General features: G+C 45.7%; 2 protein-coding genes across 4 annotated transcripts; both read left to right on the forward strand.

Annotated features, from left to right (window-relative positions):
- The first annotated feature begins 37,039 nt into the window (after positions 1 to 37,039).
- UBASH3B (ubiquitin associated and SH3 domain containing B) lies at positions 37,040 to 178,949 on the forward strand. 3 transcript variants are annotated; one of them, XM_067751362.1, is made up of 14 exons: positions 37,040 to 37,526; positions 144,886 to 144,943; positions 145,690 to 145,876; positions 147,450 to 147,648; positions 151,143 to 151,312; positions 156,267 to 156,475; positions 160,525 to 160,657; positions 162,079 to 162,199; positions 162,821 to 162,943; positions 164,007 to 164,099; positions 165,337 to 165,481; positions 171,421 to 171,527; positions 172,959 to 173,068; positions 174,261 to 178,949. In XM_067751362.1, exons 1-14 carry the CDS (start codon positions 37,475 to 37,477, stop codon positions 174,396 to 174,398), a joined length of 1,845 nt encoding a protein of 614 aa, XP_067607463.1. In that variant the 5' UTR covers positions 37,040 to 37,474; the 3' UTR covers positions 174,399 to 178,949. The 3 variants fall into 3 exon arrangements, with proteins under 3 accessions (XP_067607463.1, XP_067607461.1, XP_067607464.1); XM_067751360.1 differs by having other exon boundaries at positions 144,886 to 144,939; XM_067751363.1 differs by lacking the exon at positions 37,040 to 37,526 and adding an exon at positions 46,464 to 46,498 and having other exon boundaries at positions 144,886 to 144,939.
- An 11,648-nt stretch (positions 178,950 to 190,597) lies between these two features.
- CRTAM (cytotoxic and regulatory T cell molecule) lies at positions 190,598 to 216,325 on the forward strand. Its single transcript, XM_067747680.1, has 10 exons — positions 190,598 to 190,643; positions 197,339 to 197,485; positions 199,709 to 199,861; positions 201,587 to 201,724; positions 202,957 to 203,118; positions 207,878 to 207,958; positions 209,920 to 210,003; positions 211,830 to 211,976; positions 213,562 to 213,648; positions 215,458 to 216,325. Exons 1-10 carry the CDS (start codon positions 190,598 to 190,600, stop codon positions 215,586 to 215,588), a joined length of 1,176 nt encoding a protein of 391 aa, XP_067603781.1. The 3' UTR covers positions 215,589 to 216,325.
- Positions 216,326 to 231,809: the final 15,484 nt, after the last annotated feature.

The following is a 231,809-nucleotide window of genomic DNA, read 5'->3' on the forward strand; positions in this document are numbered from 1 at the left end:
ATCGTTCAACTGTGATTGGGATAACCGTAGCAGCTCTCCTCGGGAGGGGCAAGGGTACAGGGAAGAGCTGTGAGCAGGCTTCGTGGGCTGGCAGATGCTGTGTTTCCTTCTCGGTGCAGCAGTTGCGCTGAGCTATATGCTTCTGCACGCATTTCCTTGGCAAACAGACTGTTCTCGGGAGGGACGGGGGTACGGGGAAGAGCTGTGAGCAGGCTTCGTGGGCTGGCAGATGCTGTGTTTCCCTCTCGGTGCAGCAGTCGCGCTGAGCTATATGCTTCTGCACACATTTCCTTGGGAAACAGACTGTTCTTTTCGATGTATGGCTCCAACAGCCTGGTGGCATCCTGTGCAGGCTCCTCCAGGGACGCCAGCCCCTAGGGATGCAGGGCCCAGGGCAAACCACAAGGGGTCACTTTTGCACACAGGTGCAACCCACTTTAAAACACCACCAGTAGCGGAGGAGAAGGTAGCTGGAGATTGTGGCCCGAGGTGTGGAAAGGAGAGACTACTTGTTGTGAACTGGCTGAGCCAATTCAGCCACACGCAACTCCGAGGTCCTTTTGGAATAAATCATAGCCACCCAGGAATTTTAAAGGCAAAAACTAGCTGCTCTCCTACACCCTCGATACCCGATTAAATTGAAAATAAACCTCAAACCAAATACATACGAGAAATTATTAAACAAACAGGAGCAAACTGAAAGAGCACTGTTCATATAACTTGTTTGGTAAACACAATAAATCCCAGCTCTGTGTTCTTTGAGTGCTCCAAACGTTCCGCAAGTCAGGCACAGCATTCCAAGGGAAGGATTCTGTTACCCTAAGAGGCAATATCAGGAAACCAGAAATCTTCCTAAACCAATAGCCGGACACAGGACCTCATAGGGATCAAGTCTTGCATGTTGTTTCCCAAGGGAGCTGACACAGAGCTCAGGGATTTTTCACACTCTGTTCAAAGCGTGTGTCCATCTTATTCCTCAGGTAGGTGAGACCATGAACTCCTTTAGGAAAGAAACTAGGTCTTATTCACATTCTCTTCCCTTGTTGTAGAGTGGCCACCGACAATTCCTACCGGCCCATCCAGAGGTGGAGCCTAATTCCCATCCCGTTGAATCTGGGCTGGCTTCGATTGCTGTGGCCGGTAGACGGTGGTGGAAGTGACACCGTGCCAGTCCTAGGCCTAGACCTTCTGAAGACCGGTGGCTTCTACTTTCATCCTCTTGGAAGCCAGCCACCATGTAAAGAAGTCTGATTACCTTGCTGGAGAAAGAGGCCATATGGAGAGAGTGGAGACCTGGGGGATGAAAGCGAAAGAGACCCAGCCAGACTCAGCCATTTCAGCCTTGCCAGCTAAGGCACCAGACACGTGAGTGAGGCCACCCTGGACCTTCCAGCAAGTACCACAGGAGCAGAGACAAGCCATCCCTGCCAAGCTGCCCAAATTGCAGAATCAGGAGCAGATAAATAGTCGTTTCTACCCACTGAGTTTTTGGAGCGATTTATTACATAGCAGTAGATAACAGGACATCCCCCTTTCCACCTGCCCCAACACAATGGCAGTCACATTCACAGCTGTGGACCAAGAATGCTGCCTGCCATACCAGCAAACAAAGGATGTTTCAGCCATCAGCCACTACAGACACCATGTCTGTGAGCCCTGAGGCAACTCAGGATGGAGACAAACACGCCGCCTGCCATCAAGCAGGTCAGTCACTGCAGCTGCCCCCAGCGGTGCAACCTGAGGGGATTCAGGATGGAAAAGAACTCGATACTGGCACTAGGTAATTGAGGTGCATTTCAAAGAAATGACTTCATTAAGCCCAGGCTCTTGCATCTTCCGGTACATAGGAAAGTGCCAAATTCATTAACTTGAGATGTCTGGTTTTCTTTAATTAATAGCAATCTTTTGATGTTCTGACCACCTGGTTTTTACTGCAAAACTCCTATATACCCTGGGTCCTCCCTCACCTCTTGAGAGCCGTCCCCCAGAGCTATCTGAGAGGCTGCCTCTCGGGCTTGAGTCCTCAGCAAGTCCCCCAAATAAAACATAATCCTCAACTTCTAGGTTGTGAATTTTTTTCAGTTGACAGAGTAATAGCACGAAGGTCGGCTGAACTCAGATATTACCCCATCCAAGAAGGCTCCTTCCATCTCTCCAGACGCCAGTGCTCCTTCTTTATGATATTCTAATATCGGGTGCATCGCTGTCACGACTCTGAATACTCTGTAGTTAGAATGACTGAGATTCATGTACTGTGTGCGTGTCTACCCCCCAACACTTGACTCAAGGACAAGAAGCATGTTACATTCATATTTGTCCCTCCCCATGCCTTAAATGTTTATTGAAGTAGTAACTCAATGCATAAAGAAATGGAAAGTGGGCTTCCCTGGTGGCGTAGTGGTTAAGAATCAGTCTGCCAATGCAGTGGATGAGGGTTCGAGCCCTGGTCCGGGAAGATCCCACGTGCCGCGGAGCAACTGGGCCCGTGAGCCACAACTACTGAGCCTGTGCTCTAGAGCCCGCAAGCCACAACTACTGTGCCCACGTGCCACAACTGATGAAACCCGTGCGCCTAGAGCCCGTGCTCTGCAACAAGAAGCCACCGCAATGAGAAGCCCACGCACTGCAATGAAGAGTAGCCCCCGCTCGCAGCAGCCGGAGGGGGCCCGCACACAGCAATGAAGACCCAAAGCAGCCAAAAATAAATGAATAAATAAATGTATTAAAAAAACAAGAAATGGAAAGTGAGATATAGTTCAGAGTACAGACACCCCCTTGATAGAACAGTCTTACAAAACTCTTAACTTTGTAAACCAACGACACAATGCAAAACAGTCAAAATCCATGGCCAATCCAAGTCGACAGTGTCATTCTCCACGCCTCAGGAATCTGCCCGGAGCTCCTAATCAAGAAAGACTTGCGTTTCTGTCTCCTCTCTCATCCTCCCTCCAGGGACGCTGCTAACAAGCTAGGAAACCGTCAAGATGCTGCTGTCAAGGTGTGGCGAGCCGCACAGACATCGGGCAGTCAACCCTTGGAGCTGAGGCCAGGCTGGCTGTGGGCAGGCAAAGGTAATAACTGGATCACAGCCAAGAACTGTAAGAATCATCACTGACAGTGGCCCAGTTTGTGTCATTAGAACATACCTCCCCAGGGGGACCGGCAAGTGGAAAGGTCTTCCGCTCACTTCCTGGTGTGAGCCAGTCCCCAGGGGAATGACACTTTCTCTGAATCCTTTCCTCACATCCCCCAACACACACATACACACCCAAAAACCACTATCTCTTAGTCTGGACACCTTTACCTGCACTGACAGCCACACTCTTTGAAACAGACCAGTGAAGAGCAGTGATCTCAATGGTGATGGTTCCCACTCACTGGACATGGAAGTAGAGACAAAGGTTCAGTTGCAACCCCAGGCATCCAGGGCTTTGGAACTTGCCAGATGATGCTGAATCTTTCCCCTTTCATCCTTTTGATGAAACCCTGATCGAGGGTTTGTTTTATCACGACTTAGTCATAATAATTGAGAATCTGATGCCATCACTTAGATGTCCTGATACCCAACTGTCCTGCAACAAAAACAGAAGGACATCGGATCTACTCCAGACTTTTTCAAACAAGGAATTATTGAGAGCCTCAGAAGCACTTGGAATTTGACATATGGAAATAGTCATCTCTAAGTAGTTCTAAAGATATTGTGGTGGTTTTGCACTGTGTCAACCTCAGTAAAGTGGAGCCACATTTCCCAGAATCCCCTTCCCTGTATGCTTCTGGGTTAGGTTGGCCTCAGGGAAATTTGCATGAAATGTGGAAGGTGGAAGGGAAGCAGCAGTGATTATACTAGGAAGGTTGGTGATGCACCATTTGCACGTGTTGTTAATCTGCTGGCTTGTCATCGCCGTGGGGCAGTAATGGAGCCACAGAGCCTCTGAGTCTCACTGGCTCGCCCCCTCCAGCTCTTTTGCGTCCCCTGCCAGGCATGTCTGCAGTTCCAGGGAAAAGGTACCATCTTCTTCCTACGCTACTGGAGTTAGATGCGGGGAGGATGAACATGGGTTCTCCTTTGTCCTTGTGAGTAGGCTACACTTTGTCCTCATAGGTTCCAGTTTATTCCTATGCGTTCCTGTTAGTCCTCACTTTACCCCATTTCCCACCCAGCTTTGCTTCTCAACTGCTGGTCCTATTGACCTTCAGCAGCTTGGAGCCCACCCACCAGTGGCAGAACTTTCCACAGACATCCTCATCTACTGTGTAAGTCCCAGCACCTACAATAGATCTCTTATTCCACATCACTCATAGTGATTCTGCTTGCTTAAGGGAACGCCAGCTGTTAACACTTAGGTCAGTATTTTTCTGCCTCAAAAAATGTGGTTCTGTGGATGAAGGTGCAAAGAAAAACTGGTACCTACATACAATGGAATACTAGTCAACCTTTAAAAGGAAGGAAATTCTAACACAGGGTACAACATGGATGAGTCCTGAAGACATTATGCCAAGTGGAATAAGTCAGACAAATCCTTGACTTCACTTATATGAGGTACTGAGAATGTCAAATTCACAGACAGAAAGGAGAATGGTGGTTGCCAGGGGCTGGGGTGGGGGGAGTGGGGAGTTATTGTTTAAGGTTAGTGGGTACAGAGGTTCAGTCTGAGAAGATGAAAACACTCTGGAGGTGAAGGTGGTGCTGATGTTTGCAGAACAAAGTTACTATTTTAGTATCATTGAACTGTACACTTTAAAATGTTCCAGGAACCGAGGTCCAGTGGTTAAGACTCTGCACTTCCACTGCAGGGGGCGCAGGTTCCATCCCTGATCAGGTAATTAAGATCCCGCACGCTGTGTGTCGTGGCCAAAAAAAAAAAAAAAAAGGTCCAAAATGTCATGAGTTTTTTGCTATGTGTATTTCAGGTTATATTCTACCACAATAAAAAATACAGTACGTATTTGATAATTTTATGAATTTCTCTGTCTCCCTCCCTTCTCCTCCCTCTCTCTCTGCTGTTTTCCCATATACTTCATCTCAAACTCTCCATTAAATCTAAGTGTTTGGCACATATATGTCACCTCAAATGCTAGATGTAGGTCAAAGGTCACTATTTTAAAAAGCAAGAAAAAGTAAAGCTCACTACCTCCCAGTGCTTGCAACTCAATGATAAACTTTTCAACAGCTACACTTCCCACTAGAGAGGTCACAGAGTTCAGTCTACACATTGGCACATGGATGTTCTGTTTCGGCCAAAAGAATCGGTTGAAAATGTTAATAATTTGAGTAGGCATTTCAGGAAAGCTCTGCAGGGAGAAAAAAAAAATCTGTGACTAAAACCAGGTCAAAAAAAAAAAAAAAAAAAAGCACTGCTTCCCCTATTTCTATTCGGATTTGCCCAGGGTCCTTAGATTATCAGGTATGACTCTGAGCCCTCACCTCTGCCCTAGAAATCGGAGATAATGTTGCCCTTTCTTTGCTTACAGTCTCTCTTTCTCAGTGTACCCTGACCCACTGTATACTCCATTCCCAACTTTCAGACCTTAAGCTTCATTTTCTCACCTCACCTTTGGATAATAACACTTGGCATCACATATTGCTTTGGTTCGGTTTGGTTTGGTTTGGTTTTTGTCTCTTTAACCACAATGTAGTCCCCCCACCCCCTGGCATTTGGCCACCATGACCTGGAACCTGCCAAGGAGCTCATGAGTTGTGTCCCAGTGGATTCCCCTTAACTTGCAGCCACCTTCTCACTTCCTTTATTTCTTTGGCCATGTTGCCAGGGTAACTGGAAGATCTAGAGGGAAAAAAATTAATCAGCATTAGGAGGCAAGTAGATTTCTTTAACTACAAACACGAGAAGTGAAACAGAATTTGGGGGAAAACAGGCAAAAAGAATCCAGTCCAGATGAAAAATGAACTGAGTTCCGAGGAGACTGATCCAATTTCATTCGGGGAGGCAGTAAAGTATAGTAGGTATGGGTTGGGCCTGGGGATCTGACATTTCTGGATCCCAGTCCCAGCTCGGCTCTTTACTGTTTAGGCAAAGTTACTTATCCCCACGAAGCCTCAGTGCCCTCAGCTGTGATAGAAATACCTGCCTTAAGAGTTTAGGAGAATTAAAGAGACAACATTTGTAAGCAATTCACTACAATGCCTGGTTCAGAGTAAATTCTCAATTAAAAATATTGATAATTATAGCCACTTCCAAGTGAAGAATCAGAGAGACCTGGATGACAAAGAGATTAACACTGTGTCATGTAATGAACTGAAGTTTTCATCATGGAAAAAAATAGATTCAAGAGCTATCTTTGAGTATAGGATGGGCTGTCATGTGGACAGTTTAAAAAATATTTTATATTCCTAATGAACTTATCTACAAAACAGAAACAGACTCACAGACATGGAGAACAGACTTGTGGCTGCCAAGGGGGAAGGGGGCTGGGGGAGGGATGGAGTGGGAATTTGGAATTAGCAGATGCAAACTATTATATATAGAACAGATAAACAACAAGGTCCTACTATATATAACTATATATATAGTATATATATATAACTATATTTAATAATGTGTGATAAACCATAATGGAAAAGTATATGAAAAGGAATGTATGTATATATGTGTGTATGTATGTATGTATAACTGAATCACTTTGCTGTACAGCAGAAATTAACACAACATTGTAAATCAACTATACTTCAATAAAATAAATTTTTTTGTATTCCTCCAATGGATAGGAGGTTTTGTATTCCTCCAATGGATAGGTTTTTAGATGGAAGGTGAAAGGGAAAGGGAAACAAATTGTAGCTCAATATAAAGAAGAGCTTTCCTTCTGAAATCTCTACCTTGATAACAGTACAACCCCGGGGATGAGACTTGCACCGGCAAAGCGAGAAGGGTCTTTGGCTGGACCGTTGTCACAGAATTCAGGCCTGGAGTGGATGCCGATGAAGATGCCTTGCAGCACTGGAATTCTGGGTCTGCTCCGTTCTATTCCTTACTGTAAATATTATCAGGTATTTACTGATCATTTCTTGAGCACCGTCGTGGAGTAAGAGGAGAGAAAAGAAGGTACGAAGAAGTAGAGAATAAAGTTTCTGGTTTTGAAACATTTCAAGTCTCCTTAGGCAAACAAGATACACAATTCAATTTAATTCAGTAAATATTTATTAGAGCTGACTTTGTGGTGAAGCCTGTGCTTGTTGGTAGAAAGTTAAAGAGGAATTGAGACAGCCCCAAGGATCCTGGAGAAGCCTACGTTAGAGCAAGATGCTATACGCTAAGGGCTGAGTTTTTTGCATAAGTTCTACATGAATTCGGACGAAGGACAAATCCTTTATTGTGAACAGGAGCATAATTATGTATAAGACCTTGGTGAACACTTTGTACACACAACTCTCCTGACTAATCTCAAGAAAATGTGTCTGTATTTTGATTTGAGGACTTGCTATGAACAGGGTTATATGACGGAAGAAATAGACACTTGCCAGATGTCAACAAGCAGAAGAAAAGATAGGTCCTTTGCCTTCCGGAGTAGTGACAATAAAGGCAGGGAGCTGGGAAAACAGGAAGTGAGAAAAGGGTACCCTGCTGGGCATAATGATGAGCCAAAACAGTACCACTGACTCATTTTTAATTTTTTTTTAAATTTGGTTGCTTTGTTACTATGTAGGTAGCTTAAAGATTACTCAAACCTTTGATAAGTTCCCGACATATCCAATTTGCTTCCATTACATCGTTAACTGTTTCTTTCCCAGAATTTCTGTCTTCCTTAGAGAAAGAAGAAATGAATGGGAAAGGGGGTAATATTTTCTGAGCCTTGACATCAGATACTTGACATACTTGTATGGTCGGGCCATTCAAGATGGCTATTCTCCTGGTCTCTGTACATCCCCTACTTGACCAATCCCTGCTTCAATCCTCTTAATTATGGGGCTTAATTAGTAACTGCCTATGTGCTTGCTCCCTGCCCCAGCTACTGGTTTCCATAGTAATTAATGAGCCAACCTGACATCCATTGCCCCTATAAATTGCAGCCTCCTTCCTCCCGAAGTAGCGAAGGTTGCTGTCATGTCCTGCTTGAGGTCTGCCGTACACGACGGGGGTGTTGCTCCAGGAACCTGCTTCAGATGTGTAAGATCCCCCTGTCCAATAAGCCGTTGATGTCTCTCACTGTCCCCGGGCTCTTTCTTTGGCTTCAGGTTGGACAGCTACAAGGCTTGCAGGCCTGCGGGGCACAGCCCAACAATATTTCATTCTAGTTTCTCCTGAAAACTGTTATGTGAGTGTCATAATCACTTTCACTTAATCAGTGCAGAAACTGACACACAAAGGTGTGAGTAACTCACCCAGGTAACACAGTGAAGAGGAAAGAGTTCAAATTCATATCTGTCTGGTTCCAAAGCATGTGGTTTTGAACTACCCTGCACTGTTTTTCCATTATGCTGATGGTGATGAGGAGGACGATGGTGTAGGTGGAGATAATGATGGTGATGAGGAGGAGGATATTGGTTGCAATAAGCTAATGAACTCAAATGTAGAATCATCATGTTCTAGGGCCAGTAGCAAGACAGTGTTAACAGTCAACACAAGAGGGACCTGTAACACCAGACTACAGGGAAATAGAGCCACGTTCTCAAGCAAGCCTGCCCACTTCTGAATTCCAGGAGAGAAGCAGTCCTGGCAGCACAGCTGCCTCCAATGTAGCCAGTTCAATGTTTCATTTTTATCTTTGATTTAAAAGTTAACCATTATCCTTTGGTTAAAGTTTAAGGAGTCTGTTAACAAGACATTAAAATAGAGTTTGTGCACTGCCTTCAACAAAACTGCATACGGCTTAATCAGACATGATTTTATTTATTATTTTATTTAGATTTATTTGTAAGTTAGAATGGAGAAACTTCATCTTCGTGAAAAATAATTTTTTTTTTTTGATGAAACAATCCAAGACACCTTAGTCTGAGTGGGAACAAGGAATTCCCTAGTATAATCCCAGTAACAAACCCGACATTTTCATTAAAGTGAAGGTAGTCAAATGAGGTCACTATGCTCCCAGCTGAGCTGTGTGTTCTTAGGGTGGGAGAGAGGGTGGGAAGAGAATAAAAGAAATCAGAGAAGAGAGGGGAAATAGAATGAGAAACAGATGGTCTCTAATTTCCAAACCGGAAGCTTTTTTTGGTTGTTTACCATTTGTAATCTGAACTAAAAACAGGAGGCAGACAGAAGTGGCTTCAAGTGACAACTCACAAAACTAGTGGCTGGAAGTCAAGCCAGCAACTCCCTCTGGCTTGGAGCAGGGGAATGGGGAGCCCTGGAGCCCTTTGCCCCACCCCACACGTGGTCCTGGCCACAGGGTTCTCCTGGCCATGGCATCTTCCAGTTTAGGGCTTGGGAATCTGTAGTCCTGGGGAACTGGCCTTGCTTTGGGCTCTGGGTGTGGTTTCCATAGTCAGCTTGATCCACATTGTAATGAGTGAAGGGGCCATGGGTCCCAAATGTAGTGGGATGGGTAATGTGTCTTCTGGTTCTTCCAAGTTCCAGCTTCATCTTTCCATTTTGCTACCACGCTGGCTCTTCAAATGCAATGTGTCCAAAATTAATTTTGCAGATTTTTGAGAATGGAATTTCTTTAGTCCTCTAGATTCAAATATTTTTCATTCACCTCCCATATCCAAATCATTTTCAATCCTCTAGAAGGGGTAGATTTACTTCCAAGATATCTCTTGAATCTAATTTTTATTTTCAGCTGCACTGCGGACATTCTATTTAAGCAGTTTTCTCACCTGGGTTTTTGTAACATCATAATCAGTCTCTCTGTATTCCTGAAAACCGTATTGACTTTATACCAGAGAGAGAATAATCCTATGGTCTTTCAGTGTTGATGTAATACATTTAATTTAAATATATGCAGGCATAAAACTAACTATGAACTTTTTACCTGTAGTTCTTATACTACAGACATTCAATCTTCCATATCTGCAGGTTCCATACCCATGAGTTTCGCATCTGCAAATTGCACATCCACAGATTCAACTGAACGCGGATCAAAAATATTCCCAAAAGTTCCAGAAAATTCCAAAAAGCAAAACTTGAATTTGTCACACATGGGCAGCTGTCCACAAAGCCTTTGCATTGTATTTACAACTATTTACATGGTATTTGCATTGTATTAGGTATAATTAGTAATCTAGAGATAGTTTAGGGTATACAGGAGGACGCGTGTAGGTTATATGGAAATACTATACCATTTTATATAAGGGACTTGAGCACCCACAGATGTTGGTATCTGTGGAGGTCCTGGACCCAATCCCCTGCAGATACCCAGGGACAACTGTAACTAAAACATTTTACATTAACAAATAGACATGTAAAACTAATGAAACTAAAATACATTGATTTAAAGTGACAGTATATTGTTCTGCTGAAGCTAGTGTTAGAAAGGTGAATTTGTTCATTTTGTGTTTCACTTGCTGTTAGCTAAATTCTTTTAATTTTGAGTGTGGTGGGCCACTTTTTGAGTCCTGTCACATTGTTTATTTCACAAACACCCTTGAAACTGTCACTGAATGAGTTTTTGATAGTGTACCCCATAATTCTAACACAATTTTTAATGCTTTCTTATTTACTTGCTAACGAACAGTTCCAAGTAAAAATGTACAGAGACAGGATACTCAGGAAACAGGCACATCCAAGAGGCTTCATGTATCAAACTGGTTCTTTGGAATCCAGGATGCCTGCACTTCCATGTGCCAGGTAAGGCCTCAATTTCCTCGCTCATCTTTGTATAACCTGCTTTGCAACTTCTGTTCTTTTCTGGCACCGTGACATCATATTGCCTTCACTTGGTGTTGATGCCTCATTAGCACCAATTCAAACACTAGAAAGTAAACTCCATAAGGGCAGGGATTCCTTCCGTTCTTTCTTTCCTTTCTTTTTTTTCTTTCTTTTTTCTTTCTTTTTTTCTTTCTTTCTTTCTGTCTTTTTTTTTCTTTTTTGTGAAAAACATTAAGCATACACAGAAGTAAAGAGAATATTACAATGAATCTTTTCATACCCTTTGTCCAAGTACAACCATCAACTCCTGGACAATCTCATTTCATCTATATTCTCACCCACTTTTTTCCACCCCACTGGACAACTGTGAAGCAAATCTTAGATACCATGTAAATCCATGCATAAACGTTTCAGTATATATATCCCTGAAAGATAAGAACTCCTTTTAAAACATAAACATACACTGTGATTATGCCTAAAAAAATGTTCTTAATATTGATAAATATCCAGTTAATGTTCAAATTTACAGAGGGAGACTTTTATCTGTTGTGTCTACTGCTGTACGTCCAGTGCTTAGAACAACGCCTGGCACATAGTAAGCGCTCAATTAATATTTTGAGTGAAGGAATGGACATTGAACTTGAGTGGCAGAATTCTGTTACATAATGCGGTCATTCAAATACCCCAGAATATTATAATATTTTAAGATTTTCATTAGAATAAAAACACATAAGTTTAAAATTACTGTAGAATTCTCAGAGCACTGAAAATACATCCACAAATCCCAGCTGAGTAACACTGGTGTATAGATACCCCTGCCAATTAATCTTCAAGTTCTTATCCTGGCTCTTCTGATCTTAAAAACCTCTGGTGCTTCCTGTTACTTGCAGAGTTAAATCCAGATTTCTTGGCTGGGCATTTGGGGCCCTTGGGACTCTGACTTCAACCTGCCCAGCTTATCTCTCACTATCCTCCTCCCCCATCCTGTTCCGCGAGTCTAAGGAGGCTCTTCCCTGCTCTCCAGCTTTCTCCTCCCCGGTCCTGACCTTCCTGGCCCCTCCCCTCCTTGCTTCGCCATCACTGCTGATTGAAACCCTTCCTGTTCTTCAGACAGTCTCAAAGAGCATCTTCCTCATGAGACCTTTGGTGATGCTCCAACTGAACTGAATTGCTCTCCTTCTTGAATTCAGCTAACATTTGATTGTACCTCTATTATCACAGTTTTAATATTCTGCCTGGTTTCGGGTTTTTGGTTGTGTTTGTTTGTTTTACTGAAGTATAGTTGATTTACAATGTTGTGTTAGTTTCAGGTGTGCAGCAAAGTGATTCAGTTATATATATATTTTTTTCAGATTCTTTTCCATTATAGTTTATTACAAGATACTGAATATAGTTCCCTGTGCTCTACAGTAGAACCTTGTTGTTTATCAATTTTATATACAATAGTCTCTACCTTCTAATCTCAAACTCCTAATTCATCCCCCACCCCAACCTTTCCTCTTTGATGACCTTAAGTTTGTTCTCTATATCTGTGAGTCTGTTTCTGTTTTGTAAATATGTTTATTTGTGTCGTATTTTAGTTTTCACATGTAAGTGATATCATATGATATTTGTCTTTCTCTGTCTGACTTCGCATAGTACGATCATCTCATTCATGTTGCTGCAAATGGCGTCATTTCCTTCTTTTTTATGGCTGAGTGATTAGTCCACCGTATATATGTTTTTGTTTTGTCTGTCTTAACCCTCTTCCTAGACCATGAGATTTTTTTTTTTTTTTTTTTTTTTTGCGGTACGCGGGCCTCTCACTGTTGTGGCCTCTCCCGTTGCGGAGCACAGGCTCCGGATGCGCAGGCTCAGTGGCCATGGCTCACGGGCCCAGCCGCTCCGCGGCATGTGGGATCTTCCCAGACCGGGGCACGAACCCGTGTCCCCTGCATCGGCAGGCGGACTCTCAACCACTGCGCCACCAGGGAAGCCCTCCATGAGATCTTTTAAGGGAAAGCTCTGGGTATTTTTTTCTGCATCTTCCCTACCAGGTTTGGCTTAGAGCTTTGTGTGGTTGTTTTCAACAAATGGTTATGGATTGAGCAAAGCTAGCAGAAGCTAGTGACCTCTTTTCGCTCAAACCGTCCCCTTCTCACTCCTCAGTTCCTTATGCACCTCGGTTTAAGCTTAAAGCCCTTCACTGTTGCCCATAGCCTTGGAGGCACGGTCTAGATGCCTCGGTGGGGCTTAGAGGCCTCAGCACGACCGGCCCTACCTACCCCAGCCTCGCTTCCTCCCATCCTGCCAACCACCTCTTACTCCTTTGGTTCCTGAACCCCGTGTCCTTGTCTGCCTCCTGCACTTACTCCATACTGTTTGCCTGAAACACTCCTAACCCTCTTCATCGATTACCATCATCCAGCTTTTAGCTTAGGTATGACTCCCTGATCTCCTAAATCTGGCCCAGGTGTCCTTCCTGTGAATTCCCATGAAACCCAGCACATCACAATCACAGTACTGGTCTGTCTGCACCATTACTGCCAGTGTCCTGGTCTGCCGTCAAGAGCACCAGCGAACGTCTGGAAGGTGGGGTCATAGTGTCACTCACCACTGTACTGAATTGGAGCGTAGATTACACATGTTCCCGGTGGTGATGGGGGGCAGTGGTTACATGGTGTGAAGTTGTAGAGGAAAACAGAGGCCACAGTGAAGAGGGCCTTGCAGACCACATCGGGGAATTTGGCTTTATCCTGAAGACAACGGAGCAATGGAAGACCCTTTAAAAGGGTCTTTAGGGCTTCCCTGGTGGCGCAGTGGTTGAGAGTCCGCCTACCGATGTAGGGGACGCGGGTTCGTATCCCGGTCCGGGAGGATCCCACGTGCTGCGGAGTGGCTGAGCCCGTGAGCCATGGCCGCTGAGCCAGTGCGTCCGGAGCCCGTGCTCCGCAACGGGAGAGGCCACAGCAGTGAGAGGCCCGCGTACTGCAAAAAAAAAAAAAAAATTAAAAATAAATAAATAAATAAAAGGGTCTTTAGCTTGGGAAAGGCATGAGTACATTTCCTGATCAGATTTTAGAAAGAGTATTTTACCTACCGTGTAAAGGACAAACGCCAGCCAAGACTAGTTCCTCCCTGATCCCAGCTTTAAGCACGCTTGCCAGCTTGCCCTGCTCTCGGGGCATCTACATTCCAGGTCTCTCCTGACTCCCTACCCCTTGCCAGAGCTGACCGGTCCTGGGTCCTAGGGTCCTGTTTTGTGACAGCAGTTACAGAACCAATCTGCTGATGTGCTCACAGGGGCCATACATCAGTCCTTCCAGATAAGGACGTGCGATGCAAAGGGCATCGCCTGGAGTCAGGATACTGAAATTAATGTTCATTTCAGCTACAGCCAGCGTGAGACCTGGGGTGAGACACTTCTGGCTCTAACCTTCACACAAGTATGCTGTGAGGAAAGAGGGAAAAGCAAGGTGATTTTCGGTTTCAGAGAAGAGATTTTTTTTTTTTCTAGCAAGGGGAGAAGGGGAATTGGGAAGGTTTCATGGCATAAGTAACATTAGAGCTAGGCAAAGGCCTAGGGAGGAAAAAATGGGGCATTTCTCAGGGAACAAAAAATTATTTATTTTTTTGGCTCCACTGCATGTCACGCAGGATCTTAGTTCCCTGACCAGGGACTGAACTGCACTGCCTGCAACGGAAGCATGGAATCTTCACCGCTGGACCACCAGAGAAGTCCCCAGAAAATAATATAAATGTTATCTCAAGGATAGGTTTGGAGGTTGCTAAAGATTGAGTGTTTGTGTCCTCCTCAAATTCATATGTTAGAACCTAATCCCCAATGGGATGGTATTTGGGAATGGGGTCTTTGGGGTGATTAGGTCATGAGAGTGGAGCCCTCATGAGTGAGATTAGCACCCTTCTAAAAGGGACCCCAGTGAGCTCCCTCACCCCTTCTGCCATGTGAGGACACAGAGAGAAAACAGCCATCTATGAACAAAGAAGTGAGCTCTCATCAGACATTAAATCTGCCAGGGCCTTGATCTTGAACTTTCCAGCCTCCAGATCTGCAAGAAACAAGTGTTTGTTGATTATAAGCCACCCAGTCTATGGTATTCTGTTATAGCAGCCGAAACAGTCTAAGACAGCAATCTAGGAAGGTAAGATTTGATCTCAGAGTACTTGTCCTAAAGATCTGGGTGTCCTGTCCTCCAGACAGAGTTCAGGTGATGCTAATTTTTACTGTTTTGGCTCCCTTTTTTTTTTTATATACTCTCAGAAGACCACCTTGTATTAATACACTATTATCTGCAAATCTATTCTTTGTTCAACTGATAACAGCCCTTTGAACATTAATAGTGCTCTAGGCTATTGCTTGGTTTGGGGTCATATTCTGATTGTCTCAGAACAGGTGTAAAAAACCTGTTTTAGGTGGATTCATTTGTGGATAGTAGAGCCCATGTTTGTCCAATCAGATTCTAAGTTACATGGTGACATTTTCCAATTCTGTTCTTCTGTCTGAGAGAAGAGAAGACAATACCACAGTCGGGGCCCGTGGGCCTCTGCACACCTCACTCTCTGGATGGAGTCAAGTCAGAAAGCCAGATAGCTCCACTCACTCCCCAAATCATTTTTAAGCACCTCCTTAGGTGCCCAAAGCACTGAAGAACACTTAGGATTTTTCCATAAGTGTGATTCTGAACCCTCTGGAAACTACAGGCAATGTTTAGGTTGGGCAGGATTAGCGGATAGGAATTCTCCCCCAATTTTTTATCATTCTTATTCCAGTTCTATTAAGGTGCAAATTGTGTCCCCCCCCCCCCCCCCCCCGCCCTGACTCCCCGCCCCTCCTGCCCCTGGCACACACACACTCAGCACTTTTATGCTGAGACAGACACAGAAGAGAGGGAGGTCTGGAATCTGAATCCCTAGGGCGGAGCCCCAGATCTTGCGCTTACAAGCCCTGTGACTGGAGGACAATCCAGTCCCTCAGTGAACTGCAGTCTCCCACCTGTAAAATCTGTAAAATGGGGGTAACAATAGTAGTAGCCCTTCTGGGGTGTCACACGGTATCACAGATACGGAATGACTGTAAATGGCAACGCGATGTTCTGATGCTCCTGAAGTTGCCATTATTTATTTATTTTTTCTTCTTTCCGTTTGAACAGCTCAAATGCGACTGAGGTGGCAGGAGAGGAGTGGAAAATGGAGAACCGGGAGACCCGGGGCAGTTCATGATCAGAGAATGTGTCAGGGAAAGATACTGGGACGAGCAGAGCAGAGGCTGCAGCCAGGGTAAGTCAGAAGAAAACCAGCCCTCCTTCCTGGGTTCCTTCCTTCCTCCCCCCTCCCACCTCCCTCCTTCTGTCCCATGTGGCCGCACTTGAAGAAAATTATCAAAGAGTAGACACCTCGAGCCTTCTTCCCAGGGCCTTTGCAGTCAGGTGAGCAGAGGCTGGGAAGAATAGGCTCTGGGGGACCAGCAGGGGCATGACTGGCATTGTGGACACCCCAATGGAGACCCGATGTCCGTAAAATGGGAAAGGGCCGGAAAGGCAGGTGAGCTGCAGAGGGCGTGGGTGATGTGGACTTACTGGGTTTGTTGCACCGGAACGCTGCCCTTCTGGAGTCCTCTCCTGCCATCCTGCCTTCCAGCCATTTCTACAAAACCCTAAGAATAAGCTTCGATGTGTGTGTTTCAGTTTGGAAGGCATTTCATTTATTTTCAACAGCTTTATGTTCTAGGTAGTAGTATCCACTTGACAGGTGAAGAATCTGAGGCCCGGTGGTCAAGTGACTTGCCCAAGGGCACACTGCATGAAAGCCATAGAACCCAAACCAACCGTGAAATCCAACGACTAAACCCAGTGATCATAGCAGGACACCACTCTACACACTGAGCTGAAACGCTTGGACTTGCAAGTGGGGAAGAAGGCCTGATGGGAGGGGAAAATGGTCTTATTCATCCACCACCCCCATATGTCTTTCCCTCCCTCCTCCTGTCCTCTGCTGTCTCTCCCCAGAGCATCCATCGCCCACGCCATCCCCAACCAGCTGCAGTTCTTCTGACTGCAAAACACTTCCCACTTCACATCCTGCCCCAGACCTAGTACAAAAGGCACCACAACAAAAGGAAGCAGTTAAAGGGCTCATTCCTCTCTCCCTCCCTCCCTCCCTCCCCTCTCTCACCTTCTCTCCCCAGACTCCTCCTCCGCCCCTGCCTTCCAAACACAACAAGGCTTTTAAACCCCTTCCGACTAACAGCAAGGGACGATCATCGGGGGGCCATCTGGAACTGGCTTCTGTCCCTCTGATGGGCCCAGGAGATTTGACATTGCCAAGCATTTTAAGAAATTTACTTATTTTCATTCCTTACAAATCATTCCTGCAAAACCAGCACCAGCTCTCATTTTGTGGTTGTTCCCCTGGGGAGATTAATAACACAACAAAGAGCCTTCCTCTCCAGGCTTTCGTGAGTAAGAGCCGGAACACACTCAGAAATTGGAGGTGATGGGCTGGACTCTGTTTCTACCTGTCCCCATTTTGTTTTCTCTTTTCCTGTCCTCCTTCCCATTCTAATCCCAGTATTACACGTAGTCAGCAAGTTGGCTAGGCCCAAGCCCACTGCGAAGAACGACTCCTCTCTACAGTGGTCATAGGCTGATGATATGCCTGTTAGGGGCAGTCTGACTTTTTTTTTTTTTTTTTTTTTGGCTGCATTGGGTCTTCATTGCTGCGTGCGGGCTTTCTCTGGTTGCGGCGAGCGGGGGCTACTCTTCCTTGCGGTGCACGGACTTATTGCCGTGGCTTCTCTTGTCGCAGAGCATGGGCTCTAGGCGCGTGGGCTTCAGTAGTTGCAGCACATGGGCTCAGTAGTTGTGGCTCGTGGGCTCTAGAGCGCAGGCTCAATAGTTGTGGCGCACGGGCTTTGTTGCTCCGCGGCACGTGGGATCTTCCCGGACCAGGGATTGAACCCGTGTCCCCTGCATTGGCAGGTGGATGCTTAACCACTGAGCCACCAGGGAAGTCCCCTGAATTCAAATATTGTCTTCTTGGCAGGTCCTGTGAGCTGATGTTGGGTTCAGAAAACATGGTTACCTGGTTTATACCTTCCCCTGGGGGCCTGGCAAGGCTTGTTTCCCACCCTATGTTTCTTGGGGAAGAAAGCCGGCCTGGCTGTGTCCATTTGTCTTCATTTTTGGTAGTGTGTGCTGACCACCGCCTGAGAGTTTGGAGGGACTAGAGCATGAGGAGAGGCTAAGAAGATGACAGATGCCTAAACGGACATCCACAGTCTAAGCCCTTATGCATAAGATCCTTGCCCTCAGGGGGTCCTCACAGTGGTGACAGGCAACTGCCTCATGTGAGCACTGTCACTGTGGGATGTCATTAAAGTGATGTCCAACTTTCTCATCTGTCAAATGACAACAGTACTGCAAAGTTCCCAGACTACTGTGAGACGATTCATGTGATAACTGTAGATCACCGCATAGAGGAGGGCTATTCTGACACCCACCCAGTTGCAGGCTCTTAGCAGGACTTCATCAACCCTGCACAATGAATGAGGAAATGATGTAAGAAAGAGTGAATGAATAAATAATGGCTTATTGTCAGTGTAAGAGGAGTGATGTGTCAACTCACCTTTTGTGGGATTTGATATGCTGCAACGCACATGTATGCACTAACGTTTTAAAATCTTCACATTCCTTTAAGTAGCTTTTTAGTTTATCTTTTTTTCTTTTTGCACGCCAGGAATGTGAGACCCATTTCACCTACAGTGAGCTAGGTGAGAAGTAGCAGAATGGGAACTTGAACTCAGGTCTTCTCCCTCTAAGCCCGGCACCAGTGCCATTTCCCTCTGGAATGCAGGTCTCAGCTTCAACCTCACCTCTCTATCCTATCCAGCCAAGGTGGCCGCCTCCCCTTCACTCTCTTTCCAATTCACCTGTTTTATTTCCTTTACCTCATATATCACTTCCGCTATTGGACATCATCTTATTTGTTGCTTTTAAGTCTGTAAGCTGTTCTATGTGCTAAATTAGACCTTTGTTCTTTAATAAAACTATCACAACAGCCTTATGAATTTAGTATCAGTTTTATCTCTATTTTATGTATGCAAAAACTGAAATTTAGAGAGTTTAGGTTACTTTCGAAGTTTAAACAATAGTGACAAAGTGACTCTAAGTAGAAGTGTTCAGATATTTGGTATCTGACTGCGATGGTCACGCTTTTCAATTCTGTTACGCGGGCCTCTCACTGTTGTGGCCTCTCCCATTGCGGAGCAATGGCTCCGGACGCGCAGGCTCAGCGGCCATGGCTCACGGGCCCAGCCACTCCACGGCATGTGGGATCCTCCCGGACCAGGGCATGAACCCGTGTCCCCTGCATCGGCAGGCGGACTCTCAACCACTGCGCCACCAAGGAAGCCCAGGATAAGGGTGTTTTTGTCATTGTTATTGTTGTTTTCAGAATTAACGTATAACTTCTACAACATCTCTTAAGAAAATTGGTGACATCCTAGTATCTACTGACTTCAGGAGGATTGAGTGTTACCGAAATAAATGATATAATAGACGTGTACAATAATGGAATTATTCCAGTGTTTTTTTCACTCTTGGAGACAAGCAGCAGTGTAGGCCTCGTTGATATCTGGCTTGAAAATGCATGTTCTTATTCTTCTCTACAGATTTTACCAAAGATCATTTCACCAAGAGCATATGTTGGCTGGTTATGAGGGAGAGATGGCCCAGATGTGTATTGGGGGGCAAAAGGAAATTAACAGTTTAAAACCTGCTGGCTATCACTTACCAAGCAAATACTACAGTTGACTCTAAATGATTGGAAATAGTAAACAGAGCATGGATTTCAGCTTCTGGAACTTATAACAGCGTGTTTGGGGTAAGTCTCTTAGCTGTCTGAGTCTTGCTTTTCTCATCTGTAAAATGCGGAAAATAAAACCTTATTTTCAGGAATGTTATAAGGATTAAGTGAAACAATTCATATAAACTGCCTGGTGTGCTGCTAGTGATAAGTAAACTTTAGTCTCCTTCCACTATCCCTGGTTCATAATGATTTACTAGTCTGTGTATGAGTCGTGATTATAAAATAAAGAATAAGGTCGATATTGCAAGTAAAGAGACTGGAATGCAAACATCGCAGTACGTCTTGGGAAGCTACCCACTTGGCCTAACTATGCTGTGTTGGCTCAAAACATTTTTGGAATGCTTCTCTCTACCAGTCAGCCCTCCGTGCAGAAGACATTCACAGGAAATGAAATCAACAACTTGTTATTCATCCATCTCAGACTCTTACTCATCCTGAACAAGTGAATGAATGATTATTTTCAGACCAACAGATAAGGAACAAGCCACAACACCACAACATTTTCTGGAGTGGCCATTCAGCTCTCTGGTCAAGTATCACTCCGCTTCCCTGAACTTTTTCCAGATGTGCTCAGAGAAGCACTTGTTAGCAATTTTACCAGTAGCCAGTTTCTAAATGGGGAAGTGGACTGGCTCTGAGGGGCAGTGTGTATTAGTCACAGAAGGCGAGGGATGGTGACATTCTTGAAAACAGAGGGGACCAGAAATAGTATTACAAATATCTAGAGCATTTCTTTCTTGAGAGAAAGGTTCAACAGCACTCGTTTTAATGAGGCTGGTGTGTAACAAGACTGATGTGGGAGTAAGGCAACCCCATTTCAGGGAACAGCAGTCCACCGGAGAAGGTCTCAAGAGCCCTCACTTACAAAAAACTTTGCTTTGACTGTGAGCACCCTGAGCTATGGATACTTTACTTAGATTTCAAAGGCCAACGACGCAGATGCTCTTCAAGAGTAATTACTAGCTAGATGTGTGAATGTATGAGCCTTGGGTCTCGTGCTGCCCGTGCTAGAGATTCTTTGTCGGAAGAAGACTTACATCTCCCATTTCATCTCTAGCTGTGCTAGCTCTGCTCCAAGGCCAGAGACCATCCCCTGCTCAAATTTGCCAACTTTCTTGCAAATGCATCACTACCACTGGACAGAAACCCAAAGTCCTTTGTGATGTGAAAGGCTTAACTGCAATTCCTTAAGTACGGCTCTATATATTTATACACACCCTTCTCTTTAGCCCTATCACCCAAAAGTATGCTTCCCATATAATGACATCTCACCCTTAAAATCTTCAGCTTGCATCTCCCAAGGACAAGAACATTCTTCTATGTAATCATAAGACCGTTATCGCGCTTATGAAAATCAACAGTAATACAATAACCGCAGCCAACAGTAAGTCCATATTCATATTTCCCGAATTGTCTCAAAAATGTCCTTTTATAGCAGGTTTTTTGGATCCAGGATCCAATCAAGTTCTGAGCGTTGCACATGGCTGTTCTGTCTCTCTACTTTTCTCCCAGGTAGAGCACTCCACTGTCTCATTCTGATCTTCTGATCTGGGCCCTTTAATGAGCCTAGGCTACTTGTCCTGAAGAATGTCCCACACTCTTAATGAATGACTGTTTCCTCCTCGGGATTAGATTCAGGTGACATTTCTGACAAGAGCATCGCATAAGCTGTGATGTGTACCACCCACTGCATCTCATCTCAGGAGTCACAAGTCAGAGGCACCCCTTGATTGGCAATGCCAAGGTCAAGCTCTTGGTTAAGGTAGAGACCACCAGGTCTCTCCATTCTCCCTTTGTATTTAATAAATAAGCTATGGGGTGACACTCTGAAACACTATGAATATCCTACTCCCCAACAGCCCTTTTACCCAATGGCTTTAACATCTATTAGTGATTCTTAATAGAATCTGCCGTTATTACACTGAAGGTTGAAAAATGGTGATTTCTCTAATTCCGGCATTGTTTCCACACTCATTTGTCAGCATTGTTTTGTGAAAAAGTTTTCCCTTTTCTCTCCCCTTTTTCCCCTCTCTTTATTTTTTAAAGTATCACTATGGATTTATGGGGTTTTATTTGCTTGTTTAGCCTGCTATAATCCAATATCATCATTTGAGGGTAGAGAAGGGGGGGTGTTCAAATTGGATTTGGCTGTGGGAGCTCCTTCAGGCTGGCTCCTATATCCTTTTCATATAATCCCATTAATCCTGGGGCAATTCAACACTTTGTGACGTAAGATGTTCCAGGCCAACCTTGTGCTTTCCCTGCCTCTGACCTGGAATCAGCATCTCTCCATGGAGCCCTGACTCTTTTCAGTTGAGGAAGTGGTGCTTAGAAATAAAAATCTATGTGCTAGGTGTGCGTCCAACTGCAATTTTAAAATGCAATGTTAAAGCAATAAATTTCTAGATCTCTGCTACCCAGGCCTGGGATTACCGAGACATTATGACAGCCAATAGTAATACGGCATGACTCCAGAGGACCTTCCTCCTAAAAAGAATCTCTGTCTTGGATGCCCTTCTGAGGCTGAGGGGTGATCCGAACCTTCACTTGGTCTCACCTGAGAGATTTATCTACCACTGCTCTAAGGAACTCGCCCTACACTTAAGAGTAGCAAGTCTTAAGACGTTTTTAGCCCCAGCCCAAGAAAGAAAGAAGAACATTTCTAGAATGGCTCTCATTTCTGAAAAGCCTGGGTTAAGCACTGATTTACTCTCCTGCATCACTGTATTATCATGGTTACATTGCACAGTTTTTCTGAGCCTCAGTCTTTTTTTTCTGTCTTTAAGAAAAATGTATTTAATGTAGCTTCTTTACATTGTTTTGTTTTCTTGGGGGGTGATAATTAAACAAGGTATTATGCCTGAAAGTGCTTAAAAATTGTAAAGAGCTCTGTGAACACTATTACTAAATGGGAATAAGAGGGTAACATTTTAGGTGGCTGGAAGCAGCATAGATAATTCAAATTCAAGAGCAATCTCAGTCTCTACTTCTTTAATTAAAGTCTCTAACTAAGGAGCCGTTTGCACTTGCATTTCTCCTCTTGGCTTCTCTTTACAGGAGCTTCTAACTAATGAGCGGAGAACAGGCCATGAGGAAGCTTCTAGGAGTGGTCTGGAGGCTCCATCCACACTCATGCTGGACACTTAGCCCCAGGAGCACCCACAAGTGGCCGGATGGGGGGGCAATAACTAAAGGCAACGTCAGGGCCTGAAAGAATAGAGTCACTTGCCATTTAAAGACACGTGTTTCAGGCCTTCCCTGGTGGCGCAGTGGTTAAGAATCCGCCTGCCAATGCAGGGGACACGGGTTCGATCCCTGGTCCAGGAAGATCCCACAAGCCGTGGAGCAACTAAGCCCATGCGCCACAACTACGGAGCCTTCGCACTAGAGCCCGCAAGCCACAACTACTCAGCCCATGTGCTGCAACTACTGAAGCCCGCGCGCCTAAAGCCCGAGCTCCACAAGAGAAACCACTGCAATGAGAAGCCTGTGCATGGCAACGAAGAGTAGCCCCCGCTCGATGCAACTAGAGAAAGCCTGCGTGCAGCAAGACCCAATGCAACCAAATAAATAAAATAAAATAGAGACACGTGTTTCCCAAACAGCCCTTCCACTGAATGTTGGAGGTTTGCGTAAATATCACCTCTCTTGCTGGTTCAGGCCACCCATGTGAATGTCCCACACTCTTAATGAATGACTGTAGCGGTGAGGTCATTTTCCCTCTAAAACCCCTACAAGCCTCCAGTCACAGGTGCTCCACTTCTGGTGTGTGGCCCTTAGATCTTTCCAAAAGGATGTCTTTAAGGAGACTTGCTTTGGGGTTACTCACAGCACCATGAACCGGAGGCATGAACTAGGCATGAAGATCTGTCTCATCACCAAGGAAACTGAAGGAGGGAGAGGGGAGATTCTGACCAGGACTCTGAGCCCATTCACCCAGTGGGGTGGGAGAGAGAGTTTCTTAGCCTCAGTCTCAAAATCAGGGAAGCGAGGAAATGCAATTGCATATGTGCTGTCAAGGAGTCTCTCATCTCAGCTGGAATGCAATTCAAGGCAATTCAAGAGCATTTATTAAGTGCCCACTGAGGGCACAGCTCTGGGAAAGGCACATGGAGCCTTATGGAGCTCACATTCTCCCCTGGAGGTAAGCATTAAGTATATGACATAGCCTTCACTGTGCTTAGTGCTATGATAAAGGGGGCACAGAGGACAAGGTGGGTGGCAGTTTTCATCTATGCAGTATGCGCAAGAAAGGCAGGTGATCTCAGGTAAGTCCCCTTAGAAGAGGTCGGGGGAAGAAAGAGCTCCAGGCAGAGGGAACAGCATAAATTGAGGACAGTGGCCTTTTCCAATAGGACTGGGAAAGTATGATTTACTTACTCATTTCCTGCCCCTCCCCATAATCTGTCTCCTCCCATTAACCCAGATCATGAGGTTGAAAAAGCTTCTCTTGAACCTTGAAGCTCCTCCAGCCTCAACATTAGTTGCTCTAGGACTGGTAGTGAAGGAGGTTGAATAACGGCCACCCAAAGTTATCAGGTCCTCATCTCTAGAACCTGTAAATGTTTCATTGTAAGGAAAATAGGGGGTTTGCAGAGGTCATGAAATTAAGGATTTTGAGATGGAGAGAACGTCCTGGATTATCTGGGTGGGCACTGAATCACAAGGGTCCTTATAAGGCAGAGGCAAAGGGAGATCTCAGACAGACACACACGAGGAGAAGGTAACGTGCAAGACAAAGCAGAGAGAGATTTGAAGATGCTGCCTTAAAGACTCGAGTGATGCAGCCACAAGCCCAAAACTGCTAATAGCCACCGGAAGCTGGAAGAGGCAAGGAATGCATTTTCCCCTAGAACCTCCCGGAGAGTGTACAGCCCTGCTGACACCTTGATTTCAACCCAGGGACTCTGATTTAGGGCTTCTGGTCTCCAGAACTGTGGGAGAATACATTTCTGTTGTTTTAAGCCACCCAGATTGTGATCATTTGTTACAGCAGCCGCAGAAATTAACAACATTCAGATTCGTCCAAAGGTCAAGCATCTATTTCGCCCAGGGGACTTCGTTAAGGAAGAAGGAGAGGGGAAGAGCGTGGTCTGTTCTTTGCTGTATTCATTTTGCTTTTATTTTTCAGATGATAGTCTGGTCACTCACCCCCAGAGATGGATGCAGCATGCCCACAGGAAACTAGCCAGCACTGGTGGTCTCCACTCTGAAGAGCCACATTTGTGGAAAGACCTTTCCTGGATTTTTGAAGATGACAAGGCTGATTATGTCATCTTCTCTTCTGGGTTTTTTACAATGCTCCTCACTCAAGGCATAAATTTTCAAGCGAATCTACATTAACACAGGCTTATGCCATGGTCCCAACTAGCTGGGAGCTCATAATCCATTGAGTGTTGTCTCCATCAGTGCCAAGTATTGAAGAGGTCCATATGGGAGGTAAAAAGGATACAGTGATGATAGTGCACAACCCCCATGCTCAGGTAATTTAGAATTAATTTGACTAGGACCAAGCATTGATCATCAATCTTACTAAACAGTGGACGAAAATGTACTAAAATGTTAATTGATCACTTCTGCCTAAAATGACTTGTTTTTCCTTCTTTATCTTTTTGACATTAATTTTGTGATAAAAAATACCTTTATGTATTGCTTCTATATTTTATAAAGCATTTACATTTAAACGAGAGAGAGTGAAAAAGTGAAGGAAAAATCAAAGGCAGCATATTGTTAATTATCCATGAGGTTTTAGGATTTGAAAAGTGCTCTGAGTTTCAGTAGCTGGGGGCCTGGGAGGACTCCTTGGAAATTTCAAGACTTTAGTTGAGCTTGAAGAATGAGCAGTATTTTGAGATGTCACTCTCATTTTCCCTTGTGTCTTAGTCCGTTTGGGCTGCTATAACGAAATACCATAGCCTGGGCGGCTTATAAACAACAGAAACTGATTTCTTACAGTTCTGGGGGATGGAAGTTCAAGGGAGCTCTCTGGGGTCTTTGTTATAAGGACACTAATAATTCATAAGGAATCCACTCTCATGACCTAATCACCTTCCCAAAGCCCCATCTCCTAATCCCATCACCTTCAGGGTTAGGCTTTCAACATATTAATTTTGGGGGAACACAAAAATTCAGACTATAGCACCATGGATTCTAAGTGGTTTTGGATTATGAACCCAATCATTGGGTGGTGATGGATTTCCTAATAGGGTATCAAAGCTGGGCAGACATCAGCTAGGGAAATATTACCTATAAAGAAGTCTGGTTCTGCAGTAACCCAGATTCTCCAACCCTGCTCTAATATCTGAATCTCCTCCATTTCCCCCAAATCCTGTGCTTCTGCCATGCAACTTATCTAAGATGATCTGACCTCTCCCATCTCTGGCCTTTGCACTTGGCATCTTCTCAGGCTGGAACATCCTTTCTTTCTTTCTCTTTCTACCCAGCCTCATCCCACCCCTAGTCTCCGTGTCTACTTAACCTCCATTCACCTTCCAATGTCCAGCTCAGATATCATGTTCTCTGGGAAGCTTTACCAACCACCCTCCCACCATTTGGCCCCTTATAGCAACTTAGGCAAACCTCTGTCTCTCAATCATCCTGTGTTGTCATGGTCTGATCATGCCTGTCTCCCACTAGACTTTGCAAACCTTGAATCCACCCCTATCCTCGAGCCCATTGCCCAGATATAGTAGGCATCCGATTACTGTAGAAGGGAAGAACTACAGGAAGGAAGAATTTTGTCTTTTACTTGTTAGTCACCTGATGATGAGTTTAGTAAAGATTATTTCAATGCCAGATTTGCTTCAACCCCTTCTACTCATGTATCTTCAAATAGTCTCAAGCAAGCCTGTGGTTCATTTAATAACACATCCAAAATAATTATCCCTGAATGAGTTGCCTATTCATATATTTTCATTGACACTAATGAATTAAGGTCCACTGTGATGTGCCCTGAAGCTAGATTCTGATGTCTTAGTTTTCAATGCCAGCTCACCACTTGGCAGCTGTGTGACCCTGGGCAAGTTACACAACATCCCTGAACCTCAATAGGTTTATCAGTAAATTTCCCATACAGATATCTGCCTGACAGTGTTGCTGATGGTATGAAATAACGACATGTGAGAGTCCTAGCCTAGAGTGACCACTCAACATATGTTTGTTCTTTTTCCTTCAAGGAGCATCGTGAACAGATTGTTGGAGGGTAGGGAACCTGGAGAAGGAGCAGGAAAATTGGCAGGAGCCAGCAAACACTGTAGTCACTGAGCTCTCTTCCTCTGCCCTGTGCTTTCTGTGAACCAACTCATTTCATTCTCATGGCAGCCTTTTGAGATTGGGTTCTGAGAGGTGAAGCAACTCATCTCACTTTTTTGTCTTTTTTTAAAATTTATTTATTTTATTTATTTTTATTTTTGGCTGCGTTGGGTCATCATTGCTGCGCGTGGGCTTTCTCTAGTTGCGGCGAGCGGGGGCTACTCTTTGCTGCGGTGCGCAGGCTTCTCATTGTGGTGGCTTCTCTTACTACAGAGCACAGGCTCTAGGCGCACAGGCTTCAGTAGTTGTGGCATGCGGGCTCAGTAGTTGTGGCTCGCGGGCTTAGCTGCTCTGCAGCATGTAGGATCTTCCCGGGCCAGGGCTCAAACCTGTGTCCCTTGCATTGGCAGGCAGATTCTTAACCACTTCGCCACCAGGGAAGCCCAGCCCATCTCACTTTTTAACTGCATCTGTTCAGTAGTATTTCCCCCTTCCCCCATCCCCCCTACCCACTCTCAGGGCCAGGAGGAAGAAGCCCTGGGGAAGCATTTGCCAATTTCCACGGTGTAAATATTCCCACTGTGGCTGATTTCCAGCTGCTAATGTTTTAACGGTGGCTCCAGGTACTCCTGAAAATTTAACAATGGGTTGTGAACAGGGAGCTTGAGTTGGCTCTGCGCACCCACTGCCGGTCTTCATTCTCCCCTCCCTCACTATGCTTCAATTTCGCTGGCCTCCTTTATGTGCCTTTGAGTATTTTCACCTTCGAGGGTTTGCATGTGCTGCGCCCTCTGCCTAAAACGCTCCCCCTCAACCTCTTCATTTGGCTGTTTCCTTCTGATTATTCAGATCTTAGCTCTGAGGTCACCTCCACACATGTGATCTTCCCAACCCATTTCGCTAAAGGAGCTTCCTACTCTCAGTTACTTTTAAGCACATCATTCTGTTTTCCTTCTTTATAGCACTTATCATTGTATGGAATTTACATTTACTCATTTATTATCTGTCTCTTCCTACTAGAATGTAGCATCCTTGGGAAGAGGGACTTTATCCTCAGCACATAGTAGGTGCTCAGTGAATAATTATCGAATGAATGAATTTGTTCAAGATCACATGGCTCATAAGGAAGAAAGTGGAACTCAAGCACGGGGCCTATACTCTTGAACTCTCTGACTACATTACCTCAAGTTAACCTCAGGTAGCTTGTAGAATAATCTGGACTACAGAATAATTATGTAGCCACAGGCAACCACAAGCGAAGAAATCTCTAACGTGCTGGTGGTGGGAATATAAATTGGTGTAACTACTTTGGAAAACAGTTTTCTATTACCTTTTCTAGGCTACATTGGGTCTTTGTTGCTGCGCGTGGGCTTTCTCTAGTTGCCGCGAGTGGGGGTTACTCTTCATCGTGGTGCGCAGGCTTCTCATTGTGGTGGCTGCTCTTGTTGCAGAGCATGGGCTCTAGGCGCACAGGCTTTAGTAGTTGTCGCACGCGGGCTCAGTAGTTGTGGCGCACGGGCCTAGTTGCTCCGCAGCATATGTGATCTTCCTGGACCAGGGCTCGAACACATGTGCCCTGCATGCGCAGGCGGATTCTTAACCACTGCGCCACTGGGGAAGTCCCTTGTATTACCTTCTAAGTTGAAGATGACCCAGCAATTCTACTCCTAGAATTACCCAAGGGTAATTCTTGCACACATACAGTTGGAAACATATAAAGAGTGGTCATAGCAGCAGAATCATAAAAGCAAAAACTTGGAAATAATCCAAATATGAATTAACAGGAGATAGGCTATTTTTCCTTTTTTTGTTTGTCTTTTTTGGCCCCACTGTGTGGCTTGCGGGATCTTAGTTCCCTAACCAGGGATTGAACCTGGGCCATGGAAGGGAAAGCACAGAGTCCTAACCACTGAACTGCCAGGGAATTCCCAGAGATGGACTATTATACAGCAACCAGACCAATGAACTACACAATATTCAACAGTGTGGATATGCCTTAGCTATATACTATTGAGCAAAAAAGTAAATCTCAAAAGATTACAAACAACATTATACCCTACTATATTAAAACAGCTTAAAAATCTCTAAGAATACTTTTTAAGACTACTCACAGGTTCAATAAAATTATATGAAAAGGGGGCTTCCCTGGTGGCGCAGTGGTTGAGAGTCTGCCTGCCGATGCAGGGGACACGGGTTCATGCTCCGGTCCGGGAGGATCCCACGTGCCGCGGAGCGGCTGGGCCCGTGAGCCATGGCCACTGAGCCTGCGCGTCCGGAGCCTGTGCTCCGCAACGGGAGAGGCCACAACAGCGAGAGGCCCGCGTACCGCAAAAAAAAAAAAAAAAAATTATATGAAAAGGAAATCAGGAGAATGATGAACATGGGGTACAGGAGGAAGCTACCTGGGGTATATGGGGAGGCAGGGGATGGGCTTGTTGGAGCAGGGAGTGGTCATTTGGTAAGATACTGGTTACTGTCAAGGTCCTAACTTTTGTTTCAGGTGAAGGGTTTATGGGTGCTTATTGTATTATTAAAAATGAGTTGAGTAAACAAGTAGCTAGATGGCTAAAATTGAGCCATATATGGACCATTGATTACGATTAATTCTATAGTCCTAAGGTCTAATTAAACAAAGAAACTGCACAAATGTCATAGGAATGGGAAGGTGAGTACTGCACAGGGAAAAACTGTTCCATTAAGCCCTCAGCAAGCATGTACCACCTTGCTTGGTACTTCCATGTTAGTGATTCACTTAATATCACAAAAACCCTATGAAGTACGTATTGTTGTTCCCATTTTAAACATGAGGAAACTGAAGTAAATTATCTTGCTTACTTTCCCAAACCTATAACCCAATCGTAGAAGGGGACTTATCCTAAAATGTAGCTAAACACTTTCTAGGGTGGCTTGGGGAGATGATGGGGCAGGCAACTGGGTAGGGGAGGCAGCATCTGGCACTTTTAATATTTCCATTTCCAGAATGAAGATGGAAGAAATAGTGACCTGGCCAGAGCATTATTCTACCAATGGCTCGGCATTACAAAAAATTCCCTATTTGTATAGGTCATAAGTTATTTATGTTTGCTTTATGTATTATGCATGATTTGGAAGTGTAACGACAAAGTACACAGACCCACAAAGATTCATTAAAATGCATGTTATGGAATTTTAAAGTAAACTTACATTTTTAAAAAATTATTAAAATATTTTATCTTGCAATCCCTGAAACCACTCTGAATTTTTAAATGGTAAAAATATTTTTCCAAGTATTTTGGTTCTTGGCTGTTGTTTCCACTCTTTTTTAAAAAGAATTATTTATTTATTTTTGGCTTCATTGGGTCTTCGTTGCTGTGCACGGGTTTTCTCTAGTTGCGGTGAGCGGGGGCTACTCATTGTTGAAGCACGTGGGCGTCTCATTGCGGTGGCTTCTCTTGTTGCAGAGCACTGGGCTCTAGGCGTGCAGGCTTCAGTAGTTGTGGCACAGGGGCTCAGAAGTTGTGGCTCACGGGCGTAGTTGCTCCACGGCATGTGGGATCTTCCTGGACCAGGGCTCGAACCCATGTCCCTGCATTGGCAGGCGGATTCTTAACCACTGCGCCACCAGGGAAGCCCTCCACTTTTTTTTTTTTTTTTTTTTTTTTTTGCGGTACGCGGGCCTCTCACTGTTATGGCCTCTCCCGCTGCGGAGCACTGGCTCCAGACGCGCAGGCTCAGCGGCCATGGCTCATGGGCCCAGACGCTCCGCGGCATGTGGGATCTTCCCGGACCGGGGCACGAACCCATGTCCCCTGCATCGGCAGGCGGACTCCCAACCACTGCACCACCAGGGAAGCCCCCTCCACTCTTTTAAATCAAGGTTTTTGGAGTTTGGGGGGGAGGCTTTGTTTTTTGTTTTTCTTTTCCCTCAGGTTATTTTTAAATTTTATTTTTATTAAAGTATAGTTGATTTACAATGTTGTTGATTTTAGCAGTACAGCAAAAGTTATAGTACAGTTATACATATATATATACATTCTTTTTCATATTCTTTTCCATTGTGGTTTATCACAGGGTATTGAATCCTGTGCTATACAGTAAGACCTTGTTTATCCATTCTATGTATAATAGTTTGCATCTGCTAATCCCAAACTCCCAATCCATCCCTCCCCCACTCCCCTCCCCCTTGGCAACCACAAGTCTGTTCTTTATGTCTGTGAGTGTTTTTCTGTTTCGTAGATAAGTTCATTTGTGTCTTATTTTAGACTCCACATATAAAAGTGATATATGGTATTTGTCCTTCTCTTTCTGATTTATTTGGCTTAGTATGATAATCTCTAGGTCCATCCATGTTGCTGCAAATGGCATCATTTCACTCTTTTTTATGACTGAATAATATTCCACTCTGTGTGTATGTATATATATATATATATATACCACATCTTCTTTATCCATTCTTCTGTCCATGGCCATTTAGGTTGTTTCCATGTCTTGGCTATTGTAAATAGTGCTGCTAGGAACATTGGGGTGTATGTATCTTTTCGAATTACAGTTTTGTCTGGATCCCTCGGGTTTTTACAGCTACTTAATTTTATATTGTTTCTTGGAAATAAAATTTCCCCTTAAGTTTCCTGTACATTTCCTTTTGTATACAAAAAGGAAGTTATGTGAGAAGTGGCATTAACCTTTGATTAAGCTTGTACTGTTTATTTCCCAACACTTCTATTGTCTTGTGGCAAGTCAGGGACACAGACCCTTTGGCAGTGACATTTAGGATGAGGCTTTTCCAAGGAGGAAGCATACACAATGGAGTGTCTCCTACGAGGATTCCAAAATAGACACGCTGGGAGTTTTGTTCAGAGACGGACAAAAGAGAAGTGAAAATAGACTCCCCCACTCTCTCTTTCTTCCTTTTGCAATTGAGGGAGAGATCTTAATTTTTTCAATGTATGAGGAAAAAACATAAGTTTTTTTAGTGGTTTGGATTGATGCTCCTAACGTTGTTTCAGCCTTACCTTTTCCTACCGTATACGAGGCTTCACAGATTCAACAACCCAGCAGTAATTGTACAAGTATAGGCTTCCTGCGTGCCCAGCACTGGGCTAAGTCCTACAGACAAATTCAAGACTGTGAAATAGTCACCAATCTCCAGATCCTTAGACATGTTATAACTGTGCCTCAGGACAGGGTAGAAAAGATATGACTCTTTTTAAATTTAATTTTTTTAATTGAGGTATAATTAACATATAATATTGTGTAAATTTAAGGTGTACAACATATTGAGCTGATGCATTTATATTGCAGTATGATTTCCACTGTAGCATTTTGTCAAGTCATATAACTATCATTTCCTCTAGTGGTGGAAACAATGTGACTTTTTTTTTCTTTTTTATAGAAGTATTGTTGATTTACAATATCATGTTAGTTTCAGGTGTACAGAACAGTGATTCAGTTATATTTATATATATACACATACACACACACACACACACACACACACACACACACACACATATCTTCTTTTTCAGAATCTTTTCCCTTATAGGTTATTACAAAATGTTGACTATAGTTCCCTGTGCTCTACAGTAGGTCCTTGTTGGTTATCTATTTTATATATAGTAGTGTGTATCTGTTAATCCCAACCTCCCAATTCATCCCTCCCCCCACCCCATTTCCTCTTTGGTAACCAGAAGTCTGTTTTCTATGTCTCTTTCTGTTTTGTAAATAAGTTCATGTGTATCATTTTTTTAGATTCCACACATAAGCGATATCATATGACATAACAATAGGACTTTTTAAAGTTTGTTTTACCCTAACATTCGACCTGTGTGGACCCTTCTCCCCTCCCCCCACCCCACTCCTCACCTGTCCCTCCATTCCCAGCAACCTTGGCCCCTACTCACCAATCGGACTTCATTCCCCTTTTACTTTCCCTCTTGTTAAATTATGGTCTCTCAGAACAAAACTAGGCGTTAAAGATCATCTAGTTCAGTGTTTTTCAAAATGTTTTTTAATCTTCTAAACCATCTTCCCATAGAAAACCTTATATAAAATCCCCAAGAGGAAGAGAGGATGCCATGCTTTGCCCACTCCAACTTTCAGCTGACAGCACCAACCCCTGCCCACAAGAGTCCCCAAGGGTCCCCAGGCAAAGTCCTAGGAGTCCCCAGCTTAAGCCACCCCCTCATTTGGCAGATGAGGAAGCAGGTAAGTTCTCTATCCCTCTCATTTAGCCTAGAGAAGGAGAGAGAACATCTAAGTCACAGCCAACACCTAGGCGTCCCAATTCCCCGCTCTGGAACCTTCCCATGCCGCTTCCTTTCTTTCCTTATCGCATAGTTTCAAAACCTTCTGGCCATGAGAAATCCCCAGGAAGTCTAGGGGCTAATGGCATCCCAGTGGTTTGAAAAGTGCCTTTGACAAAGCAATATCCCAACCCTTGGGACTGGAGACATTCTGCAGACTTTAGTGCCTGTGCTTAATGGGATCTCTTGACCTTTTCTCGAGGACAGAGAGAAGCAGAAGGGAAAGGCACAGGACACACTTTCAGGAATTATGAGTGCAATTAACTGGGCCCGCCTGGGCATCCCGATGGCCTTGTCAGAAGGGCTGCCACACCAAGAAAGTGGCTGGGGCAGCGGGCGTGCAGTTAAACACTGCTCACATGAACAGAAGGAGGTTTGTGGGGAATTCCCTGGTCCACTTATTAGGACTCCACGCTTTTGCTGCTGAGGGCCTAGGTTCAATCCCTGGTCGGGGAACTAAGATCCCACAAGCCGAGTGGTGCTGCCAAAGGAAATAAAAGAGGCTGTGGTCCAGGGTGGATTCGGACATGACCTGTGGGTGCAGGGGGACATGACAACTTGCTTCCCTTCTGAGAGAGCAGCGTGACGCTGATGTGTCAGCTTCCTCACTGTGTGAGGCCCCCTCTCTCCTCCCCACTGCTGTCAGATATCCTGTCCAATGAATAGTCATTCCTCTTCTCTTTGTCATATAACAATATAGACTTTTATAAAGCTTCCCCTAGCTTTTCAAAGTCAGTACAATTAAAGCACAATGCATCTTAGTTGCCAGCACCTTACTCATGCAGAACAAAACAGCTGCAGTCTTAAGTAAAATGAGTGCTGGCACTGGGCTGAAGCCTGATGAGGAAGCCGGGATGGGATTCCTGTAGAAGTGCCTCAGACAGAACACTTTGAGTCTAAGGTGTCTGGTTTTTCCATAGTGCTTTTTCCAGGCTACCTAAAACTATTTTTATACCCATCATTTCCTCTCACAGTTTGCCTAGAGGAGGGAGAAAGACAATTCAATTTTTCTAGAGAAACAGAGATCCAGCAATTCTGTGTCAAGGGGGATAGGAGTGAAACTGAGTCCCCGTAAAACTGAGTTCTGTTACCAAGTTTATGACTAATCTCTCTATCCGAAACTTTCCTTTCTTGTCCCCTCTGACTTCAATCCCGTGCGAACTGAACACTAATCCACCAGAGTCAGATGACTAAAATTGCTGTGGTCGATAACATCGTTAACGTACTGAAATTGCTGTTGTTGATAAAATTGCTGTTGTATCATTAGATATCATCATTAACGAACAAACTCAGGTTTCTCCAGGGCAAGAGGAGCTAACAGGCCCCCGAGCCATGGACCACGCGGCCAGAGGATCATAAACCAGAGACATCCTGACTCCGAGAAATGTCACAGAAATATCACAGGATAAGGATTAATCGCAGCCTCTTTGTTCTTCTTTAGAAAAAAACAAAACCAAAAAACACCAGGGAATTCACTGGCGGTCCAGTGATTAGGACTCAGCACTTTCACTGCTGTGGCCCGGGTTCAATCCCTGGTCAAGGAACTAAGATCCCACAAGCCGTGTGGAAAAAAGAGAGAGAGAAACCAAAAAAACCCTAACTCAGGGATCAAATTGGGATGGATCTGAGGCTTGTCTCCCACTTCCTTGCTTGGTGCCCTGAAATAAACACTCTACTTTCCTTCACCACAATCTGGCATCAGTAAACTGGCTTTGCCACACTTTGAGTGAGTGGACCCCAATTCAGTGCGGTAACAGGAGGAGTCAAAAAGGTTATTATCTGACCATGTTATTTTAATAACATGGCATCTCTTCATCATCATAGTAATGGCTGTAAGTGGTTGTTTGGAAAAATTTTAAGGGTTCAAACCACTTACTGGCCATGTGATCTTGGAGAAGATGCTTATCTCTGTCTCCTTCAAGATCTTCATTTGTAAAATGACCAATGGTAATATGGTGGTACCTACGTCATTGTCTTGTCAAGGGACTAATGAGTTATATGTGGAAGACGCTAAGAACAGCATCAGTTCTCAGTAAATTTCAGTTGTTATTTGTGTGGTACTCATGGTTTACGAAGTGCTCCTACAGACATTAACGCTTGACTAGGTTCCAGATCGTTTGACTCCCAGCCCAGGCATTTGGAAGAAATTCAGAATATCGGGTAAGGTCCAGCGTCGTTTACCGAACACGTCCCAGGGAGGCTAGTCTACTAGGTATGGTTTGTCTCTTTGCTCCATGCCCAGGAGAAGCCCTCTGCATCGCTTCAGGGCACTTGCTGTGCTCCGGCAGAAGCCCCCACCCAGGAACTTTTCCTCATCCCCTACACAGCAGGAGACAGAATTATGCACATGGTTACTTAGGCCCCAGTAGTCCTTATCTCCCCACTTCCAAACACCACTGGATATTTTTTAGAAAACAAATTCTGGGCTAAGAGAATTAAGCTGTGTCATTTCCCCTGGTAAAACCCTTGGATGCTTTATAAAGCAACATCAAAAAGTTGCTCCTTGGGAGCCGGTCATCATCCCTCCCCCATGCTCCAGGCAAGGGGAGGAGCTGACATTTTTGGAGAACCCAGAGTGTGTAAGGTTAGTTACTATGATGCATACAGATAAGGACACGGGGCTGTAGAGAGCAGAAACAACTCATCCAAGGCACCAAAAGCTCTGGCTCTGACTTACCAGCCCTACAATCTTCCTCAACCTCTCTAAGCTGAGTTTTCTCTTCTGCAAACTGGGATAATAATCATACACACCCCATAGGGTCATAAAAATTCAATGAGTTAATTCATTTATTATCCTGAACACAATGACTGACACATACAAGAGCCCAATAAATGTTAGGTGGTGTTATAATTATTATTATTGCCTGAAAAAGAGCAGCCGGGCTTTACTCTCTGCCTTTTGCATTACACCAGGCAGGGTCCTTGTCCCTGACTGAGGACCGTAAGTTTGTCTCCGAATGGAAGAGCTTTAACATCCCCAAGCCAAGTTCATGGTGTGGGGCACTGGGGAGTAGGGATGTCTAGGACTTCCACCTTCTTTGAGGTGGGAGTAATTTGAGCCAAACTATGATGCAATTTACTTATTCGTCACTGCTGAGCAGCGATGCTCCAGTCTTTACTTTGAATGCTTTTATTGACGGGGTACTCATTTGCTGTTGAAAATCAACCCATTCCACGTTGCACACCTTTTACAATTAGAAAGTGTTCTTTCTCTGTTCCGGCTCCCTCCACCCTCCTCCACTTCCCACTTCCTTCCTCTCCGCCTCCTTCTTCCTGGCATCTTCCCTTCCCTCTTCTTTCTGCCCTGTCCTTTCCCTCCCTTCCTCTCCCCTCCTAGGCCGAGAGCCCCAGGTTCCACCCTTTGCCCTGAAGTCACCGTCTAGGCCACGGAGGTCACGGAGAACACAGAAGGTCTTCAGTGTAGCCCTTAGCCAGCTGATGGGAACTTGGTCTCCAGGAGCTGTAACCCAATCCTCTGGGTTTTGCAGGGTCTTTGGGAATCAAAACGTTTTATCTGGGCCTCATGGCTTGGCCTTCTGGTGCATTAATGTCATCCATCAGTTCGCCCAATTTCCATTAATAAAACCCCGTCTAGAACCACAGGAAACTTGAAATGGGTTGATCTTGTGTCTTGAGGCCCAGCTGTCCCTTGATGGCAGCCATGGAGAAGCTGGAGCGCTGGGAGTGACTCTCCGGAACCAACTGGAACCAGTGTACACAGGTAGCCCTCGCTGGTTCGAATCCTCCGCCCAGAGCACCTGGACTCCACAGCTTGCGGGAGCAGCCGCGGGCTGCGCTGCCGCTTTAAGAGAGGGGCGGGGCCCGGGTACAGGCCAGGCAGGGCCGGCCCACAAGGCTCCTTTTCCTTTTTGATCCATTCAAAAATTACTCAGTGCAAATTCCCGGACTGCTGCGAGCGGAGAAGGAGAGGGGCGGAGGAGAGAGGGCTGCTGCGGCGCCGTGCAGGGGGCACCCGGGCCCCGAGGGGCTGACGGCCGGTCGGGGAGAAGCCGCTTGCGGCGGGCCGTTCTGGCTCCGGTGGCCTCACCAGGAAGCGTTAGTCTCGACACCGGGGAAGCTCCGAGCGCCGCCGCCGCCTCCCTCCCGGCACCGGGTCCCCGAGCCCCCGCCCCGACTCCGGGCCAGTCCTCCGCCCTCCGGGACCCTCCGGCTTGGGCGCCTTCCCGGGCGATGGCTGGCCGCTGAGCATGGCTCAGTACGGCCACCCCAGCCCGCTCGGCATGGCTGCGAGAGAGGAGCTGTACAGCAAAGTCACCCCGCGGAGGAACCGCCAGCAGCGCCCCGGCACCATCAAGCATGGATCGGCGCTGGACGTGCTCCTGTCCATGGGGTTCCCCAGAGCCCGCGCGTAAGTGGCCGGGCTCGCCGCCCGGGCGACCCCTCCCGCCCCAAGCGACCGGCCCTCGGCTTCGCTCCGGCTCGCCTCCTGGCGCCTGCCCGGCGGGCGGCGCGTTCCCCGCTGCCCACGACCTGTTGGGGGTAGGCTGGGCGCGCGGGCGGCCCGGGACTCGGTTCCTCCTGGCGGGGGTGCAGGGGAGGGCTCCGCGCCCGAGCGCTGGGCTGGGGGCTTGCTGGCGATGCCTACGGTGAGGCGTGCCTAAGGGTGCGGGATGCCTAAGGGCTAGGGCACAGGGTTCGAGTCCCGGGTACGGTGGCCCGCGCCCGGCCTCAGAGGGTGGGGCTAAGCGAGTCTCTCCCGGGCTCCCCGAGGTCTCCAGCGCTGAGCCCCCGGGGAGGCGGGGCCCCACCGAGGATTCGGGCACCCTCTTGATCCGGAACGCCGGGCTGGCTTGGGATCCTCTGATGGCTGGGAAAGGGCAAGGCACGGCGGGGCAGGGAGGCCGGCCCTCCCACTGCTGCGGCTTCCAGCTCCGGATGTCGCTCTCGGGTTCTGCCTCCCTCGGAGTAGGAGGGGCGGGAGCGTTGGGATTGCCTCGTGTTCATTGATGAGGAGGATGGAATGAGAAGGGGAAGCACTTCCCCCAGGGGCCCTGAGTTCTCGTCAACGGTGACGGCAGCGCAGGAATCTGTGGGTGCCTGAGAGTGAGGAGGGGAGCAGTCCTCCCTCATCCTTCTTCCTCCGGGAGGGCGGGGTAGGGAAGGGCAGAGAGCGCGCAGGTGGCTGCCCCAGCAGCTTGCTGGGAAGAGGCCTGGTCGCCGGCACCAGGCAGCAGCGGCAGCAGGAGTCTTCGGAGGCTGGCCGCCCAAGGCCGTGGGGCTGGAACGCTGCCTAGGCTGGGTGGCCAGGCCCTTCTCCCTCGGTGAATTCCTCACATGCAGATTTCTTAGGCTGGGACACAAGGCCTGGGATCCTTGTAGGGCGCTGCTTCTTTGAATGACATCACCTGAACAGGGAGCTGGGCAAACTTTATCAGAAAGGGCCAACTTGAGGAAAGTTTGTCTTCTTCCTTTTTTCAGGTGATAGTGCTAGGTCTCCCTTACTTGGCCTCTGGGCAAACCTTTATTCTTTACTAGTAACTTGGCTGTAATCTCTTGATCAAAGCTGATCCCTGATTTTATCATTCCACCCAGCCTGCTGGGACAGGTCGGAGTGGCCTTGGAAGGCCATAAAATGGACTGACATTTCTGCCTCCTACTAACTTCCAGTTGCTGACGCCAGAGTTACAGGGAGAAGATGTGGTGGGCTCTGCAGGGGTGTGCCAGGTGTGGAAGCTGCAAGTCAGGTCCTTCGTATGATGGATGTGCATAGCTGTCCTTAAGAAGGGGCAGGTAGGGGCCAGCAGTCTGTGGGGCAAGGCTGCAGAATTAGCACAGCCCCTGGCATTCGCCTTTTCTAAAATGAGGCCAGCGTTAAGGACCTAAATTGCTTAATGAAGGGAAGAAATACTTAACTGAATTCTTCAGACCGTGGTGTTTGCTCTTTGAGGTGGCTTTAACAGGACATCTTTCCTGCACTGGGTCCAAGAGGCCTTGGCTACGTGCTGAAACATTAGGATGATGGTTTCATTTTGGCTTGTTCTATCCCTGAGATCTCATAATAACTAGCATTTGGTGAGTACTTACTATGTACTGTTCTAAGCACTTCACATTTATTATCCATTTTATCCTCCCAGCAGCCCAGTGAGAAAGGTAATTATATGCCCATTTTATAAACTGGGGAACAGAGGTTTAGAGAGGTTGCATAACTTGCTCAGGGTCACAACAGTGAGCAGTGAACCTGGGATTCAAACTCAGGCATGTGTCGGCTCAGCTCAGGCCTCACATCCAGAACCAGGATGTAATGAGTTAATGTGGGTAAAACACTTAGAGCAGTGCCTGGCACACAGTGGGTGATCTTTAAGTGTTAGCTACTGTATTAGTTTCTGTTTTAACAAATTACCCCATTCCGGGTTGTTTAAAAACACAGAAATTTATTCTCTCACAGTTCTGAAGGCCAGAAGCCCTAAATCAGCATACCTGGGCTGAAATCAAGGTGTTGGCAGGGCTTTGCCCCCTCCGGATGTTCTAAGGGAGAATCTATTCCTTGCCTCTTCCAGCTCCTGGCGTCTGCTGGCATTCTTTGGCTTGTGGCAGCATCCCTCCAATCTCTGCTTCTGTGGTTGCCTTGCCTTCTTTTCTTTCTGTGTCAAATCTCCCTCTGCCTCTTTCCTATGAAGACACTGTGATTGCATTTAGGGCCTCCCCAGATAATTCAGGATAATCTCCCCATCTCAAGGTCTTTAACTTAATCTCATTCACAAAACCCTCTTTTCACAGGTTCCAGGAATTAGGGCATGAATATTTTGGGAGGAGCCCCTTTCAGCCTATCACAGCTACTATTATTACTAGCACTGCCTCTCTTTACTGGAAACGTGACAGAGTGGGTCATGAGGAAACTTCCTGGGGAGGGGGTAGGCTTGCTCTTCTGTCTTCTCAAATTCTCTGTCTTGGAGCGTCAGAGCCCTTGGCGGTCATCTGATCTAGTCTACTCCCTACCTGGGCTGACATCTCTTCTACTTCAGCCAAGAGAGGCTGATGTGGTCAGCCTTCCTCTTAATAACTTAATCAGGTCAGTAAGAAGAGGGACTTCTCCCCAGGGCCATCTGAGATTCCAGAGAGCAGACTTTTTTTTTTGAATTTATTTTATTTATTTTTTATACAGCAGGTTCTTATTAGTCATCCATTTTATACACATCAGTGTATACATGTCAATCCCAATCTCCCAATTCATCACACACACACACACACACACACACACACACACACACACACACACACACACACACACACACACACCCCCGCTGCTTTCCCTCCTTGGTATCGGTACGTTTGTGCTCTACATCTGTGCAGAGAGCAGACTTTTAACTTCATTCTGGAGAGTTGTGAAGAAAGAGAGCAAAGGCACCGGGCTCCACTTCTGAGAAGCCTCTTTCTTAGGCTTTAAGCCTGGAGGAAGGAGCGTGATGAAATGGAAAGTGGGAGAGAGCAGTGATGGTTTCCTGGATTCAGGAAGACCAGGCTATGATGTTTCAAGAAGGAATGAGACCGAGGTCTGGAACACAGCCCTTTGGAGGGAATGGTGGTAACCAGGGCTGGCAGCTCTGGTTTCCCTTCTGGGTGTAACTGCGTCTGATCTTGTGCAGCAGCAAGAAGGGCCCTTCCACTGGGCTCTGGGTGGACCGTAGAGAGCACCGATGCCAGCAAGGCCCAGGTCCCATGCAGCCTGTGCTGTGCTCTGGCCTTGGATAAGTCACTCAAGCCCTCAGGGCCTGGCCGGCTCCCTCTGAGGGGAGCAGGATTAATTAGCGCATGCTTATTAAGTGCTTGACGGCTACTGAGAGGAGTCAGGTATGTTCCTCTAGCTCGTTATGCCCCTGGAGCCGTGCTAGGTTTTTTCCACCCAACCGTATGACCTTTGGTCCAACTTAGACGCTGCTGTAGAAGAACAGCAGCCATGTGGAGAAGGTTCGAGAACTGGCCGTTTATATCGTGTGTGTGTGCGCGTGCGTGTGTGTGTGCATGCACGCACACACGCAAGCACAAGGCACGGAGGTGTTAGGGAGGCCTCAGGAAGGAAGCTTTCAAGGGGCCAAAATGGCCTGTCCCTTCCTTTTTCTTTCTATGCCCTTAGCTCTTCCTTTTCCCCAAAGTTCTAAAAATAAAGGCCCAGCTTTGTCAAGACTGGAGTGAGGTAGGTCGGAAGGAAAAGGAAGAGTGTGTGTGCTGGGAAAGGCCTGGGGCCAGGAAGGGCCCGAATGGATCACCCAGGAAGGCAGGGTGAATTCTGACCGAGTGTTGCCTTTTTTGTTGTTGTCTTTTGTATCTTTTTTTTTTTAATTTTTATTGGAGTACAGTTGATTTACCACGTTGTGCCAGCCTGAGGTGTACAGCAAAGTGAATCAGCCATAATACATGTATTGATATGTCCACCCCCCCTTGCAGGTTCCCCTCCCACAGCGGCCAGCACAGAGCACCGAGCAGAGTTCCCTGTGCCACACAGCAGGCCTCTGTTAGTTATCCGGTTTATATATAGTAGCGTGTATATGTCAATCCCAGTCTCCCAATTTATCCCCCCCAACCTTACCCCCTTGGCGTGTTGCTTTGTGTTCCCTACTTGCTTTTCTTACTTGCCTCTGTGGTTTTGGGGGGCAGCGGAGGCTTCTCTGCCACTGGAACTCTGAGAGCAGCCACCCAGCAACTGAATTTGATGAGGCCCCACTGACACAACTCTGGCCTTTTGTTTTGGTTCCATTCATTCGAGACTGCCTATGGCTAATACTTTGTCTACAGCGCATGGCTCTCGAATGTTCTCTAATGATTGAGAAGTAGAATTTTACAAAAGGACCCTCTGGCCGGGGTCTGATGCCCTGAGTCCCAGCCCAGCTTCTGACCGACACTTGAAGCATTTAGGTCTTCTGTTGAGCCCCTTTCCTCAATATCCTGTTCAGCTTCTGTGCTGTGTAACTCACGAGGCTTTGTGAAGACCGAATGAGCTGAGGGGCAGGAAGGGACTTAGAACTAAGTTAAAAATATAATCTGGACCCAAGGTAGATAGGATTACGGTATTATGGTGTTGGATGAAAAGAAAAGGAAGGAGGTGAGATCGTGGTGGTAAATCTCCAGCAAGGATTTACATGTGCTGTTAGGTTGTTGATATCTGAACAATGCCCAGCGAAAGAGCAGGACAGTGGCGGAAGGAAGGAGCTGGACTAAGTGCCTTTGACTTTGCTTTGGACAGTCAGCATTAGCTATGCATCACTGCCCAAAGATAAAAGCAGCTCGGAGCTGGCAACACAAGGAACTGAGAGGCATCTTGCAGAGCCCGTGAATTCAAGCATCCGGTTTCTCCAGCTTACCTGCTGGTGGACATTGGATCCCCTGAAAGTACCTGGTCAGCTCAGCATCTCCGAATCGTGGCTGATTCTGGGTGGGTGCTGCAGCTGCGTTCCCAGGGGCCTTGGGCAGAAGGAGGAGACCAACCAAAGCCCACGTGGAGTGAAGGGATCTTAGAGGGGGATGGGGCAAGCAAGTCTCTACTCCACCCGTCATGGCCGTTCACCCACACAGCACTCCCCCCTTACACGTGTGTGTGATTTTGTGGGTGAAAAGTTGGTCTCACGTGCCCTAAATATCCCTCTTGATCTTGAGAAAAGCCTCGCTTTATTTATTTATTTTTAAAATATTTATTTATTTAATTTATTTTTGGCTGTGTCGGGTCTTAGTTGCGGCACGCGGGCTCTGTAGTTGAGGTGCACGAGCTCAGTAGTTGTGACATGAGGGCTTAGTTGCTCTGCGGCATGTGGGATCTTGGTTCCCCAACCAGGGATCCAACCCATGTCCCCTGCATTGGAGGTGGATTCTTAACCACTGGACCTGAAAAAGTCCTGGGAAGCCCTGAGAAAAGCCTCGTTTTAAAGATTAGGTGACTTAAGTCTCAGAGGACTTCCGGGGCATGCCCTGTGTGAGGCCATGTTGCCATGACAGCGTTGGTCTAGAACTGCAAGTCCAGTGAACTTCCCAGGCTACCCAGAGGACCTGGCTCCAAAGGGAAGACCTTGGCATACATTCATTTTTCACTTTCCTGAGGTATAATTTATGTACAATAAGCTAAACCTATTTCAAGATTGATGAGTTTTGACAAATAAATATACCTGTGGCATCACCTCTGCAAGATAGCACGTGTCCTTCGCTCCTGTAAGTTTCCTTTTGCCCCCTTGCAGTCAATTCCTTCTCCACCCCTATCCCTGGGCAAGCAGCGACCCACCTCGTGTCACCGGAGATGAGTTCACATTTTCTCGATCTGCATACGAGCGGAATCATACAATGCCTACTCCTGTGCCTGCCTGGCTTCTCTCCTGATATTTATGAAACTCATCCATGTTGCATGTAGCAGTAGTTCGTCTCCTTTTATTGCTGAGTAGACCTTAATGTATTTGGATGGGCTAATAAGGTAACGATAACCCCTTGCACACAGCGTCTGTGAAAATTTCCTGTTATGCCCTAATACTACCTTAGATTTTTAGATCACTTTAGAGATGACAAAGCGGATTCATGTACCTAATCACTGTTAAGTTTCAGACATTGATAATTTCATGAGAAAACAGGTTCAAATTCAGTGCCCCAGAGAGTGAAGAGCATCCTGCCTCATGACTCTATCCTGCGGTTTTTGTCACTACCCCGCCCTTGGCGGCCTCAAACTCTAACTGCTTTTCACTGAGTGGACAAGAGTGCTCAGCGCTAAGGGCTTTGCTTTTCAGAGAGGCAACAAACCGAGGGAACCCTGTGTCTCCCACCAGCTCTGCTCCTGCTGACAGTGGAGGCGGAGCTCAGCGCCCCGCTCGTCCAGGCGGGCATCTGGTGTGCATGTATGTGAGGGTGTGACCCTCTTCTAGGGCAGGCAGAAACTGAAGAGACCCAGTCACCCTCTGCCTGATACACAGACGTCTCACCGTGGCAGCTGTCGGCACAGCCTGGGTTTGAATCCCAGCTCTGCCTCTTCCCAGCTGGTGACCTTGGGCACGTTGCTGAACGCCCTGAGCCTCAGTTCACCTGTCTGTACACTGTTGATAATGTTGACTGAAAAAAATGCCCAACCTAGAAGTTGAGGATTTTGTTTTGTTCGGGGGACTTGCTGAGGACTCAAGCCCGAGAGGCAGCCTCTCAGATAGCTCTGGGGGACGGCTCTCAAGAGGTGAGGGAGGACCCAGGGTATATAGGAGTTTTGCAGTAAAAACCAGGTGGTCAGAACATCAAAAGATTACTATTAATTAAAGGAAACCAGACATCTCAAGTTAGTGGGTTTAGCACTTTTCTATGTATGGGAAAATGCCAAGAGTCTGGGCTCACTGAAATCATTCCTTGGAAATGCACCTCAGCTGTCTGGGGCCAGGATCCTGCTTTTCTCCATCCTGAGTCCCCTCAGGGTGCACAGTTGGGGACGGCTGCAGTGGCTGCTGGCTTGATGGTTGCGACATCCTTTGTTTACTGAAATGGCAGGTGACATTCTTCGTCCACAACAATAATAGTATGTAGCTCCGTAGATCCTTGTGAGGGTTAGGGGTGCAGAAAACAGTTGGGGAACGCCTGTAATCCCTCAGTGAGGAGGGAGGCGTGACTGCTACTCCAACGGTGATTTCATTCCACGTGACTCCCTTTGTCTCGGGGTTCCCGGTTGTCCCCCACTTTTATATCTCTGCTCCTCACTGAGCTGTGGCCGTGGAGTAGAGGCTGATAGCCTCCTTCCTCAGCATCTTGTCCCCGCAAACTGCCCCGGGGTTGCCGGCCGAGTGGAAGCGGGCCCCCGGAGCAGAGCAGGGCCATCCAAACTGCTGGCTGTAATAAATGGCCAGGCTGGAGAGTTGAAGGGGTACCATATGGTTGTCTTCTGATTCATCTCAAATGGAATCAGACTCCAGCCCTGGAGAGAAAAAAATAAAGTGCACTGAAGAACGGCTCCTGCATGTGACGGGCAGGGTCCCAGGCAGGACAGAGTTGCTGTTGGGAGAATGAGATGGCTGTGGCCCCCTCAGGGCTGAAAGCCCTTGTCTTCTTCATTGGGAAGTTCTCCAGGTTCCACTGGGGGTTTTCCCAGAGACTTATGGGAGAATCTCTGAATTTTCTCTTCCCTGGAAGATGGAGGGATAGATGTAGCAGCAGCCTGTGTCCTCTGGACCTTCTGTCAAGAGCTCAGGCTATGTAGGTGATGTCCGTCCTTGTTGGTCCTCTGGCTAACATCCCGTTTTGCTGGTGACTTTGCTGTCATGTTCTTTTTGCCACCTGCTGCATAAGAGGATGAGGCTTATGGTGAAGTACCTCAGATGAACATCCAGAAATTGTCTGAGCTCCTACTGTGCGCACAGCACCCTATTAAATTCTGTGCAGGAATAGATGAATGTCAAGTTCTGCCACCTGGCACTCTGAAGTCAGCCACTGGCTCTAGCTGGCTGCACATCCTCCACAGTGACTTTCTGAGGAGCCGGTATGCCTCTTCTTGGCCTGGGTGAATAATTCTCTACAGATAGTTGACAGGCTCTAGGTTTGGCCCTCACCCCACAGGTGGCCCAGGGGTAATGCACGATGAAAGCAAACTCCGTGTACCCTTCTTTCAGAACCCCGCCTTGGGCTTTCACTCTGCTCTCACTGGTTGGCTGTCTGGACTCATATACATCCTTTTCCTTCCCTGGGCCTCAGTGTTCCCACCTGTAAAAGGGGTTGACGTCAACCACCTCTCCGATCCCAGTTCTGGTGACTTGGGGGTGACATGGACAGCGTTTTTGTTCAACGCAAGGATGTTTTCACTGCCTCGTGTGCTTTTCTGTTCCGGAACGTTTGGCTTCTCTGGTTTTGTTTTGTTTTGCTTTCCCCAGTGCTATATGGTCAAATTCTTCTCCCTTTAAAAAACTCTTCAGGACTATTGATATTCTAAAGAATAAATGAATGGAAAAGAAGAACAATACAGGGCAATTACAACGGTGGGGAGTCGTCTAACGAGTATGCATTATTAGTATAATTTTCAAATTGGTATGATGTGCTTTGCTGCAAAATACAACCACAATGCTGGTTAAATGAGAAAGGAAGTTAGTGCCCTGAGCCCAGCCCCTGGGGGAGAGAAATTGCTCCTTGGTACCTTTTTAATTGAAGGGACATCTCCCCTTCTACAGAATCACCAGCTGTTTGTGTAACAACTCCCATTGTGTTCAGTTGCCCCAGTGGAAGAATAAACATTCCTGTACATAAAGCAACGGTGGCAGTGAACTCCACCAGGACCAGCTATTGCCACACACAGTGGGAAGCTGAGAGAAACACCACCATCGCAGCTCACAGCAGTGCGGAGCACGCCGAGAGGAAGCTGACAGCACAGATGGCCAGAGGCGGCCAAAGGTTTCAGATTTCTTTTCAGGTTTTGCGGGATAAACCTTCTGTATGAATCAGGTAGCACGATTGTTTAGAATCCTACTTCCGTGTTGACGGTGCCCCATTCAGAAATATTTACTGTGCGCATTGGCTCTCTGTTTATTCTCTTATCCTGGGCAGGAAGCAGGGAGAGAGAAGGAAAGAAACCTGCCTTGAATGGCTGCTTTTGTGTACAGTCTCTTTAAACACAGGCGACCACACGTAGAACCACACAGGGTTGCTGGATTTCCGAAACCGCAGCATCTGCTGTCTCCTTTCTTAATCAACCTGTCCTTGAATTGCCTGCATGCCTTTCCTTTCTCCTCTTTTTGCCTCATCAGATTTTAGCCGCCCTGGAGAACTAGTTCGACCACAGTACAGCTGGCCTCCCTTCTCTTTGCTTTCTTCTCCTTCCCCTCCCCGCTCCCTTTCTCTCTATTATCCTCTCTCTTCCATCTCTTCTCCCTCAAGCTTCACTTTGTGAAGTAAGCAAGGTAGAGAGGCTCTTCCCTCCATCACCTATGAAGTGCTTTGTCCAAGGTCTTCAGCCAGTTCTGCACAGATACCTATCTCTTTGGGGCCTCTTATAACGCATCTTGACAGTTGAAATCTTTGAGAAACAAGACCAGAAAAAAAAATTGTATATGTTTTATCTCCATGAAAATTTCCCTGGGTAATGCCATTTGTTCAGAAAAACATACAGACATTTCCCGGCGTACTTATGGGCAACTATTATGACCTATTATAAGAGGAGTTGGGAGTACAAAGGTAATTAGATGTAATCCTTGCCCTCAGGGGACTGACAATCTAGTGTGGAAGATAGAAAGTTATGACTAAATGTCATGTTATGATTAAGTGTGATGCAAGAGATAGATGCAATATCTAAGTGTGAAGAGGAGGAGGTGATATAACCAGACAGAGGGGACCTGAATTAAATTTAAAGGGCAAATAAGAAGGGCGCGATACTCTTCTACAGTTTGAGAGGTAGGGAGACCAGTAGACAGTTCAAATGATTTAATATCACACTGCAAATGAAGATGGAGGCAGATTTTAATTTCAATTTGGGTTTCTTGAATCATCTCACCACCACCCCTCCCCCCAACTAAATGAGTAACTTGATGCTATCTAGCTTAGAAAGAAAAGGAAATATTTTGTCTACCAAAGGAAACAGTTGGCCCATAGTTGGGCCTAACTTTAGATCTGACATTATTTTATTCATTCTTCCAGTGGGCATTTACTGAGTTGCCTACTATAGGCCAGGAACGTGTTCGCGATGCAAAGAAAATTGTCTTTCTTCTCCAGGAGCTCAGCCTTCCTCAAGAGAGAAAGGCATATAAACCATAAACATGATTTAATAATGCAATTAGTGCCATAGTAGAGGTTTGAAAAAAAGCTCTGTGGGACCACCAAGAAAAAATTACTGTAACTTAAGAAGGTTGAGGAAAGCAGAGGAGGTGACAATTAAGGCAGAACTTAAAGAATGAATAAAGATTCTCTAGGTGTAGAAGAGGGAAGAGCATTCTAAGTCAGAGAGAACAGCATGAAATTCAGATCCTAAGGCACAGGGGGGCTGGAGACTGGTGGGAAGGAGACAGAAAAGGCGCAGTGAGAGATGAGAGTGTGGAAATTAGGGCCAGACTGTTTCCTAGAGGTTATGGGAAATAACATTATAAGGCAGAGAAGTCAGTATAAAGGGGAATGGAGCAGAGAAAAACTAGGCCTGGAAGCCAGTTAGAAGGTGGTTGTAATAGTCCAGATGAAAGATAAATCGGGCTTGGGTTAAAATACCCGAGAGCCAGATACTAGAGAGGTTTTGGAAATTGAATTGACAGGATTTATAATCTGTGGGGTGTGAAGGGTAGGGGACCATAAAGGTAGCCCAGGATTTCCTTGGGTAACTAGAATGGTGGAGACATTATGAACTGAGATAGGACATACGAAGATAGGGTGATTTAGAGGGTGAGGCAACAAATCTGGTTTGAGACATGTTTTAGGTGCTATAGACACAAAGGTACAGATGCGGTTGCAAATGGGGCTCTGGAGCTCAGAGTGGTTAGGGCTAGAAATATCAATTTGGGTATTTATGGTAGTAGAAGGCTTGGGAGTAGGTGTCACAAACCAGGCAGAGTGTAAAGAAAAGGAAAGAAGCCAACTCCCAAGGGTAGAATTCTGGGGAACCAGCTGGTGGGTAGAGGAAAAAGAACAGGTGAAGGAGGCTAAGATAAATGGTTTGAGAGAGAGGAAAAAACAAAATGAGAGATGTCCTAGAAGAAGACAGGGAAGAAGAGAATTTCACATCAAAGATGCAGGTCAACAAGATGTTTCTTTCCCTTTGCGTTTCCAAAGTCAGTAAAATCGTTGGAGGTGACTGTAGTTGGCTGTGAATGGGATGTTCTCAGAGGATGATTCCAAAGCTTCTCTTTAGGGTTTCTGGTAGTTCCCTTCAGCTTCCCCAGACTCCAGAGGACCAGGACCCTGAGATCCTGCCTAGCTCCTTGCCAGCTCTCTGAAACTGCCAGCTCTCTGAAATCTGCTCTCTGAAACTGAGACTGCTGACAGATCTGACTGAATAGAGAGATGATCAGGAATCTGATGTAAGAAACACCTGCTCTTTAGAATTCCCCCAGCGCTAAGTTCCACTTGGAGATTTCACCTTCCCCCTTCCATCCCTACCTCACTACCGACCCCCAGCCCCATCCATATCACACCTGAACTTGTTCTCATTGGAAACCAGGCTGAGGTCCCCTGATTATCCTTGCTGGTGTGACCCTTCATTCATTTTTTTATTCAGCAAATCTTTCCCCATCCTTGCTGTGTGCCAGTCAATGCATTAAGTGCTGTGGATAAAAAGCATTGAGGGGGCTTCCTTGGTGGCGCAGTGGTTGAGAGTCCGCCTGCCGATGCAGGGGACACAGGTTCGTGCCCCGGTCCGGGAAGACCCCACATGCCACGGAGCAGCTGGGCCCGTGAGCCATGGCCGCTGAGCCTGCGTATCCGGAGCCTGTGCTCCGCAGTGGGAGAGGCCACAACAGTGAGAGGCCCGCGTACCGCAAAAAAACAAAACCAAAAACGCATTGAGAGACCATCTCAGTTCCTCCTCTTTTATATCTCAGGAAGCTGAAATCGCAGCGTGCCATGTGCTAAGCTCATTTCCTATCATTTCCTCTCTCTGGTAAGCCCCTGCCACTACCACCACCTCCATCAGGAATAGCTCATCTCAAGGAATGTCGGGGATCTATGCTCTGTCTATAAGACATAGATTCAAGAGGTGACTGGTGGTCAGGGGCTGGACCATCCTCTGTGGCCCTGAGGGAAGGTTTTCTCCAGTCTTCCAAGTCCTTGCAAGTTGTTCTGCACACTTGGGTCTGTCTGTACTCACTAACAACCTGGAGTGGGGAGGTGTGGAATCTGAGTGGATGATGGGTGATTTGGAAGGAAAAGATAGAGGAAAGAAGATGGAGGAGGAAACAAGCAGAAGACCTTGAATGGGGCATGGGGTGTGTACCTGAATCAAGGGTGGAGAAAGTACATTTACCCCCCCCAAAAGGGAAGTTGTATTTTACATGGTAGGTTGTATGTTTGCGGGGATTGAATTTCTAAGAGTCGGTAGACCTTGAAATGCAAACACAGAATATATAGTTTTAAATTTAGGTGATTTTGGTGAGTGACAATTCTTCATGAGTTGCCAAAGGATGTGAAGAAGAACAATGTCCTTTGTGAAAGATGTAGATAGACACAGGTGCTCGAGAAATGTTAGTCATTATTCATAACCTAGGCAGTTCCTAGTATTTAGTTGCATAATAGCAATCACTTGTTCCTGCCTTGAGAGTCATGTGTGACAGCAGGTACGTTTTCCTTCAGAGTAAAGAAGCTCAAAAAAAGTTGCGGCCCTAGGTTGAAAATGACTCAAGTACCTCTTCTGAAACAGAGTATTCCTACTTGGAAAAAACCTGCAGAGGTAGAACCTCAGAAGTGTCTTAGTGGAAATTGCTAGTAGAGCTTATCTAGTCCAACTCCCACTTTTTACAGAATGTCAAGTGAGATGAGCAAGTGAAGTGACTTTTTCAAGACCAACAACTAGCCTGCGACAGAAGCAGAGTTTGAGGCCCCCTGGCTGTCAGTCCCAACCACATTCCCTTTTTCTATATCAGACTCCTTCCCTGAGTCCAGACTCCGCCTCCAAGAAATAGATTTCTAACAAAGTTTCAGCTCTGTTTTCTGGAAGAATGGACTGGTCTGTCGTCTGGATTAGCTCTTTCTTATATTGTCTTGGTTTTTTTCTTTCCTTTTTGCTTCCCTCCTTCTGCCTGCCATTGTTTGCATCGCAACCCATAGAAGATGAAGGTAATTTGTGGATAGGCCCGTTGGAATGGTTACTTCTGAGAAGTGGTTGGGGGGGCGGTGAGGAAGTATCACACCAGGAGTAGAGTAGTTGTTGGAGGGGATCCATCGTTGTCTCAGTGACCCACCCATGAGGGGTCTTCTTCTTAGGGGGAAAAGAAACTTGGTTTTAGAGACAAAAGACCTGGTTCAAATTCTGGATCTGTCACTTTCTGCAGGTGTAGTTCTTGAACAGGTTTTTATCGGTTGGATGAATCAAAACAAGGCAATGTATATACATGTAATAAAACCCACAAAAAGTCAGGCACATGTAAAGTGATACTACTATTTGTCATCAGTGATTGGGTTCTGGTACTTCGAGGCTTTTCCAGAAAGTCTGTGACCTGTTGGTTTTGTGCGACTTTCGGCAGGTTGTTCTAACCTTCCCTAACCAAGCTCCGTTCTTCCAGAGAAGCTAATTCTGTCACCGTGGGGAACACAAGGAGCCCTTGGAGAGGCCCGTTCCCTCAAAGTGAATGCTTCCTTCTGGAAGCTTAAGTTTTCACTTCACCTTTTTTGGGAAGTAGGCACTTGAGTCATAAGGACTTAGAAAGTGGCTTTTGTGAAATACAGCACATGTGACCAGAGGCGTGCATAGTAGTTTCCCATTGCTGCTTTAACAAGTTCAGTGGCTTAAAACAACACAAATTGATTCTCTGAAAGTTTGGAGATCAGAAGTCCAAAATGGGCAGTATGGGCTAAAATCAAGATGTCCATAGAGATGGGTTCTTTCTGGAGGCTCTAGGAGAGAACCTGTTCCCTGACGTCTCCAGCTTCCCGAATCCTCCCGCATTCCTTGGCTGGTGGCCCCTTCCTCCATCTTCCAAATGCATCACTCCAACTCCTGCTTCAGTCATCACATCTCCCATCCGTCTGCTTCTCCTCCCTCCCTCTTTCCCTTACCAAGACCCTTATGACTACATCTCTCCCACTCAAGATGCTTGGCTTAATCACATCTCTGAAGTCCTTTTTGCCATTCATAGGTTCTGGGGATTAGGACATGGGCATCTTTGGGGGCCATTCTTCTGTCTACCGTGGCATGTGCATGTGTAAGCACTTGGCCTGTCTCCTTAGTTCACGATATTTCTCACAGAAGAGAGGTCTGCTAGGCTCTTCTCAACTGCATTTCTGATTGTTCACTCATTTGTTGTCTCATCACCTTCACCATTCCCAACCCAAGCACCAAATATCCATAGGTAACTTTTGCTGAGTGCCTACTGTGTACAGACAACCTTTTAAACACATTACCTGTGGATTATTTTGTTTATTCCTCATAACAGCCCTATGAGATGGGAACTATTATGATCCCAATTTTACAGATGAGAAAACTGAGGCACAGAGGTTTTTTTTTTTTAAGTTGCCCAGGATCACGCAACTAGTAAGTGGTAGAACCAAAGATGAAGACTCCGGGCAGTCTGACTCGGTGTGAGTTCTTTTTCTTTTTTGTGGTACGTGGGCCTCTCACTGCTGTGGCCTCTCCTGTTGCGGAGCACAGGCTCCGGACGTGCAGGCTCAGCGGCCATGGCTCACAGGCCCAGCCGCTCCGCGGCATGTGGGATCTTCCCGGACCGGGGCACGAACCTGTGTCCCCTGCATCGGCAGGCGGACTCCCAACCACTGCGCCACCAGGGAAGCCCAGCACCCACAGTATTGGCACATAGCTGGTGTTTAGTAAAGTTTGATGAATTGCAGAAGGAAACTTGAGGTCCAAGGAAACAATGTGATGTCCCTAGATTACACAGAACTGGGGTCACATGGGCCGCCCGCCTTGCCCGTTGGTTTGGTCTGTTATTGGGCCCCAAGTAACAGCAATGTGGTTGGCTGTGTAGAAGTGTGATCTGGAGTTGCAATGATGTTATCGTCCTTTCTGAAAGCGTGTATGTGTGTGTGTGTGTGTGTGTGTACATAGTACTCATCTCGGCTCCACACTGTGAGAAGACAGGATTGTTCTCAGGAGTTAGTAGACTCCCTGCCGACCACCTCTCCCAGCCTCCACCGGCTGCTGCAGATTGAGCCTCCACAGTAGAAGCAGGAAGCTCCTATTCCTGTGGCCCCGATGAGGGCTCCTCGGGTAGAGTGCACAGTGGTCAAAGCAACATGTGTTCAAATTCCTACCGCACTTGGAGCAAGTTACTGAACCCTTCTAAGCCTCAGTTTTCTCATCTGTTAAATGAGGATAATGAGATCTGCCTCAAGGGATTGTTATAATGATTAAATGAGATAATACATAGAAAAGAGTGCACAGTAAATGGTAGCTACGGTGCTTAAGATCAGCAGCTCTGGAGTCACACTGTTGTGTGTGGCACACGAGGAGACTCCAGGTATAAGTCAATAAGGTGGTCTAAATCTTTTTTTAAAATTAATTAATCTTAATTTATTTATTTTAGGCTGCATGGGGTCTTTGTTGCTGCGCACGCGCTTTCTCTAGTTGCGGTGAGCGGGGGCTCCTCTTTGTTCTGGTGCACGGGCTTCTCGTTGCAGTGGCTTCTCTTGTTGCGGAGTATGAGCTCTAGGCAGGCGGGCTTCAGTAGTTGTGGCACGTAGGCTCAGTAGCTGTGGCTCACGGGCTCTAGAGCGCAGGCTCTGTAGTTGTGGCACACGGGCTTTGTTGCTACGTGGCATGTGGGATCTTCCCGGACCAGGGCTCGAACTTGTGTCCCCTGCAATGGCAGGCGGATTCCTAACCACTGCACCACCAGGGAAGTTCCAAGGGGAAGTTCACTCCAAACATCTTTATGACCTGTGTCTAGGTTCATTCCATTGGGTAAGGCTCTGGGGAGGGGCTGCCCTCCTTATCGAGGAGAATCCCTGACACACCAGCAGCGTGGGGAGGATGGCAGGGGGCCCCGTGGGAGTCAGCTTGTAGGTAGGCCTGGAAAATCAACTGATCCATCACGAGGAGCCTCGGAGGAACCTCAGACCTCACGCAGACCTGTGGCAACCCTGCGCATCAGGATTGAGGGGAGAGTTTGAAGTTCTTATCTCCCTCTAAATGTTAGATCCCAGGCTCACAACCAGATGGCTGAACAGACAGCTGTACCCCTTTGCTGTCTGGCTGCTTCGGGTGCCGTAGATCTCTGGATGTCACTTCATCCATCAAGCCTTGGCAGAAAGGCGGCAGGTGTGGTGGTCTCATTAGGGCTGCAGCTACGCGCCCTGCTGGTCGCTCGAGTGGGGACATGGGACAGAGGAAGAGCGGCTGGGCACCAGTCAAGCCACTTCAGCAAGATGGCCTGTATCGTGTGTAATCCATGAAGGCTTTTGAACAGAATGACTCTTGGGCGTTGTTGAGTAAAGAAAGAAGGTTGCTATTTGCTAGGCAGCGGGCTCAGAAAGATGTGGAGGCTAAGGGGAGAAATCTCAGTTAATTCCTTATTTATTTCTTCTTTCCCTCTACTGCAGGCTAAGGAACTAGCCATGGCTTTTCTTTTTTCTTTTTTTTTTTTAACTTATTTTTTTTTGAAGTAAGTTGATTTACCAGGTTGTGTTCATTTCTGCTGTATAGCAGAGTGACTCAGTTATACACATATATACATTCTTTTCTATATTCTCTTCCATTACGGTTCATCCCAGGATATTGAGTATAGTTCCCTGTGCTGTATCTACAGTAGGACCTTGTTGTTCTTCCGTTCTATATGTAATTGTTGCCACTGCTTTTCTGAGTTGGCCTGGGAAACAGGTAGTGTGGGGCTAAATGTGCTTAGTCTGAAGAAGACTTGAAGGGATAAGGAAGATGCTGAGGCAGGGCAGAAAGTAGGTTCTATTAATTCAACGAAAATTCACTGAGCAATGCCTTTGTGCTGGGCACCCAGGACTTGTGCTGAGTGCTGGGGCTACAAAGTTGAGTAAGACCCACCCCTGGCCACAAGGAGCTCCCCAGCTCTTGGGGAAGTCTGACTCAAGCAGATGACTTTGATATAACGTGATAAGATAGCAAAGGAGGGGAGGTATCTCTCCTCTGATATCCGGAGGGCTGTCATGTGAAAAGAGGATGCTTATTTTAGGGACTTCACTGGGTGCTTAGTGTGGCTGCGGGAGCTGATTGAAGTTCACCAGGAAAACAGGGAAACCGGGGACCTGAGCCCAGGATGCCCCGCCTTCCGAGGCAGTGTCTTCTCTCTCTGGTTGTGGTTGATTGTGAACAAGCTTCCTTATCAGTCTCCTCAGAAGGACTTAAGCATTCTAGGTTGGAGTCAAGAACTTATCTGAAGTCCCTGGGGTGGGGTGAGGCTGGGCCCACCTAGGATCTGAGCTCTGCAGGGAAGGAAATGGAATCCAAGGGCCACATGCCCAGAAATAGAGAGATGTAAATGGTGCTTTGGAATCACACAGGAGCGAGGGGATAGCTCTACTTGGGGGTCCTTAGTTCTTCCAAAGATCTGGATATTGTCAAGTGAATTTATATTAGGTCCTCACAGGTATTAGAGGTAAATACCATTTTCTTAAAAGGCTTCATTTGTTTAGAGCAGTTTTAGGTTCGTAGTAAAATTGAGAGGAATGTTCTCATATACCCCCTGCCCCCCACAATGCATAGCCTCTGCCGTGATCAGCATCACTCACTGGAGTGGGACATTTGTTAAAACTGACGCACCTACACTGACGCATCATAATTGCCCGAAGCCTATAGTTTACCTTAGGGTTCACGCTTGGTGTTGAACATTTTATGGGTTTGGAGAAATGTGTAATGACAGGTATCCATCGTTGTAGTATCCTACGGAGTATTTTCACTGCCCTAAAAATCCTCTGTGCTCCACCTGCTGCCTACGCATCCCTCCCTCCTCAGCAACCCCTGGAAACCACTCATTTTTACCGTCTCCATAGTTTTGCCTTTTCCCAAATGTCATCTGGTTGGAATCATTCCGTATGAGTGTATGATAAGGCTATGAATCATAGCCTTTTCAGATGGCTTCTTTTACTTAGTAATATGTATTTAATGTTCCTCCACGTCTTCATGGCTTGATAGCTCAGTTCTCTTTAGCACTGAATAATATTCCATTGTCTGGATGTACCACAGTTTATTTATCCATTCACCTAACGAAGGACATCTTGGTTGCTTCCAGAGTTGGGCAATTATGACTAACGCTGCTGTAAAAATCTGTGTGCAGGTTTCTGTGAGGGCGTAAGTTTTCAACTGCTTTGGATAAATACCAGGGAGCATGGTGGTAGATACCGTTTTTAATCCTATTTTATGTGCCATTCAGTAGCCTCAGCTCCTTACAAACACTAAATCACTCTTTACTGAAAACCTATGCAGTATTATTAACAGACCCACTGACAGATGAGCAAATGGGAGCTCAGAAAGTTATTTAACATGCATTTAAGCGGCAGAGCTGGGTTGCCAACCCTAGTTTTTCCTACTCCAAGGGCCTTTTCATTAGAGCTACAGTCAGGTCACCTCAGTTTCTGCTTTACTGGTTTATTTTCATTCCTGGATCACAGCTTTTAACTCACACACAGAGCTCTAGCACCCTGACTGGCAAATAAATGTTCCCGGCAATCCAGCCAGCTGCCGTTTCCTGTGTTTATAGACCACATAGCAGGAAAGTGTTTTAAGAGCTGTTTCGAGTGTTGTGTCTGCTTCTCCATGCGAACGTGTGGATGCCGCTCCCGAGAGGGAGGATGGTGACATGGGGTGCTCCGTGCTGGGTGGCAGTTCCCATGTGGTGGGGATTTGGAAAGGAATGCATACGCCACTGGATGAGATCAGAGCCTTTGTTCTGTTTGGTCTGACACCATGTGGTCTCAAGAAATCAATGGACTGCGAGGTCAGAGTGCTAGAACGAACTCCACTGCCCATCTGTCTTGTGACTTTGGTGAAGATGGTCTGCGTCCGCTTTGCCCATCTGTGCAATTTAGTTCTCTGACGTTTCAAGGCCCTCTGATAAACCAAGCACCGTGTAGACCCATGAGCCCCAGAGACGCAGGATGCATTCCTGACCTTCTGAATCCCTGAGTTTAGGAAGGGGGGAGATACGGAAGCAGCAGATAATCACCAAACAAAGAGGTACATCGTGCTGCAGCCATGCTTCCTCCAAGCTTTCAAAGGATCATCTTGTACTGCAGGCTGTTTGGAGCTTCTTACTTAGATGGAGACAGACAGCTGGTGAGATCTTACATTTGTTGTGAATCTGCTATGTGTTGTTTGACTCTTTTCTTAATCCTGAGGGGATTTGCAGGTAGTATTTCCATTTTACAAATGAGAAAAGTGAGACGGATCAATTTAAAAATTTATCCAACTTGTAAGTGACTGCGGCAACATCCCCGAATTAGTCTGGCTTCAGAGCCTTACGCTTTTCTACCTCACCTAACAGCCCTTTGAAGATTTCGTTTTGAAGTTTCGAGATACCAGCAGTCCAGCATTCCTCCGCTATTGAAATGACTTCTGTTTCTTTCGCATCAGTGTGTTTCGGGATATCATTGTCAATCAGGAGGTGATAATGGCCTCTTTGTTGCTGCCTGTCTTTCTAGCCTCTTCTCTCCCGCTGCCCCCTTGACCACTCAAGTTCCTGCATTTTCAACACTGCGGGGGTCTTGCTCAGATTCGTTAAGGAATCGACAAATCAACAAACGTCTTCTTCCTGGGTACATTTTTCTCTTAGGTGCAATGGTGTACATTTTTTACAAATATACTCTCCTTTGAAAAACTTTCTCAGATTGTATTACCTGTTTCTCATTCCTCCACCTTCCTCTCTACTCCCATCTCAAAGCAGGATATGTGTGTGTGTGTGTGCGCACGCGCGTGTGTGTGCGTGCGCGCGTGTGTGTGCGTGCGCGTGTGTGTGTGCGTGTGTATGCTGCGTGTGTATGCTGCCCCAGCACATTAGATGTGCCCCAACCCACACCTCTGTTGGAGCACTTTTCCTATCACATCATCATGGTTAGTTTACATCAGCCTCCCAGACTAGACCATGTCTCCTTGGGGTGATAGTGGCCTGGTTTTCCTATTTCCCTAGCACTTTGCATGGTGCCTAGTACATAGCAGGCACTCAGTTCATTCGTTCATTTCTTTATTAACATTCATTATTCATGTGCCCTGTGCTGGGTGCTAGGGAAACAATGGCAAACAAAACTGGACTTGTCCCTGCCTTCCTGAGCTTAATAAAGGTTCCTTGGAGGAAACTGAAATTGATCAGTTTACCTGTGAAAGAAGGCTGCTGTCTTAGTCTGCTCAGGCTGCCTTAAGAAAGTACCACAGGGGCTTCCCTGGTGGCGCAGTGGTTAAGAATCCACCTGCCAGTGCAGGGGACATGGGTTTGAGCCCTGGTCCGGGAAGATCCCACATGCTGCGGAGCAACTAAGCCCGTGTGCCGCAACTGCTGAGCCTGCACTTTAGAGCCCACGAGTCACAACTACTGAGCCCACGTGCCACAACTAATGAAACCTGCGCATCTAGAGCCCATGCACCGCAACAAGAGAAGCCATTGCAATGAGAAGCCCGCGCACCTCAACGAAGAGTAGCCCCCGCTCACCGCAACAAGAGAAATTCCACGCGCAGCAACGAAGACCCGACGCAGCCAAAAAAAAAAAAAGACTTCAGTTATTAAAAAAAAAAAAGAGAAAGTACCACAGGGGGAGGGATAAATTGAGAGACTTGAATTGACATATACACACTACTATGTATAAAATAGATAACTCATAAGAACCTACTGTGTAGCACAGGGAACTCTACTCAATACTCTTGTAATGACCTATATGGGAAAAGAATCTAAAAAGAGTGGATATATGTATATGTATAACTGATTCACTTTGCTGTACAGAAACTAACACAACATTGTAAATCAACTATACTCCAATAAAAATTAATTATTTTTTAAAAGAGAAAGTACCACAGACTGGGGGCCTTAAACTACACACAGTTACTTTCTAACAGTTTGGAGGCTAGAATTCCAAGATCAAGGTCTAACAGGTTTAGTGTTCTGGTGAGGTCCTTCTTCCTGGCTTGCAGAGGGCCACCTTCTCCCTGTGTCTTCACGTGGCCTTTGCTGGGTGGGGTGCTTGTGGGGAGAGAGAGAGAGAGAGCTTTCTGGTTATCTCTTCTTTTTTTTTTTTTATATCAGTTATACCTATACATATGTTCCCATATCTCTTCCCTCTTGCGTCTCCCTCCCTCCCACCCTCCCTATCCCACCCCTCCAGGCTGTCACAAAGCACCGAGCTGATCTCCCTGTGCTATGCGGCTGCTTCCCATGCCTCTCTCTCGCTTTGTCACAGCTTACCCTTCCCCCTCCCCATATCCTCAAGTCCGTTCTCTAGTAGGTCTGGTTATCTCTTCTTATAAGGACCCTAATCCTATCAGATCTGTGCTCCACCTCATGACCTTATCTGACCCTAATTCCCTCCCAAAGGCCCTATCTCCAAATACCATCACCCTGGAGGCTAGGGATTCAACATATGAATTTGCAGGGTCGGGGTGGGGACCGGGGTGGGGACGGGGTGGGGACCATGAGTCAATCCAGTCCATTGCAACTGTCAGTGACCTTCTGGAGAGAATACCTGTGAATTTAATGATAGGGATTTTAGGAGGAGGGGTGGGGAAGGTGCCATATAGAGCAGGTAGGGGCACATTTCAGGGTAGTTTATGGCTCCTTCCACACACTGTCCCCTCCATCCTGCCCCAGCCTGGGCTGACAGGGGATCGCGCTTGCTACCCCTCTTTCCCTTGTGGCTGCACTCAGCCTACATCTGACTGTCTGACCTGTCATCCTCCGGGTCCAGGTGGCCTTAATAAGGAGATAGAAGCCATAAGAAATGAGAAAGGGAAAGGCCTGCAGCCTGAGAGAGAGAAGGTGGTGACGGCTGTATCTCTTTCCCAGGCCTTTTCACTCACCACTTCTCAGTGCTTTGTATGAGGCAGTCCCAGGATGACTGACTCACTGCTGTGGGCGCTGAGTCTGCCAGCACTGCTTGTGGGGACCTGCCGTACAGGGGCCAAAAGCTGTGTCTTCGGGAGCTGCTCCCTGGGCTCAGAAGTTCTCTGTTCTCCACAAAGTGGCAGCCATGGGAAGGGGCTGCTATTCCCAAACCCTCCAAGTGTCTCAGAGGACAGGCTGAATTTCCCTCTGTTTGAAATGCCATGGAACGAATTCCCCCATTCGTTTCTGAGGTGCAGGTCAGGGAAAAGAAGACACACACCAGGATTCTGAAGGTCTGGGCTCCCGTCCCAGCTTTTCACTTGATTTCCTGGGTGATCCTGGGCAATTCATTTGTCCGATTTCAAATACTGTGCATGATACGCCTGCCCTATACTGAGAACTGTGCTTGGTCAGTGGGCATCTAGGAATAAACAAGACGACTTCTGCTTTAAGGACGACAGTGACATACGCCATGTGATTCAGGCTGCAAAGAGGAGTGTGACGTATAAATAGGGACCGCACCAAAGGACCACTTAGCCTCAGCGAATCTGGGAAGGCGCCTTTCAAGGAGGTGCCACTCAGCCAAAGGGCAAGAAGGACAATTGGACATGTTGAGGGTGGAGGGATGGGGAGAGGAGAGGATGTTAGAGGCAAAGAGATCAGTGTGTGCACAGGTGTGTGGATGAGAAAGGTGAGCATCAGGGAGTGGAGGGCATGGGTGTGCACACGTGGTGTGCATTTCCTGGTATGTGTGCGAGATGCCCTGTGGCCAGTGAAGCTGGACACATGGGCACGAATCACACTGTAGTAAGGGTCTGAGTTAACATGAAGGCTCTGGAACGGCACCAAAGGATGCTGAGCAAGTACACGGCATAACCAGGTTTGTCTAATAGAGCCCAGCCTCGTCATACAAAATGTGGTCCCCAGACCAGTGGCTTCTGCACCACCCAGGAGCTAGTTAGAAATGCAGAATCTGAGTTCCACCCCAAACCCACTAAATCAGAATCTACTGTTAATAAAATCCCTAGGTGATCGGGATGTACCTTAAAGTTGGAGCCGTACTGATCTATATAGTAAGGGTCAGCAGACTTTGTAAAGAGAGTAAATATTTTAGCCTTTGCCAGCCAGACCGCCTCTGTGACAACTATTTAGCCTTGCCTTTGTAGTGCAAAAGCAGACAGACAATATGTAAACAAATGAGGTGGCTGTGTTCTGACAAAAGTTTATTTATGGGCACTGAAATTTGAATTTCATGTCATTTTCACCTGTCACAAAATATTCTTCTTCTTTTGATTTTTTTTCATCCATTAAAAATGTAAATACCATTCTTAGCTGGCAGGTTGTATAAAAGCAGGCAAGCAGGCTGGATTTGACCATGGGCTGTAGTTTGCTGACCCTTGAGCTATAGGATTCTGATCCTCCGCCTTCAAGTAATACCTCCTGATCTTTATGCTTTATTGTGAAAATCCAATAAGCTGGGAATGACATCCAAGCCAAACCTTTATTTTTCAGATGAAGAAATGGAGGCCCAGAGAGAGACACTGACCTGCTCAAAGAAACACAGCTGGTTAGGACTGGTTAGGACTCAAACACAGGCTTGCTTATTTCCACGAAAACACTCATCCCCTGTTCCATGTATAAGCAATCTGAAAGAACTAGAGCCCTGTTTTTTCTCCACAACTGCAGCAGAATAAGGAATGCTTAAAAGGCAAATTGACTCTTTCTTTCTGATAAGTTACAATTAGTTAAGGGCTTTTTAATGTCAGAGCTACTTCCACAAAGCCAGATACTCTTGAGCGGCTTGTGCTGGGAAAATGTATTATGCAGAGCAAAACCCTAGACTTTTCAACACCTGAAATAAGATATCAAAGCTCTTTTTTTATTTAGAAAAATTAAAGTTAGATTAGGTGCTGCTTGATAGCAAATGAAGTTTGCCTAGACATCATTTCATGTGTACGTATTTGTTTTTATTTATTTATGTAAGTATGAATTTATTTTATAAATTTTTTTTATTTTTAAATTTTCTTTCTTTCTTTTTTATTTTTGGCTGCATCGGGTCTTAGTTGTAGCACGCGGGATCTTCGCTGAGGCATGTGAGGTCTTTTTCGTTGCGGTGTGTGGGCTCTTCATTGCGGCGCTCCGCTCGGGCTTTTCTCTAGTTGCAGCATACAGGTTTTCTCTCTCTAGTTGTGGTGCATGGGCTCCAGGGCGCGTGGGCTCTGTAGTTAGTGGCACGCGGGCTCTCTTGTTGAGGCGTGCAAGCTCAGTAGTTGTGGCGTTCAGGCAAGGCATGTGAGATCTTAGTTCCTCCACCGGGGATTGAACCTATGTCCCCTGCATTGGAAGGCAGATTCTTTACCACTGGACCACCGGGGAAGTCCCCTTATTTGTTTTTATTTAACTCTTGCCTGTTCCTAGTAATTAATGTCATTCATTATAATAGTTGTTTAAAAGCATAATAGAACGAGTCCAGTGCTCCACTTGTTTTCTTATCCTAAACTGGAGGAAGCCTAAGGGATTCTTAGAGCAAAATCCAAGACACTGTAAATGAGAAGAAAAAAAAAAATCTACCAATAAATTCCACATTCTCCATAAATACATATCCCTATCTGTGGTCCTTTTTCTTGTTTCCTTAGTCAAACAGAAACAGTCACTCACAAAGGAAATGGCGTTTTTGCCTCCTTGTACCTCTAGTGCTTTGTCTTTGGACACAGAAAGACGATGATGAGATTCAGAATATAGGTCTGCGATCAGCCAGACTGAATACTCCACCTGGAAATCACACTGCAGGGAGGTCCTCTGAGATCACAGCTGAGCTCACCTCTAAATAAAGCAGGGCCTGGGCAAGTGGGGTCTGGCCATCGTCGTTTGGGTGTCCTGTTCCCTGTTCTTCCACTATGGCACTGAGACGGCGCACTGCCCCACTGAGGTAACAGGCGTGGGTTCATATGCATACTCTTATACATGCATATACACACGTGCACACGCATACACGTCCCTCTTGTTAGCTTGATCCCGGCAGGGCTGGCAAAAATGTGTTTCTACTCGGAGGCTGGGAGAAGCCTGTGAAGTTACAGGGGAGAAGGCACAAAGGATGGCCATCTATGGCCATCACACAACAAGGCTTGGTCAGAGCATCTTGGATGCCTGGCCTCGGCTCAGGAAACCTCGTGTACTGAGCATGGCAGCGGCAAGACTGATTCATCACTGCCCCCGCTGGGGTGGCCCAGCTGTCAGAACACGATTCCCCAGCTCCTCCTCTCCATCCTCCCTGCTCTGTCCAAAAAGTGACAGGTGGTGAATCAGCCGCCCAGATACAGCCACAAGGGAAGCTCAGAGGGTGAGTGGGGAGGACGGCTGAGCGCAAATTCTCCTGCTGAGTAGTGCCCTGCTGACTCACTTGGAGGCCTTGAACAAATTGCTTTTTCTTAAATAATTAATTTTAATAGTTTTCACTTATTTAGAGCTTGACCGTGTGGCTGGTACAATGGAGCCGCCGTTCAGACCCAAGTCTCTGACCCACCGCGCCACCCTGCCTCTCATCTTCCCAGGCGAGATCTCCTCTAATCCTCAGCACAGTTCTTTGACATGGAGGGTCGTCATATTCCCATTTTAGAGATGAGGACATTGAGGCACTGAGAAGTTCACTGGTCCTAGATGGGTGGCAAGGAGGGAATCCAAAACTTCTGACTCCAAATCCCAAATTCTTTCCAGTCTGCCTTTCCTGGGCTTTTATTTTTTCATAGGAGAAGTGGAGAAATGCTTCTTCTCCTTTCTTCGGGCTCCCGGAGCCTGAGATGCACATTTCTCTCTAACCAGTAGCTTCTCTGAGGAAGACAGGAGTCAGGACCCGGGGATCTGCTCTCTCTGCAGGGCAAGAGGAGTAACCCAGTCCTGGGCTCTCTGCCGCCTGCCCTGCCCTGCCAAGAGGGGCCAGTACCCAGCACAGCACCATCATGGAGAATCCTGCTCTATAGAATTCACCAGATCAAAAACTTAATCAAGTACTGATTTTTAAAACATTTAATAGTAATTTTCAAACTTACCTAAAGGTAGCAAGCGTGGTATTAATGAAACAATGTATGTAGCCGTTCCGGCCTGATTGTTTTTCATCTATATCACACATTTCTCCACCCTCCTCCAGATTGTTTTGAATTAAATCCTAGACGTATCATTTCATCTGTAAATATTTCCGTATGTGCCACTAAGAGATTACAACTCTCCTTAAAATGTAACTGCAGGGTCATGATCACACCTAAAAAACAAATAATTATGTAATATCAAATATCCAGTCAGTGATCACATATCCTCTATTTCCTTATAATGTTTTTTAAAAGTATTTTTTTGTGTGAACCAGGATTCAGGTAAGGTTCCTACATGAATTGACAGATATGCCTCTTCGTGTGGCTACCCTCCCTTCCCGCCCTTCTCTTATTTTTATTTGTAGTTTTTTGGTCAGTGAAACTAGGTTGTGTGTCTGTAGTTTCCCGTAGTCTGGATCATGCTGTAGGTAGCCCCAGGATGTCATGGGACATCTTTTTCTGATAGTTCTTATAAATTGATAGTTAGATCAAGAGGAAACTATCAGCGCAGTGGGTGAGAGTCCGCCTGCCGATGCAGGGGACGCGGGTTCGTGCCCCGGTCCGGGAAAATCCCACATGCCGCGGAGCGGCTGGGCCCGTGAGCCATGGCCGCTGAGCCTGCGTGTCCGGAGCCTGTTGCTCCGCAACGGGAGAGGCCACAACAGTGAGAGGCCCGCGTACTGCAAAAAAAAAAAAAAAAGAGAGGAAACTATACATTTTTAATGTAGATTTTTTTTAAAAAAATTAATTAATTTATTTTTGGTTGCATTGGGTCTTTGTTGCTGCACATGGGCTTTCTCTAGTTGCAGCAAGCATGGGCTATTCTTCGTTACGGTGCGCGGGCTTCTCATTGCGGTGGCTTCTGTTGTTGCAGAGCACAGGCTCTAGGCGTGCTGGCTTCAGTAGTTGTGGCACACGGGCTTAGTTGCTCCGCAGCGTGTGGGATCTTCCCGGACCAGGGCTTGAACCCATGTCCTCTGCATTGGCAGGCAGATTCTTAAACACTGCACCACCAGGGAAGTCCCTTTAATGTAGATTTTATTTGGATCAAAACCTCACCTGACCAGGAACTCTTGGTGAGACACCAGATAAAGCACAAGTCCTTGTGGGAGAATCACTGAAGACCAAGTGAAGATGGGACATTTGTCTTGTTAAACCAACTTGCAGAGTGTGTCCTAGCGACTGTGTTCACGTTCACGTACATTGGCTGTAGATACACAGTGGGCCAGTGAGAAGTGACCTCGTGAGTGAGCATGTATCAAGTACCTGCCGTGTGTCCTCCGTGATAATGAGGTGTCAGGGATTCACAATCAAATAAAGTGCAGCCCCGGCTGGGGATGCTCTTCCTCTAGTGAGGGACAAACCGATAATGCAGGGTGATGGTATATTGTGAAAGTGCTTTGTGGAGTTACTTACAGACGATAGAGCTGCGGAGAAGGGGGTATTAATTTTGCTGGGTGATGAGAGGCTTCTTGGAGGAAGTGGTATATTATGAACGATGAGGTATGAACAGTTTTAAAACTGAAAATTATTTGGTTCAATATTCTGCATTTAGAAAAATGGAGAGGAACTCAAAGTGATACAGGCTGATTTTCCTTTTTTAAGATTTCAACAAGGATTCCCAGCTGATGCTAGAAACCCTCCTATACCTGGAAAATCGCTTGTCCAGATCTCTCATGTTTTAACATCTCTGGCTCATCAGCATTTCATTGTGCTGTCACTTTACCAACAATATAAAGAACCAACACATCTTCATGTGGCTGAAATTGTGTATCTTATCCTGTTGGGGAAGGTAACTTTTTTCTTTCACCAATTCTGGGTGTTCTCCTTGGATTAACACTGAGTTTGCAGCCAACCTTCCTGCAGTCTCAGAACAGGAAAATGGGGAAGGTGAGAGCCCACTTGTGCCCACAGTGGCAGGACAACTGACCTCGTTTTTTGCTTGTTTGCTTATTCTCTGCTGACTGGGACTGAGAGCAAGGACCTTGACTGTCTCCACCATCACCCTGATCCTACTGTCTACAAGAGTTTGCCAGGGCATGTGCTCCAGAAATATTCGAGAATTACTTAGTGTATTCATCTTTGTCCACTCCCTATTCTTCTTTTTTTTTTTTTTTTTTTTGCGGTACGCGGGCCTCTCACTGCTGTGGCCTCTCCCATTGCGGAGCACAGGCTCCGGACGCGCAGGCTCAGCGGCCATGGCTCACGGGCCCAGCCGCTCCACGGCATGTGGGATCTTCCCGGACCGGGGCACGAACCCGCGTCCCCTGCATCGGCAGGCGGACTCTCAACCACTGCGCCACCAGGGAAGCCCGCCTATTCTTCTTATTTGGGGTAGTGTTTCCCTCTGAACGTTTCCTCCCGTGAGTGGTCCAGGTTATATGCAGGAACGGGCTTATTAACATGTAATGTCTTATGACCAGATGCATCCTTGTGATAACGATGGAACCTCTCATCCTTACAGCGCGCTACAGTTTGCAAAGCATTTCTGTTTGTATTCTCTTCCTTGAGCTTCACTGCAACCCTGTTAAGGCGAAGGCAGAACAGATACTGTTACCACCGTTTCTCGATGAGGAAACTGGGGCTCTGAGAGCTGAGTGAGTTGTACAGGGTCCCAGGGTGGAGGAAGGAGGCACTGACCCCGGGCCTCCCTGGGCCTTAAACCAGCGCCCCCTGGTGCAACCCGCTGCAGGCCACCAGGCCCCTCTCTTGTCTCTGCTCATGGAAAACAAAACCAACAAGGAGAAGGGTTCATCCCAGGCCATTTGGCAAGACCTCTGGGGAAGTCTCACCCCAGCTTCAACCTGATGTGGCTGGGGTCCTTAGGAGACGCACAATATTGGGGGCTGTTTACGTGCCCAGTGGAAAGCCAGCCAGACAAACCCTAAGGGGAATCCCAGAGAAGCAGACTTTCTCTCTAACGAGCTGAGTCAAGTCAAATTAGAGACGCTAAATGCCCACGAAGGAAGAGTCGGTAAGAAAACCGGCCGACACGTGACCTAGGGTAGAAGCAGCAAGACACGTGTCCACTCTGAGGATGCACGGTGCCCTGCCTGACTTCAGGGCTTGGAGCCAGGAACACTGGTTGCCTCACGGGAACCCAGGGGCACCGTGACTGCAGTGGGCGATGTGTAACAGAGGTTGAAATGGTGCTAAGGTGGTCTTAAATGTTCAGAGAACAATGACAAAACATTGTGAGGCTGGATGTATGCAGGGTGAGCAAGGCTTGGCCCTGATGTATGGGGAAAGAGCACGTGGCCTTGGAGGAAAGGCCATCCGGGCACACGAATAGAGCTGGCGTTAGTGGATATTGAGGGGAGAGTAGAGACTAGAATATTCTGTGTCCTCTCCCTTTCCTGCCACAAATGCCTCATTGGAATAACTAGTCCAGGCACTGGCTTCCTCCTTTCCCTTAAGACCCTTCTTCCCCCACCTCCTCTTCCCGTGTGCTGACCAAGCTCTATGAGTGAGCTATTTTTCCTTAAGTAAAATGAAGCTCTTTCCAATTTTTTATGCCTCCACTGAGGCGAGGTGCAATTGCGAGTTTATCCCAAGCCGCACAAATGGTAGGTGGTTTTGATACCATCACCTTTGATGCCTGAGGAGCGTCTAATAAATACGACAAGGTCGTGGCATCTCCAGGTGTGCGTAGCATGGCAGTTGACCATCTGTTTGGGATCCTGCCTGAATTTCAGGTGCCCACGAGGACTGATTAAATGGCTTGGCACTTTGATTCAAACCTTCCATTTGAGATGGTCCTTCACAACACTGGTTTTCCAAGGGAGATTTTTGCTCCACTCCCGCAGGGGGTAGATTTTGGAACTTGAGGATGATGGAGAACAGGTGTGTTGTGCTGGAGAGAGGATGGGCGAGGAGGGGCTGGGAGAAAGATATTAAACACCTTCTGCATGTTTCCTACTATGCTTTCAAGAGTCCCTTCGCACCCATTTTACAGATGAGAAAGTTAAGGATTTGGCCAGTGTCACTCAGTTAGTAAATGGGATCAGGATTCTTTTTTTTTTTTTTTGGCCATGCTGCGTGGCTTGTGGGCTTTTAATTCCCTGACCAGGGATCAAACCTGAGCTCCCTGCAGCGAAAGCACAGAGTCCTGACTACTGGACTGCCAGGGAATACCCTGGGATCAGGATTCTAACCCGAGCCTCCCTGAAGCCAGAGCCACGTTCTTTCTCCCACCCCTCAGAGTCTTGCCACTTCTCCACGGCCATCTTCCGGGCACTCCCAGGTCTCCAAGCTGAGAGAATTTTCCAAGTCATGAAGCCAACTCTGTAGTAGCTCTTCTCCCTATCCTGACACAAATGCCTCATTTAAATAACTACTACTGCTAGAAATAATGATAACAACAATAATAATAATTGAGTGGAGAGCGTTCATGCATTCTGTTTTGTTTTAGTTGGTCATTTCATTTTGGGTTCACTGCCTGACTTCTTTAGGGCATAGTGACCTGGGCCAAATGGCGTCACAGGAGCCACAATCTTAAAGAAAGAACTGTTCATCTGCCTTAAAATTCTACTCAATCCCACATTCATGCACGGCGTGCCTGAGGAATAAGGGGAGCAGCTGAGGGGACCGCTTGCTTCTGACTGGGGAGATGTCTGCTGTGTAGAAACTGAATCTGTTAGGGTGCTTCTCTAGAATCCAGACACCAACATGGATGGGGATGGGCTTTTGATTATTTGTGATGGGCCTTTAAATAGCCCCACAGTTTAAAAAGTGATATATGCTTACTATGTAAACTTTGGAAAATACAGAAGAAACAAATAGGAACAAATACCATAGTATAGATAGTTATATGTAAATTAAACAAAGTTGGGATTATTACTTAGTCATCTGCTGCAAACATTTTCTTATGTCATTAATTATTCTCACATAGTATCTCATGCATTTCTAGAATGCCATTAGATGAATATACCATTTAATCGATTCCCTATTTTTGGAAATCTGGGTCATTTTGTTGCGGTGAACATTCTTACACAAAAATGTCTGTGTCCTGAAGAGCAGAGCGAGATTAAAAGCCTTGGTTTTATGTTTTGTAAAATGGGGATAATAGTACCCATTTCAAAGCCCTGCCGTGAGGATTATATAGTAATAGTATATATAAAGTACTTAGCACATCGCCCGGCACACAGCGAGCTCTCCGTAAACAGCACCTTATTATTAGCTTACTTCACGTCTGATTATTTTCTTAAGTTAACTGCCAAAAACTAGAATGACATTCTCAGGGTTTTTGAGGCCTGTGTGGTTTAACTGTGTCAGCCTATCTGAAGGTCAGTGGAAAGAAGGTGGTACAAGAAGCCACTGTGGCGTGTCAGCTCAGCCAGCGCATAAGCTGATCAGGTAAGGCAGCCACCGACCCACAGATTGGGGTCCTGCTGTCTCCAGACTGCCTCTGTCCTGCGCATCCCTGGCCAAGACCTGGTCTTCTAATGTGCAGACATATTGAGTGACCCAAAAGCCACTCAAATTTAAATACATGCTCACAAGAGCCAATGAGAGCCAAGTAAATTTGTTCCTCCCTCTGAAACTCATCCTTGCCCACTATTTCGCATTTTTGTGCCTTAATTTGTAAGACACAGTGGCCGAGGGTAGGCACCATGTAATCATCGCTGCTACGGGAAGAGGATTTGCCGTAGGACGTGACGCCCTAAGATGTGTCAGATGTGTCATCTTGCTCTGTATAATACGTTACCAAATATCATAGAATTTCAGAGCTGAAAGGAAACTTAGTCACAGCTGGGGCTGATCCCCAGACTTTTATGAAAAGCTGAGGCCTAGAGCATTTAAATGATTCTTTCAACGGCATAAAACAAGTAAGTGGCAAAGCCAGAACCAGATCCCAGGTCTTCCGGATCCCTCCCCCTTCCAGGATTTTCCTCCCTGGACCAAGCTTATTTCCAACAAATGAAAAGAAACCCAGGATTCGAGGCCACAGTTAACTTGTTGTCCTTTCTTTCCAAAATGGAGTGTTTCTCCTGAGGGGTTCATCACTGGAAAAACGAAACCGCATGGCTGTGTGTTCTGCCCTAGGCCTGTGCTGAACCTTTCCTGCAGAGAATTCTGTTAACATCATCAAGAAGCAGGAAGGAACTTTTATAAGGTGGCTCTTATTCCTTCTCTCCCCTCCTAACTTTAATACAAATGCTTGAAGCTGGTTTCTGCAGGAGAAAGTTGCTGTTTTCTGGACCAAAACTACTGCAGCCAAGCAGCATTTCGTCTCACTTCCTTGGGTGCAAATTCGAGGAAACTGGCCTTTGTTACCTCAGATGCTTTCAGCACAGAACTCTGAGTGAAGAAAGCAGCCGCGGTGTCATCTCTGGTGCAGAGGATGAAGTTAGGAAAACGGCACCAAGATGCTTTCCCTCCCTGGGGTGTAGCTGGATTCTCACCTCGCTCCTCAGTCAATTTAGAATTTAAAATCTTTATTTAAGAAGTGTTTTCTTTGAGCTTTCAAAGACACCAGTTCATCCTCTGTTATTGTAGTAGCCACCCACCACTGGCAAGAAAATCCCTAGATGTCAAACTGTTGATTATTTTGCAAATGAAGGAGACACTTCTGGAATCAGTGAAGGGCTGCCTTGGGCAAGTGAGGAACTGGTGATTTTGGCCAGTCCCACAGCTCAAGCGAGAGGCCAGGTGGCCGTTCTATGGGGGCCTTGTGCTTTGGGCAGGGGCTGCCTGGTGGCTTGATTGTGCTCTCAAAGGCCACAGTCAAAGCTGCCCACGGCAGGCCCAGGTCCATCTGCTCAGGATTGGGCTTCTGATCACGAAGGAGGGCAGTCGGTCAGGGAGAGGAAGGTCACATCAGGCTAGAGTGATAGTTAAGAACATCGGAGTTTATCAGGCCTGGGTCCATTTCTTGGGTCTGCCGAGGTTACTTGGACAAGTGACTTAATCTCCCTAAGCCCATATTTCCTCGCCTGCAAACTGGCATCAGCACAAGTCCCTACCATCACAAGGTTGTGGGATAATTAAAAGAGAGAATGCTTATAAAGTACTCGACAGATAGTAAGCACTCTATATATGTTAGCAATCAATTGAATATTCTCTTGCTTTTACTGACGGTGACTCTAGGTCCTTTGGAATTGATAAGAGGAGAGGTGAATAGAAAACTGTTTTCTTGCTAGTCATTAATTCCTTTCCTCAGAAAATATTTAATGATATGCACCAGACACTGTCTAGACCTTGGGGGTGTGAAAACGAGACGCTCATAGTCTACGGAATCGTGGCATAGTAGAAACAAAGAATTGCACCGAGGTGGGATAAACCCTACAGTAAAGTGGTATACTGGGGGTATCGTGGAAACAGGGAGGAAGGACTGTCACAGCTGGCTTGGGGAATGGGCCCTGAAAGGCTTCTCAGAGCAGGAACATGGAAGGGAGTTTGCAGATTGTCAAAGGCATTCCAGGCAGAGACACAGTCTACACAGACTCAGGGGAGGGAAAGGCAGGGTCTGTATGGTACAACACGAGCATATGGGGAAATAGCCAGAGATGCTTTCATTCAACACCGGAGATAGGAGGCACACCTTCAACCCTCAAGGTGTTTAGAGACTGGTGGGCAGAGAAAGACAAGCAGATTAGTGATTATCATGTGATAATCACGATGACCAGGGTACCCATGTAGCGGGCATACTGAAAAGGATGGCTAGTCTCAGCCTGAAGTGGTGAGGGAAAACCATGAAGGGAAGATGACACAACCTAAGACTTGAAGATCTGAGAGCAGACAAGTTGGAGGAAACTAGAGGGAGGAGGAAAAATATTCCATAAAGGATACAGGTAGCACAGGGCGTGGAGGCTTATGAGTAGGCATGGGTCCACTGAGGAGAAGTAAGCCTATAGGCATGGCTGGAATAAAGAAGGATGAGGCTAAGATATGCACCCATGAGTGCATTCAACATATATGTGTTGAGTTCCCCCCCATATTCCTGTGGAATGTTCTAGGCTCTGGGTAGAGGACCAATCATGAAGTGGGCTAGGGAGCACAGATGGTGTTTAGTGGACCACGGGTGTTTGGTTTGGGTGATATGCAGATGTGACCCAAAGAGGCAGAGTCACGTGGTGATTCTGATTATAGGGGAGGGTCTCAGCTCAGAGTTAGTTGATCTTTAATACCTCTCTAGTACTTATTAATCTCTCTTTTTAACAGAGAGCTATAGGCCTTAGGCTCAGAACACTTACAGGGAAGAGTATGTAACTAGAACTTAGTAAGACTGTTTTGTATTTTTTTAAATTAATTTATTTTGAGTGCGTTCTGTCTTTGTTGCTGCGTGCAGGCTTTCTCTAGTTGCGGCGAGCGGGGGCTACTCTTTGTTGTCGTGTGCAGGCTTCTTATTGTGGTGGTTTCTCTTGTTGCAGAGCTCAGGTTCCAGGCACGTGGGCTTCCTTAGTTGTGGCGCATGGGCTCAGTAGTTGTGGCTCTCGGGCTATAGAGTGCAGGTTTAGTAGTTGTGGCGCACGGCTTAGCTGCTCTGCGGCATGTGGGATCTTCCAGGACCAAGGCTCAAACCCGTGTCCCCTAAATTGGCAGGTGGATTCTTAACCACTGCTCCACCAGGGAAGTCCCTTGTATTTTTTTTTTAATTATTAGATATTTTCTGTTTATGGCAAGTAGGACTAGTTTTCCATTTATAGATGTCATATCAAATTTTCTCTAAAATGTGTTTGAGTGAAAGTAAATGAGTTACTTTAAAGAACAATCCTTAAATCCAGTAGAGTACAGGTGCAGATATAGCAAAACTAACGAGTTGATCTAGAAAGGGTTAAGGCCTAGGAAGCACTGCCGTTGCTGATGGGAAGGCGTTGTAAGTTCTGGGAAGGGAGAGCAGCTAAGAGATGTGTTTGGACTGGGGGTTTCCTGGGTGCCAAATCTTTTATTTATTTTTTTTTTTTCTGGTCACAGACGTGCGGCTTTCAGGATCTTAGTTCCCCGACCAGGGATCGGACCCATGCCCTCAGGAGTGAAAGCCTGGAGTCCTAATCACTGGACCACCATAGAATTCCCAAGCGTGCCATATTGGTTTTGAGGTTCCAGCTCCTAGCATAAAGTTTGGCACTTAGCTTGCACTTAATTTGGGGCATGCCATTCACAACTAATCTGCTTTAAAATCTAAAACTTGCATTTAGTCCTTCTATTCCATCCACACCTGTCATCACTCAGCTGCATAGATGCTTGGAAGGCGCTGGAAACTCTGGCATTAAATGACAGGAGGCTGTGGATGGATAGGAGTTCCCGTACTCGGGCCAGCGGGCTGGAGAGCGTATGCGCCTGGGTCTCCCCCTGCAAACGTGTTGAGTTGTCCAGACTTTGTGTTATGATGATAACGCTACCCCTCCTGGGACTGTCTCCTGGGATCCTATGGTAGTCCCTCCATTATTCAGAGAGAGACGACACCCAGAGATGCCGGTAAGCATCTAATACCAGCACTGGTTCGGTAGTTCTAAGAGACTTTGTGGTTTCTTTCTTACTCCTTTAAAAAAAATGTTCTCTTTTCACTACTCGTAAGCATTTATGCATGTCATGTTTTATGTATTATGATCCTTTTAACACCTTGGATATGTTGTTTGGACCCTCATTACACTGTGCCTCTCTTTCTGGAGGTCTGATGATCAGGTAAGACAGAGGAAAGAACTGCCTTGCAGCACCTTGCATCACTTCATCCATTCCTGCAACCCAACCATAACAAAGGGGGTTTAAAATGAAGTTTTCAACGACATCATTTAGAGCTACCCTTATTCTAGAGCTGTTGGGAAGTTACTGAACAGACACATTGAGCATAGGGCCCCTGGTCTGATGACCAAATGATTTTTAATTCCTCAGTTCTAAGCAGATAGGATTTTTTGTAAAAGTTTATTTTATTGAAGTATAGTTGATTTACAATGTTGTATTAATTTCTACTGTACAGCAAAGTTTTATATATATATATATATATACATTCTTTTTCATATTCTTTTCCATTATGGTTTATCACAGGATATTGAATATTGTTCCCTGTGCTATACAGTAGGACCTTGTTTATCCATCCTAAATATAATAGTTTTAAGGAGGTAGGATTTGAACCTTAATGGTGATTCCTACAAGGCATTATGTCACTAAACATATATTTTAAAAGACAGCTAAAGGCTCAAGTGAGTGAGGTGCATGTGTCTCTGAGCTGCTGCCCAGCATTCTTTAGACCGTGTTCAGCACTGCGGCCACAGCAGAGCAGCATTGCAGGTGACTGCGTGGCCTCCGGCTTCCCATCTGTGCAGAATACACAGAAAGCAGCCCGGCTCTGGGGGAGGCCTGAGTCTGTTGACAGATGTTTCTCCTTATCTTGTTTTCACATCGGTTGCAACACCATGTCTGTTCAGAGCAAGTGTGGGTGGGGATTCCTCCTGCCCTGCCCTAGCTAGCTGTTAAAATAAGAGGGTGGTTTATCACATTGTTTTTCAAGTTAATATCAGACCACCAGTAGTTGGGGGGCCAGTGGGTCACTGGAGGGATTAGTTGATTGCGAAGGAAAACAAGCCCAGCTGTTTGTGGGGGGGATATACCTCAACAATCCACATGATAGTCACTCGAATTCGAAAGTGAGGATTTGGGGAAAGTTTGAAGTTTTGTTTGACTGCTAAAGTCATTGTTTAGCTCTCAAAACATTTAAACTACATTTTCAAACTTGTGTATTTGGACAAATTTTCAAATCGCTTGCCAGGAATCATGGCAGGCAACTGACCACTAACATTCCAATTGCACTTTCTAATCCACAGAGCACTTTTACACATATATGATTATTCCCATATTACAGATGAGAAAACTGAAACTCAGAAACATTAAGAAAATTTGGACCAAAGTCATGTGTTTTATGGCTAGTGACTGAGGGAGGTAGAGATCAACCCCAGATCCACTGCTCCCCAGTTCTGGGTCCTTTTGCCTTCACCATCCTGCCTCTTGTTTATTTCCACCTTCTTGTCCATGTTGATTTGTCCATTTGCTGCTTCAGTGAACGGCACCTCAGTGCTTGATAGTTGAGGTTTAGGGAGGGTAGTGCGGCCATGTAAGATCACTGAGGATCGACTCATTGCATTGCACCGTGGATTCATACGTTCACAGCAATTTAGAGCTAGAATTAAGAAAAGAGACCAGTATTAACTGAGAAAGCAGCAGCTGTGCTGGGAGCCTTATGGACCTGTCACTGCGCAAGAGGGTAGATACTTACATACCTCCTCCCTTAATTCTCCAACAGCTTCTCGAGATGAGGTCTCTCATCCCCACCTGACGGTTGAGAGTACTGGAGCTTGTGGAGATACAAAGAAACTTGCCCCAAGTTGCGTAACGAGTAAGCGGTAGAGCCTGAACCTAGGTTTGTCTGATTCCAGAGCCAGCCCGGTCCCACTCCCACATTCCATGGATGAGGAAGCCAGAGTGGTGGAATGTCTGTTATGATCTCATGGAGGATGTGGCAGAGCTGGGTCTCATCAGCCTAATCGCAGGCCTCTTCCCAGCACTCCTGGCAGACCTCATCTCTTGGGGCTGGAATTCTCCTCTGTCCCATCAGATGAAAAGTTGTCAGCATTGCGGATTACCTCCCCTCACCGCACCCATGCCTCTGTAGTCATGAGAACTTTTGGTTGCAATTCACACCAGCCACTGCTTTCTACCTCCTGGTTCTCTTCCAGAATCCACCATGCTGCTCATTCAGGCTGCTTGATTTGTACATTTTCTCCCTACCTTGCAACATGACAGGAGGAAATGGCTTATAAGACTATAGCAAAATAGGGTGGCATAATGCTAAAGTAGAGAAGCTGGATGTATCACCCTGTGGAAACAGCACCCACAATGTGTAAGAGCCCGGGGTAAGTGGTAAGTAGGCACTAGCTTCGAGGATACTAGAAACAGGGCCCTGGGTCATCCTAGGTGCCACTTCTGGAGGCTCCCTGTGTCGCTACAAAGGCCAGACCCTACAGTTGTCCCCAACCCCAGTGTCCCCACAACTTCCATCCTCTGCTCCTTACACCCTGCCCTCCAGCCTCTTTGGAAATCCATTGGCTTCAGTGCTGTCACTGATGTTCATTTTAACCTGCAGCTGTGCGTATAAGCGTATCACGGACGCAAACCCTACAGAGATTAGTTCTAAATCTCTTTAGAGGGTAGGGCCTCAGGGGCATGGAAGGGAGGACTGACTACCAGGTGCCTGCTCTACATAGTTACTGCATTTAATCCTCACAACACGAAGGAGGTGGGTGTTCGTCCCATTTTCCAGAGAAGATTGGGAGGCTCACAGCAGGAAGGGAATTTACTCACGGTTTCCCAGGTGGCGAGCGACCGACCCAGGATCAGAATCCAGCTTTTTCTCCAGAACCCACACTCTTTCCTCTTTACCGTGTATCAGCTGTATCGCAGAACCTACCTTCAACATCTTGCAGGGAGGGGACAGTATGACCTCTGATCTCAAAGGACGCACATGCGTGGCAGTGGAGTCACAGAATTGGGTTTGAATCCTGGCCTAGCAGCCTCCTAGCCGTGTGTTCCCTCTGTGCTGTCTGTCGCCTCTTCTCTGAAATCTCTAAACGATAGTTATCTACCTTCTAGAATTACTCTGAGAAACACATCAGATGACAGATTTTTCTGATGCCTGTTAAGCTGTATGTAAACGATATTATTTAATTTTGAAAATCAATCAAGGAACTGACAGTGGTACTCACAGGCCTAGCGGTGGAGCCAGAGGGAGAATGGCTGTCAGTGGTTCCCTAATCAGGAACTCTACTCACCTGGACTGGCCTGGTGGGCAGGTGTGTGGTGTGAGGAATCAGGCGTGGCTATTAAGGGATGCCCAGCCCCCGTGGGCCTGGGAGGCTGGGAGAAGCGGTAGTGGCCATGATGCCTCTTGGAGCAGCCCTGCCTTGTGAGTGAGAAGTCAGACCCTGGTGATGAGCTGGAGACCCAGAACTGATTCTCTGCAGATTTGGTTTGAGATCTGATTCCTCGAGTCCTGGAAGTAAGTGCAGAGGCCCCATTGCTCAGCGGACGGTTTAACTTGCAGAGCTTTGCCTCCTTGGTTTGGACCCTGACGAGAGTTACCGGTGGTGAGTGCTTCTTTTGTTTGCTTTTAAATCATTCTGTAAGTTTGGGATTATTTGTTAAACTTTGTAATTTAGTGGATAACTTGAGCATTTCATTGCGTTTAATTTTTTCTATTTAAATTTTCATGTGTTTATCTTATTTGCTCTCGTAATTTACTTCTGGTTTTGAGGTTAGCATTTGGGAAGTGGTTTGGAAGCGTCTTGCTGACAGGTGAGGGAAAGCTTCACCTTGGAGTAAACGGTAAACTGCCCCAGACATGGAACTTCGTGCCATGGGGGGCAGGCCCTGGGAGATTCAGGACTCAGTCCGTGTTAGCTCAGAGTTCCAGAAAGAGACACTCTGCTCTACATTTAACCAGAATCATCTCTGTCTCATCACAAAAGGAACATTAGTGCCATGGGTGACATTTTCTGGTTTATATTAAAAATTCCCAGCTCCCAGCGTATTAATCCTGTGCAGCCCCCAGGCCCGTACTAATATGCATGGTTGTGTGATTCAGCTCCACCTGCATTGAATTTCTTTGCCTCTTTGTCGGAGGGCATTAACAAACCTACTTGTTTCTTGGGAGGGGCTAAGGACATGATTGATTGGTTTTGGAGTATAAAGAAACAAAAAGACAGTGGGAAACTAGTTAGTCTTTTTGTTATGCACTGTAGCCTGGAGGCCCCCAGGGTAATTAACACAAGTGCAGAAACTTAACTGTTCCAGTCTAAAAGTGGGTGGGAGAAATTACAGAGCCCGGTAATAATAAAATGAAGTCTTATGAACAAGAGCGAGGCCCTTGCAGTGGCAAGTTCTGCTGGTCACCCGATGGGATGGGAGCCTTTTCAAGCTGCTTTTTGGATAGCACAGTTTCCCAAGGAGGTGTCCTTCCTTCTGACACGCACCTCAAGGCCCCGAGCCGCCCAAAGGCGCAGAAGTTTCCCCAGAGTCACGGGGTTGTGTCTACACTCACCACCGAAGCACCCACTCACCAGCCCACTGCTTCTCATGAGGAACGAAGGGTGTTCAGGGTGGGAGGGATGGAGGGCTGAAAATTGGACCAGTTCTTTCCTTTTGACTTTCCACGGGAGATGTCCCTCTTCCATCTCAGAACCTGCCCTGACAGCTGTTGCCCACATCAAGCCATGTCCCTCCCGTGAATTCCTAGGGCCTGTGTTGGCCTCCTCTCTCAAGACAACCGTACTGCCTTTTGCCCCGTGGAGACTGCAGTATCCACAAGGGCAGCAGCGGCCTTGCCCGTAGTCCTCACGTGTGGCTTGCGAATACTATCGTGTATACTCCACAAAGAGATTAGCCAACACCCCTTGGGGAGAAGTGGCGTTTGTTCCTTAAAAACACGAAATGCTACAGATGAACTTATTTGCAAAGCAGAAATAAAGACACAGATGTAGAGAACAAACTTATGGATACCAAGGGGGGAAAGGGGGGTGAGATGAATTGAGAGATTGGGGTTGACATATATACAGTACTACGTATAAAATGGATAACTAACGAGAACCTACTGTATAGCACAGGGAACTCTACTCAGTGCTCTGTGGTGACATAAATGGGAAGGAAATCCAAAAAAGAGGGGATATTTGTATATGTATAGCTGGTTCACTTTGCTGTACAGCAGGAACTAACACAACATTGTAAAGCGACTATACTCCAATAAGAATTAAAGAAAAAAACACAAAATGATTTGCTTTAGAAAATGAATCCAAGTCCATAGAAACATTTCATCCAAAACACTAATGACATCTGCATGGAGAGAGATGTAAGAGTCTAAACTAAAGATCTGGCGAAAGTGTGAAAGGAGGGCAGAGAATATCACTCCATAAAATAAAATATATAAGATTCCATCCCCAGGTCTGAAGACTCCTTTCCTTCATCATTCGAGATCAGATTGGAGACTTCATAGAAATTGCAAAATTTGCAAATTGCAAAAGATTCTAGAAACCAAAAATGTGTTTGGGGGAACAGGTAAAAAAACATTAAGCAGCAAGAAGAACCATAAGATACTAACTCAGGAAAAGTGTATATTCTCCTAACTCTGTGGACCATATTAATGCAATTAAATGAAGGAGTGGAATTGCTCTCAAACTTACTACTAATCCTGATTTTGCATTCATTCATCACTCACGTGTTCACTTATTCACCCATTCTTTGGACACCTCACACGCTCCCAGAGGAGAGCTGCCATGTCTGGTTCATTTTTGGAATGTCCTCTTCCCCCCCATTCTCACAAGCTTGGACCACAGCAAGTTCTTAGAACATGGCTGTTAAATTGGTTTGGTTGTAGACATGCCACATACTTCTTTGAAATATCGTTTTCTTTTTACTTTTCAAAACAAATATCAAGGGACTTCCCTGGTGGTGCAGTGATTAAGAATCCGCCAGCCAATGCAGGGGACACGGGTTCAAGCCCTGGTCTGGGAAGATCCCACATGCCGTGGAGCAACTAAGCCCATGCACCACAAGTACTGAGCCTGGGCTCTAGAGCCTGCGAGCCACAACTACTAAGCCCACGTGCTGCAACTACTGAAGCCCGCGCACCTAGAGCCCGTGCTCCGCAACGAGAGAAGCCACCGCAATGAGAAGCCCGCGCGCCGCAGTGAAGAGTAACCCCTGCTTGCCGCAACTAGAGAAAGCCCGCGCGCAGCAACAAAGACCCAAGGCAGCCAACTAAATAAATACATTTATTAAAACAATAACAAAAATCAAGTAAATAAGTCTTATCCTCTTTCATGGGGAAGTCTGCCTGATTGGGAGTCATGGACTAAGTTTTGAAACTTGGACAGTTTATTGATTTCAAAAAGAAGTTTAAATCGTATCTAAGTAGAAACTTCTAAAATACATTTTTTAAAGGTTACACTCCATTTATAGTTATTACAAAACATTGGCTATATTCCCCGTGTTATACAGTACATCCTTGAGCCTATCTTATACCCAATAGTTTGTACCTCCCACTGGTAACCACTAGTTTGTTCTCTATATCTGTGAGTCTGCTTCTTTGTGTGTTATTGAATAGAAACTTTTAGACCTTGAGCATAATGGGGCCATCTGAGACTCCAGGACTCTTGGCATGAGTATAAAGTATTGTTTATTGTTCATTTGAGCCCCTCGTTTTGTGAGGGCAAGCATCCTGCCTCCCAGGGTACAGGAAAGGACTGAGGAGTTAAGAGAAAGACGACTTGGAAGCCTGTTAACTGGTTTTGGGTTGATGGAAAAGCATGTGTTTCTAGGGTAGATGAGAGAGAAGCAATGGCATGGGCGCTGGGGGTGTACTCCAAGGACCTGGCATCCTTGGGAAGTGTCCTACTGGCTTCACAGTGGTTGTTCTTCCCTGTCTTCGTGGACAAGAGGATCTTTTGGCTCGGGGGCCAGTGTCCCCTACAGGCTAACAGTCATGGCCTCAAGAATGACTCACTTAGACTTGGAAACTAGCCTGACTTGCTCAAGCAGTCTGTGGCTTACACGCCCCGTAGAGACCGAAGCAAAGTTTTGCCAACAGCAGCAAGTGCTCTGTAGGCTGTGTGTGAGCTCAGAGGAAGCAGAGCTGGTTGATGTGTTACGTAGGGGCTAAGTCCGTGGCTTGGGGAACCTGAAACCTGCCAGTGGAACAGTCTACTTTGGCCAAATGTGGAGCATCTGAATCACCACTTCCCAGGGTCTTCCTCTGAGAAGGTGGTGGTAAGAAGGTTTGGCTTTGAAAACACCTGCTGCTCTTTACTTTGATTGACAATTGTCTTGTGAAAGGTCAGGCCAGCGGGGATGAGAACAGTTTCCATGGGGACCTGAGCACAGGGGTCTTAAGAGACTTCAGTTGTGGCAGGTGTGAGAGCATTGCCCTATTCTAAGGCTGGTGGAGTATTAGAGAAGGCACTTTCTCCAGAGGGATTGTAGACAGATGTCTCTGAAAACAATTGTTTAATTTTTTTTTTTAATAGAGAACTCTATCCCAGGGTTTCTTTAAGGGCTATACTTTCTAGGGGTGGCAGTGGGTGAAACAGGCCACACCCTCTTATGTTTTCTTTATTTTGGGGGATAGAAGAAAGGAAAATAAAGTCACCCAGATGAAAAGACCTATGGTTAAAGAAGGATTTACGTTAGAGCCCCAAATCTAGTTACTTCAGCGGAGGGAAGAAGCAGGTGCTAACCTGGCCGAGATGACATGTTTGGCCCGATCCCAGCCCCCCACCCGGCCCTGCACAGAGAGAAACCTCCCTGGACCCAGGCTGCCCTCCCAGCTGCCAGCCAAATTCACAAGTCCCAAAGGGAAGTGGCTTTGAGGTTGAAGCTGGCTCAGCCTAAAATCCTTTCCACTACTGACAAGCAACCCAAGAGCCCACAGTCCACTGTCTGAAGGCCAGTGACCCCCCCCTTTATACACCACGGCCATTTCTTATAGAAACTGTAGAAGCAGGGCCTGCTTTCCGAGTCCTAACGAAGAGACTATTTCCCAAGGAGCTACCATGCCAGACGCCCTTGTGCAGCCCAGGGGCTTCTTTGCCAATGACCTTGAATCTCACCAACCCAGTGGGGCATCCCCACCACCAAATACCACATGTGGTCAGTTAATAGGGAGGCTGGGAAGCCTTGTGAGCAGGTGAGCGGAAAAAGAAAGAAAGAAAAAAACCTGCCCATGGATTCTTTCTAATGTTCCCATCCTCACCAGCCACGTTTTATCACAGGACTCTGGGCTACCCTTGCTCTGCCTAATTCACACCTCCGAGGCTGTGAGGGAAGCAGCTGACCAGCTGGAATTCTGTGATCCTAGGTATGGCGTCCATCTCCACAAGTCACCCTGAGGCCCCGGTACACACACTGGCTGACTGGGTCTGGACCTCAGGCCACCAGATGCCCTAACAGCTATTCCTGGGGAGTCAAAAAAAATGTTCACGATGAAGAAAGAAGATAAAGACATTCTCTTATTTGCCAAAACTCTAGTTTTTAATGAGCCCCCCAGATTCAGATCTAAGGCATGGGACTTGAGAACGTGTGGGTTATTTAGAAGAATCCATCTATCCCCTTCTGAACAAAACTTAAAAAGTAGGTTTGCGACCCCTCTTCTCGGCTGTACCCTTTCGGTGGCTTCTATAATCTGAGCACTCAAAGGCATTCAGAGGTCTTGTTTGCACATCTGGCCGGCTGTGGGGAAGTTCCTCCCATAAAGGTCTGGGGCTTTGTTGCCGACAACTTGGGGTGTTAAGCGGCAGTGTACATTCTGCATTTTACTCCGGAACCCTGGATACAAGATTCCCTGGGGGAATCTGCTGTAGGGAAGGGGCTGGTTTGGGGACAGCCTTCAGAATAATGCGTTTTAGGTTTGCTGTTCTTCTGATGTCGGAATCTAAAAAGGAGTGGAAGTATTCCAGAAGCCCTGGGTAGATGGATGGGTCTGAAACCCTTGGTTAGAAGGAATATCAAGAAGTCATATAGGTACAGAAAAATAACTTACAGCTTGGTTCATATTCTGGAAAGACACTGTAAGATGGGGAATTCCAGCTGTACAGAGATTAATCTACAGAGATTATTTTATGTGTGCCAAGCGGAAGATTTTACCATTCCAGGTAGAAGAAAATGGTTTGCCTTTAACTAACTCTATCTAAATCTAGCAGGGCTGATGGGCTGTATTCTTCCACCGTGCCTTTGGTCCCAAATCCTGTCAGTGTTGTCATTAGACCAAAGCAACATAAGTGAACAAATACCGGTGGAAAGTTTCCAGATCGTCTTCCTGAGGACGAGGTGCCAGTCATTCTGAGATTGTGCCCTTCCTACTTTTTTGGAATTAAAACATCCTTCTTATTACGAATGAATGGCAATAATTGGCAGTGGGGACTTTAGAATAAGATTCTTTTTTGTTTTTGTTTTTGTTTTTGCGGTACGTGGGCCTCTCCCTGTTGTGGCCTCTCCCGTTGCGGAGCACAGTCTCTGGACGCGCAGGCTCAGCGGCCATGGCTCACGGGCCCAGCCGCTCCGTGGCATGTGGGATCTTCCCGGACCGGGGCACGAACCCGTGTCCCCTGCATCGGCAGGCGGACTCTCAATCACTGCGCCACCAGGGAAGCCCTAGAATAAGATTCTTAATTGAGAAAATTAAAAGTTAACAACTCCATGAGATCCACCCCCACCCCACTGGCCCCTGTTTTCAAAATGCATTGGTCCGTAAAGTGCAAATATCTGGGATCATCTGATCTACCCATCTTCTTATAAGCCACCGGGCAGATGAGACTTTCCTGCTCCCTGTCTTAAAAGAAGACTCTACAAACCTATTCTGCAGGCTTTTCCCATACAGTTGGCCCTTGACCAACACGGGGGTTAGGGGAGCTGACCCTCCATGTATTGATATAACTTGGAGTTGGCCCTTCACGTCCTCTGATTCAACAAATAACTAGTATTTACTATGGCAAAAATACGCATGTCAGTGGACTGGTCAGTTCAAAAGTGTTGTTCAAGGGTCAGCTGTACTTTCCTCCTGGACGGAAAGTTGGAGGCTTTTCTAGCCTGTGCCCTCTCTGCTTGATGCCCTCCCTCCTTATCTTCTCAGTGGAGCCCCTGGCAAGAGAGCTAATGGGCCTCTTCCTCCTCTGGGCTGGCCAAGCATCTCATTCATACTTTGTTCTAGCCCGTATTTACCACGATAAAAGATAATTATTTGAATGAGCCTCTTTCTCATTAGGCTGTGAGGTCCGTGGCAGCTTATCTTTTCGTCTTTTTTTTTTTTTTGTCATTACTAAACACAATGCCTGATAAATATATATTTGTCGAACGAATAAGCATCCTAAATATCAGGTTACGGGTCACGTCCATTGTCTCCTTTGTCTGCCTCAGTAGAAATGAACAGCTAACCTCGTATGCAATGGTCCTTATGATTCATGGGTCCTGTGATGGATGCCCGCTTTCCATCTCTTCTCCTGACATCATCATCATATTAGTAGAGAGGCGCTGGGCCAGGAATCTGCACACCTGGGTTCTAGCTCTGACTGTCACAAGTCACTCTTTGGAGACTCTGTGTTCTATCTGTATTTTGTTTTTGTTTTTGCGGTACGCGGGCCTCTCACTGTTGTGGCGTCTCCCGTTGCGGAGCACAGGCTCCGGACGCGCAGGCTCAGCGGCCGTGGCTCACGGGCCCAGCCGCTCCGCGGCATGCGGGATCCTTCCGGACCGGGGCACGAACCCGCGTCCCCTGCATCGGCAGGCGGACCCCCAACCAGTGCGCCACCAGGGAAGCCCTGTGTTCTATCTGTAAAGGGAGGGGGCTGAAAGCCATTGTCTCGAGGGTTCTCATTATCCTCAGCATCCTACAGGAGAGCGGATGGGAGGGAGGGGCCTTCAGATGTGAGACGCAGGACTCTTCTCCAGAAAGTTTCACTCAGTCATTTAAACTTTAGTTTGATTTTGGGTAACCTATTTGTTCATTCATTCACGCAAAGAAACCTACGGCCAAATAGTACCATTCACTTATATGTCTCAAAAGGCCCAATAGGTTTTGGAATCAGAGCATTTCTAAGTGGGATATTGCTCTGAGTTCTAGCTCCATGTTCTAGGAGACGTGTAACGTGGGACAAGTCCCCATCTGGGCTTCAGGTTTTCTCATGAGCAGAGTGTGTATAATAATCCCTCTGTCGTAGCTGTTGAGAAAACGAAATGGGAAAATGTATGTAAGCATCCAGCGTGGTGCCTGGAGTACACGTGTTCAGCACTTGGTCATTTCCCCTCTCCTGAATGCAGGGAGCCTTCTCATGGCAGCCCAAGCCCCAGCCAACTTAAACAGGAGAAACTCACTCATACTTGAAACTCTTCACCTTCTTTCCCCATCTCTACCTTTATGCCTACTTTGTAAAAAATAGGCTGTTTGTAAGAGAGGCTTCAGACACAGGGCAACACCAACATCTATCCCAGAAGAAGATTTTGAGGAATGATAGAATTTCAGGAGTGAAGGTTTCAGGGAGGAGTAGGAATTTCATCACTTACAGGTCAGCCCCAGTAGAAGCCAGCCAAGTGTGCTGCCTGATACGTGAGCTTTAACTTCAGTAAATCGGAATGAGAAGGGGAACAGGTGTGGGTGTGGGAGGCATTAGAGATTCAGTGCGTGTGTGTGCTGCTGTTTCAATCCCTGGTTAAATATGGTGAAAATAACTTCAGCGGCTGATGGTTAACTCTCTCCAGGTGTGGGCCTGTGACGAGCAGTCATCAAGCACTGCTGGCATCGTCGGTGGAATTCTCTAGTCCACGGCTTTTGTCAATGGGGAATTTAAGTCCCCACCCAGCTCTTTCTCCTAGAGACCTGGAAGAGGTTATCACAAGGTCTCAGAAGCTAGAGCTCTAGGCCATTTTTTATTTGCGTTCATTCATTCGTTCAGTTGCCTGGGATTGAAAGAGCATTCTCACCCACGGATTTAAGATGATGGATAATAAATGACATGGCCTGGCCTTCCAGGTCTCCACAACAAGGGGAAGATGAGACTGATAGAAGTAAAGTTGGAAGGTATAGGTAAATGCAGTTTGGGAAAGGCATCCAGGAACAGGAGGAAAAACAAGCCGGGGAGTGTGCTGGGAGCTGGGGAGAGGGTGGGCCCACCATTGTTTGCAAGCTGATTACATGCCAGGTACAGTGCTGTCCTTTGCATATATTTTCTCCCTCTGCATCCCCACCACTCTGCTGGGCAGGTCCAGCCTCCTCCTGTTTTGTGAAGAACAGGCTCAGATGTTTAGCCCCATAGCTGACGTTCCCCACCTGAAAAGTGGTAGAGCTAGAAATGAAATCTTCATCCCGCTGGTTGTAGTGTCCCCAACCTCCGCTTCCAGAAGCACGTGACTCGAGCTGCAGTTAAATGGTAGCTGACCCTGGCACAGCCAGAAGTGGGACAATAAAGGTACCAAAGCAGAAGCGGTAGCGGGGGGTGGAGGTGGCCCCGGAAGGGCATCCTGGGGAGAGCTGGGAGGTAGAACTGGTGGGCTCTGGGAACACAGAGAGCTCGTGCTGCACACCACTTCCCTAGAGCTCTTGTGCTCTCATTCCGTGGGGACGGGAAGCCCAGGTGGAGGCTTTGGGGAGGGGGTAGTCGGGGGAGGTGGTGGAGAGGTCATGGGAACAGCTAAGCGTACCTCTTTGGTTTTCTGGGACAATCTTCACTTGTAAATCATGCCTTTCATTGGCAGCCCATAGACAAAACATTGATATTGACAATTGTTTCAGAAAATAAGGCCCCCACTGAAGTCACAGGGTTAGGAAGTGGCAGGGGGAGGGGTGGCAGTAGCTTGAGGACTGTTGGAAGCCAGATTCGTGGAAAGAGAATTCTGAGCACTCCTGACTCGGGGCCTCTGTGTCCAGGCAGGATCCCCTCAGCCAATTTTCCCAAAGGAAGCCCCCGGCCTTCCTCTTTAAAATCTCTGGCAAGGAAGCTTCTTAGCTTTGCAATTCCAGGCTCCAAAAATCTCTGCAGCAGATATATTTTTTTGTGGGGGGACCCCATCTTCAGTCCAAGCCCTGGAATTCTTCATATTTTTAGTGCTTTAGTGCCTAGGGAAGAGAGAGGAGAGCAACCGGATCGCATTCAAAAATCCATCTCCTTCCTTCCTTTTTCCTTGCCTCACTCTCCAGGGAGGTGGGTCCCCTCCCAAGTCGTCAGTGGCAACATAGTTGCCTGTGAGTCCTAGGCAGGCTCACAGGACACAGGCAGGGAGAAGCCAAGCTCAGGCCAGGACCAGGAAGTGGGGAGCAGGTCCGAGTGGTGGGCAAGGAAGGCTGGGCGCTGGCCACCCTCTAGTGCCTTCGAGGCCACGTCTTAGGAATACATCCACCTGGGACTCTCTGGAGCGCGTTCCCTGAGAATGTCAGCCTGGCCTTGGCCTCTTTACTACCTCACTCTGCGCTGGGTACAGACACATGTGGGTAAAGAGCCTAGGTTTCCCGACAGAACTGATGTCCTGTGTTTAGGCAAATCCCCTGCTTGCCCTGAACCTTTCTTCCTCCACCTCTAAAATGAGGATACTGATCTATCTCATCTCTGAGGTCCACAAACCCTTTTTCTCCCAGGGATGCTTTGAGGACAAGTGAGTCAAAGCAAAGAATCTCAAAGCTAAAACTCACCCCGGGATTCATTTTGCCCTTCCTCCACCTCCAGCCAAGTCTTCTCCATAACAATACCCACAACAGACAGAGGAATGTGCCAGGGCATCGAGACCACCTCTGAAGAAGAACCCACAGCTTCCCCTTGGGTGGGAGCCAAGTTAGAAGTTGTCATGCCAGCTTTTTTTTTTTTTTTTTTTTTTTTGCTGCATGGCTGTGCATCATCAAGTAATTCAGGCCACTCGAAAAAAAAAGACTTCTCTCAAAATGAGGGAGTGATTTGCAGCATCTGTTACTTCCTTTTTAATTGAATCTGTTCTTCTCAGATACTAGGAGTAACTGCCAAAGTCAGCAGTAGGATTCAGCTGTGTACATTTTGAAGGTGCTGGAAGATAAATTTCTGTGCGCTGTACGGATGCAGACTGTACAGAAACCAGATGGCCATCTGTCCCCGAGGTCCTCTCGTGAGCAGTGGCCGATCTGAAGCTCTAGGGTGAGGAGGTCACTTAAGTCTCCTAAGGAGCTGCCTTGGTGAACACGTGCCCAGGGTGGACTTGGAAGCTTCCTCCAGGGGGTTGGGAGGGTGTCACACGAGACAGGCTTTCTCAGCAGCCGAAATGGACCCAGAGGTGCTCATGCCTCCTTCCATCCTGCTCCCCGCTGAGTGATGGTTTGGCATAGCCAGGATCCAGTAGGTTCTAGTATCTTGTACTCTCCAGGCTTGTGGCGAACCAGGAGGGCTACCAAGGGAGGCTCTGGAATACCTTGCCCCACAAAGTGCCCGACTGGAAGAGTTTAAGTGCTTGAGGCAAGGGGAGGAGTCAACGGGCTTGGCAGGTCCCTTCTAACCCGCGAGGTTAGAGACACGCACACACATACACTCACATGTGCACACACAAAACCTGGAACCGTGTAAAGCTCCAATAGCCCAGCTTCTTAAAGACAGTTGTGGGGGGGCTTCCTTGGTGGCGCAGTGGTTAAGAATCCACCTGCCAGTGCAGGGGACACGGGTTCGAACCCTGGTCCAGGAAGATCCCACATGCCGTGGAGCAACTAAGCCCATGCGCCACAACTACTGAGCCTGCGCTCTAGAGCCCGTGAGCCACAACTACTGAGCCCACGCGCCTAGAGCCCGTGCTCTGCAACAAGAGAAGCCACCGCAATGAGAAGCCTGCGCACCGCAGCTAGAGAAATGCGTGCAGCAAGGAAGACCCAACGCAGCCAAAAATAAAAAAATAATAAAAAAAACAGTTGTTGGCGGGAGAATTGGGGATTTTGCTCCAGGCAGGACGGGTGAGTGATGATGGTACAGGGATGTACGCTTCTGAGCTGAGCTCCAGAAAGTTAACTGGATAGTCATCTTTCTTAGCTAAATGCGTACTTTCTGAGCCTGAATAACGAGAATTGGGAGATTGTGATGCCCCAGTGTCTCAGCCTTCTTGTGACGTGAGACTTGACAGAGGAGCTTGGTATCGGCGTTCCCTATTTCAGGCGGGGAAGTTGGGGCTCAGAACGGGGAGGAGGCTTTCCCTCAGGTGCACAGAAGGCATGCAGTAAATCCTCAGTGCAACTCCGTGTGATGAAGGGAGGCCTTGGTTTGGGAAGTAAAAAGCCTTGTGCTCGGCCGACATTGTAGAATCAGAGGAATGTGTATAGAAACATAGACCTTAGCCACTTGAGGAAGGCATGGAGTTGTAAGGGCGAAGGTCAAGATCTGCAGATGGGAAGGGAACTCCCTGGCGGTGCAGTGGTTAGGACTCGGCCGTTTCGCTGTTGAGGCCCGGGTTCAATCCCTGGTCGGGGAACTAAGATCCCAGAAGCTGCGCGGCTCGGCCAAAAAAAAAAAAAAGATCTGTAGATGGGAAAGCCCTTGGGGAGGAATATCCCATGGAAATAGAATAGAAGGAAAATCATAGCGTTAGACTCTGGGGAGCGTATGTTACTTATTCAAGGAGATAAGCTTCTTGTTAGCAAATGTAACTGAACTATAGACAGCTTGCATTTTTCAGATAGCCATGCCCAGATTCTTGGTAAGAGGGTTTCAGAGAATCAGAGTGTTTTATTTTGGGGACTTAGAGTTTACTTATTCTAGTCAAATCTGGCTACATGTCACAATCATCTGGGGAGTTTTTAAAAATAGTGATGTTCGGAGTTCTTCTCTGAAGATTCTGATGCACTAGGTCTTGGTGGACCTGGGGACCTGGAAGGTATATTTTGACTGAGCTGTACTGGTAACCCAGATGTGTAGCCAGCACAGTGACCTGCTCTAATGCAGCCTTCCATGTCAGAAACCATCTATGGCTAACAAAACAGATTTTATGTAGCTCACAGAACTGGCTGGAACCTGGACGACCAGGTTCTGACACAGGAACCAAGGACACTGCTGCCATCACCTCTACCTTTGAGTCACTCCTTTAAGGGTCCAACTCCAGCTGATTGGCTAAGTCCAGGTCATATGTCTGGATATCATCCGGCAGAAAGTTGAAAGAGAGAACATCTGCCCCATAGGCTTCCTTAGGGGGCTCCCGCTCCCCCCATTGGGATGCCCCCTAAATAAGAAGGGTGTTTGGATACTGGATGGCCAAGGCAACAGTGCTCCCTACAAATTCCCTCTGTCAAAGGAATGCCACCAAGAGTTCATCAAGACTATGCTGGGCCCCCCGTGGTCGTGGAGCTCTCCACCTTACAAGGCTATCCATTCTATCTCTGGACATATTCCATGATTAGGAAGTTCTTCACAAATCCACCTCCCTGAAATGGCTACGCGTTGGCCCTCAGGTTCAAGTCTTTTTCCAAATCCCAGCTAAACCTCTGGGACATTTAAGAAAAACTTCTGAGCTTCCTCTTCTACTTTTACTTTAAAATCTGGAGCAATTGAGAGGAAGACCCCTTCCTCCAGGAATTTGGTCCAGATACAGCATGATAAAAAGGAGAAAGCACAGGACTGATCTCGGTCCTGGCTCTGAATCCGAGCTGTGCTGCTTCTTAGCAGTGAGACTTGGGCCAAATTAGTTTCTTCAGCAGAAGACTGGAGATACTGATGATGGCAGGGATTAAGCTCACACACTTTACCAATGTGCTTATTCCTTCTAGCCTTGCTCTCAGTGAAGCAATGCCAGCTGACGACAGGAAGGCAGGGTAGGATGGTGGTTAAGAGCAGAGGTGCCAGGAACACCTGAGTCTGAGCCCAGGTCCCACTTACTATCTGCATAACCTTGTACAAATGATTTACCTTCTCCTTTGCTCATCTGTAAAATGGGCATAATAATAGTAGCCACACCATAGAGTTGTCCTAGAGATTAAGTGAGGTAAATGTCAAAAGGCTTACGTGGTGCTTGGTACATAAATAACATTCAAGAAGTGTTATTTCTTGTTCTTATTGATTGGCAGTTGGGGGTGTGACTCCTTGATCCAGAAGGACTTTTCATCACTGCCATTGGGGGAGGTGGCTGCCTCTTTCAGGAGAGTCGTAGCCCTGCTGTCAGTGTCCGTGAGGAAGGAGACAGGGCACGTGCTGGTTTATTAAGTTTTGGCAGAGATCATCCTGGAAGCTTCTGAATCAGTAGATGCCTGTGACTGGTGGGGCTTCAGCTGAGCTCCTGTCACTGAGGGCCATTGACCCCATCTGTCGCCAGAGGAGACACAGCAGATCTTGCTGGAGAAACACTGATCAGAGTCCAGAATGAAAACTGCTCCTCTCCTCTTCCTACTCCTCCCACCCCATCTGCTTCTGTCCCCCGCTCCCTTCAAAGCACACACAGAGACACACACCCTTTTTTCCTCTCTCTCTTTCAAAACAGGGAATAATTAAAAAACCCAAATCCAAACATCCAGCAGAAGTTTATGCTTGAGTCTTAGAACACAACATATGGCTTCCCAGTCATTGCCAGATTCTGCAAACCGCAAAGAGAGAGAAGTCTTCGGTCTCCACCACGGCCCCGCCAGCTTTGGGACCATTTGCCGCAGGGTCGGCACCCCTCCCTCGAAGACGAGGGGTCCTGGAGTTCAACCCCTTGACTTTTAGTCATAATTCCATCTTCCTCTCGTTTGAAAACGTTCCAAGAATGGCGGGCATTCAAATGCTTTTCTTTCCTCTTTTTTTTTTTTTTTTTTTTTTTTTTGCTGTACGCGGGCCTCTCACTGTTGTGGCCTCTCCCGTTGCGGAGCACAGGCTTCGAACGCGCAGGCTCAGCGGCCATGGCTCACGGGCCCAGCCGCTCTGCGGCATGTGGGATCCTCCCGGACTGGGGCACGAACCCACGTCCCCTGCATCGGCAGGCGGACTCTCAACCACTGCGCCACCAGGGAAGCCCTTCTTCCCTCTTCTTGCCGCTCTATTGCTCACCTTCTGCGTTGGGTTTAGAGGCACTGGGGACCACGGAGAGGATTCGGATATGGAATTTTCTGGTCACGTCCCACTGCCCCTCTGTAGGGGCAGAAAAGCTGTGTGGTGGCAGTAGGAAGCTGGGGCTGACGGGAACCCCAAGAGGAAGGGGACTCGAGGCATGAGTAGGAGCCGTGCTGAACCACACAAGGAATCTCCGCTCTGAGGCTTGGGCCAGTAAGAGCCCCTTTCATCTTCTGTGGCCTTTGCCTAGGAGCTCTTACCTTCCAGTCGTGGCTTCTCCGTAGAGAGGTCTGGGCTATAGACACGTAATCTCTCCACCGGGCAGATAATGCAACCGGCATATGGGCCGATGAGATAAGATTCTTGTCTGTGAAGTCCAGATTTCCAAATCTTGGCTGTCAGACCAGGCTGAAGAGGGGTGTCCTAGAATGATTGGGGAAGGGGGGAATCAAAGGAAAATCTTCGCCTTTCCTCCCAGTGGAAGCCTCAGCCTCCCAACTTGTGGATCACAGAGGGAGTCGTGTTCTGGCAGGAACTGAAGTGGGGTGAGCGTGGGGTATCCTCGCCCCGCCCACCCCAGGCCCCTTGGATCCTGTGGGCTCCACCGCATGCATTAGGTGTGGCTACGGCTGCAGATCAGTAGAGGCAGAAGCATGACAAACAGCAAAGACACTTGTGAATGTCCATGGCCCTCTTTGGGGGCCGGGGGCATGGTGGCTATAATTAGCTTCTCTAGCACTCTGTGTGCACAGAGGGGGAAACAAGCCCTTGGAGAGTGTATATTTTCCACTGCTGTACCCCGTGATGTCACCACAGGTGCCTTCTGGCTGGCCCCAAGCTTCTCATTCTCCGGGAACTGCCGTGCCTGTCGGTGGTAGTTTTGTAACTCTGAAAAGTCCCAGGGGGTCTGGTCAACCACCAGCAAATGATTTCCTGTTCCCTTCCCCTGCTACCCCACGATGGCCCAGCCCCCATGACACCGGGCCAGCGCTCGCTCGGTGAGAATGAATTCAACTCTAAGTGGATTTCTCACCCAAGTTTTAAACTCCAGGAAAGCAGACGCACACGTACCTAGTCAGATGTGTAAAATACAAGTCAGGTAGAACTGCTTTTCCTGTTCTAAAATGACCTATCCGACAGCCCTAGCGCCTTGGGTTCCTGGCAGATCCCTGAGACATTAGTACATGGCATCAACGTTTAGAGCTGGGCGGGCTTGTGGAAGGAATGAGCTATGAAGTCTGATGGCCTTGGGTTTGAACCTCAGCTCTGCTGCCTTCAGCCGTATGACCTTGGGCAAGTTATTTAACCTTTGAGTACCAACTTCCTGGCCTGTAAAATGGGGTAGTGACTTGCCTCATAGGATTGTGTGAGGATTAAGTATGATATATATAAAAGCAAATAACAGAGCATTCCTCAGACACTGAATAATGGTAGTTTTTGTATTAACAGCACAGATGAAAGAATCTTTGTGATTGGAGCTGATAAAGAGGGGCAGAGATTAAAAGCTAACTCATGGAGTGTGTGTCTTTTGTGGAGAGAAGGATAATGTTCTGTGTTAGAATTTGAGTCAATTTGGAGTAGAAAGAGGATAGTTCAACTGCATCTTGCTCCTCCAATATGATACAAAATCCTCTGACGGACTAGCACGATTGCAGTTAAAAATACTACTTCCTGAGCATTTACCATGTACCATTGTTCTAAGAATCTCATAAGTAATGATTGTCTTAATCCTCCTTAGAACCCAAGGTGGTGGGTATTATAATTGTCCATTTTACAGGTGGATTAGCCGATGCACTGAGGTTAAAATTAACTGCCCAAGACCATACAACTAAGAATTGGAAGAGCCAGAGAGTCAATTCCCTCTCTGAGCTTCCTTTTTCTCCTGGGGAGGGGGCAGTTTAGAGATTCATAACGTCCAAAATTCTCTGTCTCTCCTAAATTTACCTGGGGAACTTTCTGGAGTATGTGGAAATTTGAGAGTTACTTAGTGATGTTTAGTGATGGAAAAAGAAACCATTTAGGAAGCTTTCAATGACCTGAAACTCTTTAAAAGTATTACATATTCACTTGCCTCCTTTTTCACTTCTCTTTTCTTGTCTTTGCTCTTCCTCTTCCTTAAAATGAGTCTCTGTGGTATATATACTTCATTAGCTCATGAGAACCAAGCTCCTATCCTATAAGTCAAGGAGTATATTTGAGATTGTTAAGAAAGCCAATACTATGAGTTCTCATCACAAGGTATATAAGTATATAAATTATATATATTTTTTCCTATTTCTTTAATATTGTGTCTATATGAGGTGATGGATGTTCACTAAACCTATTTTGGTCATCATTTCATGATGTACGTAAGTCAAATCATTATGCTGCATACCTTAAACTTATACAGTGCTGCTTATTTTATATCTCAATAAAACTGAAAGAAAAAAAAAGCCTCTGATCAGAGGTTGTAACAGTCCAGCTTAGCATCTTGAGAGATCATTGCAGCTGTTTCTCTTCTTGCAAAGCCTAAAGCATTAAAAAACAGATTCTTTAAGAATAAAACTTCTTGAAGAGTCATCTGCACTGGCTGTTTCTACTTCCTTTCCTCCTCTTCTCTCATAAACTGATTTCACCCAGGCTTTTGGTCCCACCTCCTGCCCAAACTGCTCTTGTCGAGGTCAGCAATGGCCTCAGCATCACCACATTTGGTCAATTCTCCATCCTCCTTGTGTCCATCCATCAGTGGCATTTGATCCAGGTGACCCCTTCTTCCTTCCTTGATAACACCTGGCTGCCAGGAGTCTCTTCTCTTGGTTCTCCTACCTCAATAGCTGCTTCTGCTCTGACTCCTAATCCCCTCACCTCTAAATGTTGAAGCCCCCCAGACTGAAACACCGACCGCTTTACTTCTCTGTCTCATCAGACTCCTGGCTTTAAATTCCATCCATATGCTGACAACCTGTATACTTATATTCCCAGCCCAGCCTCCCCTCCTGTTTTCCAGCTCCATATTCACCATCTCCTTAGGATGTCAGATGGGCATCTCAACCATGCCTCCTCCTACAGAGTTTTCCCCTCTTCAGGTGTGGTAACTTCATTCTTCCAGACGGTCAAGCCCAGCACCTTGGAGTCATCCTCAATGCCTCACTTTTTCTCACGTTCAACTGATCAGCAAATCTGTCGGCGTCACTGCTTCATACTCACCAGATCGCTTTCATCTCTCATCTGTATTATTGCAATTGCCTCCAAACGGATCTCTCTGTTTTCACATTTGCTCTCCTACAGTTTCTGCTCATCAGCATATCCAGAGATCCTTTTACAATGTAGGATGGATTATATCACTCAAAACACCCTAGTGTTTTCCCCGTCACAGTCAAAGTAAAATCTAAAGCCTTCAAGTCCCTATCTGGTGTGTTTCCTTGTCACCTCTCTGAGTTTTATCTCCTTTCACCCTCCTTGCTCTTTGAACCGAAGCCACTGATTGATCTACTTACTGTTCCTTGAACACACGAACGGTGCTCCTGCCTCAGGCCTTTTGTACTTGCTGGTCCCTCTGCCAGGAATGCTCTTCACATAGACGTCCACATGGTTGCCTCCCTCACTGGTTCATTTATGATCTTATTGGACCACCCTGTATAAAATAGAAATCCCTTCCCATCCTTCCTTGCTTTATTCTTTTCCAAAACACTTACCATAAGATGCATGTATTTATTTATTCTTTATAATATCTGTCCTCTCCCTGAGAATATAAACTGCATGAGGGTGAAGATTTTTGTATGTTTCACTCACTGCTGTATCCCCAGGGCCAGAACAATGAATGGCTGGCACGTGGTAGATGTCCCATTAATATTTACTAAGAGAGTAAATGACTCTAGGTCAGTTTCTACAACAGATTCCGAATGACCAGCCCAGCTCTCTGTGGAATTCTGTTCACTCAGAGTGCGTAAATCTTCCAGACTATTGAGGGTAGGAGTCGGGGCATGGTGATTGGGAGGGCCACTAGACCTTTTCTACTATAAATTCTTTTTCCATCTGATGGTATTTACCATCCCAAGATTTCAGCTCTGTCTCCAGACTTGCCTGAGGATGTTTGTCAGGAAGAACTGGACTAAGAATTCAGTGATTCTCAAGATGGTTTCCCTGAAAAGATCCTTGTGGAACACCACCCGTTTAAAAGTCCTGAATCCAGACTGCCTGTTACATTCTCGGAGGCATTATTTAAAGTATTTCCAGTGGTGCGGGGGCAGGAGGTGTGAGCTACTTTTGTTACTTAGTGGTTTCAAAAGCCTTCCAGAATCTCTTTCCTTATTACCCCAAAGAATTTGCTCACTCTTAACCCTTCTCTACCGTCACCTAACATAACCTCTTAGACTTCATAGCTCATCAGCAGATCTGTTCGTGCATTTCATCTGCACCTCCAACTCTTAGTGGGTGAAATTGAGAAACACGCCACTCCCTTCTTTTGGGATGTCTCTTAGGAGAGTGAGACTTCTTTTCCTTGGAGAGGCAGAGAATGATATTCATAGAAGATACTTTTTATTGAATGAACCAGTTGCACAGACTTTTAATTCCTTGGAGAATGTTCCATATTCATGGTACAGCGCATTAGTCCTAATACTTTTAAAGAATGAAAACATTGCGTTGTATTTGCGTGGTTTTCCATCATGCTCTGCAGCCCTTCACCTCTGTTGTTTCATTTGACTGTCATGAAGCTTCCTGTAATAGACAAGTTGTATCCAATTTTACAGATGAAAACAGGAGCATTGTTGGGTCCTAGTGACTCACTTAGGACCGCCCTTGATCGACGGACGGCCCAGTCCATCTCAGGTCTTTGGTGCTCCCACTCCCTGGCCTTCAGCGCTTGGCCTCCCCCCAATATTGATAGGTGTCCCTCTGGTTCTCCCCTGCACTCCTGGAGCTCAAGTCCCTGTCTCAAACACTTGATGATTGCCTTTTCCTGTGGGACTCCATTTCTAGCTTACAGCATCCTACTGTTGGTTCTGCCAGGTTCTGAGGGGGCGGGCTGGGGAATGTCTGTGTCTGGGGACTGTTCTTTCCCTAGAAGGATGCTCAGTGGAAGAAGGAACCGTCATGAATGAACCGTAGGATCCATGGCTGGCTGCCCTTCCCGTGTTCATGGGTACCCAAGCTCCAACCTGGTCTAGAGTTGGGCTTCCTCTCTGGACATCCATTGGGAAGTCACATCCTTTAGAAATCTTCCACTTGTAAGTCAGGCAGCCCTAGGGGGTAACCTTGAAGCATAATACTCAGACTGGTATTTCTTTGACCACAGAATTATAGCAATGGCCACCTTTGTATAGTGCTTTAAGAGTTACGACCATGCTTCAGAAGCACCCAGAGAGTCTTTTAAAATACAGGTTCCTGGACTCCTCCCCTGGACATTCTAATTAAGTAGGTTTAAGAAGGATCCAGAAATCTGTAATTAAAAAAAAAAAGGAATTCCTTGGCAATTAACCTGGCTCTGAAATCACTGTTTAGATTACAAAGCCCTTTTGTTTATAATACTTCATTTGTTCCTTACAGCACACGAGGAAGCTGTTAACCTCTTTTGCAGATGGGGCTCAAATATGGTAAATGACTTATTCCAAATTCCTAAGTTAGGGAATGGCAGAGCCAAGCCTCCAGCCTCAGGTCTTTATCTCCAAACCTGGTTCTCTTTCCACTCCGTTCTCCCTTAAGAGACTCCTTCCTTCTCTCGGTTGCCCGGGGTATTGGTTTTCCCTCATACCCTGATTGCAAGCCAACAGTCTCACTCACCAGGTCCAACTGTTCTCTCCTGAGAGCAGCTCTGAGCAGGTTTGGGGAAGACAGTAGGAATCCAGGCCCTGGGGGAAGCTTTTCCGGCCATCCTTCCATGTCAGGTATCCGGGAATATCAGGCAACAGTGGTGGCCAGGCCCAGCCCCATCCTGGAGGATGTGCAGCCACCACGAGTTGAGTGTTGCAGGGGCCCCAGACCAGCTTTCATGACCAAATAGAACTTTCAGCCCAGTTCCAAGAAAGAATTCTGGAGAGCACAGGCTGAAACCACTGACCGCTGGCATGGAGAGTTGGTGGTAAAGTAAATCTTTCCTCTTTCCATGTGCGTTGTGTTTGGAGCTAGCTCATTATGGAGAAACCTCAGAATCTCAGGTTTCATTGTAATGGGAAGAATGCAGGGTGGCGCTGGGGATGAGTATGGGAAACTTTGAATAGATCTTCTGGTGTCTGTGGATGGGGAGATGCCAACGTGTAAGGGTCACGGGAGGGCAGGGCTCCTTTGTTCCAGCCGCCCCATACCATCGGGCACACTGTCCTGCGGCTGAAAGTCTTGCGTTGACTTTGGAGGGGGCCCTCCTCGGCCCCGACTCCCAGTGTGCCTGCTGTCCTTGGGATTTCAGAGGTTAGAACCTGGAGGAACTTTGCTTTAGGAATGGGCACTTGATTTCTAGTTCTTGCATTTATTCATGTAGTATAGGCATCATTATATCATGGTTAAAAGCATGGGCCCAATCTGGCTGTGCCACATACTAGCCTTGTAATTACGTTGCGGTGCCTGTTTCCTCATCCGTAAGATGGTGACACTAGTACCCACTTCCTAGGGTTGTGGTGAGGATTAGACAACGTGTGGCAGGTACACAGGAGGTGCCACCTACTGCTTGCCAAACATCCAGCTCCGTGCCCCACCCCCCCACCCCCGTGGCATGTAGGAGAACAGCCATGGACCCCGCTTTGCAGGAGTTCACAGTTTACCGGGAGACAGAGCAGCAGATCACCGCGACATCAAATGGGAAGTCCTGTAGTAGAGGAACGTTCAGAGTGTCACGGGGGCACAGACAAGGGGCAGGCCGTGAGGGGCTGGGGCTGGGCCTGAACTGGAGGCGGCTTCCTAGCAGAGATGGTACATTTGATCTTAAACGGTCAGTAGAAGTCCGCCTGATGGAGAAAGAGGGACCAGCATTCCAGACAGAGGCAGCAGCATGAGTAGGGCCACAGAGGCATGTAAACTCTAACATGTGCAGGAAATTATGTCAGGTGGAGAATGTGATGCATCCAAAGGAGGTGGGAGGTGAGGCAGAGGGTCAGTGAGCGCAGGGACCATAAATGCCGAGGGATTTGGACTTCACCCGAAGGAAGTGCACTTGAGGGTCACTGGGGCCGTTGGAGAAATGTGCTCAAGTTTGTATTTTCATGAAATCAGTCAGATTGTTGGGAGAAGTGGAGAACAATAAAAAAGGAAACAAACTAACCGGCTGACTTGAGTCTCTCACCCTCCTTAAAGGTGAGTGTAGGTCATCTCCCCCCATTCAGAGAACACCCGACTCCAACTGTGGCCAACAGACAGGGCATGGAGAACTTGGTGCCGATCCTGCCTGTGACTTTCAAGGTGACCTTGAGAAGGGCCCTTCAAGTGTCTGGGCTCCCAGTTGCTCTGTAGTTCAATGGGGATTGCATACGTGGGCTCCCTACCTCATAGGAGCAGGGTGCTGTACTCTATTCCCGCAAAATGTAGCCCCCTCAGAAGGAAAACTGGGGGTCCAGCGCTTGTTCTATCTTTCTATAGAGTGTATTTGCACTTAATTTTATTATTTAATAGGGAGCATTCTCATGATGCAAAAGCAACGTGATAGAAAAAGTTACCCATCGCAAGCCTTGCTCCTACCCACCCACCCTCTTGTGCCCCCATTCCCTCCACAAGAAGCCACCCTTACTAGTTCCTTGGGTGTCCTTCTAGCATTTATGCAAATTATGCATAATTATGCACAAACTTATGCAAATTATAGTGAATACAAATTGAGATGCTTACTGTACCCCGTGTCTTATATAAGTCCAGACACTTCTAGAACATGCATCATTTTCTTCTTCAGGCCGTATATCAACAAGCTCTTTGAAAAATAAAAGTTGTGCTTGTCAAGGGCTTTCTGAGTAGTCCAGTTATTTCTTACAAAATGGAATAAAGGAGAGCTTTGCTGTGACATTGTCTCCCTGCTCTGTAAAATAGGGACAACCTTCTGTCTACCCTGACTCCCATGGGGGAAAGTTATAAGTCATTTCACACTCATAAATTACTTCGAGACTTCTGGTGGAAGGGAGTCTCACAGTGGGACTGTCTGATGATTCCTCAGTGAAATATTCCTGCTTTGTTCCTGCTTTGTTCACTGGTTCCAGGATTTTTATTCCTGCTTTGTTCACTGGTTCCAGGATTTTTTCCTTTTTTTTTAATTTAGACTGCTAATTGTTGAGGTTTTTCCCTCCCCTCCAGCTTTTCCTCTTAAAACCACTGAGTCTTAATGGGCAGCCCGTGTCTCCGCCAGGGCCATGTGGGTCTGATTTTAAGCCGCATCCTGCCAGAGACTCCTGCCTGCACGCATGTGGCTCCCACCGCTTCTCCCGGCGTCTGGTGCAAAGTCCTTTCTTTTTTTCTACCACATGTGCTGAGCCGCACAGAAGCTTCAAGACTTCACAGCACAGCACAGCAGTAAGCCAGTGCTGGCTGTAATTAGCTAGAATTGCACATTCCTCCTGGTCAGAAAGACATCGTATCTTCGCCTTTTCGTTCACTGTGGAGAATTTCCTGCGTTCTCTAGGTTCGCTGGAGAGGCCTCAGAGGAAGGAAGTTGTCTGTGAAAGGGGGGAGGGGCTCACTCTCTAAGGTCTCTGCAGTTCTCAGGGTACACTTTAATGACACCTTCCGGGGCTGCCTGTCCCAACATCAGGAGGTAACCATGACGCACCGTAGGTTTAGCGGATGCCGGGAGTGGAGACCTCCGAGATACGCACCAAGAGAACACGGACAGTGATGCTATTGTCCGGAAACCACAGAACCTGGTGAATGTTTTGAAAGGGATTTGGTTTTGTTTTACTGGCAAGCTTCTGGAAGTCTTTTCTTGAGGCAGAGAGCTTATGTTAGGTCTTAGGTAGAGCATAAGGCCGTTGTCTCTCAGATGTGGACTTGGTCATGGGGAGCTTAATTCTGGGCCGTGGTTCAAAGCCTTGCTGGTGCCAGCTTTGAGAATTTGAGAAATTCAGGTCCCGCCCAAGGAACCAGAGGGATTTTGAACAGTCCCTTCACCCTCCCTGCCCAGCCAGGCAGGGCAGCAGCCAGGGGCATATTCTCTATCCTGAGGGCTAACGGCCCTCACCTATAGGAAATTCACACATTAGGGACCATCTTCCGCTCGGTCCTCACCTATAGGAACTTCACAGGTTAGGGACCGTCTTCCACTCTGTAGTCTTAGCCCATGTTGAAGATGAGCTATGCCGTTGTCCCGGGTGGATGTGTACAATCTAGGAGGATTCGAGAATCACTGAGCTCCCTTATGGAAGGTTTCGCCATCTATCTGCATTGTTCCCGTGGGCCTCCCTTCAGGAAGACGGACGTTTGAAAGGGCTCATGGGTGCTGCTGGGGAGATGTTCCCCATTGTAAATTGGCACAGACAGCTTTCTGCACTTTCTTCTCGCCAGAACCACTCTCTATGGTATTTCTGTTGGAACAGGTGGGGTTCAACTTGAGCAGGAACCCCCATGGATTGGGGCCACCAGCCCAGTGTCTAGGTCATAGGTCTGAGCTGATAAGACCCACAAGAACTTCTGTTATAATTAGAGAACTTTCCTGCTCCATTGAACAGCTCCCTATTTAAACATTAGCCTCTCCAGGGAGACACTGGTGACCCCTAGCCCAGCACAGTGTCTGGCTTACTGTGAACACTCAGTCATTGGTTGTTGGGTTGGGTACTTCATTCAACAACATTGCTTGAGCACCTACCACGTGCTTGGTGTTGTGCTAGAATCTGGCAGTGCCAAAATAAGGTAGAGGCCCCGCCCATAAAGAGTTTATAATCTAGAAGGAGAGGCACCGGGGTACTCCCAACATCTGGCACATTGCCAGACACATGGGGGTCACCTGATGGCTTTTGAACTTGAAGTTACAGAATGACGGAACTGGAGCGCCTTCGGGATCGCAGCGTCCCTCCCTCTCACTTCAGAAATGAAGACACTGATTGGCGAGGGACTTGCATTCAAGGCCACCCAGACAGAGGCAGAGAGAGAACTCGGTCCATGGTTCTCGCTTTCGGCTCTTTGTAGCACCCCTCTCAGCTTGCTTTTGGCGCTTAACTAGAAAGGTCCAATTCTGAAAAGTAAAGGCAGTACCAAAAAGCGTAGGAACCCGCTTGCACTGCACGCCCGCCGCTTCTCGGTGACCTGAATCCTGTAAGTACTTGGAAACTCCGGACACTGGTTCTCAGACATGGGCTGCCGAGTGAGTTACTCAGAGGCAGCAGGGGCCCAGCTGCCTGCAGTTCCCACTGAGATGTCATTCTTGGGAGGCCAGAGCTCCCAAGCTGGAGAGTCATCAGTTTGACCTTGTGGCTCTTTGAGCTGGGGTGCCGAATGGTGTTCAGGATAAGGTGTGTGAGAGGTTCTGGTTCGTAAACCACAAAGAAGGGCTTTCCATCCTGCTAAAATAAGGCCGGGACCTTGTTTGACCCTGATTCAAACAAAGTAACTGTAAAAAGATGTTGAGATAATCAGGGAGAAAAGAATGTGGATTTGATATTTGATGACACTAAGAAATGCTCACAAATGGTAGAGATGATCATGGCACAGTGACTGTGTTACAGGAAAAACAGTCATCACTTAGAGAGGCATAGGAGGTTGTTTTGGAATACTCTAGGGAAAAAAGTAAGTCTTCATAAGAGTTTTGGGGTAAGGTGATATGTAAGAGATTTGCTTTAAAATATTCCAGAGGAGGGGCTTCCCTGGTGGCGCAGTGGTTGAGAGTCCACCTGCCGATGCAGGGGACACGGGTTCGTGCCCCGGTCCGGGAAGATCCCACATGCCGCGGAGCGGCTGGGCCCGTGAGCCATGGCCGCTGAACCTGTGCGTCCGGAGCCTGTGCTCCTCAACGGGAGAGTCCACAACAGTGAGAGGCCTGTGTACCGCAAAAAAAAAAAAAAAAAAAAAAAAAATTCCAGGGGAAAAAAAAGTCGGGGAATAGATGAAAAATTTGGCCAAACATTGGTCGTTGTAATTACTGAAGCTGGGTGATAAACGCAAGACAGTTTGTCATACTATTCTCTCTACTTCTGTATGTGTTTGGAAAAGTCCAGAATAAAAAGTTAGAGAAATAGGGCCTAGATCTCTCTCCTTGCCCTCCATGCCCGCCGGTGAAGCCCTTCCAGACAGGGTGGAGGCTGGCACTGCGATGACAGACCGCACGAGGAGGCTACTGCAGGGGCCCCGTAGTAGTTGGCCGAGCCCCTGGCTAATTTAGAGTTGCCCTGAAGGGCTGGACCCTCCTTTGAAGCCCCTTGTACCATGTCAGCCAACAGCCCCATCTCATCCCTGTTGTGTCTTTGGCAGCCACCTCCTCCTCAGCCCGGGGAGCTCAGTGCCATCCTTGGTGTTTACCATTCCCTGCCAAGTGCATCTGCCCATCAGGCCAGCCCCGTCAGACTCACCCAGAGAGGCCCACCTAAGGCAGACTCTGCCGAGCAGGTGACACAACGCATCGCCAACGCTGCACATCGGGGCGTGACAGGGTTTCTCTCTCAACACCCTGCGATGCAGCTATCTGAATCCTTATTCACCCTCAGTCCATGTCTGTCCATTTCCGCTCCCTCCCTGATAGAGGGACCATGGTTATATCTCCCTGCTGGTGGTCTGCAGAAGGATCTGCAGTCACCCACAGCCTTTACAATGTAGAGATTTCACTAGTATTCGTTGGTTTCACTTTTTTCTCTCTTGTCTTACTCATACATGAACTTTTTGTACCCAATCTTGATCTTAGACCAGAGGGTTCCCTTCTGGTCTTCTACGGCTGTGCCCTTTAGGACAGAGTGCAGATTCCCTAGGTCCACAGGGACGCGCTTACCTGGAGCCTGTGTCCCTCCCCCTCCCCCTGCCCCCCACAAACACACATCACACACTCTGGGTGTTAAGGACCCAGAGGACTAGCAGGCTGCTTCCTGAGTTTCTTCCCTGTGTCCAGCCTCTCGAGGACAGACACCCCTAGCCCTGAGCATGACCAAGGAGCAGCTGTTTGTGGTGTGAACAGTTTTGACATGCTCCTGAGGTGTCCATACACATGCATGTGAGGACTCTCCTGGTACCCGAAGGAGCCGGGGGGAGGGCATAAAAGCGGGTGGGGGCAGAGCGCACGTAAAGGGATCAGGGCCAGCCGTGTTTTGGCACAAAATGCCAAGGAGTCTGGGAAATCTAACCAGGCCTTGATGAAGGCCGATGTGTCAAGCAGGAGGATAGGACGTATTTTATTTGCCAGTTTGTTTGCTTGATTTATAGCTTCTAAGCATTACACGTCGGATAGGTGGGTCTCCCTTGACATTCTTGCCCAGGCTCTGCACGTTTTAGGTATCTGTGTCCTAACTGAGACACGGGAATTTTGCTCGTGGCTGGACTTCATCTCATCTCAAGATAAGCTTATGTTCTCCCACAGTATTTCCTGCAGCTTGTAAAATACAACTTGTGAAGTCCTGTTGTAGCACCAGTTACTTCCTGTGTTTATAATGGAGGTGAAATCATGGTTTGCCTTTCCACCACCCTGCTTCCCATTCCCAAACAAGCAAGCCTGAGTTACATAAGCTAACAAGCTAATCTAAAATAACCTTAAAGTGAGGGTCACTTACGTGTGCCAACAACTTTATCTAAAAGTCTTCCCCTGTAATTTCCTATGCTCGTTCAAAGGGACTGGCAGGGTTCTGGCCTCCCTTCAGTGGGCATTAGCCGTAAGACCTAAAAAGTTGAGCTATTTTTTAAATTATAGTTTCCCAAAGTGGCTCCTTCTCTTCAAATAGGTGCTGGAATTCCACCTGCCCTCCCTTTCTCCCTCCAATGAAACATTTTCATCTCTCTCAATGAGGTTTTTTTTTTTAACTTTTATTGGAGTATAGTTGATTTACAGTGTTGTGTTAGTTTCAGGTGTATAGCAATCAGTGAGTTCTATTGAAATGCCTGACCTCTTATGGTACACTCATCACTATGTTACCGATCAGGGTTCATGGCCTCCTTAATCAATAGAAATTGATAAGAGGCCAGACAAGGATTTTAGGCAAGGCTTTATTGGGTCTCCTGCTGTAGCAGGAGGGAGCAAAAACAAGTAACTGGTTCCCTTGCTTGCTACCTGAGGGAGTGCAGGCTGGTTCCTTATATGGAGTGAGGGTAGGGGTGTGTCCAGGAGTCGGGCCAGAGGGGTGGCTTAGGTGGTCTGCCCACCCCTTTCGTGGTGCTGTGTGCAGGGGCATGCGTAGTACCCCGCTTTTGCTCCCGGATCTTCAGAAGTCGGGCTTGGGTTCTTTTGGGCTTTTTGTATCTTGTCCATAATTTGCCCCAACTGCGCATGCATGCAGTTATTTTTAGTCCCTTACCATTTCTTTGTATTTTGTTACTCAGGGAGACATTTATCCAGGTACAAGCATTGCAGCCAAGGGCCCCAGCTCCCAGGTTCCAGCTTGTCTCAACTGTACCTACGTAATATCAAACAGAAAGGTTTTGAAGGGCTTTGGGAATGTCAGAGCAAACGTCTCCCACCCATATTGGCTGTGTAGTTGGCCTGTCTCTCTCTTTAGAGACATTAAGCCCTCATGTTAAATAGCAAATAAGAATATGAAAAAAACACAATGTCTATATGTGTAAAACTGAGTCTCTTTGCTGTACAGCAGCGATTGTCACAACATTGTAAATCAACTAAACTTCAATTAAAAAATTAAATTAAAAAAATAAATAAGAAAGGACTGTGGATTTGGGGAGGGAGTATTGAGGTCAAGGAAGCAAGTAGGAGGCTTCACATCGACCAAAGAAGTGCTCCCCCTACACCCCTGCAAACCTTGGCTTCCGCCCCCTCACTGCATCTCAAACCCCAATTAAAGTTTAATCCAAATCATCACAAATGCAAAGTGTTTTCTTCAAGCTCCATTACTTCATGGAGCTCCCAGGTGCCCAACTTAATACATGCTTCAGGGAAAGATGTCTGGCAGGGACTGGATGCAGGTATTGACTTTGGAAAGAGGAGTCCTAACATCCTCAAGTATGTCTGAACATGCTCGAGTATGTCACTGATCAGTCCCTGGAAACAAGTCCCAGCCATCCAGTTTGCTTGTTTATGTGGCTTGGGCGCCTTGCACCCGAGCTCGGCCCAAATCCAAGCTTCACATTGGCAATCCTGCCATTCGACGTGTTTGACTCTTGTCTCTAAATGGGTGTCGACAGACAGAATCTACACTCCTTCATTCGGAAGTGCATTCATTCATAACCTTTATTCCCCAAACGTGTATTGAGGAGCCCTGTGTGAGGCTTGGGAGGGAAGGGAGACTGATCACAGTGCAGGCCTTGCCTTAAAGGCAGCCAAGCTGTATGAGCGAATTATCATAGTGATGAGAAGAGCGTGTGATAATAGAGGTAGGTACAGAAATGTATGAATGCAGGAGAAGTGGTGTCTTGTCTGGAGGAACTGGATGAGGTATCAGAGGAGGGGACACCTGATGTGGACGTTGAATGATGCGCAAGAACAGGGATGGCTGAATAGGGCCATTGACATTTACATTCTCCTCTCGAGACTTAACACTTCAAAAGCTTTTGGTTTTCATGAGCACAGAGAGGGCTGGAGGCCTGATGATCCACTGGGGGCCTTATCTACAGCTGCCGTGAGGAGAGAGAGAATGGAAAAGAGCTTCGGATGCTGAGCCAGAGGGAAGGACTCTGCCTGGGCACAGGGGATTTACCAAGGAGAAAGGAAGGGGCTCAGGGGCCGGCCCCACCCCTTTGCTTGGGCGTCAGTCATAGACTTACTAGTTGTTGATGCCTCCGGTATGCCACTGGGTGGGAACCAGCAGCCCCGAAAGGCCAGTGGGGATAGTTGTCAGCTCTGCTCATCTGAAGACTTGGCATGTGCTTCACATACAAACCTCACTGCAGCCACTGCCTTGATTCCCATCTTGAAATAACTCATCACGGGATGAGTATTTTAAGATGCAGCTTTCATCGAGAAGCTTCCATTAAAGCAATTCCAGTAGAGTGAATAATCATTTCCCCCCCTTCATCAGACATGCTTGTCTTACAGAATTATGATGAGTTCAATTCTCACTTTTTTTAGTCCCATCTTAAAAAAAAAAAAAAGCCCTCAGAGAAATGATCCTGCATCTGTGTTAAAAAGTTTCCCTCTGTGTTTTCAGATCCGTCTTTTCTGGGTCAGCATTTCTCTTTAAGGCTTTCCTTATCACAGTTCTTTTTTTCTTTTTTTTTTTAACTTCCTGTTTCCTATCGAGCTTTGTATAAACTCATTTTGTCTTAAGCCATTCAGGAGTGAACTTTTCCCCTTTTTTTGCAGGCCAGTACTTTTTCAGCAACTTCTTATTCACTGTACACTCGAAGGTCATGCTTGTTTCAAATGTTTTGACAATCTTCAATTATTTGCACTTAAGGATTTGAGTAGAAAAGGGGAGCTGCATAAATTACCAGCAGAATGACATTAGAGCATGACATAGATGATACCCAGTGACAGGTTCTCCCCATGTGTTTATTCGCCCTTGGAATGTACTTAAGATCTTGTGTTTAACACACTAAACTGCTTCATCTGCAATTCTTATGCATAGAGTAGATGGGCAACAAAATTTACAGTGCAGAACCAACCCATTGGCATGTGGGCAACAGAAAGCTGGAGTAATGTAACTTTTCTCTACCAGGAATCATAAGGAGAGGCCAGATAGTCTTCTAGTTAAGGAAAGAAACAAAAGCCTAGACAGACACCAGCCTGACTCACAAAGACCTAGGCTTCCTTCCTTTATTTATTCAGCATTTACTGAGCACCTAGTGTATGATAGATGCCAGAGATTGATTGATTGATTAATTTTTTAAGCATTTTAAAAAAATTTTTATTTATTTTGGATGCACCGGGTCTTCGTTGCGGCATGCGGACTTCTTAGTTGTGGCATGCAAACTCTTAGTTGCGGCATGCATGTGGGATCTAGGTCCCTGGGATCAAACGCAGACCCCCTGCGTTGGGAGCGTGCAGTCTTACCCACTGGACCACCAGGGAAGTCCCAGATGCCAGAGATTTAAAGAAGCGAAAGACATTTCTCTATCTTCTTTGGGTCAGTAAAGGCAAACACAGCTTGACAGAAGCCAAACAGATGAGTCCCTGGTAGGAACAGTTAACTCCACTGTACTGTCCAGAGTGTGACTCCAAGCTTACTCTGCTCGCCACAGGACAGGCCAATGAATTAGAGACAAGGTGTTGAGGTAGGGAAGACGACTTAATTCAGAAAGCTGGTAGACAGAGAAGATGGCAGACTAAAGTCTCAAAATAATCATCTTATGGGGCTCGGATGCCAGTTTCTTTTATAGCACAGAGAGGGGGAGGAGATGAGGAAGAAAGGTAAAAAGGCCATAAGTTTTGCAAATATCCCCTGGAATGGCCAGCCTCGGGGAGGGGATGTGTTAGTTTCTTCTTTCTTGCAGCCATCCACAGGTGGACGGTCCGGATGTTTGCCTGAACAAAGGCACTTTGGTTTAACATTCAGGCAGGGGGGCAGGGTTCCCCGAGGCAGGCCATTATGTATAGACAGTATCCTTTTAGTGAACAAAAGCAGCGGAGAGCAAAGTTTAAAGTAAAAGAAACAGATCCAACATGTAGTCGATTTGGTGCTTCCCTGTTACAAATATAGAAAAGTACGTGGAAGGCAGGTATGTGTGGAAACGGGAACAGTGTTCCGGGCAGAGGGCCCGAGCATGTACAAAGACAAGGAAGGAAACAATGTATTAAAGGAGAGAGAGTGCAGGGTTGTTGAGATGTGTGGGAGGGAAATGGCAGGGTTGAGCATAGAAAAGTAGATTTGGGCACCATCTTGAAGCGCCTTGCATGCCAAATGGAAAAGATTTTATTCTGTAGGTAACAGCAACTCTCTAAAGACTTAAGCAGAGGTGATATGGTCCAGTCTCAATTCTAGAATAATAACTCTGACAGCAATGCAGACAGTGTATAAAAGAGGAGAAAGGACTAGGGGACACCAGAGCAGACTTGCCAGGTGAGAGATGAAGCTGTCCCGGCCCAGGACAGAAGAGCTGTAGATGGAACACAGGCGGTACAGCCACCACAGTTAGCATGCTTTGGTAGCCGATAAAGGGAAATGAGGAAGATGGGCAAGTTGAGAACAGTTCATAATTTCTCCTTATTTCAATGCCATGACCCATTTTCGAAATGCACAGGTTAAAAACGTCTACTGCTAAAGTACAACCCCTGCTGCCTCTCGGTGTTTCCCCAGCTCCTTTCAGAAATGGGTAACTCATCCCTAGAATTTTGAGGGGGACACAGCCTCATTCTGCATACCTGACTCTGAGGAATGCAGAGGACTGGTAACATACAAGGCTCAGGCTTTTAGCTTTTTCCTCTTTAATTTAATAAACACCTTTGGCATCATGCTAGAATGTAAGGCATGTCGAGTGAAGACCTGGTCCTTTTCCTCCATAAGCTCGTAAGCTTATGGAGGATAAAGACAGGTACAGCATTAAATATTAACCAAGGCAGAATGAAAACCTAAGGGCTGTGGGAGCACAGAGAGAAACCTAGGAGGATGCAAGAGGGTTTCCTATACCAGGTGGTGTTGGGGCCAGGCTGTTCGTGTTTGCTGAGTATCTACCACATGCCCCGTACTTCCCTCAGCACTGAGAATAACAGTCAAATATATATATATACACAGTAAGGAGGAAGAAAAACACTACATAAGTCGTTACAAGCACAGTGAATACTGGGCGAGAGAAATGCAGGATGTCATGAGGGTAAGTAAGTGAGAGCTTAGTCTAAGGAATCACCGAAAGCAACCCAGAAGATGTAACCTGGGATGTGAAAAATGAGCCGAGATATTGGTGTAGGAGAGGAAGAGAGAAGTACGTGTTCCCTTGCTCCGTTGTGAGAAGATGTGTTCAAAGAATGGAAAGAAATCTAATGTGACAAGAGCATATAGAGAAGGGGGAGTGGCCTTAAGAAAGGCTAGGAGGGGCCAGAAAATCTGTCAGACAGGCTTGTTAGCCATGGTGAGGTCCTGGAACTTTATCCTAAAGGAAGTAGGGAGCTATGGAGGTTTTAAGCAGAAGAGTGGTGTGATGGCTGCATATTTGGAGAATAAATCGGAAACGGCAAAACTGGAAGCTGTTGCGGTAGTCAGAGTGAGCGGCAGTGGTGGCTTAGAGAGAGGAGATGACAGATTGAAGAGACCAGGGGTGGAATAAATTCAGGAGCAGACCTGGGCAAGAAAGGAAAGAGAGGAAGAAGTTAGGAGTTGATCTTAAGCTTCTCATTTGGGAAGTGGGACAGATGGTGTGTTATTAACTGAGAGAATCTGGAGAGAAACATGTTTGCAGGGGGAAAAGGTGAGTTTGGTGTTTGAACACGTGAGGTTTAGTACAAGCAAGATATTCGAGCAGAGATTAACAGGAAGGAACGTGTTATGGAAGCACAAAGGTTAAGAGGGAGAAATGGAGTTTCCCTGGTGGCGCAGTGGTTGAGAGTCCGCCTGCCGATGCTGGGGACACGGGTTCGTGCCCCGGTCCAGGAAGATCCCACATGCAGCGGAGTGGCTGGGCCTGTGAGCCATGGCCGCTGAGCCTGCGCGTCCGGAGCCTGTGCGCCGCAGCGGGAGAGGCCACAGCAGTGACAGGCCCACGTACCGCAAAAAAAAAAAAAAAAATTAAAAAAAAAGGAGGGAGAAATGGATGGTACACAGAGCATCAGTGTGTACAGGTGCGAGTCGCGACCGTGGGAGTGGCTGGGATCTCCTAGAGAGAGTGAACAGAATAGGGAAAGAAAGACTGCACACATGCCTGAGGAATACCAACAATTAGAAGGCCTGCAGAAGAGTCAGAGATAACAAAGAAAGCTGAGAAGGAACAGCTAGAGAAAACAGCAGAAAACCCAAAGGGTATAGTGTCAGCGAGGTAGAAAGTAGAGAGCAAAGGGAGCATCGGTAACGTGAAATGCTGTTGAGAGGCCACGAGAGACTGAAATTCAAAAAGCCCACTGAGCGGACCGTGATGGTTCAGATTCTTACCGCCGCTTCCCGAGTGACCTGAGACAAGCTACTTAGTTTCACACTGAGCCCCCATCTATAAACTGGAGTGACGGTACAGTATTCAGCATCTGAAGTTTCAGTCAATATTAGCCATTATTTCTCACATGATTTTTGACGTGGAGGACTCCTGGGGGCTTGTGGGGGAGCAATTTTAGTGGCGAGGTGCCTGATCAGAGTAGCTTTGAACCAGAGGGAAAAGTGAGGTTGAAGATTTGGAAGGGATTGTTGAAATGTAGAGGAGGAGACCACAGGGAAGGAGAAGCAGAAGATCCAGGAAAAGGATGAATTGGCTTTCAGTGAGTATACAGCAAAACAGCCGAGAAGGAGAGGCATGAGCCAGGGGCCTGAGGTGTGCTATTATCAATTCATGGTATGATAAAGGAGCGCAGTCCGGTATGATGGTGGGGAGGATGGAGGATGGGAAATGGAAGACCGATGGGTGGGAGCTGAACCTGTCAAGAATGTGACATTCATGAGTTTGAGCATCTGAATTTTTATTTTGTGAATGTAAGAGAACCATTGACAGTTTTAAAGGAGTGGAAAGTTTAACTCAACTAGCTTTAGGAAAATTACTCTAACAGTAGTGAGAAGGATAGATTATAGTGGAGAAAGATGGTTCCACACTGCGGTTGCTGGTGGTGGAATTTTAATACAGAGCAAAAGGCCGCCTGTGAGCGTTTGATCTTGACTTGCTCACTTAACCTCATCTAGACTCCACTTCCCCATCAATAAAATGGGGATGATAGTGTTTCTCTCTGAGGTTCTTTTGAGCATCATGTTTCATGTCAAGGACCCAGGATGGTGCCTGGCATCCAGTGAACAGTGAATATCCTTGCACTCCCCATGCTCCGCCTCCCCCCCCCCGCCCCCACTTTTGGCAGCTACCTGAATGTCTTACTGGCAACTGATTCTCAGGGGAAGTATCTTTGCTTCCCACCTTTCTGGGCCGTACTAAAATAAAACAACAATCTTATCTTCCAGAAAGGTTCCTTTCAAGAGTGGGACTACTCTGTCACTACTGCTACTGCGCACTCCCTGATTTGGCAAATCGACGTAAGTTGTTTGCATTGCACCAGACTGTCTGGACGCAAGAGTTTCCGTGTTTGGGGCTGGGCAGTGGCTCAAGAGTATTGCTTTTTCATTAAGCTTTTAAGGCACTTACCTACAAGATGGATAACACATCCTTCCTTGACAGATGGCAAAACCCTGAAGTTGTTCCCTTAAGTTCTCCTCTAATTTCTCCTTTTATCCCACCCTCTGTGACATCCGATTTGGTAAAATTCGTTTCCACACAGAAATAACTGGTTTCTTGAAAAGATAGAATATGGATTATATTTCTCTAAAGCCGTATGCCCCATAAATCCTGGCATCCGCACAGATGCCATTTGATTCCATTTGGTTTTATTCATTCAATAAATATATATTTTTTAATTTTAAATATTTATTCGTGGCTGCATTGGGTCTTCGTTGCTGCGCGCGGGCTTTCTCTCTAGTTGTGGTGAGCGAGGGCTACTCTTCATTGCAGTGCACGGGCTTCTCATTGTGGTGGCTTCTCTTGTTGTGGAGCATGGGCTCTAGGCACGCGGGCTTCAGTAGTTGTGGCGTGTGGGCTCAGTAGTTGGGGCTCGCGGGCTTAGTTGCTCCGCGGCATGTGGGATCTTCCCGGACCAGGGCTCAAGTCCGTATCCCCTGCATTGACAGGAGGATTCTTAACCACTGTGCCACCAGGGAAGTCCCTCAATAAATATTTATTGAGTGTCTGCTTGGTGTCTTGGCATCACAAAATAAAAATTCAAATACTCAAACTCATGAATGTCACATTCTTGACGTAATTTCAGTAGACGGTGGCTAGGTTAGGTAAGAGGTGCCGTCCAGCTTTCAGGTCGGGGGAGGGGGGACTTAGGGGTTGCAATAAAAAGCTTTAGAAAGCTGGCATTTGAACTGAGTCTCGAAGCGTGAGCTCGGTTTTCCCAGGTGAAGTAAAAGGGATGGGCTTTCCTGACATGTTTCCTGATGAAATGACATGTGATTTGAAAGAGGATGGCTGACCCTGAAAAGGCTGACGTATTCATTGTCCCAGAACGAGGATGCCAGCCAATGTTCACTGAGAGCTCAGTATATGCCACGTAAGGTGCTAAGTGCCTTGTGTTTTATTTCACCTGATTCACAGAACCGTATGAGGCAGGTCCTATGAGTATTCCCATTTTACACAGGAGGTAACTGATCTCAGAGAGGTTGAGTAAGTTGCCCGTGGTCACACAGTGACACAGCTATGATTGAACATAAGCTGTTCCGCTCCAGAGTCTGTGGATGCTGTGAACCACCACTGCACGAGCTGGGTGCGGGCCGTGGTACAGAGGACGAGGGGCGAGGGGATGGGCGGAAGGAAGAAGGGTGGGTGGAGACCAGCTTCGAGGGACTGAACACTAAGATGGGGCTGGTAGATATATCTTTGCATGTTTATTTCTTATAAAAGTGTAAGTATATTACTTTTAAAGTGAAATAGGACCCATTATTTAGACACTTTTTTTTTTTAAATTTAATTTTGCCAAAAACATAAATTTTTATTCAGCTCTCTGCTGTGTCACTGTGATTTAGAAAAGATAAATGTAATTTTCTGCTTAAAAAGTATAGACTTTAAAAATCATATCAAAATAAAGTTAATGAAAGTCAAGCTTCTCTTGAATCTATTAATCTATTGCTATGTATCACACTATCCTAAAATTTAGTGGTTTACACAACAATGAAAATGTTTCTCATGAATTCTGTTGCATTGGCTGAGTGACTGTAGTCAGCTGGAGAGTGGGCTGGAATAGAACATATAAGATGGACACAGTCACACTGACAGATGGAACTGGCTGTTATTTGCTGTACCACTTGGCCTCTCATTTTCCATTAAGCTCCTCGTTGCCTTCCATACATGGCCATCTCAGGGAAATGTTAAAGATGGCAAATGTGCAGGTGCCAAGGGGTCTCTTGTGGCCTAGACCTCTTTTGGCTGCTTTTGGAAACACTGTAACCATCTCCATGTGAATGTGTCAGGAATAACCTGCTTTTGCAGACTTTTCCTCCACAAACCTTACCCGGTGCTCACAGAAGATTGAGGAAAATTCAGAAGAAGCTTTTCTTGTGGTAGAGGGGAAAACCAGCTGCTGGGGAAATTTTCAGAGAAGGGTCTCCCCCATCTTCCCTTCAGACAACAAACCTTAATTAGGCCCAGTATTCCAGCTCCAAAAGGACAGGCAGGATTTGTGAAGTCTACACCATGGAGTTCAGGCCAAGACTCTAGACACTTTTTAATTTATTTTTTAAGGCATTTCTCTTTTTTAAAATTTATTTTATTTATTTATTTTTGGCTGTGTTGGGTCTTCGTTGCTGCACGTGGGCTTTCTCTAGTTGCGGCGAGCAGGGGCTACTCTTTGTTGTGGTGCGCAGGCTTCTCATTGCGGGGGCTTCTCTTGTTGCAGAGCACGGGCTCTAGGCACACGGGCTTCAGTAGTTGCGGCACGTGGGCTCAGTAGTTGTGGCTCTCAGGCTCTAGAGTGCAGACTCAGTAGTTGTGGCACACGGGCTTAGTTGCTCTGCAGCATGTGGGGTCTTCCCAGAGCAGGGCTCGAACCCGTGTCCCCTGCATTGGCAGACGGATTCTTAACCACTCCGCCACCAGGGAAGCCTGATACTTTTTTTTTAGCAGAAGTCCTGCTTTAGTGGGAGATAATAATTGTATAAATGAGACAAGAGGATTAGTGTAGGAAATCTAACTTAAAAACCAACTGTTCTTAGGGATTTTGATTCTTACTTACTTGAAAAACGCTTACTGATACATAGATTCACTTTCAGTCATCAAAGTAAACCCCAACAATGTAAAAGTACTTCTAAGTTACTCACTCTTTTCACTTGAAAAATGATGAAATTTATTTTCCGTGAAAAATTAAGGAATGTAGATTGGCTTTAACCTCCAGCTCTCGTAAGCACTAACATTGTAATGCGATTCAGATTTCTATAGGAACTTGCCCAGAAAAAAGTATCTGTTCAATTTACTTTCAGTTCATAGAACACTTTCATGTTCTGGGTTTCCTCCCACCCCCAACAGTGAATATTAAGAATTATCGATTTGAACCTACTACCAGTATATTCACGAAGTGTTTCAAAAAGCAAAACTAAACCCAAACAAGTAAAAATATGAATCAACCACAGAAATAGCGCACTTGTGTTGGTTGTAAATAAATGAGTAAATAAATGAACATCTGGGCTCGTGACAGAATTCAGCCGAAGGAGCACAACTCCAGATCCTATTTGCTTCATTTCAGGTCCCTCACTTTAAGGTCTAAGTCAGTCCGTGTAGTGGTTACCCAGCTTCCCGCTTGGCAGGAGCTGCATTAGGAATCCAGTATTCCAGATTTACAGTCTTTGCCGGTCTCCGGGGAGGAGTGCTGACCTCTTTGGATCCTGAGGCCCGAGGGTCTCTGCTTGGAGAACACAAACCCCTAGCAAGGAGCCCAGCCACTCCCCTTCCTTCCCGCGAGGCCCTCATGACTTCCGGGCCCCACGAACATGAACTTGCTGGACTTGGGTGGCCAGGCTGCTTCAGAGCCTCTCTGGGAGCGAGCAGCCCCGTTTCCCTCCCGTGGCTTCTGCATCCCAGATCCTTCTGCTGACCAACGAAACCAGCCTTGAGCAAAGTCCAGCTCCCCGGATGACCCTCCTCTCCTCCTACCAGGTCTCTCCTGGAACCCGGGCTGCATCCACCACCCACACAAGCTGGAATTTAGCCTCTGCGGTCTGACAGTGGAGTACAGCCCTGCGAAACCCCTCCCCACTCCCCACAAAACAGCCCAGGGACAGCAGGCGCCGGTGTTGGGTACCATCCAAGGTCATCTCAGGCATCATCCGCTTTCTCACTCGTCAGTCGGTGAGACTCCGTTGGTCAGAGTCTCTGACCCCAGGGAGCATGAATGCCTGGAAGGGTCAGGAGAGGCTTTTAAGAAAAGGGTGGGACTTGGAGAAAGCGAGAGAGGTTTGGACAGTGGTCCAGACAGGAGGGAAGAGCAATACATTCTCCCAGCATGGGCGTCTCTCATTTCAGTCCTGGAGATCTCCAGGAAAGGAAATTCCAGGGCTTCCCCTGAGCCTGACCCATCCTTTTCCTGTGACATCTGATGTCCCGTTTTATAGGCCCCGGCTGTTAAATATATGAAACCTACAATGCAGGGGACTGTGAAACAGAGGGCACAGTCTGACAGAACTGCTAGCCTGGTGGAAAAATCCAGCCGGGTCTCGTTTTTCGTCCCCTCTTGTCTCCTTCCAGCCACACACATGCTATCATCACTCGATCTGAGTCTCTTAGGCTGGTTTGGGAGGACAGCCTGCTGCTGGCACCCTGCTCTACCCTCCGGAGCATCCTTTGGCAGGAATATAGCACAAAGGGCTGTGTGTGCGGCCTCCCTCTAAGCTTCAAAGCACTGAAGCCAATTTCCTTTGCAAGGTCATTGCTGAAGGAAAAACGGTTTTTAATCACTTCTCTCAGAGAGAGAGAGAGAGAAAGCGAAGTTCCAGAAGTGTCATTCATCCCCAGAAATGTCATCTCGCTAAGGCTTCCCCTCCATCTTGCTCTGTAAATTGTGGAAATCAGTCCCAACTGCCTCAGGCAATTGAAGTCTATACATGGACCTATCCAAGCTCCTGGCACCAGGCCAGCTAGAATCTATTTCTATGCGTGTGGTTTGTTATGTGTATGAAAAAGGGGGGGGGGGAGGGAGTGCCTTCAGGGCCAAAGGTGGGGCATGATGTTCGCCAGCCTGTGACAGAGCTTCACTCCTCTCCTTCGTCTTCTCTCCCTGCTCACATCAGGCATTGCTCTGGCTGTCCTAACACACTGTCCATCTCAGACACACCTGTGTTCAGAGCCAGGGTGACAGGTGGAGTAGTGACATTCCTGAAAATGGAGCATTGAGATCAGAAAGGCTGCTTCTGGGCCCCCGGGACAAGTGACTTATCTCTTTGCTCTCAGCTTCCTCATCTGTAAAATGGGTATAGTATTCACCACTTCATGAAGCCATCTTGAAGACTGAAGGAGATGCTGGTTATGAAAAACTGTAGGGATTTCCCTGGCGGTCCAGTGGTTAAGACTCCCTGCTTCCACTGCAGGGGGCACAGGTTCGATCCCTGGTCAGGGAACTAAGATCCTGCGTGTGCTCATAAAACGGCCAAAAAAAAGAGAGAACGAAAAACTGTGAAATACAAGGTGCTGCAAGGAGTTCATCTTAGAAAACAGGTCCCTGGTCTGTTTCATCTTGGAGTGGGGGAGAGGGGAGGGGCGGGGACAGGTCACAAAACTGAATATTTCCCTTGTAAAGGAGCCCGGCCGAGTAGGTAGCAGAGGACCTAAGGGGTGGGGTAGAACGGCTCACAGGAATTAGTCCCAGAGGACTCCGGGAAGAGGTGGCTTCCAAAAGAGAGGGTGCTCCATGTCTGCAGGCAGGAAGGCAGAAGGTGTTCCCTTCTTCCTCACAGAAAACCCCTGGCCGAGGGGGAGATGCCATGTGATCTGGGTGACTGCATCGTCGCCGCCCTGGCCGGCCGAACGGTCCACAGCCGGGCGCCAGGCCTGGTGCTGCTCAGGGTCTTGGCTAAGCCCCGGCCTCGTGCCTCTGAAGGGGACGGGCACCCGCAAGGCGTCCCTTTTGAATCCAGCCCGCGCACCTGGGTCCTTCACACAGCGCTCGCCTCACCCACACCTCCCCTCCGCGCTCAGGCTTCCTGTTTTGAAACCACCAAGAGATGGAAAATGTGAGTGCTGTCACTTTAACGGCTCAGGCTGTGTGTGTGTGTGTGTGTGTGTGTGTGTGTGTACGTACATGTAAGAGAACTGGGTGTGTGACTGTGTGCTGTGTGAATATGGGAGCTGTGTTGTGTGAGTGGGTGTATGTGTGTGTGGGCAAGTGTGTGAGTGTGTGTTGTATGTGATCCTGTGTCTGTTCGAGCATTTGTTGTGTGAGAGTGTGATCGTATGTGGCCGTGTGATTGTGTGGCTGTTTGAGCATGAGTTGTGAGCGTGAGCATGTGTGTTTGTGAGCACGAGTGTACCACACGGCCTAGAAAAGGCAGCTGAGGCCCAGGGCTTGCCAGTGCCCGGACACCTGTGGGGAGGGGTCTACTAGGCGCTGTTGCGCTCCCAGCACACCTGTCTGCCCCAGCGACAGAAGGGAAGGGCACTGTAAAATTAGTGTCTGCAAGCATGCAGGGGCAGGTGGCCGAGACCCTTCCTGTGAACTCCCAAAAGGTCATCTCACAGCTTGTAGAAAGGTCTTTTTTATTTTTCAAGCTTTAAAACAGAAATGATTTCTTACCAACCCCAAAACGGCTTTCTAAGGAGCTAGCTCATGTAATTGACCTTGCTTAAAGGGCAGGCAATGTGTCTAGTCCATGCCTTTATCTCCAGGACCTAATTCAGTTCCTGGCAGGTAGCAGGAGTCCAGTGAATTCATTAAGCAAATATTTATGAGGTGTTTACTATGTACCAGGGATTGCTGGAGGCTCTTGGGATTCCACGCAGATCATAACAAAATCTCTGCTCTCAGGTAGCTTATAGACATTGGGGGGAGACGATTGCCATCCCACGAATACAAATATTAAATATGGTAGGTGCTGGTAGTGTTGGATGAAAGAATGGATTCATTTTAAAGCTCTTTCCTTGGCTTTTTAGAGGAGGCTGTGGCTTGCCGAGTTCTGCAGAGCAAAGGCCAGAATCGGCATGCTTTTCTTCATTTACTAAGATAATATAATTGACCCACGGTCTTTTGGAAACAAAACTTCTCCCCTAGTGAGAAAAGATAAACAGACAAGGTTTCTCTTTCCTGCCATGCCCCTCCTCCACCCCATTGTTGCCCTCCTTAGAGCTTCTAGTACCTTCCCTCCTTCCCATATCACACCTGCTGTTCCTTCTCTCTCGTCTGGATGGCAAAAGTCCTCCCATCCATCAAGACTCTGTTCAAATCCTGCCCACTGTCAGCAGAGTTAATCTCACCGTCTTGGTGAGATGCTTTAATTTTATTTATTTTTGGCTACGTTGGGTCTTCGTTGCTGCACGCGGGCTTTCTCTAGCTGCGGCGAGCAGGGGCTACTCTTCGTTGCGGTGCGTGGGTTTCTCATTGCGGTGGCTTCTCTTGTTGCGGAGCATGGGCTCTAGGTGCGCGGGCTTCAGTAGTTGTGGCGCGCGGGGTTAGTAGTTGTGGCTCACGGGCTCTAGAGCATAGGCTCAGTAGTTGTGGCGCACGGGCTTAGATGCTCCGTGGCATGTGGGATGTTCCCGGACCAGGGCTCCAACCAATGTGCACTGCACTGGCAGGTGGATTCTTAACCACTGCGCCACCAGGGAAGTCCCCCCACCTGCATGCTTTAAATGACCTCAGGAGCATGTGTATCACAGGGCATTATGCTTATTTGTTCCCTGTTTGTCTTCTGCCCCAACTGAGCTCCTTGAGGCCAGGAACTCTGTTTTGTCTATCAGTGAATTTCCCAGAGTCTGGCACAAGGCCTGGTCCTTCTCAGATGTTCAACACAAGTGGGATGGATGCATGGATGGGTGGGTGGGCAGACAGGTGGTTAGATGAATATTTTCTCACCAACCTTTATGTAATGAAAAATAGACACTAAAGAGATGTCAGCCCAGGATGAGGAGTGCAAACCAAGACCCAAGGCTCATGCAAGAGATGGAGCTTTGGGGCTTCCCTGGTGGCGCAATGGTTGAGAGTCCGCCTGCCGATGCAGGGGACACGGGTTCGTGCCCCGGTCCGGGAAGATCCCACATGCCGCGGAGCGGCTGGGCCCGTGAGCCATGGCCGCTGGGCCTGCGGGTCCGGAGCCTGTGCTCCGCAACGGGAGAGGTCACAACAGTGAGAGGCCCGCGTACCACAAAAAAAAAAAGAGATGGAGTTTTAACCATGGCTCTTGCTGATTCTGGGCTTCTTTCACATTTTTATAAATGATCCAGAAAAGGAAGTTCAGAGTAAAACTCAAACATCTGTGGAGGACACAGAGCTGTTTGGGTAGCGAGGAGCCGTGCCCCAAGATGTCAGCTGGCAGACAAGTAGACCTGGCTTGGGCGTGAGCAAAGCAAGCCACTGCGTTTAGGTAGAAGTTACCTGAGGTATGAGATGGTGCTCCTCCGTGATCAGCATTGGCAGGAAGGAGCGAGGACCTGGGAGTCACTCCGTTCACTCAATTAATTCAGCTCCTACTACGTGCTGGGCTTTGTGCTCGGAAATGCACCTCCTACCCTTGAAATATCTCAGAGTCTGAGGAAGAAGAATATATTTCCAATGTAGTGGTGAAAACAGACATGGAAGGAAATAGAGACAGACATACAAGGAAACAGAAATAGAGGCTAGCAGTGCTCATAGAAAGATATTCTAAAGTGCTGAGAGACCTCAGAAGACAGCCGCTCTGCTGGGGTCGGGGTGGGCAAGGGAGGATTCATTCATTCATTCCTCCCTTATTCAATGCACATTCCAAGGATTCACTGTGCGCCATATCCGGAAGGCACAAAGTTAGATAGGGAGCCTCGTTTCGAGGAGTTTCCAGTCCAGTGGCGGATATGGAGAAGTGAAGTGTGGGAGGGGCCGTGAGGGGAGATGTGTGATTCAGAAAGGAAGTTCTAGTAGGATTCCACTCGAGAGATATGAAATCTTGGCTTGACTTACAGTCATCCTCTGAGTTCGTTAGACAGAAAAGAGAGGAGGTGTAGGTAATCCCGCTGGAAAAAGCAGAGTGGGCAAGGCTTCAGCAGAGAGAGCTTCAGGGTGTTGGGGGCAACTGCAGGGCTCCTGTGGCTGAAGCCAAGGCTTCTTGGGGTAGGGCGGGGGGCGGGGTACAGGGAGGGACAACGTGGTGGGGGGAGGGTAACTGCAGGAGAGGCTGCCAGGATGACGGGAGCCACCACGGGCTGTGGCCGGGGATATGGCTCTGAAGGATCTTAAGTAAGACAGTGGCGTGATCCAGGTTAGTATTTTAGGAAGATTATTCTGGCCTCAGTGGAGGATGGACTGGGAACTGGGGAGGAGAAGGGAAGGCGAAACCAGGAGCCACGAGAACCTCTGAAATCACCCAACAGGAGCTTATGCGTGGAGAATAGAATGAATGAATGGACCCACAGTGACCTAGGGAGTGGGGTTGGCCTGGTGACATCAGCCAATAAGACTTGGGAAATGTCATACTCTCGCCAAACATACAGGGTGTCCTGTGGGAACAAGGCTGAGACCAACACCCAGAAACAACGCTAGACAGGAGGGGGGAAAGAGCACGGGAGGCGTGGGTCCTGGGCTGAGCCGTGGCTCCGTGACCTTGGACAATTGTCTGACCTGCCGATGTCCCCACTGGGACTGCTGCGAGAATAAAATGAGATAACATTGTTAAGTTATTTGTAAACTACAGGGTCAGCACCTGGAGTGATGTTGGGTAGTTCTGGCTCTTGCACATTAAGAGGTAAAAACCTCTTAATGGCTGGAGAAGCTCCAGAGATGGGCACTGGGGTGATTAAGGGGTTGGAAGGTTTTCTTTATAGAGACGCAATGAAAATATTAGAGCTACTCAATCTGGAAAGAATGAAGGGAGTCTGCCAAAGCTTGGGCTTTATAGCCCAGGAGTGGAGAGGGAGGCAGGCAGACTGCCTGTGTGCAAATCCTGACTTTAGGGACTTCCCTGGCCGTCCAGTGGTTGAGACCCCGTGCTTTCACTGCGGGGGGGGGGGGGGCAAGCGTTGGATCCCTGGTTGGGGAACCAGGATCCCGCATGCCTTGCGGCGTGGCCAGGGAAAAAAAATTCCTGACTCTACAATTGGAGATCCTCCTAGGGCCTTGGGCAACCTCCTTAGCATCTTTAAGCCTTAGTTTCCTCGATTATCTAACTGGGGGATGGTGATCCTGAGCTGATTGCTGTGATTAGATGGCATAATGATGACCTAGTTGTTGGGAGGATTGAATGACCCGATGCAGGTAAAGAGCTTAGTACAGGGAGTGGCACGTAATAAGCACGGACTGTTAGCCATTAACAGGAACTGGGAAACGGGTGTCTGTGCAGTTATTCCCCGGATCCTGCAGGGCAGAAGAATACCTCCCTTGTGCTTGAAGAAACAAGTTGTCGCAACTAAGGAAAGGTAGAGGGCTCTCCCACAGTGGATGGAAAGTGATGGAATTCATCAGACTGAAAAAACTGCGTGGGCAACTCTGGGCTCCCACCCTGCATGTTGGAGGTTGAGGGCAGTTAGGCGGGGAACAGCAGCCCCGCACCCTGTCGTATTCCCTGGGTCACTTGCACACACCAGCGCTTAATACTGATTTGCCACCTCACAAGTCTCTTGGCTGTCAGTGAGGGACGGAGCACGTGGGAGGAAGCGGGTGGGGAGAGCCCTCAGCTTTGGCTGCTCTTAACACGGAGAAAGTCTTTGCTGCCGGGACAGCTTTGCGGTCTCCAGGTCCCAGAGTGATCCCTGCACAGTGCGTGCCCCAAACTACACATGGCACTAGGTTTATCTTCCCTGGGAGAGGAAGAGCCTTCTGCTGACACACAGAAATTACTCAGGTCGAATCTCTTGTGGCTTTCGCTGTCACCAGAAACCCTCCCCTGAGAGGCAGCTGAATCACACTGCCTATCTTTAGTTGGTCCACTTTGTAGGGTTGGCAGTCTGGAAGGTCGTTATTGCAAATGATACTAATCTCTGAGCTGAATTCCAGAGTGAAGCTGCTGCTATACGGATGCCATAATTACATGGAGCGGATACTTATTATGCGTTACTATATGCAAAGCACTGCATATACTGACAACACTTGCCCAAAGCCTAGAAAATAATCGATTGCAGTCGCATTGTGCGTTACATCTTTTATCTGTAATACTAACTCGCAGAGTTTATTGAGAGCTCACTGTGCACCAGGCACCATGTCAATGAAAACCTCCAAACAACACTCTAAGTACGATTGCCCTTCGCTAGTGTCAGATGAGAAAACTAGGGGTTTGCTATATTCAGTATGTTACCCAAGAGTCCTATAACTAGTGGGTGGTGCAACAGGATCCGCATCCAGCTCTGTCTCTGGAGGCCATGGGTTTGACCACTAGGCTACACTGTCCTTTACCTCTAACAATAGCTTTGTGACGTTAATGGTTATCATTCCAGTTTTACAGATGAGATGCCAATGCCCAGAGGAGTCTTCCCTGAATCGCAGTTAATAGATAGCAGAGCCCAGCTCGAAGCCAGATCCTGTGACCCCGTATTCAGTGTTTGTTAGCGCAACTCCCATCCCTCTGTCAAAGAACGTCTGGGCTACTAAGGGAACAGGCTTGCTGACACCGATGCCCACTGCTGATGGGGTTCAGTAGCAGGACCCCTGTTCTGGCATATTGCTCAGGCTGGTTGGGAGGAGGGGGGTGTTTTCTCCCCTTGAGGACACAATATACCCTTAGCTACACCCACATAATGTGGTGGTGTGCTTTTGACCTAAACCCCCAAAGCTACAGAGACCTCCTCTCAGCCAGTGCTATGTGAGCTAAGAACACTTGACTAACAATATCACCCTCCCTGAGGTGAGGGGCCACATCCCATCCTTTTATTATGTAAAAGACACAGAAGAAGGCTTCTCCCCAAAGGAGGCTAGGGAAATGACCCCAGAAAAGCTGAAACCTAGACTCTGCCTCAGTTCCACTTCTAGCAGTGCTTTGAAGGGTTAACCTAGCGGGCTTCAAGATGATGACCTTGATGCTTGCATTTCGAGGTCCTAGTCCAAGCTCTTCCTCTGTCATCCTAGGGGAACTGGGGGCAAGTTACTGGAACACAGAGCCCTCGTTCTCCACCAGTAAGATTCAAATGTTCACCCCTGTTATCAACCTCTTAGGAAGGTTGGAGTCATAGACACCTGTGAACCATGCTTTGAAATCCTAGGAGGAAAGACATCGTAGAAACTTATTTTATCATCAGTATCGCTGAAAACAGTATATTAAGCACTGACAGTGTGATGATTGAGGTAGAGTTGGGTGACCATCAGTATTTCGGTGCCTGGCAAGAGGGATGAACGCCTGCAGGTCAGCAGGAAGAACTCTGTTTTGTGCCCAGGTTTTGGGCCACTGCTGTTCAGAGCATGTCCCTGCCTCCGGCTTTTTGGGAAAGCGCATGATCTATTGCAGTGCTCCGCCAAGAGCAAAGGGCTTTTAAATTACCCTTGGCTACATTTATTTCATAGTTATCCTGTGAATGAGGTATCCCTTTCCTTAGATGAGGTAACTGGGTCCCCAAAAAGTGAAATCCCAACTCTCCTCTGCTAAGGGGCATCTCCCCCTATAGTCTTCCAGAAAGCTGCCTGGGTGCTCCTTGGGAGAACGCTCCCACAGCCCTAGGAGCTTAGAAGCAACAAGGCGTGCCTTCTCCCCTCTTGGAGGGCCCCCCTCTGCCCTCCCAGCCCTCCAGTGCATGTGTCCACTTGGAGGTTCACTCCAGTCTGAGACCGGTTGTGGCTGATTTGGGAGAAGCCGGCAGCCTGGCTGGCAGCTGGCTTCGGGGCCACCAACAGAGCCCCCCTCCTGGTTCTAGTCTGCCCTATAATTAGGTGTTTTAATTGGGCATTCTGCTTATACTCAGCCACAACTGTTGGCGCTGGCTTAGGCCTCACACAAGCAATATCTGCTTGGCTGTAACCCTGTTCTCCCCAGGGAAGATGGTGTTTACTATAAGGAGGACGCAGTCTGGGGCCGCACACATCCTGGCCTTCTGCAGTGGGTTGGGAGCCTGGGCTCACCTTCCGGGATGATCTTGGCGAATCCCAGGGCTCCGCTTTCCCCTAGAATGCCACTTAAAGTCACTGGGCTGCACGTCACATCCGTCATTGCTGTACCGTGTGAGAGGCCTCTAGATGAGTGGTGGGAGTCAGAGAGGTTTGGATCCAGGGTGAGACCATTTACTGAAACCCAGAGGAGTCAGCTCTCTGGAGGAAAGCCTCATTTAACTAAAATTCTGTTCCTTTGGGCTGAAATGATACCAACCTAAAGTATAACAACATGGGGAAATGAAATTTTTATTATCATTACATACTAAACATAAGGTATTTGCAATGTGTTCGCTAAAACATGGAGTCCATTGAAGGAAAAGCATAGTCTGCCTGTACAAAGCTGGTCGGACTGTCTTTTCAAGGCTAAGCTTCTTGGCTTACCCTGTTCCCTATCTATCTGACCCTATTGGAACCCAGGCCTACAGGGCCAACCACGCCAACCCCGTCCCTAGGTTCCCTTAAGGAGCCAAGTACTGCCTAAGAGCACCTCCCTTCTTTGAGTGTGGACCCGTGTGGTGGAGGAGCAGAGACACAGGAAACCATCAGAACAAGCCCACGCGGGAGAACTTACCATGTACAAGACAGGAGAGGCACTAAGAGCGCCTGGGTTTGGGGGCTGGAGTTACAGACAGGGTGAACTAAGGGGGCAGATGCAGTGTGAAGAGGTGGGAGAAGCAAAGGCACAGGTGGGGCAGGGGCACATGTGTAACAGGAATAATGGTTCTCGCCTCAGGAACGGCCTATCTGCCGATCATGAAATAGGAGCTTCCTAAGCAAATGGGGCACGTAATCCTACCAAGTGTTAGACGATGGAGATTGGTCCTGATCTCACAGGCAGTCGGGAGCCATTTTAGTCTTTGGAGCACCAGGACCTGATAATAGTGGTATTTCAGCAGAAATCTTTCCTTGGACGTGTACACGATGGACTGAGGTATTATGATCTCAAGGCAGGGAGAGCCTTTGGATAAGGCAAACTATTCTTAAGGATCATGGCAGCGGGACTCAAAAGCAACTTGAGGGCGAGGTCAATGATGCAAACTCCTTAGAGCTTCCAAAGTATTCTGTTATGTTATCGCACTTGGTTCATAGAAACACCTCCTTGGGAAGAGGAGTATTACTCTCATTTTACAGGTTACAAGGGAGATTCAAAGGGGCTCCACTTGCCCCTGTGATTGAAATATGGACTGGAGCCTGGGTCTTCTCTTTCCCAGTCCTCTGCTCTGCTCCTTCCAATACATTTACCGACCTACTCTTGGTGGTGGTGGTGTTTGTTTGTTTGTTTGTTTGTTTTTGTTTTTTTCCGGCCACACCGTATGGCTTGCAGGATCTTAGTTCCCTGACCAGGGATCAAACCTGGGCCCCTGGCAGTGAAAACCCGAAATCCTAACCACTGGACCACCAGAGAATTCCCTTGTTGTTTTTCATATCCCTCTTAGTACCCAGGCTAGGGAAGAACCAATGGGGGCTCAGACGCCTCTTAGAGAACGAACAGTAGAGGAAATCAGAGTTTCTTGGTGTAATTTTGAATTACTAGCATCCTTGTACTGGCACTACCCTATTCTCTGCCCTATCTAACTTGCCTAGCCACGAATTCAATAAATTCATTCAATAAATGCAGTGCCAAGTGTGTGTCAGGTACTTCACTGGGTACTTGAGATCTGGGAATGAACAAGGCCGCGTCCCTGCTCTTGGGGAGTTTATGTTTATGTGCATCTCACTGTGCACTCGAATACTCTGTGGCGATGAGAATCTTCAGATCTGTGCGGCCGACAGGGTAGCCACCAGCACCTTCAATGCGGCCAGCGTGAGGAGGAACTGAACTTTTAGTTTTATTTTACACGTGGCTGGTGGCTAGCGTATTGGGCAGCACAGTTCGGATGGAATATTTTTATGGACAACAGTGAAGGGGAATTCCAAATTGACACCCAATTGCTAAGAAAGGCAAACTACAGGACGAAATAAGTCTTTTCCTCGGGATAATGGAGGCTGCTCTTCTAGCATGTGGCTGCCACTCCAGAAATGGAGATGGGCCTTTTAGCCTTCTCTCTTCCCCTCAAGGAAATTGTCTTCCTGACAAGCTAAAAATGGCATCTCATTTTCCTGAAGCATCATTCTCTTTGTGTCTTATCTACTGAACACAGAACAATAGTTGGAGGAACCCCACTTGCATTGCATCTGGGAGAGCAGCTGAAGGGGGTAGACAGAGCATGAATGGCTTAGAGAGAGGGAATACGGTCCTTTCCCGCTGGGATGGAGCACAGTGAGGCCTGAGGCTGTCACCTGTAGAGAGGGCTGCAGTTTGAAATGGCCACTTTCCGTTTCTTTTGGTCTTTGTAAGCATGACTCCTGCTTTGGTATCTGTTGTCAATTCCCACTGAGGATTCTCCATGACCCTTCCCTCCCTCCCTCCCTCCCTCCCTCCCCTGCAGGCCACTCTTCATGATCAGCCCACACCTGGCTCTTCTGTTTTACCCATCATTGTCATCTAGGGAAAGAAACAGCCCAACTTCCTCCCCCCCCTCCCCCGGTGTATGAAAGGGAAGAGAATCCACAGGACATATAACTCACAGGCTATCAGAACTGGAAGGGAACTTTGAGATCCATCTAAGCCCTTTCCATTTTCTACGATCTCAGGAAGGTTAGGGACGTGCCCAGGGTCACACAGTGACAGAGCCAGGACCAGAACTGGCTGTCCCACCAGCTCAGTCCTTTTCCCAGGGATGCACAACGGACAGTCAAAGGGGCGGAAAGAAGACATGGGTTGGAGCACTGGATTGGGTACATGACAAGGATTTGTGAGTCCTGGCTTCCAAGTTGGCTCTGCACCAACTCACTGTGACCTTAGGGAAGTTGCTTTTCTTCTCTAAGCCTCAGTTCCCTGCTCTATGAAATGGAGAAGTTAGCCTCCACCTTCACAGTCCAATGGTGAATAGGAGTTTCAGTGAAGCCCCAGAGCTCTGAAGCACATTTAATGACGTTAGTACCCCCTGTCACCTCATGCTGCAGAGCACCGCGAATGCAATTTAATACACAAGCCCAAGGAACATGCAACCCCTTGCCCCACTCAGCTTTTCAATTTCCCACCTCGTCCATAAAAGAGACTCAGGTAGCAGTTGACTTTTTGACTTGTAGCCTTCTGTGGAAAGGGCCTGAACATTTTATACCTTTTTTTTTTTTAAGGGAAACTGAGGATCAGGTTGTGGGTCGGGGAGGTAGCTCGGGCTAGAGAATGTGGCCACTCAGAGTGATGGTCTGCCCCCCTCGGAGGGGCTTTGCCCAGCCAGCTTCAGAAAAGCCTCCCATGTCAATGAAAATGGTTCTGCAGAGCAGGGCATGCTCTCTGCTCTAGAATAATGCCCTCAGCTCTTATCTTTCCCTCCCACCCCGAGAGGGAGGCTTATCGACCCAGGGGGAAGCAGGCAGGGGGAAGTGACTCACTCAGGATCCTCTTTTGAGCTGGGGACGGAGTCAACTTAGCCTTTGTCAACTGAGGCTCGAGGCCCTAGGATTCTAAAACTGGATTTATATTTAGAAAAAAGAGAACAGCGCAGAATGCACTTATGTAAACCTCGTGGCTACAGAGAAACCTGGTCCACACGTAGGTAATTAATTATAATCTGCTTTGGTTTTCTTACTGATTAATTTGTCTTGTTTCCTGGGGTTCGGAGCTAATTTGAGAAATCGTTTGTATCCAGAAACACTGCAGCGCCCCTGTCCCGGTTACACACAGCACAGGTGTTGCTGGGCAACTCGGGGGGCTGGTTAAGGAAGAGGGTCAGTTAATTAGGACGGAAGGAATGAAGCCCTGCACTTCCGCCCACGATTACCTTGCGGTGGCCTGAGAGGCGTCGAGCGAGGCCCACTGCAGTTGGGGGTGACATTTGAATGAGGCAGTAAGAATAAACTGCTTGGAAAATTCTTAAGCGCTTTTGGCCTTGAAAGTCACGCAGAGCCACCTGGAGCTGAGCCAGGTCCTCTTGGTGCCTCGGAAATGTAGGACCACGGCTCTCGCTGGAGCCAGCGACTGGATTGGATTCTTACGCTCGCACGTTTTTAAGCCTAAGCCTAGCTGCCTCCCTCTCTAAGCCTCAGCTTCCTCATCTTGTAAAACACCTCAGAGACGTGCCCTGAGGATTAAATAAGCTTGTTCCGTGTCGCTTCCTCCTTTCCCTGCCCTCTCCCCGCGGCACCCCGCTCATTGCCAGCATCCAGTTCCCACATCTCAGGGAAGGGCACACGGCTGGCTCTCCAGACTCTGCTCCCTTCACACCAAGGGCGGTTCTAGCTCTTCTCGAAGGCTGTAGTGCCCCAGTGTGGAGGGCTGGAGTAGGACCGGGGGCAGCGGGGGGTGGCGGGGAGGAGGTCAAAGAAGGAAGCAGGACCCTGGGCGGGAGGGCTGCCCTGCTAAGATGGCAGCTGAAAGGCCTGAGGCAAACCAAGGGGTCCCCTCTGGCGCTGCTCCCTAAGAAGGGGGTCCCAAGGCCTCTGAGCAAAGTAGCACCTGCCCAGGGGCTAAAGAAGTGGGGCTAGATCAAAAGGAAATCGAGCAGCACGGTCTAAGCAAAAAAGGCAGAGCCAGAGACTTAGGAAACCTGGCTTCCTGTGCTTGTCCTTTGCCTGGGCGGGTCTTAGTTCTTCATCTGTAACACGAGAAGATTGATCTCAGAGGCGTGAGATTCCATGAGCATCCTCAACATCATACCTTAATACGTACACTGTTAGCAGAATCTGAAATCACACACACACACACACACACACACACACACACACACGCACTGTCACGCTCAGGGGTGCCCGACGTGGTCCTGGGTATTAGTAGACATCTGATAAATCTAGATATTCCAGGCTGTGGGATACTGGACAAATGGGCTCTATTTCTCTATCCATAAAATAAAGTTAGTGATTGCATTCTGTTTCCTGTTTCCTTCCCTCCTAAGGCATTGAGGGAGGAGGGCTTGTGAGGTAGAAGGGCTCAAAGCTCTCAGAAGTCTAATGGGAAAACAAGAGCTTATTTATTTAAAAACAAAAAACAAAAAACAGGCTCTCCTTTGATGCTTCCTCAGGGCCCCCAGGCCACCCAGGGTGGCAGTGTGCTTTCTGCCCATCTGAGGGGACGTCGCCTGATTCCCTGAGCTCTGGGGGCAAAGGCCCAGGGGACTGGATGATGTGGCAAAGGGGTGATGGTCTGGGGGACGGGAGTTAGGACAGCTCTCGCTTCCCAACGTGTTTGGTCAAGTCCCATTTATGATATAGAAAGTGCCCGTGAAAGGGGAAGCAGTAAGTCATTTCAGGAAATTGGCCTGATCTCTCAGCAGCCTCACGGCGTTGGAACAGGCAGGGTACAATTTCCTGGGATTTCAGCTGCAGCGTAAACCTCCCAGGCATCGGCCAAGACCTGTTCGGTCCAGGAGAATCCCATAGTGGCCTTAACCTTAGAGCCAGGGAAAGTGGGGGAGGGCAGCGGGTGGTGGGGTTGGGAAGGGAACATAGACCTTGAACTTGCCACTTCTTGCCATTTCACATAACTGTAACAGAGCCCTGAAATCAGCCTTGCTTACCCAGGGGACTAAGCTCAGGGAGGTTAGGCCATTTACCCGGGGTCTCGCATCTTGACGGGAGCAGCCGCAGGTTCCAGCCCCGCTCTGTCCGACTCTGATTCTGTGTTCTGGCCGCTCCATTTACCTCCTCCCTTAAGTACCAACCTATGACTCTTGGCCAAGTAACAGCCTAAATCAGATTTAAATGGCGGCAGGAATGAGATGGGATGTATTCATGGCGAAGGACTCAGACTAGCCAGGTTCAGTTGGTTCTGGGATGGAGGCCTCCCATCGCCTGCATCAAATACTGAGGTGCCTGCTTAATGCTGAGGTTGGGCTCACTAGCTTATACCAGCCAATGCTCCACTGGTGTTGCTTTCCTGCCTCTCTTCCCTTTCCTGAAAAGCTGGACATCCATTCGTTTTCTATTACACTAGAAACTTAGTGACTTAAAACACACGCATTTATCATCTCCCGGTCTCTGTAGGCCAGGAGTCCGGGCTTAGCTGGGTTCTTTGTTCAGAGTCTGGTTGCAATTAAGCTGTTGACCGGGCTGGGTTGTTATCTGGCGGCTCAACTAGGATCCACCTCCAACCTCATTCAGGTTGCTGGCAGAATTCCTTTCCTTTTGGTGTAGGACTGAGGGCCCCAGTTTTCTGCTGGATGTTGGCTCGGAGCCACTGTCTGGTCTTAGAGGCCACTGACATTTCCCTGACATGTGACTCTCCCCATAGCCAGTTCACAACATGCTGCTTCTTCAAGGCCAGGAGGGCAGTGAGTCCCTTAGAGTCTTATATGTGTATCACAGTGGAAGCACAGAAGTGACATCCATCACCTTCGCCATATTCTATTGGACAGAAGCAATAGGGCTGGCCAGACTCATATTCTGTTGGGTCTCACCTACACTCTATGGGAGAGGATTATACAGCAGAGTGAATGCCAGCAGGCAGAGATTACTAGGGTGTCACCGTAGACTCTGTCTGCCACATATCTAGACCTTTAACATCTTCATAAAGTTCACTTTTTAAAAAAATTATTTAACACCTACTCTGTGCCAAATACTATACCATCTATTAGGAGTGCAAAGAATGTCAGAAATGGTCTCAGCTTCATATAGGTCACAGTCTATTGCACAAGACAGATCATTTAAATATAATGCAGGAGGCGCTGGGGTGCAGCCACGTATGGGATGTTCCGGGTGCCCAGACCAGTCAGGGATAGCTTCCAGGGGAGACGAACACTCCACTTCCATGTGGAGTGTTAAAGCACAGGTAGGAAGCATCCAGGTAACCAAGGGTAGGGTTGACCTTGCAGAAACAGGAACACACAGGAGGAAGGTTTGGAGTGTGAGACAGGATCCAGGGAACAGCATGCTTGAGGGTGAAGCTGAAGAGCAGACAGGACTGAGGCCACGGAAGGTGCAGGGTACACGGTAAGGAGGTTGTACGTGTTCTTGGAGGTGACGGTCTGTAATAATAGGATGGGCAAGCTTTATATTGAGCCCTGAGTGGCAGCAGGTGTCTAAACTAGCTACCCCGCTTTGCTCTGAATCCCTGCGGCCCTTACTGACGCCTCTTTTTGCCCCTTCCTATCACGGGTTCAACTACACTGGTTGTCATTCACACAGTGGACTCCAAGACTGTCCAGTTCTTTTGCCAGCTTGGATTTTGGTCTCCACAAATACCTCTTTTTTTTTCCTAGTGTAAATTACTCCTTTTTTTTTTTTTGAGAAAATAAAATTGATTTTATATGCATTTCTCATATTCTATGCTTTAACTTTTTAAATTAAACCAACAATGTAACAATAAAGAAAAACTGCTAGAAAAGATTACTCGTAATCCATCACCCTAATACAACTTCAGTGTCTTTTTTTAAATCTCCTATTCTTATTTTTCTTATTAAAGTACAGTTGATTTACAATGTTGTGTTAATTACTGGTGTACAGCAGTGATTCAGTTATACATATATATACTTTTTTTTTTTACATTCTTTTCCATTATGGTTTATCATAGGATATTGGATAGAGTTCTCTGTGCTATACAGTAGGACCTTGTTGTTTATCCATTCTGGACATAAAAGCTTACATCTGCTAATCCCACCTTCCCACTCCATCCCTCCCCCAGCCCCCTCCCCCTTGGCAACCACCAGTCTGTTCTCTATGTCCGTGATTCTGTTTCTGTTTCATAGATAGGTTCATTTGTGTCATATTTTAGATTCCACATATAAGTGATATCATATGGTATTTGTCTTTCTCTTTCTGACTTACTTCAGTTAGTATGGTAATCTCTAGCTGCATCCATGTCACTGCAAATGGCATTATTTCATTCTTTTTTATGGCTGAGTAGTATTCCATTGTGTATATGTACCACAGCTTCTTTATCCATTCATCTGTCGATGGACATTTAAGTTGTTTCCATATCTTGGCTATTGTGAATAGTGCTGCCATGAACACAGGGGTGCATGTATCTTTTTGGATTACAGTTTTGTCTGGATATACGCCCAGGAGTGGGATTGCTGGATCATAGTTTTAGTTTTCTGAGGAGCCTCCATTACTGTTTTCCACAGTGGCTGCACCAACTTACATTCCCACCAACAGTGTAGGAGACTTTCCTATATTCCACACCCTCTCCAGCCACAAATACCTCTTGCAATAAGTGGCAGCAGAATGGGACTGGCTCTGGTGGAGTTTGGGCCACACATAAGACTCAGTGGTGTCCCTCTGCCTCACATCCTCCTTCAAAGGTCCACCCAAGAATCCCATGATAATAACCCATCCTCCTGGTAGAAGACCCTCATCTTAATTCTTCAAATCCAGGGCTTATTTTTGTTTATGCATGTATTCCTTTGGAAACTGACCTCCATCCTTCAGTGGAGGGAGAGGCATGGGGGTGGGGTGGGAAAGAGGGATGCCGGCCAAGGACATCAGTTTGAAAATAAGACCCGTTTTGATCCCAGGACTGTCTTGAGCAGTGTTCTTAATCTTTCTACACCACAGTTTCATCGTGTATTAAGATGCAGGCAGTAATACCCACTCCGCCAAATTCGCTTAAGGATCACATAAGCTGATACCTGGAAATGCACTGTACGTACCAGGTGTTCCATTAAGGTTGGCTTCCTCCTCTTTCTGATATGTGCTTGTTGAAGTGGTCATGGGGTGACTTCCCTTAAGGGCAGGAGCCATGGTTTCCAACCATCTTTATATTCGCAGCCCTCAGCATAGTGTCCGGCAACAGATCTGGACACGACACGTGCTGGTGAAGGAATATTTGAGTGAATGAACAAACAAATGAACTGTCATGAGTCGGACTGAGAAAGCAGTGCCGTCGTGTTTTGTAGCAAGTTCCCATGGAAGATTGTCACTGCACTTCGCCTCACTGTGAACCAGAAACAGTGGCCGCGCTGGTCCTGGCGTCCATCTGCTCTGAGGACGTGTGGCCTGGCGGCTGAGCACACACTTGAATGCCACACCTTCCTCTTCGCGGCCACATTCTGCAGCCTCTCTAAGCCTCACTTTTCCTACCTGTTCGGTGAGGGAAACAATGGCACCTACCCCAAAAGAGCTAGGGATTGAATGAGATCATTTCTATTTAAAATGTTAGTACATTGCCCGGCTTTTAGTAAACATTCACTACCTCTTAGCTAAGAAATCACTTGTTTGATGAGGTATGTGGTGACGGTGTACGCCGACAATGGCTGTTTGGTCTGTACTTTTCTCTGACACACAGATGCTGGGAGTCAGAGCCTCTTATGAAGATTTGGGCTGAAACTATTTCTGAGGGACTAAAAACCATCCCTGTTTAAGTATTTTTAGCTGATTCTAGTGGCTTGGAGAGGGAGGAGGTGGAAATGGGAGAAGGAAAAGAATTAATCTCTGCAACCTGGAATGATTCCTCCTTTTCATCTGTTTCTCCCAGATCCTTTATGGTGGGGCATGGGTGGGGCTGTTCCCGCCATGCGCGTTAAATCCCACCTGCCAATCATTGCGGCCAAAATTAACCTCATGGGCCCAGTCGTACCTCAGAGCTCTGGGCAAGAAAAAGCGGGTCAGAGTCCGGGCCACCCCTCTGCCGCACGCTGCTGTGTGAGCTGCACTAGAATTTGAACCTCTCTGTTCCCTCCTCCTCATCTGTGACATGACAGTAACAAGGGTGCTCTGCCTACCTCTCAGGGCTGTTAGGAGGACCCAGGAGTGATCATATAAAAGTCTTGAGCAAAGTTTCAGCCCTACTGTCGTGTTTATCGGTTGAGCCCCATCCTCCTTCTCCCCGGCACGTCCTACCTCCCTGAGCACAGTCACTTCTCGGCTTCCTGTGTCTTCCTGCAGGAGCCTTCCTGCCTTCCACACACCTCGGAGCACTTCCGCATTGGGCCACCGGCCTGAAAGGCGTCTGGGGGCTCCCTGTGGCTCTGTATTAACCTTCCCGCCCTCCACAGTGCCGCTCTTTTATGCAGTGGACACCTTTGCCCCCAAACCGGCTGGACTTTCCTCTGCAAGGATGCAGAGACTCTGCACAACAGACAATGCCCTTCCAGGGGTGCCTGATTTCCATGGTTTTCTATAGAACCCATAACCTAGAAACAGAATCTTCTGGACTGACAGAGAGTCAGAGACCGAAGCCTTAATGTGAAACTGAACCGAGCGGCTAGTTAGAGCCCAGACCTGCGTTCCATCCTCAGGTCTCTCGTAGAGGAGGAAAAGTGTGTGAAAGTACGCAGAAATGGTAAAGTCCCAGAGAGGAGAGAGGAGATAATCATCAAAATATAAATCTTGGCCATTTTTACTGGGCAAGATTTATAGGCAGGGGACTGGACTAAGTGGCACTACCACATTCGTGATTTCCTTTCGTCTGATTCTGGGATCCTTGAGTCCCCCGTTTGCTGTGTGTCCTCGGGCAAAACAGGCAGCTTCTGATCCTCTGTTTCTCAGGGAATAATAATAGTTCAGCATGTACAGTGGATTGAACTTTTTTTTTTTTTCGGTACGCGGGCCTCTCACTGCTGTGGCCTCTCCCGTTGCGGAGCACAGGCTCCGGACGCACAGGCTCAGCGGCCATGGCTCACGGGCCCAGCCGCTCCGCGGCATGTGGGATCCTCCCGGACCGGGGCACGAACCCGTGTTCCCTGCATCAGCAGGCGGACTCTCAACCACTGCACCACCAGGGAAGCCCATGGATTGAACTTTTAACACTTGTATCCTATTCCCTTGGGAGGTGGTTCAGCTATTATTTCTCCACAGCGGCGTGGGGAATAAAGAACCCCATAGGGAGCACTAGTAACAGGATCTCAGAGGAGGAAGGGAACCCTGGCCAGTCTCGCCAGTGCCTGATAACCACAGACACCCAGATCGGGGCTGGCTCTCCCTCCTCCCCTTGGATTCCTGCAGTGAGCGGAAACTCTGTCCCTCCCTTGCTTAGGGCCTCTCAGTGACTCCCAGCTTCCTTCCTGATGGAATCTGAACTCCCCTGCCTGCCTCCCGACAATCTGGGCTGTGTCCCCCCTCAGTGGAAGCTCTCCAGACAGCCACACATCACTGGCTGGTTTTCCCTTTGTGCCTTTTCTTGTGTTACTGCCTTATCTGGAAAGCTTTTCTTTCTTCCCCCAAATCTCATGTAGTCCAAGACCTTCCCAGATGGAGATTGTTTTAGCAGAGAGGGGAGCTGGTGCCCAGTCTTGAAATATTCCTATTAGCGTGGAACTTGCAGACATTTATTCTGGGAAAATTGCAAAGATTGTTAGGTAATATGCATAGGCATCTGTACAGATGTTATTTTTTTTTTTTATTTTTTTGCGGTACGCGGGCCTCTCACTGTTGTGGCCTCTCCCGTTGCGGAGCACAGGCTCCGGACGCGCAGGCTCGGCGGCCATGGCTCACGGGCCCAGCCGCTCCGCGGCATGTGGGATCTTCCCGGACCGGGGCACGAACCCGCGTCCCCTGCATCGGCAGGCGGACTCTCAACCACTGCGCCACCAGGGAAGCCCCAGATGTTATTTTTAAGTACCTAAGCCAGATGCTGTGCCGAGCTCTTCAAATACATGATCTGTTATTGATATTAGTCATCATTGTATCCTACAGGGTAGGTATCGTTGGCCCCATGGAAGAGGCTGGGAAAGCGAATCCTCAGATTAATTAACCTGTCCGCAGTCCCACGATTAGTAAGAGGTGGGCTCCCAAGAATGTGCTCCTTTTACACGGCAAACACTCCCTTGTGCCTCCATGCAGAAACTCATTGGTCTTAGGGGGAGGAAAGGACTTGTCTAGATCCCAGGGAGACTTAGAGGCAAAGAGCAATGTATTTCCTTATGTCACCACCCATGGTCTAATGGCTGGTTTCCCCATTACAAACGGCTTCCTCCTTAACAGCAGAGGCCAGAGCCCCAGCCCCTTCTTAGCAGGAACAAAACAAGGCCTCTCCCTCCGCATGGCCGCTGGGCCCACCACATAAAAACACCAGGGGACCTAAGCAGCATTTTCCCTGCTAAGCACCCCTTGTGGAGAGCGGCCTAATAGGCTCTTTATGGGTTGGGAAGTAGAGCCTTGGTGATAGGAGAGAAAGAAGGGCTTCACCGCAGGTTGAAGTTCTTCCACTGGAAAGCTTTCTTAAGCCCCCAGATAGCTCAGCATTTTTTTTTTCCCATCTCTGATTAGCTTCATATAAAAGCCCACAGCTTTTTCTTCCCGTTGATCGGCCTTTGGGTGGTAGCATCCCCGGCCCCCTGGCAGGCCTGCTCTATCCCATTGATTGTTAGATGCATGGCTCTCAGGCCATTAGCCCCGGCCAACTGAAAGGGTTCACCGCCAGGAGACTGATTGTGAAACTGGGTCTTTATGATCAATATGTCGTCCTCCATTAGGTTCATTTCCTCCGAAGGAAATGGGTCGGGCCATTAGGGTTTCTGTGTATTGATGGGCCTCTCACTGCCCCCACTTCAGCTTCACAGGGAGGAGACCAGAGCCAGCAAAGACTTCGGAGACGTACTTGCTAGACTGAACTGCCCAGGCTCTTTGCAAGTCTGTCTTACTGGCCTTGGTGACCAAAAGTAGCCAGAATCCCATGTGTGAAAGTGACAGAATAAATGATTTTGTTATATAGGAAAGAGTGACCAACTCCACCAGGGGCAGAAAACATGGCATAAGTTTGGGCACAGCTGGAAGGACTTTCCGAGCACAAGGGCTATTAAGCAAAAAAGAAACATTGTTGAATCCCCTTTTCTTAAGGTCTGTAAGAACAGGAAAGATTCTTTCAAAGATACAACCTTGAAGAAAGTACAACCTTGTCTGGTCCTAAGGAGGAACGGACAGGATGGTCTCAAGATCCTTTGTCAACACAGACACAGTTTATCACTTCTAGTTGCTTCTGAGGACCTCAAAACACTTTATAAATGTCCCATCTCTCTTTCTCAACCTGCTTGTGTGCAGTTTTATCACCTCCTCTTTGGAGATGAAAAAACGAAACCTCCAAATTGGGAAATGACTTCCTTCGGGGAAATGGCAGCTGCAAACCAGCGCCCGTGTTCTAGCTGCAGGGATCCACTGGGGCAACAGTATTCGGCCTGTCCTTTAGTTTTATTTAACTTTTACTAAAATAGCACCACTGCCCCCTCCTTGGCTTGCGTAGCTCTTAGCTGCTCCGCAAACGCTCCCCCACATTCATTTGGCCTCTGATCATCAATTAAAAGTGGGATTAAATCTGTAAGGATCTAATTGGCCACTGGTAGCCAAGAGGGTAACCATATCAGAAACTGAAGTCTCGATTAATAGGCAGTAATGGGTGAGGGGGCTGCAGGATGTGAATTCAGGGGGTTACGCTGGTTACTCTAGAAGCATCTCCCATCGCTGGCCACTGGGGAGCCTGGACTCCTGTCTGCTCTGTATTTTGTGTTCATCCACCCCATCCTCATACCCTCCTGCTCCTGATGGGGGCTCTGCTCATGGGGGATACTCTCTTTTGCCATGAAGTCCCATTACAACCTGGAAGGCACCCCAGATCTCCAGGATCACACCCAGTGAGAGGTTTAAGGGCCACTTCTCCCTGGGTTTCCAGAGAGGGTGGAGTTTGGAGGCCATTGGCTGAGATGCTGCCCAGGGTTCTAGGCTCATGCTTTTTGGGTTTTTTTGTGGTACGCGGGCCTCTCACTGCCTTGGCCTCTCCTGCTGCGGAGCACAGGATCCGGACGCGCAGGCTCAGTGGCCATGGCTCACGGGCCCAGCCGCTCCACGGCATGTGGGACCTTCCCGGACCGGGGCACGAACCCGTGTCCCCTGCATCGGCAGGCGGACTCTCAACCACTGCGCCACCAGGGAAGCCCTAGGCTCATGCTTTGACTACTCAATATACTCCTTTGACTGATGCAGACTTTGGTCACTGCCTCCAGAACCAGCCCCTGGATTGGGACCACCACGGAGGTGACTGGACAGCTGACCTGTCAGGGTAGAGCCACCCAGATCCAGGGAGGCTCCTAACAATACCGGCTTCACCATTTGTCATGAGGCTTAACGTCTAAGTGCCTGATACATAGAAGGCCTTCAATTGTGGATTTCCTTATCCTTATTTTTCTCCTACTAGAGAACAAAGATGGAGTTACCTGTTTGCACTTTGTTCTCAGGATAGGTGTCAGCTGCAGGCAGGCTCAAGCTGCCTCAAATCATCCATAAAGAAGCTGGCACTGGACTTCCCTGGTGGCACAGTGGTTAAGAATCCACCTGCCAATGCAGGGGACACGGTTTGAGCCCTGGTCCAGGAAGGTCCCACATGCTGCGGAGCAACTAAGCCCGTGCGCCACAACTACTGAGCCTGTGTGCCACAAGTACTGAAGCCCGCGTGCCTAGAGCCCCTGCTCCGCAAAAGAGAAGCCACCGCAATGAGAAGCCCGCGCGCTGCGATGAGTAGCCCCCGCTCGCCGCAACTAGAGAAAGCCCACGCACAGCAGCAAAAATAAATAAATTAATTAATTAAAAAAAAAAAAAGAAGCTGGCACTGAGCAGGTAACTCTTCATGGAGCACAATAAAAGCCTCTGTATTTCCACCTAAAACCACATTACAAAGCACCGTCTGCTTTGCAGATACACTCTAAAAGAATTCCTCAATTTGGCTTCGTGGCGCCAGTGGCCTCTTTATATGACTAGACTCTCCAACCAAGAAAAATAGAAGTAGTCGGATTCTATCTGTTTGCCCCGGTCTAGTGCAGATCCTTGAAAAGGAAGGAGATATCTGATTAATTGGGTCATCTTTTAATTGAATTCACAGTATTAGATGTTGCAAATTTATCAATTGGTATCCTGGATGCTGTGAACATTTTTTAAAAATCCTATATTAGCTTCAAATGTTTCTAAAAGTTGAGATTGTCTTAGCTACACAAAAGAATGATACCATTTAACTTTGGTGTCACAGGGAGCTTTACCCACTTGGAGGATTACCTACTTGACCCCTTGTCTCTTTTCCTGCACAAATAAGTCCTTAGTCACAGAGAACCAAGGCACAGAGCAGATGGGATGCCAAGGCTACGAGCACGCATCTACCAAAGCCAAGGACCGAACAACTTCAAGTAACTGGAAAGTTCAACAAATTCGTTTTCTACTTAATTGAATTAAGGTCTTACTATTTTGAGGAAATATATTACTATTTACATTACTATATAATGTAAATGCCTGTTGTTTTTCACTACAGGTGTCAGATATTTGAGTTTTGTCAAGTGCAATAAAGTAAGGGATTCACTCCCCTCTATGAGTGAGAGATGAGTCAGCGTGGAGAACCTAGGGGTCTGGGTAACCTGTCTGCTTAAGCCATGGATGGCTTGAGTATTTACTGACCTCAGTATTCAACAAGTTTGGAGCTGAAGGTATTCCTTAGACAGGAAATAGGAATTCAGTGGGGAGCCTAAAAGAAGTGTCTGGCTTCCAAACAGAGACAAGGAATCATAGTCAAGCTAACAGAGAAAGCTTTTGGGATATGGTACCCTAAACCAGACCCAGAGTCTGTTAATGATACTTGGTGTAGATGTCGTTAGTCCAGACCCCCAGATTCTCCAGGGGACAGTAACTGAACTCATCACCCATTACCACCCCAGCCCAAACTTGTTTCTACCCCGCATTCTCACTCAGGGGTGTCTGCGCCATCCACATAGGCCTTCAAGCTACAATTGCTAACCCGTCTCCAAGCTTCATTCAGTCAACAACCCAAACATCTTAGGCAACGTCCCCACCCTCATTATAGTTCAAGACTCAGTGTCCCTCTTCTGATCGATTGTCAAGGTCTTTTAAATAGTCTCCAGCATACAGTTTATCTCCCTTGAATCTGACCCTCACATGCAAATCTGATCGTGCCTTCATTGTTCCCCGCTGCATAAAACAGTCAGGTCCAAGCCCTAAAATAGCACAAGGACCTTAGTGAGCTGTCCCCTTTCCAGCTTCATTTTTACCTTCTTCAAGCCTTGCCGTTTTTGCTCTAGTATCACCAAATTCTAACTTCCCCGCCCATACAGTGCTGTCTCTCACCTTCCTATATTAGCTCTTGATGTGGTCTTCGCTTCAGATGCCCTTCTCTCCTTGTGGATTTCTCTAGCCAGCTCTGACTCTGCTTTGAAGATCCAGATCAATCATTGTTTCTTCCCGGACGGACTCCCAACCTTCTCAGTTCATAGCACCCTTAGAGTCTGAGTAATTTTTACATAGAGCTTGTAGACCAACATAAATACCTAATGATTCTGTGTATTTAGTAGCTAGATCCAAACAACTCAATAAGTCGCTCCTAACAATTTAAGGACCGTGTGAAAAAATAATACACAAAATTGAAAGAAAAATAATATTTTTATTTCATTCTTAAAGAATTGCGACTACTTACTAATGACACGTGTGTATGTATAACTGAATCACCTTGCTGTACACCTGAAACTATCACAGCATTGTTGATCAACTATACTCCAATATAAAATAAAAAGTTTTAAAAAAAAGAAATTGTAACTACCTCGAACTAGTAGCTTATGGGATGCCCAACAGATGATGAAGGTGGCTTTGTTTCCTTCCAAAATTAGCAATTTCCCATGGCACCTCTGAGTTTGCTGTGGTATCCTGACCTAGGGTAGCTTTGTGGACAATTTGAGAACCTCAGCCCCCCAGAATGCCCCACTACTGAGTTAGCAGCCCTAGCACACTCGGCCCATCTCTTATGGCCATTAACGTATCGCCTTGTAAGAAGCTGCTTGTATATCTATGTTCTGAACTCTTTGAGGTCCAGGATCGTCCTTCCCTCTTCTTTGCTTGCTGGTGATAACACAGTGCCTAGCACACAGCTGGTTCTCGGCTGAGAAGACCTGAACTACCGAGAGTGTCAGAGACCCCCGTGGAACCCAGAGCACCAGGGTGGCTGCAGAGGAAGTCAGCCTGGGTGACAATTAAGCAGGAAATTCCAGTCTGGCTCAGAACGTGTGTTTTGAAGAGGGAGTGAGGATCCTGCTGGACCCGGACATGGGACCAGCCCAAATCCACTCATCAGGCCCGAATCCAGCCGAGGGTACCAGAGACCATGGTCTCTGAAAGGGCTCCAGCCAGTTAAACTTCAGCTGAGACAGCGACACCCAATAAACTCTTGGTTTTATTTTTGGTGTATTGGTCCATTTGGTTTCCCGGTAAGAGTTCCTTGGGAGGAGAAGGAAATAAAGAGAAAGGTAGGAAGAAAGTAGGAGGGAAGGAGGGTGGAAGGGAGGAAGGAAGGATGCTGCTTTGCCTCCCACAAACTGTGACCCTGGTGGTTGGGTAGAGCCATGGTTCTGGGGCCAGAGCCACCACGGACCCAAAATTCAACCGAGCTGAGGGCAGACAGTGGCAGGAATCCCAGCCCCCGCAGCCGCAGTAAAGCAAGGCTATCAGTGTGCGCTACTCGTTCCTCCCCATCTGGCTAATTTCCTCACGGCTGCGTGCCTGAGTTTTTTGATGAGCCGTTGCTTTTATCTGCTTTGTGCTCTTCCTCCCCATCATTAGGCATTAGGGTTTGCATCACTTTTTTTTTTTCCACACTCTGCTAAGAATGAACCCTAGACATAATTGGGAAGGTTAGGACCAGGGTCCGAAGTCAAATTTGTGCTCTCATGTAATAGCAGAATCTCAGTAGTTCACATGTCCCTCTGATTCTTACCATGAAAGTCCCAACTCAATGGCTGCTATGATCCAGGCATCTCTCCTTGGAGTTTAAAGGGATATTTCCCCTTTATCTGCCCAGCGGGCTCTGCCGACTTCTGAGTCACTCTGAGGGTAGCAGCTGTTCAAGCTCAGCCTGGTGTTTGGGGTCTACCCCACACACCCCACTGTTCTTGGCATTTACCCCATCGGTGGACCATGGAGGTGGCAACTCTATGGCAACAGGCTTTCCTCGGTGGGATGGAGCGGAGAGATGTTCTGCCACTGCCTGTGTTCAGTCTGTTTTGTGGGCAGAGTTCTGGGAACAGACTCAGCACAAACCTCCATCAGCCTGGCGGTGGCTGAAGGAGTAGCAGAGCTCAGCCTCTGGCTCAGGACCCGAGGGACGCAGTGCTGTCACTCCTCCTACAGCCTCCTGCCTAGAGAATCACACACCTGTTTCAGATCGGTAACTACTTTCTAGAAACTTCTCCAAAACAAAACAAAGCCAAAAAGCCACTTTAAAGCACATTACTGCCAGGACGTTCTTTCCGGAATCTAACGTGAGCCCCTTGTGCTATTGCCAAAGCTTCTTTTACTTTGGCTGACCCTCGCTAGGAAAGCTACAACGATATGATAACCTCCCATAACGCTGAGGACCTCTCAGACTTGTCTCCTTCAGAAAAAAGAACTGGTGTTTCCTTAGCCTTTCACCACGGCCTTATCACCCAAACCTTTCATTATCTTTCTCAATTGTATCTTTGAATCCTCTCCAGCACTTGGCTTTTGAGTTACAGGGACCATAACTTAATGAGATCTTTCATTTCCAGAGGACATTCCTAGTGCTGAAGGAAAAATAAATTAAACTTAAGATAAAATATATTTCTTTGGGGGAAGAGCCTAGGAAAAAAATTATTGGATCCTTTATATAAATAGCACATCGTACTGCAAGCGAGCTTTCCTTTTCCCAATTGTTTTTGAAACAATGGGTCTTTTTTTTGGTGAACTTAATCCCTCAAAGATTCTAACCTCTAAAAGACCATGTTTTGTGTTCTTTTGTGGGTACACGGCTTGAGGATTTGAAAAAAGCACAACAGGTGACCTCGGATTATCTAGTAAGTGGTAAAGGAAACAGGGCTTGCACCTTGGCAACAATTAAGCACCTTATGCAGGTGTGGGAAGGAGTTTCCTGTGTTTCCGGCTTTTTCGGCACCGGCTTCTCTTCCAAGGGGTTTTGAGGTCTTCCTTCTTCATAACCTCATCTTACTGTAAGTAGGCTTGTCTTCTAGAATGCAGTTCTACTTAGCTGTGCAGATTTTTCTATTCTGATCATTTGGTATTTGTGCTCAGAGTTTCGTGGGGGAAAAGAAGGGATTCTCTTTGGACTGTGGAAAAGAGCAACTGAGGCTGGCCTTGAATCGGGCTGGAAACTGCCCTTCACTCAGCACTCACTGCAGCCAGGCTGCCCTAAGCACGTGACTTGTCTTCCTTTACCTGAATTTCCCCCTGTGTCAAGTGAAGAAATTGGGGCCCCAGTTGATGTCTTAGGTTCCTTCCAATCTGACCCTCTGTGACTGTCACAGCATCATGGGTTCTCATTGCTCCAGAGAGGTACCGGGAAAAGGCAGGAAGAGTTGGGTTCAGCAGACAGTCAGGAAAAGGGTGCTTGGGAAGAGCATCAGTTTAAACTAGAAATTCCTGCCCTCTCTCCTCTCTCCCAAGGACCCTGAATTGGGGTAGTATAAACGGATAGGAATAACCAATTATTGATCGCCTCCAGTGAGTCAGGCACTGTTCAAGGCTCCTCACTGTAGAGGAGAGGTACTCAGTGAATTCCATCACCACAGTCCCTCACACCCAGCCCACCCCGCCCTCCCCCTTGGCTCAGCCCAGATCAGGTGTCCCAATCCTATGTGCTTAAGGTTCTCTGTGCTCTCCCCTCATGGCACTGACCACCCATGTAATTAAATAATTATTTGTGCAGTTGACACTGTCACGCCTGCTCAACTGAAAACTCCCTGAGGGCAGGGACCATATAAGTCTTGTGTTTCAGTGTATTCTTGGAGCCTAGCACAGTGCTGACAAAGTCATAGCAATTCAGTAGGTATGTACTGAGCAAACATAAACTTGAATGCCTGAACGGACGGACAAGTAGCAAAGCTGGATACAAACCCAGCACTATTTGGCTTTTGGAGACCTGTCTGACGTTTCAGGAGCGCTCTCCTCGTACGCTCGTGAGCAGGGCAGTGACTCGCTGCCAGCGCCACCCTGTGATCCTGCCCCACCATGCACAGAACTTTTGAGTGTTTCTCCCACAGTGGGAGTGATAGCCGCCCTTCTCCAGCCAGCCCCTTTTACCAAGTGCTACTCGTCCCCAAAGATGTCTGTAAAATTGTTGGAGACGATAGATCCAGTCTGAGGCTGCCGGTGGTAGTTGGAGGAAAGTGGGAGGAGGCACTGGATTTAAACCAGACCAGTTGTCCTTCTGGGCGTTTAACCTCAAGTCTCAATGGCCTTAATAGAAAGTGGTGGGGGGTGGGGGTGGGATGAACTGGGAGATTGGGATTGATATATATACACTAATATGTATAAAATAGATTAATAAGAGCCTGCTGTATAAAAAATAAATTAAATAATTAAAAAAATTTTTAAAAAGCACCATTTTCTAGCACACTTTGCCAGGAGGCTGCGAATGAGAAAATGTTCTGTAGGGGATCTGGGTCAGGAAGAGTGAGTGGGTGAAAGGGAAGGAGGGAAAAGCAAGACATGACAACCTTTAGGGAAGCAAAAATAAAAGTCTAATGTGGAAATGGCTAAAAATAGAGGGCATGGGCTGTTAGGCTGCGTGCAAATCCAATGCTAATTACATGGAAATTAATCACAAGTCCTAACGTCCCTGTGCCTTGCTGTGACCCCTGGGGGGGTGCCCTGCTGCAGGTGTCTCCCCTACACCCTTGAGGAGGCTTAACAGTGCCTGCTTCACACCCAACTCTTGCCACTGCAGTGGAAAAAGCTGATAGGAGGCTAAAAATACTAACAATAGAAATCTGATTTCTTCTTCCAGACAAAAAGCCTTGGCATCCACAGGAGGAAGAAGTGTTCAGGCAGCATGTGACTGGTTGGTATGAAATAAATAAATTGAGAAAATAGCATGTAATTAACTCTAAGTGTATGTGGATGAGCAGGGATGTGCAGCCTGTGTCTAACAGGCCTTTGGGGGCGGGGGGGGGGGGGAAGGATCCCAAAGACCATGTGACCAGCCTGTGCGTCAAGCCCTTCGCCTCCCCCGTCCTGGCCCCGGAGTGTGCTCTCCTCAGAGCTGTCAAAGAAATTCAGAGCATTTCCAAGACAGAGCCTCTGTCATGCTTTCCGCCCCCTCCTCCACTCACTTAAAGATTCATCCTAGATATCGGGCAAATGGATTTAGAAATATCCTACTTACTTACCTTCCAGGATATCGCTACCCAGGGCTGACCCCACAAGGCGACCCTCCAAGCTTCCCTCATCTTTGGAGGCACATGCATTTAATCCTAGACGGAGCTGGAGGGACAGGCCGGGCTGGAACAGTACTGATGGCCTGGGAAAGGATTTGGGGTTGATCCAAAACACTTCCTGGAGGGCGGCCTTAGGAGGGAGTCGTGGGATGCCCATGCGATAGGACAGGCAGGAGTAGAGAAGTTGGTGCATCTGAGAGTTGGTTACAAAGTGTGAGCTTCGAGGGGTAGAGTTTTAAAGTGCAAAACTGAAAACCCTCCCACTGGCGGTGCTTGGTGGGGTGGAGGCTGCCCAGGATGGACCTTGATGTCAGTTCTCCCTTTGCTTCCATTGTTCTCAAGTGAGGCGTGCTTGGCCCCCCTCTCTCTGGCAGGTTGTTCTCCCACGTCGGCGACCCCTTCCTGGATGACCCCCTGCCCCGGGAGTACGTCCTCTACCTCCGCCCCACCGGCCCCTTAGCGCAGAAGCTTTCCGACTTCTGGCAGCAGTCGAAGCAGATCTGTGGCAAGAACAAGGCGCACAACATCTTCCCTCACATCACCCTCTGCCAGTTCTTCATGGTGAGCCGCAGCCCCCCACCCCGGGGCGCCTGCATCCCTCCAGGCCCGCGGGACTGGAGTCAAAGCTGGGAGCTGGGCTTCCCGGGTGGCGCAGTGGTTGAGAATCCGCCTGCCGATGCAGGGGACACAGGTTCGTGCCCCGGTCTGGGAAGATCCCACATGCCGCAGAGCGGCTGGGCCCGTGAGCCATGGCCGCTGAGCCTGCGCGTCCGGAGCCTGTGCTCCACAACGGGAGAGGCCACAGCAGTGAGAGGCCCGCGAACCGCAAAAAAAAAAAAAAAGCTGGGAGCCTCTCAGGATGTTGGTAGAAACAGTCACGGGCTCCAGAGCTGGGTGAGCCTTTGAGGAATCAGTGGGGTCCACGGCTGCTCACCCTGGTCCTCTTTCTAACACCTGCCGAGACCTAGGTGCACCCTGGGTCTGGTGTGGCATCGTGATGACCGTGTGCTCCTCAGGACCCAGGGGACAAGCCTGACCCACTGGGTGACACACTTGTCTGGTAGCCACAAGGGGAATGGATTCTCTAACCTAGCTTCTCTTGTCTGTCATCTCCCTCCCCTCTCACGAGGAAAGAGCAGACATTAGAGAGCTGGGGATGAAAAACATAGTCTACAGACGGGGGGAGAGACTTTAGCCTCCTGCACACCATCCACAGGTTTTGCCGTGCTGGATCTTTCTAGAGATGGCTAGGATACATTTCCCCTGCCATAGTTACCTAGCCCATAATTCTAGCCGTCACGAAGCTTATGCAGAGACTGAATCAAATCCCTCTCATTCCAATAAATGTAAACATACTGCATCTACTTTGCTTCTCTGCAGAGATGGAGAAGAATTGACGTGTCCAGCTATAGTCACAATGAAGCAGAATGGTAGCATTTTAAGACAATATGTTTTTCTAATATTGGGGGTTGTTTTTCCAGAATCTCATTCATATTCTCCCCCATCTCCACCTTTTATAGGTGAAAATATGTTCCTAACACCTTCTCTTTTACCATTCATGCTGAAAATTAAAATGATGATCATTTCCTCTTAGTCATCCAGGCTCTTTCTCAGAAGCATTCAGAGTTTTAGACACTCTCATTGTTTCTTCTAGTGCCCGGGGGAGGCGGGGGGAGGATGAGGATATTACAGCTCTTGCAGCCTCATTCTTCCCAAGTATCATGGGGGTGGAGGTAGAGTCAACTTTGGATCATGTAAGTGGAATAGAAAAGGCACAAACGATGCAAAACGGTAGAAAACACACAACGACTTATCGTGGGGTGCTGTACACTCTCTTGGCACGTCCCTTATGCTTGCTTTCTGCTGGACCGGCCCTACTGCATTCTGGCGGGCCTCAGAGGAGCACATCGGAGCAGGGAGAGAGGGAGGGGAGAGGTTGTCTGTCGCCCCGGTTTAATTGACTGGTCGGATAATCCATTTCCAGATAATTGGGAGGCTGCAGGTCTTCTCCCTGCTCACAGACAGGAATGATGGTTCAGTTAGCAGCCTCCAGCTCTGGGCAGAGGATGCCAAAGGTAAGTAGCGGCAGACATCTCCCCTTGTCTCTGAGCGAAGCCTCTTGTTTCCCTGCCAGTGTGAGGACAGCAAGGTGGACGCCTTGGGGGAAGCCCTGCAGACCACCGTCAGTCGCTGGAAATGTAAGTTCTCAGCCCCGCTGCCCCTGGAGCTCTATACCTCCTCCAACTTCATCGGCCTCTTCGTGAAGGAAGACAGTGCAGAGGTCCTCAAGAAGTTTGCTGCCGACTTTGCTGCGGAGGCTGCCTCCAAAACCGGTGAGCTTCCAGCTGCCAGGCCTGCCCTGGGCCCTGGGAATTGGAAAGTCGGGAAGGAAAGGGACAGGAAATGATTGTGGAGGAGGAGGGTGGAGTCGGGAGGTAGAGGGTCCTGCAGGAATGGGCAGAACGTGCCCAAGAACACAGCCGTTTCCTGTAGGACCCCACACCTCTTGCCCCTTTAAAAAATATTCAGGGCTTCCCTGGTGGCGCAGTGGTTGAGAGTCCGCCTGCCGATGCAGGGGACACGGGTTCGTTTCCCGGTCCGGGAAGATCCCACATGCCACGGAGCGGCTGGGCCTGTGAGCCATGGCCGCTGAGCCTGCGCGTCCGGAGCCTGTGCTCCCCAACGGGAGTGGCCACAACAGTGAGAGGCCCACATACCGCAAAAAAAAAAAAAAAAAAAAAATTACAGTTCTGCTAACCTCCTTGAGAGCAGGTCCAGTGTCTACTCCCTGACACCCACGTTGAAGGTACATAAATGACTGTTCCCATTGAACTATAAATGTGTTCCTTTGCAGCCCCACCATCTCTTCCCTGTTCAGAAATAAGGAACTTTTCTGTGTGTGGTTTTTTTTTTTTTTTGGCCATGCTGCCCTGTTTGCAGGATCTTAGTTCCCCGACCAGGGATCGAATCCCGGGCCCTCGGCAGTGAAAGCGTGGCGTCCTAACCACTGGACCGCCAGGGAATTCCCAAGGAACCTTCTTTTCCTCCTCCAAACCCCCATCCCAGGCAGGTGTTAATCTGGGTCTCCCCGTCCCCTCCGTGTGGACCGAGGTCTTTGCTCAGGGGGTCATACAGAACAGAGAGTAGAGTGGAACCACTTAGCACCCAGTAATAATCAAATCCACTGAGCCAACACCTTTCGACTTGCTGAAGCCCAGTAGACAGGCCCCTAAGCCTCAAAAGGGCCCTTATCCACCCCTTTACAATGTCACCTGCTCTTTGCACGGGAGGTCTCAGTTCAAGCTAACAACTGAGGTTTACCGTCAAAGGAATCAGTTTGGAGGGACGCTCAGGATGTGTGCTGACTTAAAGGCGGGTGGCGGCGAGACGGGACAGGAGGCAGAGGTTTGCAAAGCCTTCCTGTGTGACTGCAGGTGCGGACAGCTCCGCCAGGGCCTCGCCTGCCGTCAGACAGACAGACAGTGGGGGGCGGGGAGTCTTTTTGGTCCCTTTAGAATGAAGTCACGATCAGCAGGTATTTATTGGGCACCTACTGTGTGTTTATCCATGAGGGACACAACAGGGAAGAAGAGGTGGTTTCTCCAGGCACCGTGTCATAAGAGCTGTGAGAAGAGAGGCCATCATCCCGCCATGGGATGATGGAGTGGGGCCCCCTTCACAGAAGAAAGGACAGTCACCCCGGGACGCTGATCCACCGGATGGGAATAGGGCCCTGCAGGAGGGCAGGTGGCATGAGCGCAGGCAGGAGGGAGCACGGTGCTGGGGCCGGTGGGCCATCGCCCTGATCAGAGTGGAGGGCGTGAGCTGCCCACCCGGGTCCTGAGTGTTGAACGCAGTGCTGGCAGAGGCCCCAGCTGGCCAGCCCCGCCCTTTGCTCCCTGGGCTTCTGACCTTTGGCCTCCACCTCACCTGCCTGTGTCCTACTCTGCTCTTTTCATCCCCAGCTCGGGGCCTATTTCTCAGTGGCCTTTTCTACCAGAAAATCCCCAAATAGGGCTCAGGACTCTAGGAAGAGTGTGGTGAGGGCCCAGCATCACTGAACAGGATCACAGTGAGGTCTCTACTCTCAGAGGAACCCGGGCCCTTAGGTCACCTCTGTGCATTGGGAGCCTGCTCTCCTTAGATGCCCCACCTCCACCCCTTCGTCCCCAGGGACTCGTCTCTGCTCTCTGACTTCGGTGGAACCTGCCCCCTTCACAGGAGCGTAAAATTTCAGAGAAATGGCCTCATAGGCAGATTATTTCCTGTTCCCATCCCTCCACCTCAGGGAAATGGCTCTTTTCATCCCACAGTAGCTATTGTCAAAACCACTAAAACTCCCACAAGAACCAAATCTAATGTTGTAGCCACAAAACCCAAATCATTTGCAAGTGAGTAAAGCAGGTCTCAGCCAGGACGCGGCCAGTTCATAAAGTACATATTGAGCAAAAGCCAGGCAGGCCCTTGCAGGCTTTCCTGCCAGGAAGGGGGCGAGCCAGCTCCTCCCCAGCCATCTGAGTCCTCTCTGCAAGAACCGGTGGGCTTGGCTGGCTTCTCGGCCCTGGTGTGGCCCCCTGCTGGCGACTTGGAGAACTGGGTGGCCCGGTGTGGGAAGCGGGCCATCAGGTCTTTGCCCTAGAACTTGTGTCATGGTATTCAGACGTGTGGCAGACCCAGATTTCCGTCAGCGAGTAGATGAAGTGTCATCCTCCATCCTTGATGGTTTAAGGAGATTCATTCGTGTGTCTTCATTCATTTAACAAATACTGAAAGCCCGTGGGGTGCTGAGCACGGGTTGGGGGGTAGGGGGGTTATAATCCATGAACAGGACACAGAGCCCTCGCCTTGGGGGGCTTACACCAAAGAAACGCGTGTGGTATAACAGAAAAGTACTCAAAACCACAGCCCCAACTTCTACAATTCTTCTACCTCTGTGCGACTTGAGCAAGCCCCTTAATTTCTGGAATTCCCTAAATTCCCTCTAGTTGCGTCTTCTTTGGTGTTTGAGCTTGGACAGTAGGTGAATCTCCCTCACTGCAAGACGGACAAAAGACAAAATCTCTTGCCTTGTGTAGGTAGGCTGGTGTCTTTTGGTTTGCTTTTTAGGGTGTCTTAGAATAACCGTCTGCCTACTTTAAACCTGTGGTTTTCAATCAGAGTGATTTTTGCTCCATCTCTCCCCAGAGGTCCTTTGGCAAGGTCTGGAGTCGGTTTTGGTTGTTACAACTTGGGGGGTGCTGCTGGCCTCTAGTGGGTAGGGGCCAGGGTTGCAGCTAAACATCCAGTAATGCACAGGACAGCCCCCATAACAAAGAATTTATCTGGTCCAAAATGATGTTGAGAGACCCTGTTTTAAACTTTGAAAATAATCCATCTTTTCCCCTCATTTCTCCATCAGAGCCACCCAGAAGCTAAGAGGCTTGATTTCAGAACGAAGGCAAGATAACCTGGGGAGTCCCATGATGACAAAATTTGCTCCTCATTTCCACATAAACTAGCTCATCCCTTTAGTTCTCGGTTTCCTCATCTGAATGGTGGGGCCAGTGACACTCATCTGGATTTGCTGTGAGCAGCCGCCAATCAAAATGATTGTCTCTCAGCTGGTCCAGAAAAGCCAGACATGTGGCTCTTTCTCTCTCGGACTGTGGGTTTTTCTCCCCCGCCCCACTCTCATTCCGCTGCTGTGAAGGAGAGACACAGGTTTTGTCTGATCGAGGGACTCTGTCCTCTGCTATTTGGGAAACAGATTTATCAGGGCACCGTTCTGTGTTTTTCCTTGTCTTCACCATCGAGATGCAACAGCTGCCTCTTTCCTTCCTTCTTCCAGAAGTGCACGTGGAGCCTCATAAGAAGCAGCTGCACGTGACCCTGGCTTACCACTTCCAAGCCAGCCACCTGCCCACCCTAGAGAAACTCGCCCAGAACATTGATGTCAAACTCGGGTGCGACTGGGTGGCGACCATATTCTCCCGGGATATCCGATTTGCTAACCACGAGGTAATGTCTCCCTGGGGCTCCTGACTCTGCCAGGGGTGCCGGGGTGCCATCAGCACCAGTAGCACTTGCTGCTGTGGGGAGATGGACACCAAAGGGAAGTAATGCCCAGGAGTCATCTGGCCTGGAATTTCATCCAAGCACTGGCCGGCTCACTGGGAAGCTTTGAGCTTGCATCTCTTGTCTCTGGGTTCCAAGTGTAATATCCCCATTGTTCTCTCTGCCCTGCCAACCTTACTGGAATGATATAGAAATGAAATGGGAGGATAGAAAAGCATGTTGATAAATTTTTAAATATTCTATCAGTTCACAGTATTAACAGGTAGAAGACACCATCCTGATCTTAGGTGAGGAGAACACCTAAATACAAAAAAGACCCCAAACAAATCCTGAACACATAGCTAACAGATATTTGCTGAGTATCTGTGGCATGCAAGTTACCATGGAACATACTAAAATTTTATTTTTTTATTTTATTTTTTATTTTATTTTTGGCTTTGTTGGGTCTTCGTTGCTGCACGTGGACTTTCTCTAGTTGCGGCGAGCAGGGTCTACTCTTCGTTGCGGTGCGCGGGCTTCTCATTGCGGTGGCTTCTCGTTGCAGCACACAGGCTTCAGTAGTTGCAGTACGGGCTCAGTAGTTGCGGCACACGGGCCCTAGAGCGCGCGGGCTTCAGTAGTTGTGGTGTGTGGGCTCAGTATTTGTGGCTTGCGGGCTGTAGAGCACAGGCTCAGTAGTTGTGGCGCACAGGCTTAGTTGCTCTGCAGCATGTGGGATCTTCCCGGAGCAGGGCTCGAACCCATGTCCCCTGCATTGGCAGGCGGATTCTTAATCACTGCACCACCAGGGAATTTTAAAATGTGGTCCATATGAACTGAAAGCACAGACCAAATATTGTGAGAGTTTGTGTGTATCACATGGGAGACCTGAGAGGGACAACTGATTCCAGGACAGGCAGAAAGGTTGGCATGGTCCTGGCATCCTTCTTTTGAAGGAATTGACATTGCTTTCCAGGACAAGCACGTGCCATCTCTGAAGAGTCTTATTGTCCTTTTTTTCCTGAAGGAGAAGCTGAGACATAGGGATTCAGTGGCTGGTCCAAAGCTAAGGAGCAATTTAGGACCAGAACTGAAGCCAGAAGCCAGGGGTTCTGACCAATGAAGACGGGCAGCCCATCTAAAAAAAGACCACAGAGTTTGCAACAATTGTCATCCAGTTTAACTACATTTACGAAACATACGTATAAATCGTTTCCTAGTTTTTCAGCAGCAAAAGAACTGATATTTTGTTAGTTTACGTAGCCTTTTAACATCTGTTTTAGGTATGTTTTTTAAATATGAAAAAGAGTTAGAAATTCAGGGTCTAGGCCAGGCGACCTCATCGTTGTTCTGGAAGTGTTTGGAAGAGCCAACCCACGACGAAGGTCCAGGACTGTGCGCGGGGCCCGAGAGTGTCAGGGACGTGCAGGTTTGTCTGGCTCTGCTGATGGGAATGTCACGTCCTCCTTCCAAGTCATTTGATGCAAGTTTCTGTAAAGACACAGCAAGGAGACTGGGCTTAATCTTACTTCAGAATTCTGAAATCTCCTGGACTTGCTTAGCATGAGCGCTAAATAGAACAAGAGAGGTGTGGCTGGCTGGATTCCTTCCGAGGGCAGAGAAAAAAAAGTCAAGGGTGGCATGCCAATGGACGGTGAGAAGTCACCTTTCTAAGAGAAGGAAGGTGGCGATGGAATTTTCCGAGGAATATCTTCTAATCAACACTGCCCTCCAGTTAACTCAGAGGGTAATTGCTTTTCTGCCTGACCCACATTCTGCTCAACTGGCACGGAGGGAAAGAGGCAGCTAGCGCCCACATGAATTATTTTCTAAAAATAACATGGCCTCTTTTATCTCTTATTTGTAAAAGCTCATTTATTACTGTTCCTCCTGATAAAGTTCTCCGTCCGAGGTCATTTGGCTTTAGCTGTGCCCTCCTGCATATGTAAACCTCTACTTGCCTTTCTCCTCCTCCTGTGCCCAGGAGGCAGGATTGATTAACTGGTCCAGTGAGGTGACAGATGTCCGGAGAAGGCCAGTGGTTTAGGCAAGGACACTCAGTAAGTGATGCTTTGGAACCCTCTGGGGTCTCACCCCTCTTCTGTTCAGATGCTCACTTGATGTGGGCTTGCAAATGCTTGCTTGTACTTCACACCGTCTCTTCCACGTTAGCGATCCCAGTGTGCCATGCCAGTTTTATGTGTCAAGCACTAGAAATCTAGAGGAAGGACAGAGTTACAGAAAAAGCATAAATTCTGGAGTTGGGCACACACGGCTTCAAATCCTGGCTCCCTCACTTTAGCGGTGGTTAGATTCGCTTTTACAACTTCTAGAAAATAATCCAGTCCTTAGTTCTCTCGTGTGCAGAATGCCGACAATATTTTGCTGGACTGTTGCATGAACTAGAGGACATATGGAAAGGTCCTACCATAAGAGCCAGCACAGAGTGGGCGTAGCGACAACGACGAAATTGCCACAGCTGTTATTGTTACTGAGAGTAAAAAGGGCTTCAGAGGCAAAGAGGGTCAGTTCCTGTCATCACCTGGGGCTGTATCTGCCCTTCCCAAGATGTCAGTCAGCAAACTTTGCGCTTAGTCCCCAAGTAGGAAGGGAGGGAAAACATACTTGAGACAGACTCAAGAGTGCTTACAAGTAGATGCTAAACATAAAAGAGTATCACATAGGACAAAACTAGGCACATGAGCTGAGATCCCCCAAACTTGGGCTGACTTTTGCACACGCTTTTGGTAAGTGGGAAAGGGCTATGGGGACCTGGGCACCGGTTATAATTTGAGATTTGCCGCAATACCTTGATGGTTTTCTTATTGATTATTCGATAAATCAAAGCTCCTTATTGTCCAACTACCCTCTGCCCAGGACACGATGTCCCCTCTGCTCCTTTCTGTGCCTCGATCTCCCTGGAGATCGCCTAGAGCTAGAACGCTTAGCCCAGCGCCCCCAAGTGAAAGGAGGAATGAGTTCTTCTCCCAAGTCATTTTTGAGGTTCTCAAAGAAGAGACACTTCTGCCAAGTCAAAGGCATCATTAGCCAGGACTATGCTGCACTTGAGTGTCTAAGGAACCTGAGTTGAGTTTAGACTTGTTCCCTGTGACTTGGTGCCTCTCTCCACCCTGTTCCAGGAAAAGGAATGTTCCTTTTGGTGTCTCAGCACATACCTAGCCTATAGATTTGAGATTTGTTTTCTTTAAGCTCTTTTAACAACCCAACAAAAAAAACCCTTCCTGGTTAGTGTGGAAACATGGTTTGAGTGAGTATGTGGCAGAGGAGTGGGAAGGCGATGGGATGCAAGAAGATCTAGGGCTGAAGGGGACATCAGAAATCCAGTGGAGCAGGTAGTCAAGTTCTGTACATTATCGTGTTCATTCTCTGGGGGGAAAATCATATTTTTACTGGCTCCTCTCATTAGCAACTGCCAGAGAGAAATTCTTTATTGACATGCTCTGATGTATCACCTTGACCCCAGTGAGCTGATGAGCTCACAAGCCTACCCAGCACAGGATTCAGGGGTCAGCATCAGCTAGACGGAAAGGTAACCCCTTGAAAGCCAGCCATCATGGGTCATAGAAATAATTATGCTCCTTCTGTGTACCAGAGGCCTCAGGAGTTTTCTTAGGTTGTCTCATTTAACTTTTATAGTCCGGGTATCATTTGACAGATGAGAAAACAGAGGCCAAAGTTAAAAACCTGTACGTGGGAACCAGAATATTTTGCCTGCCACTGGTAGCTTCAAGATCAAAGGAAGAGCTGATAGAACAGCCCCTCTTAGCCCTTGTGAAACACAGAAAATATTTTCCTTACTATTGAGGTCTCCTGCTGTTAACAAAAATGGAGTAAAAGAAATGTTTTCCAAAGCATCTTCATGCCTATGCCTGTGATGTTTCTATATACCAGAAAAGGAGACAAAAAGTGGAATAAATCAGCCAAGTGGCATAGCCTGAGGTTGGCCCTGGGGGCTTTTTCTGAGCCCAAAGAAGGAACACGTGGTCTCCATCTGTTCACTGACAAAAGCTGGTTACAGACATGACACACTGATGGCTGCGAAAGATATTTTTCTTTCTAGGCCTTTGTTAAAAATGGAGGTTTAAAGAAAGCTTTTTTTTTAAAATTATTTTATTTATTTTATTTTTGGCTGCATTGGGTCTTCGTTGCAGTGCGCGGGCTTCTCACTGCAGTGGCTTCTCTTGCAGAACAGGGGCTCTAGGCGCACAGGCTTCAGTAGTTGTGGCACGTGGGCTCAGTAGTTGTGGCGCACGGGCTTAGTTGCTCCGCGGCATGTGGGATCTTCCTGGACCAGGGCTCGAACCCGTGCCCCCTGCATTGGCAGGAGGATTCTTAACCACTGCACCACCAGGGAAGCCCTAAAGAAAGCTTCTTGAAGGCAGGGACCATGTCTTGTTTAAGCCGCTGAGTTACATGGAAGGGAGAACACTTCATTCCCAAAGCCTTCCTAGGGGAGTCTCCATCTGGGCATCGGTGACATCTGCATGGAAGACTCCCTTCCCGTGAGTTGCATTTCCAGGGTCTATTATGGCACCTACCCCGGCAGACGGAGCAGAGAAAACTAGGTCCAACCCCGTTTGTACAGAAGTTTACCGGAGAGCCTACAGGTTTTCAGATGAATTTCTAAAAACCGTATCTTTTGAAGCAAAGACATGCCTGAAGGAAAGTCTGGAGACAGCCAGGAGCGCCAGCACATACTCACAGTACCCTGAAAAGAGAAGAAACGCCTTCTGATCTGAATCCAGATCTCCTCAGAGCCTGCAGACCCCAGGGGCACCTGTCAATGTCAGCTTCTGGACGTGTGCCCTGTTACAGCAGAGCACACAGACCGGCCCTGGAGGCGCTCAGAAGCATGGGTCAGATGTGGGCCTCACGCATCCCTCTCCTCCTTTTTCAGACGTTACAGGTGATCTACCCCTACACCCCGCAGAACGACGATGAGCTGGAGCTGGTCCCTGGGGACTTCATCTTCATGTCGCCCATGGAGCAGACCAGCACCAGCGAGGGCTGGATCTACGGCACGTCCCTAACCACAGGCTGCTCCGGACTCCTGCCTGAGAACTACATCACCAAGGCTGACGAGTGCAGCACCTGGATATTTCATGGGTGAGCAGATGCTAAGTTCTTTGTCTGCTGCTTTTCAAAGAACATTGTGGAGTTTGAGGAGGTGGCAGGGAAACGGACTTGGTTGATCCTGGACGGGCAGGGCAGCAGTGCCAGTAAATGAAGTCCGAGGGGGAAGAAAGCCCTATCGGTTCCAGACTTTCAGGGAAGGGCTGAGCTGGGGCATGAGAAGAATGGGAGATGGCTTGCCCTGCTTTGCTCTGCCTGCCCCCATTGGATGTAGCATCTGTCTGAGTTCCTGACTGGAGACTAAACTGAGGCTGCTTGGGGGACCATCTCTTCTGGCCTCAGTGTGGGTCATCCCAGCACTGAGTCTTTATGGCTTTGGGGCTTCTGTCCACTCTTTCTTGGGTCATTGCACGGAGGGGTCTGACTTCCCAGAGAAGCAGGACAGGTTCCCACTATGCCAGCCAGACCAGTAGTGAAAGGATTTGCAAGGGTCAGGAAACCGAACCGCCCCTCACCGTGAGGTGACCCCGAGCAAGTCCTGAGACTTGGCATGTGAATGCCTAGATGACAGAGACCATTTCTGTGGCAATGGGCAACCGCCAGAGCCTTAGAAAGGCAAGCGGTCCCTCCCCCACCCAAGTTTTCTGGAGAGTGATAGCGTTCCACCCATCCCTCACTCCTGCTTTGCCCCCAAACCAACCTGTTCCCACGTTGAGAGTGACCTGTGCTGCATGACCAGCTTTGTCCTGAGAGAGAGGTGCCTTTTGTTCCTCTTTTATGTTTCTTAATCGGAGGAGTTCAAAGCCAGCCCTTCCCTGGTGCACGCGGGCATCTGGCCAGGGTGTGCGTGCTGGTTTGTTTTTCCTCCCTCTTGTTCTTGCCATGTGCCAACGTGGCTGAGAGCCGGAAGCTCTGAGCACCAGCTGCATGGTGTGTAACACTGCTTCTCTTTTATGACAGTAATAACAGAGACAGGCAATTTCAGTGAGTGTTTTGCCTGGAGGAAGAAAAGAAAAGACAGTCCCCTACCCTGGTTAGCAGCAAGCCAATAAACCACAAACCCAGGGATGGAAAGGAATATCTTCTTCCTTCATAACCGCCTCCCCAGCAACCCTTCCTCTTCCTTCCCCGTCCCCACCCAAGGAACATCCAGCATTTGGGGGCACAAATTGGAAGGTCAAAGCTGCCTCGTGTTCCCGAGACCTTTACTTTTTTTTTTTTTTTTAATATTTATGTATTTATTTGGCTGTGCCAGGTCTTAGTTATGACACGTGGGATCTAGCTCCCTGACCGGGGATTGAACCCGGGCCCCCCTGCATTGGGAGCACAGAGTCTCAGCCACTGGACCACCAGGAAAGTCCCCCCGGACCTTTGCTTTTTCAGAAATGTTTCTAAGTTGGGCTTCCAAAGTCACCGTTTTATCCCTGTTAAAAAAAAAAAAAAAAAAAGCATAATATATGTGAAGAAACGGAGAATCAAAAGATTATTTGATGATATACAGCTCCCAGATCACATTCTTACAAGTAGGGCTCCCTGTGGGAAGAGTATGTGGGAGAAGTTCTGCTGACCCGGTTCAGATCTCTGCATCTAAACCCACTCTTGCCCAAGTTAGAGCTCTGCTGAAATGGGAGGGGATCCTCAGTGACCTCAGTCCATGGATCCCAGGGAGGTCTGTGTGTCATCTCCCTTTATTCTGAGAGATTACTAGTGATGTTATTTCCCTGGGAACCATGTCTGAAATTTCACTATCAGCTGCTACAGCCAACCCGGCTGAGAGTGGGGGAAATACTAATATACTAGGTGTTTGTTAGGACACTGTAATTAAGAATTTGAGTTTTTACTCCAGTAGTCTTAGATTCAAATCCTGACTCTCCCACTCACCAGCTGTGTGACCTTGGCCAACTAACATGACGTCTCTGAGCCTCAGTTTGCTAATCTAGGAGATGGAGATGATAATTGCCTTTCCCGTAGAGGCGTGTGTGAACACTGCTGTAAAGGACTTAGCTTTATGTGGATCAGGGCCGTGTCTAAAACAGCACTGAATCTACAAGAGCCATTAGCTTTACGGTTATTTTCTTTTTCTAACTTGTCTTTTCTAGTCCTCTCTTACATGCTTGTCAAATCAAATGTCTCTTCCACAAAAGCGATCCTATAGAAGAACTGCACTTTCCTAATTAACCCCAGAAGTGGAAATGACTCAGCGAGGCAGAGCCCAGCTGCTGTAAGACAGCCTTGTTTCGCCCCTAATGACAGGTAGCCTGGGGGAGGGAGAGCCACAGGGTCCTCAAGCATGACGTGGCCGACTTGATGGGACGTTGCAGAGGGGATTCAAGCAACCAACAAGTAGGGACTTGGGGTCAGCAGCCCTTCACAACTCTTCCTCCCCTGTCCTCAGTTTTCCGAGTCCCTCCTAAGGAAATATTTTCCTACCACCCTTATTAGAGCACCCTGCCGGGTTCTGAGTACCTCCAGATACGTACCAATTGGTGAAAGTCCCACCGTGTCCTCTAAATTGGGGTAGGCTGGCCGGTCCTTCTCAGCTGACACACAGCCCTGATGTGTCCTAGGGAGGTGCAGTGTCTCTCCGATGCTTGAGAAGATGGTCCGGGCGTCAGGTTCAGCTTTCTCCCTACTCTGCGCTCAACATGAAGCATCTGACTATTGTCTTACTGGAACTGACAGCCCCAAACTGCCTCAGTGAGTCGGGGGCTTTGATGACAGTGACAGTTGAGAAGAGAAGGAGGCTGGCAGTCTCGCTGCCGGCTGAGCTGAAGGAGAGAGAGAAGGGATTCTAGCAGTGTCTTCACAGCTGTAATAAAGTAAAGAAATTAGGGAACATGTACAAGTAAGATGTCAGGATGATTCCATATATCCAGACATCTCGGGCGCTGAAGCTTTGATGACTCAGACAGTGAAAATGAATTTTCTTTAACGGTGTGATGTTTGGGAGGGTCTCGGTTTAAAATAAAGGAAAGCAACCAGCCTATTAGACTGTGTGAATGGTACAAGATTTCCTTAGAAATAACCCCAAAATATTAAAAAATTAAATAACCATAAAGCTAACGGCTATTTTAGATTCAGTGCTCTTTTATACATATGCAACTTTACCCTATTTGTAAAGAAGCAAGAAATCTAAAATTTAAATGCTCTCCCTTGATGCTGCCCAGTGATGTCTGTTGGATTTGCCTAACAACCATATTTGAATTGCAGTGTTTATTAGATAAAGCTTTTTGGAGGCCTTACTAATCAAAATAATTTAAACACAGCATGATTTGCTGCCTGTCTTTCAGCAAGACCTCTTTTGGGGCTTCTGTAGTTACAGTGTTACATCCAGAAATGAGAGCTCTTGGCTCAAAGCTCTACACATCTGGTGAGAATGGTCTCCTCTGGAAAAATGCTGTATTTAATCATCTTGTTGGAGGTATGATTGAGATGGGGGAGGGGTTTGGAAACTGCAGGAGGTAGAGTAGGGGGTAATGGGCAAAGGTTTCCTTGACCATTAGGCGCCACAGGCAAAGTGGTAGAGACGGTCAAAATCCTCCCTCTTATTTGTCAGTTCAGATGGAAATCACCATGGAAAAGATTAAAGGCAACAGGAATTGTTTATTTCTTGGAGCCAGAAAAAGAGCTGGAGACAATGGTACAAAATTGATACCTCATTATTCTGCAGCATGCTTTGGGTGCCAGCCACGCCTGTGGCATCCTAATAAGCACAGAATCACAGGCCCCATCCCTGCCCACAGGGATGAACGCATCTGTTCCAAGTACAGAAATCCATCTACCACTAATTTATTAACTGCAAGACTTCAGTATAAAACAGGATGTTCCTTATAAAAATACCAAATCGCTATGTCGTACACTTGAAACTAATATGATATTGTTAGTTAATTATACTTCAATAAGCAATTTTTTAAAAAGATGTTCCTCTGCAGGCATGGTATGCCCCCTGCTCAGCTTTCCCAGCCATTGCACCGCCCCAGGGAGTGTCTCCTACTCATTCCCACAGTCCCGTTGAGCCCAGGGGTGAAGTGCTGATGACTTCTGGCCAAAGCAGTTAACGTCTTCCTTGTCTTCCTCTGCAGTTCTTACTCGATCTTAAATACATCATCTTCCAATGCGCTCTCATTTGGGGATGGCATCCTGGAGAGGCGGCAGTATGAGGACCAGGGCCTGGGGGATACGACGCCCCTGACCGTCATCTGCCAGCCCACTCAGGTAAGGTTGACTGTCAGGGCCGCCTCCTCAACTCTGCTCAGGATTCACTGAGCACCTTTTTACTAAGGATGAGGCCTTGCCCCTGCTGCCCCCAAAGGGTTACCTATCTCTCAGGGCACAAGAGCCTAAAAGATATATAAAAATTTAAGGCTTAGGAAGAGTCAGATGGGTGGTGCTGACAATGACTCCCAGCATCTGGGTCTAGGCTGGTAAGGAAGGCTGCTCTGCAGAGAGGATGATATGTTATCTGTAAAGCAGTGACGCGGTTGAGCCTTGAACAACGCGGGGCTTAGGAATGCCGACCTCCATGCTCCGTACAGTGGAACATCCACTTGCAACTTACAACTGGCCCTCCACCTACCCAGTTTGCTTCCTACAGATCCACGGGTCTGCATCCTTAGATTCAACACACTGCAGATTTTATTGTAGTATTTACTTTTGGGAAAAAAATCTGTGTATTAGTTGGACCTGCATGGTTCAAACCCAAGTTGTTCAAGGGTCAACTGTATCTAATCTATTTTACAGGCCATTGTGAAGATGAAAGGAAATAAGGATACGGTTCTTAGCACAGTTCCTGGCACCTAGTGAACGCTCAGTGTATGTCCGATATATGCCAGAAAGGGTACAGAATGGAGGAGTTTGTAAAGTGTATGTACTGTATTGGCAAATGTGAAGCCAGTAGGAGCTGGCAGCCCTGAGGAAGCTGGGAACAGCTGACTCCATCAGAAAGAAGGAACCTAGAAACATCTGTAAGGATGCACGCAGTAGTTCTAGAAACCAGAGCCGTTTGGACAAGCCTTTGACTAGACTTGCCGATTTCATCACCCAGAGGTAGCAACTGCCCTCCCCGAGCCACTTCTGGGAACACCGTCTTGCGTGCAGCGAGACCACAGAGCCTAACCTGCGATTAGAATGGGCAAAGCGGGACCTCCTGGCCGGAGTAGCCTTCGGACCACCACACGGTGGAGATGCGGCAGATGTATTTGTGGTAATAAAAGTCCTCGCTCCCTGAAGGAGTTGATGGAGCATCTCGTTAGGGGAAGAAGCTGTCCCGCTACAGGGCCGTCTCTCCATCCTGGCTAGTTTTGCCTCTGAGCTGTAACTCAGGTGGTCTTCGTGTTTCAGTATTGGCCAGATACTAATCCTACCAACAGCAGCAGCAGTAACAATAAAACCATTCTCATAGCCCTTCTTATTTTGCAAAGCACCTGCAGTGCATCTCATCTGAGCCTCAAAATAACTTGCGAGGTCAGTACATGAGGCTTACCACCCCCATCTTATAGAAATCCGAGGCAGTTAAGGGGCTTATCCCGCTCGAACATTAGTGAAACTCGTTCTAGAGCACAGCTCACCTGACACCCAGCTAGCTCTGAGACGTGTCTATGTGTGTGTCCCCACTTATAGCCTTTCTTTCTCTGCAGCCTCTGAGGATCAGCGGCCAGCCTGGCCCTCAGAAGAGATGCCTCTTTGTGTGTCGGCACGGTGAGAGGATGGATGTTGTTTTTGGGAAGTACTGGCTATCCCAGTGCTTCGACGCCAAAGGTCAGTAATTGGTGGGCCTGTTCAGCATTGGCATACCCATCACGGCCTCTAGGGGGCAGAGTCAAGCTACTTTTATCTAGATGGAGTCATTTATGAAACGCCTGTCATCTGTTACATTGTAAGTCCTTCCGGATTGTCTGGAGTGTTAGGGGAGAGAGAAGTGTTCTTACCCCCATTCTATAAACTGGGACACCATGGACCAAAAAAGGCAGATGTCTTGCCCCACAGCCACATGGCAAAGTTAGAGGCAGAGACAGGTGTCTTGATTCCATGACCAGACCTCCCTCTAGTAAGTCACCCCGGCTCATTTTGGTTCCATTTTCATTTGGGTGGCATGTTTAAGAGAGGGAGGCTTGCACCTCAGAGAATCCTACCTGCTTTAGAGTGTCTGGTTGTTACTTTCCCTTAAAAACTATCTCTTGTCACTTTCGTCAGCGGAATGGAAGCGTGGATTCCAGGACACAGTACTAAAGGAGGAGGTCGGCTTCAATATTTTCTAGAGAGCTCAGTTCAGTCTCTGTGGCCAAAAAGGAATGGAAGTGGAGGGGCTGGCAGGACCAGCAGTGGAAGCCCTAAGGAGATAGGAAACTCATGTCGCCTTGGCCTGACTTTTCTTTCCAGGTCGCTACGTACGCACTAACCTGAACATGCCTCATAGCTTACCTCAGCGGAGCGGCGGTTTCCGAGATTACGAGAAAGATGCTCCAATCACCGTGTTCGGATGTATGCAGGCAAGACTCGTGGGTGAGTGTCCTGGCGTGATCACACAGCCTTTCCTGGCGACTTCTTCCAAAGACTGGCTCCAGTGGGGATGCCAGAATGCTGCCTAGGGCTTTCCTACAAGTACTATATTTCCTCAGTTCAAAAGGGATTTATTATGTAACCATTAGGTCCAGGGCACTGGGTTGGTTTGCCAAAGTGAACGAGGTGTGATCCCTATCAAGGGGCAGATGGTCCAGTGATGGGGCAAGGTCAGGCTTGGTGCGGCAGACAGGTCAGCTTCTAGCGCAAGGATGAGAAGGCAACCCAGGAGTGGCTGAAAATATAGAGGCCCACCAGTCTCCAAGATGCTCAGTTCTTTGCAGGTCTAGGTCCATACCTGCCACACAGAGCCAGCAGCAGCCTTGTCCTGTTCAATCATTTAACACACGTCAACTGATCACTTACCTTGTGCAAGGCACCATGCTAGGTACTGGGGACCTAAGCGTAAGTCCCCACCCTCGGCGAAGCTTGTAAGTGGATAAATAATATAGAGTATTCTTGTTACTCAAGAATAGAACTATGTACAAAGTATCATGGGAGCACAAAAGAAGACATGAGAGGAGAACAGAGTAGAAGTTAGTAGGAAGGTGGGACAGCATCTCAGTGGGAGGATCAACATCGAGTCATAGACATGAGAAGCAGCGTCCACAGTGCAGAGGAAACAAGCCGTCTTGTTTCTAGAGCATCAGCTGTGACCAGGGCGGGAGACAAGGCTGGCGGGATGGAGACAGACAAGTTCATGGAAGACTTTGACCGCCATGTTAAGGCATTTAGACTTTATCCATGAGAGAAAAATGGGCATTTTACTGCTTGTTAGGACCAGAGAGACAGAAAGAAAATAGACAAGAAGGGTGTGTCCCTTGGTCTTTCACAGAAACACTGGTCAGGAGAGTTGTTGAAAATGAGACTGAAACTGCTGGCCCTATGTGAGCGCCCACCTGGAAACAGAGGTTTGCAGGGTCTGTCTGGCACCCTCTCCGACACTGAGAGTCAAGTTGAGGCTTCGTAAGTCATCGGATGGATTCTTCTCTGGTTTCCTTCGCAGGTGAAGCCTTATTAGAGAGTAACACCATCATTGACCATGTCTACTGCTCCCCGTCCCTGCGCTGTGTCCAGACTGCGTACAACATCTTGAAAGGTGAGACTGGATAAAGGTCAGCTAGCCCATCCCTCCGTCTCCAGGCAACCTGACACAAATTATCCTACTCAGGGGACATTAGCCAGTTGAAAGCTTTGAATTTGAAATGTTGAGCAATGATTCTTTCTTTTGGAAGATGACTTTGCAAAAGTCCCCAAATCATACTCTGGCAGCGGAAGTGAGATCAAGAGAATACACAAATCATGTTTTTCTTGAAAATGTAAAGCTCTCTGCGATGAATTAGAGGCTTGTAAAATATTGTTCTCTGGCAGTAATTTAGAGCCTAGAGCGTGATCCTTTTCTGTTTTGTTTTTTCTTTGTTTCCTCCCACTCTGCTCTGTTTGCCTCTTGACGACAGGGAACGGTGCTCCTAGGTGTCTGTAAATCTTAATCACCCTTGTTTCTTTAGTTCATTGGAAGAAGTTCAAACGTACCATTGTTATAAAGATATTCAGCTCTTACCCTAAAATCCGTGGAAGCTTGTGTTACAGGAATCTCCATTCTCATTTCACTGGAAGGAAAACTAGAAGAAACAGGGTTGACTGTTTACTTATGCCAAACAGACAAGCCAGAAAAAGCTGAGTCAACAAGGAAAGTACACTACGTTTGAGACTTCTGTTCGTTAACCTTAAGCCAGAATGCATCTATATACTCAAACGCATTCTCTATCACATTTGCAAGGAAAAACTGTTGGCTAAATGCAATACAAAGAGTTAAACAGGGACAGTTCCCACTCTGAGGACAGTTACACAATCACAAAACACAGGACTTGTGCACTGGCATTGGTAAATATTCAACACTGGATTTTCTAGTAGAGAAAATAAACTATCTCTATGATACGCCAATATAATGTAAGCTATTGTAAAACAGTGGATGCTGAGAATTTCTGAAGTTTCTTGGTAAGAACATCTTGGAACTTACTTTAGAAAGAGGAATTATAGTAGTCACAGAACTGTAATAAATTATACGGATAATGACTTTTTCTTTAATCAGATACCATTTAAAGCCAGCATACATCCTGATGATGTGACCAGAATAAACTCACGTGCTTATAACACAAAAATTAAAAACTCTTGTCCAAACCTGCATACTTTACTTCCTTAAGCTATATATAGCATCTGCTAGGAAAGAGAATAGAAGGTTTATGAGCATTTTTGTAACAATTTGGCCTCTAATTTACTTTTCCACTGAGAACATAGTAATACTTCCTTCATCTTCATTTTATTTTCCCTCTAAGGTTTACAACAAGAAAATCACTTGAAGATCCGCGTAGAGCCTGGTTTATTTGAGTGGACAAAGTGGGTTGCTGGGAACACACTACCTGCGTGGATACCTCCATCAGAGTTAGCTGCAGCCAACCTGAGTGTTGATACAACCTACAGGTAACCCTCCGAAAGCGCTGTTTCCTGAGGCCAATGTGGAAGTACTCTTCTCCACCAGGCCAGGCTAATTAAGGAGATGAAGGACCAGATGTAGCCCACAGCCAGTTGTCCATATTGGTGGAAGTCACCCTATGATTTAAAAAAAAAAAAAACTGGAGAAAGCCAGCATTCCCTTGTATTGGGCATTGGTGTGGAGTATGTCTCCCATCACATGCACTAGGGTTTTCTGACTTTACTACATTGATTTCAGTGAATAATAAAACCACTTCGCATGCCAGGAGCACACACCAGCTAATGATAAAGCAGTTCAGAAGCCTGTTGGGAAATAAGGGAAATGACGGTGTCTTGCCTTGGACTGTCACTTTCGATTTTTCAAAGCATTTTTAATTATCTTCATTCATTATTGCTATAACCCCAGGATGGAGGCAAGCCACTTTCATATGTGAGAGAGTTCTGTGGGCTGCCGAAAGTTATACATGTAGTGGACATATCTGACAATAATAATAACTAACCTTTATTGATCATTTTCTGTGTGCCAAACACTGTGTAATCTGCTTTATAGTAGTCCTTTGCTTTTTCCATTAGACTATTATTAGAAAGAAGTGTTTGTAGATTGTAACATACTTACATTAACCATCAAAAATCCACTCGGGCTTCTTAGTGATGTGATAAAAATAAATGCTTTTTGTGTTCTTTATAGCAGTATTTATTTTAAATATTTTTAGTAAGCAATGATATTTTTCTCTCTAACCCCTGTATTTGGTTTAAATATTTTTGTTAGTTGTTCCTATTAAGCGTTTAAAATATATCTGATTATCTTGTCAGTGTGCAATAAAGTTTTAGGTTGAGCATTACAAAAAAAAATCCACCCAGACATTTGTAAAATGCCTTTGACGAAGGACAGATATTCACAACCATTACGGTGGGGAATTAAATGCATTTCTTAAAACAGAGTTTGGAACAAGTGACCAATATAAGCAAAACTTTCTTCCTTGTGCTATCCATCCCTTGACCTTTCATTTCAAATACCTACCCAAACCTCAGAGGAAGCAATGTGAGTTTCTGGCTAAGGTAGGAGAGAATATCTTTTCTTCCGTACTAATTTTTGGCTCTGCAAATAAGACCTCAGATAACCCCATTAATTAATTAATGTGTGCTACTTCTTGCCTTAAAGGAATGAGCGTTCCTCAAAAATAAGATTAAATCAATCAATCAATCAGATCCTCTACTGAAATAATTCACATTTTGTCCTATCTACTCTATGGCCACTGTTTTTCTGTTCCTTGGGAAGCAGCAATAAATGATTGTCCCCATGCCAACAGCCACCATCCCTCTGCCCTGCAAAGAGAACAAGTTACTGCCAACGTTGGTAAAATGACTTTCCTCACCTACCACCCAGCCCCACCCAGGCCAGCTAGCCTTCAGATTCCCCTTTAAGTGCAGCCTGCAATTCTTCCCAAGCTATTTACAAAGGTTCCCAGAATCATTCCACCTGAGCCCTTCATTGCACACACAGACACATACCCCACCAGCAGTACGAACAGAAGGATGAATGCCGGGAACCTGGGGGTCAGGACGCGGTTCATATTCCAGATTTCCTTTTCCTCTACGAAAAATCAAAGTTCTATTCAACGATTTTGTGTTGGGGCTTGGGGTGGTGGTGAGATTAAGCCTCTAATTCTATAAATCAATCAGTCGTGAAATTCACCCATCAAGCATGTGAGAGGCACAGCCCCTAGAGTCAAATTCACTCTGAAATTAATTCTGTCAAGTGAGCAGGGCTTCTGAAGCAGGTAGTGGTGCCCAAATGATTGATTGAAGAAACGTGGTGATGTGCAGAGGGGCAAGAACCGACAGGCAGGGTATTATAAGCCAAGCAAGCACTGCTCATAGATCCCTCCCTGTCGCCTTGAACAGGAGGGAGGAGCGGCTGGAAGGTGGATTTAGGCTGGTGACCCATATCCAAGCGTCCGCCACGGGCAACAAGACCCATCCTGGGGGCTGGGTGTAGAAAGCAGCCCCAGTGGAGCTAGGCGGGAAGGAGCAAGACAGAAAAAACAAAATAATACACACCGGCTGCATGAGGCTTCAGAACAGGACCCTGACTGGGGGAGGCAGGGCAAAGGGGAGGGGGAGCCATGGATCTGGAGTATGAGAGAGACAACAAATCAAACTTTGGTGTGGGACTCAGGGCAGAAGCCTGCTCTATAGTCTGGACCAAAGTAGGCTGGGGAGAGGAGAGTATACACGGGAGAATACTATCCCAAGGGTACTACCTGTGTACCCAGAGCTCTGCGGGCCAGGTCTAGTTGGTGGTTGGAGGCCCACCTGAGTCCCAGAATAGTACAGGGGTCCTGTCTGTCAGAAGCAGGATACTGCTGACAAGAGTGGGAAAGCTTTGACTGTCCCGTCCCCGTCAGGGCTCGTTCAAACGTGGAAGCCGTTCATAGGTTCACCTTCAAGGCAAGAACTGATCAGGAGGAACTGGAGTCTGGCATCTACCGACTCTTCACTTCCGCAAATCTTGTACATTACAGTGTGGTTTCACCCCTGCCGTGACTCCCTGAACCAAAGAGGCCTTTTGTCACAGTGTGTGTGTTATGTGTGTGTGTTGGGGGAGGGGTCCTGGGAAACCAGGTGATGTAAATGGTAATGGAACTGGAAGAGAAGTAGGGATGGGAAGAAAGGGTTTGCTCCAGAACAAGGAGGCATATCCCTAACGAGTAGGGATTCGTGTTTCTCCCTGTCACCCAGGGTGTTGTAGGATTCAGAAGGTTGTTTTCTAGGAGAAATAGTATGCTTGCAGAGAGAATGTTACTTAGATGAAGGCAAGTTACCTTCAAAAGGAACAGCATCCTTCCTCTCCAGACAGTAAACCCAAGTGCACAGAAGGGCAGCTTTGAGGAGGGCACTATCAGAAGCCATCCAGGGTGAAGGATAACTTTATAGGCATTAATCTCAGACACAGGTTCAAATCCGGGCTCTAAGAGTTGCTAATGATGTAAGCAAAGGCAAGTCAGCTGTAGCCTTTCTAAGCCTTAGTTTTGTCATCCATAAACTCAGAATTTGCAAAAGTGTTGCTAGGTGGGCTAGGTTCAAAGGATGCAAGTAGGGCGCTTCGCGCAGAGCCTGACACACGGGAACCTCTCGGTAAATCTTAGTAGCAGCAGCAGCAGCAATGTATTCTGATGCAGATGCCATGAGAATTCACTTTGAGAACTCACTAGCACCTCCATGCACTAAATACCAACAGTGAAAGACAAAATAAGAAAATATGACACAGTTGTACTCAAAAAAACAAGGTAAACACCTCATAGACCAGAAAACTAAATAGCAAAGGAAGGTGCAAGACAGAAGTGGCTGGGATTGAAGACATTCAGGGTCACCAGGATCGGAGGGCCCTGCTTTGACCATCGTCGTATATGCGTTTGTACATTGTGTCATAATTATCATTTACGTCAATAGCTTACTCACCCCAACCACACACAGAGAGCTCCTCAAACATAGAAATTGGGTTTTCTTCATCTTTATGTTCCCTGGACTTCTCCAACTGCCAGGTATGTGGTCTGTGTTCAAACTAAGAAAGAAAAGGAAAGGCTGGTGAAGCGTTATTAGCTCACAAGTCCAATGGACCTAATATCTCCTTTAAAAACCTATCCTTACAACTCCCTATTTCATTTTATGAGACCGGCATTACCCTGATACCAAAGCCAGATAAGAATACTACAAGAAAAGAGAACTGCAGGCCAATATTCTCAACAAAATTTTAGCAAACCAAATTCCACAGCACATCAAAAGGATCGTACACCATGATCAAGTGGGATTCATCCCTGGGTTGCAAGGGTGGCGCAACATACAAAAATCAATAAATGTGATACACCACATTTATTGTGGTGTATTTATTTAGAAAAAAGATGATAAAAATTATATGATCATCTCAGTAGATGCAGAAAAAGCATTTGACAATATACACCATCCTCTTCATGATAAAAATTGTTCAACAGATTGGGTATAGAAGGAACATATCTAAACATAATAAAGGCAATTTATGGCAAGTCCACAGCTAACATCATACTCAACGGTGAAAGGTTGAAAGCTTTTCCTCTAAGATCAGGAACAAGACAAGCATGGCCACTCTCACCACTGCTATTCAACATAGTTCTGGAAGTTCTAGCCAGAGCAATTAGGCAAGATAAATAAATAAAAGGCATCCAAACTGGAAGAGAAGAAGTGAAACTCTCTTTGTTTGCAGATGACATGATCTTATATATAGGAAATCCTAAAGACTCAGAAAATCCTAGAACTGTCAAAACTAATCAAATTCAGCAAAGTTGCAGGATACAAAATCAACATACAGAAGTCAGTTGTGCACAAAAACTCAAAATGGATCAAGGACCTAAATGTAAGGCCGGACGCTATAAAACTCTTAGAGAAGAACATAGGCAGAACACTCTTTGACGTAGATCACAGCAGGATCTTTTTTAAAATTTATTTTATTATTCTTGGCTGTGTTGGGTCTTCATTGCTGCATGCAGGCTTTCTCTAGTTGCGGCGAGCGGGGGCTACTCTTGGTTACGGTGCACATGCTTCTCATTGCAGTGGCTTCTCGTTGCAGAGCACGGGCTCTAGGCATACAGGCTTCAGTAGTTGCAAGATGCGGGCTCAGTAGTTGCAGCATGCAGGCTCAGTAGTTGTAGCTCGCAGGCCCTAGAACGCAGGCTCAGTAGTTGTGGCGCACGGGCTTAGTTGCTCCGTGGCATGTGGGATCTTCCTGGACCAGGGCTCGAACCCATGTCCCCTGCATTGGCAGGCGGATTCTTAACCACTGCGCCACCAGGGAAGCCCGCATGTCTCCTTTTGAATTATGGTTTTCTCAGGGTATAGGCCCAGTAGTGCGATTGCTGGGTCATGTGGTAGTTCTACTGAGAAAAGGGATCCTTGTGCACCGTTGGTGGGAATGTAAACGGGTACAACCACTACGGAAACACTATGGAGGGTCCACAAAAAATTAACAATAGAACTACCGTATGATCCAGCAATCCCACTTCTGGGGTATATCCAAAGGAAATGAAAACAAGATCTCAGAGAGATATCTCCACATAATATCACTTACATGTGGAATCTAAAAAAGCCAAGCTCAGAGAAACAGACAGTAGAGTAGCATGGACACCCATGGGACCGTGGGGAGGCGGAAATAGGGAGAGACTGGTCAAAGGGCTACAAACTTACAGTTAAAAGCTGAATACATTCTGGGGATCTAATGTACAGCATTGTGATTATAGTTAACAATACTGTATTATATTCTTGAAAGCTGATGAGAGAGTAAAGCTTCAATGTTCTCACCACCAAAAAGAAAATGTGACATAATGGAGGTGTTAGCTAAGACTATGGTGGTCATCATTTTGCAATGTATAAATGTATCAAATCAATACCTTGTACACCCTTAAACTTACACCATGTTATACATCAATGAAATCCCAATAAAACTGGAAAAAGATTAAGTAAAACTTACCCTTACTGCTTATCGTGTGCAAGCCTACTAGAGGCTTGGGAAATCTCTGGTGACTTAAATAGATAAAGCGATCTAACCTCTGCTTGGCTTCCTCTTATTCATGTGACCTGGGACTGACTGTCAGTAAAATTAGTCAAACTGCTATGAGATATCCTGCAAGGGAAGCCTGAACTGAATGTTTCATTTTTCAGCTGGTCACTTTGACACCATGCGCACATGGCCTTTATTTCTGTACATTCTGCATATTAGGACCCCACTTCTACATAGTTGAAATACTCTTCCCTGTGCCTCCATCCTTTCTAGGGAAATGGATAAACAGAAATATGGGAACTTTAGAAAGGTCTTGAACTAAAACTTAGAGTAATGTCAGTTGCTTTGTCTTGGGATCAAAATGTTTTCGATGCCTTTGTTCATTTTTCTATTGCAGACCTCACATTCCAGTCAGCAAATTAGTGGTTTCAGAATCCTATGACACCTATATCAGTAGAAGTTTCCAAGTAACAAAGGAAATAATAAGTGAATGTAAAAGTAAAGGTAGGTATTATTTTGGACTCCATAGTTAAATCTGTGATCATTTTTCCACCATGGTTAATTGGCTATTCAAGATGGTTCAACGTGCTTTGACAGACTTGCTTAGTAGGAAAGAAAAATATTTCCAGACTCTCTTATAGATACTTTCATGTTAAATTTGTACTATTCTCTTGAGTACCTCAAATGGTAGATATTCCGTGGAAATACATCAGACTTAGTTACTCTATGAAATAACAGAATTCTGCATTTCAGCTATTTATCTTCCACTCTCTGAAGGAGGTTCCCTATTACAGTTGCCAGAAATTCTTTACCATAACACTGTTTTGCCTCTAATTTGATCCAGGAGCATGGACACCTACACACAAACACACTGACACAAATATACCTACCGTCACTACTACCACCAACCAAGAGCAGTGTGCTATACGACTCAGGTCTGCCACTGAATCTTATAATCATTGAACTCAAATATTTAATGATGTGTAGGACTGTAATATTTGTAGTAGAAAGGGCAGATTATAAGAGAGTCTGCACGTTCCCATCCCCCACTAAAAGTTAAAATATTTATCTTCATAGAGCAAAGGCTGGATTTACGTACACCAGAAAGTTAACAGTGGGTAGCCCAGGTCAACAGTATTATGGATGGTTCCCGCCTTCCAGTTATCACTTGTAAGCCACTCACTTCATGACCACCCCTGTGGTACCACCCATCCCCACTGCAAAGAAACTCAGCTTGTTCTATCAACCAGAAAGTCTCAAGTGCTCACAGCTCTACAATGGCAACATCAAAAACTATAATATATTAGAATAGCAGAGAGGCCTGTAGACATAGAACAGTTTTGTACCTTGATTGAGGTGATGGTTCCCAAAAGCTCCACATGTGATAGACTTGGCTAAAGCTGGTGAAATCCGAATAGGCTGTGTGGATTATACCCGTGTTCATTTCCTAGTGTTGATAGTATACCTTAGGCAAGATGTTACTATCAGAGAGGCTGTGTGAAGGGTGCATGGGACCTACCTAGTGTGTGTGTGTATAGTATATATGCAAGATACATATTGTATATATATGTATGTATATGTGTAATGTATATACATATTATATAATATGTGTATATAGTATATATAAAATATACACACGTATATTTAATATGTAAAATATGTATTTGTTACCTTCTGTGAATCTAATTACTTTAAGATTAAAAGTAGGTTTGTTGTTGGGTTTTTCTGTTGTTTTTGTTTGTTTGTTTTTTGTTTTTAATGACATTAGGCTGCCTTAACAATACAAAGCGTTTTCAAAATCTTGCTTTTGGCCGAATTGTCTCCTTCTCGAAAATGTTTGCCTCTCCCTGGAACACTTGGCTTCAGTACTTATTACAAGGTTTACATATGTCTTTATAGAAACAGTCTTTTCAGTCCTTGCTTTTTTGCCCCCAGGAAATAACATCCTGATTGTGGCCCACGCATCTTCCCTTGAAGCGTGCACCTGCCAGCTTCAGGGCCTGTCACCTCAGAACTCCAAGGACTTTGTGCAAATGGTCCGAAAGGTAATTCCTCCTTGCATTTCAGGGGCCTGTGGGGCCTCGGAGCTTCAGAATGGTTCAGTGCTGGCTGATAGCGAAGTTCTTTGGAGCTGGGAAGGTACATTTATTGGTTTATTCAACCAAGATGTATTGAATGGGGCTCTGTTTAAGGCGCTTTATCAGGCCTTGGGTAAGAGAAAAAGATGTGTTTGAGCTACTTCTAGCTTCTAAGAGCTAAAACTTAAGAAGTAGCTAAGAATCATAAGCAAATTGTCTGGATTTCCCTGTGGGACCGTGGAACGGATACGGAGGAGGTTTGTGGGCCAAAACACAGCATCTGATAGCTCAGCTGGAAGAGAGGTCCTGGCGGATAGGCCAAAGGAAGCAGTGATTCAAAATGAGGAGGCTGCAAGGCAAACCCAGGAACAAGGCAGCGAGACAGAAAACCCACCAGGCTGACCAACACATCTGGATTCTTCCTTCTCATGCCTGTGGAAGAGGTTTTCCCGTCAGCCACCCTCCCACATACACTTCCCTCCAGGCTGAGTTATATGCTTCCCGTAACTATCCCCAGAGAACCTGGTTCAAACTCGACGGCAACTCTTTTCTCATTTTTTAAAAACTTACTTACGTGTCTGTCCTTCCCATTAGTCTGTAAGCTGCCTGAGGGCAGAGATTTTTGTCTTGTTCATAAATGCAACTCTGGACACACACACAAGTACGTTTTGAAATGCCATGCCTACTGAAGTTAGGAAGGGCACACAGCTTCAGCTCTGAATGTGTTAGACACACATGCCAAAAAATGCAAGAAAAAGCAGGATAAAACAGATTCTTAAAACTTGATTCATCTTTCCCATTGTCCAAGTATAATTTCAGAAAGGTTTGAGCTGCGTTTTCAGCTTGACTTGTAATTAGGAATGAACTCCTAGCACCTTAGCTTTATACATGAGTTCCTTTTTTTCCTCCCGTGCTATATAGAAACCATCTATAAAGAATTGCACTAGAAGCGCTCACCATGTAATGAATCCTTCCAAAGAATCCTCTTGCGTTGTAAATACTCTTCCTTCTAATGTATCAGTTCTCTCCATTTCATTTTCAATATTTTGGAGGGGATGCTTGCCTACAAAGCCCTTATTCATTCCTTTGAATTTTCCTTCGTCTAGGTAAAAGTTAGAGCACTCAACCTGTTTTCCCTTTCTTTACTATCTTACTTCAGATCCCCTACTTGGGGTTTTGTTCCTGTGAAGAATTAGGAGAAACTGGAATCTGGCAGCTGACAGACCCACCAATCCTCCCTCTTACCCATGGACCAACTGGGGGCTTCAACTGGAGAGAGACCCTGCTGCAAGAATAACCGCACGAGCGAACAAGAAGAAAAGATGTGAGGAAGGCTTTGGGACAGTGTCTTTTCGTGTACTTAGTAACAGTGGGAAAGTCTGCACCACATCCTAAGTGGACAGCTCAGAATCATTTAGCATATTTCCTTTCAGGCTTTAATGTTCTTAGGATGAGACCATGTCAAGGAGAGAAAGACTTGATTCAGGGGAAAAAAATTCATTCTCCCTGGACTCTTGCCTCGCTAACAAGGCTTTCAAGAATTGTCTTCCTATACAGGGGCACCTGCTACAGCAGAGGATGTTTCCTCCCTTCCATCTGTGCTAAGGAGCCTGGGTCCTCCCAAAGAGAGCTGCCAGCCCACTCTGAGGAAAGATGCAGGAGAATCCAGCTGGAGGGACACCAAGCTACCAGTCCAGTGATGGGCTTTTCTTTTCTTTGTAACTCCATGTTCCAGTTAAAACCAAGCTGCAGAATTCTTTTAAGGTGATTAGAAAACATGCGGTTGCCCATCAGTTTCTACCCTCAGTATGACCCACACACACACTAGTGCTGCTGGCTCAGGCCATCTGCCGGAGGACTCTAACCTTCACCCTGGTACCACCACATCACATTTTCTCTAGAGAAAAGCTGACTACAGCTTTGTGCTACTGTCCTACCCCCCTTGCTTCTATCTATCTGTGAAATGGGGAGACAGCATTTTTACTCTCCAGAAGCACTTTTGGATACTCAGGAGGAAGATAAGATAAACGTGTGAAGTATTCAATTGTAGGAGCAACGAACTTGCCAAATATATCAAAGGAGTTCCTCGTGTCACAGCCTAACGAGCCACAGGACTTCTGAATCACCGTGATTCGCTCGTCTTCGCCCCGAGAGTCTAGACCATGTTAACTGGTTAAGGATGTTGACATTTTCAGATGTATGTGAAATACATTCTTGGAGTCAGCAAGAAGCTCATTCTTGTGCAATATGGACGTCGTTACAAACCATACCAAGGGTCAGGTCATTGTACGCTTACAGTACCTGTCAACCATAACAGAACACCCACAAATGCATCAGTTACATCCAGAGATGTATTATGAAGTCAGGGAACTAACTTAAATGATGACAGTCACGACTGCACTGCTGCTTGTGCTGTCGTTTTTATTTGTTTGTTTGTTTTGCTATGGTAATTTAAAAGAGGTAGGTAGGGCTACTTAAGGAAAGTTGGGAGAGCCACATCCTGTGGTATCTCGTCACACTTGCTTCCTGAATTTAGAGGGAGTTTATTTAAAAGAAAAACAAATTGACAGTCAAACGAAAACAGTTATCAATGTCTAGTTAATTGTGTGACTAGCTGACTGTTGACGGCAGCAGACAATGGTCTGGCATGGTATAGTTCACTCTAGAATATATACGCAAAATGAAATCTCAGCCATTTAAAGAGAACATTCATGTAAAACAAGTCAGTATACATTGTAGCATTAAACAAGCTTCAGAACCCAAAGGAGAAAACATATGGGATATAAAAATAGATCTATGCTCCTATTTGAAACTAGAATTTGATGATCCTTGAAAAGAAGAGGAAGTGAAAGGATGCTGGCTATGTATGTTAATCTGCAAGAGGATTATTGTTGAGTTTTTTTTTTAAGTCACTTAGAGAAATATGTCATGAATTTTATATTTTAAGAAACAAATCTTGATTTCTTCCAGCATTGCACAAACACTGATCCAGCTTCTGGGTCTAGAAATAACTCTGTGCTGACATGATTGATTAATATAAAAGTTTTCATCTTAAACTGGGGGAAATACTCATATTAAAGGTTTTAAGAGAAAAGTCACAGTATGGCCAATGCAATGTCACTGCCAGTCATTCTTTTATCTGTAATTAGGTGAATCCACTGTAATCAGATCTATAATGTTTATTAGATTCTCCACAAATTTTCATGGACTTTCAATGCTCAGAATAATGCGCGAACATCTCATATTCGATTTCCTTGAAAATTGTAGCAGTGTGTTCTGGACAGGGTCTGTACTTGTATAGAACAAAGTTCAGAACAGGTTATCCCTCTCTCCTTCTCCATGATCTTAAGCCTTTGATGACCTGATAGATTGGTTTAGCTGGGCTACGGTCCAGTGTCCTTAGTCCAATATGGACAAAGCCTTAGGCCATCATCTGTGTGAGCAAAGGAAGGCAAAGATCTGAAATAATCTTCTGAATAATTTAGGGTGGAAAACCTTGAGTCAAAGAGTTTATTCCTCTGCTTTATCCAGAGATTGTTGATCAAAATGGCCTGAATGATCTGAATTCTCATGAAATTCTCTTTTCACATTTACCTAATTAAAAAACTAAACTTGGACTCCAGTTGAGAAATTCTTTGGAAATTGTGTTGAATCTATGTGTAATAAAAGGAAGAGACAACTGTATTACATGATTTCATATCCATTTAAAAATTCTAAATTGCTATTACAACTCCAAGTTCAGGCTGGTTTCTTTTGAACTGAGGCTGCTGCTTGTTAAATGTTCTGGGGGGCTAGGAGAAAGAAGGAAGGTAGAAGGGAGGGAGAGGGGGAAGGAAGCAAGGGAGAAAGGAAGGAAATGCCAGATTGGAAGAAGCAAATGGTTTCCTGTAGAGAGGAAATTTTGTTTTTTTAATGTTGAAAGTTATCTGAAATAAACTGAGATAAAATTAACTAAAGGATTTAATCTGGATTGAAAGTCCAAAACAGTCTGCTGCCTGCACAAGTGTGCCACACCAACCCGCTAATGGCTCAGTATTATTCACAGATAGACTTTGGTTTCAGTGATTTTAAAATGCCACGTCTATTCCTTTGTGGACTAGAATAATTGGCACATTTTAATGCACAAGCTGGGGGTTTCATTTTCCCAGGCTCCCTCTCCATCACTGCAATGGTAGCTGGGAGCTTATTGCTTCACCCCAGCAAGGAGTTCAGAATACAGTGTTTTCCATTACATTTAGATTCATAGAATCTGAATGGCTGATTAAATGGCCATCTGATGGCTGAAAGAGGGGGGTATTTTTCACCCTGTATTGAAAGGCTTGGGGGAGTCTCTAGTTTTTATTTTAATTATACTTTAACCAAAGAATTCTTTTAAAGTAACCTTATATTTGAAAGACAATTTTGCAAAAAATGAAAATAATAAAAAATAAAAAATATCTTCTGGAGTGATGTCAGTTTGGTAAATCATTGTTGATCCTTTTCTTGCATCTTAGGCTGCTGTGGTCATTTTCCTGTCAGTGGAATTTGGAATGCCTATAGATTGTCATTCAGTTGTGCTTAGCATTACCATAAATGTATCTTTTCCACTCAACTAGCTGTGTCCGTATTAAATCAAGTCTCTTATTTCAATTACCTAGTGTCACTAGGGACTGACTGAAGAACTGCAGAGAGGTTCCTATCTCGTTGCCTTTGTAGAAAGGCGTCCCTGGGTGGTAAGGGAGGTATTCCTCGTAACCTAGGCACTCTGCCGCTCCGGTGTCTAATTTGAAAGCAGTGATGAATTGCTCTTTTGAATTTACTCTAAGTCACGCGTGTGTTGGAATACAGATGAGCCTCCTTTAACTTTCGCAGGCACAGTCACAACTGGCCCGTCTGCACCAACTTCTCAGATAATGAGGCGCAGGGTTATTTGCATTTAAATTGTAGTCCTGCACACGTGTGAGAACTCAGAGACGCCAGTCTTGCTGCCTCGCCATGAGGGATGAGATCGGGCGGAGGAGGGAAGGGAAAAGAGCGACTTAACATCTATTTTAGGTGAATATTCACTTTACTAAGGTGATGGGGGGATATTTTGTTAGGTGACGGCAGATGCTTTTCATGTTTAAACATAGGATTCACTTTGGATTTGCTTCGCTTTCGTACCGCAACATATTGAATTTTCCTAGGGAAGTGACTAGCTGTAACAGAAATTCAAGGAAGGGGGAAAAGTCGCCTCTAAATGCAGAGGAAATCACTTGATTTTTAAATACATATACTATTTTGTTCCGTGTGTGTAAGCTTAAAATTATGATGATGAATAGTCAGAACTTAATATACCATCAGTTCTTACAAATGTTTTACACTGCACCATTTAGCTGCCATTACTCACACAGAAATCGGAATTTTTGCAGCTGCTCAACTATTCTTGGACTCTGTACAGGATACATATGTATGTATAATGGGAAATATGTACTGGTTCTTTCTTTGATGGCCACCCAAGATTGGGAACACCATCCTGAAGCATTTTGGTTACACGTAGACCATTTTAAACCTGTTTGGGGAGGTGTACTGGTTTCTTTCTCATTTATAAAGCTATGTATCATTTTTCTATGTGATTCAGGCATATTTATTTGGTGAAAAGGGTTTGTAATTATAAAAGAGGAAACCACACCTAATTGTGTCGCCAAATTCCTTGTAAAGTACCTGTGGCATCTGTGCTTTTCCTGGCTGCGTGCTCTTCTCCATACAGCTCTGGCACCATTGTAATTAGTTCATTCCATTCCATGAGCAGCTCCATTTAAGTGGTTCCTAGATGATTTAATAAAGAGAAACTGTGTCCTCAGTCGATCCAGAGCGATCTCATATTACACTGAGTGGTCTCGACTCCTATCATGTCCTCAGACCTTGCTGTGGTCATTATTATTTCATAAATGTCCATTAAGAGTGGGATCCTTCCCTCAGAGGGGCACTTGCTGCTCAAGGAAATGAGAGGAGGCTCCGGCAGCACCGTGGGCCTCTGCTCCCTTCTGGTTGGGCATCTCTCTGAGCCGTCCTGGCTGGAGAGGTGAAAACCCACCCAGGAATGAAAGAGCGAGCTCCAAAAGTCTTCCTCTGCCCCACGTGCGAGGCTTCATCCCTCACCACTACCCACCCGGAGGAGGTGTACCAGGAATGATGCATAGAGAAAGAATTTGGGTCAGAGAGAGGACAATTCCAGTTCAAACTGGGTTCCACACTACTAAAAGCCATAGACCCCATTTCTGAAGTAATGATATGTTAAGCTAATAGGTTTTAAAATAAGCCATGTATGCAAATGTATACTGAGAACATGAACACACATTTTCGTTGGCACAACTGGCTACTACCCTTGCAGGGTTTACTTACTGAGGAAACTTAACAGCTAATGCTCAGATCTGACAAAAGACCAAGCTGTGCTTAGCCTTGTGGCTGGTTCTCAGCTGTTCTGTGCTTGACAGTTTCCCAAGCTCATTTTGCCCTTTTGTGATATACGTACAGGCTGCCTGCACATCCAAAGAAAACGAATCATTGTGCTTTGGATCTGTTTAAGCTTAAATAAGCAAAAATGTTTGGGTTTTTTTTTTTTTTTGGAAAGCTGTTTGAGGACCAAAAAGCAGTTTTCCTTCGAAAGAAAGAGAATGCGTCATTTTGCCCAAAGTAAACATGTAAAACCCAGATGGCTTGCTCCTGACCACGAAAGGATGCCAAGGTTCATGTAGCTTGCTGGTTGTCATTGTATTGATGGGACAATTCAGAAAGTCTTTGTATCACTGAAGAGGAACTTGATATTGTACCGGAGAGGAACCCCTAATTCCAGAGTCAGATAGAGCCATGTTCTGATCCTGGCTCAGCTACTTCCTAGATCCCTTAAACTCATTTCACCTGGAAAAATGGGTGCATAATGATTTTTTATAGCATGCTTATGAGCATCAAATAGGATAATATAAAATACCTAATACTACATGCTAATAATAAAAAGATACTACGTGCTGATAACTAAATCGCTTTTTGCTAAGGCCAAGATAAAATCACTCATCTAGCCGTTCCTCTTGTCTATGGGGAATATCAGGGACAAGGAATAAAACAGCCTCATTCATACTGGTGTCACTTTACTATCTGCCCCATAATTTAGCTTCTGTAGTAAGAGGAGAATGGTAAAAGTTGGGGTGTTTGTTGAATTCTGTGATTTGTCTAAGAGGCTGCCCTAATGATTTTACGACCTTCCCCAAGTATAATTGTTTATAGTTTTAAAAGCACATTCTCATTTGATCCTCAAAACAATTTTTCAGGGTAAGGAGATCAGGTATTATTAACTCATATGAGAGAAATTAAGATACTAAGATCCTAAGGTTGTAGACTTATCCTTCATTCTACAACACTGATTGAATGCTACGTTCCTAGCAGGTGGCAGGTGGAGGTACAGCGGCAAATCAAAAAGCAAGGTCCCGGGGCTTCCCTGGTGGCGCAGTGGTTGGGAGTCCGCCTGCCGATGCAGGGGACACGGGTTCGTGCCCCGGTCTGGGAAGATCCCACATGCTGTGGAGCGGCTGGGCCTGTGAGCCATGGCCGCTGGGCCTGCGCGTCCGGAGCCTGTGCTCCGCAACGGGAGAGGCCAAAACGGTGAGAGGCCCGCGTACCGCAAAAAAAAAAAAAAAAAAACAAGGTCCCTGCTTTCATGAATTTTGGAGATAGACAATGAATCCACAAGTAAACAAAATAATTACAGGTGTTGATCCATGTTGTTTAGGAGGAAAATGGGTTATATGATAGTACATTTGGAAGGGATGCAGGGCGGGGGATGCTACCTGAGATGGGATGGCCAGCTTTGGTGTACCTGAGCAGTGGCAATGAAGCCAGCAGTGGAGGCTTGAGTAGAAACTGGTTGTGGTGAAGAGCTAAATGAGGAGGCTCCTGGGGAGACAGAATGAGTAATCCCCCACGTGGGAAGGAGCTAAGGGTTAGAACAAAGGGGGTCAGTGGGCTAAACCTTCATGAGCATGGCAGGAAGTGGGGGGAAATGAGTCAGGAGAGGAAGGCAGACCCAGAAACACGGGGCCCTGTACACCAGGGCTCTGCAGAATCTGGCCTACAGCCCTGTGTTTGTCCAGCCCACAAGCTAAGGACGTTTTTACAATTTTAAATGGTCGAAAAACATCAAAAGGATATTGTGCAAAAAGATACAAGCACCCCTATGTTCATACTAGCACTATTCACAATAGCCAAAACATGGAAACAACCTAAATGTCCATCGACAGATGAGTGGATAAAGAAGATGTGGTGTACATATCTATATACAATGGAACACTACTCAGCCATAAATAAACAAAATATTGCCACTTGTAGCAACACGGACACAACTAGAGATTATCATACTAAGTGACGTCACTCAGAAAGAGAAAGACAAACACCATATGGTATCACATATATGGAATCTAAAATACGACACAAATGAACCTATCTACAAAACAGAAACAGACTCACAGACATAGAGGTCAGACTTGTGGTTGCCAAGGGAGAGGAAGGGAGGGAGAGGGATAGACTGGGAATTTCGGGTTGGTAGATACAAACTATTACATTTAGAATGGATAAACAATAAGGTCCTACTGTATAGCACAGGGAACTCTATCCAGTCTCCTGGGATAAACCATAATGGAAAAGAGTGTTAAAAAAAGAATGTGTCTATATGTGGAAAACTGAGTCACTTTGCTGTACAGCAGAGCTTGTCACAGCATTGTAAATCAGCTATACTTCAATTTTAAAAAAAAAGAATATTATGTCAGGACACAACTCAATAATTATAGGAAATCCAAATTCCAGTCTCTATAATAAAGTTTTGTTTTTTTAAGTTTAGTTTTATAATTATAATAAAGTTTATTGGCACATGGCCATGCTCATTCATTGACATATTGCTTACAGCTGCTTCCTGGATACAAGGGCAGAGGTGAGTACAAGAGGACACAAGACCCTCAAAGCCTGAAATATTTACTTCTTGGCGCTTTACCAAAAAAGTTAGCCGGCCTCTGTTGTGGACCACGGTGAAGCATTTGGATTTTGTTCTAAGCCCAGAGTCCAGCACAGAAACCATTCCTACTGTATAACAAATGAAGAGGCTGGTAATGTCCAGTAGGTGGCAAAATGACAGCCAGCATTTAGTGAGGGCTTATCTCGTAAACCTCTTTAATCTTCTCAACAACCCTATTTTAAAGATACTATTATTATTCCCAATTTACAAAAGAGGAAGCTGAGTCTTAGATTCTACAACCTGCCCAAAGTCACATGGCTGGATTTGTTGGAGCTAAGATCCCAGCCCTGTCAGCCTGGTTCCAGAGCCTGGACAACCAGTTTGAAATATTTTTGAAAGAAATTTTAAGGAAAATATTGAAGAACCCTGAGGCACCTGGGGGATACATGGGTTCTTCAGAACACAGTTGGAAAACAATTGCTCTCATCCAACCCCCTCATTTGCACATGAAGACACCAAGGGAAGTCACTTGTCCTGGGAGATCTGTGAGCTAAGATCTGAAGCTGGAGATGGCTTTCCTGCGGTACCTTCCCCCAAACCACAATTTCCTTCTGAAATCAGCTCTTACTTGAGTTCTGTTTTCAGAATGATCCATTTGATTAGGTTGTAGGTAGAAGCCTTAAGAACAAAAGCTGAGCTGGCCCTTTCGTTTTCCAGGAACGTCTCACCTGCTGTGGTTCCTGTGGGGACAAGATGCAGCCCCGCTCCCTGAGGTCTGCAGATTTATGGAGGATCTTGGATGTGCCGCCGTGCTGGCCACGATGGAGAATGTGTTTGATTCATACCTCCCAGTCACCTTATGCTGTCATTATTCTTCCCATTTTACAGATGAGGACACTGATACCAAGAGACAAGTATTCTTCTCAAGACGACAGGGCTGCTAGTGACAGGGCCCAGTGGACAAGTCCGGGTATGTCTGCCCCACCACCCCTTATTCATCCCGCTAAGCTCTGCTGCTCCTAGGAAGCCCTTTTCTCAATCGATAACTAGTTACAGAGGCTGCTGCTCTGGTTTGCAAACTCCCCAACCACTCTGTGTAAGTCGACAACAGTGCTCAGAGAATCCCGACAAGGTGTGAACTGGGCATCCTGCATCTGCTGGGAAATGCAGGCCAGGCCACCTCTGGCCCTGGCTTTGGGAAAGGTCACAGGAGCCATGAAAGGTCAAGAAGAAAGTTTAGGCCCCTCTTGTAATTGCAACAAAAACCCCAGGGGCTTCTTTCTGCATGGGGAAATCCCCTATCCTTTCTGACCCTTAAAAGAGTCCATTTTCACCTACTTGATAAATCTCCTTTTCAGAATTTTTTTCTTCCTGACAACCTAGGTTGATCAGGGTGATGATGTTTATTTCTCTCAAATCTGTCCCAACACCACGACCCCATCAAATGCTACCTCCTATGAGTACGAAAACATACCAAGGGGATTTCATGAAACCCAGATCAAAGTGACAAATGGGCTATCAGCTATGAGACCTCCCACATACAACGCGGTCAGTAGACACTTTTCCATGAGAAAATAGGTAGAAGGTCACTCCTTGACCACTATGCTCTGACCTCACCTTTTTCCTCCACTTGCTAAGCAGGCACAAACTGCTCCCTTCCCCTGCTGAGCCCCCTGTGGGCTGCAGGCTGAAGTGGGGGTGTTGAGAGGGGGAAGGACCATGAAAACCACAAGGGCATGTCACTCAGAGCCTGCCTTGCAGCATTTCCCCCACGGACCATTTGTCCTTTCTGAGCCCAGTGGACTACTGTGACATTTCTCAAGGTTGGCAACCAGTTGATAGCACATCCATGGGTGAATAAGATATACTCATCATCTCCCAGAGGGCAATTTAAAGTAAGATCTGGGCTTCCCTGGTGGCGCAGTGGTTGGGAGTCTGCCTGCCAATGCAGGAGACACGGGTTCGAGCCCTGGTCTGGGAAGATCCCACATGCCGCGGAGCAACTGAGCCCGTGAGCCACAACTACTGAGCTTGCACGTCTGGAGCCTGTGCTCCGCAACAGGAGAGGCCATGACAGTCAGAGGCCCGCGCACCGCGATGAAGAGTGGCCCCCGCTCGCCACAACTGGAGAAAGCCCTCGCACAGAAACGAAGACCCAACACAGCCAAAAATAAATAAATAAATAAATAAAAATTAAAAAAATAATAATAATAAAGTAAGATCTTTAATGCTCTGAAAAAAATTGTAAGACAAGCATCCTTCTAGGCTCAGAGAAAAAGAGCGGTGTTTCTACCTCAGATGGAGAATTCATTCATTCTTTCATTCACTCACTCATTTGACAACCTATTTCAGGTGCTGTTGTGGGTCAGTTTCCCTGGAAAACAGATGCTGAGATGGAGACTTGTATGCGGGAGTTTATAGCCACACTCTCAGGACAACACTTGTGAAGGAAGCAAGATGGGGCGGAGAGAGTTGCTGAAATGGGGTGCTGTGGCAACAAAGGTCTCAGCTAATCCTGATCCCAAGGGGAGCTCTGAAGCTGGACCATTTCCCTTTAGAGCTGCTCCACCTGGAGGCAAGGGCACAGGACCTTTCAGCCCCTCTCGATGGGGCCCATGGAGGGGCCCCATGGAGGAGGTGTGACTTGGGCAAAATGATTCTCCCCACTGAAGGCAATTCTCAGAGAAGGAGCCAGCTGACACATCCCAGCCTCCCAGCCTCTGGGGGATGGACGGAGAATCTGAGTATCACACCTGAGTGTACACTCCAGGTGCCAACTAAGGACCGGCATTTACTTTAACATCTCTTGTTAACCTTGAACTTTTCCTCGGAATTAGGAGATTATCACAAAAAGCAGACGTGGAAACACACCAGGTTCCCCTTAGTTAAAGTTTTGCTACAGCTGATTCAATTTAATAAACAATTATTTAACCCTATCCTATGGTAAACAACCAGAAGTCCATCTACAGGTGAATGGGCAGGCAAACTGTGGTAAATTCATATCATGTGCTACTACCCAGCCACAGAAAGGAATAAACCCTCGACAAATTATTTTGAGATGAACCTCAAAATAATCATGCCAAATGGAAGAACAGTGACAGAAAGTAGATCAGTGGTTGCCTGAAGAGGGAAGGTAAAGAGGGAAGGAGAGGATTACAGTAGGCAGGAAGAAACTTTAGGGGGCAATGGATAGTTCACCATTTTGATTGTAATGATGATTTTATGGGTGTATACATATATCAACATTTATCAAATTGTGCATGTTAAATATGGACAATTCATTATGTCAATTATATCTAAATAAAGCTATTTTTTAAAATAACTATGATCTTCAGACTAAACAACAAAGCTATAGTAATCAAAACAGTATGGTACTGGCACAAAAACAGATGCATGGATCAATGAAACAGGATAGGAAGCCCAGAAATAAACCTACACACTTATGGTCAATTAATCTATGACAAAGAAGGCAAGAATATACAATGGAGAAAAAGCAGTCTCTTCAGTAAGTGGTGCTGGGAAGACTGGACAGCCACATGTAAAAGAATGAAACTAGAACATTCTCTAATACCATATACAAAAATCAACTCAAAATGGGTTAAATACCTAAATGTAAGACCAGATACTATAAAAATCTTAGAGGAAAACATAGGCAAAACACTCTTTGACATAATCACAGCTATATTTTTTGGATCCATCTCTTAGAGTAATGGCAATAAAGGCAAAAATAAACAAGGGGGATGAATTGGGAGACTGGGATAGACATATACACATATATACACTAATATGTATAAGACAGATAACTAATGAGAACCTGCTGTATAGCACAGGGACTCCACTTCGCTGTACAGTAGAAACTTACACAACATTGTAAGACAACTATACCCCAATTAAAAAAAAAAGTGGGACCTAATTAAACTTAATTTTTTCCTTTGCATAGCAAAGGAAACCAAAAGAAAGACAACCTATGGAATGGGAGAAAATATTTGCAAACAGTGCAACTGACAAGGGATTACTTTCCAAAATATACAAATAGCTCATACAGTTCAATATCAAAAAAACAACCCAGTCAAAACGTGGGCAGAAGACCTAAATAGACATTTCTTTAAAGAAGACATACAGATGGACAACAGGCACATGTAAAGATGCTCAAGATCACTAATTACGGGGCTTCCCTCGTGGCACAGTGATTACGAAGCCACCTGCCAATGCAGGAGACACAGGTTCAAGCCCTGGTCCAGGAAGATCCCACATGCTGCAGAGCAACTAAGCCCACGTACCACAACCACTGAAGCCTGCAGGCCTAGAGCCCGTGCTCTGCAATAAGAAGCCACCACAATGAGAAGCCCGCACACCACAACGAAGAGTAGCCCCCACTCGCCACAACTAGAGAAAGCCCACGCACAGCAATGAAGACCCAAATGCAGCCAAAAAATAATAAAATTAATTAATTAATTAAAAATTAAACAGTAAATTTAAAAAAGATTGCTAATTATTAGGGAAACTCACATCAAAACTACGATGAGGTATAACCTCACACCAGTCAGAATGGCCATCATCAAAAATTCTACAAACAATAAATGCTGGAGAGGGTGTGGAGAAAAGGGAACCCTCTTGCACTGTTGGTGGGAATGTAAATTGATACAGCCACTGTGGAGAACAGTAAGGAGGTTCCTTAAAAAACTAAAAAGAGAACTACCACATTATCCTGCCATCCTACTCCTGAGCATATATCCAGAGAAAACCATAATTTAAAAAGATACATGCACCCAATGTTCATTGCAGCACTATTTACAATAGCCAAGACTTGGAATTGACCTAAATGTTCATCAACAGATGAATGGATAAAGAAGATATGATATATCCATACAATGGAATATTACTCAGTGATAAAAAAAGAATGAAATAATGCCATTTGCAGCAGATAACCTAGAGATTATCATACGAAGTGAAGTAAGTCAGACAGAGAAAGACAAATATCACATGATGTCACTTATATATGGAATCTAAACGAATGATACAAATGAACTTATTTACAAAACAGAAATAGATTCACAGACATAGAAAATCAGCTTATGGCTACCAAAGGGGAAAGGGAGGGGAGGGATAAATTAGGGGTTTGGGACTAACAGATACAGACTACTATATATAAAATAGAGGGCTTCCCTGGTGGCGCAGTGGTTGAGAGTCCGCCTGCCGATGTAGGGGATACGGGTTCGTGCCCCGGTCCGGGAAGATCCCACATGCCGCAGAGCAGCTGGGCCCGTGAGCCACAGGAGAGGCCACAACAGTGAGAGGCCCGCGTACCGCAAAAAAAAAAAAAAAAAAAAGATAATCAACAAGGACCTACTGTATAGCACAGGGAACTCTGCTCAATATCTTGTAACAACCTATAATGGAAAAGAATCTGGAAAAGGTATACATATATACATATGTGTACCATATATATATATATATATATATATATATATCTTTGCTGTATACCAGAAACTAATACAACATTGTAAATCAACCATATTTCAATTTTTAAAAGAAGAATAAAAAATAAACTGTACTATGAAATGGTCTGTGCCAGCCTTCAGGAACACTAAACTAAATAAGAAACAAACTCTTCTTTCGGGGACTCAGAGGCTAGCAAGGGAGATACATGGATACTCAACTAAATATAATAGAAATCAGAACAACAGCTAGTATGATAAAAACAAAGAAATTATCATGGGGGCAAAGAAAAGTGGAGAACTGAATTTTTTTCTGGGAGGCTAGAGGATAGCAACAGCTAACTCGTATAGTATTTACTATGCATCCTTTGTCCTTTAATTCCCACATCAACCATGTGAGTGGGTGCTGTCATTCTACCCATTTCACAGGTGAGAAAACCGAGGCTTTGATTCCAGAGAGACTGTTTCCAGAGTCCACATTCTTAATCCCTAGTTACTATTCCTCTCTGAGAAGTGCCGAATCAATCTGGGCCTCAGAAGACAAACAGAATCACCCCAGAAAGAGAAAGCTATTTTAGGTAGAGAGGGCAGTACAAACTACAACCCAGTGTGAACCATGACGATATAGACGTACTGGATGCTTGAAATAGGACAAGAATTTTCTATGAGTATGGGGAATGGAGGGAAAGGAGGCTGAAATGGGGGCCAGGGTGTGACTGGCCTTGAATGATCTGCTAAAGAGTTTGCACTATAACCTTCAGGCAAAAGGGAACCACTAAAGGTTTTTGAACAGAAGAGTAACAAATCAGATTTGTGTTTTTGAAAGAGAATGAGAAAGACTACCTGCCTACAGTGAAATGAACACTCGGCAAATTTCATGCAAATCCATTCTCAAAAGACCATCTGATTCACAGATATTGCACTAAAACTACATTAAATCAGTAGATCTGGGACAAACTACACTGTAAATTTAGGTCAGTCTCAGAACGTTTTATTCTCTGGTCACCTGAGTCTTGTATTCATTCTGTTACTTCCACCTGTTTCTCCACATTTTTACCAAATAGAAAATCACAGAAAACCACTATTGGAAAAGAGAGAAGCAAAGTGACCCCTCTCCAGGCCCTACCTGAATTTAGTTCAGACCGGGTCCAAGATTTTTTTCCCACTGGCTTAAAATGAGAACTCCCAAGATGACACTTCTACCTTTGTTTCTTGTCAAAGTGATTTTTTTTTTAACCTCCTCATACATTCAACCTAGATGATAAGCTCAAGATCTGAAAAATCAACCAGTAATTAAGTCCAGACATGTTTCTGGCTTTATGAGGGCATATCTGACACCCTTGTGTCAAGAGGAAAAGGACAGCCTTTTCCTCATGTGCTTTGACAGGAAGTATTAGAAAATTCTATAAGGAACAGTATTCTTCTAGGTGAAAACAAACGTGGGAAACTATGAACTAGCCACAGGCTAGTTCACACCTTCCAAGGGAGGCCCAGAGACACCTTGTATGCACTTTCCTTGGGTTTTCTTAAGGGGGTACAGACAGATCAAGTGTCACTCTAAAGCAAGGACAAGACGTTAGCAGGAAAATCAAATGCTTAGACAGCCTTGGAGCCTTAAATATAAAAACTTGAAGTCCCTAGAGGGAATCTTATGGGGAAGAAGAGAGAAATCAGACCAAATACTCAGAAGTCTTGGTTTGTATTCTCAGTTCCGCCACTCACTCACTGTGTCATCTCAACCAAACTCCTCAATTCTCTATTTTGAAAAATGGTACGATGCAACCTACTGATGCCCTGCTCCCATACATATCCATATATTCAAGAAGCATTTATGGAGAACCTTCTATGGCCCTACAGCCACACCAGCCGGTAGCAGAGACAGGGCTACCTCTCACATCTCACGGTTTCAATGCCAGAAAACCCTCACCATCAGTGCTGCTCACATTCGCCTTCTGATACCTGGAGACCTTGTTAGACATACCAGTAGCTCCTCATTCCAGTGAGATTCTCATTTAATCAATCTGGAGCAGATCCTACCCATCTGCTGCTTTTTAGCTGGGGGCCCAAGGCATTTATAACCTCAATTTGAGAAAGAGGACACTACATCCTGATAAACTCTACAAGGAAACAATATTTCTCTCAGTTTTTTACTCTCTTTCTACCTGTTAAAATAGCTAAAATATTTGAAAGACATTTTTGATGGATATAATGTTCCCTACCCAAACTATCAACACATTTCAGAGTACTAACGCTAATTTCAATTAGAACCAGTAAATATTATTTCCTTTACAATTTTCTAAACATGGCAGACTAACCTCTGTTTTCTAAACATAAGTCTACCTGTATTTTGCTGTGTGTCCCCAGAAAAATGAAATAAAGTCTATCTCAATTTGTCCAGTAAATGAGAATTAAATACCAAAAATTGTTCATTTGCATACTCTCACCCCCACTAAGATCATATTCTCTTTAAACACAAGGCTTTATCTTTCACATCTGATCATATCTTAGAGCGGTGCATACTAGATGGCTAGATAAATAAAGAGATGGATGCTGGATGAATGACAGATGGGTAGATGGGTGGGTGGATGGATACACAGGTTTTTTAAATGAGTAAATCTGTGATCTAGTGAACTTTGCCCCCTGACAACCATTAGAAATTGTTTCCAGAGTTAGAAATATATTCACAAGGGTTCAGCAAAAATTGCCTAATTTTAATTGTTTAATAAACTAGACAAGTGAAAACAAGGTGACGTCACTACACAGGAACATTTTAATATCTCTTGCACTCCCTCCTCTCCCCAAAAGCCCTGCCACTAGTTGACTTACCAGGACTACCCACGTGCAATAGAAAGATTTTTGCCACCAACACATCACTCACCCCTCTCCACAATCGAGGTGACACATGTGGTCCCCTAAATGTTCCACCGGGAGGTATTTTGGGGGCAGCTAACTAAGAGGGGGGCTTCCAGAGCGGATGGAGGAGGTGAGACACATGAGGTCACAGAGCCACTGCCTCCCCCTTTCAAAAGAAACCAGTCTGCTCTATTTATTTCAGAATCCAGAGGAAGTTGACAGAGTGTGACAGCAGCACAGCACAATATGTGGTGGAGGCTTTGCAGCTTGCTGGCTTGGTTCCCCTTACAAGGTAAGGACTCAGAGCTCATGTTTTTTGATGTTCAGTTGACCTAATGTTTGGGCACATCTATCTACCAGTCAGTCAACTGCTCTCACGGAGGACCAACTGCAGAAGCAGCTCAGGTAAATCTGCCACTTTCCACACCACGCCGAAATCAGATATCTGAGGGATGTTACTGGATTTACTGAATCTCTTGTTCAGTGGCTACAGGGTCTAGAAAGGGTCATTGTAGTGTGTGTCTCTGTGGAATCTGTGTTATGGCAAAGTGTAACAAGCTTATTGGCTCTTTTAAGGGTATACCAGTTGAAAGGGCATCTGTTTGGGAGTTTTAAAAACTTCCTTGTTGTATAAGCCTTAGCCAAATAATTTAATTTCTCTGAAACAGTTTCCACATCTTGAAATGAAGATGATAACAATGTTTGATCTACCAAACTCTAGATTGTTATAAGGATCAAATCTCAAATGTGAAAGTACTTTGAAAGTGGCAAAGTGCTATATAACTCTTAATTCGTTCAGATCATAAGGATCCCCGTGAAAATTTGTGCTTATTTTTTGAGTCAGTTATACTTTACATTTCATTATAATTTTCAAATGTGATTTTTTGATGCTTAATTCTAATGTAGTGTTTTGAACATCAAAGAAAGACACAGTTACCTTTTTAGCACAGGTCAAATTATTCCTACCCAAAAGTGGGGGCAGGCTGTATTGTCCCTGAATCTCTGATTGCAACTTGTATCATTTTCTAGCAAAGAAAATTACACATATACAGTGTTGCTTGCTTGTTGAATGTTTGTTTCCAAAATTGGATGTATTGTTGTGTTCTAAGTAAAGCAGCTGTCCTTCTAAATCTTCATTCACCACAGAACTGCATCTGAAGAACAGTATTTTTAAAAACTAGATGTCCTCTTTTACATAGTACTTCAATTTCCTATCTTATACACTTCAATTAGTGCCCTCTGTTTTGGTCCCTGCATCCTGAGGCACTTAATAAAGATTCCATTTTTGTAATAAATAATAGTGTCTTCAATAAGTGTCTTGAAGAGGAGCTAATACCTTCAAAAAAAGTACATTTAGATGGCTAAAATTAGAATGCTTTCAATTATTCCAAAGTTTAAAGCCTTTAACTGACCTTCACTTTTTCAGCACTCGAGTTATTCCCTTATAAAAATAGCTCACAGAAATAATGTTTTAAATAAAAAACTGCAATAATCATGTCCTAAGGTAAACCTGAGATAAGTCTTTTAGGATACAAATTATTCAAATACTATTTATAAAGAAAGGGGAGAAGTATATTTATTGTATCGTGCACAGTGCTGAGTACTTTGTTATTTCATTTATCCTAGCAAAAATACTGAGGTATATTTTATACTGAGGTATTTTTATATCATATCCCTAATTTACATATGATAAAATTGAGGTTACAAGAAATTAGACAACCTGCCCAAGTTTTCACAGCTAGTAGATGACAGTGTAAATATCGGCAAAGCACACAGTAAAAGTATTATCTCATGAAAGCTTTCAGTGAGTGTGTGTGTATTGGGTTGTGATAGAAAATGTGTTTCTTAATGTGGATCAAAAATTTGAAAGCTATAATTTACACAATTTGGAAGATTCATTCTTGAAAAATCCCAAACTGAACCCTCATCCAAAGGGCCAGCCAGAGGGCGTCTAGGCTCAATGGTATTTGGGAACCAACTGCCCACTCTATCCTAAGCTTACTCATGCCCATCAGAGTCCCAAACGGGAAAGGAGCTGACCATGTTGCTTTTTCATCAGCAAAAAGGCAGCAAATTAGCAGTTTGGGCAACATAAATTACCAGCTGCTTTTAGCTAACTGAATTATGGGAAGATCACTATACCTTCTTCCCCTGCACAACTTCTATGGGTGCCAAAAACTTATAGCCCCCCCGCAAAAAAAAAAGTCCCATAATCTTGGAGCCTGCCCTCTTTTCAAGGCTCCTACTGGCAGCCCCTAGGGTGGGTGACACACAGGAAGAATGGAGAATTTTTCAAATTCTTCCCATTTACCTATATTGCAGATGATGAAAAGCTACCAATTTGCACCCTCTATTCCGGTTGTTTAGTGGAGAGTAGGATGCAGGAAACAAAGAACAGCTGCAAGTTGAGTAGGGTCCTCCTGATACTTCCTTTGACCCGGAAGGAGTCATCCATTTACTGACATGTTGTTGAGACGGATTCTTTAAAGCTATACTGGGAATCATTTGATTTTGAGAAAGTCTGATTCATTGGCACACTCGTAATTTTCTCTATCAAATCTATCTAAAGAATAATAATAATGCCTTTTTGTAATGATCTGAATCGAAGCATATTTTGCCTGCTAACCTCATAAGAGCCAAGCAAATACAGCTCTGGTTTGAGAATTAACTCACTGTGTGTCTCTGGTTTTAACCTAGCTCATCTTTATTATTTAACATAACCAAATGAGCTTCCTATTAAAATATTTATTACTGAGTATATACATTTACTCATGATTAGCCATTGATTGAACAAATACTTAAAATGTTACTTTGCGTTAGGCCCTGGGAATATAAAATGAATGACTAGCAAACAACTTTTGTATGAGGAGTCTGTAGTCTATCCACAGAGACATACTTGTAACCAAAAAGGTAATGTGTGAAGTGCTGTAAGAGAAGTTTAATGGAAGCCTTTGGGATCTGGAGGAGAGAGGAGGTTACTGAGGGGAGGGAGAGGCTAAAGGTTGCTTGGGCAGCTTTGACAAAAGTGGTGTCTCTTGACTTGAGCCTTGAAGGAGCTAAGAAAGGCATTCCAGGCTGAGAACAGCATGGACAAAGGCAAAGTATCTTCTTGAGCCTGGAACTTTCTGGAAACAGCAAGTAGCCATTTGCATGGAGCATCTGGAAGGGAATATCGGCAAATGAACTGGAGGAAAAGATGGGAGTCAAGTTATCTGGAATTTTGACCTGATTCCTACAGGCAGTGGGAGCTGTAGCAAATATTCTAATGAAGGAATCAAACGATCAAATTTATACATTTTAACCGTAATTCTGAAGCAGACGAGGATGATAAATTAGAGGGAGTAGAGGCTAGAAGGAGGTTATTGCAATGGTCCAAGAAAGAAACAATGGAGGCAGTGAGAGTAGTGAAAAAAAGAGGAATGAATTGATTAAAGAGATGTTTTGGAGAGGGAAGACGCTGGGGTGCCTTTCAGATACCTGGCATGCAATGGCTTGGGATGACACCGAGGGGTACAGGGAACTACCAGAACCGAGCAGGTGGTGTGTCTGTGTTTGGTGTGTGTGCAGCACAAGGGACAGTACAAATGATGAATTCCAAGTGGACGTGTTGAATTTGGGGTCCCTGCAGGACAGACTGGCTCTCTTCTGGAGTTTTAAAAGTTATTGCATGCAATAATTGGGCTACTAAGAAAAAGAAAGAATATCTCACTCTTTCTTCAGTCTGCCATGATGACCTAGAGTAGGGTGGACACACTGCAACTCCCCAAACCTTCGGAAAAACCAAGGACTCTTAGGAACTGCACAGGTTTTATCTACGGGTGCTTTGGTAGGTAGCTGTGACTGCCGCTTGCCCTTCAGCTTAAGGGTCCGTCACGTGTACTTCGGCGTGAAGCGATTCCACTCATAGGACAACTGGTTCACACGGTGGGGGTTGGAGACGATGGTGAAGGTCACAGTTTCCCTTTCCATGTATAAACCAGTCACACAGTCACAGTCTATAGCTCCAGACTTAACTAGCGGCCTCGTAACACATGGCTGTGCATGGATGGATAAACCCAGTCGTGGAGATAACGACCAAGCCCAGCAGTCAATAATCCACTCAGTAAACATGACGTACCAGCAGTGAGTGGTGACCTTCCAGGAGAGACATCACAGCGATTCATTCTCAAGCTCTGTATGTCCAGCATTTGGGAGTCACGTCGGGCTCGTCTGTGGGTGAGAAGTCTGAAGCCCAGACAGGGAGAACTAGCAAGTAGGCACAGGGCACTCAGGGTCTACACTAGAAAGCCTAAGGGTGAATAAGGATATACATGTCTTTAGAACCTGTAGGGGAGGAAGTGGTGAGCAAAGAAGATACCCCTCACCCCATCCCTCTGACAAAAAAGGTGAAAGTTTGGCTCTAAACTTAGGTGAAGAAAGATTTTAAAGACGAGTTCCACTGTAGTTTTCAATGGCAACAAAAGGGTCATGGGGAACTTTTTTCTTAGAAGACGTGTCATCAAAACTTAGGTACCCATGTGCCCCTCTTCCACCCTTTGACGTGACTTAGACACATCAGACAATATTTTTAAGCACTACCACTGAAGCAATAGGGCTCAGTGGCTTCTCACTGGGCTAGTCTTCCTTTCTACAAGGATTTCCTGTCTCTGAATCAAACACGGGGTCTACATGACAGCACTGCAAGATAATTAGACTTATAAAGCCAAAAGCAAGGCTAGGAGCCAAGAGTAGAGGAAACGACAGTGTTCTATGCCTCAAACACAGCCCTTTCCATCTGGAACTCAGGCACCTATTCTTGTGGTCAGTAGCCTGATCCTGAACTCTCAAAGGCAAGAGCGAACACTCATCTCGGGAGATAAACTTCTTTAGCATATGCTAAAAAGCCATACTACCTTTTAGGACAATTTTTAAGACACTGTGAGAATCAAATGACATTATTTAATTCATAAGCGTGCCTCCCAAGAAAAAGACAAGGATGATATACACCTTTAAAATGGGAAACATTTATTCATAAACAGGCAGCAGACAACTCTCGCCACTCCCTTCTCCCCAGAGGTGGGTTTCCTGTCTAGACAATCATTTTACCAAAGGTAAGAACATGGGCAAAACTTCTCAGTGTCAATTTCTGGCCCGAAGGATGAAATCAGGGGATGTTGCTTAACACTAGTTTTTATTCTATCATTTATTTATGTAGTAACTTCCCTCCTGCCTCTCAGTATTCTTACTAACAATAGGAGAGCATAGATATCTATCCATTGCCTGCTAAATTATAGTGTCATCATGAAAGCTGGCATTAAACCATTACTTTCCAAGCTCACACTGTGATAGTTTCTGTAAGGAATGAATTTTAGAGAAATAGAAAACATAGTTATTGCCCTCTGGAAACTTCAATCTGTTTGTGGGAAGCAAGATAAATGCACGAGAACTAGAGAGTAAAGCAAGAATCATGATGGAACAAAGCAATGCAAGTTAGGTCTAGATTCAGATTCTTGGTTCAAAAGCTGCTTAACCTTGGAAGAAACTCCACTGTCATTTCAAAGCATCTCTACTAATATTAGCCTTATTACTCAATTATAGGTTGATTTTATAGATGAGAATATTTCCAAACGACCTGCCTAAGCAGGATTCTGGCCTATGACTCAATGCTTTTTTGAAAATAATCTCTTTTTATTGATTCCTTGTTGTTCATCACAGTATTGGCTGATGATATGAGTGGTTTTCCCTTTGGACTCAAACAAACTGTTTTCCCATGGAAGTCAATATGAATACAATACAGTAATTCTGGGCTCTTAGTGCCAGAGGCCAGGTTGAAATTAATGACCGAGGAATGGAACAAACTAAAAAGTCTGCACCAGTTAATTCCCAGAGCTCTCCAAAGCGCTTTTCCTAATATTTGAAATTTATCACAAGGAAATAAACTCCCTTCTTGCTTCTCTTTTTTTATTTCTTTTTTTTTTTAAGGTTTAAGATTATGCAGTAAAACTCATTGCATTTGCGGTTCATATTTTATAACCTCACAGTATTCTTCTGTTTATGGAAGTGTTTGGTACCTTCACTGATAAGAATTGTCCTCAGGAAAAAATTTTTTTAAATTTAAAACTTGAAGAAATAACAAATGGCAATCAATGCGCCAAATCGGCAGTAAAGCCAATTTATTTTTCTATCAGTTTCTTTTTTGGGAGGATAACTTTGTAGCTGCTTAGAACCAATTGTTTCTCATTCTCTGGGGTTTGTCATTTGGGGAAATTAGACTCTCACGTTTGCCTGGGGAAAGCGCTGCTGTGGAATATTAAATCGGAAGAGATCTGAGAACATCTTCCCTCTGGTGGAGAAGCCCTTCTGCAGGTGGGGCGTACCTCCTCACCGTGATGGGCAGCTCCATAATTTGCAAGAGCCCGATGGGAAATAACATTCTTTCTTAGAATCCAAGACCCCCAATTTGTACTTGAAGACACAAGTCGCCTGTTTTATAAACAGAGTCCAGAAAGGCTGAGTTTTCCGGGATCTCATCACTTAGGTAGTCTGACCTAGTTACGTGAGCACGGGCTTGCAAGCCTGCACACGTGGGCACAGATGCCAGCCCCAGGACCTCTATGACCTTGAGCCTCTACTCCCTCATCGTCAAGTGAGCAAAATAATTCTTCCTCTAGAGGGTTAGTTTGAAAGTTACGTTCAACATTGGTAACATGGAAGACACAATTCCCGGCATATGGCAGGGCAAATGCCTAATAGACATTCAACTGTCTTCCCATCAAAACCCACCCCTTCATTCAGATCTCTTTCGAGAGACATCTTTACTGCCCCTGCACACTGCGTTCCCTCCCTTCCTCGCATCTTTTGATGCTGACTTACGCTTTGTTTCTCTAAGAAATTTGTAGTAAATGACCGAATGATGAATACGGTTGCACTGGGTCTAAACCCCTGCCTCAGCCCGGGAGTGGCGTGGCCCGTGCCAGCCTGACTGTCCCCAATGCTCTTCCTCTGCAGAGGCCTTTCAGACCAACCCCATGGAAACCGTCACCGTGGAGGAAGGCCAGACACTCACTCTAAAGTGTGTCATTTCTCAGGCGGAGACCACCTCCCTGCAGTGGCTGGCCCCGTCGGGCTTCACCATTTTCTTCAGTGAGCATTCCGGTAAGTGAAGGAAAAGTAAATCACCGCCAGGCCTCAACCTGAGGGATTTTCCAGACAGACAGGTTGGTGGGACAGAAAGCGGCCATGAGTCACCCAAACGGTGGGCTTGGCTCTGCCCACTGTGACATGTAAACAGCACCCAGAAGCTTATTATTTCACACGTGGCTGCTTTTACTGACAGGAAGTCTGAAATGGAAACCCCACCAAAATGGTTGGTTAAAGGGGGCTCAAATGACAGAGTACGTTTCCATCAACCCACCTCACCCCCATGTCACTTTTTGACTCTCGGCGACCATGAAAACCACCAATGGCATGATGACAGACGGGTAGCAGACTGACAGCCTGGGGGCCCTTGGTCCTCAGGCAGCCAACACATCACCCCGCATCTGGAGCCAGCTGCTTTGTTTTCCATCTGAGCAATGCAAAGCCACATCTCAAAGCCCCTTCCAGATGGCTCCCCTTCTCTCGTTGGTCTTAACAAAACCTTTAGATCACTAGGCGACAGGAATTGACAGGACGCATTACTTTGAAAAGGAGGGCAATCTTCCTCTCTCAGAAATACACATTGAGTCTTAGATGCCTGAGACGGAAGAGGACTCTTTGTTCCCCCAATTTTAGTAAGATATAATCGACATACAGCATTGTATTAGTTTAATGTGTACAACATAATGATTTGATATATGTATACATTGGAAAATGATACCACAATAAGTTTAGCTAGGATCTGTGACCTCATGTCGTTACTTTTTTTTAATAGTCTATTATAGTCTACTTAGTTCATCTCTTTGGGCAGGATTTTATGAAACCCTCCCCTTTATGAGACCATTTTATATCTCCATTTAATACTCCTAACTGTCAAATGTTTGGAAAAGTCTCCAACACAGCAAATTTCATTCTGCTTTATAAAAGCAGAGCCTCTAAAAAAAATTTGATGTGCTTTGAAAATGTTATTAAATATTGACAGGTTCAATGTGAAATAACTATATTATTTTCAGCTAAATCAACTAGATTCCGATAGAATAAGTAGATATGAATTGTTAAAAGTTCTGAGAGGAAAATTTAAGTAGAGAGAATTCTGTTAAATAATGCTTTCCGTTGCATTGTTTTGGGTAAACTGGGAGAAGATGGATGTTCTCAAATTTCTGCAACAGGATGCCTTGATCTAGCTTGCTGGTTCTCAACCAAGGGTACTTTTTGCCCTCTGGGGGACATTTGGCAATGTCTGGAGATAGCTTTGGTTGTTATAACTAGGGAGAGGCAAGGGGATCTGGACTCTAGTGAGTAGGGATGCTGCTAAACATCTCATAGTGCACAGTGTAGTCTCCCCTCCCAACAAAGAATTATGGACTCAAACGTCCATAGTGCTGAGACTGAGAACACCTGAATTCCAGCTCAGGTAACATCAGTGTCCCAGGACACACAACAATTATTCCAGATGAGAAACAACCTTCCTTGGTCAGCCATTCACAATTTAACTATTTTAGGCTTGTTCACATTATACATCTTCACATTAGAAAAAAGAAGCAAATAAAACCATTCATTTAAGGAGCCTCTGATTTGCTAAGCGACCTTTGACCTGAGATGGAAATCCCAGGTCAAGGTAGAATCAAAAGGAACACTTGCTATTGGCTAGAACTTTCTGGAGCTGTGGGGGATTTTATGTTGGGGTTTGTTTGTTTGTTTTGGCGATTCCTTAAACATTTGGAAGGACTAAGTCGTCATCTTTGGGGCACTTCAAATAATAATGAACTTTTAAAAATTAAAAATAACAAGCACCTAGCTGGAGCAATGAATATCAGTGCATTTATTTTCCATTCTTCACATACACTGTGACAAGACAATCACAAATGAATCAGATTTCAAAGACATAAATCCTAGTGGGGCGTTTTCCACAATGGAAAAAAAAAAAATTATTTAATATCCTCCTGCAACCTGAACCCTTTGCCAGCACAGGGCTCTTAATTTCCTACAAGCACAAATAAAGCAAATTGCTTATTTCACAGATCCTAGGATCAAAATATTTCATTTCCTAAACTAACTTCGAACTATTCAAGGCCTCCAGCTGGCAACACCAGAATTTGGAAAGCAGCTCAGTTGAAGATGGGACATTTGTTCCTTTAAAGTGTGAAAATCAAAAGCTATTTCTGTGAATAATCAATCCACTGAGAGTCTGCATTCATCTGATCTCTCTCCTCATAATAGCTCTTTTCCCCTCTTGTACAGGTTTAAAAAATTCCAAATACCAGCTTCTTCATTACTCCTCCAATCAGCTCTCCATCAGCGTGCTGAATGTAACACAGCAAGATGAAGGCGTGTACAAGTGTCTGCATTACGGCAACTCCGTGAGAACAAAGGAAGTGAAAGTGATCGTGTTAGGTGGGTGTCCGAATGCCAGTAAACCCAGCCTGGGAACAATATATTTAGGAACGTGATACATCATTTTAAAACTTAATATTTTAGTTAAAAAATGTTGCCTAGAGCAAGGCATTTCCTGGGCGCCTTTGCCCTCTTTTGAAAGGAAAACAGCATTTTGAGTGGCAAGCCCCAGACTAAAATGTGAATTTGTGAAATCTGTCTTTGGCATCAACTAAATTTTCTCTGCAGGGAACTAAAAGGAAAGAAAACTAGTACTGGATGAGCCGCGACTCTGTGTCAGGCGCTGCGCTAGTATGCAGAGAATCAAAGATGAATTAGGCACAAAGTCTGCCCACAAGGAGTTTGCACACTAGTTTAGGAAGGCACAAAACACGTACGGACATCAAGCAGAAACTTCTGACAGCATATCCTAAGATGGCACGAGTTCAGATGTAACTGCACTGGACAATCAGCTCACATCCTCTACAAAACAAGTTCCTCTCTTCTGCTGCGGGTGGGTGGGTGTGGGATTGGGAGGCATGGATAGGAAGGGACAGCTCCTGATGGGTTGGAACTTGCTCAGTTCTGCAGATGGTCAGCTGTGTTCAGCGTAAGTCTCACTATCTTTACCTTTTTGCTTTTCACGGCAGAACAGATCAATTAAAAACATTGCTTTTTATTGCTCTCTAAATAACATAAACCCACATGTCACACAAAGAATTTCTTAGGCTTCTCTTCTTGAATTATTAGTGTGGTACCTGCCGTAAAGTAAAGGCATGTTGACTAAGTCTCTAGGAAGGAGTGGCTCCCTAGGGGTTTTGAGAACCCATGTGACTCAGCTTAGGGATCACCTTCTCCCCACCTTACTGGCCACCCCAAATACCACTCGGGCTCAGACTGACTGTGTGCCCTGCTGAGCTCTCATAACACCCCATGCCTACCGCTATCATTGCACTTAGCACTTGGCCTTTCAATTAACAGGTTAGGGGCTGAGCCCATCGCCAGACTATAGCTCCTTGGCGGGCCTTACCTTTTCCTTATTTGCATCGCTAGCATCTAAGGCATCTAGTGCATACTTGGAACTGACCTCATAATGTCTCAATGGCGGATGAATGAGTAAATCAACATGAAAGAGTGCAGTTCTGGACCAGGGAAGAGGAAGAAGTAAGCCTAACTGAAAAGGATTTCCAAGACAGGAGTAGAAAAAGGGCCGGTGGGCCCTTTAAAAGAGAAATGCATCTTTGACGTTAGGAGGGGACAGAGGTAACGTTCGTTGAGGTGAGTCCTAGACTCATGAAAGTTTAGACCTGAAACAACGAGACCATAAACCAGTCATGTCACAGACAAGGAAACTGATAGACCAAGAAGTTGTGGGATTTACCCAAGTGCTTACAATAGCTGGTGACAGAGACAGGACTAGAATTCAAGCCTCTATTCCTCACTTAGTGTTCTACCAGCCAAATACATTCATATATAACATTTAATAATTACTGTTGTAACAAAGTCTGCCTGGGAATTTCTGGAGACTAATCACACACTGGGCGACAAACATTCTGATTACAACCAGAGTAGCTTTCCAAGTACCTAAAAGCCCTTTAACTATATTCTGAGAAAGGTCAAGTAAAAAAATACGCCCATTATTTAGACCCCATCCCCTGCAATGATCCCTGCAGATTATTAGCCTCTGTGCTTTGCTGATATCTATAGACCAGCTAATTAAGAAAAGAAAAATCAATTTTCTTCTAGCAACTCCTGTCAAGCCAACCTTGGAAGTTTCCGTTAGAATGCAAAATGGAGAACATGTCCTACTGAAATGCTCCACTGTGAGAAGTAAGCCCCCTCCACGGATAACCTGGCTCTTAGGGGATGACATGGAGATCCAAGGTAAGTGAAGAAATGGCTCTCTTTCCTCCTTTGTTTTCCTCCCTGTTTATGTGCCTAAGGAATTTTTCAAGGTTCTGGCACCCTCTGGTGGCAGAAGGGGCCACCATTCAATATTTCATCAGTTGTTTCAAGACAAATTATCCTTACTAACCAATCGATACCATGCCTTACTCTTGAAAGCCTTTACACAAATAACATGGTTACATGTTTTAGTTTAAAACAAGGTAGAAACCTAAAATGGAATATTTATTATGGCTTCATAACATTTCATAAAATAAAAGGTACAATATAGCTATTACCTCTGAGCATAAACTTTGTAGCAGGCATAAAATGAAAAATACGATTTAACAGGGACTTCCGTGGTGGCGCAGTGGTTAAGAATCCACCTGCCAGTGCTGGGGACATGGGTTCGAGCCCTGGTCTGGGAAGATCCCACATGCCGCGGAGCAACTAAGCCTGTGCGCCACAACTACTGAGCCTGCGCTCTAGAGCCCGCGAGCCACAACTACTGAAGCCTGCACGCCCTAGAGCCCGTGCTCTGCAGCAAGAGAAGCACACTGTAACCAAGAGTAGCCCCCACTCGCCGCATCTAGAGAAAGCCTGCATGCATCAACACAGACCCAACGCAGCCCAAAATAAATAAATAAATAAAAATACATTTAACATAATACATGTAATTGGAACATATATGAACTTGCTTATACCGTGGAGTACTATGTCATACTGCCCACGACAGACAAAAATATTTTGGTAACAGAGAATCTAAGCTTTGAGCCTTTTAACTGAAGCAGGAAAACCAACTGTGGTGCTTGGGAACTATTTCTAGTTTGTTTACATTTCAACAGACATTCCATTTGATTTTATGTAACCATAGATTCAGTCCAGTGCTAATTCTGGACCTCTCCTTTAATTTGCCTTATTCATTCAACTTGAGGAAGGTCTTGCGTCTTTGTGTTTCACAACATTAGGCTTTTCCCGTGTAAACATGATAAGCTTTGGATTTTTTTTTTTCCAGTAGTGCAGGGTTTATAGAAACTTATCCACTCTTGTTCATCTGCTTCTCTTTGGGACTAGGGTCAAGCACATCCCAGGCAGCTGGGGGAAGTTAGAGTGAAGTTAGAAGTCTAACAGGTTTGCCAAGATGTCAAGGCCATTGGTCTCTCAGAGACGCAAACACGTCCAAGAGCATTAAACAGCCACAACCTCACACGCCTCTTTCAATTGCTCCATAGGTGAAACCCACCATGAATATGAAACTGATGGGAAGAAGTGTAATAGCACCAGCACACTCAGAGTCCACACATATGGCAAAAACTCAACAGCAAGCTGCATCATCCGACACAAAGGCCTGCAAGGAAGAAAACTGGTAGCCCCTTACCGGTTTGAAGATTTGGGTAAGAACCACCAATGACTGTCTTTAATTATTTTAAATTTACCTTTATATTACACTATCAAACAAAATTAAATGGGTTAGGAAAAGTCCTTCAGAGTGAGCTCAGGTCAACAAAGCTTTCTTTAAATTTTTTTTATTTTTATTTTTTTGCTGTACGCGGGCCTCTCACTGTTGTGGCCTCTCCCGTTGCGGAGCAACAGGCTCTGGACGCGCAGGCTCAGCGGCCATGGCTCACGGGCCCAGCCGCTCCGCGGCATGTGGGATCTTCCCGCACCGGGGCGCAAACCCGTGTCCCCTGCATCGGCAGGCGGACTCTCAACCACTGTGCCACCAGGGAAGCCCTAACAAAGCTTTCTTTAATAGCAAATTCCTTTAATGATTGAAATGTCTCCCGCTAGCCAACAGGGTTGCAACTGTTCCAACACTGAGGGGAACTCCCGTTGTACAGAAAGCCTAGCAGAGTGCCATATGCAAACAGTGTCATGGTCGCTTTTTGATCATGACAGCTGGCATCGCTTGACCTTAAATAGTTTTATTGCAGTCATGTGTTTGGAGAGATCATGTGAAGCGTACTACCTCTCTGTACTTAACCCAAAAGGAGACAATACTAACTGAAATAAATCTAAACTTGTCAATATCATTTTATGTTAATATAAGACTCACGTAGTCACATTAAGTCATGATTATGCTTTAGATTTATTTTGTTACAACCGTTTTGGAGATTTCAGTTTACCCATGTTAATATTCTGAGCAGAGCACCAAAAAATAAGAATAATAAAAAGAAAAAGAAAAAAACATCAAACATTAAATGTGAAGAGGAGTTGCCTTCATTTTCAGAATCCCTCTTCTCTGATTCCTTCACCTAAAGTTTAAGAAGTAATTTAAAAACTACATAAAACTTTTTGAGCCAAGAAGTATCCTATAAGAAGCAGCATGGGAACTTCCCTGGCGGTCCCGTGGTTAAGACTTCGCCTTCCAAGGCAGGGGGCGCGGGCTCGACTCCTGGTCGGGGACCTGAAATCCCACATGCCTCACGGCCAAAAAACCAAAACATAAAACAGAAGCAAATTCAGTAAAGACTTTAAAAATGGTCCACATCAAAAAAATCTTTAAAAAAAAGAAAAGAAGCATGAATCACACATCTATCATTAATAAGAGTCCGACCTTCATTACTTTATAAAAGTTCTTCTTAGTGAGAAAAGAGATTCCTGGAGGATAAGAATTCACTCACACTAGTGAAGGAGGAAGCTGTTGGGTGACAGTGCATTTGTTGAAAAAGCTCTTTAGCAAATGGACTAACCAATGAGGAAAGGCACTTGTTAACGAGAACCTCTCTGTGGGAAAACTGTCACGCTGCCCTGTGGGCGCTGGCGCTGTGGCTAACAGCTCCTCGCTCACTACCCCGTGCTCGCCACCGTTCACTTTCTCATCAAACCAAAGGCAGGTCTTGAGGAAGCTGGGTTTAGAAGGCTCAAGTACCCACAGACCAGACTGTACTGTAACCTGACGCAAATATTCCTACCTCTTTGTTTTGAGGGTTTTTTTTAAGATTTTTTTTTTTTTTTTTTTTTTTTACTGTGGACCATTTTTAGTCTTTATTGAATTTGTTACAATATTGTTTCTGTTTTATGTTTTGGTTTTTTGGCCGTGAGGCATGTGGGATCTTAGCTCCCAGACCAGGGATTGAACCTGCACCCCCTGCATTGGAAGGCGGAGTCTTAACCACCGGACCACCAGGGAAGTCCCTCCTTCCTCTTTGTCATTCATTCCGGTCCCCAGCCTCCACCTCCATCAGTGCAAGGGAGCATGTGGGGAATGTGAGAGGGTCGCCAAAGAGAAAATGAGGCTTTATTTATCTAAATACTTCTGAAAGACTTTCAGATTTTAAATAAAAGAATCAACAATATCAAAAAAGCATATTTTTACTTGTCAGCAATTGTTCAAGCCATCTACAAAAATTACTGCTGAAGGGGAACTCACAGTTTCCCCTCCTTGATGGCCATAGTTCTATAGGACTAAAAATCATAGCCATAAAATGTTTCTAATAATAATAACAGGCTAAAACTTGACTTTTATTTATGATCTGTCAATTATTTAGCACCACTGCCAGATCCCCAGTAAGTGTTCACAGAACAAGACCAGGATCACCTGGTGGTGCTTCCAACTGCCTATGAATATTTCTCTTTGACTATAGCTCCTACATTGACCAACAGATGCTAGAAATCCGACAAGTAAAAGTTTGCTAGCTGAGGATGCTCAGAAACATATTTACAATAAGGATTCTGACCCTCTCATCTCCACACTCTGCGTGGTAGGAACAATGTTTACTTATTTATTTTTAAAAGAATTAACCTACTTCATATAAAGAGAAATGGCATATTTTTATGGAAAAAAATATATTTTGCAATGCCAAAAATTAGAAAGATTTTTAAAATCTTTTTTTTTTTTTTTAAAGAAGATGTTGGGGGTAGGAGTTTATTAGTTTATTTATTTTTGCTGTGTTGGGACCTCTCACTATCGCAGCCTCTCCCGTTGCGGAGCACAGGCTCCGGACGCGCAGGCTCAGTGGCCATGGCTCATGGGCCTAGTTGCTCCGTGGCATGTGGGATCCTCAGAGACCAGGGCTCGAACCTGTGTCCCCTGCATCGTCAGGCAGACTCTCAACCACTGCGCCACCAGGGAAGCCCTAAAAATCTTTTTACTATCTGGTTTAATAGAAATAGGTTCTCATAACTTCTGCATTCAAGCTCTTGTAATATGTTGTTTTGCTTAAACTATATAAAAATATTAAGCCTCACACCAAGTTGGAAAAGGGAAAAGTATTTGAATAGCCTTTTCAGATAATTGTGGATACGCTTCTTCAACGCTACACTAAAACTCGACAAGAGGTAGTTTCTTTAAGGTTAGCTGCTCTGTGGACTCTAGAACCATGTCAATGAACTTTTCATACTCTTGTTACATTAAAATCCATCGAACAAATTTGCTATTTAAATGATCCAGGCACTATTCCTAACATCATGCCTTGGTCATTTGGAGAATACTGATTCATTGATTGATACAAATCTTTCAAATGTGGGCACATTTCAGTAACAAAATCACACCCATTAATATCATCACTAATCTCATCAGAAGCCTAAATATTTGGAACCTGTCAAGTTCACGGTGGTGGATACAGGTTTTCCAAAACTCTAACTTGAAATGTGGCTAGTGCAACTGAGGAAGTAAATTTTTAATATTACTTGTTATTAATTTAAATTTAAATAATCAGTATAGCTGGTGGATACCATATTGGATAGCAGAGGTCTATAACATTCTAACCAACCAGGGAGATAAATCATCATGTACCAGTATCCACTTAATCAAAACAACATTCAGTCTAAATGAATCTATTTAGCAGTTTTGCTAAATAGAGGATAAGTCAAATACAAACTCCAGTGTGTGTGTATGTGTGTGTGTATATATATATATATATATATATATACACACACACACACATACACAGACTATTGTACATATATGCACAATTGTATATATACACTATGGCATATACACAATATATACAATGTGTATAATATATATAGTGCATATAATATATATAACCTGTTTTGTACATAACTATATGGTTATCTGAATTCACATAGTGTACATTATTCTAGATCTTAGCCATGACTGACAAATTTTATTCTACATGTCCCCAGTAGTTGCCATATTATGCTCGTCTTATAATTTGCTTCCAGCACTTCTGTTTGACTTGCCTTCAAGCTTTTCCTTCTCTTGCCAGCAGCTCTACTCTTTCTTCACGTTTCTCTGGCTTCCTTGTGGCCACGGAGCTTACTTATCATCTGTCTTACTATTTCTCTAGTGTTTCCTAAGTGGTTCTTCTTTTCTCAGAGCCCTTGGCACGTGATTCAGGCATATTTATAGTTTTCAAAAAACTTTAATGTTTGATTAAGAAAATAATTTTCAAAACCACAGAAAATTCTTTGATTAAATGAAAGGCTGAGAAACACTTGTAGATTCCATAAAGATATTACATATCAGTATCAATATTTGTAAATTAATAGGCACCATTTTTATAAGCTCCGTGGTTACAGGCCTGTTCATTGACTGGTCAAATCTATGCTAAGCTGAACCTCTGGAAACATTCCTAAACATTGTTTTATATCATACAATAGCATGTAGTAAGCACTGTGCTTAATAAATAGCCAGGTGTTGTGCTAAACATGTTATTCAAATGAAATCATTTATTCTCACCAAAAAACTCCAAGAGGTACATGTGTTAGTATCTCCATTTTACAGGTAAGAGAAAACTGAGCATATGAGAGATTAGGAACCTTGTCCAGACTCACTCAGCGGCAGGCAAGGAGCGGCACTGGAATTCAACCCAGTCTGAGACTGACTCCAAAGCCACCTAATAAATAAGCAGGTAGATATGTGCTTGGATAGATAGACAGAGGGATTGATAGGTAGATGGATACAGATAAAGGTGGCGAATAGTCTTTGCCCACCACTGCCGAAGGCACCACTCCATGGAGGTCCAGCCCGCTGCACTTCTAAGCCAGGCAGCTTAGCAGATGGAAATCAATGGGACACAGATTCAAACACCAGAGCAAGAGCTGGAGAACACACAATTCTGAGGTTGCTGCAGAACCTCCACAAACAGGTAGCAGCCAGATACGTTCTCCAACCTATTGTACTGAGCACAATGTGGGTAAAATTGCTCTCTGTAGTTGCAGAATTTTGTTTTTCCCCTTTTCTAGTTACTGATCAAGAGACAGTTTCAGCTGCCCTGGAGACAAGCTCTCCATCCTCTCAAGACCCTCAGCAGTCCACTAGTACCGGTAAGTATCGAAAAACATTAAAACTTAAAAAAAAAAAATTATGCCTCTTTGGGAAGGTCACTTTTCCAATTCTAAGTTTTCATTTTTTTCTTTTAATTTGTAATAAGACCATAGAGGACCCCTTGCAACTGACTCCAGCGTCATGGTGACCTGGAGAACACCCTATCAGTTAGTGGGATGGGCTTCAGGGTTACTAACACCTTGTAAGTTCTCTCTCTCTCTCTCTCTCTCTCTCTCTCTCTCACTCACACACACACACACACATACACACACACACACACACACAATTGTGACATTTGAATTCCTCTGTGGTAAAAGGCAATGCTGAATTCATTTATAGGAGACTTGTTTTTCCATCTAGAACAGACCAAACACAAAATAAAGACATGGTAACAACAAAGAGCAAAAAGCAGAATCTGGAGTTTTGGTGTTTGTCATTGAATAACAAAATCACCCTTGAAGGCTCACCACTTACTTGGTTGTCAAGAACTCAGATAGTTTTTGATAACAGGATTGAACTATAAATGGAGAATTTAGAACACCTGGATTATAATACCAGCTTTTTTAGACAGTAAAGCACTAGATGGTTAGCTCTGGGCAATGATCATATATTTAACTTATCTTTGTATTTTACCTAGCATAGCATCTGGCAATAGCAGATACTCACAAAATGCAGTGTGAATCAATGAATGCATGCATGCCGTTGTCAAGGTGCTTTGAGCAAGACAGGCCTCATCCAGAAAGGCATACATTCCTATATGTCCCCTTTCTGTTTCAAATAGTGTCTCTATAAAAATGCCATGTGGTGGGAGAAGTGCTTTCATATCACCATCATGTTCTTGGTTCTGAGTAGGAGATCACATTTTTAAAATGCTTATCGTGAATAACCCTGAAAAGTAAATGTTTAGGTTCTTTAAACACTGATAAGTACATATGTACCACACATACATACAGACTTTTTCTGCAGGGCGATGGAAACGGAAAATATTATGAAGCGGAACTACCACCTCATTTGCTTTAATAATCCAATATTTTTAAACATGTTTAGAATCTAGTTGTCTTTAAATTGGTTTACACCGCTACTGAATAACTCAATTTTCTCCTCTGCTTTTTCATTTAAGATTTAAGAAATACGGCTTCTAAAATTCCTTTCAGCTTTCAATTTCTACAATTTTATTACTGTTAATAATACCCATTTTCAATAGAAGGGGTGGTTTCATTCCCCTTGGGGTCCACATCGTGGCGCTGTGCAATGGGCTAAAAACCAGGAGACGGCAGAGGAAAATAAAAAAAGAAAAGGGAAGATAAACAACAAAATCGGAAAAAACGATCTCATTTTTATAATTTCTCTTACCTAGCAAGAATCATCATAGTACATCCCACTTCTAAGGGGGAAGCAAGCATAGGTTTGAATGACAACTGAGCTGACTTTCAACATAAAAATCATTGCTCTGTGCATTTCGGGCTACGGGTTTTCTATCCATCAGGCTTGGGATGCCATTCTTCAGTGTTCACTTGCTATCCTGAAGCACCTAAAACTGTCTCAACTGGAAGGCCTGATTCAGGAAGGAAGCATGAAACACTGGCTGAAATTTGGGGTTCTGAGTCTCAGCATTGGCTCTGCCACTTATTTGCTGTAGGACTTTAGACAATTTACTTAACTCTTCAAAACCTCTGTTTGCTCAGAGCTGTAGAGGAATATATACCAAATGGTCAGTTTAAGGCCTGGCACAGAGTAGTGTTCGGTAAACATTTACCTTAAAAAAAGGCAAACTGATCCTGACCACTTGCAACTATTTTTGGAAGAAGTCAGTATGAACTAATGACCTCATTGTTGTTTTTTTAATGAGGATCACTTAATTTGGTTTCCAAAGCTGCTTTGGGATGACTCTGTGCATATATACACACTACACGGCACATACATAGTCATATGTATATATCATGTCTTACTTTCACCTTAGTTGCAGTAATGGAAGATTCTAGTACCTCAGAGACTGACAAGGAAGAGGAAGAACAAACCACTCAAGTCTCTCACTTGGCCACTGGTAAGTGTTCCCACCACTCATTTATTTAGCATAAACATTTGATGTTTTAACCTCTTAATCAATACATCCAATAGCCTTTTTCAGTCCTCATTATTTTTGACCTTTCTATTGGTCAGTCACTCCCTGTCCCTTTACTCAGTTGTCTCCCTGGCTTCCTTGACATACTCTGCCTGGTCCTGTTACTTTTGCTAACCACTCCTTCTCATGTCCGTTAGCTCATGTCCCTTCCTCTTCTGACTTCTTCTATGTAGATTTGATTTTACTTCTCCATCCTTGGTTATTGCCTTAATGCTTAAAGAGTTTTCCCATTCCCAAGATTGTTTCTGTTGCCACCAGGCAGAAGATTTCCATACCTGCATTTCCAGAACATTCTCCAGAGCATTAGTCCCTGTTTCATTCCATTTCCCACACATCTCTGGCTGAATTTTCGGTCATCTCCTCAAACTCAACATGTCTAAAAATTGAACAGCACTTTTTCCCACAAAATCAGCTTGTCCAAAGCATCACATAGGCCCCAAACCTTGGTGACATCCTTCACTCTTGTGCATGTGTGTGTGTGTGTGTGTGTGTGTGGACACCCACCCACACACATAAAATCAATAGGTTCCCAAGGACTTTGGAGTCTTCTCTTTAAGGTATTTTGTCCACTATCACTGCCGCGTCCCCGAGGCAGAGCCTCATCGTGTCCTGCTGGAAGTATTGTAACTTTAGTTTCTCCCCTTGCTGTGCATTTTCATCACCTACTATCAAAACATCCCTTTGCACTCTTCACACCTATGTTCAGAAAACTGCTATGGTTCACAGTCCACAGCACGGAATGTGAGCCCTCAACCCTCGATAAGGTGCTCTCTACCACCTACCTCTGCAGTCTTGTCTCTATAAGGTCCTGACCAGAATACACATTTTTCTCTGAAAACTTCATCCCATTTTGATTGCCATGCCCTTGTTTACCCTAACTGCCCTGATGAAAGGAAAAGTCCGCATCACTCCTCTCCTTACCCCTCCTTCAAGGCCAAGATCCTCACCGAGCACTTTCCTGACCAACTCAGGCACCACTCCTGCCTCAGAATCCCTGAACACGTCATTATATTAACACACGTGGGTCTAGAATTTGGCACAGATATCTTAATTCTGTTTGTTTCTATTAACTTGTTTGTTTGCATATATAGACAACTCTCCCGAAAACATAGGGACTGTGCCTTATGCAGCTCTAAGCACAATGTTCTACGCGTAGCTGACACTCCTCAATGGCTTGTTGGTTGAGATGACAGGGACCGTGAATGACATTTAGCGAAATTAGAGCCCGTAGAATCAGAATTCTAGAAGGATGTTTAAGAGCTCGTCTGGTTTATCTCCAGATGCCTTCATGGAGGACCGCATTTAACCTAGCCAAGATGAATGAAATTTCATTTTGTTTGCATAGTTTCACAATCTCCTTAACGAGCTCTCTTGTTACTTAACTACACTTTGCTGAAAACTCATTCCTTACATCTAATTTGAATCCCCTGACTATAATTTAATATTCTCACGTTTCCACTAGAAATGAAAAATAACTAGCTCGGTATATATGTAACTTAAAAAACCTTTTTCAAATCATCCCGCACAATTGCTTTGTCTGTTTGTATCCCTGCTTGCTTGTTTTCAGAGAATAAATGACACGAATCTCTTTACTTTCAGGGTAAAGCTCTCTGTCGTCTCTTCCTCTCAGCTGTGTATCAGCCTCTACTATGTTTTGCAAATACTGTGTATATTCCTCAGTGACAAAAAAAAAAAAAGAAAAAAAACAAGCCGCTGAACTGTCTAAAATCCTTTCATTTTCCTTCTAGAAGCGAATCGTCAGTTTGTGGGACTGACGAGGAGGAAGAGCGGCATCCTGCTACTGAGCCTCGTCTCCTTCCTCATTTTCATTCTCTTCATCATCGTCCAGCTCTTCATCATGAAGATTCGGAAAGCACATGTCATATGGAAAAAAGGTGAGTGGGCAGAGAACCTGACGGAGGCTACAAGATGCTCAAACAATTGGCCAGCCCAAAGGGAAATTCTGTCAATTAAAGCTTTTCCATTCAATGCTGTACTATCTATTTGATGAGTGTTGTCATTCAAATAAGCAACCGTTTGTTTTGCAGTAAACACAGGATGTGATTCTCCAGGAACTATAGTTACAGAGTGCACGACCAAGAGAAACTAGAGTAGCTCCAGGAATTGGCATTAAACTGTGGAGGCTTCTACTCACAAAAAGACAGCAAATAGCATATTCATTCATTCATTCATTCATTCAATAAGCATTCATTGAGCACCTGCTGTGTACCAGGCACTCTTCCAGGCACTGGGAACACATCTGCCAACAAGACAGACCAAGTCCCTGCTCTTAAGGAGCTCCTATTCCAGGAATGGTCAATCAAAGGTTGAATATAATAGACTGTTTTGGGTCCCATTCTTAAACTCTAAGAATGCACTCAGCCTCCGTCAACCATACGTTAGTAATTTTCCCTAAGCATTCCGATTTAAAAGTTTATTTCATTGGAAACAAAAACAAAATTACTTAGCTAGCATGGAAGATATCTACTAAAATACAGACTCAACACATATCAGAAACAGAAGGGACCTTAGAAGTTACCCAGAATAACCACCTGCTGTATTCATTCCCTAAATGTGTGCCAGGACTAAATCCCCTCTTTAATTCTGAGTGGTTACTTAGACCTGGGCTGTTCAATACAGCAGCCACAATATGGCTAGTCAGCATATGAACTGTGGCTAGTTGCTCTTGAGAGGTGCTGTAAGGATAAAACACACACCCAACTTTGAAGGCTCAGTACACACACACAAACACACACACACACACACACACACACACAAGAATACATCTAATAATACTATACTGAATCTACTAGTTAAATAAAACATATTCATTTCACCTGCTTCTTTTTACTCTTTTTACTTTTTTACCACTAGAAACTTTTAAATTACACACGTGACTTGCATTCTGGTGATCTTGGACACTGCTGATTTAGCCACATATGGCTTGAAAACCTCTAGTAACAGAGAAATCATGATGTCCCGTGGCAAAATACTACATCTTTGAACGGCTATGACCCTCTTAAAAGTACCACTTCTCCTAGTTTAATAGCAATGTCTCGAGATATTCAGATGCACTAACATTTTCATCATAAATATACCTAAACACAGGGTCTGGCTTTCCAGCTGTATCTGCACAATAGGCAAATGCCATACTATTGTTTCGAAATCTCCCGTTGATACTTCACCCCCATACCTCTTTAAGGGCTACTGGAATTGTTTCTTCCCAAAAGACAGTACTTGATTCTAATCTGTGGTCATTTGACTTCCGCAGCTCTTATACTGCCTGGCACAGTGCCTGCAGGAATCATAGTAGAGAATAAAAAATGATCTGTTGAACGAATGAGGACATGAGGTATGGGGGAGGGAGCGATAAGCCCACTATGGTATAAAAACAGGTATGCTCTTACTCAAAACGTACAGCTCTGAATACAGATGATGCTCTGTGCACCAGAATTCAATAACCATTTTCTCTTCCTGCAGAAAATGAAATTTCAGAGCACACTCTAGAAAGTTACAGATCAAGGTCAAATAATGAAGAAACATCATCCCAAGAGAATAACAGCCAAAGTAAGTCAACTATGTGACCTGAGATTTGAAAAATGAGGTTAACTTGTTGCCTTTAATGAGGAGAATAAAATTCAAAGTTGGATTTTTAGCACAAGAAAAAGCAAATCACATAAATCATCTTGTAGAACTTGAGGAAATACTTCTTAAAAAACAAAAAGTAGCAGTTAAGTTCAGGTAGCTGGAGGTATGCCCCTGTGGGAAGCCATCCCTGAGTTCTCGCTGTCACACACAGGTAGAACCCTCCTGTGTGCCGCAGTACCCTATATACACCTTTACAGTGAAGCACTTCCCACGCCAGACTCTCATGTTTGGTGTGTTAATTTAGCTACCACAGTACACCTCCAGGTGGTGAGTAACTGGATCTACTCTATGTGGACCCCCAGATCCTAGCCTGGGGCTTGGCACAGAAGGAGTGCTGGAGAAATCTGTACTGAATAAATGAATATAAGGCTTAACTAATTCAAGCAGAAATGTTTCAGGTCTTTTGGATGACTTCAGTGCAATTCTTCAAGCAAACTATGAAAAGAAGAGTCTAAAAGGAGACTCTGTGTGTGTGTATGTGTGTGTGTGTACTCTTGACAAAGATCCAGTAGAAAGAAGCTAGGAATATAGCACAACAAGAATCTTACACCTTCCAACCACTGTTTTTCCTCCATGCAAATGAACTTATTCCACCTGCCAAAAGTTGCAAGAAAATGCAGTGAGCTTTGCCACTAGTTGCTATTGGTTTTATTGAGGCTTTGTAAGAAGCATTTCTTTTACAACACCTCTGGCTTTTTTCTGGTTTTGACCTAGCAGGGTGTGAAACGGAAAGAAAGACTAGCTGTAGTAGCAGGAAGAGGGGCACAAGTGAGAGGTCTGTGCGAGACCTGGGTGTGGGAGGGGAAAATGTGTGTCAGCTGCATACAGGCTGTCGTAGCACAACGCGTGTTTCTATAACATCCATCTCCTCCCACGGCTGGCAGGGGGAGAATGACGTCAGTATAACGTGTAATTGGGGTTGTTTCCTACGCCGATGCTCCCAGGCAAGGGCAACAGAAGAGTGGGAGAATTATAACCTTTAGCAGAAAAAGAAAAGCCCTCAGCTCAGCTACTGAACAAGCAGAAGCCCTTGTAATTCACCTTTAAGAAAGTTTAAGATGAGTATCTATGCAGAAGAAATGAGCACAACATTGTAAATCAACTATGCTTCAATAAAATTTAAAAAACAATTAAAAAAACAAAAGGAGCACCTGCACTCAGGACTCCCTCCCCAGAAAGGTCTGCCCCCACCCCGACTCCCTGGCTTGCCACAGCTGTGGGAAGTTGCACTTTATCCTGGGCTCTGACCCCCACTTCCATCCTCCTTCCCTCAGCACCCTCAGATCCAGCATTTCAACTCTATTGTTTTTGCTCACTTAAAAGCTACCTTCTGGAGCTGTTTCCAGACTCCGTGTACAGAGTTGCATAGGCTTTCAGTGGGTCGCCCCAATCCTCTTTTTCCCACAAGCCCTCTTACTTTCAGTATGAAATTATGCTAAAGGCAATGTATTTTTTTGTCCAGTGATACATATGTTATTTGATAGCAGAGATGTCTATATATTTTATTTCAGGTTTATGAGCATATAGTTTACATAAGAAGACATTTTAAAAATTAGACTATAACAGGGCGTTCAAGACCATGTATACACATCAGTGAATTTCAGGTTCGATTTTTTTAACACATTAACATTTGGACCTACAAATACCACGTGCAGTCCACGTGTTTCAAATAAACGGGTGCAATGTTGTTCAAACTAAATGTTCGTGTTCGCTACGTTTTTCTTTCAGCTTCCCGCTCTAAGAGCTGCATGAACTACATCACACAGTTGTACTCAGAGGCAAAAACAAAGACGAAGGAAAAGGCACAACCTTCAAAATTCAAAGGAGAGCTCACTCATATACCAGAGAGCATCGTGTAGCGCTCATTGCAACAGGAAATAGGATTTCAGGGCAGCCTCATCATCACCTCAGTGGAGCAGCCTGTGGGAAGGAGCATAATTACCATCACATGAAAAACAAAAAAAAAGTACTGTGAGTGCAATGCAAGATGGTGTCCTCCAAGTGTAATCTGCCCCGGACTCAGAGCAACAAATGAGGACTAACCCATGGACATAAAGCTTTGTAGTTAAAAAAGAAAAAGAAAAAGAAAAGAAGAGAAAGAACCTATTATGCCTGATACTACTTCAGAGCAGGAGAATTCTACTAAACTTTGGGATCACGGTCAATGTGACCAGCTAACATCTTACTGTAAAGGGAACAGGAGATATTAGATGCTGGGCTCTAGTGGAACTATTTTTTAAAATATTTTTTTGTCTTTCTTTCTGGTTTCCAAAAAAAGAACTTCGGGATGAAAAGGACCCAAAGAAGGTCTCTAATCCTAGGAGCTTACTTTCAAGATGCACTTTAAGAAGCTGTAACCAGCCCATTCCCTGTCTGGGAGAAGTGATGCAAAACAATGAGTGAGTCAGATAAGCATGAAGGTCCCAAGGCTGATGCCCCAAGACACAAGTGCTAGTTCAAGGCAGACCCAAAGTTTCCATTTTCTTCTAATTGTCTTGCTAAATCACAAGAGTTGACCTGGTAGACAATGTTTTTACCGGGACACTTCATTACAAAAACACGTACAAAAGAAAATAGTGAGTTGAATTTCCCGATTACTGACCTAATAGATGCTTTTTAAAAATTATTTAATAAAGAGTAGAATATGTATTTGTGTTTCTAGTGGTTGTTCCAAGTCGTACTTCCTCCCTTCACTTTCACGTGTGAAAGTGACATGTGACATGTCTTCCCCCCCCCTAACATTTATGACATTTCTCATTCTTTGGACCTGAATAAACTAATTCTAAAATAATACCACCTGCCCCACCCCCATTGCTCTACCACACACATAAAAATTATGAGTTTGTAATTTGTTACAGGGGCCAGATCCAGCCAGGCTGATTTTTTTCTCATGATACCATTTTTTTTTTAACAATCACAAAATTACTGAAAGGCATAAGGATAGAACGAAACACTTTTCCCTCTAAACCACTGTAAGTTGACATGATGTCCTGTCACCCCACAAATGCTTTAGTGTGTATTTCCTCCAAACAAGGACACCCACTTCTATAACCACAGCGCAACCCCCAAAATCAGGAAATTAACATTGACTTTTTGTACTGCAGACCTCAGACTCCATCCCTCTATCTCCGATTGTCCCAAACCTCCCAGGGGATCCAGTTCAGAATCACATGTTTCATTTTCATCCTATTCAGTTTGGCCTACAGTGCCTTCCCTTTCACGAGCTGGACATTTTTGAAGATTACAGGCTAGTTATCTTGTAGACCGTCCCTCAGTTTGGCTTTGTCTGATGGTTCCTCGTGGTTGGATTCAGGATATGCAACTTTGACAGGACTATCACGTCAGGGATGTTTTGTTTGTCACATTGCATTTTATCAATCCCGTTATTGATGATATCCACCTTGATCACTTGATAACTTCTCCATTGTAAACTTACTCTTTTCTGCTTTCTAAGTCAATATTTTGTGGGGAGATGCTTCAAAACTATGTAAATATCCCGTTCCTCATCAAACTTTCAAGTTACTTATTGCTTGATACCTGTATGGACTCATGGTTTCCTCTGTTATGAAACAGGCTACAATCTGTTACTATCCTATGTTAGTCACTGGGTTATACTCTGTTACTGTCAAATTAATCAGCTGCTAATTTGATGATCAAACTGTGGAAACAGGCTTTTGTGTCCTTCTTGTCCTCAAGCTTCGAGAACTTGCTTGCTTTCTGGTACAAAATATTCCAGGCTCATCTAAAACTTTTTCTGCCATTTCTCTAAGGATCCCTTGTTCCTTTTAGTGGAAAATGGTATTTAGAAGCCAAAATCCAGGGAATACGTGTACTCATTGCTTTGGGGGCATCATTGTTTTCAAGTTATCTCAGTAGACAGAGCCAGGGAATATATGAGAATGCATACATACAAGTGTATATATATATATGTCCATGTATGGATATATTTAAATTTATCTATTGAAAACCATGTGTTTATTCTAGTTTTCCCCCTTTCTGTACTTGTAACTACCTTTTCTGAGAAATCCAGCTTTCATTATCCTTAACATATTCACTGATTTGCTCAATCCCCTGTATGTGAGCATCTCCCATCTCTGCTACTATCCTGTTCTCCTTGAGGATGTCCTTCTCTTCATGCTCGAGTTCTGACTCCCAACTCTGAGCCCCCCACCTCTCCTTGTGGATGCTCTACTCACCAAACATGGGCTCTGACCCCCCCACTGTCTGGAAGCACTGGCCACACACTTAGTACTGGATGGTAACCCTCCTCACCCACTCAGGCTCGGACGCTTCATGCTGGGCAGCCCTTCTAGGGGCACTGCCACCTCATAGGGCTGGGGCTCAGACACCCCTCTCCGGGCTTCCACATCTCCTCCACCAGCCCCCCCTGTGGATGCCTACTTTGTTAGACCCCGCCTAATGACTTCAGGACTGAATTTTTCTGGAAGAGAAGGGAAGTGGTGGAGTTAGAAGAGGGGAAATGAGCCAGATGTCCTGATTTCTAAGAGATTTTCATGTACAAAGACATCAAGATGAGGCATGTCGTTTATAGTTTTGTAGCAGCTGAGACAAATCATTCACCAAGCTATTATACTGAAAACAACCCAGAGGAAAAACACTTTTGCTTCAGCGATGGTGCTTGCCGTGGTCGATCAAACCACACTGCTGTATTGTGCTACTTTGAGTCTCTGTTTGCAGGTTAATCCTCCCCAGGGATGTTCACTGCAACTGTTTCCACTGTTCCAGGGCCTTTTACTCAAGAGGCAAATGAACATGCCAACATTATAGTATTGACACCACGTGAAACAGAGGTAAGCAAACTTACCTGATTGTCAGATTTACCTGAGAGGATTTCAAAAACAGGGATTCCCAGGTTTGTCCTGAAAGATTGGTCTCAGCAGACCTAAAGGCAGAACTTTGGAATCTGCTTTTTTTTTTTTAAAGCTCCCTAGGTGATTCCAACAGGTTTGGGTGCCCTGACGTAGCACAAATCAAAATTTTTCAAAACATAGCTGAAGTTGAAATATTATCATTAAAGCTGAATTAGAAATAATATTTAGAAATATTATATTTTCCTGGAGGTAGAAGGACCTTATGAGTCATCTAGTCCTACCTGATGTAGAACTACACCCCAATCCACAGGCCAAACGCGTTCTGTGGACAAAAAATTGTCAGCTCATGGTGCCCAGCCTATGGTAGTTTCTCAATGTATATTTGGCCAATAGCAGAGGGAAGACAGGTAAAAGAAAAACGACATTTGAAAGGACCTATTAGGAGCCACTTTGTATAGGTAATCTAATTTAATCAACATAACATTCTTGCAAAGTAGGTATTATAATGCACATTTGACACAAAAGAGCTGCTCTAAACTCTACAAAATGGCTTAGGAGACTACCGAGAGCGTTTAACCAGGTAAGGAGAGAGCCCAGATGCTGATCTGGGTCTGTCTGGCTTCAATGCTATGCCCCTCCAACCGTTATACTAGGGTGACTCCAGGGGGACATTTAGGAAAAAATGAGATGTTGGGTAGCTGTGCTCATTATCTTTCAATTGCCCCTCCTCACTCTCCCCCCTTTCCTACCTGCCGGGTGCCCTGGAACATTGCCACTTCGGAAACATCAGCAGGCTGCCTTGCCCTCTCTCTGGCTTCCAGCTGGGGAATGTGGATTCCCAGAAGGCCAGCAGAAGATGTGTGTGCAAGATTGCTAGGAACTGGCTGGGTCCCCTGACTGGAGGTCACATCTCCCATCAGGCAATTCTCTCTGTCTCTAGTTCGGGAATCTACTTGCTTCCCTCACTTCATCAAGCCTAGAGGGATCCTGCACTGTCTTTTGTGGTTCCCCCAAAGCTTTGGAAGGCGTTCACTTATTAAATCTCCTCAAATTGCCCAGTGTGAATGTATCACCTGTTTGCTGCAGAAACCCTAACCAATACAGTAGCTGTATGTATAGATTTCTTGCATCTCAACAAATCTGAATCTAGTTTTACAGATAACCATAGAATATGATCATTAGGAGGGATCTTTGAGTTCATCTCAAGCATTTCCTAAAATTTTGAGGAACACTGGTGACCTAGAAATGTTAATGGATGCTCCGTGAAAAAAAAAAAAAAGTCTTCTGGGGTCAAATAAGTTTGGAAAAGGTTGAACGTTATATCTCCCTCATAGAGATGATGCACATTAGCACAGTAAAGGCTCTGAAAAGTCTTCTTATAAAGGAATCTGTTTGGCTTTGTTTAACCCAGCGAAGATCAAACTCACTTAACCACATAAAGCAATTTGTGATGGTTGCCCACCCAATGACCATTGGCCAATGGCTTCCTCCTTTCTAGTAGATCTGTGATTTTGTTCTAGTATCCACCCCCCACTGTGTAGTCCTGTGCTTCAGGGGAGGCAGGCCTCCCCCCAGCCATAAAGAAGAATCATGATTGGTTTGAATCAGCCATGGTTCCACTCCCCTTGCCAGTGGTCAGTTTCAGCTCAGGCACATAAAACAATGCTGGCCATTGAGATAAAGAAGATGTGGTATATATATACAATGGAATACTATTCAGCCATAAAAAATGAAATAATGCCATTTGCAGCTACATGGATGGATCTAGAGATTATCATACTAAGTGAAACAAGTCAGAAAGAGAAAGACAAATACCATATGATATCACTTATATGTGGAATATAAAATATGATACAAATGAACTTATCTACAAAACAGACACAGACTCACAGACATAGAGCACAGACTTGTGGTTGCCAAGGGGGAGGGGAGTGGGGGAGGGATGGATTGGGAGTTTGGGATTAGCAGATGCAAACTACTATATACAAAATGTATAAACAACAAGGTCCTACTGTATAGCACTGGGAACTATACTCAATATCCTGTGATAAACCATAATGGAAAAGAATATGAAAAAGAATGCATATATATATATATATATATATATATGTATAACTGATTCACTTTGCTGTACAGCAGAAATTAACACAACATTGTAAATCAACTATACTTGAAAAAAATTAATAAAAAATAATAATGCTGGCCATTGAGACAGGAGGGGAAGTCCCTACAGGGCTTCTGGGAAAGATTTCTCTTAATGATAAAAAGAGACACTCAGAATGAAAACATCTTTCCTCCCCTATAATGTTGCCATAACAAGAAGTGATGCTTAGAACTGCCACAGCTATTTTCTCCCCAACAAGGAATCGTAGCTAATGTGGCGAGGATGCAATAGAAAAGAGACAGAGTACAACTAATCCTTGATGACTTTGTTAAGCTGCTGAGTATTTCAGAACTCCTTGTTAAGTGAGGTAAAGATCCCTATGTTGTTATGTAAGCTGGGTGGATTGGGTTTTAAATTATTTCTAGCTTCTAAATGGAGCACCTTTTAAACTACAACACAGTTGTTTTATGGAATATTATTGTTCTAACAAACACAATTTGGGAAACACTGATTTTGAGCAATTCTTTTGTATTTTAGAAAGGGAATGGAGGCCCAGAGAGGGTTTGTCAGCTATCAAAGTCCACACAACTGATTAGTGAGACAGGATTAGAACCCTGGGCTCCTGCCTCCTAAAGAGACCAAAGTAGGATCTTGTCTCATTCCTTACATATAACTTAAGAGAGCGTTCCACGCTTACTTCTTTCTGCTCATTGGAAGATGGAGTTAAAGAATAACCAAGAAATCTCTATTTAATGATCCTTCTTAGTTTTACCTTTTGGAGATCAAGTCAGAAAGATACTTATTTTACTTCCTCTCAAATGACTCAAGAAAAACCAAACCAAAATTCTCTGGCTCCAAGCATCTCTCATTAGGTAAAAAGAACAGAGAGAAAAATACTAGCCAACAGACTAAGCACACATCAAGTAGAGAGTCTCCCCACAGAGGAAGAGGATGGTTTGAACTGCTGATCATTCATGAGGTCACTAATTTAACCCAACAACATAATCTCCTGTTACTTCCCCTGGCTGAAGTCATGGTAATTTGCTACATTTATAATGGGGTTTTGATCTAGATGAAATGCAGTTCTATTTTTACAGTGTTACACCTTCTAAGAGAGAAGCGCTCTTCCTTCCTGTAATGCATTCATGAGCAAATTTGTCATCATAGATCACTACTCTAGACCTGTTCAAATATGCTAATTTTCCCCTACCTTTTCTGCTCTACATCTTATTTTCAGACAGAAACAAACCAAAACTAAGGCAACAACAACTTCTTATATTCTCCCCAAATGCCTCACAGTTTATTATTTATTTATTTTTAAAAATTTTTTTGCGGTACGCGGGCCTCTCACTCTTGTGGCCTCTCTCGTTGCGGAGCACAGGCTCCGGACGCGCAGGCTCAGCGGCCATGGCTCACGGGCCCAGCCGCTCCGCGGCATGTGGGATCTTCCCAGACCGGGGCACGAACCCGCGTCCCCCTGCATCGGCAGGCGGACTCTCAACCACTGCGCCACCAGGGAAGCCCTCACAGTTTATTTTTTAAAAAGCGATCTTGCCTAATTGTAGAGAGACTAAACTTTGTGAGAGCACCTTGAAGTGACATTTATCATAAAAAATAATTCTGTCAGGCCTTTTGCAATCCCCTGAAACAATGGGTCACAATTTTTAATTAAGACAGGATGCCTCTTTTGAACCAGGCCCTAATTTGTGAAATAAAAATTGTGTCCCATTAGAAAAATACTAAAATCTGTGCCTTCCAAAGTGGTTTGAGGGAGACTGTCTCAGATGTCCAGATGAAATTTTCAAATTAAGTTACCCCCTTTGCTAGAGACAATAACTAAATATTACTCTTTATTATTATTCTTATTATTTTGGCTGCGCCGCGGCTTGTGAGATCTTAATTCCCTGACCAGGGATTGAACCCAGGCCCTCAGCATTGAGACTGGACTGCCAGGGAATTCCCTAAATATTACTCTTTAAAACAGGGGAATGCTCTCTTTCTTTTGCTTTTCCCTAATTCCTTATTCCTAAATTGTGTTTAGCTGGTATTGGTCATAGAATAACTTCCTGTATCTTCAGGTTCCTCATCTGTATAATGAGGATAACAATTCCCACCACACAGAATTAGTGTGAGGACTAAATGAGATAAGAGAATACAGGCAAAGTGTCTAGTCCAGCATTAGACATGTGATAAGTACCTAACAAATGTTTATGTTTTTCTCCTCCACCTTAGATTCATTGTTTTCTCTTTGCACTAGTTTTAGACAATGGCATAGGGACCCCTGAGTCTGGGTCTACTTACTGAGAATATCCTGATAACTGGATAAACAGATTTTTAACTTTAAAGCTAACAAGGCAGAAAGGGGCTGCTACTGAAGAATGACTCACAGAAAGACCCAGTCAGACTGAAGACTTGTAATGAACTCTATCACCTCATCTCAAAATAAAATCAGTAGCAATTAGAAGCATATGTTTTAATACTGATGTAATAAAATAAAAATTTTATATGTGATAAAGATGGTATCTCAAATCAGTTGGAAAAGGTCAACATTTTACTAATTGGGCAGCCGTATCGAAAAAGGCAAAACTTGATAAACACATCATAAACCAAAAATGAAATTCAAATAGATGCAAGGTTTAAATATACAAATGAAACCATAGAAATACCAGGAAAAAAAATCGGTTAATTGTTCTATAACTTGGGAGTGGGATAAACTTCCCTTATCGTGACTCAAAATTCAAAAATAAGAGGGAGGAAGATTGATAAATTTGACTACATAAAAATAAATGCCTCTTGTGGCAAAAAAATAAATAAATGACAAGCTGGGAAAAAAATATTTGCAACTAAGATCACAAACGGTAAAATTCCTAAATATAAAAAGCTTCTAAAAACTAAGAAGAAAAAAATCAATACTATGCCACCAAAAAGCAGCAAGGAAAAAAAAAGGCAAATTTTTCTTAAACACAGAAGAAATACGTCACAAGGAAATGCAAAATTAAAACTGCTCTAAAATTCTATTTCTTATAGATCATATTGGCAAAAATCCAAGCACTTCACAATACACTTTGTTGGCTAGGCTGTAGGGAAACAAGCACTCTCTTATGTTGCTGGTGGGCATGTAAGATCATAGAGCCTCTATGAAGGGGAATTTGTCAACACCTAACAAAATAACATTGGTACTTACCTTTTAAGCCAGCAATCCCACTTTTAGGAATCTAACCCAAAGGTAAATGGAAAAATTATAATTTGACATTATGAACAGTTTTTTACTCACAATACTTCTGACAACAAACGTGTGACGTTTTTCCCCACACCAACCAATTCTCCAACTCTCTAGACACCAACTGGGTGTCCTGGAATGCAATTCACTTCTGACACTAACTACCTGGTCTTAGCATAGATTCCACAGGTTAAGGGCTCAGTCCCTCAAGACTGCTCCCACTTCAGATGCCAATCACAGGTAGTAGGTCCCTAGGTTACCCACAACTTGTGTCTGATTTAACTGCAAATTGGAGGTTCCCATGACCCCCTCCTCAGGTTCAATTAATTTGCTAGAGTGGCTCACAGAACTCAGGGAAACACTTTACTATTACTGGTTTATTATAAAGGATGTTATAAATGATGCAAAGGAACAGCCAGATAGAGAGGCACATAGGGCAAGGTCTGGAAGAGTCCCAAGCACAGAAGCTTCAGTCCCCATGGAGTTGGGCTGTGCCACCCTCCTGGCACATGGCTGTGTTCACCAACCCAGAAGCTCAGTGAACGCCATCATTTAGGGGATTTTATGGAAGTTCCACTATGGAGGCATGATTGAGTAAGTCATTGAGTGTTGGTGATTAGCTCAATACCCAGCTCCTCTTCCCTCTCCTGAGGCTGGGGGGGTTGGGCTGAAAGTGCCAACCCTCTGATCACAGGGATGGTGCCTCTGGTAACCAGCCCTCATATCCTGAAGATATCTAAGGGCCCAACCAAGAGTCACCTCATTAGCATAAACTCAAGGATGATTGAAAGAGGCTTATAATGAACAACAGAAGAGGCTCCCCTGACTCCTGTCACTCAAGAAACTATAAAAGGGTTTTATAAGCTCTTGTGTCGGGAACCCAGGACACAACCCAAATATTATAATAAATCCTGCTCCTATCACTCTTATTCCTTAGGCAATTACAAGGGTTTTAGGAGTTCTGTGCCAGGAACCATAATGAAGACCATAAATATACATATTTCTTATCACAATGTCACAGCTATTCATTGCAGCACATCTATAACAATTCAAGTATCTATCAATAAGGGGCTGGTTGGGCACACGGTGGGGTATTATACAACCATGAAAAGGAATGATGAGAAAGCTCATTACATATGTCTACAGGGTGGTCTCCAGGATATGTTATTGAGTGAAAAAAAAAAAAGCAAAGTGCAGAAGAGAGTACACAGATTCCTTTAATCTGAGAAAAGGGGTGGGTTACAAATAAATAAACAATAAATAAATATGATCTTTTTTTTTTTTAAAGGAAAGCTAAGCTAAAACTAATAAAAATTATTGCTTATATGAGCTGAGAGGGAACTGAGTGGAGGGGATGCAGTTAGAAGTTAGACTTCTCGAAATGTACCTGACTTCATAGTTTTGACTTTGGAACTATGTAAGTGATTTACATAATCACTTAAAAATTAAATCAAAAGTAAAAATTAATTTCTTTTTTAAAAAATGCCACACAGAGACGAATTAGTTCAGCTTACTTTAAAATATACATTTGACTGTGTACACCAACAGGATATATCCTAATGACAAAAAGAACTGCAAACAAATCTTAAACTGGTTTCAGTAGTCATATTGTTAGTTACCACACCAGGACAACCACTTTGAAAGCATAGTATATATTGTGTAGGATAAAGTGCATAATTAATTATGTTAATATCATTGGAACCACGATTTTCAGCACAAGAGAAAGAGAGATAAATGTAAAATCAAATAAGTTAAAACCCTGTATTCTTAAATTTGAATTGAAAACAAAAGCATGCACTTATAATGTATTTTTCTCTTGGAAAAATAAATTAAAAAGTAGTAGCTTTTCCCACTGAAATGACCTGGAGACAATTACCATTCCAGTAGCAATAAGCATCCTCAGTGCCCAGATTGTGGTCTCTAAATAACATTTAACTAAAACTACCCAAAGCTCCTTGAAGAAATGGCTAAATCCAGGTTGGGGCAAGAAACGTATAAGATGAGCCTGAAACATTTTATACCAGAAAGCAAGGAATTTATCAAAGACAAATCAGTTTTGGAGACTGCTCAGCTACCAACTCTTTAATCTGAAATTTAAAATACATTTGCAATATTTTGAAAAATCACTGTGCAACAAAAATAGCCACAAGTGCATGAAAATATGCTCAACATCATTAGTCATCAGGAAAATGCAAATCGAACCCGCAATGAGATAGAACTTCACACCCACAAGGATGGCTATCACAAAAAAAGACAGACAATAGTAAATTTTGGAAAGGACACAGAGAAATTGGAACCCCCATAGATTACTGGTAGGAATGTAAAATGTCTCAGTCACTTTGGAAAACAGTCTGGAAGTTCCTCAAAAGTTCAACAGAGAGTTTCCGTATGCTCCAGCAATTCCACTCCTAGGTATATACCCAGGAGAACTGAAAACAAACTTCCACAATGGTAACTAGACTTATCATGGTGATCACTTTGAAATGTATGGAAATATTAAATCACTATGTTGTGTAACAGGAACTAACAGTGTTGTAGGTCAATTATACTTCAAAAACAAATACACAGACTCATGGAAAAAGAGATCAGATTCGTGGTTATCAGAGGCAGGGGGTGGAGGGAGGCAGGATTAGATGAAGGTGGTCAAAAGGTACAAACTTCCAGTAATAAGATAAATAAGTATTAGGGATGTAATATACAATATGATAAATAAAATTAACACTACTATATGAAAGTTGTTAATAAATTAAGTCCTAAGAGTTCTCATCACAAAGAAAAGAAAACTTTTTCTCTTTCCTTAACTTTATATGAGATGATGGGTATTCACTAAACTTACTGTGGTCATCATTTCATGATATATGTAAGTCAAATCATTAAGCTGTACACCTTAAACTCCTACACTGCTGTATATGTCAGTTATATCTCAATAAAGCTGGAAGGAAAAAAAAAACTGCCTAAGGGAATAGGAAAAAAAGAAAGAACTGTCCACATAAAAACTGTACATGAATGGTCATAGCAGCATTATTCATAATAGTGAAAAGGTGGAAACAACACAAATGGCTATCAATGGTTGAATGGGTAAATAAAATATAGTATATTCATACAGGAAATATTATTTAGCAAAAAAGAGGGAATGAAGTACTGACACATGCTACAACATGGATGAACCTTGAAAACATTATGCTATGTGGAAAAAGCCAGACACACACACATAAACACATATTGTATGGTTCCATTTACGTGCAGATCCATAGAGACAGAAAGTTGCCAAAGGCTGAGAAAATGGCAGGGAATGAGGAGTGACTGCTTTGGGAGAGATGTTCTGGAATTAGTTGTGATGATTGCACAGCTCTATAAATATACTAAAAACTACTGCATTGTGCGCTTTAAAGGGGTGAATTGTGTGGTATGTGAATTGTATCTCAATAAAGCTGTTATTTTAAAAAATCACTGTAGAATTTGTTTGGATCCTGATTCAAACCCACCAGTTATAAAAAGACACCTAGAAGACAGCCTGGGAAGTCTGAACACTGACTCAGTATTAAATGATATTAAGGAGTCGTTGTGAATTTTATTTCAGATGTGACAATGCTATTGCAATTATTTAAAAATTGTCTCTTAGGGAACTCCCCTGGTGGTGCAGTGGGTAAGACTCCACGCTCCCAATGCAGGGGCCCCGGGTTAGATCCCTGGTCAGGGAGCTAGATCCCACATGCATGCCGCAACTAAGGAGTCCGCATGCTGCAACTAAGAAGCCCGCGTGCCGCAACAAAGATCCCGCGTGCTGCAACTGAGACTGGGCGCAGCCAAAATAAATAAATATTTTTTAAAAATAAAAGAGACATCCTTACATGCTTACAGATGAAACCTCATAACAGCTGGGATTTACTTTTAAATAATTTGGTCGGAGTAGAGAACAGTATGTGTAGAAACAAGATTGCTCACAGATTGATCATTTTTGAGGCTAGACGAGGGCTACCTTTCTCTCTACTGTTGTATGTTCTTAAATTGCCATAATACAAATGTTTTAAAATTATTTTTAGAAAAGAAAACCAAGGAATCAAAACAGAAGAAGAAAGGCAATCGTTGATTATTTGTTAATTTGTATTCATAAGAGCCATTATATGGGATCATCTTGTTCCTAAAGCTTCTGATCCCAGCAGGCAGAACTCCCCTCCCTCCCTCCAGGCTCGCCCAGCACTCGACTAGTTCTCCTAGAACAGCGTTAGTGTGCCCTGCACATCTCCCTGTTGAACTGCATTTACACAGCTTCAGTCCTCTAAAATTCTCAAGATTGGTTATGCTAAATAAGTACATCTTTCTGAATTATTGAGAGCTTATCCCTTGAAACTTTAAACATTTTAATATTTTGGATAAAAATCTTTGTAAAATATATTACCTGACTTTTACCTTTCTAGTATTTATTAAACTGATCTATTTTATGAGTTTTTTTAAATTAATCATTATGAAAATTAATCATGCTTGCTCTAATACCGTGATTCTCACACAGGGTTTTCAGCTATGTGGTTGCTTCTTGCCTACACCAAAGGACCCCAGGTGGCTCTGGGTCTTTTTGAACATCTCTTACATTACTTCTGTTCCTTTCCTTGCTGGTACTGTCCTTTCTTTCTGTCCTCAGAGTGCCCTTCTCTCCTCATTCCTAATTTACTGCTCCTAATTTAACATATAAGTGAAGGGACCAGACATTTTAACTTGTTAGAGTTATAAGAGTAACCACACTTTCCGGCTATCCAAGACAATTTCAGGCCATACCTATTGTCTTATTTTATTTATTAATAGCATCTTTTTTAAAATTCTTGAATGTATTCTGGATTTTAATAATAAGTTATTTAATCATCCTAGTTATGTGCCACATATGAGCATATCTCTAGAAAAAGACCTGACGGGCTATACTTATCTACTCTCCATTCAAGTGCTGAAGTGTAAGGCATTGTGGCTTTTCCTCAATGTATACTGAGCATCTATTAGGTGTCATGGGCACAACTAGTCCTTGGTCTCTCAGAGCTTATGGTATAGTGAGGAGATGACAGAACCATTAACAGCTAATGATAAGTCAGTGCCATGCAGTGTCGGTACAAAGACAGAATCATGCACTTGGGTGCCTTGTGGCCACAGACCAAGGGCTGTTCCTCTAGCGCAGGGTTTGTCAACCTCAGCACTACTGACATTTTTAACTGGATAATTTTTTGTTGTGGAGGCAGTCCTGTGTATTGTGGGATGTTTAACAGCGTCCCTGGCCTTTACCCACTAGATGCCAGTAGCACTCCCCTAAGTCATGACAATAGAAAATGTCTCCAGACATTGCCAAAAGTTCTCTGGTGGACAGAACCACCCTGGGTTGAGAACTACCCTATTACTATTTTGATCATTTTTTGACGTGTTTTTCTCATTCTTCTTTGTGTTTTAGTTAGTTCAGCATCAGATTGCCAGTTTGATTCTGAACAGATGACATATGCAAAAGCACTTTGCAAACCCCGGGAAGTTGTTAATCATATGTAAATTATCATCATTATTACCATAATAATAATGCACTTTACAGCTTTATTTTGTTCATATGCATGCACCCTATAGTCCTTAAGAATTCTGCAGAACAGTGTATCTCTGTGCTGCTTATTAAACCACCGTCTCTCCGCTTCGAACGCACTCATGCACTCTGCTGTCATACGGGGGCAACTTCTGCAAACCTCATTTCTCCTTGGCCAGTCACTCCTTGTTAGGCTCTGCCAGTAGGGGGCGGTAGAGGGACACTACACAGCTTGAAAAGGAAAAGGGACTGTTCCTCCCCTGCTCTTTCCTCTCAGAGTCGTCCTGACATATTTCTTCACCCCCGCAGCTCAGCCTGTTTCAGTAGCAGCAGTTGGCGCCAGTTTTCCTAGTGCTCCCAGAACCAGCTTCATCACATCTCTTAAAGACACCAGCACTCATCAGCTTGGAATTTCCTCCTCTTCCCAGCACTGGCCCCTTTCTTCCAGCTTCTAAATGTTGATCGTTACAAATTCTTCTCTGTGTTCCCCTAGAAATAGGGGGGCGGGTAATTGTTTCCTGTAGCTACTATTCCCAGGATACCTGGGCTCCCTTTGCTACTTTTCAGTCAATAAATCTTCATATTAAATTATTTCCATTAAAATAACTGTTGGGCTTCCCTGGTGGCGCAGTGGTTGAGAGTCTGCCTGCTGATGTAGGGGACACGGGTTCGTGCCCCGGTCCGGGAAGATCCCACATGCCGCAGAGCGGCTAGACCCGTGAGCCACGGCCGCTGAGCCTGCACGTCCGGAGCCTGTGCTCCGCAACGGGAGAGGCCACAACAGGGAGAGGCCCGTGTACCGCAAAAACAAACAAACAAACAAACAAAAACTGCTGTGGCTTCTGTCTCCTGATTGGACCCTGACTGCCACCTGTGTTTATTATTCCAGCCTTTAGTGACTCTGAGTAAGAATAATCAGGACAGCCATTCCAGAAGAGGAAGGAGGAAAATCAAGTTCAGGGTATTCCATCCTCTGTGCGTGACTAGTCTCTGCAAGTAGCTGCTGGATTGGTGGATTCCTGACTCACACAAACCACTCATTTTCAGACAAGCAGAATAAACTCTTTTCTGGATAATGCAGAAAATGCTTGAAGAGTCTGAAGAACCATAGCAACGATTTCCACAGACCAGTAATGAGACAGTCAAAAAGTGTGAATGACTTAGCTCTGATTATATAACATATCCTGTTAGCTGCTATGAGGAGTAAATCCTTCTGCGTGGAGTTTGTTTGCAGTTGCTCTGATGTTAACTGTATAATATGCTGGACAGAATAACATCAACGCTTTCAGCAACCTTGCTTTCATTTCTTCAAGTAACATTGAGGTCCTGTTGTATACTCACAAGGTCCCTGCTGTCAAAAAAGTTTTTTTAAAAATCTAACTCTAATAAAAAGCAGAAAAAAAATGGTAAACTTGGACTTCCCTGGTGGCACAGTGGTTAAGAATCCGCCTGCCAATGCAGGGGACACGGGTTTGAGCCCTGGTCCGGGAAGATCCTACATGCCGCGGAGCAACTAAGCCCATGTGCCACAACTACTGAAGCCCGCATGCCTAGAGCCCGGCTCTGCAACAAGAGAAGCCACCACAGTCAGAAGCCCACACACCACAACGAAGAGTAGCCCCCGCTCGCCACAACTAGAGAAAGCCCACGCGCAGCAACGAAGATCCAACGCAGCCAAAACAAACGAACAAACGAACAAACAAAAACCTGTTACTCATTGTTTTAAAAATGGTAAAACTGAGTACTAAAGATATTTTCCAATGCTCCACGTTTCCTGTCATTAATGAGACAACTGGTATTGAAGAATTCTTGCCTCTTTGAATACAGTAACTCAAATCTATTTGTGGTTTCAATGCTGTGTTAATATGAACATAATTCCCAACCATTCCTTCCTTTACTCTTCTTTGAAGATTTTTTAATAGTGTGATATTCTACACATACATAAATGTATAGCTTAATGAATTATAATAAAATGAATATCTATGTAACCAGCATTAAAAGTCACGAAATACGATCTCAAAGGCTATTTACAATGGCCAAAACATGGAAGCAACCAAAATGTCCATCACAGAGGAATGGATAAAGGAGATGTGGTAGGGCTTCCCTGGTGGCGCAGTGGTTGAGAGTCCGCCTGCCGATGCAAGGGACACGGGTTTGTGCCCTGGTCCAGGCAGATCCCACATGCCGCGGAGCGGCTGGGCCCGTGAGCCATGGCCGCTGAGCCTGCGCGTCCGGAGCCTGTGCTCCGCAACGGGAGAGGCCACAACAGTGAGAGGCCCGCGTAACACACAAACACACACACAAAAAAGAATATGTGGTACATATATACAATGGAACATTACTCAACCACAAAAAAGAATGAATTAATGCCATTTGCAG

This window comes from Pseudorca crassidens, chromosome 9 (genome assembly GCF_039906515.1).
Source record: "Pseudorca crassidens isolate mPseCra1 chromosome 9, mPseCra1.hap1, whole genome shotgun sequence".
Classification (NCBI taxonomy): Eukaryota; Metazoa; Chordata; class Mammalia; order Artiodactyla; family Delphinidae; genus Pseudorca; species Pseudorca crassidens.

What these genes read in the sequence shown, in the direction of transcription:
- CRTAM (XM_067747680.1), top strand. Translation starts at nt 190,598, where the DNA reads ATGTGGTGGAGGCTTTGCAGCTTGCTGGCTTGGTTCCCCTTACAAG. An exon ending in AGTGAAAGTGATCGTGTTAG is followed by an intron (nt 199,862 to 201,586) that starts GTGGGTGTCCGA and finishes ATTTTCTTCTAG; the next exon opens with CAACTCCTGTCAAGCCAACC. An exon ending in GGATGACATGGAGATCCAAG is followed by an intron (nt 201,725 to 202,956) that starts GTAAGTGAAGAA and finishes ATTGCTCCATAG; the next exon opens with GTGAAACCCACCATGAATAT.
- UBASH3B (XM_067751360.1), top strand. Translation starts at nt 37,366, where the DNA reads ATGGCTCAGTACGGCCACCCCAGCCCGCTCGGCATGGCTGCGAGAGAG. An exon ending in GTTCAGGCAGCATGTGACTG is followed by an intron (nt 144,940 to 145,689) that starts GTTGGTATGAAA and finishes TCTCTCTGGCAG; the next exon opens with GTTGTTCTCCCACGTCGGCG. An exon ending in AGCACCTGGATATTTCATGG is followed by an intron (nt 156,476 to 160,524) that starts GTGAGCAGATGC and finishes CTTCCTCTGCAG; the next exon opens with TTCTTACTCGATCTTAAATA.